This window comes from Parambassis ranga, chromosome 8, assembly GCF_900634625.1.
Source record: "Parambassis ranga chromosome 8, fParRan2.1, whole genome shotgun sequence".
In the NCBI taxonomy this organism is placed as follows: domain Eukaryota; kingdom Metazoa; phylum Chordata; class Actinopteri; family Ambassidae; genus Parambassis; species Parambassis ranga.
The window spans coordinates 15,653,758-15,886,507 of NC_041029.1; the positions used below are offsets into that span (position 1 = coordinate 15,653,758).

At 44.6% G+C, this 232,750-nt stretch overlaps 12 protein-coding genes, 2 long non-coding RNA genes and 1 other non-coding gene across 25 annotated transcripts; 8 read left to right on the forward strand and 7 right to left on the reverse strand.

Annotated features, from left to right (window-relative positions):
* Positions 1–12,324: 12,324 nt before the first annotated feature.
* Positions 12,325–14,919, forward strand: mgp (matrix Gla protein). 4 transcript variants are annotated; one of them, XM_028412998.1, is made up of 5 exons: positions 12,335–12,517; positions 13,723–13,802; positions 13,920–13,949; positions 14,126–14,228; positions 14,398–14,919. In XM_028412998.1, exons 2-5 carry the CDS (start codon positions 13,742–13,744, stop codon positions 14,552–14,554), a joined length of 351 nt encoding a protein of 116 aa, XP_028268799.1. In that variant the 5' UTR covers positions 12,335–12,517; positions 13,723–13,741; the 3' UTR covers positions 14,555–14,919. The 4 variants fall into 4 exon arrangements, with proteins under 4 accessions (XP_028268801.1, XP_028268800.1, XP_028268799.1 ...); XM_028412997.1 differs by having other exon boundaries at positions 12,349–12,517; positions 13,726–13,802; XM_028413000.1 differs by lacking the exon at positions 13,920–13,949 and having other exon boundaries at positions 12,325–12,517.
* Positions 14,920–17,190: 2,271 nt separating this feature from the next.
* Positions 17,191–17,949, forward strand: bglap (bone gamma-carboxyglutamate (gla) protein). Its single transcript, XM_028412551.1, has 4 exons — positions 17,191–17,305; positions 17,379–17,426; positions 17,628–17,712; positions 17,805–17,949. The coding sequence occupies exons 1-4, from the start codon at positions 17,248–17,250 to the stop codon at positions 17,905–17,907; spliced, it is 294 nt and encodes a 97-aa protein (XP_028268352.1). The 5' UTR covers positions 17,191–17,247; the 3' UTR covers positions 17,908–17,949.
* A 2,877-nt stretch (positions 17,950–20,826) lies between these two features.
* Positions 20,827–22,191, forward strand: LOC114439995 (pleckstrin homology domain-containing family F member 2-like). The gene is made up of 2 exons (XM_028412213.1): positions 20,827–21,070; positions 21,196–22,191. Exons 1-2 carry the CDS (start codon positions 20,827–20,829, stop codon positions 21,822–21,824), a joined length of 873 nt encoding a protein of 290 aa, XP_028268014.1. The 3' UTR covers positions 21,825–22,191.
* A 2,131-nt stretch (positions 22,192–24,322) lies between these two features.
* Positions 24,323–28,787, forward strand: wbp11 (WW domain binding protein 11). Its single transcript, XM_028412969.1, has 12 exons — positions 24,323–24,496; positions 24,951–25,037; positions 25,149–25,180; positions 25,262–25,355; positions 25,469–25,665; positions 25,773–25,906; positions 26,019–26,182; positions 26,319–26,543; positions 26,649–26,777; positions 26,856–27,137; positions 27,246–27,431; positions 27,650–28,787. Exons 2-12 carry the CDS (start codon positions 24,974–24,976, stop codon positions 28,327–28,329), a joined length of 2,187 nt encoding a protein of 728 aa, XP_028268770.1. The 5' UTR covers positions 24,323–24,496; positions 24,951–24,973; the 3' UTR covers positions 28,330–28,787.
* A 471-nt stretch (positions 28,788–29,258) lies between these two features.
* ddx47 (DEAD (Asp-Glu-Ala-Asp) box polypeptide 47) lies at positions 29,259–32,289 on the forward strand. Its single transcript, XM_028412570.1, has 12 exons — positions 29,259–29,408; positions 29,604–29,697; positions 29,946–30,134; positions 30,216–30,287; positions 30,365–30,483; positions 30,639–30,710; positions 30,784–30,900; positions 30,992–31,138; positions 31,250–31,387; positions 31,476–31,546; positions 31,615–31,744; positions 31,981–32,289. The coding sequence occupies exons 1-12, from the start codon at positions 29,280–29,282 to the stop codon at positions 32,176–32,178; spliced, it is 1,476 nt and encodes a 491-aa protein (XP_028268371.1). The 5' UTR covers positions 29,259–29,279; the 3' UTR covers positions 32,179–32,289.
* Positions 32,290–33,149: 860 nt separating this feature from the next.
* LOC114440236 (myosin-10) lies at positions 33,150–77,363 on the forward strand. 2 transcript variants are annotated; one of them, XM_028412568.1, is made up of 42 exons: positions 33,150–33,458; positions 35,049–35,426; positions 41,788–41,944; positions 55,934–55,961; positions 58,475–58,577; positions 59,933–59,962; positions 62,281–62,373; positions 64,278–64,341; positions 64,680–64,778; positions 65,092–65,235; positions 65,322–65,417; positions 65,636–65,754; positions 65,887–66,039; positions 66,188–66,361; positions 66,443–66,616; positions 67,956–68,070; positions 69,374–69,567; positions 69,641–69,762; positions 69,834–69,903; positions 69,981–70,141; positions 70,247–70,355; positions 70,534–70,665; positions 70,745–70,951; positions 71,031–71,168; positions 71,249–71,372; positions 71,451–71,622; positions 72,110–72,322; positions 72,400–72,544; positions 72,628–72,834; positions 72,909–73,013; positions 73,088–73,240; positions 73,318–73,566; positions 73,732–73,944; positions 74,026–74,238; positions 74,314–74,475; positions 74,558–74,686; positions 74,776–74,864; positions 75,015–75,138; positions 75,219–75,427; positions 75,564–75,672; positions 75,773–75,945; positions 76,417–77,363. In XM_028412568.1, exons 2-42 carry the CDS (start codon positions 35,082–35,084, stop codon positions 76,568–76,570), a joined length of 5,970 nt encoding a protein of 1,989 aa, XP_028268369.1. In that variant the 5' UTR covers positions 33,150–33,458; positions 35,049–35,081; the 3' UTR covers positions 76,571–77,363. The 2 variants fall into 2 exon arrangements, with proteins under 2 accessions (XP_028268369.1, XP_028268370.1); XM_028412569.1 differs by lacking the exon at positions 59,933–59,962 and having other exon boundaries at positions 76,417–76,570.
* LOC114440239 (uncharacterized) lies at positions 76,384–96,749 on the reverse strand. Its single transcript, XR_003671110.1, has 3 exons — positions 96,560–96,749; positions 92,057–92,091; positions 76,384–76,510 (listed from the first exon to the last, which is right to left on the reverse strand). It is a non-coding gene; the product is annotated as an uncharacterized LOC114440239 (long non-coding RNA).
* Positions 92,412–93,376, forward strand: LOC114440238 (serotonin N-acetyltransferase-like). Its single transcript, XM_028412572.1, has 3 exons — positions 92,412–92,568; positions 92,754–92,908; positions 93,008–93,376. Exons 1-3 carry the CDS (start codon positions 92,412–92,414, stop codon positions 93,374–93,376), a joined length of 681 nt encoding a protein of 226 aa, XP_028268373.1.
* A 15,151-nt stretch (positions 96,750–111,900) lies between the features above and the next one.
* Positions 111,901–120,572, reverse strand: LOC114440195 (uncharacterized). Its single transcript, XR_003671104.1, has 3 exons — positions 120,445–120,572; positions 113,119–113,245; positions 111,901–112,039 (listed from the first exon to the last, which is right to left on the reverse strand). It is a non-coding gene; the product is annotated as an uncharacterized LOC114440195 (long non-coding RNA).
* A 12,864-nt stretch (positions 120,573–133,436) lies between these two features.
* Positions 133,437–144,013, reverse strand: LOC114439600 (envoplakin-like). The gene is made up of 22 exons (XM_028411649.1): positions 143,884–144,013; positions 142,075–142,174; positions 141,828–141,982; positions 141,614–141,737; positions 141,404–141,535; positions 141,283–141,324; positions 141,042–141,203; positions 140,713–140,820; positions 140,547–140,642; positions 140,356–140,466; positions 139,956–140,102; positions 139,653–139,807; positions 139,481–139,578; positions 139,221–139,393; positions 138,965–139,143; positions 138,511–138,649; positions 138,213–138,406; positions 137,981–138,131; positions 137,806–137,889; positions 137,586–137,720; positions 137,230–137,322; positions 133,437–137,123 (listed from the first exon to the last, which is right to left on the reverse strand). The coding sequence occupies exons 1-22, from the start codon at positions 143,922–143,924 to the stop codon at positions 133,641–133,643; spliced, it is 6,102 nt and encodes a 2,033-aa protein (XP_028267450.1). The 5' UTR covers positions 143,925–144,013; the 3' UTR covers positions 133,437–133,640.
* Positions 144,014–147,159: 3,146 nt separating this feature from the next.
* Positions 147,160–152,413, reverse strand: ddx5 (DEAD (Asp-Glu-Ala-Asp) box helicase 5). Of its 2 annotated transcripts, none has more exons than XM_028411474.1 (13): positions 152,252–152,412; positions 151,407–151,587; positions 151,199–151,295; positions 150,897–151,030; positions 150,743–150,808; positions 150,518–150,659; positions 150,284–150,444; positions 150,033–150,205; positions 149,840–149,950; positions 149,681–149,742; positions 149,535–149,594; positions 148,033–148,254; positions 147,160–147,860 (listed from the first exon to the last, which is right to left on the reverse strand). In XM_028411474.1, exons 1-13 carry the CDS (start codon positions 152,308–152,310, stop codon positions 147,484–147,486), a joined length of 1,845 nt encoding a protein of 614 aa, XP_028267275.1. In that variant the 5' UTR covers positions 152,311–152,412; the 3' UTR covers positions 147,160–147,483. The 2 variants fall into 2 exon arrangements, with proteins under 2 accessions (XP_028267275.1, XP_028267276.1); XM_028411475.1 differs by having other exon boundaries at positions 147,689–147,860; positions 148,020–148,254; positions 152,252–152,413.
* A 4,440-nt stretch (positions 152,414–156,853) lies between these two features.
* Positions 156,854–198,041, reverse strand: smurf2 (SMAD specific E3 ubiquitin protein ligase 2). Its single transcript, XM_028412769.1, has 19 exons — positions 197,600–198,041; positions 177,288–177,326; positions 175,506–175,614; positions 171,143–171,276; positions 168,682–168,747; positions 168,232–168,316; positions 167,975–168,058; positions 167,445–167,659; positions 166,047–166,131; positions 164,611–164,769; positions 164,480–164,527; positions 160,541–160,742; positions 158,993–159,096; positions 158,753–158,867; positions 158,317–158,495; positions 157,864–158,122; positions 157,578–157,779; positions 157,096–157,171; positions 156,854–157,010 (listed from the first exon to the last, which is right to left on the reverse strand). The coding sequence occupies exons 1-19, from the start codon at positions 197,649–197,651 to the stop codon at positions 156,911–156,913; spliced, it is 2,313 nt and encodes a 770-aa protein (XP_028268570.1). The 5' UTR covers positions 197,652–198,041; the 3' UTR covers positions 156,854–156,910.
* Positions 198,042–200,667: 2,626 nt separating this feature from the next.
* On the reverse strand, positions 200,668–203,867 carry kpna2 (karyopherin alpha 2 (RAG cohort 1, importin alpha 1)). The gene is made up of 11 exons (XM_028412784.1): positions 203,753–203,867; positions 203,435–203,548; positions 203,211–203,351; positions 202,787–202,875; positions 202,427–202,695; positions 202,244–202,338; positions 201,888–202,151; positions 201,567–201,800; positions 201,249–201,431; positions 201,014–201,163; positions 200,668–200,922 (listed from the first exon to the last, which is right to left on the reverse strand). The coding sequence occupies exons 2-11, from the start codon at positions 203,489–203,491 to the stop codon at positions 200,833–200,835; spliced, it is 1,572 nt and encodes a 523-aa protein (XP_028268585.1). The 5' UTR covers positions 203,492–203,548; positions 203,753–203,867; the 3' UTR covers positions 200,668–200,832.
* A 540-nt stretch (positions 203,868–204,407) lies between these two features.
* Positions 204,408–228,697, reverse strand: bptf (bromodomain PHD finger transcription factor). 6 transcript variants are annotated; one of them, XM_028412752.1, is made up of 32 exons: positions 227,859–228,697; positions 225,989–226,811; positions 224,372–224,592; positions 221,300–221,485; positions 221,037–221,201; positions 219,708–219,917; positions 219,537–219,616; positions 218,513–218,865; positions 218,307–218,438; positions 218,101–218,230; positions 217,686–217,821; positions 217,298–217,591; positions 215,814–217,209; positions 215,537–215,661; positions 215,329–215,457; positions 215,100–215,250; positions 214,906–215,029; positions 214,584–214,830; positions 213,572–213,708; positions 213,379–213,484; positions 213,057–213,301; positions 211,709–212,963; positions 210,246–211,627; positions 209,819–209,901; positions 209,506–209,731; positions 208,898–209,415; positions 208,644–208,820; positions 208,338–208,530; positions 208,164–208,248; positions 207,871–208,057; positions 206,738–206,798; positions 204,408–205,144 (listed from the first exon to the last, which is right to left on the reverse strand). In XM_028412752.1, exons 1-31 carry the CDS (start codon positions 228,397–228,399, stop codon positions 206,783–206,785), a joined length of 10,053 nt encoding a protein of 3,350 aa, XP_028268553.1. In that variant the 5' UTR covers positions 228,400–228,697; the 3' UTR covers positions 204,408–205,144; positions 206,738–206,782. The 6 variants fall into 6 exon arrangements, with proteins under 6 accessions (XP_028268553.1, XP_028268551.1, XP_028268554.1 ...); XM_028412750.1 differs by lacking the exon at positions 206,738–206,798 and having other exon boundaries at positions 217,298–217,588; XM_028412753.1 differs by lacking the exon at positions 206,738–206,798 and having other exon boundaries at positions 214,960–215,029.
* Positions 228,698–229,014: 317 nt separating this feature from the next.
* On the forward strand, positions 229,015–229,096 carry trnas-aga (transfer RNA serine (anticodon AGA)). The gene has a single exon. It is a non-coding gene; the product is annotated as a tRNA-Ser (tRNA).
* Positions 229,097–232,750: the final 3,654 nt, after the last annotated feature.

Genomic DNA, 232,750 nt, shown 5'->3' on the forward strand with positions numbered 1-232,750 from the left:
TCTCAGAGAATAAACTCAAACTGACGCAGGAAGCATTCAAAAACTCTCCCTGGACGCCCACGTAGGGATACTGGTCGAGCCAAAGAGGGTGAGAGAGGTCAACAGGAACAGTGAAAGTTTGGTCCAGTAGCAGTGAGCTGTGAGGTGGGAGGAGCGAGTTGATTGGGTGAGGCTGAAAGAGGGAGCCGGGCTGTAATCTGGGCTTTAAGGCTTCCATTGGAATTAAGACAGGGCACTGATTAGATTGAAGCGCTTTCTCTGTAGAGGGAGGGACTAATTGGATATCAGCAAATCAGAGAGTGTGATGTTGTCAAGAAAGAGGACAGGAGAGTGGAGGCGGATTACACTCCTGGACCAGAAAGAACAAAGGAAACGGCGGTAATCACCAGAGAATGATGATGCACACGCAACCCACAAACTGAAACATAGGCTGGGACGCAAAGGAGCTCCGAGCTACTGCAAACAAAGATGGAGGACACTGATCTTCAGGTCCAGAGAGTTCTGGTCTCATTCGATCAGAGCCTGCCACAGTGCAGAAATCATTCAGTTCTACCTCCTGGATAAGGTCTGTGGAGACCAGGAGTGAGGATGTCATAAACAAAACACTGCAGGAGGTCTAAAAACAAACCTCGGCTCAACATCTCTCCCTTTAATCCTGTTTTCCAATTGTTGTTTGCCAAAAGCTTCAGCCGTCTACTAAGCTTAGAGTTCAGAGTCGACTTTGTCTTGGAAGTTCCTATGGTAACTTGAAGCCATCTTGTCTATTAAGCCTTCCAGGAGAGTCCTTATTAGACACCATAACCAGCTCAGTGCAAAGTTTCAGCAGCCCTGCTATAAGCTGCATTTGGATGACTGAGCTCTTCACTCCGTCTCCAAGGCTCAGTCCAAACACCCCATAGAGGATTCCGTGATTCAGTTCTTTCAGCGAGCACCCAAAGCTCATACATGGGGGGTGGATCGGTGGGTAAATCAAAAGCTTTTCCTTTTGGGGGCAGCGATATCATGACTCCATCAGTTTGGACACATGCATTACCCACTACCAACCCAGAGGGAGCAGTCAACAGTGGACATTGCAGCCTGATGAAAGTCTGAGGTTTACAGTCTGGACACCTTCCTCCTTGAGACCTTGACTCTTTGGGTCCAGACTAGCATTATCTGTGTACAGATACAGCCACTCACGTCTCACTTTGGCCCTAGAAAGACCAGGTGACTGTTATACCCCCGGACCCCCTTGGTAAGCCTAATCCAAGTCCACAGAAGACATCTAGTCCTCCCAATGATCACTTCTGGAACCGTGCAAGGGTACAGATGGCCTGCTTTTCACATTGCTCCTCATGAATCTGAGGTTCAGATGATCTTTGAATAAACTTCATCTGAGTGGCTGGTCCCTCTTTTGAACCAAGACCCTGATCTGTGTCTCAGTTCCCAACCTCCGTGTGTGAGACGTGTTCATGGATTGATGTGCATCTCTTTTGACTGCAGTCATATTCAAGCTTAACATCAACCTGCAAATGTATGCACCGTGCAACAAAAGTCAGGAGCAGAAGGGTAAAGCGAATAGAGAAGGGGAGTGTGTGTGTGTGTGTGTAAATGCAGTAAAATGTGATGCAACACAGATTAAAGAAAGAGTTGAATAGAGGAGAAGTGAGGAAGTAGAAAGGTTATTCAGTGCTTAGAAGCTTCACACACTTGCATGATAAAACAGTCCCACTGAGGGGGAGTTACTCCTTTGAGTGGATGTGATTTCACATTCTGAGACGTCACATGTGCTCGATTATCGCACACAAAGTGAAGAGCTTTCCCTCAGCCCATCTGCATCCCTTTGGTTTCACACATGTTTCCTGTGTTTCCTCTTCTTCCACTTCTCTCTGGGTTGGAATGAGCCGTTTCATGAACGTGCATGTATTCCTCTCTCCAGCTTTCCTGCACATGTTGCACCTGTTTTTGTCTTGTTACTTGATGGATCGTGTTAATGAACAGGATTTAAGGGAAATTTATATGTTTACATCTTCATTTCACATCCATCTGCTCACTTTCATTATTCAGTCCCATATGTGCACGAGGCCGGATTCGCCCTCGGCTGGGTAAGCATCCCATTTCCAGCCCACAGTGTAGTAATGTACTCATTAATACTTAACAGAGTCCATGAGCACTATGAGGCCACGATCGCTGCTTTTAGGCAGTGATTAAAACCCAGGAGGGCCGTGGAACACGCATTATAGATCCTATATGCTGTAAGTGTCTGGGAGATTATAAAACCAGCACCATGCTGAGCCTTTTAAAACCGAGCTGTGAGAAAACAAACCCTATGACCTTCGAAAGTGAGTTTAGAGTTCGCTCCCTGAAGGCTGACTCAACATGAGGCTCTAGAAACTGTTATATATCTTATTAGAATAGCAGTGTATTCCTTTGTAGCCCCGTTGAAAATAAACTCGGGCAAAGCTGTCGTAGTTCTACGTTTTTTTTGCACACGGCTTTTGTACCCGACCCGGACACTGTCCCCGTGAACCGGTAGTATCACGTCACTAGCCGGATTTGCATTTAGACCTGAGCCACATTTGAGCCACTCCTGCTAGATCCACCTCCTCGAGGTCGATCCGCATATATCCAGATACGGCCCGAATCCCGCTCTAGCCGGATTGATTTCCCCAGGGTGAACGGGGTCTTAGAGATCAGTTAACAGTAAGGGTGTGATGATAGCCTGATTCTGAAGGACCTATGTGAGTAAGTGTGTAAGTTGACGTCGTCTTAGTAGTGAACAAGGTGCTTTTTTACCAGAGCCAGAATCCCTACCCTCATCTATAGCTGTGACATTGGGAAATGACTGAAATGTTCTAGAAATTTGGAGCGTGAGAAAGATTGACTGCTGCTTGTGGCCCCTGTGCACCATTGACCAGGTGGCACCTATGGATCTCACAGAAGGAGCTGGAGAAGGTCTTAATGGAGTGTGTGTTTGATTGGCTGGAACAGCACCTTTAAAATGCAGCTACAAGATGCCAGAGTCCACTCCCCACAGATTCCTTTAGGCTTTTCTAAATCGAAAACTCTTGAAGTTTGGCCACACATCCTGTGCTGTTTCTTCATTTTAAATAAAACAGCTGCATAAATTCCACATCAGCGTGTCCAGAGGGATGTTCGTGTATCTGCTCCTCATACTAAAAAGGCTCAGGCACATCACATTTTGTAAATTTCGACAGCCTCCTCTGCACCCAACGATCCCAGCCGTGGGTATGTGTAAAGGTGGAAGTTTCACTTTACTCCCTCACCCACTCACACTGCAGCAGTACGCAAAATCAGTGAGATGTAGAGACAGGCGAGGGATGGAGCTAAACAACAAGAAAAAGAACAAAAGGAGTAGAAAAAGAGAAGCTCCCTGCAGGTGAATCGGTGTTCCAGGAGAAGAGAGAAAGAAGGAGACGAGATGAGGGAATAGGCTGCCGCTGTCAGAGCTAATACCTCATTACTAGTCTGGCAGCTCTCAGGCAGTCAGGGAGAGGTCAGGAAGGCTCCAGAGACACACTAACAGTGAAGCTCTCATTCGGCCTAATAGCATAAACGTCCAGAGACTCGGTAAAAAAAAATTCACGAAGAGAAGCCTTCAAATTATGGGAGCTGAAGTATTCAATATAGCCATTCATATGTGGGTTACATTTTCCAACATGGAGACTTCTTGTGGTCACATTAGAAATGTTAGGAGTGGAGAGGGAGGGGTGGGATACTGCAGCTCCGACAAGCCAAAAAAAAAAGTCTCTGAGCTCAGATGTTTGGATCTACACCATCCTGATCCCTGCTGCATTTATTTTATCTGTTGATGTACAAGGTGATGATAAACAGTGTTATTTCCACTGGTAGTTACTGTGTTACACCTGCAGGGGGCAGATGAGTTTCATTCAACTGAGCCCTTCAGTGCTGCAGGCAGGTGGGAAGCTCTCCTTCAGTCACAGCTGCACAAAAACAGGACACATTACTAAGGTTTCACACTGCTGTGTATCTGACCGCAGCTCAGCATTACACACACTTCATGCATACCAGAGTCAGCTATGAATAAAGTGAGTGGTTTTGTGGACAGTGTGGACTTGAAGTCCTCTGCACAAGAGTATTCAGGCACCACGTGCAGAGGACACGAGCAGAGGAGCCTCAGTGATATCAAACTGTGCTATAATTGATTTAAACTGCTGAGATTTATGCTTTGTGCTTCTCATATCCCAACTGAGTGACCACAAGGGGGCGGGCTTGGACATGTTCCTCTGAGATGCTCATGTCATGGATCTGGTTGGTGTTATCGAGTGGTTCTGGTGACTAGTTTTCCAGGACAAAGGGTCATCTTCCAGGCTCTCTCTGCCATGTTTGAGCTCAGCCACCTGTTTCTCCTCCCTTTCACTGTGTCCTTAAGATACACGAAAACCAGTGTGCATTGTCTCAGGCAGTGCTGGCATGTCTTCATAGTGTTGGGACGAGCTTGTATATTTTCCCCCATCGAGTTTATTCATCTAAAATAAGATGACAGTTGAGAGAATGTGAGCCTGAAGGAAGGTGAAAGGTTGTCGGGTGCAGCTTTGGGGCCCCTTGGGGCCTCGTGCCGCCGCTGCCTGCGTGTCACAAGTCGGATTCAGACGACGTGTTGGTTCACTGCTTGGCCTGTTGTCTTTGTGGCTGCATGCATGTGATTACATAGACCTCCTCTGACAACCACAGAGGGAGAGAAAAAAGATAGAAGGTTGGGGTGATGGATGGAAAAACTGCAGATATAGAGAGAGGGCAAAGAGTCAAAGAACCAGAACTTACTGCCAGAGAGGAGAACGGAGACGAGGTCATGTGGCATGGAGATAAAAAGCCATAAACACGCCAGACAAATACATTTGCACATAATTATGTACATCTGCATCTGTTTAGAGCTTGTATGTGCCAATGGCCTCGTTGGCTACAAACACCATGTTACAGTTCTGCCATGTTGCACATCTAGGTTCTGGCAACTCCAGCCCAGATGCAAATAGCACTGTTGCCATCCATGCTATATGCAATTAGTCACATTTGCTTTCCACCCTGGGTGAAAATAGCATTTTTGGTGACAGACATTTTAGACGTTGTCTGTGCAACGCTGTGAATAGTAATCCATTGGGTGCAAATAGCATCAGCTATGGGTACCTAGGTGTAAATGGCATTTTGTCCAAAAGACAATTGAGTTCTTATCTCTGCCATTCTGGATGTAAATAACCACATGGATTATTCCCTAAGGTGAAAATAGTACCTCCAAAGGTGGTGTTGTTGAGCCCTTTCCATACGTTTCCTTGTGGTTAACAGGTTTGTTTTACAGACCGTGTGTGTTTGTGAACAGCTTGCAGTTGTGCAGTAAAGGTTAAGTTCAGAATCCCAAAAATGTGTTGATGCAGAATCCAAAAACTTGGCTTTATATAACAAGCAGGAATGCATAGCCAGGAGGAATGGATGCAGAGTAAGAGACAGGACAGAATGGAGGGGTGATGATGGGACGGGGGTGAGTGAAAGAAGATCAGACAGATATGAAGTGGGATAATGGTAGGAAAAGGGAGACAAACAGATAACTGTGTCTCAGGTACAGAAGCGCAGATTGTCGCAGCTTGTGTGTGCCACCATGCATCACAATCATGGTGGGATCTTGGTTGAGGAAATTCCTCCGGAGCAGAGAGTGCACACGGTGGAGCTTTGTCCTCCTGTTCGTTCATTCCTCGTCCTCTTAAAAACACAGCATCTATATGTGTGTGTGTCGTCGTTGTTGCTGCTGTTGTCTGTCGGACTCACTTGTGTGCGAGTGTGAGCGAGATTCCTCACAGGTCAGGTGGGTGGCGGCCGCATGCCCCACAGGTCTGTTTGTTGGATTTGGCACCACAACAGAACATCAAGGGGACGAAAGCAAACAGCACATAAAGAAGAAGAGTTGGATGGTGCTGCTATGTGAAATAGTAGCAGATTATTCTGAGTTATGCAGCAACATGTACACACACCTACGCACTGACATACACACAGTCTCCTGATCTGACCCTGTTTAATAACAGGCAGTGTTTATGATTCCACTCATGGGTTACAGCCAAGCACATTCTTTGTAATGAAGTCCTGGATGTTTGAGAATCACAGTTCATCATCACCTCTATGTTTGGATATTTTAAATACACAGAATATACCATATTTATTTGTGAAACCTTCTTGTCGCTGGAGCTTAAACCTCAAATTACACAAGACTCAACCTGACACCTCGCTGATTGGGATTATATGTACTCATGTGATCACCCTGTAATAGCAGGTTAGCTCCAGAAGCGAGGTAGAGGGAAAGAGGTGTGATACCACAAGTCTCTCGTTCATCCCCGCCACCGCACAGTTTAAAAATCCATCAGTGTGACTACGAAGTGTTAAATAAACAGGAATTCTCTTGGAGTGAAAGTCAATCTGTGCGGTTTATTCTGGCTGATGAGAGCGCTGTGTGAGTCATCTGTGGTGCACGCTCTGAAGTCCATCACTGAACGTGGATTCTGCCGGAGGAAGCAGCTATCCAAACATGTTGGTGCTCTGTCACGAAACAGCTGGAATTAAATCAGTTAAACGATCCCCAAAGAAAAGGCTTTATCACGAGATACAAACTGAGTAATCACAGATCGATGGAGATGTTCCTACCAGAGGAGAGCTTTCATCCAGTCTGTAATATTGCTATTAGAGTCAGAGTCTTACCTTGTGCTGAACTAAATGTCACCACGACAATCCTCGTGGAGTAATACAGAATGTCTCCTGAATTTTTAGTCCATCCCTCCACAGGGGAGTCTTCTCGTATCCATGGAGATGGTGGCGACAGGAAGTCTCTTTGACCCCTGATGTCTGCCAATGTACAAGATTTTACAGATAACGAAAGTCACACTTAAACTGTTGGAGAAGGAGACTTTCAAAATATCTGAATGTCTAAAGTGACATCATTATACAGCCGGTCCTGCAGGTTAGGTCTGACAGGACCGACTAACACCGCTTTGTTGTGGCTGAAACCTTCAACATGATGAGATCTGAAGTGGTCTTCACCGCTGTTAAAAGGTTTTCTCTCTAATATTAGCATCCTACATGTAATCCAGGGTGCAACTCAAACTCACTCTTTTTGGAATTAAGATTCAATGAGTTCATGGGGAGGAGTGTTACTTAGCCCCTCTAGAGACGGCAGATTTCTCTCCATCGGAGTTGTTATCTGTGTTTAACTCGCTTCTTTGGCAAACACACCATCCAAGCTGCTCCCTTTGGGGACCGACCATAAAAGCTTTGCAGGATTAGAATGTGGCCCTTTTAAGACCTCTTGTCCCCATCTGCCATCGTGCTAAGCTAAGGGAATGTTATATAAAGGAAATGACCAATAAAAATAAAAAAGAAACAGTGACAGCCTGCCCTCACCAGGAACCATGTGACATGAGGTCGACATTTCAGTCCCTGAAAATGTGTGGTCTTGGGCTGCATCGCTATGTGTTCATGGCGACCGGGATTCCCCGCAGTGGACTGCACAACAGGAGCAGTTTAATTTGATGAATTCTTATGTTTTAAGATCTCTACCTCACTCTTTACCCTGTTTTTAAAGCACAGTCTTAGCCAGTAGTTTTTTTCACGCCAAATCCAACTGAGAGTAAAAACTAAACTTAACAATGGGTGAAAACAAAACAGCTCACAGGGTCTGGGGCTTCGAACCCCAGACTCCTTTTGTGACTGTGTCTGTCCCATGATCAGATGATGTCATATGTTCTGTTAGCATAAACGTGTCGTATCTGGTGGATGTATTGCCGACCAAATGTCGAAGCAATCAGGCACCATGATCCAGCGTTTGGCTCTTTGTAGAGTGCATGACAGCCTTATACATCCCGATATGAAGACCTCCATTCAGTCCTGTAACTTCTAAGAGGTCTGTTTGAGTTTTTTAGGAGTATTTCCTTATGCCCGGTTTACACTGTGCGATTTTGGGCTGTCCCAGACGAAAGACGAGCATCGTGTAGATATCTTTGGTCGTGGCTCTAAATCGGTGGTCTTACGTCGCACTGTGAGGCAGGTTCTACGACAGCGTCTTGCGATCAAAGACAAGCTGAGATAAAATTCTAGCGGTGTCAGAAATTTAGGATGACTGACTCACAGTGTGACAGCTGCTACGACCTGTCCCCACGTCCTTATCCTCGCATGTTGACGTACGTCGTAACCTGCGATCGACTGCGATTCAGTGAATGGTCATCGTACAATGTACACGCATCAAACTTGGCATCGTACCAACGTTTATTAGATTCACGTCGTGTAGTGTGTCATGCAATGGTCTTATAAGATCGCAAAAAATCGCACAGTGTAGAAAGGCCATAAGTATGGAGGCAAATGGAGGCAGATTTGTTGGTAGAGAGGTCCAGTGATCCTTGTTCACACTGTACTGTTAATGTGTGTTTTGGATTTTTCCCCAAAGAGAGGAAAAAAAGAAAAAGCCAGACATGATGTTATCACAAATACTCTGTACAGTTTTAATCCCAATCAGTAAAACAGACCCGAGCATCTGTGCACATTTCAGGATGTATTTATTGATGATGATATGCAACATCAATAAATCTACATTAGGTTTTTTTTTACATACATATGGCAGAATTCACAACCACAGCACAGCAGGGCCATCAGAGGTGCACCATCCTGAGTAATGTCTGCCCTTCATCCAGCCTGGCCGGACTCCATCCCACGGACCGGGCGGCCAGTTTACATCACATGATGTTTTCATCGGCTCTGTCTGAGTCACCCGCTCCTTAATGTGCCCACTGTTTTCAAACAGAATCTAACAAGTGAATCACAGCGACGACCATTAAGAAAATAAGGCTTAAAATAAAACAGAAGGCAACATATTCCTTATTTTTTTTTTTGGGCTGTTGTGGAGTTGGTGTTTGTCCGTCTGGCTGGCATACACCTGCTCAGCCACTGAGTGAAACGCGAGCCTGTCCAAACAACTCGCGATGTGTGTTTTTGCAGACATTATTTGGATAGTTTACACATTTGTGGCCTCATTATGAAGAGCACGGTCATTATGTTGACTCTGCTGAAGCCAGATTCTCATTCTTTCCTTCCAGTCCTCCTCCTCCTTCCACTCCCTTCCTGGACTTAATCCACAGACATGTCCCTTGCTATCACATGGTCGGATCTGATTCAGTCATTTCACCCCTTTCTCAGGTCATACACAGATCAGAAGTTGCTCTGACACTCCTGCATCTCCTTCCACATCTGCACAGCTGCTGCTTCTTTCTTTCAGCCTCTCTTTCATTGAACTCTCTGTGCAGGTCAGCCAAGAGTCTGGCAGGGTCTGGGATTTCTGCTGAACATCCTGTTGACGTGACTGCACGCCATCCGACTTACTATGAAAAGGTGACCGGGAGTGTATGCGTGAAAAGAATGAACAGGGGCAAAACTGTTTCATTAGACCATTGTTAGGTCAACAGGAGTGTTGTTGTCCATTTGTAGCACAACTAGACACAAGCTCAGCGTGTCACTGCCCCCAGAATGAGTCTGTAAAAGGTGTAGTGCTTCATTTAGCTGTCAACAAGTTACACTCCAAATCATAAACTGTATATAAAGATGGAGGACATGACAGTTTAACAGAGGTAAGGCCCAAACACCTGGTCTACAACCAGTCCAAGGCGTACCCTGTTTTTCACCCATTGACTGCTGAGATTCACTTCACCCTGTAGTACGGTACAAAGTGGATTAGGAAAATGAAATCAATGTTCATTTTTTTATAAGTCTGTCATAAATATGTTGGTGTTAGCGTAACATCGCAGTCTGGAGCTACAGCAAAGCTGCTAGCTCGTGCCCCAAGTAGTTGGGTGTGTGGGTGGAATTCACCCACCGACCTGTCTTGCGCAGACTCTGTTCTAGGATGACGTCTTTTTCTAAGTAAGTGAATATTTTAGTTTGTACAACGGGTGGAGGTGAAACCTCATCATCCATCAATAGGTACAGTCCATGCCTCACATATATTGCTCTTTTTTCTAATGTGTCAGACAAACTAATCATTTTCATGCCTGTCAGTGGGAAATGGACACTTTTATTAATGGAGTGTGGACAAATCCCTTATCTGTTCCATAAATATTTTCTTCCCTATTAAATATTTTGGCTCAAAAAGATGGAAACATTGGGCCCGGGCTTTATGAATACTTTAATTATCCATTGAAAATCACCAGCTGAAGCACAGATGTTACCGTCCAGGTGAGGTTTGTTAGCCGCCGTGACTCCCTTCCTGTTTTTCCACCGTTTTTCCGTTTTTTCCTTTATCATTGATCTGGATCTCTGGCGCTGTTCACTGCTTACAAAAACAGGACTCTGCAACAGGACGTGCATTAATGAGAATTTCCCACAGCCAGGTATTCTGTTGCCCTGGTGAACAGGGCGTTTGTGAGAAAAGGGACTTACAGAGGAGATGTGCAGCTTGAAAACATTCAGTGGAAAAAATTAACTTTTTTTTCTTTTTCCCGTGCAGCCACCCTCTCCATCTTCCCCTCCTCTCATCTCCTCTTCCCTGTCTCTAAGTTTAGGAACACATTCAGTAAGAATCCCCCAGACATCTGCAAACATCTATGAAAACAGTTCTTCTCATTCACTTTGGTTTCCTGTCTTTGTGTCGGTGTCTGTCTGTGGAAAGTTAACCCTTAATATCTACACGCTGTTCAGAGCTAACAGAAAATGACCACATCACTGAATCAAGTCTTCAGCCGCAGCGCCAGAACACATCCAACCACATCAACATGTGCTTTCACCCTCCGTTTCCCGCCCTCTCCTCCTGCCTGAATCCCCGCCGCTCTTATCTGCCAGCCGGGTTTATCTCCATCTTAATGTTTATCTGTCTGTCTGAGTGTCGCTGATTCCTGGCAGAGACTTGTCCTCCTATTCTGGTTTGTTTACCGTTGGCAGGAGTCTGCTCTCACACAGCTATTCACAGACGTTTTCTGGCTGAGTCAGATGCGATGTGCTGTTATGTAACTCTCAGATATACAACACAGAGACGCTGTTCTCTGCGGCTGCTGAGCCTACATTAGCTTTCAGGTGTGCTGAAATCTGGCAGCATGAAGTGCAGCTTGTACAGAAATTTGAGGTCGATGCGCTGTTCAAACTACCGTAGCTCTGGTTACGTTCACACTATTGAAAAAAAATCTCAATGGATCCTGAAAGCTGAGAAATGGCTCTTTCGACACATTGCATGTGTGCCAGGGGCGGGAGTTTTGTGGAGCATAGGAGAGTTGATGTAAAATAGTTTGAGTTATGTTTTGTCTTGTTGCTGCACATTTATAGTTGTTTATAAAGAGAAATTTGATGAAAATTCAAATCCGTTTTTTACTTTTCTTGTTATTACACACTGTTCTGAGCATTTATAACATAATAATAACAAATATGTGCCAGCTTTTGAAAGTTATATTTTATCTGTCAAGAAAAACAGGTAAAATAATTAATACAAAGAACATTTTCTGACAGAAAACTCTTATGATCATAGTTAAAACCAGACTCTAGCTAGTCGGACCTTTAAAAATTTTTGTGTTTCTGGTTAATTTGTCTTCGATACATTAACTATGGCTGTTCCCTCTGGTGGTAGAAAGTGGTTTTACATGATGGTAGACCAAAGTTAGCATGCTAACTGCTAACTTAGCAGAAATCTCTGCAACACAATAGCTGTTGTTTCTACATTATGTTTAATTCCATTTAATGTTTTCATTTCTTAAGCCAATAATGTTCAATTAGTCTCATTAACCGCCTCACCGCATTTACATCTATGCCAAAAACATTTAATGCACTTTAATGCACATTTGTTTTAGTAGAGAAACTGAGGAGGAACTCAAATAATAGGACGTGTTTTGTATGATCATGACTGTGTTTTACTATATTGTCACACAACTGTCTCCTGATTTATTTGAAGGAGCCCACAAGAGGCTGTTACTAAGTAAACTATCTATGAACAGTTTATTAACGCTTTGCCTAAAATATCAAACCACGTCCTGCAGCACATGCTTTTCCATGATTTCAGAGTTATTTCAGGCCAAAAAACAAGAAGCAGGGCCCACAGTCCACGCTGTGTGTGTTTTCCTTCATATCATGCTGCCATGCTGACAAACAGCAGTGAATATTATCATGTACCTGCTATGCAGCGGGCCAGGCGTCCCTGTGCCAGCCTGCCCGCCTCTCTGTTTGCTTGTTTTTGTTCCTTCCTTGTAGCCTTTCCTTCACCTACGGTATTTTTTTTTTTTCGGTGATTGCGTGGGAGTAAGGGGAGAGAGTGAGCTAATACCCTGGTCAGATTAAATGGTGGAAAAGAGGGGCTGATACGAGAAGGGAGGAGAGAGGGCGAGGGCTGAAGGGAGGTGGGGGGAAGGAGTCAGTGGGTAGAAAATGAAGAGGTTAGGAGGAGTGGGGGGAGACGGATGAGTATAAAAGCTTTGCTGGGAGGAATTAGGAAATATTCCTCGGGAGAAAATACTGAGAGATATTTACTAAACTTCTCACTCCATAAGTGTCTCTGACGGTGAGTACCTTATAGAAGCTAATCAAGGCAGGAGAAAGGTGTGAGTAGTTTTTAAAGGTGAACTTTTCATGTTTTTATTGCTCGATGTTTGCTGTGATTTGTTTGCATATTGCTTTAACATGCAGCCTTTATAATACAGTAGGCCTGTAGTCCTCGTGTTTTTATGTAAACAGCACTTTGAAGGTTCTGGTCCTGCGTGCGAATAGCATCATGCCATCGTTGGCTTTTTCCAATGAAGTGGGCACTTTTTGCCTGAAGGGGGAAAAAAACTGTGAACCCACCAGGACCCCCACTGAGACTCAGACGGGCATAAAACTCTGTAGACACTGTTGTCAGCACCTCTCTCTCTCACACACACACACACACACACACACACACTTGTCTACCTGTCCTTGCCAGGCTTTGAAAGTTGCTTTTTGATTTTTGAGCCTCAGGCTTGCTCTGTCTGGGTCTCTGGGTTTGAGTGAAGGCAGAATTATGCCCGAAGGGTGGATGTTATGTGTGTGTGTGTGTGTGTGTGAGAGAGAGAGAGAGAGAGAGAGAGAGAGCGCGTGTCAGTGTGTGTGTTTATGTATAATGAAAGCTGCTATTGATGGTGAGAAGGAGGGCTGCTAAAACAGAATCCAGTCCAAATCCCACAAACAGAGGATGGGCATGAAAGCTTTTCTGGAGTGCAGGCATGCGAACATAACATCTGTGTGTGTGTGTGTGTGTGTGTGTGTGGGGGGGGTTCAGACATCTGCCGCTGCTGTTTGCACAGGTGTTTCACACCTTACCGTAGGTCACTTAAGCATGCAGCTGCGTGTCCTGTAAGTGTGTAGCCATGAAGAAACACTGCAGCTCTGGGAAGGATGAGCGTGCTTGGATTGCTTAGAGGCAGTTAAGACAGTGACAGCTTTTCTCCACTGTTGCCTTTACAGCTCACTGAAAAGACCCTTCAGACTGTGCAGTGTGTGGATTTATCGTGGGGTTTGTGCAGACAGCCTGCTGCACTTTGCCAGCATGTATACAGGGCAGCATATACTGGTTGTTTATAGCCTCCATGCACTCAAACCACAGGCACAGATATAGAAGCGTTGCTGCTCTTAGATGTCTGAGGTTCTCTTCTGTTTACTCAGAGTCAGCTTCTCTTCCCTCTTTTCTCTGGATTTTTCTTACTTCAGCACCAACACGTCTGTCTGAAACACTCCTCTGCTCTGTCCCAGCAGATAAACCAGCCCCAGGATGAGGAGCCTCCTTCGGGTTCTGGCACTCTGTGCTGCAGTCTCTCTCTGTGTCTGCTATGGTATCAGTGCTCTCAGACGTCCCTTTGTTTTTTTGTTTTTTTTTTTTGTTTTGCTGTCATTATAACCTGAAATATATCACGATTTATGATTAACCTGGTTCCATGTTTTTCCCGTAGAGTCTAATGAAAGCAATGAATCCGTTGAAGGTGATTAAAAGTTCTCATTCCTGGAAAAACATGCATGCAGATTCTAACAGCAGCTATATCTGCTATATGTAGTGCATTTAATCCTCATTTACACTAACCTCACGACCCTCATCAGCTGCACAGCCGGCGTGATTTAAAACAAGGTTTGTTGTCTAGTAAAAGTTTTGTGGTTGCAGATGTGTTTGTGCCTTCAAACCAAGCCAACTCCTTCATCTCACGGCCGAGAGGCAACATACATAACCGGCCCCGGGGGGTCGGCCAGAGCCTCTTCAGCTTGAGGTAGAACCGCAGACGTGCACACAGAGCACATTACACAACCTTTACCTCACACATATGTGGAACCACAGACGAAGCCTAATTAGGCCGTTAAACTCCTACATGTGCTTGAAGCATCAGGAATGCCTGATTAAGACGTAAACTTTATTTCTCCCGTGCTCCTTCTTTTCAGGCCGACAAAGTCTCCAGCAGAAAGACGTGCGGAGACCTGCGAGGACTACTCTCCCTGCCGCTTCTACGCCTATCACCACGGCTACCAGCAGGCCTTCCAGAGATACTTTGGGGCCCGAAATCAGCCCACGAGACCAGCGGTGACTCGTCGATACTAATCACAACAACCCACACATTATAATCTGTTCTTTTACTCCACATATCATATTTTTTCTATAATTTATGTAGTTGGGTTTTTATTTTTTTGGTCTCTGGCTGTGAGATAACATCACATTCTGTGGAACCTGAAGCATCCAGCGTGGTGACCGATCATTATACGCGTGTAGATCATCTGTTGTGTAATCTCAGGATGGCTTTCCGACTATTATCACACCTTCCCCAGTATTTATGAGCTCTGTGGGATGTGCTTGAATGATGTGTTTTGCTCATCCGTTTCTTACATTATCCACACTCTACTCTACAAAGGTGAGCGCCGCTGTCTGTGATTATTTCCATTGCTTTAAAAATAAAACCTAAAATCCTCTGTTTGGAGTCTTTTGTCTTATTTTCATGCCGTGTCGTTGACACATGGTTTTGTAAGAACACATCTGGGATTCGGTGTTTAAAGCACGTGGCAGATGAAAAAATGCTGGACTGCTCCAGACGAAATGGACAGTTTTACAGATACGTGTGTTTTAAAGACAACAACTGTTACTTTCAGCAGATGAAGACGTTTGATCTTGATGCCAATAGCAGCAACTTTTACCTATAGATAGATAGAAAAGTTAATTTCCAAGAGTTTAAGTCGAGGCAACTGGACTCAAGGATTGTTTTTGAACACGTTTTGCCACTCCCCCAAGTGGCTTCTTCAGTTCTGCCACTTTGGAGTGGCGAAACGTGTTCAAAAACAATCCTTGAGTCCAGTTGCCTCGATTTAAACTCGATGCTTCGATGAACTCCTCCAGGGATGATACCCCTTGTGAAGAGATTCTGAGAGAAAGCCCATTTTGGCCGTTTGCATCTACAATCAAGAGCCTTTCTTCTTGGCTCAGGACTGGTGCGGAGCCAACATTGCTGCGGATGCTGCACCAATCCACCCCCCCCCCCACTCATGCACAAGACACTGTGATACTTGAACTCCTCCCTTTGAGGGATTTATCATCCCCAACTCTGTGCAGGATTAAACCCTTTCCCGGCTTAGGACCAAACCCTCTGATTTAGAGGTGGTGACTCTCATCCCTGATGCTTCACATAGGTCTCACTGGACCACAACCTGGGCCTGATTCTGTCCATAAAATGAGCAGCCCAAACTCTCCACCTCCACCAGAAACTAGTCTGACTAAGTGCTGGCAATGCGAACCAGGCTCCCGATCCACTTGTAGAGGGACTGAATTGCCGTTTGCACTGTTTTGATTCAGATTCATGGACCCACTTTTTCACCACGCTGTAAGAACACGCTCACTCTTGGTCGACGTGATGTTTCTCAGACAATTTTAAATTCCCCAAAACCAAAACACCACAAACGTTCTAGACCTCGAACCCTCTCCATAATCGCTCACAGATCAGGATCTGTGTCACATGCTCATCTTCTTCCCCCTCTGTCTCGCTGAGGGGTCAAACAAGGACACTTTTTTCTTTTTACCGCAACCACTATCTGGTTTCATGTAATCTCCAGAGGAATCTGTGAAATGCACCGCACGTTTGTGCATCAGTGTCCCGCTGCAGGCGAGTTCAGCACACACACACACCCACACAGAGTGGACGTCAGGCCACGGTGAAGCCTAAAAAGACTGTCGCACTGGATGTTTGTCTGTGTGCGCTGCCACATGGCCACAGAAGTGCACATTTAAAGTCGTCCTGAGGTTGAATCCTTGAAGTGCGTCCCTGAAATGAGCCGAAAGGCACCAGCAATGACCCAGACGGTGAAATTACACCCCGTCTCCTACTGTCCAGTCCAGAGTCCAGGAGCTAAAGGTCCAGAGGAAAGCAGGACAGCTTCATGTCGAAAGCTGTACTTACGCCTTAGTAGAAAAGATTTGACCATTTAAAGCAGGTTTTGCAAGTTTTGTTTCTATTAAAATTAAATGACACGCTTCGCTCTTTTTTCCACTCCATTTTAAACCACCCACTTGTTGTGGTAAAAATATCTCCTCCACACAAACTGGGCCTGTTTCTAAATGTTGCTTTTTTATGTAGGAAATCACTGCGGCTTGCAATAAAGGAGAAAGCCCTTGGATTCAAATCGTGTCTCATGATGTGAGACGGTGGTTACTTCGGTTCAGTCTTACATGGTTTTCTGTTTCTCCTGCACTTGGTGACCTGAGTGTAAAACGTTTGTGGGCGCGCAGTAAAACTCTGACCTCTACAGGCCGCCAGCTGTCACTGCAGCGTCTTCAGATTTCATCAAACACTCTGTTGCTACCACTAATAAATAAAACCATGAAGCCAAGATGACCACAACGAGGAGCCAGATATTTACTTCCACTGCCGGATATCTGCGGCTCTGAGGCGCCCACATGTATTTTCACCTAAATACGCACCTTATGGAAGCCTTTTCTGTCCATCTGCAAACACATATATGTATATATTCTTATTAAAAAATATCTCTTTTTGGGTAGGTGTGTATGTCTCCCTGAGGGAGTCACCACAGAGGGATCAATAAAGTTCAGTCTAAGTCTCTAAGGTTTGGTCTAAGTGTGCAGATGTGACACATGATGCCCTAACCAATCACGTCCACCATGTCGCAGCGAGGGCCGCATCTATAAACCCAGTGTGTATTTTTATGCGTATATGTGTTGGAGACAGAGGAGAAAGAGACAGAGCTGCTCAAGTTCACACTCGCTGCAGACCGTCAAGAAAGAAGGTGAAGAAGATGAAGACCCTGGTCCTCCTGGTCCTCTGCTCCCTGGCAGTCATCAGTGCTGCATCAGGTCAGATCTATGCAGCCGAATAAGCTTACATAAAGAATGAAATCATGAATAACAGATTCTTTTTTATTGACAGATGCTGACGCCGGCCCTCAGCCTGCCAATGATGACCCCGCTCAGGAAGGTATGAAAACAATTTAACCATATCATGTGTTTATTTGGCTCCAATTTATATAAAAATACTGACTTTAAGATCACACCTTCTAAAAGTAATTTGTTTATACCTCTTCTAGCTATTATTATCCACATTTTATTGCCGATATTTGACAGCCACCTCTGAGCTCTTGTGTGTTGTACTCTAAGTTTAAATGTGTGTGCCGTGCAGGGCTGTTTGTGGAGCGGGAGCAGGCCTCCACTGTGGTGAGACAGAAAAGAGCAGCTGGACAGCTGTCGCTGACACAGCTGGAGAGGTAGTCCTGTCATTTTTATCTGGATCCCTGAAGCTGAGGTAAACACACTCTGACTGACTGACTGACCGTCTGTCTTCCTCTGTCCTCCTCAGCCTGAGAGAAGTGTGCGAGGCCAACCTGGCCTGTGAGCACATGATGGACACCAGCGGCATCATCGCCGCCTACACCGCCTACTACGGACCAATCCCCTATTAGAAGCCACAACAACTCATCACAACGTCTTTTTTGAACATTTGCATAATCCCTCTTGAGCTTTTTTTCCCCTTATGCTGTCAAGCTAAATTTCTATATAGGTAAGAGTGGAATATGATGGATTACATCCGCATGTGAAGCTGTTTTTTTTTTTTGCTTCAATAATTCTGTCAGCCTGTAGATTAGTGTGATGAAATGAAATAAAATAAACCTCTGTAAACGTTGAGTGTGATTGTTTATTGCACTGGATAAGTGACCATAACATTTTTGAAGCTGCTGTAACAGTTTTGGGCCACCAGATGTCACTGTGGGTTATATAACAACTTTTACTTATAAAACTAATACATTAATTTAAAGTGTTAAATATGTACTTTACTGTTATTACTGTAATTACTGTATTGATTGACTTTTAATCTTTCAACCTGCACAGAGCAAATCCCACATAAGTTTTATTCTTAGCAGAATACAGAGTATGTTTGTATTTATATTATACATTTATAGTTATATTTATATATTATATAATTAAGAGCTGACAGTTATATAGAAGTGAATTATTCTCCTCATATTTTTCTTTTCTTTTTTTATGTAGTTTTTTATTATTCTTAGTCTGGTTGTGTCACTGTAGTGGAAAGTCTGGTCAGACGAGTCTTAATCAATCAAACACTTGTTTCAGTGGCTGCAGGTTTATTGTTTAGGGCAAATCTGTGAGGGTGATAACAGAGATACAGGTGCACAGAACAATCACAGGTTACAGTAGATCTAACAGCTGATTAGCTTAGCTTACAGTTAGCATCGCCATCTAATCAGCATGGTTTTGTCTCTTTAAGAGTCAATATGGTTTGTTATCTTTTAAGCTAATGTTTATGTTGAAAGGTGATGAACTCATGCTAGCAGCAGATTAGCCTAATTAATCTGGCCATGATGATTGTTTATATCTTCTGCACTTTCTCCACATCTTCAGACATCCTTCCTCCTCTGCACTTTCTGTAAAGTCCTGAACCCTCCTTCCTGATCCTTCTCGGAGTTCCCCTTGACTTTGCACCACAGAGTCTGTGACAGGTTGCTGGAAACATGCTGGGCTGTGGTTACTTCCTGCATTCAGAGCTGAAACAGAGATGCTTTTTTTATATAATATAATGAATCTGCTTCAGGATTCCTCAGATAAAGGTGTGCTGTGAGTGCCAGTAAACAAAGGGAAGTTGGCAGTGAAGCAGCGTTTGTTTTTACCTCGGGCTTTTGACTCAGACGGTCTCACGATAGACGTCTGATCTCTGCTCAGCTCAGCATTCTGCTTTTATTTTAGATTTATATTATATTTCTTTCTTCCTCTATTTTTACATACACATCCATTAGGCTTTACTAGTGTTGCCACAAATGTGCATTAAAATAGATGCATTATCAATATTCTTAGATAGAGTCTTAGCTTTGATATATATTAACATAAAATGAGGATGCAGCAACATTTACAGAGGCTTAAAAAGACGCTGTTTACTTCTCAGGCCTCCCTGGCTGTGGGAGTGGGAGTGGCCGTGCCCGTCAGTGACAGCATGAGTTTCTGTGAAACTATGCAGGGACTTACCATGGTGACCTCATTTACTGCAACCAGGATCTTTAATGGATAAACTATATATAGAACTGACATGCAGGCTGCTGAAACGTTTGGTGATCATTTATTCAACGTTTTACGTTTCAGTTAAAAACCTGATAAACTAACTGCATGTATGAGCTGCGAGATCTTTGCTAACACATGTTGAAGGTGTTCTAGCTGTGTGATATTTCTGCTTAAGCTCAGTACTAGCTGTGAGAGCCCACAATCAAACTTGGACATACTTATCAGTGTGATATTATAATAATAATAAGTGGGCGGGGCATGCATTATACAGGAAGTCGACCCTACAGCTCGTTACAGACATCACAGTTCTTTTACTAGAAGACTTGATCAGAGACTAAAAATGCATTAAAGAACCATCATGTGTGCTCTGCATGACTCTCTTTAGTATGTGTGGAGACCTGGTTAATCAACAAGCTGGATTCTTGCTGCCCCCCTTTTCCCCGTGCAGGTTTAGAGTCTCCAACTGTATTTGTTTCTGTAACACAGATGATGTTACCTGTGAATGTGAGGAACAAAGAAAAGTGTTTCATCATCATTCAAAGAGGCGTGCCGCGTGTGTGAGCTGGTTTTTTCCACTTATAACATGTTGGTAGTTGCACAGTTTAGTATTTTAAATCATTATTAAAATATTCTCATTATAATTTCCTTCATTACGATGTAAGATTGAACTCTCTGCTCCCACTCTCTCCCTTAATTTAACACATTCTTCTGCTAAAAACAGCAAAAATGATTGAAGTGCCGTTCTGATCATGAATAACTCCGGGCACATTAGACACTTAGAGCTTGATTAAATCTGGCTGAGGCCTGTCTGTGTGGAATTTGCATGTTCTCCTAGTCCATGAGTGGGTTTTCTCCCACATCCTGTCCTGGGTCGATTTGTGAGAAATGTGAAATGTGTCCCATTAACTTCCATTCCCCCTGCTGTATAATGGGGACACAGTCTAGTTGCTGAAGTACATGAATATTCCAGTTATGATCAATGTTAGGATGCAACCAAATGTTTCATAAAAGAGAACATGATCACTAATGGATTAGCATGAAAACATCATTGAAACACAGAAGAGCAGTGTTCAGGTTTAAGCTCACTGTGCAGCTGCTGCCATCTTATAACCTGTTATCAATGTGAGAAGCTGTCTGAGTGGAAAACACATAAATCAGAGCAGACGGACGGATCTGAGGCCGGCCTCTTTCTGTGTTCTTTTTTCTTGCCAGACAAGTTTATCAATCATTGATTGACAGAACAGAAGCCCCGCCTCTCCACAGCTCCTTTATATAGGGCAGCATCAGATGTCAGACTTTTGTTGGACAGGATGGACAAACTAACGTTTGAGAAGGAGAACCAGGCGCGGATCCAGAGGGTGAACAGTTCATTCGGCCCGACGGTGGGGTCGTTGAACAAGCCGGGTCGCATTCTGATGGGAGAGGGCCGTCTGTTGAAACAGGGTCGCAGGAAGCCGCAGCTGAAGGCCTTCTTCCTCTTCAATGACGTCCTGGTGTACGGCAGCATCCTTCTGAACGGCCGCTGGTTCAAAAACCAGAAGATCATCCCACTAGGTGAGACACAGGTCCTGAACCAGCACGGCTCTGACAGAATGGATGCTGTGCCGAGACAGATGGTCAAACACTTTGTATCTTTCCATCATGTTGTTCTTGTTATGACGTCCTTACTGTCTTTTCAGAGGACATTGAGCTGGAGGACATGGAGGACGGTGAGACCTTCCAGCACCAGTGGCTGCTCAGGACACGCTCCAAGTCCTTCTACGTGTCCGCCTCCTCATCCATGGAGAAGCGGGCCTGGATGGACCACATCAACGAGTGCCGGTCCAACCTGCTGCAGGGTGGCAGCTGCCAGGCCAGCAACACCTTCGCCGTCTCCTGGATCCCTGACCACTGCGCCTACAAATGCATGCGCTGCCTCAGGAAGTTCAGCACCATCATCCGTCGACACCACTGCAGGATGTGCGGCTTCCTGGTCTGCAACTCCTGCTCCAAGCATAGAGCGGTGATTCCTCACATTCACCCCACCGAGCGGCAGAGGATCTGCACTCTGTGCCACAAGATGAAGGAGGAGGACGAGATGTCCCGCCTGAGGGGGAACAGCGACGGGCAGAGCTCAGAGGAGGGGGAGTGCAGTACTGAAGAGAAGGAGGAGGAGGAGGAGGATGTGGAGGTGAAAGAGTGCAGCATTAAAGAGGAGGAGGAGGAGGAGGAGGAGGAGGAGGACTACACTCCCAGCAGCTGGCTGGACACCATGTCAGGCACCTGGGGAAAAATGGGCCCCCCCATCCAGTGCATCAGTCAGAAGTAACCGCATAAAGACTGCTGCAGGCTGCCAGACACAACATGTCTGCCACCATGAAGCAAGAATCGAGAGAGAGAATCCTCCAGAAACAGAAGGACGTTTTCCTTTTTGTGCAGTTTTTACTTTTATAGAAATGTTTGATGCGATCTCGCCACAAAGCACCTTCATCTTCTCACTGTGATTTTAAACAGACGTGACTGTTTCAGCTGCTGTTTACCTGTAAATAATGCATGTTTATGAACTTCATATCTGCTCCTTTGCTGCTATTAAATGATCTGTGAACAATAAAATGCAGTAACTGTGTCTGCTGTGTGCATTAAGTCAATACCTTCCCTTCCTTCGTTACACATTCAAAGATTCAAAGCGTCTATTGTCATATGCACGGTGTAGAAACCGGTTTCCCTGTACAATGAAATTCTTACTCTGCTGCTCACACTGAATGCCATAAAGGTTAAAAAAAAAGTCAACATAGAATCATTTGCAAAAGAGCAATTTGAAGATCAAAAAGATGCAAATAAGTACACAAAATATAAACTAGCTCTATACATAGAAATGTGCATAAATGTGCATGTGTGCTACATCAGCTGTTGTGCAAATTGAGCAGAGAATGAATCATGGTGCAATTATTGGATTGGATATTAAGGTGCATAAAGAAATAAATAGATAAACAATATTGCAGTTATTGTTACTGCATGTAAACAGTCAGTGTGTAAACATGTCAGTGTGTATGTGCGGGGTACAGTCCATTGTTACAGACTCCTGTCAGCTGTTGAGGAGATTTGAGGTAGTTTCTTTTTGTTTGGTGTTTGCAGATGTTACTTTGGAAAATAAAACATTAAAATAAGCAATTATTCTTTTGACTCTTTATAACAATAATTCTTCTTTTTATTTGTACATGAACATTTAATCAGTGAGCCGGCTGCAGATCAGCCTGTTAGCATAGTTAGCACAGAAGCTACAGATCCTTATACAAACCGGTGTAAAGGCCAGCCAATGCACATGCATCATATGCATATATTACTTTGATCCATTATACCGTCCCAAATGCCCGGGAAGCGTTGACACATTCAACTTTTAAGCATACAGAGATATAAGCTTGTTGCTTTGGTGCAGTGGTAAAGCTGAGAGGGTTAAAACTGCCTTTTCTTCCTGCCAGAGACAAAACAAACAGTTTGTTCCAACTTTATTTTAACCCTTAGGTGGGTCTTCGTCTCTTTTGTCAGATAAAAAGTGACCAAACTAAATATGATATATCTTTAAATATTGCTACTAATAAATTAAAACTTAATTAAAAGTAGTTCAGTTGAACATTTTTTGGTTGTAACAGCTATATTTGATTTTTAAACGTTGACAGTAGATGGTGTTTTCCTGTGACTTGTTGCAGTCACATCCAAAAACACTTTACTTAAAACATTTAGCATTGTTTTATGTTTGTTTTACAGCATGTGTTGTTATTATATTATATATTTAAGCACTTACACATAAACGTTTGTGTGAGACAGTGACAGTGGTGACGTTTGTATGACGTTTGTCAGTAATCTCTCAGAATATCAACACTTTGCTGACAGTGAGCCAGAGCTTTTCATGTCAAGCAGCAAAACACGTCCATAATGACGCATTAAACTTTGACTGATGCTTGTGTTTTTGGTTATTGCAGAGTTATCTAACCAGTGTTACTATTAATAAATGGTAACTGTAATGATATCCTGAAGAGCGGGGGAATCTTTCTTTGTGTGGTGTGTGTAACCTGTCTGTCTGCTCCACCTGGAACGAGGAAATGTTGTTGATGCAGGGAGGCTTGCACAAAGCATTGCTCAGAAATTAATCTTCCTCTCCTTGGTTGGTGGGTTGTTGTTTATTTAAATTATTGTTTAGTTTGTTTACGAAGTTCAGTTAACTTTTATTTAGGGTTACAAATGCCAATTCTGTATGTCTCCTGTTACTTTAAAACACAACGAAGGATCATAAAATTAAAAAAAACATAAGAATCAAGAAGTCAGATGTGTTTATCTTATTTGGATGGGTACATGTGGATAAACAGTAAAGCATACATGTATTCTGATGGAGTATGCACTGACAGCTGCTGGGATTCAGCTGAGAAAAAAAAACAAAACAAAAAAAAGCACATCTGACGTTAAAATGGCGCCATCTGTTGGTAAAGCATGAGTACTGCTCAGAGTGATACTCAGATGTCTCCCAGTAGAAGCAGGTCTGCAGATTCCTGCAGACTGTTTCTGAAAACACTGTCTGACGACATTATGGCAAAAAATAAATAAATAAACCGAAGTGCATCTCCACTTGCAGATTCAGACGTGTAAAAAAACTCTATCACTATATAATTACATATAATATGTTACAAATAAAACAATAAGATAATAGCAATGCTCATATACATGTATAAACAGTAAATAAATAAAGTAAAAACAGTTTTTTTTCATGTTTTTCGGGCGTCCTCACACACCACTGGCTCGCTTTGATGACGTCAAACTTGTCTTTCCGCTTTTGGCTCGCGGTTGAGTAAACATGGCGTCCGGCTAACGTAGCTGTTGTATACATTCAGTCTGGAGACCGTGGATTTTAGCTGTCGGAACTCGCAAACAATCAACTCTACGCTCCTCTGTGCACGCAGAGCTGTGTGTACGAGGCGCTGCGCTTTACGTGGATTTCTTGAATAAAAGGTAAAGTCAGTTTTGCCTTCAGCGCTGCTGTCGGTGCTAACGCGGGCCTAGCTACAAGTGCAAGCTAACGCTGACAGCTAACAGGCTACATGATTCAACTTTGCAGTGTGTCGTAGGGGATTTATTAGAGCTTCTGGTGACCACGTAAACATCCAAGAACATGAATTGTTAATTGGACTATTTTAGTAGAACTCGCTTGTGAACAGCGTTGCTACCTGTTAGCTAATGGCTAACTGTTACGCTCACTGTGGCATGCATTAGTGCAGCCTTATAGTTACTGATGAATACATTGATCGACATACTCGTTCAGCATTAGCATCGTGTTAACATCATGGAACCTGCTTAACTCCCAGTTTATCTGCTACTTTACATATTAATGAACTGTCTAAAGTCTTTATGCACTATATACATGGTAGATTTCATGTAAACAGTGGCTGTGATTTCTACTTTGCAGGTTGGAGGAGACACACCGCAACCATGGGGCGACGTTCAACCTCCTCCACCAAGAGTGGGAAGTTCATGAATCCCACAGATCAGGCCAGTAAGTACCAACAAGCAAAGCTGCATCCTGCTGCTGTCGATCACCTGAAGAATTACCAATACATGATGGTGGTATTTAAATACTGTAATCAGTGTGTGATTTGCTTTTTAGGAAAGGAGGCCAGGAAAAGGGAGCTGAAAAAGGTACTCGTGGTGTTTGAATCTACTGTTTAATAGCAAACACAACCATTTCTTTCTAACATTTTTCTTCATTTGTTTCACTAGAACAAGAAGCAGAGGATGATGGTGAGAGCGGCAGTACTGAAGATGAAAGATCCCAGACAGATCATCAGAGACATGGAGAAGCTGGATGAGATGGGTGAGGACAACAATTTACATATCTACAATAATTTCATTATATTTCCAGTACTTGTTTGTATTTAAGCCTCTTTTATTTTTTAAATAAAGTAATAATTTATGTTTTCTGAATAGAGTTTAACCCCGTCCAGCAGCCTTTGCTGAATGAGAAGGTGTTGAGAGATAAAAGGAAGAAGTTACGAGAGACATTTGAGCGCATCGTCCGGCTGTACGAGAGAGAAAACCCCGAGACCTACAAGGAGCTACGCAAGCTTGAATTGGACTACGAGACCAAACGAGGGCAGCTGGCTCTTTATTTCGACTCAGTGAAGGTGTGTGTTTTGGACTGAGGCAGCAACATGAATTTAAGTGTGTAGCATTCATATTTTAATCATGTTTCATGTTTTAACCCTGTCATGTCTGTCTGTTTACTCTCCAGAATGCAGAGTCAGTGGAGGTTGACAGCATCCCTCTACCAGACATGCCTCACGCCCCATCTAATATTCACATCCAGGACATCCCATTACCAGGGGCTCAGCCTCCTTCCATCCTAAAGAAGACCTCCACCTTTGGGTAGGTTAACTAACTTGTTGCATATTACAGGTCTCTGCAGTTAAACTGATGAATATTGCTGCAGTGTGTGACTGTGTCCCTTTAGTTGATTCTGTTTTTATGTGTCTCCCAGGAAAGGACCTCTCTCATCAACTGGGCCAGTGTTGGCAACAGTACCAGGTGTCCCACGATTACCTCCAGGAAAGAAGCCCCCTGGCCCCCCACCTGGGCCACCGCCGCCGCAGGTCCTGGCCCTGTATGGCATTCCCTCTCGACGAGCTTATGGCACAGACTTAGGTAACAGGCAGATTAGTTTACTATGTCCCTACAGAGAGGGCTGCATCCACACAAGCTTACTCTCTGAAGGCAGACTAGACTACTATTATCCCATCAGGTGGTGATGTCACATTTCTTCTTTTTTCCCTCGGTGCAGAGCCTTCCATTCCTGGTTTAGATAAGGATTTTGGGATGGACGCAGGGAGAGATCGAGACAGTGGTAGTGATAGTGACAGAGATCGGGATGACATGGACAATGACAGTGACTCCCGGGAGGACAGTGAAGAAGAGAGGGATGAAGGAGACGCTGACCAGAGAATGCACATGGACAGGCAGGATGATGAGCGGGATAGAGAGGATGACAGAAATGATAGACACGCTGGTGAGTGTTTCGGAGGAGCTTCGACATATTTTGGTACACACACTCACTTAATTTGTGCTCTTACATTTATATACTCATAAATGTGTTCACGATTGATTACTTTAGGTCGAAGTGTACGTTTTGCGGACATGCCTCCAGAAGCAGCCCTTGATGGGAAGAGGAAGAAGAAGAAGAGGTTGGTGAAGAAGACCAAGGCCATCACACCTCTGCAGGCCATGATGTTAAGGATGGCAGGTACTGTAGTGTCACAGCTACTCGTAAGACTGCTCGTAAAATGATGTTTGTCTTGATGGGTTATTTTGTTGTTTTTAGGTCAGTCAGTCCCTGAAGATGAGGAAGAAGAGGAGGTAGAAGAAGAATACACAGATGAATCAGACAACTCTGACATTGAGGACAGGGGACCACCTGGGGACAGCCAACCCCACCTCATGCCTAATCCGCGTCTGCCTCCTCCTGCTGGGCCTGTGGGACAGCAAGGGCCTCCACACTTACAAGGTCCACCGATGACAGGGCCTCCACCACTGGGTCCACCGCCAGCTCCTCCAATGAGACCTCCCGGTCCTCCCTCTGGTCCACCTCCTGGCCCCCCACCAGGTCAGCTACATATATTAATTTCAGCCATGTAGTGGTTACCAGAATAATCTGATGAATGTAAACATGGATATTATGGATTATTTAGAGGATTTATTCTGTTACCTTTAGGCGCTCCTCCATTCTTAAGACCCCCTGGTATGCCTGGAGGAATGAGGGGTCCAATGCCTCGTCTTCTGCCTCCTGGACCTCCACCTGGTCGACCTCCTGGTCCTCCACCAGGCCCCCCTCCTGGCCTCCCACCTGGCCCACCACCTCGTGGACCCCCTCCCAGACTACCACCCCCAGCACCACCAGGTAGGCATATGTGTTTACAAATGGTATGGTGGGCGTTCATGGATGTGAGTGCATGAACACATGCTGGCTGAAAAATGTTTATTTTAAATGTCATTGCCGCTCAGCAGCAGTAAAAGTAATTGTCTATACATCATTAAGTAAATGTAAGCAAACTTCATGTTTCATATAGTGGATTGGAATGTGCATACATGTCTCATTTCTCTTGTGACTCCTCACAGGTATGCCACCTCCTCCCCCAAGAGCAGGAGGCCCTCCACGTCCTCTTGCTCCACCGCTCGCCCTCTTTCCTCCACCTCTCAACTCCAACGTGCTCAGTGCTCCTCCTAACATCGTCCAACGGCAAAAAGGCCCCGGATCTGGCCCGGATGGCCCACAGAACGCAATGCCGCCCCCTGCCATGCCCATGCGTCCCGGTGTCATGCAGATGCCCCCTCCACCTGGGACAGCTGCTGCCGGCGGTAATCCTGGCAACCCTGCTGGCCATCACCACGCCACCATCGAAAAACGCGCCAACATCACCTCTGTGGCAGCTGCTGGAGGCAGCATGGCAGCAGGAGCCGGCTCCGGCGGGGCCACCATCTCTGCCAAACCTCAAATTATCAATCCCAAGGCGGAGGTCACACGCTTTGTGCCCACTGCGCTGAGGGTGCGTAGGGACAAGAGTGGGGCAATGCCGGGGGCAGCACCAGGACCCATGGAGAAAGCAGGAGGTGGTGTTGGAGGAAGAAGGGGGGATGATGGTTTGGGAGGAGGCCAGTGGCAGAAACAGCAGTCTGCAGCAGCCCAAGCAATGGGGCTGGCTAACCCAGGCCAGATCAGTGCTGTGCCTCAGCCCAGCATGAAGACTAAAGACCAGGTGTATGAAGCCTTTATGAGGGAGATGGAGGGACTCCTCTGAGACTGAAATGAACATGGAGTTTTATGTGTGTTTTCTGTGCGGAGTTATAGAGGTAGCCGTTTTTAGGTCTTACAAGCTCGATCCTTTTCGCTGCTACACTCTCAGCACCCACCTTCATCTGATCTGGGTCAGTATTTAACATAAAACTCTGACCATGTAAAATGGAAACCTTTAGTGCGGTTGTTACTTCACAGGGCAATACATAAACACTATGATCTGCACAGAAGAGATTTTGTCCTCCAGTGTTTTTTTTTTGTTTTTTACTCTATGCCCATGTTTTTCTTTCAGCCAGCTGTTTGTCATTTGACCATAAAAAGCATTTCGTTTTTAATTTTATGACTGTTTATTTTTATTGGTGATCCCTAAACATCAAAACAAAGGTGTCGAATGATTATCAACCAGTGACAGAATATTCGTGTGATTGTTTGATCTGCAGCTGAATAAATACGTCAAAACAATTTTATTCATTTGTTTTAGTGTGGTATCAGAGGATAAAGTGTAAAAGGCATGTTATTTTAATCTCAGCACTGGCCATATAGAAAAACAGTTGTGGCACTTTGGGGGACAGTGGGAAAAAATTACATTTTTTTTAAATTTTTTGAGCTGTAAAAGAAAATGTTTGAGATTACAAAGAACAAAATGTTCTTTTTGGATATAGATGAGGTAATTGTTTTTTAATGCTAATATTTTGATTATATTATATTTTTGAACATACATTTTTAATTGAGAAAAATCCCGGGGTTTTGGCAATATGATGCCACTTAAATTAGGTTCAATTAAAATACTAATACCTTTATGGTAAAATAAAAGACAACCCTGAGGCTGTAATTATTACTTTTAGCGGAATATCTGCAAGAACACCAATTCCCATCAGCCACTGCGGCCTAAAATCGGCACCTGTTTCCGCATCTGCGCAGTGTGTGGGTGACGACACGTTGGGGGCGAAAAGCATGGCGGACGAAGAAAACGTGAAGTCAAACACAGATGAAACACTCGCAAGTTCGAGTAGTGATGATGATGATATCAGTCACGTTAATGGCGACGAGAGCGAGGAAGGAGTGAAAACCTTCAAGGATCTGGTAAGTTTGTTTAGCAACGAGCGAATCAGAGCAGGGAGAACTAGCATAGCAGCTTCTGTTAGCTAACGAAAGCTAGTTTTTTACGTAAACACTACACATAAGTGTAAACATGTTTCGAATCTGCGTAGTGTAAATTGTCTGTACAGTGTTATGATGGTTTGTTAAAAGTTTCTACCTGCTGTCTGGTTCCAACAGGGTGTGACTGAAGTTCTGTGTGAGGCTTGTGATCAGCTGGGATGGAAGAGTCCCACAAAGATCCAGATAGAAGCCATACCAGTGGCTCTGCAGGGTGAGGGATTACATTCACCCTTTTTTGTTGTGTCCTAATATGCATACTTTGATGAAGCTAATTTGGTTTTACTACATTAGGTTTAATAGCAGTGTATAAGTGCGTAATTACACTGAAAACATAAAGTTTAAAATGTTTGTTTACGTGTTTACCTATTTTGTCCCATATAAAAATACAAAGATTTAGACTAAATGTTATGTATGTGTCCTGCTGCTTGCTGACATTTCTGTGTTGTGGTTCTTTTGCAGGGAGGGATGTTATCGGTCTGGCAGAAACTGGTTCAGGAAAGACCGGCGCCTTCGCTCTGCCTATCCTCCAGTCACTGCTGGCCTCACCTCAGAGGCTTCACACCCTCGTCCTCACCCCCACCAGGGAGTTAGCCTTTCAGATCGCTGAGCAGTTTGAGGCTCTGGGCTCCAGCATTGGTGTAAAGTGTGGTAAGTGTCTTCCACTGGTTTCCACTGGTTTCACTGGTTAATGTAGCTCTGTATCGATAAACTGTCTCACCTCTGCTGCAGCTGTAATAGTCGGTGGAATTGACATGATGTCCCAGTCCTTGGTGTTGGCTAAAAAACCTCATGTTGTTATTGGTAAGTTTAACTCCATCAGCTGTTATGTCAGCTTATTTTAGAATTGATGTAGTGACGTTAATGAAATGTCTTTGCAGCCACACCTGGTCGGTTGATTGATCACATGGAGAACACAAAGGGCTTCTCCCTGCGAGCCCTGAAGTTCCTGGTGATGGACGAGGCGGACCGGATCCTCAACATGGACTTTGAGACAGAGGTGGGCGGTTTGATGCCAGAAAATAATTGAATGAGTTTTGTAAGCATCAGGTTTTCTATGGCAGTGGCTGGTCTTCCTGTTGTTTTGTTCAGACACACAGCTCAGACACCACCTTGTATGTTTCCCTCTGAGAATGTTCGCTCTCTTTTGTGCAGGTGGATAAAATCTTGAAGGTGATTCCCAGAGAAAGACGCACCTTCTTGTTCTCAGCGACCATGACCAAAAAGGTAGATTGCAGGTTATTAGTTATAACAGTGAGACATTGCTGCGGAGCGTTGAGGTTCTTTTGTTTGTTTACAGGTCCAGAAGCTGCAGAGAGCTGCTCTGAAAGATCCTGTGAAGTGTGCAGTGTCTACTAAATACTCCACAGTAGACAAACTGCAACAGTACTACATCTTCATACCATCCAAGTACAAGGTAGAGGCTTCACATATGTCTGGTGTGTGTAATATATGTGATAACTGTGCGCTGCAGGCTGCTACAGGTCGGTGTGATTGTTTTGTGGCAGGACTGTTACCTGGTGTCCATCCTGAACGAGCTGGCTGGAAACTCCTTCATGATTTTCTGCAGCACCTGTAACAATGCCCAGCGGGTGGCGCTCATGTTAAGGAATCTGGGCATCACTGCTATTCCTCTTCATGGACAAATGAGTCAGGTAGAACTTCAGGCTTCTTCTCACATTAGGTCAGGTGTACACCTCATGGTGTCCTACCACACCTGCACGCGCTCTCTTTGACTGATCTCCCTCTCCCTCTGTGGGCCACAGAATAAACGTCTCGGAGCTCTGAATAAGTTCAAGTCCAAGTCTCGGTCGGTGCTTCTGGCCACCGATGTGGCCTCCAGAGGGCTGGACATTCCTCATGTTGACTGCGTCATCAACTACGACATCCCCACTCACTCCAAGGTGTGGCGAAGTGCACGTTCACTGTGTTTCAGGATTTTATGTTTTCCACTGATTTGAATGGATGACTGGACTTGTCTGCTTTTTATAGGACTACATCCACAGAGTCGGACGAACAGCCAGAGCAGGCCGGTCCGGGAAATCCATCACTTTTGTCACACAGTAAGGAAGCCCTGTTTATATTTAATATTTGACTGAACACATTTTTAATAGTCTGCTTGTTATCCAAGGTATGATGTGGAGCTTTTTCAACGGATCGAGACCCTGATCGGGAAGAAACTTCCTGCCTTTCCTACGCAGGAGGAGGAAGTGATGATGCTGGTAGAGAGAGTGAGCGAAGCTCAGAGATTCGCCAGGCTGGTAAGTCAGGTTTACTGTATGATAACTTGGTCAGATCATGGTTTGAAATCATGTTCATAAAATAAAAATTAATCTGATTTAGTGTTTGAGGCACTTGGTCACATGACGTATTGGGGGAAAAAAATAGATTTTTCCATTAAAATGAATACAAAATTGTAATAAATGTAATTGCTAAATGTATTAGAGAGAGAGAGATTTTGTTAAATTGAGCCTGAAAAGCATTACGTCTTTCTTAGGAAATGAAAGAACAAGGTGACAAAAGAAAAAGATCGAGAAGAGGTGATGGAGACGAGGATGACACAGAACAAGCGAGCGGAGTGAGGAAGAAGGTTAAAGGAGGTTCAGGAGCACCAGCAGGAGGAGGAGGAGGAGGACGAGGAGGAAGAGGAGGAGGAGGGAAGAGGGGTGGAGCAGCCTGGAGAGGAGGGCGCTGAACTTCTTAACATTATTAGACTGTACATAACAATAATATACAATCCCAGTTTAATGACAGAAACAGAACTCTGTGTGAGGTCTTTCCATTTGTAATAAAACATCAAAATATCTGTGAATTGTGAGGTGTGATTACTGCATTCAGACACTAGAGGGAGGTGTTTCAGTTTCGTTGGTTCACATGGAGCTTTGTGGCTTTGAATGGAGGGCACATACATTTTTAAGTGTCCACCTAGTGGCCGTGGGAATAACTACACAGATGCTGATGACGCCTGTCTGGCAACTAGATTTTCTAAATCTCTATCTTTGTTCTGAATTTAAAAAGAAATACTACAGAATATCTGATCCTTTGATAGGCACAAAGATATTTTAACTTTCTTGTTTTGCTTTTTTTGTTTAAATTAAAGGCACAGTGCAGAACGTTAGTGTCCACCTAGTGGCAGTGTGTGTAACTACAAAAACACTGAAGATACCAGTCTATTGGATCTGGTATTCTACCTCTATATTGTGTTCATTTCTTTATTATCTAGTTTCATTGCTTTTTTTTTTGTTCTAGACATAAGCTTGTGATTGATTAATTGATTGACAACTTTCTTTTCCCTGACAGAAATCGTATATTGGATATATGAAAAAAAGTTTGCTGAACTGCAGCTTTAAAGCTGTTTTTGGGGCTTTTTTTTTGTAATGCAGGGGAATGCAACAGTTACAACAGCCATTATATGTATTTTTTCATGCATGTCATTGGTTTGCAGCAAATTGGGGGGTTGGTTTGTTCCAGCCAATGATGTAGAAGGGGAGAGAAAGACCGCAAAGTGAGAGCCCAATTGTGTCCGGGCTGCGTGCGGTGGGTGTGCGCAGTGCCTAGATATTTGTGGGATAGAACCAAAGAGGCGTCCAGCCCTGCAGAATGACCCTGAACAGTGTTTGTCTCTGTCCGCAGTGACGACTCATAACCCCCCCCCACCACACCCCGACAGTCATCAGCGCTGATTGATCACTTTTGTCTCTGCAGGTGAAGCGTCCGGCAGAGCGTGACCGCGCGGTGTTATTGATCTGGATGATCGGTATCTACGTGCGCTCGGTCCATCGTAGGCGGGCGCAAGCGGCGGTCCAGCGCTGCTCGGGTTTAGGAGGGGCCCCTCCGTGTGTGTGGAGAGGCAGCGCTGAGCCTGCGGTGGCGCATACCGAAGCCCAAATACATGCCTGCATTTCAATTGTGTGTAGCAGCTAGTTGTGTTCAGGATTGAAGAGGATCGGACCGCTGCTTCTCTGACGACACCAGGTGAGTGTGTGTGTGTGTGTGTTGGACTCAGGGAGGATGAAGGATGAAGACTGTATGATCATCATCATCATCACTGTGGGTCTTTAGGTTCAGAGGATGGATGGAGGGAGGCGGAAACTTTCATTATTGAAGTTAAGAGCACGCCTTTCCATGTAATATAAGCTGCAGGTGACTCTTTAATTTGAGGCTAAACTCTTGGTGCTATCTGGCCGTGTTTAGCTAGCTTTACGAGCACAGCGTGAGGGTAAAAACCGAGCTAAAAATAATTTATCTCTAAAGATAATTGTTGTTGTGTATCCTAACGATCGTCCCCGTCACTATTACGGCACTTTCTTTTGCTTGGATCCCCTCTTTATTTACATATTCCTACTTCAGGTTAAGCTAGCTGTTGCGCAGGTTAATTAACGGGGCTATTAGCTTAATATCTGAAAGGAGGCAACTTTACCAGAGCAGCAGAAGTGTGTTAAAGTGTGTTAAAGTGTGTTAGAGTGTGTTATTGTGACTTTATACACACTATGTGCTCTGTCCCGTTAGGTGTGCTGTAGCCTACGCAGTATGCGCATTACTGTTCTAATGCAGAGCTGAATGTGGTCTAACTTTTTATTCCCCTGTCATGAGCTGAGCTGCCGAATTATTTTCATTCATTCTCTGAGTCACACAGAATGACTCAACTCTTCACTGTGTGATTGGCTGTTATCGAAATGACACAATATAGTGATGATTTTTGACTGATTAGCTGTGTGATATATTGATATTAACACTTATATCAAGCTAGAAATGATGACTCAGCTCCACCTATTGCGTGCTGTCATTGGCTGCCTCTGACTGATATATTGATCTGCTGAGATTATCAGCTGATATGAAATCATCATCAAATCAATATTTCCTATTGACCGATACTGGCTCCAATCCAACGCTGCTGTTTTCCCTCTCATAAAGTTGATATTAGATGCACTTCGCTTAACCTTTAAATTGTAAAATTTATACATATTATTATAACGGAAGAGATGCAAAGCCTATAGCGCCACCCACCGTTGACATGAAATGCAGTACAGCCTGCTCGTAGCATCTTGCTTTACAAGTTTACCTAAGCATGAATGTGTTAAGTTTTGGCTGATTTGTTGGATTGGATGCATCCTACTTCTGTTTTCTGATGTCCATTGCAGTCATTTGCCCATACTGGAATTGGCTCATTGCTATCAGTGAATATTCAGTGTCTATCAGTGGATATATAATATATATATTTTACCAAACATAAGGCAGAAAACGGTGCTGCAAGTATGTGTGATCACTTCTGAGCCTGCTCTCCATTGTTTACATACTGTCTTCCCTTTCTGCAACACATGTGGAAGTGAATGCATCACAGCTGTTCAATATATAGTATGATTAGTAGTATTGTGCAATGACGAAAATGCAGAGAAAATGATGCATTTGTGTCCAAATTAGTTTTTAGTTTTTTATTTTAGCCCTTTACAGCCAGTTTTGTGGAGTTGTAAATACTAACACTATCAATACTGATCATATTGGCTTCTTCTCATGTTTTTGACATGCATGTAATCTAATCCCAGGATTCGTGTGTGTGTGTTCCAGGTGGCCAAGTTGCTCTGGTAAATCCCAGGTAAGATGTCTCATCGGAGCGGGCAAGAGGACCCAGAGCGGTACCTGTTTGTGGACCGGGCTGTGGTTTACAACCCAGCCACACAGGCCGACTGGACAGCCAAGAAGCTGGTGTGGGTCCCCTCTGAGCGCCATGGCTTCGAGGCGGCCAGTATCAGGGAGGAGCGCCGTGAGGAGGTGACGGTGGAGCTGGCAGAGAATGGAAAGAAAGTGGTGATTAATAAGGATGACATCCAGAAGATGAACCCGCCCAAGTTCAGCAAGGTGGAGGACATGGCTGAGCTCACCTGTCTGAACGAGGCGTCTGTGCTGCACAACCTGAAGGACCGCTACTACTCTGGACTCATATACGTGAGTTATCTTCAATCTATACATTCAATTTCACAAATAGCAGTATTTATGTGAGCATACAAATATTTTATTTTAAGCCATGTTTCTTTCACACTCTTCTATGAAAGTGACATCTGGATTTTATCACCTTGTTTGGACAAAGAGGGCACTGAGGGCTTTGACCACACACACACACACACACACACACATATATTTGCACTCAGTATGACTGACAGATCTCTGTAGCCTTTTAACCATTACCAGGTCTCCCCTGGGTTACAGATTGTTACCTCCCCCTTGTGCTTCCCTCTCACCTCAGCTGAAGGCAGACCTCTTCCATAAACACTGCTGCTTGCAGCTTGTTTGTGTTGTTCCACTCTCCTGCTGGTGGCAGCTTGACTTCTGTCTGTCTCTTCTGTGCCTATAAAACTACAATAATTAGGCACAGATCGTATCATCATATATTGCACTAGAAGTGTATTTATCTGTGGAGACCCTGCTCTCTGTCAGTATTGCATTTCTTTTCTGGTTTTGCTGTGCATTCCTGCACTGCAGCCTTTGGACTGTGGTGCATAGCTCCCAGTAAATAACAGCATGCAGGGTGTAGGGGCATGACTCTATAGGAGGAGAAATGGCTAAATTTGTCTTTTTATGTTGCTCTGTATCACCCCTTTAGAGCAATATTAGATCAAATCATGTTGTAATGCTGCTTTGATTATGCTGGGTTGAATTTGTGGCTGAGATTTCAGCAACTGAGAAGCATGTCATGAGCAAAAATTAGCATCCACACTAGGGTTTCATGTTTCCATTACTGCCAATAAATATGTGTAAGTGCTGCAGATTTACGGTAACCCCAGCGATGGACGGTTTCCCACTGAATACTAGTGGGAGTGGGTGTTACTGGGTTTTTTTTCCTCCAGTGTGAAAGGGGCTTTTTCTGTGTCATATCCATGACACAGAAAGCTGCAGATCTGTATAGCTTTTTATCTGAGGACAGGGCTGAGCTGCAGGCAGAGCAGAGCAGCCACAGCTGGCAGAACGAAGTGTGTCCTTTGCCTGCACACAGAATCTGGCACCTTCCTGCAGGGGTGTGCAGTGGTTGGGACATGTTTTTTTTTCACTTTAGAATGTGAAGTGATCAGAAAGTTGTATTTCTATATATATATTTTAAGTTCTCAGTGTGTTATGTGGAGTCAGTGGAGGTGCCTGTTTTTTTTTGGATTTCTAAATGCCAAAGTTTACTGCGGTTTGCATCACTGCATTGCTTCTGTCCCAGTAATCTAATTTCACCACAGTTAGAGCTGCTCTGTGATGTTCTCCTTGTGATCTCGACCCATTTAGTGACACGTTTTCCAGGAATAGAATGTGGGTTACTTTTTACCTGAGAGACTCTGACTCGGGTGCTGCAGGGCCCCATTGTTGCATATATCACTACTGAAGACTTTCATGAGAATCCCCACGCTGCTCCACTATAGAGTCCACAATCAGTAACTAATGCAGCATAGTTTAAGTGTGTGATTATATAATGTCAATGCTAAAATGGAAGAGAACATTTCAGCAATTTCCCATATGGCTTGAATTTCCAGCGACTCCTCTCCTCTTCAGTTTGTCTCTAATACCATCGTGTCATGGTTTCGACTTTTTCTTGGTTCGGAATTGGCTTTGGGGCTTGTTAATTGTCCCCTTGCCTAAGAGAAATTGAAAACATGTGTCTGGCTGCGCTGGTTTTCTATCAGGAGGAGAATTTTCCCCATTCGGCTGCCTCTTAGAAGAAGAAACAACACCACCGTGTTCCAAAGTTTTCCAGTTTGTTTGACTTACCCCCCACCAGAGCTCTGCAGACATAATATAATGCCTCCCCCAGGCTGTGCTCTTAGTTGAAGGTACTGGGAAGAGTCCTATATGTGATTCATATTGTGATTATCATAGAAATGCAGGCATTCGCTTAAAGTTAGGGGCTTTTTATAGGTTTGGATTTAGTGGACATGCTCACTGCACCCACCTTCATAGTTTCATAGTTTCCTAAAAAGTTAGGGTGCAGTGCAAATTTAAAGTCTATAAAGGGTGTGCATGTGACGTCATGAGATATGGACGTCCCTGCTGCTAAACCTACTGACTGAGAGGCAAAAAGCTTGTTGAGTGGCAGCTCTGAGTTGTAATCTGTGGCCCACGAACAAATGAAAAACGCATCTAAACGACTGTTTTACAATTGTAAAGAGACTAAACAAGAACATACCTGATGCAACACGACATACCTGAAACTGCTGCAGGTGTGTTTTGCTTTGCTTGCCGGGAAATCACTGTGTGCTGATAACAAGCCGCATGGTCCCTCCATGAGTTCTAGATGGTACGTCAGGTTCTTTAACTTCATTTATAGACGCAGTGATGAACTGTGTTCACTAACGATGGTTTGGAGCCCATTCCACTTTAGAACTGGGTTTGTTTTTAAACACAGTGCTGTTGTAAATTATATCTGCAAATTATTTTTGAGTTTTATGCTGAGAAACCGAGAAAACGTTCTTAAATTGTTGAGTTGTTTTCCCTCTTTCCCTCGTAACGGTAAAAAAGGGAACTTGCCAAATTACATGAGTCACTGTATAAGATTCACTGTATTCTCTGGTCTCTGTGTGACTTCTGTCCTACTCTTCCTGCTCTTTGTGCGGCTCTCTGCCCATCTGATGGCTTCATCTGTGTGAAGTCAGTCAGCCTGTTGGTCCAACTCATTTAGTGTAGCAGCTTTCTATCTGTAAGGTGGTGAGTCAGAGGCTAGCCGCAGTGCTACACACTGGGCAGCGGGGCTACAAGCAGGCCTTTGTGTTGTTAGATAAGCCTCAGCTGTCAGAAAGCCTCAGCATTCTTCCATGGCAAAAAGACCGTCCGTCTGTCTGTCTCTTGCCGCCCACTTGCTCACTGTCTGTCCTCCTGTCTTCACCAACTCTCCCTTCCCTTTTTCCCACACTCCCCCTCTCCTCTGTCCTCACTCACTAGACCTGGAGAATAAAGAAGTAGACTTCTTTTTATGTAGTTCAAATCATTCTGTGGTACTGTAAATCACAACATCCTCACTCGCCTCTGAACACAGTGTGATGGATTTGAAATCAAGTGGCACCAAATTACCCGTCACACCGTGAAGACTGATGGGATATGAATTCATGGGGAAAAAGATGTGGTACAACAACTTACACTGTGCTGTAAGAAGAAGACAACACAGGCACAAGGGTAGCATGCTAGCTACTGCTTTCTATTTCTATTGGCTGTTTATGAAAGTACTGAAAGAATCACCTGACCTTTATCCATAAATATCAAACATTTTATCTGAATTGTAATGTCCATGAAGATACTGCGATCAATACGATGGTTTAAAATCGATTCATCATGCTGTATGATCATTTGGCAGACAATCTGGGGACTAAAGGAGTAAATGTCAAAATCATTCAGTACTATAATCTTCACTTAGTGTGGGGGGTCAGCTCAAAGAGGGCGTTTTCATGTCGTCACTTCTGTCTCTGAGAGATGAAGTCCTTGCAGTTCCTCATATGGCCATTTCAGGCTGGCTCCACAGTCCCCATAGGCCTCCATGTTAAAATGCCCACCAGAATTGTAGGATAGTTCCAAAACACTTTTGATCTCCATAGATATTGTTTATAGAACATCTCTGTTTAGATTAAATAACATTGTGAGAGTTTCACTCGTGCTCCATCTATTTGCCCACATGTGGAAGTTACCTGGACGCTGGCAATGAAATGATTGTGCTTCTTTGACATTCTGTTGGCTGAGTAGTCTATACTTAAAAACATGTAATGCTGCCGAATTATCCTGCATTGTTAAAGGACTGTTATATTAACCATTGTTAACCCTGCTTGTCCTGCTGCTGATGAAGTGATTGGATATCATCTCATTTCAGTACATTTATCACACATCAAAAGTATTGTTAGCTTTGTTATGAAACAAGTGGTTAGCGGTCAAAGTCTCCCACACAGATCGATGGCAGCCTCTGCACTCAGTGTGGGTGTCTCTCCAGCCTCTGGAGTGCAGAGCGGCGCATCAATGTCGGCACGCTGCCTGACTGATCAGAGGTGGCAGATGGGGTCGGCTGTTGTGTCTGCTGTTGCCCGTGTGTTGCTCAGCTGTTACTAGGCCACGCCATCCCCTCCCCTGGATCTGATTTCACAGTGGAAATATCACCTTCTCTTTTCCTGGGCTGGGCCGAAGCGAGGCGGTTTGGCAGGCAGCGGGGTAGCTGTGTGCTCTGCTAGCTGGCAAAAGTGGCAGTAAATGTTCTTTATTCTGATATAATTGCTGGTGAGAAACATAGAAGTTTTAGATCCAAGGATTATTAAAAGCCTTTTTCCCCAAATAAAACTCAGTCAGATGCAACCACTGTTTTCATTTTTAGGTTAGATTCAGAGGCAATAAAGTGAACTTAAACCTAAAACAGATGCACAGTTTTAGCTCTTCAGGAAGAGACTGACCTCTTAGTGCACTAGCCAACAAATAAAACATGCATATCCAGATATTGCAGCAAATTACACTTGAACCCTTTTGATGGCCATTCATGTTGAGCTTATTGTTGAGGTATTTCTCCACAGCTGCAGAACCGAACCAAGACAACAGACTCCCTATTTATAGCTCCCGCTCTTCAGCTACACGGGAATTAATTTTTCATTAGCCTGGAAAAGGAGAGTGGGGAGTTAGAGTTTCAGCTAGGCCCTCAGGTACAGAGCAGATCGCTGTGTTTGTTACTCCTCTTACTGCTCTATTGGATTGGACCTGTGGGAGCTTTGTCAGCTGGATCACTGCTCCACTCTTCATTTTCTGTCTCGCCACCTTCTTCTTTTTTTTGTTCTGTATCAGCAGTACAGCATCAGTTGCACAGCGCTGACTGAGGGCTATAACCGAGCTGTTACATAACGGCTACAGTATGCGTCTGCTCTCTGTGGGGCCCCGCTTGTGAACCTATGGCTGCTGCTGAGTCACTCCTGTGTCAGTGTCTCACTCAGGCCTTGAATGTAGTTTAATTATGGAGTAGATGTTTGATGCTTTGATATAAAAATATCACCGTGGAACGTCACATCTTTGCTTACAGTGTGCACTATATTATAGTATGATGCCATTTATTGGCAGCAGGAGCGACAGAGTAAATAGCTCTTTAAATAATTAAGAGCTCTTTAAAACACACTCAGTCATTTATTGCAGTTTGTAGAGAACATGTGTTTTCTTTTTGTTAGCTACTTCCTGTAAAGAATTTCTACTACATTAACTTTTTTTTCCCCCCCACATGACACGCTTCTGATTTTCTTTTTCTCGACCTTGTTGTCAGTGGGAAAGCTACTTGCCTCTGATCATCAAACATGTGTTTCCATGTCATACATGTCCTTTTATTGGTCTTTTTGTCTTTTCCATTAAGAGATAGAGTAACCCTGAAAATACCAGATTTCTGCTCAACTGTATCACCATAAAAATGGGTGTTTTTGACCTATATGTTGGAGGCATCTTAACACTATAGATCAACATCAACTCAACTGCAGACCGCTGGAAAAATATGGATGTTTAATGTTGGGGGGAAGCTGTCCCTTTAAAACTCTCTGAAGTGTTGTTATGACTCTCTACATTCTATAGGCATGTGCTGTATGTTCACCTCTGTGTGAGGTACACAGGTGGGCATTCCCTTTGCTTAGCAGAGTCCTAACATGCCAATGAGGAAGGTCATACTAATGGCGAGCAGCTCTTTCTCTGTATCATCTATAGGGGGGACTGCAAAGACCCTATAGAGTCTGCAGAATGAGAGAGAGCCACGGCTCCACCATGGCGTCTCGCTCATTCCTGACTGCTGTGCTGATGCCGGGTCGATACAGCCTACAGCATAGCTGAGAAGCCTTCATACCACACAGACTCTCTTGGGAGACATTGTTAGGGCTAATTACATAGCCAAATTCAACACCACTGCCAGTGCTATTTGCTGCAACATCACTCTGTATAATATTCATAAGCTTTTTATGTAGCTCTGTTTTACATTTAAAGGCCCTCTTTTGTAGTTTCACACAGACGAGAGTCTGTTTAGTGTTTTATTTAGTCGCCATTACCTCAAATCTGTCTGACACTCTTCACAGTCTGCTTTGTGTCTATCACTGTGTGTTGCATGCTTGCTATGCTGATGTAAGCTCCAAAAAAAGTGAGTAATGATAAGTTTTGCTGCACCGATATAATGCAGGCTAGATGATTTATAAAGCCTGAAATGTGCACAAACCTTTTAATCTAGCAGACGTGATGGTTTATATATCCTGTTTATATCCACGTGGTTCAACTGTGTAGCACAGGATTAAAAAAAATAGGCTTTACTAATATAAATTTCCTGTGTTTTTTTGTGTCTTTTTGATCACAGACATACTCTGGCCTCTTCTGTGTGGTCATCAACCCCTACAAGAACCTGCCCATCTACTCAGAGAACATCATTGAGATGTACAGAGGGAAGAAGAGGCATGAGATGCCTCCACACATTTATGCCATCTCTGAGACAGCATACCGCTGCATGCTTCAAGGTATGATCTTTAAGTAGCTTTTCTAAACTGCTTCACAATCATTCTTTGGTATCAATGACACATATGAGAGGTCATTAGTTAATCTGTGGCCTTTGGTGCCATTTTGGAAGGCTGATTGATTTCACCACCTCCAACCAGAGACCAAATAACAGTCCAAACAAAGCCTCTAAATCAGTGAAGTCTGCATCAAAGTGAGGATGAGCAACAGTGCTGATCTCTGAGACAGCTACAGGAGGAAATCTACAAGGAGAAGAGGAACACTGCAGACCACAAATTAACCATCAATACCTTTTTTAAAATTAGAAATAAATGTGCTGACTCCCTCCACGTTAGGCCACGGACTTATCAATCACTTCCCAGAAATGAAATGTTCATGTGTCATGATATTTAGATTATGTGTGAATTCCTGGCTTATGTAGGTCAAAGTGGATTCTGAGGCTGTGTTGGTATGTTTTGCATTTCGGTCTCTCCTGGCACTGAGTTTAACTCACTTGCAGACAATGTGGGGGTTTGGCTGCATTGCGTAGGGGATTAGAGTGATGTGTGCAAAAGTTCACAAGGTCACAGAGGAAGTGACATCACTGTCCGTGTCGGAGAATTCGGCGGTCATGTGGGAGGGGGTGGGGGGCAAAGTAGCAGATTAACTACCTGGCAGGAGTCATGTGGTTAATGGGTAATTGCACGACAACATGAGGAAGCTCAACACAATAATTTACACTATAAACACTGGACACAGGTTGTAGGATTGAAGTGTGAAGTTGCATTGTTCATACTAAGCTGGCTCTCAATATTATTGGCCTCTGCTGTGCTTATGTAACTGTTTTTGGCTCTGTGTGCTGTTATTTCTCTAAACCATGAAATTTTTTTTTTTAAACCATTGTGGCTGTTTTGTTTTTCCAAGAAATTAAGATCAGTTCAAATGAATGTCAACAGAGATTATTATTTAGCTTTATCACACTCAGATTTGGCTTTTACCGAGTCAAAAAAGCCAAAGTAAACGCCTCCCTTTGTGTTCCTTTTTTTGCTGTTTGGCTTTTGCAGTAAATCGGTGTATTGTTCCAGCAGAAGGGCGTCTTCAGCCTGCTCCTGCGATTCAGATAAGAGCAAAGTGCTGCAATTGGTAAGGGTGAGCTCTCTAAGCTCCTAATAGCGTGGGTGGTGAGAGGCTCACCTGCTCGAGCTGGTGGCCAGTGACAGAGGGATTTATGGAGAAAGAAAAACAACAAACAAGAGAGGGAGAACGGGGTTCAGGCGCCATCAGTCTTCAGGTTGTCATTCACTGGACCTGCTGCAGGGGTCTTGTAGATTTGTTTTCACCCTGCACATACATTGCATAGCTGGATCGTGCTTCAACCTACAGCTGTCACACACTCAAAGTTCTGGAGCCATTCAGAATTTATCCACTCTGCACCTTGCTGTGTGTGAATTCAACAGAAACACTCATAAGACACCACACTATGGCTCACTTTGGATACTGACTAATTGTTTTTGAATCTCTGATGTAGAAGAACCGCTGCGATAAGCAGAACCTTTATCAGTGTTTAGACAGCTTTAGAGCCTGTCTGCTGTGGGCCATCACTGTCACTGTGACAACAGCACTGGTTTCTCCCTTTTGTTTCAGAGAGATGTATTTAAATGGCATCTTTGTTTTATTTGTCACCGTATGATTCAGTCTTGATGTGATAATGACGCTGATCGTCTGGCAGATCGGGTTGTGTGTCTGACTGATGTGCTGAAAGCTCCCTATCATTACTTTCTCTCAGCAAACTGTAGCACCACCCAAAGTGGGAGCTGAAGGCTGAGAAGGGTCAGCAAACAGACGTTAGATTTAGCTTGCTTTAGAACATGTTAAGCTCTCATGAAGCCACTAGAGCTCAAAGTTCATAGGCACTGTATTTATGACGGCAGTCTAATGTTGCTCCTTCTGAAGTCTGGGATCCCCTTTAGGGATGGACTTCAATGTTGGTCAATTTCTGTGTGTTTCGTTCCATTTTTGTAAGGCTAATGTTTCACTTATGTATGCATGTAAAGGTAGTCAAATCCCCTATACGCTGTCAATCAAAATATTGTCAGCAACAACCTGTCACTCAAAGCAGACGATCTCCTAGTTAAACTTAACTTTAAGTCGGTGAGTTGGACATTTTCACAAGAAGGTCTATGGGGACTAAGTCACCTTAGGAGCCAGCTTTGCGAGACCATTTGCAGTTTTTGTCTTAATTCTTTTCTTTAAAGACTTCTTCTTAATTCTTTTGGACACCCAAGGTTCTTTATGTGCTCAAAAAGTACCTAACCTGAGGTGGTAGGAGCTTAAAACAACATCCCAGGAAGTCATTTGCTGTGGTTTCTTCTGTCCAAAACTGCCTTTTAATGCCAACACACACTCCCACCATCCTATTATCACTATGCATGATGCTTGTCTAGATATAGGACACCTCTTGTGCCGCCATTATTTCACCTGACCCCCTTTTCCTGGCTCATTCTTTCGGACAGCCGGTGGAATGAGGTCAGCTCTGGTCCAGCTCCCATGCCATGCCATACCATACCATGCTGTGCTAAATTCTACAAGCTGAGTCATAGTCAAGTTGTCACTATCGTCCGAGCTGCAGGGCTCCTATAAGACAGGATGTGTCACCATGGATACCTGTGCATGTATCTGTGTGCGCGACCAAAATAACCTTCCAATGGGATCTTGAATAGAGGTGTCACTTGGTGACAGCATTTTAGCTAGCTGCAGTGAGGAGCTATTGACTGAATCTCCTTGTGTCTGTTTAATATGGCTACTGTCTTATATGTGCGATCTTTAAGCCTTTGCAGCCTCTTCAGGATCTCCTACTGTTTTATAAATAGTCTCTTTTCTCCTCTCAGTGAGTAGAGCAGCTGGCCTCCTTCATTTCCACTTCTTTCTTTGCTTTACTTACTAGTTTGTTCAGTGCCTTTCTTTCTTTCTTTCTTTCTTTCTTTCTTTCTTTCTTTTTTTCTTTCAACCAGAATGTTCTGGCTTGGAAGACGCTGAAGAGGAAAATTCCCCACATCCTTGTAGGCATTTTAGTCGCCTTTTCACTTAACATGAAAAATACAAACCACCGCTCTGCTGGAAGCTTTGCAGCAGAATAGTTTGCATTGTTCGTTTCTTCAGTCTTTGATCAGGAAACACAGGAGGACAAATGTGTGGAATGGCCACCTTCTCATCTCTCCTCGGTGTCAGGATATAGCCTGGGTTGCCATGGTTAGGGCCTCTGTTTAACTGACAACACCGTGTCCCCATTTTCTCCTGTTTCACCTCTCAACAAGTCAGACTACAAGGCTCAGCTTGTGACAGACTCTTTCTGTCTTCTTATCATTAAGTTGCCTGTTTCAGACTAATGCTGCTGCAGGCAGGCAGACTAAGGTCCAGATGCACCAAACTGATGTTAAAGATGATGAAGCCCCCTCGAGTAGTTGCACTTTAACACATTGCAAAAAGTAGTTCTGCACCTGCATGACAGGAAATAACCCTCCATACCACCGGTTATCAGGAGTAGTGACTGTGATCAGTTCATTGGCAGAAAATGGAAACATTGCTAACCACTTTCAGTCTGGCTCAGCCTTGGATGGACTGCTTGTCATCAGCTTGTTCATTCCTTCCTCACTTGTTGTGTCATGTAAAAAAAATCTTTACAAATGTAAACGTTTATATGAGGAAAAACCTTTCTTTTTCTCTTCTTGCTCACTGATATTTTTTCTTATTTAATTAGTAATCTCTCTCACTGCTCTTCAACCAATTTAATGATCTGACTAGTGCTGGACACACTGCAAAAACTATGACCAGAAAGGTTCACCAAAGGTGGAACTTTGGCCGGTGGCGTACCTTTGGTTCGGTCTTGTAACTGCAGTTAAGTTGTGTTCATCTAAAAATATCAAACATTATGTACATTTACTTCTTCATCAGGCGATGCCGCTTTGTTTGCAGACTGAAGAGGAAAGATTAGATCATAAAGCACATTCTGTGAAGTTTCTTTAGATTCCTCTGATGTTGGATCTCCATCATATAGAGGAACGCAGATGGCACTGTTGGCACAACATGTTCAGAGATGACTGAATGGCTTTCTCCCACTGTTTCAGTTCATATAGTCATACTTGAGTTTTTCCACTTTTGCTGGACTCAATTATAGAAAAAAAGCCACTATTGCAGTGCTCAGAGCTATTCCGCTGAGTTCTGTACTATAAGACCTCTCAAATTTTTTCACTTCTTTTCACAAATGGACCCACAGCAAAAATCTAATGGTTGCTAATTGCCATTTTTTTTAAACGGATGCTGAAATAATACAAAAATTGCTGCATGTGAGAGAGTTACATTGTGTATTTATGCAGATACTGCTAGAGGTCTTTCCAGCAGAGCAAAGTAGTGGAAAATGCTTCGCCTGGAAGGAAGAAGGGAGAATGTAGGAGGATTTCATGTTTGAAGGGGGAAATCGGGAAAAGGTTGACCAAACATGAGAGCTGCAGATGTGACACCTCTACAGACACCATCTGTGGCAAAGACTGAAAAGACTGAATGAGGGAGTCATGCAAAAGCAAGAGGGGGCAGAAGGGACAGGGTTTATGGGGGGAAACAGTGTAGAGGGTGCAGGGGAAAGGCAGAGGGGGCGGCCAGCATTGTGCCTCACAATAGGGGCTTTGTGCAGTCTGAAGGGGGCTGGGACCAGGGAGCTGTGTGTGTGTGTGGATGCAGGCAGGGAGGGCCCGGAGCTGCAGAGTTCTTCCCTGGGAAATGAGGCCACTTGTTGGGGCAGTGAGGGCTGAAGAGGAGTGTTGGTGAAGGGCACACCCAGGGTTTGAGTGACAAGACAGGTGTGTGTATGTGTAAGTGTGTGTGTGTGTGTGTGTGTGTGTGTTCTAGTCTTCAAAAGGACTGTCTGTACTGTGCTCAACATATATCTTTTAGACAAATGGAGAAGCCTGGATGAATGAACACATTCTGCTTCACATACACGTAAATATACAAATGAGCTGATGCATCTTTAATAACAGGCAGCTGTGGGGTTCATGCAGGATAAAATCATATTTCAGTTCGTGGGTCATACATCTTTTATGATTTATGGTTACAGTGCTTCCCATGTGTGTACACTTAAGATTTTTTTCCCATCATCATGCACATGTATGTAACTATTGGAAAGAAATCTGAATCTTGGCCTTTACTATATTTATTATCCTACACATTTTTATTAAGGTAGATAGATTTCAGAGGTTTAGCTATTTTAATTAGATAAACACACAAGCCCAAATCTGTATGTATCTAGGTTAGCTAAACCTGATGCTACAGGGTACATCTGTTTACCTTTACCGTGCAGACAGTCTTAGTCGTCATAAACCCTGAGTCCTGACCCCTGTGTGACTAAAACAGTAAAACATCCTGCAGTCAGAGTCATGTATTGCCCTTGTTCTTGGATAGTGTTGTCATGAGAGACACATAGCATCGATGCCAGAAGCCTCAGCTCATCAGATAGGGTTACCTGACTGATGCAGTCGCTGACCTCGCACTGACACTCATAACCTGCAAACCCCCGGAACGTGAGGGAGGAAAGAAGCTTGATACACTCTGTGATGTTGATTTCTTCTGAATTTTTTTTATTCAATTATAAGCCGAAAACATCATTTTGTGAGCACTTTCTTCACATCATCTTGTTTCTGCTGCAAAAACCAGGATGCATTTTGCATAAACATACTCTTTAGTATCTTCAGATTCAGTCATGTAGGATCACAGATACAGTTTCCTCTCTTTGACTGAACCCCAGCTCCCCGTTGTGCATCTGGAATTCCTGTGGGGCTGCAGAGCTTAGCACTGTGATATTAGAGGTGCCAGGACACACACTCGCACAAACACACACACACACTAAAAACCGCCTTGTCCAGTTGGATTATGGCAGGCCTAACCATCACAAAGAACCACTGTGGACCAAACAAGCCACCCGACGGCTGCCATCTGCAATCGATTACATTGCCAAATACTTTCTGCCATATCTCCCACAACTGCTTTCTCTCCCCTTTCATTGGCGTGAAGGCAACACCCAACACAGCACAAGGCTAATTTTACACTCTCTGTAGGCACACTGTTATGCCCTCTGTTAGCACAAACAAAGCTGTGCATGTGTACAACACTGAGTTCAAACTGCAGCTCAAGACGTCCACTGTGTAGCAGGTATTTAGGGAATAACCCTGGGTCAGAGAGGTGTGTTAAATCTCTTAGGGACCTTTGAGCAGCAAGAGAGAATTATTGAACAGGTAATTCGTTTTGACATTGATAAGTAAGGAGAGTAGATATATCTCTCTCCTTTCTACCTCTGTATTTTAGGGCTTATATGTTGGCAAACTTCCAGAGATGCTGTGATACGAATCTGAACATTTTTAAAATGTCTATACCCTGTGTGATTTACTATGTGATGTTGACTTCTTCGTTAGGCTTTTTAGCTGTTAAAACTTTATCCCGGCTAATGAATGATGGTCTGAAAAGTGACCGAGCTAAAGAACAGACCCCACCCTCTGTATGTGCTCTGGGAACTGGGAACACGAGTGTGTGTTTCTGATGTTTTGACGGTGCCTGTACTTTGTCTGGCATGACCGCTGTGCTCAATGAACCAACAAAGTAGATTATGTGTCCATGTTGCCATCTCTCTCTCTCTCTCTCTCTCTCTCCCTGTCTCTCTTCTCCATGTCATACTACATATGTTTGTGTGTTTGGTATTTTTCTTCAGCCTACAACTTACCTGAGCTAAAGGTAGTGCAGTTATTTAGTCCACTTATTGCTAGCATTTAATCACCCCACTGCTAATGTTACCAGCTGTGTCACATTCAATATCACAATTGCACTACTACGTTGCAGAAGTTGTGCTTGTTTTTCATCTGCTTTGACCTCAAGGCATTAAGTGACCATTATCTCGCCCTCCTCTACCTATTAGTAGGTGTGTTGACGCCCAGGTTGTGCGATGGATGGAAAACAGAAAAACAGGTTTTTGCCAACAACACTAGCATTTATGACACTATCATGTCTCATTATGCTTATATGCAGTTAAATTGAGTTGCAAGATTAGGCAACAAACATATAAATATATGTGTGTGTATGTATATATATATATATATATATATATATATATATATATATATATATATATATATATATATGTACCAGATGCTAGTGGGTTTTTTGTCCTGTGTGAAAGGGGCTTTCCTAACTGTCTCTGCTATGCTGCCATATAGCTGGCACATGTCTATAGGGAAACAGCCGTGAAGCTCAGTTAATGCAGTGGAATGAACATATTAGATTTCAAAGAGTCTTCTAATTAGTCCAAGGATGTTTAGCACACCACTCCTGCACTTATGTACATGTGGAACTCTCTCACTCTCTCTCTCACACACTCTTTGTATCACCCTATCTGTCCCCGTACCCCCTCTTTTTTTTTCCCCTCCCAGACTTTTCTCATTTCACTCCTGCATCAGAACCATCTGAAAAATGTGCTTTGTGGGACTTGAAAAGGGAAAGACTCCAAAAGCCTGTTTAAGTGCTCTCTGTGGAGTACAGCAGTACAACACCAGAGTCAAACCAGCGCTCACAGGACATGCAGATTTGGAGATTACCCACACTTCACCCCATTTTTGTCTTTGGTTGTTTGGTCTCATTTTTAAAGAATCAAACACGTTGAGGAGATTCTCCCTTTTGTGTTCGGTGTTGATCAGAGGGATCAACAATTAGGTGAAGACAGGAAAGGTCAGAGCTTCCTCCTTTACGCCTCAAGGTGTAAATGATAATAAAAGCTTTTTCTCAGCCTTTGAGTGTGTGTGTGTGTGTGTGTGTGTCTCTCGCTACCCTCACACACTTTCCCAGGTGGTCCTACACACACTGCTGTCACCTCCTAAAGGGTGGGGACATTCCATAACTTATTATGACAGTCTATTTCTGTCTGTGATCTCAGCTGCCAACTGTCATCGCCATCCTGCAGCTGAATCAGAAGCACCGAAACCTCCTCAGGATTTCATCTGCAAGCATATTGATGTGTGTGACGGACCAATATTTATAGCTCTCATTTCTCTCTGCTATCTCTATTTTTCCTCTATTCATTCTGCTATCTGCTCCCTTCCCACCACACCCTCCACTCTCTCTTACTCCACTCTTGCCACTCTTGGGAAGTATTCACTTGTGCCAGATGCACATGGGAACATCCTGTGGGATTCCGTGTGGTCTCCACCCATTTGTTCATTTGTTGATGGTGTGAAAATGATACATCTCTCCAGCACTGTCGACATTCTGCTACTAAATGAAACAGAAAAGGGGAGGGGGGGTGTTATTAGTGGCTGATAAGGAAGCACATAACAACTATAAAAACAGCCATGACCCCCTCATTTCCTTTTATAATGTCTGCTGAAAACAACCCCCCTGTTCCACACCCAAAGAGGCCCCAGTGCTGCAAGCAAGGGAAACCAGGGGCATCCAAATTCCAGCACACACAGATTCATACATGCAAAGAGAGCCAGGCGGCTCTGTGGGGCTGTGTGCCCTCCTGCTCATAGGCTCATGAATGCCTCAATGGCAGCTGCTTCGACAGAATTACAGTGAGTAATGCGACTGTGAGATGTTTAGGCACAAAGCAGTTGCAAATGACTGTACGGTATGTAAAATACCCAAAGGTTCCTACTCATTGCACCATTATTGCTGATTGCTGAGACTTAAATTGTGCAGTTCTGTCTAAATAAAACCAGAATCCTGCATTTTTGGCAGCAGTAGGATTAATATTTGTGGAAAGTTTTCAATGTTTAAGGTATTTTAGAGGGGGTATATAGAAGATATGAACCCTGACATTAGGTTTATATCATACTATATCATCATATTTTTTGAGGAACTGCAGCACCAGAGGTACCCGCTCAGTTTCACCGTAACAAACAAACAAAAGAAAAAACACATATGCACTGATTTCAGAGCCATTGCTCTTACAAGAAAAAGCACAGGGGTGAGTTATGAGATCAGCCAGAGCTCTCTCACACACACAGTTGCTGTATGTGTTCCTACATAGATGATAGCAAACATCTGTCTATTTATAATACTGGCTGAAAGTTAGTGTTTCCTTAATCACTTAGGGGGGATTTATAGTGGCCGAGTTAATCTTATCAAACCTTCTGTTGGAGGACGTAGCATATTCCTCTTTGTTAGTCGCTTACTTAACTGTGTTTAATTTGCGTCTTATCATAATTGTCCTGGAGCCTCAATGTGACAGTTACACACTGCAGGTACCCAGAGACAGCGACACTTCCCAGATCACACAACTGTTTGCCACTGTCTGGGAATGTGAATGAGCTCTGTCCCTCTCTCTCTCACACACACATTTAAAGCATTGTTTTTTCCAGTTTTAAGTAGCTCTGGATTCTATCCTGCCTCTGCTCTCTAGGCTTTTATGAGTAATCAAGCCGCCATTTTTATTTTACCTTCACGCTGATACAATCATCATATTCTGCTCTGATGAGGGAGTTCTGTGTCTGTATGTGCACACGTGTGTGTGTGTGTGTGTGCATAAATGTGTGGTAGTCCTCAGCACATATAAGAGTTTATGAGAGAGCGAGCACGCTGGCTATTGCTCAGGATTTCTTATGTGTGTGAAGTGGTTGCCATGGCGCTGGCGTTTTCACTGTGTGCAGATGAGTTTTACGACTTCTTTTATGAAGCAAATTGTGAACGCTTCAGTGTGGAAAAATGTGTTACATCCAGTTGTGAGGGCCCAAAATGAAGTTTAAAACCCATCTTTCAATTTTTATTTATTTTTTTTATAATGTAGAGCTATATTGGTAATCAGGGAGTTTTGTTATACCCAAGTATAAACGTTCTGAACTGAGTTTTAGGTGCCTGGTTCACGTGCAGTGAGTTAAAACAGCAGTTTGCAACAATTAGGAGTACAATGTGTTGGGTTGGACTTTGGCTTGAACCGGAGCCATATTGCTAAGGACCATTGACAATAAATGGACGTAATTACGATCCCCGTGCTAAGAATGTTTTTGCACACTAAGGTCTGGTTTCAGCAGGGGATGTGGGGAATGTTTTTGGTGGCTGTGGCTGGGAATCCACAAACCTTTTCGAGCTTCAAGTTTAAACAAGTATTTTTGTTCCACTGTAAAGACCGGGGCTCGATGCTATTGTGAAGAAAAACGAACCCTCCAAGTTAGAAATGCAGAAATAAGCCGTTTACAGTTGATTAAACACATGAAAACTGAGAAAATCTGACAGTATCAGGAGAGAGGTGCTGTAAAAGGTTTAATAAGGTCGATAATAGGGAGTTATGGAAATGATTGGAGCTTTTGTGGAGACGTAGGGAGAGAGGTGGTGGGAATGCTCTGGAATGTGAAGAATGAGGGTTTGTTTAATCCTCATGGGGGGATAAATTATTAGCAGCAAAGGGAACCCTGCTGTGCAGGACAGGCCCATCTCCTACCACAGGAGCCTTAAAGAGATATATTGCTGTTACTGTTTGAAATATGCTCATGTTAAACCAAGCTTCCTGTCCACAGAGTGGACGTGGGAACAAATGTTTTGATATTGGTGTTACATTATTGAAGAAAATAGGGCTGTGATGTGCCCTGTTGCACCAAGCAACATGGCTATAGCCAAGATTTTAGAATTACTACCAGCATCGTAATGAGCTTGTTCAATATCAGAAAGCTTTTCCTTTAGGTAGGGTTGGTTATCAATATGTAATGCTATACCCGTGAGACAGTCTCAATCAAAGTGCAAAATAAATAGACTAGGAAAACAGGGGGGGGGGATTATTTACAGTGCTCAGATGCTTTTAGTACATTTTTAGCCATAACCTTTTGATTTTATTTGACATGTTGAAGTGATGTTTACAACTACCTCAGGAAATACGTGTCACTTTATATATATCACTTACATCAGTTAAAAATATTGACCTGTGCCTGATGTCTAGCTTGAAGTGGAGGCGTTTCACCACTCAGTAACCTGTGTTATGTCAGCCATGCTGATTAGTCTGAAAGCTGCTTTTTTTCCAGAGCTGCCATTCAGATTTGTATTTAATTTGTTTCCAAACAGATTCCAGCTAATTTCCATCTCACATTGCTCAGATTATTGGTTGTGAGTTGTTGTGAAGGAAATAACTAAAGCAGCTAAAAGCTATGATGACGAGGTGATCAGATTGAAACCATCTGTTGCTATAAAAAAATGGTTTTTGCCTCCACTTCGCTGGTGTGAGTAATCTGGCTTTGCACCGTTCACAGGGGGGAAAAGGGGGAAATGAGAACAACCGAAAAGGCGAAACACAAAGGGGGCTGAAGATTTACTGAGGCAGTAATGAGCTACTGGAAGGGAAGAGCATTTTCAGTTTGATTGGTCCACCCACGCCTGGCCAGCATGGCATCCTGGGTAAATATGACCCAGCAGTTAGTTGCCGTGGAAATGTAGGAAACGGCAGCAGCCAGGAGGCCTAAGGTGGCAGCACGGACCAGATGGATACCCACGCTTAAGCAGGGTCAACAGTTTTACATGGATTTTATACAAAAAGAGCATAAATTCAAATTTATTGCTATACAAAAGAATCAAAATGCTTTTCTGAAAGCGTAGAAGTACTGAAAATAGATACCCCCTCTGTTTACTTTTTAGATGCAAGAGGGGTTTTTTTTCTTAAAAAAGTCCTTTTCAGCTTTAGTAAATGGAGTCAGTGTCTGAGAGAAGACATTATGAAGGTGAGGTGGATTAAAGGAATGATTGTCTATCAAGGAAAAGGCTGAGGGGATATCCACAGAAGAACAAAAGGTCATATGAACAGTACAAAGATGATAGCAGAGGTGTGATGGGTGTCTGATGAGCAGAGATTGAAGGGACTGACTGTTTGTTGGCCATTTTTGTGAGACTTCTTTGCCATTGCTTTCCTTTTTAGCCAGCACCCTCCAAGCCAGTGCAGCAAAAACAGCCTGCTTTTGGTCTATATTTTGTATTATTTAATCCATCTGTTTCTTCATTTACCTTTCAAACAATGAGCAGATTAGATTCGTCTGCAGGCAGCGTGCTCATCTTTAGAAAAAGATCTTTTTTCTCTAAAGTATCTTTAGAAAAACATGAAAACCCTGCTGTCATCATCTTTGCAGATTGCTATCAGGTACTAATTTCAGAAGCATGAGGTCACACATGCAAACTCTGTCTGGTGAAAGCTGCTCTATATATAAAGGGCTGCACATCATTGTGTGTCTCCATGCACAGGGACAGAAGGACAGCATGCACGTGATAAGCATCAGGTCCATGTAGAACTGACTGTTAAACATGAACAGGAAGAGTAATCAAACTTTGACCCAGGGGAGCTGACAACAGTTCATTCATCACTTAAACACCAACACAACTGTTCATATTTTAGTTTTATTTCTGTTATTTTGTGATTTTCAGCAGCGTACAAACATCATGTTTTTTTTAAGCTGACTTTCTCTAGGATGAATACAAAGAGTCAGCAGATGTGTGCGCTCATTTCTCACAAGCTTTTGTCACCTTAAGGAAGTTTACGCTTTAGTGTCTGAACAAAAGGTCATTTCTGTGGTGAAAGGTAACACCTTAGAGACTGAAAGGACCGTGTGTGAAAACTGACCCACATCAACAAGGTGTGAGTAAATGTCTGTGACAAGCCCCTGAGTGCACAGCTATTATAGAGAGAGACCACTGCTATTATCCAGGCTAACCACCATCGTTATTCAGAAATAGAACAAGTAGTGAAATGTCTTTCTGGAAGCATGACTTCACCTGCGAGCAGGCTTCAAATGAGCTCCTGTTTCCTCTCACTTTTACTGAGGTGTTCCTAACTGCATGTTTTCAGGAAATTAACAAGTGTGCTCACTTTCTGCCACAAGAAAGTCCATGAAAACTACTGAAGGGTGCCATAAAAGGCACAAATGGCTAATTTTGAACTATAATTAAAGCTTTTGATGTGACATGATTCATTTTATTGCTGCTATGGTCTGTTTGAACTTACCTGTGAGTTATTCCTACTGTACATGCTGCAGCTGCTTCCTGGCTCACTCCACATGTGTTTGTCCTCTGGCCTTTGTTGTCGACATGCAGTGAGGTCATTTTTTCTGTGTCACGTCTCTGCTTAAGAACAGTCTGATGATGTCAGGCTTTGAAGATAGTTTAGCAATTTTAGGTTCCCGTCGAAGGAAAAACAGCCTCTGGAGGATGATTTTTTTTCCTTATTCTTTTCACATAAAAGTGATTTGAGGGAATGTGTTAAATGGGGGCCTCGGTCAGTTGAGAAGAGGAAATATTTTGTTAAAATTGAATGCCCATACTGTTAAAACTGTAGGCTAAAAAGTGTGTGCTAAGAGTGGCTGATCAACAATTGAAACATTTAGACTTTGCCTCTCCATCAAGAAGTAGAACATCGACCATTAGAGCTTGTTTTAGCTTTAGTTTGGTGTTTTGTTAAAGAAATCTTTGAGGAAAATCTGGACTTCTGAGTGGGCCGTCTGTGGAGCTGCTTCAAATTTTAACATTCCCTTGGATGGATGGTAACCGTCTCTGTGCCCCACTGGTTCTTGTCTTTGTAGTTGGCTGTAGTCTGCAGGAGGATGTTCAGAGTTGAGAGGTCACAGACTTCAGTGAGCATGGCTGATCCTGTCATCTGGCCTTCAGACTCTCTGTGATGAAAGGTGTAGGAGTCTGGGGTGTTTGGTTTATGGCCGTTGTGCACAGCATGGCTTCGCGGGAGAGTCTGGATGCTGCAGGCTGAGGAATGGCTGTAAAACATACTCACAGCACACACTTGTATGTGTAGCGTTTGTGTTCATGGAGCAATAATTTAAGCGTGTCAGGTCAACTGGAAAAAGAAAACCAGTTGTATTCATGCAGAAATAAATACTTGCAGTCTTACAGAAAGAGTCCAGCAGCTTGACCATTAAAGACCATGTTCATTATTGTAGCCACAGACCATATGACAAGAGACTAACTGTGTGTTTCTGTGTTTTTTTTCCCCTGAACAGATCGTGAGGACCAATCAATCCTTTGCACGTGAGTGTTCAAATTCTTCTCATCTATCGATTCATTTCTCTGAATAGATGTAAAGGCATTTTAACTGCAATATATAAATCCTCTGCCTATATGGAAGTAGCCTAATTATACCCAGAAGCAGAGACAACCTGCACATGACTTTTCAATTTTAAAGATATATAAGAAAAAAATGAAGCTTGCATTTTTGTTAAAATTAAGATTAGGATTAACTTTATTAATCCCCGTGGGGAAATTAAGTTGTAGCAGCAGCATATCAAAGAACAATAAATACAATAAACACACACATAAAGCAGATCAAAGAGAAGATAAAGTCACAGTTAATGTAACTGAGAAGTTTGAAGTGCCCCTGTGATGATGCTTTAGTCCAAGTGTGTGAGCACAGCTCTGACAGTCACAGAGGAGTTATACAGTCTGGTGGCGGACGGCAGGAATGACTTCCTGTACCGTTCCTTAGAGCAGCGGGGCAGCAGGAGTCTGTTGCTGAAGCTGCTTCTCAGTCTGTCCACGGTGTTGTGGAGAGGGTGGGAGGGACTGTCCATGATTGACAGCAGTTTAGCCAGCACTCTGTCCCTCGCCACCTCCTCCAGGTTGGCGAGCTTAAAGCCAACAACAGACCCCGCCTTTTTGAGGAGTTTGTCCAGTCTGGTGGCGTCCTTTGCTTTAATGCCTGATCCCCAGCACACCACAGCAAAGAAGTAGTGGTCGCCATGACAGACTGGTGGAACATGTGGAGCATCCTGCAGCAGACACTGAAGGACCTGAGTCTCCTCAGGAAGTACAGTCTGCTCATGCCCTTCTTGGTCACAGCCTCAGTGTTCATGGACCACTCCAGTTTATTGTCCAGTTGGACCACCAGGAACTTGTAAGATGAGAACTTGTAAACAATCTTAGCAAAAAAATTGAAACCCCACATGCTTCAGATATTAGATTCATGATCATCCATTATTATATTCAGATATTTCTACTCTTTCTGCACTTGCTTTTGGCAGATCTGCCAAACAAATTCTGAATTTTTGCCATGACTGTCAGTCCCAATGGAGACAATTACCGATTCCTACTTGCACGGACTGCTGCTTTTGGTGCTTCTGTTGCAGACAGCACAGACATTGCAGAAGCTTGCGTTATTATTAATTGTGCAAATTGTTTATTTGTGGCACTTTTAATTAAGACAAGCTTTTAAACCAGCTTTAAAAGCTTAGATTAATTTCTGTGTTATGATATTTTCTGGTGATAAAGCAGCTTGGAAAGAGAAAGTGTCTGAGTGTAGCTTCAGCAGGGATTCATCTCTTCTCATGTAAATGCTTAGAAATCGTTTACACTTCTGACTCTCCTGCTTTCTTTGTCTTCATAAACCAACCCTTCAAGTTTCTTTCATCCTGCACCACAGTCGTTATCCTGCTGTGTTTTATTTAAAGACTACTTTCTTTTTTTTGCGGATGCTGGGCTGTACACAGCTCTACCCAGTACTGAGGGAGTTATGAGTGTGGTTTAGTGGCCTGCCTTCATCTTCTTCTATGGCAGCGAGTAATTAAGTGGCACTGTCTCGGTTTGATGCTGCCAGTGCACAGGCAGGCGCAGTTACATAATCAGTTGTAAACTCTAAAAAAACTACGCCTCCTGTTGGTGACAGTGGGATTATGTTAGGAGTTTTTGAGCTAATTGGAGAAACTTGTAGTCTTGTAAACATAGATAAGAAAAAAATCCAGTTTATGACTGATCTGAATCAGAAAAATGAAAGGCTGCATGAACATTACTTCTAATCCATGTAAAGGCCAACAGGCTACAGCTTAAAACCAAGAATTCTGTTAGTATTTGTGGTCAACTCGTCCCAGAGACGGAGAGGACATGAGACAGACGTTCCCTTTAAATCACAGTGAGAGAATAAAATGTTTCGCATGAGATGAAGACATCAGGCCAACCAAAACACTGCACCTAATTTGACCTGTATTCATTCCTAAGCCCACATTCTGCAATCGAGGACTCGCCCATTGAATTCAGCAATAAATACACTTTACTATGCGCAGCAGAGCTAATAGCCAGCTAGACTAAAGCCACTGGTATGCGTCTCGATGTAGTGTCGCTGGCCTGGGTTTTGCTGTTGGCGCTGGTTGTCTGGGCTCTGGGACCTGACTGTGGGAGCTGTGGATGGCCCTGCCTGAGCACAGCTATCATTACAGACCGGCCTGGAAACTTTGGGGACTGGCTCACCAAACCGCAGCGTTCTCCAGTGAAACAGACTGACAAACAACACAACAACAGATAGCCTGGTGGTTATTCACTTTGCTTTCCTATTGTCTCCATTCATCATGTCCTTGGGGTTTCACCTCTAGAACAAATTCCAAAAACCATAATAAGTTTTGGTTTTTGACATGCTGTGCATGTATCTCACAGATTATTGTTGTGTAATGTGGTCACGCCTCACAACTAAAGGCTTGTAATTCAGGTCAGAAACGAAAACTTCGTATGTTTTCATTTTCTCAGTTGTCCCTTTTTCATGTGTGTTTCGTTTTTAGAGGTGAATCAGGCGCTGGCAAGACCGAGAACACGAAGAAGGTCATCCAGTACCTGGCCCACGTTGCCTCCTCACACAAAGGACGCAAAGACCACAACATTCCTGTGAGAGCCCCACTGCCTACTCTGTCCTCGTCCTCCATTTTTTTTCCTTGACTCTCCTCCTTTCTCCTTTAAAAAATCTCCTTATCTTTTCTATATCTTCTTACTTAATTAAAAATTGCCTCATCTTAATGTGTGATATAAATAAATGACACAGATTGAGGGAGAGATTGACACTGCAGCCATAGCTTAGCTATAAAAAAAAAACAGTCTGGAAACAGCTCGCCAGTCTCTCAGTTGTTGGGATGTAATTGAAGTGTTTATGTGCTGGACGTTTTCTTGGCTGGAAGCGGCATCTTCCTGGAACCTGTGTCGGTTGCCTGGCAAAGAAGTAGTCCAGCATATAATCCTCCACAAAAGGTGTCATTACACTATGATTTTCACACAGATTACACACGGATAAATTAGAGAGATTTAAAGATAGATTGTGTTATTTTTGGACAAAGACATGCTAGCTGTTTCCTTGTGATAGGCCATTGTGAGATGCTAAGCTAATGGCTGATGGCTGTGTATTCATGTTTAGCATAGAGATGCAGAGGCGTAGTGGTTTCCTTGTAAAGCCCCTTTCAGACATGAGATATTAATGTTGCTCATGGCTTCACTCAGACAAAAGCACAGCAGTGATGGAGAGTCATGTTGCTCTCTGATCTCTTTCTGTTTTTGTCTCTGTCCATGTCAGCCAAGAGCCTGCAACTTCTACAGACACGTACCCATTCATTCATAAAGATGACACGTCCAGATACCAACAGAGTCATGGAAGTGTCCAGACAATAATATGTCACTTAATTACAGCAACAATCCCTTTAATAGACAGAAGAGTTTCAGCTCACCTTATGTGATCAAACTGTGTGTGACATCTGGCAGGTCTGTCCATTTAGTGACAGTGTATAGAAAGCACTTGTGGGCACATTGTGAATAAATGGACAGACCTGCCAGATGTCATGGATATCAAGAAACAGTGTGCAGTAAAAAAAAAAAAAAGCACATCCCAGTTTCTTTATATTCATTTAAAGACAAAAACAGCCTGTTAGTGGATATGTGGACATGTGGACCTGTTGACCATTAGGTGTGAATAATGTATAATGGAAAGGAGTGCATGTCTGAAAGGGGAAACACACAGGTGCTCACATGTATTCATGCAGTCATGTTTCTGTGCTGTAGATAGATCCAAAGTGCCTAGCTTAGCTTAGCTTACATAAAAGTATGTTATATTAATTAACAGCTAACCTCATAGACGTTGCTGCTCATGCTTCAGGCCTTTTCTCTGACAGGGCGTGTGCTGGTGTTTCCTATAACTTGTGTCTGACATGAGCGCTTCAGGTTTTTAACACTTGCATTTGTTTATCCATAACAAACAGCCCGAATCTCCCAAAGCATTCAAGCTACAGGCAAGTGTTCCTCTCCCGCTTCGAGTGTGTGGTCCATTGTGATGCCTGGTGTGTGTGTGTGTGTGTGTGTGTGCGTGTGTTTGCATGCCTTTCTCTCTTAATCTCTTGCCGCTTCTGTAATGGTGTTGACAGACTAATATAATCTCCTTTCTTTATGAGATATTTGTTTGTGCTGGCTCAGCCTTTTTAAGTATGATTTAAAAACAATCTGATGAATCTGCAATTAAACCAGCAGGGCTGTGATAATATTAAAAACTTTGTTTTATCAGTTGTTTCAAGTTTATTGGAACAGTTGGAAGATGAAAACATTAAATACCTCCTCCTAAAACTCTTCATTAAGTGCCAGTGGAGCATTAACTGACTCCATGGAGCCTCAGCTTTAATATTTTAGTGAATGGTTTTATTACAGATGAAGAAATCTTACATATTTCTGCATGTTTTTTTTATTGTTGTGCATGTTTGTAGTTTGTTATTGAATGTTATGGATATGGTGAAATGTTTTGTCCCACCGTACACAACACAGACCATCCTCCACTCGTCTACAAAGACTTCATATTTTCTGGCTCCCCGCCTTTGTCTCTGCTTGATTTATCCGGTAGCTATTTTCCTTTCTCCCAAACCAATACCTGATGTTTCTCTGCCGTCTGTAAATCTAATAACTGCAGCGGCGCAGAGGGAGTCTTATAACTTGCAGCGTCGGAGTAAACGCCTGTTTAATGTACTGTGTTTCAGTAGCCGAGGGTTGAGCAGCTGTAACGCGGTGCCTCCACGCTCCCCCCCCTGCCAGAGTGCACCATCCACGCTGACCTCCTTAATGCTGCTTTTCCACTGCGTTGCATTACAGCTGCCTCTGAGCACAGGCCAGAGGAATGTAGAGCCAGGGACTGAGGGGGAGAGAGAAGATATTGGAAGGGGGTCAAGAAGGGGGGAATTAGAGGTAGTGGGGATAGAGGTAAAGCAGACGTTCATTGTTCTCCTCAGTGAGAGTGGGGAATTCCATAAATGCATGTATCCTGAGCGATAACGGCAGAATGATTACTCCCCGCTTGTCAGCGAGTCGGTCAGGAAACACAGGTTTTACTGGAACCTCTCTGTGTTCTGTTACCGACACGAACTGACTGAACTGACATCAGAATCAGAACCGTGTTTATTGCCATGTACGTGAAGAGGTTTGACTTTAAGTCAGAAAACTTTAGAAGATGGATTCATACGTTCAGATTGTTTAGCCAATCAGATGAAGTCTAGACTAGACATAATTTCCTAGAACAGTTAACGTGTATAGTTGGAAAGCTGAGTAAAAATAATCTTGGCATGTGATTGGATGAAGCCTCTCTTTCAATCAAAGTATAGGATTAACCAATCAGATTGCCTCTTGCAGTTCATCTAAAACGTGGCTGTGATGGCCCATAACAACGAGGATGGGTCAAAGCCTAGCAAGATGGATCACTGTGTGATGTTATGAAACCAGAGAGAACAAACTACTTCACGAAGCTGAAGGAAATGAGGGCATACTTAAGTATCTTAAATAATGAATAACATAGATTTTCCTCATGTCGTGGCAGAAAAACTGCAGTTCTGGCTTCAGTTTTTAGCTACAGACTGAATTTTTTAGCCTGCTGTGTAACAACCAGAAGGACTAAACGTTCAGGTGAACCTTACTCTGCTCATTCTGTGCAGTGTCAACACCAGAAACATTCTCAGCCAACTCAAGGCAGGGCCTGATTCGCAGTGTGGGCTATTTCTGTAGCACCAGTGCCCTGGATAGAGGAGATATAGTGGTGGGGATTCAAGGTTTCAGGGAGCCTACAGGGAAAAGTTACAGCCCAGGTTTGGAAATTTGGGAGGAAGCCATCATTACCATGGTGGTGTTTGGGCTTTTTTGGTTGTATGTCATCACGAGCAGAGGAATGTGAAGGCCGGAAGAAGCCTCTCACTCATCAGCTCAAACTAACCACTCACTGTAGGGCATGTGAGCGGAGTGCCTTTGTGGTTTTCACGAGTCCCGTCAAACTATTTGGTCGTCTTGGCCCTTAAACTTGTCGAGTTCCCCTGACAGAAATCGCATTGTGCTGCAGCTGACTCAAGTAAATCCAGCAGAGCCGTGATGAATCGCTGCCTCCCTGAAGGATTGGTTTAGCATACTTTCACTATCTGCACTGTCATGAAGAATTGACTGTGTCTTTCCAGCTTGTGTATGTTTTGGCAGACACAAAAAAACATGATAATCAGTGATTAAAACAGATCCAGTGATGTAGTTAGCAGGAGTTTGAAATGTTTGACAGCTGCTTGGCTTCTTACCTTTCTGTCTTTGTCCGCAGGGTGAGTTGGAACGGCAGCTCCTGCAAGCCAACCCCATCCTCGAATCTTTTGGCAACGCCAAGACGGTGAAAAATGACAACTCCTCTCGCTTTGTGAGTGCACGGTTCCTGTTTATCATTCTTTTCTACATATGTACAGATGATGTCCCGAAGGGAAACAGATTCAGTGCACCCTACAGATGTGTACAAAGAAATGTTGATTATATATACGAGGAAGTATCTGTGCTAATTCAGGGCTACACTGGCAAGTTAGCTAGCAATCTAATGTAATGCAAAATACTGTCTGGTTAACAGCATCTTATTGATCGATTGATTGAAGTTTGTCATTTTCAAATGACTTTTTTAGCTTAAGAAACCAGTACATAACTAACCTTAGCATTCCTGTTAGCACTAACAAAATGCTGTCTGAGTGGATGAGCTGGCCTAACTTGTGTATTATCTCAAATGATTCAGATTTCATAACAAAATTATAAATTATGTACACAGTAAATTTTTTAAAACCATTGATCATGGAGTGATGCAACGCAGGGTCTGTTAAACAGCTAGCATAGAATGATACCAGAAAGATACCCAACCTGACCACCCACGGAGTTCTGTCGGGTCCTGAGACATGAAAAGTTAGGCAATTACCAGGGCTATTTATGTGTGTTTTTAAGAGGACATAAAGAGAAATATTCTCTAATGAATATATAATTTATAAATATTTTTTGGCCTGTGTAAATCACTGCAGGATTGATTGATCTGTTCCCGAATATAAGAGTTGTATTTATGTGTGTGTTGTAATCATATCATTGATTATCGGCTGAAGAAAAGGCCTGATAAGATTTATAAGATCTACAGGCAAGATTAATAAGAGCTAGGGTATCATTATAAAATGTAAAACGATTAGATACGAAGAATTAGATACTGTATTAATTACACAGCGCTCCCTCTCCTGATCAGTGTAACACACAGTGAGCAGCTTGGACCACGGCTACTGTGTCCTTACTATCCTCCATGTCCACTCTGTCACTTTGCCTACAACAGCCTAGCGAGGTACCTTTATGCATGCCCACCCGCTCCCGCTCGAGGCAATGTTACTCCCGCCCGATCCCGTCAGATTTGTGTCGGGTCCCGCAAGACCCTTGGGAATTCCCGCCCGTTGCAGGTCTCTACCATAAAGCATAACTACATGCCGTTATTCTGATGTTGGTGCTTTTTGATGTTCAGTTTCAATGTTTTAACTTGATTCTCCCATTCAGACCAAATGTCGAGAGAAAAAAAAATCTGCCAAACAGAATATAAGTTCTATCTCACTTCCAAATCATGAGGTTACTGCTCCCTGCCAAGAAATAGTCTGGCACCAAACCCCTTTTAAAACCACTGCATGTCATTTATTATGTAGGTTTTTTAATATAACCTGTCAATTTGGGAGTTTCTGAGGGGGTGGTTGGTGGATTCTGTTACACTAGTTCCCCCTGTTCTTCATATTTATCCCACTGAGATGAATAGTACCTGTCTTCTCAGCTTGTTTCACGGAATATAGTGTGATTTCTCACAACATATTTTCCATTTACATGTGAAATTTAAGAGTATTTTGTCTGATCATGTTCTGATAAGTTACAGTAAATGGAGGAATTCTTGCTCCAAGCGTTTTTTTCAGAGCATGTGGCAGAGATTAAACACCACAGCGCTCGTGTCCACATGAATCACCGGCTGTCTCTGATGATGAGAAATGGCGAACACCAGCCGACAGATGGGCACACATATTCACACACACAGTCACTGTCAGGAAACCGCAGGCATGCCTGAGATTCCTTCTGACCTGTTAACCTGGCATCTCCTAATATGGACATTTTCTTCTTCTCTGTGTGTCTGTCATCGCCGTGCACAAGGTGATGTTTAAAACGCAGCTGTGCCCGCAGGGAGGCCAGAAAGATGGAGGACAGCTGCATCAGAGGCCTTTTAATTAACCTGTGCTGATGTCTAACATAAATATGTTTGTTGTTCTCCTGCAGGGGAAGTTCATCAGAGTCAACTTTGACGTCACAGGCTACATTGTCGGGGCCAATATTGAAACCTGTATCCTCATTTGTCAAAACCCATCCAACAAAACAGAGCTCAAGGACACCCTCAGTGTAGACGGAGCTACACGACTCACCGCAGCTTATGCTTAACCACAAATATGCATAAATTCCTGTTCTGCGTGTAACACAGACGAAGCCAGAGGGCCTGTTTTCATTGTGATTCCTTCATGTTTATTCAGGACCAGGTGAGGAAAACAATGAACAAGACAGATTTGTTTGTGCATTTTCAGAGAATGACGCTCTGCATGATGCAGCCCTAACACCAGGAAGTGTGTTTTATGTAGTTTATATGTCCTGTGGGTTTTCTAGTCCCTCCTTAACATTTGCTCTCAGATCTTCTGGAGAAGTCGAGGGCCATCAGACAGGCCAAGGATGAGAGGACCTTCCACATCTTTTACCGCCTGCTGGCAGGGGCTGGGGAGCATCTTCGAAGTGAGTGTCTGACCGCGGCTACAAGGAGCAGACAGGATCAATAAAAAAGTACAAAAGCAACGACAGCTTCAGGCAAAGAAGAGCTGGCTTCCTGTACCTTGTTAGCACATTGTTTCATGATGATGCTGAAGATATTTAGACATTTACAAGCATAGTGGGTACAAGAGACCTTTACACTGACTCAGTCGCTCCATCAGCTACGTAATGACTGTGCTAAAAAAAAAAAAGAGACGTGAACACAACAGCAAATCCTACCAACACTGACAAGTGAAACTAAATGTTTTATAAAAAGCTTCTCTGGTTCCTCCTTCAGCGGACCTGCTCCTCGAAGGCTTCAACAACTACCGCTTCCTGTCTAACGGTAACATTCCCATCCCAGGCCAGCAGGACAAAGACAATTTCCAGGAGACGATGGAGGCCATGCACATCATGAGCTTCACCCACGATGAGATTGTCTGTGAGTGACAGCCCTGTCTCTATTTTTACCATCACCTCCCCCTGGGGACCAATGACATTATTTTTTTACCTCTGTGTCCTCACCAGGTATGTTGAAGGTGGTGTCCGCAGTGCTGCAGTTTGGTAACATTGTCTTTAAAAAGGAGAGGAACACTGACCAAGCCTCCATGCCTGAGAACACAGGTAAAGTCTCTGAGGTGCTTGCAGTATCTGGTTGTTGGCACCACCTGATACTCGCATAGCTGGCATTATAAAAATAAAATGTATAATATAGCTGCAGTTATTAAATTAGTTATGTCAATAAAGTTTAATGCCTCTAAAGTGACCTCGTGTGTGTGTATGTTGCTGTCGAGTCCACATTAATATCACATTTCACGCTAATTGTTTCCTGCTTCTTTCAGCGGCACAGAAACTCTGTCACCTGCTCGGGATGAACGTCATGGAGTTTACCCGAGCAATCCTGACCCCGAGGATCAAAGTGGGGCGAGACTACGTGCAGAAGGCGCAGACCAAAGAGCAGGTGAGGCGGGGGTCTGATTCCCATCAGTGTATAATGGTAACAAGTACGAAGTGTGATGTACGTTTCTTGTCTGAGAAAATGGGACTTCGGCTTCCTTTGACTCACTTTAAAGGGCTTTTTGTTTTATCTCAGGCCGACTTTGCCATTGAGGCTCTGGCCAAGGCGACTTACGAGCGGCTGTTCCGCTGGCTCGTCCATCGCATCAACAAGGCGCTGGACAGGACCAAACGGCAGGGGGCGTCTTTCATCGGCATCCTGGACATCGCTGGCTTTGAGATCTTTGAGGTGCTGACCTACTTTGGAGTTTACAAACACTTCTCCACAAAATACAAATTACTTTTAGTAGCTGCAGTGTGTGAATTGTGTATTAGCACACAAAAAAGCCTGCTGTGAGGGGGACTTAAATTCACTCCTTCTTCTTCTTTCCTTTCAGCTGAACTCCTTCGAGCAGCTCTGCATCAACTACACTAACGAGAAGCTGCAGCAGCTCTTCAACCACACCATGTTCATCCTGGAGCAGGAGGAGTACCAGAGAGAGGGCATCGAGTGGAGCTTCATCGACTTCGGTCTGGACCTGCAGCCCTGCATCGACCTCATTGAGAGACCGGTTAGTGCGTTATGTGTCTGCATGTGTGGCTGTGCTTTATGAATACACAACAATGGATTTAACTAAAATTCGTCCTCCCAGACGAATCCCCCCGGCATCCTGGCTCTGCTGGACGAGGAGTGCTGGTTCCCCAAAGCCACTGACAAGACATTTGTGGACAAAGTGCTGCAGGAGCAGGGCACACACAGCAAGTTCCAGAAGCCACGTCAACTCAAGGACAAAGCTGACTTCTGCATCATCCACTACGCAGGAAGGGTACGTGTATCAGGACTCCATACATGTCTTCATGTGATTCCTCCATGTTGTCCTCAGAGGCACAGACTTGGCTCCTCTGCTGCTGGCGTAGTTAACCAGGTCATTGCGTAAAAACAAAGGCCCAGTTGTCGTACTGCTGCTGCTGCTGCAGCAGGAAACCCACATCTGGTTCACATTGGTGTGAGATTCAGTCTTTGATGCCTGGTGGTTGCATAACGGAGGTTTTCAACTTTCACCCTTGTGTGGTCAGTCTGCCATCTGTACAGAGAAAATGATACACAGCGACATTCCAGAGAAGGCGCACGTCAGTCACAGCAGGAAATCCGAGATCGCTACAGCAGCGATGGTTTAATTATGGTCTCTTATTTTCCTGTATCGGGCATGTGTTTACCTGAAGCAGAATTCAATACTAGATCCAAGATTACATGTGAGGTTCACATAAAATAAATCTAACAGGGCAGAATGATCTAGAAGAGGAAAATGAGCACAAACACTCCGAGTTTGCTTTTCCAACATTCTGATTGAATCCATATGCAGATCTCACATTCTTCATCTCAGGTTGCTGACCGTGTCGATTACTTATTACCTCCTGCTCTAATCCAATCCTCCTCACAGTGTGGCAGATGTTTGAAACACATTCAAGAGACAAACCCCCACCCAGTGTGCAAATATAAAACCTGAGGTTTAATGATGAAGGCATCGTCTTCATCATGTAACGAGACAAAGAGTGAGACAGAACATACTGCACAGCAACGGCGTAGATTTGCTTTTGACATTGGTGGGGACCTAAAACTGTCTTGCACTTGCACGTGTTTTGGAGCTGCCAACCAACGTAGCTACACACGTGACAGCAGAAAAAAGCACAGCCAATCACACGGCCATGTGTAGGACCAGAGCCCTTGATATAACCCAATCAGAGCCAGAATATCGAGGGCTTTAAGTAGGACCAACGATAGGAGGATATCTGTTGGTAGGATGCCAGAAAAGAGCAGAATTTAACCCTTCCCGCACCTAATGTATCTGTATTTTCATTGAGGGGATGGAATTATTGGTGGGGCCACGTCACCTCCGTCCATGCTAAAAGTACGCCCTTCCTGCACAGCATGTCTGGTGCTGCTTGTCCGTTAGCACCAGATTCAGCAGCGTGTTACAGACATGTGAAGCACCAGAGACCTCTGAGGGTGTTTCTCATCAATGCACCAGTGTCACAATAAGCTTTCACCAAAGAAATATCATTTGTTTTACTTTACACATTGTGGTAAAAAACAAAATGGTTTCCAAGGATGCATTATTTATTGTGGAGCTGCTAAAATAACACTGATGATTTTCTTTTTTTTAGGTGGACTATAAAGCTGATGAATGGCTGATGAAGAACATGGACCCTCTGAATGACAACGTAGCCACCCTGCTGCACCAGTCAACTGACAAGTTCGTGGCCGAGCTCTGGAAAGACGGTGAGTCACCAATGTTTCACGTGAAGGTTTTTAATAGATATTATTTTATCCGCTGTAAAATCATGCAGCATTTTATCCCCATCAGGTCAGATGTTATATGGTACATGTTCAGGAATGACAGATTTAATGATGGGAAATATACTTTTCCCGTCAGAGCCAGCCGTGTGTTTTATGGCCAGCGAAAACGTGACACGAGAGGCTGAATTTATTGCTAATAATTCACATCCTCCCCCAGTGAATACCCTTTAACATTTCAGTCAGATGGTGACTGTAGCTTGATTGATCATTATTTTAATGTGACAGGCTGTTATATAACACTCCCGGTTCTAATCTCTTCTCTGACTGATGAGCAGTTTTACCTGATAGCACAGCTTACACTTGTTTCAGTGCTGCAGTGGATGAACTGACTCTTTTAACAGTGATGTGTGTGTTTGCATGCGTTCTTCTTCTTCTTCTTCTCTCACTGTCTCTCTCCTGTCTTCTGTCTGTGTCTCTGTTGCTGTAGACATTCAGACGTTTCAGAGAGCCTCTTTCTATGACAATGTGTCTGGGCTCCATGAAGCTCCAGGTGAATCATACTAACACTTATAAGCTTTGGCTGCTCCTCATCCTCAGCACAACAGGGCTCACTGGTTCCCCCGGTCCTGTCCTGTCATGGCTGCACTCGCTGGCTTTGCATGGCTCCACTCTGATATAAAGCCTCTGATACTAAAAATGTTAAGCAATTAGTTTTATTATCATGTAAAAAACATGTTTTTCAGGTGAATATTTCTCAAACTGCTCAACCGTCTTTCTTTAGTTCCTCCTCAGGATCCTCAGGTGTAATCCCTCTAGTGCAAACCTGAGCAAATATGGCCTGACCTGGCCCTTTGTCCTTTCAATGTGGTCCAACTCACAAAGGGAATTAGAACAACTACCCAAAACTCAATGCTGCAGCACTATGTTCTGTTGAGCCCAGCACTGATGACACCCCTCCAACCCCTCCTGCCTCTCCCTTATGCTTTCTCTATGGAAGTCTATGCGGCCCTCTAGTGAGTCCTGGACTGGCCTGTCCCTTGTAATCAGGTGTCCAAACTACCTCAGCTGTATTTGCAGTGTTGTTTCAGCTATAAACTGTTCAAGTGAGCACAGTAGAGCCACCTGTGATGGCGCTTAAAGGACATTATCTTCAATCAAACTGATGAAAAGATAATAAGAAATCAGATTTTTAAGGAACACATCATATCTAAATACAGGATGATCAGTGGGTACTGAGTTGATTAAAGTTCCTCTTATTCATATTCATGGTACACTTTGTCTTCAGTGGACCGGATCGTGGGCCTGGACCAGGTCGCAGGCATGAACGAGACAGCGTTTGGAGCCGCGTATAAGACCAAGAAGGGCATGTTCCGCACCGTGGGCCAGCTGTACAAGGAGCAGCTGTCCAAGCTGATGGCCACTCTGAGGAATACCAACCCCAACTTTGTCCGCTGCATCATCCCCAACCACGAAAAGAGGGTGAGTGTCAAGATCCAATGTGACCAAATCCTACTGGAAGAGAGATGCTCATTCATTCTTATTCCATGCCCAGGCTGGTAAACTGGACCCCCACCTGGTTCTGGATCAGCTGAGGTGTAACGGTGTGCTGGAGGGGATCCGTATCTGCAGGCAGGGCTTCCCCAACCGTATTGTCTTCCAGGAGTTCAGACAGAGGTAATGTTGTAGCCAGTTTTTGGTTCTGTCCTTGTGACTTCTCTGTCCAAACAGCTGCGCTCTGTGTCCAGGTATGAGATCCTCACTCCTAACGCCATCCCCAAGGGCTTCATGGACGGCAAGCAGGCCTGTGAGAGAATGGTAAGACACACTTCAACTACACAAAGCCACCAAAATTGAGATGTGTGAGATGGCAATATCGTCCCTTTCTTTGGTAGATTAAATCCCTGGAGCTAGACTGCAACCTCTTCCGTATTGGCCAGAGTAAGATCTTCTTCAGGGCTGGAGTCTTGGCACACTTAGAGGAAGAGAGGGACCTGAAGATCACTGACATCATCATCTACTTCCAGGCAGTCTGTCGGGGATATCTGGCACGCAAGTAAGGGTTCACGTTTTCTATGTGACTAAATCATTGAATAAAATGTCGATTCTACTGTTGTCTGAGTCATTCTTCTCTTCTTCTCTGGTTGTTGTGATGATTCAGGGCCTTTGCTAAGAAGCAGCAGCAGCTCAGTGCACTAAAGGTTCTCCAGAGAAACTGCGCCGCCTACTTGAAGCTTCGTCACTGGCAGTGGTGGAGACTCTTTACTAAGGTGTGTATTTAAGTCTGAACTAAATGAGTCATACAGTTTTACCCCATGGGCTAAATGTGTAAATGTAGCAGGGGACGTGTTACATTTTCTGTCCTAAGGATTGTATGTCTCCTGCATCTCCTGCGTCTCCTGCTGATAGACATGGTAAGATATATCATCAGAGCGTGTTCATTTGCAGGTGAAGCCTCTGCTGCAGGTGACCCGACAGGAGGAGGAGATGCAGGCTAAAGATGAGGAGCTGGTCAAAGTAAAGGAGAAGCAGATGAAAGTGGAGGGAGAACTGGTAGAGATGGAGAGGAAACATCAGCAGGTTTGTCACTGCAGTATTGGAAAGTAATTCATTTTATTTCCAGATGCACGGTTTGGGTACTAAATTTATTCATGTGCAGTTAATGGAAGAGAAGAACATCCTAGCGGAGCAGCTGCAGGCGGAGACGGAGCTGTTTGCGGAGGCTGAGGAGATGAGAGCTCGCCTGGCCTCTAAGAAGCAGGAGCTGGAGGAGATCCTGCACGACCTGGAGTCCCGGCTGGAGGAGGAAGAGGAGAGAACCCAAGGAATGCAGAATGAGAAGAAAAAGATGCAGTCTCATATCCAGGTAAGTAAGTGCAGAGCTTTTAGTATTACAAAGCCAGAGATACAGTATTAAGTGTGTGTGTGTGTGTGTGTGTGCGTAGGATCTGGAAGAGCAGTTGGATGAGGAGGAGGCTGCCAGACAGAAGCTGCAGCTGGAGAAAGTGACCGCTGAGGCTAAAATGAAGAAGTATGAAGAGGACATTTTGCTGTTAGAGGACCAGAACTCCAAGTTCCACAAGGTGTGAGAGCGAGGCAACTGAGATCTTCACAGTCAGTTCCACATGAACAGACAAGTAAAATTCTCCGTCTCCATCTTTAGGAGAAGAAGCTGTTTGAGGACAGAATCAACGAGATGACTTCGTCGTTAGCAGAGGAGGAGGAGAAGGCCAAGAACCTGGGCAAAGTGAAGAACAAGCAGGAGATGATGATGGTCGACCTGGAAGGTAAACACACAAACATGTGTAAAGAGTGTAAACAGATGCATTTTGCTCTTTATTAATCTGGTGTCTTGGTGTTTTTAGAGAGGCTTAAGAAGGAGGAGAAGACCCGACAGGAGCTGGAGAAGGCCAAGAGGAAGCTGGATGGGGAGACTTCGGACTTCCAGGACCAGATCTCTGAGCTGCAGTCTCAGATAGAAGAGCTGAAAGGTCAGCTGGGCAAGAAGGAAGAGGAGCAGCAGACGATGCAGGCGAGGTAGGAGGAGAGTCACTTCAACAGTGTTAGATAACTGCTGTGGAGCCATTGTGTTTGATGATGTGAGTCAGCGCGAGATAAGTGGTGCATAGCGTCACACATTCACACACTTTTTTTTATATGGAACATTTTGTCGGACTGACAACATGCAGATGATCTTATTGTTGTGTGCTGCTTTTTGATCACTGGATTGGAATGTGTTTGCCCGCCTGGTTGGTGGGTTCATGCTGTTTGTGTGTGGTTACATGTTAGTGTGAGATCATCGCGCAGTGCTCAGCTCCTTTGAAAGGAAACTGTAAGACTTGTCAGCTTTAAGAAAACAAGTGTTTGGGCCTCTGCTGCCACCCAGTGGAGTCTTGATGTAATAACGGAGAACATTTTACAGCACTGACATGCCAGGAGAAACAATGTGCTTCTCTGATGTAAGTTGGAGAGCATTGTTTTAAGAGGAAATCTCTAACATTTTGTTCCATGTTGTCTTTAACAGGGGTGAGGAGGAGATCAGCCATAAGAACAATGCACTGAAACAGGTGAGGGAGCTGCAGGCTCAGCTGGCCGAGCTGCAGGAGGACATGGAGTCTGAGAAGCAGGCTCGTAACAAGGCCGAGAAGCTCAAAAGGGACCTGAGTGAAGAGCTGGAGGCCCTTAAGACTGAACTAGAGGACACCTTGGACACAACTGCAGCCCAGCAGGAGCTAAGGTACCGTTCTCTACATTTTAACCAGCCTTCTTATAGGAGGGGGAGCTTTTTCCAGACAGTGTCACTGTTCTCTGTAGGACCAAGCGTGAACAGGAGGTCGCAGAGCTGAAGAAAGCCATCGAGGAGGAGACAAAAAACCACGAGGCTCAGATCCAGGACATGCGACAGAGACACTCAACTGCATTGGAAGAGCTATCTGAACAGCTGGAACAGGCTAAGAGGGTAACACACCTGTCCACAGACGTCTGATACCACAACTTCATCAATCAGGTCATTTCACAAGACTTTTCTTTGTCATTGATTAGTTCAAGGCCAACCTGGAAAAGACCAAGCAAAGCCAGGAGAGTGCCAACAAGGAGCTGGCCAGCGAGGTGAAGAGCCTGCAGCAGGCCAAGACCGAGTCCGAGCACAAGAGGAAGAAGCTGGAGGCTCAGCTGCAGGAGTTCATGGCTAGAGTCACCGAGGGAGAGAGAACCAAAGGGGAGCTGTCTGATCGCACACACAAACTGCAGGTGAGGGGCGCACATGAAAACCTGCACGCTTCAATACAGAGGGAAAAAATAGTGACTCTAACCTCTCTGCACAGACTGAGCTGGATAATGTGTCGACGATGTTGGAAGACGCAGAGAGGAAGGGGATCAAGATGGCCAAGGATGTTACTGGATTAGAGAGCCAGCTGCAGGACACACAGGTGGAGCATCAATCTGCGTGCTAATCAACATGATTTTAATAAACCCTAAGCTAACGATACGTTTCTTCTTTTAGGAGCTGCTCCAGGAGGAGACCCGCCAGAAGCTAAACCTCAGCAGTCGCATTCGCCAGCTGGAGGAGGAGAAAAGCGCTCTGCAGGAGCAGCAGGAGGAGGACGAGGAGGCACGCAAGAATCTAGAGAAGCAGATGTTGACTCTGCAGGGTCAGGTAGGACACATGATCTCTGCTGAGGGACACAGTGTTCTTTGTCTTGGTCCTGATTTTTCCGTGTGTGTGTTTTTTAGCTGTCAGAGAGTAAGAAGAAGCTCGAAGATGATGTCGGGACCATCGAAGGCCTGGAGGAGACCAAGAAGAAGCTCCAGAAGGACCTGGAGCTGACCAGCCAGCGTCTGGAGGAGAAGACCATCGCCTTCGAGAAGATGGAGAAGACAAAGACTCGTCTGCAGCAGGAGCTGGATGACCTGACTGTGGACTTGGATCACCAGAGACAGATAGTCTCCAACCTGGAGAAGAAACAGAAGAAGTTTGACCAGGTGAGAACACGCATTATTGATTATCTGTATCTCCGGATTTCATGTTGATGAAGATTCTCAGTCATCCAGGTCATCATACATAGAAAAGATTGAAGCAAGGCGTCTGGACTTGTAGAGTCTGGATTTCCCTGTTCCAAAAATGCCAACCTCCATCTTCCTCCGTAGATGCTGGCTGAGGAGAAGAGCATCTCGGCTCGATACGCAGAAGAGCGTGACCGTGCAGAGGCTGAGGCCCGAGAGAAGGAGACCAAAGCTTTGTCCATGACCAGAGCTCTGGATGAGGCACTGGAGGCCAAAGAGGAGCTGGAGAGGATCAACAAGCAGCTCCGCGCTGAAATGGAAGATCTGATGAGCTCAAAGGACGACGTGGGCAAGAATGTGAGTGTCGCCATACTGTGAAACCGTCCCCATGTTTATCATATATATCTCCGTTCACCTTCATCTTCTAAACACCGTCAGGTCCACGAGCTGGAGAAGTCCAAGCGCACTCTGGAGCAGCAGCTGGAGGAGATGAAGACCCAGCTGGAAGAGCTGGAGGACGAGCTGCAGGCCACCGAGGACGCCAAGCTGCGCCTGGAGGTCAACATGCAGGCGATGAAGGCTCAGTACGAGAGAGACCTGCAGGGCCGGGACGACCAGAACGATGAGAAGAAGAGAGCGCTGGTCAAGCAGGTGTGAAATATACCTGCGGTCTGGTGCTATCCAGAGTTTCCAGTGTAGTGATGGGAATCATGTCCCTTTTTTCAGGTGAGAGAAATGGAGGCGGAGCTGGAGGATGAGAGGAAGCAGAGAGCTTTGGCTGTAGCTGCTAAGAAGAAGCTGGAGATGGACCTGAAGGACATCGAGGGTCACATAGAAGGAGCCAACAAAGCACGAGACGAAGCCATCAAGCAGCTGCGCAAGTTACAGGTATAGATCTGAATCATGTGTTTGTTATCAGGTGTACTTCACACATCAATCTTCATTTATACTAACACGTCGTCTCCTTCAGGCACAAATGAAAGACTATCAGAGAGAGCTGGAGGACGCTCGAGCTTCCAGAGATGATATTTTTGCCATATCGAAGGAAAACGAGAAGAAACTCAAGAGCCTGGAGGCCGAGATTGTTCAGTTACACGAGGTCAGGACATATTTCAGTTGATTTATGTAAAACCTGATAAAGCATTTAAAGCAGACTAGAGCTGATGGGGCTTTTTCTCTGCTCTGCAGGACCTGGCAGCGTCTGAGAGAGGTCGACGCCACGCAGAGCAGGAACGGGATGAGCTGCAAGATGAAATCTCCAACAGCACCTCTGGAAAGTAAGTTCACCAAAACCTACACAAACAGAACTCTCTCAGGCCCCTGAGAGGCGGTCTCTACGTAGTGCTATAGAATTCTTTAATCACTAATCAACATCATCAACAACATCAATAGGCGTTGATCTTATTGTATTCTTCTTTGTGTGTCAGGTCTGCTCTGATGGATGAGAAGAGGAGGCTGGAGGCTCGTATCGCCCAGCTGGAGGAGGAGCTGGAGGAGGAGCAGGGCAACATGGAGCTGCTCAATGACCGCTTCAGAAAGACGACCATGCAGGTACGACAAGAGTTCTGCTGTGAGTTTCACTGGACTAAAACTATGTGTAGTTCCTGTCATTCTGTCTGTGCCTTCTGTAGGTGGACACTCTGACCACAGAGCTGAGCGCCGAGCGCAGCGCAGCACAGAAGAGCGAGAACGCTCGCCAGCAGCTGGAGCGTCTCAACAAGGAGCTGCGGGCCAAACTGGGCGAGCTGGAGGGTTCAGTGAAGAGCAGGTTCAAGGCCTCCATCACCGCCCTGGAGGCTAAGATAGCTCAGCTGGAGGAGCAGCTGGAGCAGGAGGCAAAGTGAGAACTCATTTTTACAGCTCTCTCTTTCTGCCTGTCTCTCTCTCTCTCTCTCTCTCTCTCTCGTCTGTCGCTCCCTCTCTGCCTCTCTCTCACATGACGACTCTCTCCGACCTCCACTTATTCTCCTCTGCAGGGAGCGAGCAGCAGCCAACAAGATTGTGAGGAGGACCGAGAAGAAGCTAAAGGAAGTCTGCATGCAGGTGGAGGATGAGCGTCGCCATGCCGACCAGTTTAAAGAACAGGTACGTCTGTCGCCTCATACAGCTGTAAGAATAAGTCGTTTTTAAAAACATCCTCACAACAGCTGAGTTTTGTTTCTGTTTTGTTTTTTTTTTGATAAAGGTGGAGAAAGCGAACTCTCGCATGAAGCAGCTGAAGCGACAGCTAGAGGAGGCTGAAGAGGAGGCCACCAGGGCCAATGCCTCCCGCAGGAAACTGCAAAGAGAGCTGGACGATGCCACCGAGGCCAGCGAGGGTCTGAGCCGCGAGGTTCACACGCTCAAGAACCGCCTCAGGTAAACAACAAACACAACAACATCCATTTAATTTAGGGAAGCTTTGTGGAGAAAAGGGTGTAGTACCTTTATTTAGAGTGATGGGGGCGCTGTTGCCTCTGTTCAGATCCTGTCTGGTAGTTTTAGAAGTCTACAGGGCAAATTGTTAAGCAGCAACAGTTACATGCTAGGCTAAAAACAAATGCTAACCCTGCTCTCCAGTCGTTTACAGTGTCATCCATCAACTTGATTGATGAGAGGTTCCAATGATAGCTCACTGTGCTGAGCTACCTCTTGGCCTGCTACACTGACTCACTGCCCCATGTCAGTGTTTAGAAACAGGACTGTGACACATGGCTTTTGCCCTGTGAGAAGGAGCGAGTCGTTTTTTTTTTTATGCCCAGTCATTAAAAAACATTTTTTTTCTACCTTGAAGAAAGCCAAAAATCACAGACTTACCATGAGCTCTTCTGTGCCTTCTTCCCACTCCAGGCGTGGCGGCCCCATCAGCTTCTCCTCCAGCCGCTCAGGGAGACGTGCAATCCAGGTGGAGGGAACCTCTCTGGACCTCCTGTCAGACGACGAGCTGGAAAACAAGATCACCGACAACAACGCCAATGAGACACCAGCGCCGCAGCCGGAGTAGAAGAAGAGAAGACGCCTTAACGTTTGCTCTCCCCCTCCGCCTCTCACTCCCTCTTCTTCAGCACTTAATGTCTATATAGCAACTCCTGTTTGTTCTCAGCATGATCCGAGCGAGGATTTCCAACCCTGACAGACACCAGCAGTCAGACCCCACAGCTCCCCCTTATGGTTGTAAGAAGCACTACTCTGCCTTACCGTCTGCCTCGAGCTGCAGGGCTGTACAAAAGCACCATGCGTTTAAGTGTCACACATTAGAGGATAGGTTCTGCTGGATCAGCGTTTCAACATGAAAAGCAATATTTGGAATGAGTTTAGTTAAACTGTGACTGAGTAGCTGCAGTAGGATTGTCTGCTCGCATAATGAAGCCGCCTCAGTGTTGCTTCCTCAGATGTTTGACAGTAGGTCAGTGTTGACTTGTAATTATTTCTCTTGCTTTCTTCTTCTTCTGTGCCTTTTCTCTGCGAAGCCTCCATTTAAAGCCACATATACTGTTCATATATTGAACCATGCGTAATTTCATGAAGGTATTTTCATACGTAATGAAACATTAGTGGATTTCCTTTGACATGTATGTCTTCCTGCAGCTTCTACGTTGCCACGATGAGCGATACGTCAACCTGTGCGGGATTCTTTGTAGATGGGTGCTACGACTTTTCTTATCGATAACTTTTGTACTTTTTGAGTTATTAAGAATTAAAAAAAACAATAGACATCAACTGTATTTATATCTCTGCTATTGTATACAGACTCCACTCATATTTCAAAATGCTCAGTATTGCACATCTACTGTACGTATGCTCATTATCATGACATGTACAGTTCATGAGTCATTAGGAGTTGTATAATGCATTAAAGTCTATGGAGCTCACGTGGTTGGTATTTATTTCATTACTTTTTTCCTATTTATTTTTATTTTTATTTTTTAGTTTTCTACATATTTTATTATTTTTTTATTTATTTTGATCCTATTTTTAAATTAGATAGTTAGATTTTACTTTGTTTTAATTATTTATTTTATTTATATTTTGAAGGGGAAAAACGTAAAGGTTTGTAGTTCTAACAGAAGGATGGAGACTTCAGGTTTTATTTTCTATTTATTTTATTTAAAAAATATGATTTTCTCTGTATTTTATTTAATTGAAAAAATGAATCTAAATTTTTGAGAAATTTTGCGATTTTAAAAATTCATTATAAAGAATCCACAGAAGCTGCGGAAGGTCTCCTCTATCTCCACAGTGAGTTTTATGAAAAAGTACTGCAGAAGTATGGAGAAATGGAAGGTTGAATTGGCACTAAAATCCGAATTTTTGAGAAATTTTGCATTTTTTAAAAATTCACTATAAAAAATCCATAACTGCAGCAAGTATTACACTGGATTATTGTTAAAGGTTGAATTGGCACTAAAATCCAAATTTTTGAGAAATTTTGCATTTTTAAAAAATCACTATAAAAAATCCATAAAAGCTGCAGCAAGTATTACACTGGATTATTGTTAAAGAAGGTCTCCTCTATCTCCACATGGAGTTTTATGAAGAAATACTGCAGAATTATGGAGAAATGGAAGGTTGAATTGGCACTAAAATTCGAATTGTTGAAATATTTTGCATTTTTAAAAATTCACTATAAAAAATCCATAAAAGCTGCAGCAAGTATTACACTGGATTATTGTTAAAGAAGGTCTCCTCTATCTCCACATGGAGTTTTATGAAGAAATACTGCAGAATTATGGAGAAATGGAAGGTTGAATTGGCACTAAAATTCGAATTGTTGAAATATTTTGCATTTTTAAAAATTCACTATAAAAAATCCATAAAAGCTGCAGCAAGTATTACACTGGATTATTGTTAAAGAAGGTCTCCTCTATCTCCACAGTGAGTTTTATGAAGAAATACTGCAGAATTATGGAGAAATGGAAGGTTGAATTGGCACTAAAATCTGAATTTTTGAGAAATTTTGCATTTTTTAAAAATTCACTCTAAAATATCCATAAAAACTGCAGCAAGTATTACACTGGATTATTGTTAAAGAAGGTCTCCTCTATCTCTATAGTGAGTTTTATGAAGAAATACTGCAGAATTGTGGAGAAATGGAAGGTTGAATTGGCACTAAAATTCGAATTGTTGAGAAATTTTGCATTTTTAAAAATTCACTATAAAAACTCCATAAAAGCTGCAGCAAGTATTACACTGGATTATTGTTAAAGAAGGTCTCCTCTATCTCCACAGTGAGTATTATGAAGAAATACTGCAGAATTATGGAGAAATGGAAGGTTGAATTGGCACTAAAATCTGAATGTTTGAGAAATTTTGCATTTTTTAAAAATTCACTCTAAAATATCCATAAAAACTGCAGCAAGTATTACACTGGATTATTGTTAAAGAAGGTCTTCTCTATCTCTACAGTGAGTTTTATGAAGAAATACTGCAGAATTATGGAGAAATGGAAGGTTGAATTGGCACTAAAATCCAAATTTTTGAAATATTTTGCATTTTTAAAAATTCACTATAAAAAATCCATAAAAGCTGCAGCAAGTATTACACTGGATTATTGTTAAAGAAGGTCTCCTCTATCTCCACAGTGAGTTTTATGAAGAAATACTGCAGAATTATGGAGAAATGGAAGGTTGAATTGGCACTAAAATCCACATTTTTGAGAAATTTTGCATCTTTAAAAAATCACTATAAAAAAATCCATAAAAGCTGCAGCAAGTATTACACTGGATTATTGTTAAAGGTCTCCTCTATCTCCACATGGAGTTTTATGAAGAAATACTGCAGAATTATGGAGAAATGGAAGGTTGAATTGGCACTAAAATCCAAATTTTTGAGAAATTTTGCATTTTTAAAAAATTCACTCTAAAATATCCATAAAAACTGCAGCAAGTATTACACTGGATTATTGTTAAAGAAGGTCTCCTCTATCTCCACAGTGAGTTTTATGAAGAAATACTGCAGAATTATGGAGAAATGGAAGGTTGAATTGGCACTAAAATCTGAACTTTTGAGAAATTTTGCATTTTTAAAAATTCACTATAAGAAATCCATAAAAGCTGCAGCCAGTATTACACTGGATTATTGTTAAAGGTCTCCTCTATCTCCACAGTGAGTTTCATGAAAAAGTACTGCAGAATTATGGAGAAATGGAAGGTTGAATTGGCACTAAAATCCGAATTTGTGAGAAATTGTGCATTTCTTAGAAGTTCACTATAAAGAATCCATAATAACTGCAGCAAGTATTACACTGGATTATTGTTAAAGAAGGTCTCCTCTATCTCTACAGTGAGTTTTATGAAGAAATACTGCAGAATTATGGAGAAATGGAAGGTTGAATTGGCACTAAAATCCAAATATTTGAGAAATTTTGCATTTTGAAAACATCACTATAAAAAATCCATAAAAGCTGCAGCAAGTATTAGACTGGATTATTGTTAAAGAAGGTCTCCTCTATCTCCACAGTGAGTTTTATGAAGAAATACTGCAGAATTATCGAGAAATGGAAGGTTGAATTGGCACTAAAATTCAAATTGTTGAAATATTTTGCATTTTTAAAAATTCACTATAAAAGATCCATAAAAGCTGCAGCAAGTATTACACTGGATTATTGTTAAAGAAGGTCTCCTCTATCTCCACAGTGAGTTTTATGAAGAAATACTGCAGAATTATGGAGAAATGGAAGGTTGAATTGGCACTAAAATCCAAATTTTTGAGAAATTTTGCATTTTTAAAAATTCACTATAAGAAATCCATAAAAGCTGCAGCAAGTATTACACTGGATTATTGTTAAAGAAGGTCTCCTCTATCTCCACAGTGAGTTTTATGAAGAAATACTGCAGAATTATGGAGAAATGGAAGGTTGAATTGGCACTAAAATCTGAACTTTTGAGAAATTTTGCATTTTTAAAAATTCACTATAAGAAATCCATAAAAGCTGCAGCCAGTATTACACTGGATTATTGTTAAAGGTCTCCTCTATCTCCACAGTGAGTTTCATGAAAAAGTACTGCAGAATTATGGAGAAATGGAAGGTTGAATTGGCACTAAAATCCGAATTTGTGAGAAATTGTGCATTTCTTAGAAATTCACTATAAAGAATCCATAATAACTGCAGCAAGTATTACACTGGATTATTGTTAAAGAAGGTCTCCTCTATCTCTACAGTGAGTTTTATGAAGAAATACTGCAGAATTATGGAGAAATGGAAGGTTGAATTGGCACTAAAATCCAAATATTTGAGAAATTTTGCATTTTGAAAACATCACTATAAAAAATCCATAAAAGCTGCAGCAAGTATTAGACTGGATTATTGTTAAAGAAGGTCTCCTCTATCTCCACAGTGAGTTTTATGAAGAAATACTGCAGAATTATCGAGAAATGGAAGGTTGAATTGGCACTAAAATTCAAATTGTTGAAATATTTTGCATTTTTAAAAATTCACTATAAAAGATCCATAAAAGCTGCAGCAAGTATTACACTGGATTATTGTTAAAGAAGGTCTCCTCTATCTCCACAGTGAGTTTTATGAAGAAATACTGCAGAATTATGGAGAAATGGAAGGTTGAATTGGCACTAAAATCTGAATTTTTGAGAAATTTTGCATTTTTAAAAATTCACTATAAGAAATCCATAAAAGCTGCAGCCAGTATTACACTGGATTATTGTTAAAGGTCTCCTCTATCTCCACAGTGAGTTTCATGAAAAAGTACTGCAGAACTATGGAGAAATGGAAGGTTGAATTGGCACTAAAATCCGAATTTGTGAGAAATTTTGCATTTTTTAAAAATTCACTCTAAAATATCCATAAAAACTGCAGCCAGTATTACACTGGATTATTGTTAAAGAAGGTCTCCTCTATCTCCACAGTGAGTTTTATGAAGAAATACTGCAGAATTATGGAGAAATGGAAGGTTGAATTGGCACTAAAATCTGAATTTTTGAGAAATTTTGCATTTTTAAAAATTCACTATAAAAAATCAGCTGCAGCCAGTATTACACTGGATTATTGTTAAAGAAGGTCTCCTCTATCTCCACAGTGAGTTTCATGAAAAAGTACTGCAGAATTATGGAGAAATGGAAGGTTGAATTGGCACTAAAATCCGAATTTGTGAGAAATTTTGCATTTTTTAAAAATTCACTCTAAAATATCCATAAAAACTGCAGCAAGTATTACACTGGATTATTGTTAAAGACGGTCTCCTCTATCTCTACAGTGAGTTTTATGAAGAAATACTGCAGAATTATGGAGAAATGGAAGGTTGAATTGGCACTAAAATCCGAATTTGTGAGAAATTGTGCATTTCTTAGAAATTCACTATAAAGAATCCATAAGAACTGCAGCAAGTATTACACTGGATTATTGTTAAAGAAGGTCTCCTCTATCTCTACAGTGAGTTTTATGAAGAAATACTGCAGAATTATGGAGAAATGGAAGGTTGAATTGGCACTAAAATCTGAATTTTTGAGAAATTTTGCATTTTTAAAAATTCACTATAAGAAATCCATAAAAGCTGCAGCCAGTATTACACTGGATTATTGTTAAAGAAGGTCTCCTCTATCTCTACAGTGAGTTTTATGAAGAAATACTGCAGAATTATGGAGAAATGGAAGGTTGAATTGGCACTAAAATCCAAATATTTGAGAAATTTTGCATTTTGAAAACATCACTATAAAAAATCCATAAAAGCTGCAGCAAGTATTAGACTGGATTATTGTTAAAGAAGGTCTCCTCTATCTCCACAGTGAGTTTTATGAAGAAATACTGCAGAATTATCGAGAAATGGAAGGTTGAATTGGCACTAAAATTCAAATTGTTGAAATATTTTGCATTTTTAAAAATTCACTATAAAAGATCCATAAAAGCTGCAGCAAGTATTACACTGGATTATTGTTAAAGAAGGTCTCCTCTATCTCCACAGTGAGTTTTATGAAGAAATACTGCAGAATTATGGAGAAATGGAAGGTTGAATTGGCACTAAAATCTGAATTTTTGAGAAATTTTGCATTTTTAAAAATTCACTATAAAAAATCAGCTGCAGCCAGTATTACACTGGATTATTGTTAAAGAAGGTCTCCTCTATCTCCACAGTGAGTTTCATGAAGAAATACTGCAGAATTATGGAGAAATGGAAGGTTGAATTGGCACTAAAATCCGAATTTTTGAGAAATTTTGCATTTTTAAAAATTCACTATAAAAAATCAGCTGCAGCCAGTATTACACTGGATTATTGTTAAAGAAGGTCTCCTCTATCTCCACAGTGAGTTTCATGAAAAAGTACTGCAGAATTATGGAGAAATGGAAGGTTGAATTGGCACTAAAATCCGAATTTGTGAGAAATTTTGCATTTTTTAAAAATTCACTCTAAAATATCCATAAAAACTGCAGCAAGTATTACACTGGATTATTGTTAAAGACGGTCTCCTCTATCTCTACAGTGAGTTTTATGAAGAAATACTGCAGAATTATGGAGAAATGGAAGGTTGAATTGGCACTAAAATCCGAATTTGTGAGAAATTGTGCATTTCTTAGAAATTCACTATAAAGAATCCATAAGAACTGCAGCAAGTATTACACTGGATTATTGTTAAAGAACGTCTCCTCTATCTCTACAGTGAGTTTTATGAAGAAATACTGCAGAATTATGGAGAAATGGAAGGTTGAATTGGCACTAAAATCCAAATATTTGAGAAATTTTGCATTTTTAAAAATTCACTATAAGAAATCCATAAAAGCTGCAGCCAGTATTACACTGGATTATTGTTAAAGAAGGTCTCCTCTATCTCTACAGTGAGTTTTATGAAGAAATACTGCAGAATTATGGAGAAATGGAAGGTTGAATTGGCACTAAAATCCGAATTTTTGAGAAATTTTGCATTTTTAAAAATTCACTATAAAAAATCAGCTGCAGCCAGTATTACACTGGATTATTGTTAAAGAAGGTCTCCTCTATCTCCACAGTGAGTTTCATGAAAAAGTACTGCAGAATTATGGAGAAATGGAAGGTTGAATTGGCACTAAAATCCGAATTTGTGAGAAATTTTGCATTTTTTAAAAATTCACTCTAAAATATCCATAAAAACTGCAGCAAGTACACTCAACAAAAATATAAACGCAACACTTTTGTTTTTGCTCCCATGTTTCATGAGATGGACTTGAAGATCTAAACTTCATTCCAGATACACAATATTACCATTCCTCTCAAACATTGTTCACAAATCTGTCTAAATGTGTGATAGTGAGCACTTCTGCTTTGCTGAGATAATCCATCCCACCTCACAGGTGTGCCACATCAAGATGCTGATCTGACATCATGATTAGTGCACAGGTGTACCTTAAACTGCCCACAATAAAAGGCCACCCTGAAATGTGCATTTTGTTTCTGCTTTATTGGCGGTCTGGGGACTCAGAACCAGTCAGTATCTGGTGTGACCACCATTTGCCTCATGCAGTGCAACACATCTTCTTCGCATAGAGTTTATCAGATTGTCTATTGTGGCCTGTGGAATGTTGGTCCACTCCTCTTCAATGGCTGTGCGAAGTTGCTGGATATTAGTGGGAACTGGTGTACGCTGTCGTATACGCCGGTCAAGCACATCCCAAACATGTTCAATGGGTGACATGTCCGGTGAGTATGCTGGCCATGCAAGAACTGGGACATTTTCAGCTTCCGAGAATTGTGTACAGATCCTTGCAACATGGGGCCGTGCATTATCTTGCTGAAACATGAGGTGATGTTCATGGATGTATGGCACAACAATGGGCCTCAGGATCTCATCACGGTATCTCTGTGCATTCAAAATGCCATCAATAAAATGCACCTGTGTTCTTCGTCCATAACAGATGCCTGCCCATACCATGACCCCACCACTACCTTGGGCCACTCGATCCACAACATTGACATCAGCAAAGCGCTCACCCACACGACGCCACACACGCTGTCTGCCATCTGCCCTGAACAATGTAAACCGAGATTCATCCGTGAAGAGAAAACCTCTCCAACGTGCTAGACGCCATCGAATGTGAGCATTTGCCCACTCAAGTCTGTTACGGCGACGATCTGGAGTCAGGTTAAGACCCCGATGAGGACGACGAGCATGCAGTTGAGCTTCCCTGAGACGGTTTCTGACAGTTTGTGCAGAAATTGTTTGGTTATGCAAACCAATTGTTTCAGCAGCTGTCTGAGTGGCTGGTCTCAGACGATCTCGGAGGTGAACCTGCTGGATGTGGAGGTCCTGGGCTGGTGTGGTTACTCGTGGTCTGCGGTTGTGAGGCCGGTTGGATGTACTGCCATAGTCTCTGAAACGCCTTTGGAGACGGCTTATGGTGGAGAAATGAACATTCAATGCACGAGCAACAGATCTGGTTGACATTCCTGCTGTCAGCATGCCAATTGCACGCTCCCTCAATGCTTGTGGCATCTGTGGCATTTTGCTGTGAGACAAAACTGCACATTTCAGGGTGGCCTTTTATTGTGGGCAGTTTGAGGTACACCTGTGCACTAATCATGATGTCAGATCAGCATCTTGATGTGGCACACCTGTGAGGTGGGATGGATTATCTCAGCAAAGCAGAAGTGCTCACTATCACACATTTAGACAGATTTGTGAACAATGTTTGAGAGGAATGGTAATATTGTGTATCTGGAATGAAGTTTAGATCTTCAAGTCCATCTCATGAAACATGGGAGCAAAAACAAAAGTGTTGCGTTTATATTTTTGTTGAGTGTATTACACTGGATTATTGTTAAAGACGGTCTCCTCTATCTCTACAGTGAGTTTTATGAAGAAATACTGCAGAATTATGGAGAAATGGAAGGTTGAATTGGCACTAAAATCTGAATTTTTGAGAAATTTTGCATTTTTAAAAATTCACTATAAGAAATCCATAAAAGCTGCAGCCAGTATTACACTGGATTATTGTTAAAGGTCTCCTCTATCTCCACAGTGAGTTTCATGAAAAAGTACTGCAGAACTATGGAGAAATGGAAGGTTGAATTGGCACTAAAATCCGAATTTGTGAGAAATTTTGCATTTTTTAAAAATTCACTCTAAAATATCCATAAACACTGCAGCAAGTATTACACTAGATTATTGTTAAAGAAGGTCTCCTCTATCTCCACAGTGAGTTTTATGAAGAAATACTGCAGAATTATGGAGAAATTGAAGGTTGAATTGGCACTAAAATCTGAATTTTTGAGAAATTTTGCATTTTTAAAAATTCACTATAAAAAATCAGCTGCAGCCAGTATTACACTGGATTATTGTTAAAGAAGGTCTCCTCTATCTCCACAGTGAGTTTCATGAAAAAGTACTGCAGAATTATGGAGAAATGGAAGGTTGAATTGGCACTAAAATCCGAATTTGTGAGAAATTTTGCATTTTTTAAAAATTCACTCTAAAATATCCATAAAAACTGCAGCCAGTATTACACTGGATTATTGTTAAAGAAGGTCTCCTCTATCTCCACAGTGAGTTTTATGAAGAAATACTGCAGAATTATGGAGAAATGGAAGGTTGAATTGGCACTAAAATCTGAATTTTTGAGAAATTTTGCATTTTTAAAAATTCACTATAAAAAATCAGCTGCAGCCAGTATTACACTGGATTATTGTTAAAGAAGGTCTCCTCTATCTCCACAGTGAGTTTCATGAAAAAGTACTGCAGAATTATGGAGAAATGGAAGGTTGAATTGGCACTAAAATCCGAATTTGTGAGAAATTTTGCATTTTTTAAAAATTCACTCTAAAATATCCATAAAAACTGCAGCAAGTATTACACTGGATTATTGTTAAAGACGGTCTCCTCTATCTCTACAGTGAGTTTTATGAAGAAATACTGCAGAATTATGGAGAAATGGAAGGTTGAATTGGCACTAAAATCCGAATTTGTGAGAAATTGTGCATTTCTTAGAAATTCACTATAAAGAATCCATAAGAACTGCAGCAAGTATTACACTGGATTATTGTTAAAGAAGGTCTCCTCTATCTCTACAGTGAGTTTTATGAAGAAATACTGCAGAATTATGGAGAAATGGAAGGTTGAATTGGCACTAAAATCTGAATTTTTGAGAAATTTTGCATTTTTAAAAATTCACTATAAGAAATCCATAAAAGCTGCAGCCAGTATTACACTGGATTATTGTTAAAGAAGGTCTCCTCTATCTCTACAGTGAGTTTTATGAAGAAATACTGCAGAATTATGGAGAAATGGAAGGTTGAATTGGCACTAAAATCCAAATATTTGAGAAATTTTGCATTTTGAAAACATCACTATAAAAAATCCATAAAAGCTGCAGCAAGTATTAGACTGGATTATTGTTAAAGAAGGTCTCCTCTATCTCCACAGTGAGTTTTATGAAGAAATACTGCAGAATTATCGAGAAATGGAAGGTTGAATTGGCACTAAAATTCAAATTGTTGAAATATTTTGCATTTTTAAAAATTCACTATAAAAGATCCATAAAAGCTGCAGCAAGTATTACACTGGATTATTGTTAAAGAAGGTCTCCTCTATCTCCACAGTGAGTTTTATGAAGAAATACTGCAGAATTATGGAGAAATGGAAGGTTGAATTGGCACTAAAATCTGAATTTTTGAGAAATTTTGCATTTTTAAAAATTCACTATAAAAAATCAGCTGCAGCCAGTATTACACTGGATTATTGTTAAAGAAGGTCTCCTCTATCTCCACAGTGAGTTTCATGAAGAAATACTGCAGAATTATGGAGAAATGGAAGGTTGAATTGGCACTAAAATCCGAATTTTTGAGAAATTTTGCATTTTTAAAAATTCACTATAAAAAATCAGCTGCAGCCAGTATTACACTGGATTATTGTTAAAGAAGGTCTCCTCTATCTCCACAGTGAGTTTCATGAAAAAGTACTGCAGAATTATGGAGAAATGGAAGGTTGAATTGGCACTAAAATCCGAATTTGTGAGAAATTTTGCATTTTTTAAAAATTCACTCTAAAATATCCATAAAAACTGCAGCAAGTATTACACTGGATTATTGTTAAAGACGGTCTCCTCTATCTCTACAGTGAGTTTTATGAAGAAATACTGCAGAATTATGGAGAAATGGAAGGTTGAATTGGCACTAAAATCCGAATTTGTGAGAAATTGTGCATTTCTTAGAAATTCACTATAAAGAATCCATAAGAACTGCAGCAAGTATTACACTGGATTATTGTTAAAGAAGGTCTCCTCTATCTCTACAGTGAGTTTTATGAAGAAATACTGCAGAATTATGGAGAAATGGAAGGTTGAATTGGCACTAAAATCCAAATATTTGAGAAATTTTGCATTTTTAAAAATTCACTATAAGAAATCCATAAAAGCTGCAGCCAGTATTACACTGGATTATTGTTAAAGAAGGTCTCCTCTATCTCTACAGTGAGTTTTATGAAGAAATACTGCAGAATTATGGAGAAATGGAAGGTTGAATTGGCACTAAAATCCGAATTTTTGAGAAATTTTGCATTTTTAAAAATTCACTATAAAAAATCAGCTGCAGCCAGTATTACACTGGATTATTGTTAAAGAAGGTCTCCTCTATCTCCACAGTGAGTTTCATGAAAAAGTACTGCAGAATTATGGAGAAATGGAAGGTTGAATTGGCACTAAAATCCGAATTTGTGAGAAATTTTGCATTTTTTAAAAATTCACTCTAAAATATCCATAAAAACTGCAGCAAGTACACTCAACAAAAATATAAACGCAACACTTTTGTTTTTGCTCCCATGTTTCATGAGATGGACTTGAAGATCTAAACTTCATTCCAGATACACAATATTACCATTCCTCTCAAACATTGTTCACAAATCTGTCTAAATGTGTGATAGTGAGCACTTCTGCTTTGCTGAGATAATCCATCCCACCTCACAGGTGTGCCACATCAAGATGCTGATCTGACATCATGATTAGTGCACAGGTGTACCTTAAACTGCCCACAATAAAAGGCCACCCTGAAATGTGCATTTTGTTTCTGCTTTATTGGCGGTCTGGGGACTCAGAACCAGTCAGTATCTGGTGTGACCACCATTTGCCTCATGCAGTGCAACACATCTTCTTCGCATAGAGTTTATCAGATTGTCTATTGTGGCCTGTGGAATGTTGGTCCACTCCTCTTCAATGGCTGTGCGAAGTTGCTGGATATTAGTGGGAACTGGTGTACGCTGTCGTATACGCCGGTCAAGCACATCCCAAACATGTTCAATGGGTGACATGTCCGGTGAGTATGCTGGCCATGCAAGAACTGGGACATTTTCAGCTTCCGAGAATTGTGTACAGATCCTTGCAACATGGGGCCGTGCATTATCTTGCTGAAACATGAGGTGATGTTCATGGATGTATGGCACAACAATGGGCCTCAGGATCTCATCACGGTATCTCTGTGCATTCAAAATGCCATCAATAAAATGCACCTGTGTTCTTCGTCCATAACAGATGCCTGCCCATACCATGACCCCACCACTACCTTGGGCCACTCGATCCACAACATTGACATCAGCAAAGCGCTCACCCACACGACGCCACACACGCTGTCTGCCATCTGCCCTGAACAATGTAAACCGAGATTCATCCGTGAAGAGAAAACCTCTCCAACGTGCTAGACGCCATCGAATGTGAGCATTTGCCCACTCAAGTCTGTTACGGCGACGATCTGGAGTCAGGTTAAGACCCCGATGAGGACGACGAGCATGCAGTTGAGCTTCCCTGAGACGGTTTCTGACAGTTTGTGCAGAAATTGTTTGGTTATGCAAACCAATTGTTTCAGCAGCTGTCTGAGTGGCTGGTCTCAGACGATCTCGGAGGTGAACCTGCTGGATGTGGAGGTCCTGGGCTGGTGTGGTTACTCGTGGTCTGCGGTTGTGAGGCCGGTTGGATGTACTGCCATAGTCTCTGAAACGCCTTTGGAGACGGCTTATGGTGGAGAAATGAACATTCAATGCACGAGCAACAGATCTGGTTGACATTCCTGCTGTCAGCATGCCAATTGCACGCTCCCTCAATGCTTGTGGCATCTGTGGCATTTTGCTGTGAGACAAAACTGCACATTTCAGGGTGGCCTTTTATTGTGGGCAGTTTGAGGTACACCTGTGCACTAATCATGATGTCAGATCAGCATCTTGATGTGGCACACCTGTGAGGTGGGATGGATTATCTCAGCAAAGCAGAAGTGCTCACTATCACACATTTAGACAGATTTGTGAACAATGTTTGAGAGGAATGGTAATATTGTGTATCTGGAATGAAGTTTAGATCTTCAAGTCCATCTCATGAAACATGGGAGCAAAAACAAAAGTGTTGCGTTTATATTTTTGTTGAGTGTATTACACTGGATTATTGTTAAAGACGGTCTCCTCTATCTCTACAGTGAGTTTTATGAAGAAATACTGCAGAATTATGGAGAAATGGAAGGTTGAATTGGCACTAAAATCTGAATTTTTGAGAAATTTTGCATTTTTAAAAATTCACTATAAGAAATCCATAAAAGCTGCAGCCAGTATTACACTGGATTATTGTTAAAGGTCTCCTCTATCTCCACAGTGAGTTTCATGAAAAAGTACTGCAGAACTATGGAGAAATGGAAGGTTGAATTGGCACTAAAATCCGAATTTGTGAGAAATTTTGCATTTTTTAAAAATTCACTCTAAAATATCCATAAACACTGCAGCAAGTATTACACTAGATTATTGTTAAAGAAGGTCTCCTCTATCTCCACAGTGAGTTTTATGAAGAAATACTGCAGAATTATGGAGAAATTGAAGGTTGAATTGGCACTAAAATCTGAATTTTTGAGAAATTTTGCATTTTTAAAAATTCACTATAAAAAATCAGCTGCAGCCAGTATTACACTGGATTATTGTTAAAGAAGGTCTCCTCTATCTCCACAGTGAGTTTCATGAAAAAGTACTGCAGAATTATGGAGAAATGGAAGGTTGAATTGGCACTAAAATCCGAATTTGTGAGAAATTTTGCATTTTTTAAAAATTCACTCTAAAATATCCATAAAAACTGCAGCAAGTATTACACTGGATTATTGTTAAAGACGGTCTCCTCTATCTCTACAGTGAGTTTTATGAAGAAATACTGCAGAATTATGGAGAAATGGAAGGTTGAATTGGCACTAAAATCCGAATTTGTGAGAAATTGTGCATTTCTTAGAAATTCACTATAAAGAATCCATAAGAACTGCAGCAAGTATTACACTGGATTATTGTTAAAGAAGGTCTCCTCTATCTCTACAGTGAGTTTTATGAAGAAATACTGCAGAATTATGGAGAAATGGAAGGTTGAATTGGCACTAAAATCCAAATATTTGAGAAATTTTGCATTTTGAAAAAATCACTATAAAAAATCTATAAAAGCTGCAGCAAGTATTACACTGGATTATTGTTAAAGAAGGGCTCCTCTATCTCTACAGTGAGTTTTGTGAAGAAATACTGCAGAATTATGGAGAAATGGAAGGTTGAATTGGCACTAAAATCTGAATTTTTGAGAAATTTTGCATTTTTAAAAATTCACTATAAGAAATCCATAAAAGCTGCAGCAAGTATTACACTGGATTATTGTTAAAGAAGGTCTCCTCTATCTCCACAGTGAGTTTTATGAAGAAATACTGCAGAATTATGGAAAAAATACACTATAAAAAATCAAAATAAATTATAAAAATATTACTGCATAACCTCATTGACAAACTAAAAAACATAAATGTCCTCTCATATTCTATAGGTTTTGGGTGGATTGTTGTAATTATTGGAACAATATGTTGATTTGTACCAAATGTACAGTAGTGACAAAAACTACGACAAACAAATCAGAGCAGGTGGACACACACCCACACAGAGTCTTTTCACATTAGACACACAATCTAACAAACTGTGTTTTCTGCTTCAGATGTCCATTCAAAAATAAAAAAAGCCACAGAGGATCAGAACCTCATATTTACCCACTGCCCCTGTTTATATCAGAATTATGGAGAAATGGAAGGTTGAATTGGCAATTAAAGTCGAATTTTTGAGATATTTTGCATTTTTTCAAATTTACTATAAAAAATCACTTTATACCAGAAATGTTTTACTATATTTACCTTTAAAGATTCACTTTTTGCTTTAATGGAGTAGTTTCTACTTAGTGATACTGTTCTGGAGTATTAAACCAATTACAGCTGTCTCACACACACACACACACACACAGAGCAGTGAACGTGTTCCGTCAGGGGGGAGATAAAGTGTCTAATGCGCCGAGTTGTGGAAACAACTTCTGTAATCCTTCATCATGTGACTCATAGTAATAATCACTCCATGATGAAGAGCAGGCAGCTCTTTGTGGGGCAGAGAGACGCGGACAGTAGCGGAACCAGGCGGTCCAGAGACCTGCAGTGACCTCAGAGAACCTCCGGTAAGTGGTGCCGTTTAAATCTCGTGAAAGGCGCAGATAAATGCGCGTGTTGGTCCGTTATTACTCACAGAACAGCTGCTGATGTTTTTGTACCTGCAGGTGCGTCCTCTCTGGGTCCGCGTGCCTCCCTGTGAACACACAAAAACCTGCCTTAAATAGACTGAAGGGGTCTGAGTGAAAGTCATTAGCTTCATTATAACCTCTGTTAGCGTTTACAGACAAAAGGCAACAACTGGGCGAGTGTAATTACAGGGCTGACATCAAATATTCAAATGCAAATCATCAGCATGAATCAGAGGCGGCACGGCGCTCCTATAAAAACAGACACAAACCGCGCTCTTCTCCTCGCAGGGCCCCGACACACCGAGGCGATCCTGCTGAGCGGGACACAGGAGCGCACAGGCTCGAAGTTTTTCCTGCGTGGGGGAGAGAAGAGGCGGAACGCTGTATGATGTCCGTTGTGGGCGCGCAGCCTTTCATCAAACCAATGCAGCCCTCACCGTCAGTTTCACCTGGAATCCAGAGGAGACACACGCTCCCCGCGAGCGAGGTGCGGCCGCTCAACACGCAGGACGCGATAAGCGTGTTTGAAATCGAGCGAGAAGGTAAGTGGGGCACCCCACGCAGAGAGGTGCTTCTGTTCTTTGTACGTTTGCGTGTTTTAATTTCACCCTTTAGGTTATTCGGATGTTTATTGTGCGCCAAAGCGTGCGCGTAAAAGTAGTGCCAAACCAATTTTTACGCACGGACTCCTCTCTCTCTCTCTCCCGCTTCCTGCTTCTCGCCTCAGCGTTCATCTCGGTGTCGGGTGAGTGTCCCCTCCATCTGGATGAGGTGCGTCACTTCCTCACGTTGTGTCCCGAGCTGTCCATGGGCTGGTTTGAGGAGGGCCGGCTCGTGGCTTTCATCATCGGCTCTCTGTGGGACCAGGACAGGCTGACCACAGTAAGGCACCTTCATCTCCACGTGTCTACAAACACGTCCTTCACTTCAACAAACTGTAAAACAGATGAATTCTTATCCCTGCTTTTTTTCCCCTTCCAGGACGCTCTGACTCTCCACAAACCGTGCGGATCCACAGTCCACATCCACGTCCTGGCCGTGCACCGCACCTTCCGGCAGCAGGGGAAAGGCCCAATTCTCATGTGGCGCTACCTGCAGTACCTCCGCTGTCTGCCCAACGTGCGCCGTGCGGTGCTCATGTGCGAGGACTTCCTCATTCCCTTCTACCGCAAGTCTGGCTTCAAGGTGCTCGGCCGCTGCGCCATCACCGTGGCCAACCTCACCTTCACCGAGATGTGGTACCCCATCAGCGGCCACGCGTACATGCGCCGCAACAGCGAGGCGATCCGCTTCCCTCAGCATCCTCTGACTCTGCCTCTCACAAAGACTGACGAGCACGTCGATGTATGACGTCACCGAGATGTCACCTGAACATCTGTTATTTAATTCAGAAAAAAAATAATAATATCTGTTCTATGTAGGATATTTTTTTGTCAGTGCTGCTTTTTTGTGTACAAATTAAACAGGAATGTACTCCACTGTAAGGCCATGTGTGTGTCCGTGTGTGCGTCCGTGTGTGCGTGTGTGTGTTGGATTTGTGGCTGTGCTGTAAGCTGTCTCCTGCTTAGCACCTTTCTTGGGCTTCCCACAAGTGTGGACTGACGTCAGTGAGCGGGCTTTAGCTGCGGCAGCTCCTGCTGCTCTAATAGGGGGCTTTAGCTATCGTAAACATTGTTGTGAGGGAGGATTTAAAAGTGGATCCACTTCATCAGTTGATAGTCTACAGATCCAGTGTCTTTACTTTACGCAACATGTAACTGCTGCTGCTGTTGTGAAGCCAGAGATGTTTTTATTTTTAAAGTTTGTGTCCAATTCAATAAAGTTTTATACTGTTTTTTGTAACATTAAAACATGTTTTGAATTTAATTTGTTCCTTCAAAGACCAATGAGCACACACACACACACACACACAGAGTACAGAACTGTCCCTCAGTTGTGTCTCTGCAAGTGGACACACAGGCCAAAACCAGTGGAAGCCTCTTGAATGGAGCTCTAATCCATGACATAGTCACCGACTCAGGTCTAATCCATTAACGTGCCAGTGTGAGCAGCTCCTCTGAAGGACAACCATGGCACGCAGTGTCACCTCAGACATGACCTGCAACACCTGTGAGAAGTCAACACAGTCTCTGTAACATGTTCACCGTCTTCACCTGCCTCATTTTTGTACTATAACCAAACAATGTATCAGCTGTAACATGAATAAACACGTCAGTTCTCAGCCTCATACCCTGTCCTGTATGTCCTATGCTGCATGTTTGTACCTCTCTCTCTCTTGTTCGCTCGTGCTCTCTTTCACTCTCTCTGTCCTATCTATGTCTTCCATCCAGCAGGAGGGTCCCGCTTTATGAGCCGGGTCCTCTTCAAGGTTTCTTCTAGTCAAAGGGGAGTTTTTCCTGCCACTGTTTGTCTTCAAGTGCGTACTCAGGGGTCACAAATACATTTAGAAAAGAAAAAAAGGAGACACACTTTAGCAGATCACTTCTGTGTTTAAGTTTTTGGACCTCCACAAAGTCGTCCACTGCAGCAATGATGTCACCACTGAGCTCCTCCTCCTCCATCTTGGTGAAGAAGCATCAGTCTAAGGGTGTAGATCAGGTGTTAAACAATGGTGGACTTGTGGTCTGATGCTGGTTTCCTCCAGCAGCTGTAACAGTGTGACCCCTTTTCCAGGTCATCCATCAGCAGAACACAGCGACCATCACCTTGATGCAGGCCTCACCGAAGGTCTTTGAGCTGCATCTCTCATTCTATATTGGGCCACAAACTTATCAATCACTAATCCCTTCCTAGAGTCAGAGATCTGCCGTCGATGGCCTGCAGCTTTATTGGCTGATTCTGCCATCTGGCTCTCGGTGAGGTCTGAGTTTTTTGCCCTCTGGCAGAGAGTTTGGACCAATGAGGAGCGAGAAAAACAGAACGAGGAACTGTTTTTAGAGTGCGATGTTAAAAATACACTCCAGATACATGTCCTCCTATGTCTTTCTACAGTGATAATAATAATTATAATCACATTAACTGGCTGCAGAGTGACCACACAGGACTCGCTGAATGAGAGCTTTAAATACCGGGTGATGTGGCGTTAGCATGATTGCAGAGCAGCCGAACAGGAAGCGACATTCATGAATGGATTCAGACGGACAAACGGCCATTGTCATGGTTCAAACCATCACTGCTGCAGTCTAGTATTATGACAACAATAAGAGCCGAACAAAAAGAAGCTACCAATTATCACATGTGTACATCAGTGTGCCAGATGAAGCTGTAAAGGCAGCGATCACACTGCAGGGAGAAGGTTTCTGTCACACACACACACACAGACACACAATCATGATGGCTGAACACTTTAACTGAGATGACCCAGCTCTCTGGACACAGAGAGTGGGGCCACCTCAGCCTCCAGACAGGCTCATGTGCTGTAATCCCACAAAGTCCTTTTCAGTCATCGGGTAATCTGACACGCAGACATCCCAGCATAGTATTCCCACATCAACACCAGTTACTGTAACCTCCGCCGTGCGGGTCAGAAGGGGGCAAACTCAAACCAAAATCCCACATCCTGGTAGTAGTAGTGCTTACACAATAAAGTCTGTTATCACAAACACAAACATCGCTGCTGACCTTGTCAACACAAACATGAGTCATATTTAATCTGTATCCTTAATCCATCATTTCCAATAAGCGCATGACTCGCAGAGGTTAACATGCTTTGTTTGTCACATAGAGAAGTTTTAAAAAGGAGGGGGGATAAAACACAACCCTGTGGGGAACCTGCGTTTGTAACCGCAACATCTGACAAGACTCCATTTACCAAAACCTGCTGCCTTCTACCTGTTAAGAAGTTCAAAAGCAACAGTAAAAACGGACCAGGGAGGTTAAAATAAGAGGAAAGCTGCTGGATTAAAATATGCGGTTGCATCTTGTTAAAAACTGAAGAGAAATCAACAAATAAATAAGTCTCGCATGTGATTTCGGCTTCTCTAGATGCTTGTAGATTTTATCAAGAATAAAAATTTTAGCATCCTCCTGCCCTTTTCTAGCTTGGTATGCAAACTGTAAGGGGTAAGGAGACCAAAGAACTAATCTCTTCCTTAATGATTTTCTCAAAGGTTTTCATAATAAGTGATGTGAGAGCAACAGGCCTAAACTCAGTTAGTTGTCTGGCATTTTTCATTTTGGGGATTGCAATTATTGTTGATCTTTTCCATATTGAGGGAAGCTGACAGTGACTGACACACATCTGAAAGAGTGTGGAGAGTACCCCACAAACCGCATCAGGACCAGCAGCCTTCCTTGTGACCTCATCATCACATATCATAGATCATGTGACCATAACATAGATCAATCCTGGAGTTTCTTATCGTGGTGGCACAACACATATACTGTTCATAAGTTTTCAGTGTCTTGTTCAGATTGCAGCTGGGCTCATGAAGCAGACAGCACCTTCAACCTAAAACCTTCCTGTTTTACTAAACATACAGTGAGTGTGCTTGGGCCACCAGCTAGATGAGGCTGACGGTCTGGTCGACTGACCTCGTGCCGTGTCCTGGGACTCCTCCAGCAGCAGCCGGTCCTTCTCCGCCTCCAGCTCCTTGATGTGGCGTTCGTGCTGCCTCTGCAGCTCTTCCAGTGCCTGCCGATGAGCACGCTCCATGGCTACCAGGCTGCGGCTGCAGGGTGCCTCAGGGCCGCAGCCACCACGCACACCCCCGAGTCCCTCTTCCTCCTCCTCCTCCTCTTCCCCCCTGTTGTAGATTCTCCAGCTGCTGCCTCAGTGACGCCACCTGAGAGAAGACATGGATGAAAGTAAAGCGACAACGGCTGAACTCAAAGTCTAACATGATTCTATTGATTAACTGGAGCTCTGTAATGGGGACTGCAAACACAGTGTCACACCAGGAGGCATCACAACATGCAGACACAAAGTAAACAGGAGCTTCAACAGTATTTTCTGTGTTCCAATCTGAATGTAAATCACTGCTGAAGAGGAAATAAAGTCAGGAAGCAGGAAAGAGAATTAAAAGGTGGAAACACAGTTTTACTTCATCTGGCAGATGAAGGGTTAATTTGCATTTTCTTTCATTTGCAAATTGGAAAATCATCTCCATGCACTCCCATTGGCTGCTTGTGTTGTGCCTCTCCAACTCACACTGTAGAAAAAAATAATTTTGTTTATATATTTTTTTTATTTACATTGGGATACTGTAGATAATTTTGTATATCCATGTTCTTCATATTAAACCTTACATAAACTATTCTGAAGACTTTATTCTTATAATGTAACAAAGTAATTGTGCAACTGGTGTAATAAATATCAAAATACTTTAATTTATAAGCTTTGCTCTTTTTCTAGTGATAAACATTAATAAACTGGAAGGTTTATGCTTAAAAGAAATAACCACACACGCACTACATCGCATCACTTATAGGAACTCCCCCAAGGCTGCGTGCTCAGTCCACTGCTGTACACCCTCTTCACCTACGACTGCGTCCCCTCCCAGAGTAACACGTCCATCATCAACTTTGCTGATGACACAACCGTCATCGAGCTGATCACTGGAGGAGGCAGCCTACAGGCAGGAGGCGGCTCAGCTGGTGTCCTGGTGCCAGGAAAATAATAATCTCTCCTTAAACGCTGAGAAGACTAAGGAGATGATTATTGACCCAAGGAAGGGGAGAGACCAGCACGCCCCACTTTACATCAACGAGGCCCAGGTAGAGAGGGTGAAAACCTTCAAGCTCCTCGGTACCCACATCAGTGAGGATCTCACCTGGGCTCACAACACGCGGCAGATCATCAAGAAGGCTCAGCAGAGGCTCTTCTTTCTCAGGAAGCTGAGGACATTTGGATTATCCTTCAAACTCCTCAGCAACTTCTACAGATGCACAGTGGAGAGCGTCCTGACAAACTCCACCATGGGTATGGGAACTGCACCGTCCAGGACAGGAAGGCTCTCCAGGGTGTCATTAAAACGGCAAGATTCATCTGTGAAGCAGCCTTCCGACCTCTACAGGACATCTACAATGCCCGGGTCCCAAAGAGGGCCCACAACATCATCAAAGACCACACTCACCCACAGCACACACTGTTCACACTCCTGCCGTCTATTGTCTTTTATCTTAGTTGTGTACAAAGTCATGTGAAGGGAACTCGCAAAGTAAGAATTTCATTGCTCAGTGTAACCTCTGTTGTGCATTTGACAATAAACTTCTTGAATCTTGAATCACTTCAACTAGACATAATGCTCTAATTCCAAACGACCAGTAGGTGGCAGAAGAGACTAAGAAACAGATAGAATTCCAGTCATACACATCAAAATGTGGCGATCCACTCTCTCATTATGATTTACAAACATCAGCTTTGCGTGGATTAGACTAAAAACCATAAAGGAAAAAAAAGAAAAACATAACGCCCCCCCCCCTTACATCGTTTACATCTAAGCAGCCATGGTGCCCCAAAGCTACATGTTCAGCCTCACCTGAGTGGAATTAAAATGAGCTAGTAAGACATTTTTTCAGTGGACAACACCCTGATGCTTCAGAGCTTTACAGGTTTGTACTACTGGACCTTCACCCTCTTCCTTCATGTACCTCATCTCCAGTGAAGCCAGGGAAGTGCTCATCTCTCTCAGCACAGCCTGGATGTCTTCAGGATGTCTTTGGTCTTTGGTTGACTCAATTGTTCAGAAACTTCAGGGTCAGACTGGTTGAAGTCGGCCTGTAGAGAGAGAGAGAGAGAGAGAGAGCAGGTTAGCACCAACAATGACACATACTTCATTTTCATCTTCTTTATCAAAGACCATGTGGCTGCTTCTTGTGGTTTGTGTCCTGGCTATAATCGAGGAGTGTCAAATTAATCATTACGAAACTGTTTTGATATTTTCCAGAATCACCTGTTGTATGTCCTTATGAACCGAACGTTTGGTAAAATACAGTAAAATGATGTGTCAAAGTTTCACCAAGGCAGCACAGAAGGAAACATAATCCTCACAAACACCTTTTTTACAGCCTGTGTAACAGCTGTGGAGACATCAGAAAGAATCGAGACGCTTTATTGTCATAGAACAACGGGATTTGGCCCGAAAGCTCAGAAAAGGCAAAAGACATGAATACAAAAAACACAATAATACTCAAAACAGCTACTTTGCAGTAATGACATGGTCAAGTCCAGCACGATGTTATAAAGTGCAGCGTAGTGCATACAAGCATATAGACTTTAGCACAGGGTGTGAATGTGTGTCAATACAATTAGCCTTGGGATGCTGTGGACAGGTAACAAAACAGTATTATTATAGTTATTATTATTATAGTTTGCACACAAACGGCGCAACCATGTTGACAGTTAGCTAGCTAGCTAGCTAGCTAGTTGTTAAAATCACAAATCTGAATGCCGTGAATATACTGAAACGTCTCATGTGTACTAACCGGGTGAAGTTACCATGGAGACGGCGTACACCACAATGAAAACATACACTTATAAATATTCTCCTGTTCATTAAATATGTTGCTTTAATCACTTTGCCTCACGGTAACCCGTTATAAATCACGTTACTCCTTCACTTTGCTAGCCGAAGCTAAGAAGCTAACGCAAACGTCGGCTAATATAGCGGCTATGCTAGCTTACGTAATTAACGTGAAAGGCTCCAACAGATGCATATGGACGTGTTACAAGGGGGCGTGGCTAAATGATGACAATCATACGCTCATCATTGAATTTTAACTTTATGATGTCATAAAATAACTTTTACCATAGTGATGTGTAAACACACAGAGCGACACTCATTTGGAACACTCAGTGATTCAGGTATTCAGGATTATTACCATTGAGAGAGGACCATTTCTTCACCTACTGAAGAACACAGGAGCACAGTGTTTGCAGCATTCAGGATTATTACCATTCAAGAACATATCTTCACCTGAAGATATCTTCAGGAGCACAGTGTCTCCAGCGTCCACCATGGATCACAGCAACATTCCTTCACCTACTGCACTAATGGGGGAAGAAATGATGTTGAACAGTCCGCTAACTTGCAAGGTTCTGCAGAGCCTGAGGGCTGCTCTGCTACGCTCAGAGCAGGAAAACACTGAGCTGCGTGCCGACCTGGCTGCTCTGAAACAGCAGATGCAGCAGTCTCTGGAAGTCCAGCAGAAACAGACTGAAACATTGGCTCAACAGTTTCAGGCACAGCTGGACCAGGCCACCTCTGCAACCCTGACCGAAGACTTCAGAAAGGACCAATGCTTTTACAAATGTGCAGACCTGGCAAATGATGTTTGCACACTGCAAAGCCAACTGGACCAGGCCAACCAGACTGTCCTGGAAAGAGACAGTCTGATCCAAAAACTGGCAGAGGAGAGGTCTTTCTTAGTGGAGGAGCTAAACAGGTGGCCGCAGAAAGAAAAGACAGAACAGGAGGAGGCAGCTGATGCAGGCAAGAGAGAACTGGAGGAAAGGCAGAAACTTGAAAAGGACAGAGAAGACCTTCAGAACAAGCTGTCAGAGAAGGAGGCAGACATCATCTGTCTGCAGCAGTCTCTGGAAGTCCAGCAGAAACAGACTGAAACATTGGCTCAACAGTTTCAGGCACAGCTGGACCAGGCCAACCAGACTGTCCTGCATAGAGACGGTCTGATCCAAAAACTGGCAGAGGAGAGGTCTTTCTTAGTGGAGGAGCTAAACAGGTGGCTGCAGAAAGAATGGAGAGAACTGGAGGAAAGGCAGAAACTTGAAAAGGACAGAGAAGACCTTCAGAACAAGCTGTCAGAGAAGGAGGCAGACATCATCTGTCTGCAGCAGTCTCTGGAAGTCCAGCAGAAACAGACTGAAACATTGGCTCAACAGTTTCAGGCACAGCTGGACCAGGCCAACCAGACTGTCCTGCATAGAGACGGTCTGATCCAAAAACTGGCAGAGGAGAGGTCTTTCTTAGTGGAGGAGCTAAACAGGTGGCTGCAGAAAGAATGGAGAGAACTGGAGGAAAGACAGAAACTTGAAAAGGACAGAGAAGACCTTCAGAACAAGCTGTCAGAGAAGGAGGCAGACATCATCTGTCTGCAGCAGTCTCTGGACGTCCAGCAGAAACAGACTGAAACATTGACTCAACAGTTTCAGGCACAGTTGGACCAGGCCACCTCTGCAACCCTGACCGAAGACTTCAGAAAGGCTGTTTTGCACGAACTGGACCAATGCTTTAACAAATCTGCAGAGCTGGCAAATGATGTTTGCACACTGCAAAGCCAACTGGACCAGGCCAACCAGACTGTCCTGCATAGAGACGGTCTGATCCAAAAACTGGCAGAGGAGAAGTCTTCCTTAGAGGAGGAGCTGAACAAGACCATTGCTGAAGCTAAAGACACAGGCTCAGACAGACAGAGGTCCAAACAGAGGAGGAAGAAAAAACATCTGAACGCCTCACAAAGGAGGAGCTGAAAAAGGCTAAGAGGCTGCAGAGACAACAGAGAAGGTGGAGGAGGAGGCTGACAAGAAAGAAGAGGAAGAACTCCCCACGAAGCCCTTCAGGCACCCCCCCCCCTTTCTGAAAGTTGTGCAAAAATCTCAGATTTTTACCTGTTTTTTTTCCCAGAATTCGACAATCATTCGACATCATTGCCAGAATGCAAAAATTGCACATATTTGTTTTGCATGTACAATCTAAATGTCCAACCTCTGACAATAAAACATAAACAATGCACATCTGTTTCTCTGTGTTTGTGCCATTGGGCTGCACTGATATGGTCTTTACATGTGATAATGTATTGTTTTTGTTAAGGCATTTGATTTGAGATTTCTTAGACATCTTAATGAAAAGTGCAAAATTGTTCCACTTCACTTGAATTCACAGAAAACAGTCATGACACTGTTATAAACTGATTTGACCTTGTAATAACACTTAATGACATCTTAATGAAAAGGGCAAGATTCATGACACAATTATAATGGTGTCATGACAGCCAATATCAAAACCAACCATATATGATAGCTTAATGTCATGTTAAAGATATAAAACAATACTTTCTTACAGTTTTAAAATTAGGTCTGCTATGTCATATATATGACAGGTTATGTTGTCTTGGTTAATGTCAAGTTGTCATAACAAAGACATCTGAAACAATGTCAACTTTGCATCAAAAGTGACATAATTTACCGATTGACACCTTATGACAGCTGTCATAAGCATTCATTGATGTTCATGACAGGTGTCATGTCATGATTATGGCAGCGTCATGTCAGCCTTATGCACACCCATTCAAATAAAGTGTTAACATACAATAATACTCAAAACAGCTACTGTGCAGTAATGACATGGTCAAGTCCAGCAGGATGTTATAAAGTGCAGCGTAGTGCATACAAGCATATAGACTTTAGCACAGGGTGTGAATGTGTGTCAGTACAATTAGCCTTGGGATGCTGTGGACGTTTGCACACAAACGACACAACCATGTTGACAGTTAGCTAGCTAGCTAGATGTTAAAATCACAAGTCTGAATGCCGGGTGAAGTTACCATGGAGACGGCGTACACCACAAAACATACACTTATAAATATTCTCCTGTTCATTAAATATGTTGCGGTAATCAACGAACACCGGCTAATATGCTAAGCTATGCTAGCTTAAGTAAACAACATCAAAGGCTCTAACTGGTGGTATGGATGTGGTAATAGGGGGCGTGGCTAAGTGATGACATCATAAGCTCTAAATTGACTTATTATGAAAGGCTCTTTATGATGTCATAAAAGAAGTCTAGAAAATATATAGCTGCGAGCTTAGTTCAGCATTTTACCATAGTTCAAGTGTACACACACGAGAGCGACACTCATTTTGAACACTCAGTGATTCAAGCATTCAGGATTATTACCATTCAGGAACATTTCTTCATCTACTACACTAATGGGGGAACAAATGATGACGAACAATCAAACAACCTGTGATATTCTGCAGCTCCAGGGGGATGCTCTGCTATGGTCATTGCAGGACAACTGTAAGCTGCATGCTGACTTGGCTTCTCTGACACAGCAGATGGCCCAGGAGCAGCAGTCAGGAGCAGACAGGAACATTTCTACACCTGGTTGCAGGATTCTGCAGAGCCAGAGGACTGCTCTGCTAAGCGCACAGGACGAAATCTCTCAGCTGCGTGCTGACCTGGCTTCTCTGAACCAGGAGATGGCCCTCAAGGAGCAAAACTGGGAGGAGCAGTCAGAAGCATCAAAGGAGGATCTGGCCATTAAGCAGAAACAATGGGAGCGTGCATTGGCAGAGAAGGAAGAGGACATGATTTCCCTTCAACGGTCTCTGGATGTGCAGCTCAAAGAGGCCACCGATGGAAATCGGCACCTCAGAGACACTCTGGAAGAGCTGCAGACCTGCAAAGCTTCTTTGACCTGTGAACTTAGCATTCTGCAAGCCCACATAGAGGAGGAGAAGGACATCATCATCACTCTGACCAGTGAAAAAGAGGCTCTCAACTACCAACTGAAGGAGAGCACAGAGGTGATGAAAACCCAACTCCTGAACTTGGAAGAGGTGCTCGCAGTCAAAGACAAAAGCCTTGAGAGCATGCAGCAGCTCCTTAACGACGTTAGAGAGGAGAAGAGGCACCTGGAAGAAAAACTCAGCAAGCCTCAGATGTCCAAGAAGGAGCAAAAAAAGGCAGAAAAGAAGCTGCAGAAAGAACGTGAGGAGAGGGAGAAACGGGAGAAGAAGGATCACAAGGAGAGGGAGAAAATGAAAAAGAAACAACGTGAGGAGAAGGAGAAACAAGAGAAGAAGGATCGCAAGGAGAGGGAGAAAATGGAAAAGAAACAACGTGAGGAGAAGGAGAAACAAGAGAAGAAGGATCGCAAGGAGAGGGAGAAAATGGAAAAGAAACAACGTGAGGAGGCAGCAAAAAGTCCTTCCAGATATGAGGAGCTGGCCTCTGAACTTTGCTCCCTGCAAAGCCAGCTAGAAACTGTGAACCAGACTATCCAGGAAGCAAACAGCATGCTGACCAGTCTGGCACAGGAGAGGATCTCCATGGAAGACAGGCTGACACAAGAGAGGAAGGAAAAGGATGAGGGCCTGGGCCAATGCTTTGACAAATGTGCAGAGCTGGAAAATGAGGTTTGCACACTGCAAAGCCACCTGGACCAGGCCAACCAGACTGTCCTGGAAAGAGACAGTCTGATCCAAAAACTGAAGGAGGAGAAGTCTTCCTTAGAAGAGCAGCTGAAAAGGAGTCTGCAGAAAGAAAAGACAGCGGCAGCTGATGCAGGCAAGAGAGAACGGGAGGAAAGACAGAAACTTGAAAAGGACAGAGAAAACCTTCAGAACAAGCTGTCAGAGAGGGAAGCAGGCATCATCTGTCTGCGGCAGTCTCTGGAAGTCCAGCAGAAACAGACTGAAACATTGACTCAACAGTTTCAGGCACAGTTGGACCAGGCCAACCAGACTGTCCTGCAAAAAGATGGTCTGATCCAAAAACTGGAGAAGGAGAAGTCTTCCTTAGAAGAGCAGCTGAACAAGGCCAACACGGAAACTCAAGCCGTCGGCAAGAAGCTTGGGCACGAAATGACCCAACGAACTAAAGAATGTGTGGAGTTCTTAAATATGGTACGCACTCTGCAAGCTGTCCTGGACCAGGCCAACCAGACTTCCAGACAGAAGTCTTCCCTGGAAGAGGAGCTGAAACTTGAGCAGCAGGCTACAAAGGAAAGCCTACAGAAGGCTCAGCCTCTTCCTCATGAGCAAGAGGAACAGGTAAAACTGCTCAGGGACAGTAACGACGAGCCCTCTTCAAAGGTTTCTGAACAGCAGAACCCCATCAACTCCCTGACGGCTGAAAACAAAGCTCTCCATGTGAAGGAGAGCGAAGCCAGGCTCAGACAGATGGAGGTCCAAAAGGAGGAGGACGCAACATCTGAACTCCTCACAAAGGAGTCCTCTAGGAGCAAGGCTGCAGAGACAACAGATAAAGCAGGAGAAGGCCAACAAGAAAGAAGAGGAGGAACTCCTCACACTCCTGTTCTATAAAAAACAATCGAGGCTGCAGAGACAATAAGACACGCCCCGCAGTATTAAAAGAAGGTGGATAAGGGGCTGCAGAAACGTACAGCTTACAAGCTGTCAACAATAGCTGTCAACTAAAACACCATCTGACAGTTGTGCAAAAAAATCTCAGTTTTACCTTTTTTTTTCCAGAATTCAACAATTCTGAGGAAAAAAGTACAGTAAATTCTCAGATTTAAATCAACCTTAACAAGAAGCCCTTCACACACACACAAACCCCCCCCCCCCAACACACACACACACAACTGAAAAGGAGGCACCTAAACCTCTGAAAGTTGTGCAAAAAAATCTCAGATTTTTACCTGTTTTTTTTCCCAGAATTCGACAATTCTGAGGAAAAAAGTAAAGAAGTACAGTGGTGGAGGGGTTTGAGTGCCCAGGTGATCCCAGGAGCTATGTTGTCAGGGGCCCCTCAGCAGGGTCTCCCAAGGCAAACAGGTCCTGGGATCACCTGGGCACTCAAACCCCTCCACCACTGTGACATTTGGTGGCGTGTCCACCATGTTATGCTGAGCTGAGCTGAAAAAATAAAGTTGCTGCTTCAAAAGCTGATGCAGTGATTTTCCTAAGGGGTGCCCAAACTTTTGCAACTTTTTAAGACTGTATATATACTTACACACACACTCTGTTGTGCTACTTATATAATATTATAAATATACCTGTGTTAAGGTGTTTTTGTGGAATCGACCCACTTCTCCTGTTCACCAGAACGTGCAGACCCACAGAAGCAGAACCACAACCCCCGCAGTATAACAACAACTCAGTTAGTTCAGCTGTGAGGAAGACTGTTAAACACACGTCTCAGGTGGGACGCCTTCTTTCCCTCCTGTGTCACTGCAAACACAAATCTGCTCTCACCTTCTTGGGTTTGGGCAGGATGGCACCGGAGGACGTGGTCACCGCTGTCCGGCTCGGTGTCACCGTCTTCCTGCAAGGCGTCAGCGGCGAGCAGCGGGCCGACGCCATGTTCCCAGCGTTTGCAGCAGCAGACATGTGGAGAAGGAAACGTTTGTGAAGGGAAACAGCGCCACCTCGTGGTTTTGCTCAGACGCTGCATCCAGCTCACCCAACGCCGTCCACACGATAGATATAAATTAAACCAGCTAATAAATCTATTATAAAAACCTCTTTGTGATGACATTTATTGTGCCGTTTTAAATTTAAGTCTGACTGAAAATGGTGGAAGAATGTTATTTGCTCCATTAAAAAAAATGTTATTATTTTTAATTTACATTGGTATAGATATGCAATTTTCCCGTCTGCTAACGACTCTGCCTCTGTGTGGAAAGGACTGAGGCAGATCACCAACTACAAGCCCAAAGCCCCCCACTCAGCTGACGACCTGCAATTAGCCTACAGTCTGAACGAGTTCTACTGCCGCTTTGATGGACTATCAGCCAGCCCTGACACCTCTCCACACACCTCTCCACACCCCATCAACACGGACATCCACATCAAAGATACCCCATCAGAGTCCTCCTTGCCCCCCTCCTCCTCCCCCTCAGGCTGTTCAGGAGACTGAACCTGTTATGTGGAATAAAGGAAGGGATCCAAATGCAGATCTCGAGGTTAGAGTCTTTATTACAAAAGGTATAACAAAAAACTTCCACTGAGGAGGAAAAACGCTCGTAGGTGCAGGTGCACGGGGAGGAACGGGTTGCTGGGTCTCACCGGGCTGGCGGCCTCCTGAAGGGGAGAAAAACAGGCGCGTTAATTCTGTAAGACAGGTTCAAAAATATTTCTAGGAGCTCAATCAGCTTACGACGCAGGGCAACTGAAGAACTGGTGAAGGTGGTAGAGGAGTGAAGGGCTTAAGAGCTGTCCAAGGAAGGTGGGGTAATTGAAGACAGGTGAGGCAATCAGCCACGGCTCCACCCAGCAGCCCTGACAACCCCGTAGCACCTGAGGAGAGAAAGCAAAACAAAAGCAGCCAGATGGAAGAGTACCAAAAAGGGTCCCTAGAGGGAGATGATGTCTCACCACACCACAGTACCCCCCCCTCGACGGGCGCCTCCTGGCGGACCCCCAGGTCTGTCTGGGTGTAGGCGATGAAAGTCCTTCACCAGGGCTGGGTCGTAGATGGCCGAACGGGACACCCAGGTGCGTTCCTCCGGACCATAACAATCCCAGTCCACCAAGTACTGGATTCCCCTACCCCGACGTCGGGAGTCCAGGAGACGGCGGACGGTGAACGTGGGGACCCCGTCAATGATGCGAGGGGCGGGAGGCGGGGTGGAGGGAGGCTGGAGGGCGCTGTCGGAGGCCGGTTTGATGTTAGAGACGTGGAATACTGGGTGGATCCTCATGGAGGAAGGCAGGGACAGTTTCACCGTGACAGAGTTGATGATGCGCAGGATCTTGAAGGGCCCGATGAAGCGGGGGGAAAGTTTGCGGGACTCGGTCCTGAGGGGAACATTTCTGGTGGAGAGGAGAACTGGCTGGCCCACACGGTAGGCAGGGGCAGGAATCCGGTGCCGGTTAGCCAGGCGCTGGTTCCGAGCCGTCGAACGGAGAAGCGCCTCCCTCGTACGTCTCCAGATCCCGCGGCAGCGGCGGAGGTGATGCTGCACGGAGGGGACAGACAGCTCCGTCTCCTGGGAGGGGAAGAGGGGGGGGAGATAACCCAGAGAGGCCTCGAAAGGGGTGATGCCGGTCACTGCGCTGCGCTGGGAGTTATGGGCGTATTCAACCCAGGGGAGAAGGGCGCTCCAGGTGCGCTGGTTGCTGGCAGCCACGCACCGCAAGGCGGACTCGACGTGCTGGTTGGCCCGTTCCGTCTGCCCATTGGACTGTGGGTGGAACCCGGAGGAAAGGCTCACCGATGCTCCCAGTGCCTTACAGAAGCATTTCCACACCGCGGAAGAGAACTGAGGGCCCCGATCAGAGACGACGTCAGAGGGGAACCAGCAGATCGGCCGTCTCCGAGGCAGAGGGTAACTTGGGTAACGGGATGAGATGCACTGCTTTGGAAAAGCGGTCAATAATGGTGAGAATGATAGTGTTACCGTCAGAAGGAGGGAGGCCAGAGATGAAGTCCAGAGCGATGTGCGACCAGGGACGCCCAGGTACCGGGAGGGGGCGGAGCAGGCCGGAAAGAGGGCGGTGGGAGGCTTTACCGCGGGCGCAGGCAGGGCAGGCGGTGATAAACTCCCTGGTGTCAGCCTCCAGCGACGGCCACCAAAAGTGCCGCTGGAGTAGGTCCACCGTCCGCCTGACTCCGGGATGTGTGGAAATATATGGTCAAACCTGGTCAAAATATATGTTTGTTTGCACATATGGTAAAAGTGTATGGTTGCTCATAGATCGAGACCTCTGACTGAGGCCATAAAGCATTCTGATGTTTAATGGTTAGTCTAGAAATTCGAACTGCAAACCCCTTAGTTGACCCCAAAGATGAAAACACAAGCTTGCCAAAGAGACAAGATATACTCAAGGTCGTGTAGCAGGAGGACCTGTGAGAATACACACACACACTCACATCAAAGATGTGAGTGGGAGAACTTCAATGTCTTTTAAGTTTCGTATACGCCCTCCACCTTGTGATTATTGAATATGCATGTTTCACTGAAAAACATTACCTTTTATGCCTTTCTATGTAAATGTAACCACACCTTGTTGTAAGATTAATAAAACGAGCCTAATGCATGGGACGGACAGAATGCAAATGGTCAGCTGCTGGAGCAGATCGAGGGGTCTGTATTGAGCTGTGCATTCTCCCTTTATAAAGGCGAAACTGAAACTGATCAGTACTGGTTTTCATTCAATGTTCTGTGCATCGGGGACGGAGTCTGGGAATCCGGGGTGACCAGATCAGGTCACAACAGATGACAAGCCCACCGGGCAGTGTGGGTCCACTGCAACACCTGGGAGCGTACAGAGGAGGGCACAAACAGGCGGTCAGGAGGACCGTTACCTGGGTCCGGCTCCGACCGTTGGGCCTCCTTGACCCGGGACTCAATCTCCCAGGAGAGGGATCCGACGATGATGGCCGGGGGGATGATGGCCTCCGGTTCCGTGGGGACCTCCGAGTCGGGAAACAGTCGGGAGAGGGCGTCAGGTTTAGTGTTCTTGCTGCCAGGGCGATAAGTCAGGGTAAAATTAAATCGGGTGAAAAACAGTTGCCAGCGTGCCTGGCGAGAATTGAGTCTCTTAGCTGACTGGATGTAGGCAAGGTTCTTGTGGTCCGTCCAAACGACAAACGGCAGCTCCGACCCCTCGAGCCAGTGTCTCCACTCCTCGAGTGCCAGTTTCACAGCTAGCAGCTCCCTGTTGCCGACATCGTAATTTCTCTCAGCGGGGGACAGGCGTCGGGAGAAGAAGGCACAGGGATGGAGTTTACCATCCCTCTCCGCCCGCTGGGACAGAACCGCACCCACCCCGGAGTCAGAAGCGTCTACCTCCACTATAAACTGTCTGGTGGGGTCAGGTTGAACTAAAATAGGAGGTGAAGCGGGCTTTGAGAGAGGTGAATGTTTGCTCGGCTAGGGGTGACCAGAAAAAGGGGCGAGCAGGTGATGTAAGCTGAGTGAGGGGGGACACAATCTGGCTATAATTGCGGATGAACCGGCGGTAAAAGTTAGCAAACCCCAGAAAGCGTTGAAGCTCTCGCCTGGAGGTGGGTTGCGGCCACTCCACTACCGCTCTGACCTTAGCCGGATCAGCCCTGATCTGACCTGCCTCAGCAATAAACCCCAGAAAACTAACTGATGAGTGAAACTCGCATTTCTCTGCCTTCACGAACAGCCTGTTCTCGAGGAGGCGTTGGAGGACGGCTCGGACATGAGAGATGTGTTCCTGAGGGTTGGCGGAAAAGATGAGAATGTCATCTAAATAAACAAAGACAAAACGATAAAGAAAGTCTCGGAGGATGTCGTTAATGAGGGCCTGGAAAACGCCTTTTCTTTACTGAAAACCTCAGCGAGGTCATGATATTCGGGGGGAACGGAAGTAAGATTAGGCGATGGGATCGGTTTGCAGCCGGAACGGGAACTAGGCGGAACGGCCGAGCGGAGGCAGTTGGTGTGACACCGAGGACTCCAACTGAGAATGCGGTTATTATCCCAATCAATGTGCGGATTATGACTCGAAAGCCAGGGGTAGCCAAAAATGACGGGGGAGTGAGGAGAGCGGATAATGAAGAATTCAATCCGCTCGTGGTGGTTGCCCGAGGTAAAAACCATGACAGTGTGATTGACAGAATAAAGAGACAAATAAATAAACAGGTCTTACCACTGTGACAGGGTGCACTGATTAGCAAGTGTTTTGGCATCAGTCTGGTGGAGGTGGCAGAGCTGAAGGAGCCTTTGGAGAGGTGGCAGCTCCTGCCCCCTGGCCAAGGATAGTGCTGCACACAGGGTGGTATGACATAAACAATATGCACCATGCAGAAGTATTTGTTGAGTGGATTGAAGGGCTGAATGGTAAGTATGGGTTGTACATGGCCGGTATGTGATATGGCTTGTCGCAGTGGGAAAGCTTGTTCCACAGGCTGATGATCTCTGCAGCCTGCTGATGCGTGACAAACGCATGGTGACGCAGTTCCACCAGAGCCATGGCCAGATCGGCAACCTGACGGCAGCCACCGTGACCATCTGGCCCAACAAACACATGCAAAGCACAGACATGACTGACGAATCCTTACAGTGTGTTCACACACAGCTGACCCTCAGAGAGAATGAGGAAAACAGGCCTTTGTAGTGCTCACAGTCTTATCCTCCTCCTCAGCCTGCTCCACCTCCATCCCAGGGCTGTCATCTTGGGATGGAGGACTCAGGGAGCTCTGTGCCTTGAAGAAGCGCACTGTGATGAGACAGGCGTGAAATCTCATCTGGAACCAGATTCTCCTCATGCCCCTCTTCCTTCCTTCTGCCTCTCCCTCGGCCACTTTCACATACTGAGTACCAGGATCCCAGTCAAGCTCCTGCTCCAGCACATGATATTACCTTTGACAACATCTAAACAGATGAAAAAGCTGACATAACAACAATAAAGATCTCTACTTAGTCCTCAAGCATACCTCTTTACCAGCCTGCTGCTGGGCATCTGAATCTGGGTTTGTGGTTTCGTCTGAATCAGGCAGAGAAAGACTGGAAGCCGCCGGCGGGCCGTCTCTGACAACTGACGAAGTAGAAACTGAAGTTATTTAAGTGTAGTAAGAAACATTATTGTGATAAAGTCGGTCGGTAAAACCACCACAACAACAGCAACAACAAAATGAAGAATGAGTCTTTGTAATAGGCGTCATCAACATCATCTGCAGCGGTGCAGCAGAATCCATGAGCACAGAATTACAAATTAATTGATCTTCCTGCCAGACAAACCCAAATACACAGAAGGAAGAATTTGAGAAGAAGGAAGTAACTGCTCGAAAAGAATGTTTTAATAACAGTAAAAAGAAATGTGCAAACTAAGAAAGCAAGCTGAACGTACTGGAATGAGCAATATAATAAATAAAGAATACTACAAATAGTCCTACACAGTCTGTCAAACCGTAAAAATAAAAGTGTAAAATACGAAATCAAGCTGAAAGTACCGGCATGATCTAAATTATAAATAGTACCAAAATCTGTCAAACAGTAAAAAATCAAATTTGCAAAATCAGAAAAAGACGTGTGCATAACAGTTAAGAGCAGTTAAGTGTTAAAATCAAATTGCAGGACATTGCAAACTAAAAACTAAAAAGTGTAAACACAAAACAGCCTGCGTAATATTTGCACTTCCAAAAACAAGCGATATCAAACTATATACAGCATTTACAGTAGAAGATTGCACACTGAAAACAAAAGTGCAAACATCACACAAAAAAAAGAAAATCACACTACAGGAGGAGGAGGTGGAAGAGAGGCTGGAGAGGCAGCAGTGGCAGCGGAGGAGGCAGGGGGAGCCGTCACAGTGAACGGGGGAAAAGCTGTGGTGCACGAGCTGGAGCAGGAGCGCTTGGACCACTGGCAGCCATGAAAGACAAGCATCTGTAAGCAAAAAAAAAGCATTTTCTCCACCTGCTTTAACTTGTCTAGAATATGTGTACAAACATCCTGACACATATTTTTGTACAATGAACACAGATAACACAGTCTGTTATTCTGAGGAACAGAAACAATGTTGCCCTTTGTACTATGTTTGAACTGCATGTTTACACAAATCAAAATATGCTTTCAAAGAAATCGATCTGGCTTTATTTTATACTTATGAGCCTGTATTAAACTCTCTCCCTGCTGTGCCACACTTTCTCCCCCTTCCCCCCCCCCCAAGGAACTCTGTGCACCAGCCACTTTACCCCATGAACTCTCTTGCACCTTAGTCGGCTCATACCAGTCACATATAAGCTGCTAATAAGTCCTTAATTACACAATTCCCCTGCACTGTTTACATCTGTGTCTTGCACTATTAAGATTTTTGCACTCACACTGCATTGTGCCTTCATTTTTGTGCCTTGTATTTTTGTGTGTGCCTCATCGTAGGTACATTTTTTACACTTTACAGTTATATGTTTATTCTTAAGTTGTTATTTATATGTTATATGTTGTGGAGATGAGAGCTATGCCTAAAATACGTCTATTGTCTTTTATCTTAGTTGTGTACAAAGTCATGTGAAGGGAACTCGCAAAGTAAGAATTTCATTGCTCAGTGTAACCTCTGTTGTGCATTTGACAATAAACTTCTTGAATCTTGAATCACTTCAACTAGACATAATGCTCTAATTCCAAACGACCAGTAGGTGGCAGAAGAGACTAAGAAACAGATAGAATTCCAGTCATACACATCAAAATGTGGCGATCCACTCTCTCATTATGATTTACAAACATCAGCTTTGCGTGGATTAGACTAAAAACCATAAAGGAAAAAAAAGAAAAACATAACGCCCCCCCCCCCCCCCCCTTACATCGTTTACATCTAAGCAGCCATGGTGCCCCAAAGCTACATGTTCAGCCTCACCTGAGTGGAATTAAAATGAGCTAGTAAGACATTTTTTCAGTGGACAACACCCTGATGCTTCAGAGCTTTACAGGTTTGTACTACTGGACCTTCACCCTCTTCCTTCATGTACCTCATCTCCAGTGAAGCCAGGGAAGTGCTCATCTCTCTCAGCACAGCCTGGATGTCTTCAGGATGTCTTTGGTCTTTGGTTGACTCAAATGTTCAATAACTTCAGGGTCAGACTGGTTGAAGTCGGCCTGTAGAGAGAGAGAGAGAGAGAGAGAGAGAGCAGGTTAGCACCAACAATGACACATACTTCATTTTCATCTTCTTTATCAAAGACCATGTGGCTGCTTCTTGTGGTTTGTGTCCTGGCTATAATCGAGGAGTGTCAAATTAACCATTACGAAACTGTTTTGATATTTTCCAGAATCACCTGTTGTATGTCCTTATGAACCGAACGTTTGGTAAAATACAGTAAAATGATGTGTCAAAGTTTCACCAAGGCAGCACAGAAGGAAACATAATCCTCCAAACACCTTTTTTACAGCCTGTGTAACAGCTGTGGAGACATCAGAAAGAATCGAGACGCTTTATTGTCATAGAACAACGGGATTTGGTCCGAAAGCTCAGAAAAGGCAAAAGACATGAATACAAAAAACACAATAATACTCAAAACAGCTACTTTGCAGTAATGACATGGTCAAGTCCAGCACGATGTTATAAAGTGCAGCGTAGTGCATACAAGCATATAGACTTTAGCACAGGGTGTGAATGTGTGTCAATACAATTAGCCTTGGGATGCTGTGGACAGGTAACAAAACAGTATTATTATAGTTATTATTATTATAGTTTGCACACAAACGGCGCAACCATGTTGACAGTTAGCTAGCTAGCTAGCTAGTTGTTAAAATCACAAATCTGAATGCCGTGAATATACTGAAACGTCTCATGTGTACTAACCGGGTGAAGTTACCATGGAGACGGCGTACACCACAATGAAAACATACACTTATAAATATTCTCCTGTTCATTAAATATGTTGCTTTAATCACTTTGCCTCACGGTAACCCGTTATAAATCACGTTACTCCTTCACTTTGCTAGCCGAAGCTAAGAAGCTAACGCAAACGTCGGCTAATATAGCGGCTATGCTAGCTTACGTAATTAACGTGAAAGGCTCCAACAGATGCATATGGACGTGTTACAAGGGGGCGTGGCTAAATGATGACAATCATAGGCTCATCATTGAATTTTAACTTTATGATGTCATACAATAACTTTTACCATAGTGATGTGTAAACACACAGAGCGACACTCATTTGGAACACTCAGTGATTCAGGTATTCAGGATTATTACCATTGAGAGAGGACCATTTCTTCACCTACTGAAGAACACAGGAGCACAGTGTTTGCAGCATTCAGGATTATTACCATTCAAGAACATATCTTCACCTGAAGATATCTTCAGGAGCACAGTGTCTCCAGCGTCCACCATGGATCACAGCAACATTCCTTCACCTACTGCACTAATGGGGGAAGAAATGATGTTGAACAGTCCGCTAACTTGCAAGGTTCTGCAGAGCCTGAGGGCTGCTCTGCTACGCTCAGAGCAGGAAAACACTGAGCTGCGTGCCGACCTGGCTGCTCTGAAACAGCAGATGCAGCAGTCTCTGGAAGTCCAGCAGAAACAGACTGAAACATTGGCTCAACAGTTTCAGGCACAGCTGGACCAGGCCACCTCTGCAACCCTGACCGAAGACTTCAGAAAGGCTGTTTTGCACGAACTGGACCAATGCTTTAACAAATCTGCAGAGCTGGCAAATGATGTTTGCACACTGCAAAGCAACCTGGACCAGGCCAACCAGACTGTCCTGGAAAGAGACAGTCTGATCCAAAAACTGGCAGAGGAGAAGTCTTCCTTAGAGGAGGAGCTAAAAAGGTGGCCGCAGAAAGAAAAGACAGAACAGGAGGAGGCAGCTGATGCAGGCAAGAGAGAACTGGAGGAAAGACAGAAACTTGAAAAGGACAGAGAAGACCTTCAGAACAAGCTGTCAGAGAAGGAGGCAGACATCATCTGTCTGCAGCAGTCTCTGGAAGTCCAGCAGAAACAGACTGAAACATTGGCTCAACAGTTTCAGGCACAGCTGGACCAGGCCAACCAGACTGTCCTGCATAGAGACGGTCTGATCCAAAAACTGGCAGAGGAGAGGTCTTTCTTAGTGGAGGAGCTAAACAGGTGGCTGCAGAAAGAATGGAGAGAACTGGAGGAAAGACAGAAACTTGAAAAGGACAGAGAAGACCTTCAGAACAAGCTGTCAGAGAAGGAGGCAGACATCATCTGTCTGCAGCAGTCTCTGGAAGTCCAGCAGAAACAGACTGAAACATTGACTCAACAGTTTCAGGCACAGTTGGACCAGGCCACCTCTGCAACCCTGACCGAAGACTTCAGAAAGGCTGTTTTGCACGAACTGGACCAATGCTTTAACAAATCTGCAGAGCTGGCAAATGATGTTTGCACACTGCAAAGCCAACTGGACCAGGCCAACCAGACTGTCCTGCATAGAGACGGTCTGATCCAAAAACTGGCAGAGGAGAAGTCTTCCTTAGAGGAGGAGCTGAACAAGACCATTGCTGCAGCTAAAGACACAGGCTCAGACAGACAGAGGTCCAAACAGAGGAGGAAGAAAAAACATCTGAACGCCTCACAAAGGAGGAGCTGAAAAAGGCTAAGAGGCTGCAGAGACAACAGAGAAGGTGGAGGAGGAGGCTGACAAGAAAGAAGAGGAAGAACTCCCCACGAAGCCCTTCAGGCACCCCCCCCCCCCTTTCTGAAAGTTGTGCAAAAATCTCAGATTTTTACCTGTTTTTTTCCCAGAATTCGACAATCATTCGACATCATTGCCAGAATGCAAAAATTGCACATATTTGTTTTGCATGTACAATCTAAATGTCCAACCTCTGACAATAAAACATAAACAATGCACATCTGTTTCTCTGTGTTTGTGCCATTGGGCTGCACTGATATGGTCTTTACATGTGATAATGTATTGTTTTTGTTAAGGCATTTGATTTGAGATTTCTTAGACATCTTAATGAAAAGTGCAAAATTGTTCCACTTCACTTGAATTCACAGAAAACAGTCATGACACTGTTATAAACTGATTTGACCTTGTAATAACACTTAATGACATCTTAATGAAAAGGGCAAGATTCATGACACAATTATAATGGTGTCATGACAGCCAATATCAAAACCAACCATATATGATAGCTTAATGTCATGTTAAAGATATAAAACAATACTTACAGTTTTAAAATTAGGTCTGCTATGTCATATTTATGACAGGTTATGTTGTCTTGGTTAATGTCAAGTTGTCATAACAAAGACATCTGAAACAATGTCAACTTTGCATCAAAAGTGACATAATTTACCGATTGACACCTTATGACAGCTGTCATAAGCATTCATTGATGTTCATGACAGGTGTCATGTCATGATTATGGCAGCGTCATGTCAGCCTTATGCACACCCATTCAAATAAAGTGTTAACATACAATAATACTCAAAACAGCTACTGTGCAGTAATGACATGGTCAAGTCCAGCAGGATGTTATAAAGTGCAGCGTAGTGCATACAAGCATATAGACTTTAGCACAGGGTGTGAATGTGTGTCAGTACAATTAGCCTTGGGATGCTGTGGACGTTTGCACACAAATGACACAACCATGTTGACAGTTAGCTAGCTAGCTAGATGTTAAAATCACAAGTCTGAATGCCGTGAATATACTGAAACGTCTCACCGGGTGAAGTTACCATGGAGACGGCGTACACCACAAAACATACACTTATAAATATTCTCCTGTTCATTAAATATGTTGCGGTAATCAACGAACACCGGCTAATATGCTAAGCTATGCTAGCTTAAGTAAACAACATCAAAGGCTCTAACTGGTGGTATGGACGTGGTAATAGGGGGCGTGGCTAAGTGATGACATCATAAGCTCTAAATTGACTTATTATGAAAGGCTCTTTATGATGTCATAAAAGAAGTCTAGAAAATATATAGCTGCGAGCTTAGTTCAGCATTTTACCATAGTTCAAGTGTACACACACGAGAGCGACACTCATTTTGAACACTCAGTGATTCAAGCATTCAGGATTATTACCATTCAGGAATATTTCTTCATCTACTACACTAATGGGGGAACAAATGATGACGAACAATCAAACAACCTGTGATATTCTGCAGCTCCAGGGGGATGCTCTGCTATGGTCATTGCAGGACAACTGTAAGCTGCATGCTGACTTGGCTTCTCTGACACAGCAGATGGCCCAGGAGCAGCAGTCAGGAGCAGACAGGAACATTTCTACACCTGGTTGCAGGATTCTGCAGAGCCAGAGGACTGCTCTGCTAAGCGCACAGGACGAAATCTCTCAGCTGCGTGCTGACCTGGCTTCTCTGAACCAGGAGATGGCCCTCAAGGAGCAAAACTGGGAGGAGCAGTCAGAAGCATCAAAGGAGGATCTGGCCATTAAGCAGAAACAATGGGAGCGTGCATTGGCAGAGAAGGAAGAGGACATGATTTCCCTTCAACGGTCTCTGGATGTGCAGCTCAAAGAGGCCACCGATGGAAATCGGCACCTCAGAGACACTCTGGAAGAGCTGCAGACCTGCAAAGCTTCTTTGACCTGTGAACTTAGCATTCTGCAAGCCCACATAGAGGAGGAGAAGGACATCATCATCACTCTGACCAGTGAAAAAGAGGCTCTCAACTACCAACTGAAGGAGAGCACAGAGGTGATGAAAACCCAACTCCTGAACTTGGAAGAGGTGCTCGCAGTCAAAGACAAAAGCCTTGAGAGCATGCAGCAGCTCCTTAACGACGTTAGAGAGGAGAAGAGGCACCTGGAAGAAAAACTCAGCAAGCCTCAGATGTCCAAGAAGGAGCAAAAAAAGGCAGAAAAGAAGCTGCAGAAAGAACGTGAGGAGAGGGAGAAACGGGAGAAGAAGGATCACAAGGAGAGGGAGAAAATGGAAAAGAAACAACGTGAGGAGAAGGAGAAACAAGAGAAGAAGGATCGCAAGGAGAGGGAGAAAATGGAAAAGAAACAACGTGAGGAGAAGGAGAAACAAGAGAAGAAGGATCGCAAGGAGAGGGAGAAAATGGAAAAGAAACAACGTGAGGAGGCAGCAAAAAGTCCTTCCAGATATGAGGAGCTGGCCTCTGAACTTTGCTCCCTGCAAAGCCAGCTAGAAACTGTGAACCAGACTATCCAGGAAGCAAACAGCATGCTGACCAGTCTGGCACAGGAGAGGATCTCCATGGAAGACAGGCTGACACAAGAGAGGAAGGAAAAGGATGAGTGCCTGGGCCAATGCTTTGACAAATGTGCAGAGCTGGAAAATGAGGTTTGCACACTGCAAAGCCACCTGGACCAGGCCAACCAGACTGTCCTGGAAAGAGACAGTCTGATCCAAAAACTGAAGGAGGAGAAGTCTTCCTTAGAAGAGCAGCTGAAAAGGAGTCTGCAGAAAGAAAAGACAGCGGCAGCTGATGCAGGCAAGAGAGAACGGGAGGAAAGACAGAAACTTCAAAAGGACAGAGAAAACCTTCAGAACAAGCTGTCAGAGAGGGAAGCAGGCATCATCTGTCTGCGGCAGTCTCTGGAAGTCCAGCAGAAACAGACTGAAACATTGACTCAACAGTTTCATGCACAGTTGGACCAGGCCAACCAGACTGTCCTGCAAAAAGACGGTCTGATCCAAAAACTGGAGAAGGAGAAGTCTTCCTTAGAAGAGCAGCTGAACAAGGCCAACGCGGAAACTCAAGCCGTCGGCAAGGAGCTTGGGCACGAAATGACCCAACGAACTAAAGAATGTGTGGAGTTCTTAAATATGGTACGCACTCTGCAAGCTGTCCTGGACCAGGCCAACCAGACTTCCAGACAGAAGTCTTCCCTGGAAGAGGAGCTGAAACTTGAGCAGCATGCTACAAAGGAAAGCCTACAGAAGGCTCAGCCTCTTCCTCATGAGCAAGAGGAACAGGTAAAACTGCTCAGGGACAGTAACGACGAGCCCTCTTCAAAGGTTTCTGAACAGCAGAACCCCATCAACTCCCTGACGGCTGAAAACAAAGCTCTCCATGTGAAGGAGAGCGAAGCCAGGCTCAGACAGATGGAGGTCCAAAAGGAGGAGGACGCAACATCTGAACTCCTCACAAAGGAGTCCTCTAGGAGCAGCTGAAAAAGGCTAAGAGGCTGCAGAGACAACAGATAAAGCAGGAGAAGGCCAACAAGAAAGAAGAGGAGGAACTCCTCACACTCCTGTTCTATAAAAAACAATCGAGGCTGCAGAGACAATAAGACACGCCCCGCAGTATAAACAGAAGGTGGATAAGGGGCTGCAGAAACGTACAGTTTACAAGCTGTCAACAATAGCTGTCAACTAAAACACCATCTGACAGTTGTGCAAAAAAATCTCAGTTTTACCGTTTTTTTTCCAGAATTCAACAATTCTGAGGAAAAAAGTACAGTAAATTCTCAGATTTAAATCAACCTTAACAAGAAGCCCTTCACACACACACACAACCCCCCCCCCCCCAACACACACACACACAACTGAAAAGGAGGCACCTAAACCTCTGAAAGTTGTGCAAAAAAATCTCAGATTTTTACCTGTTTTTTTCCCAGAATTCGACAATTCTGAGGAAAAAGGTAAAGAAGTACAGTGGTGGAGGGGTTTGAGTGCCCAGGTGATCCCAGGAGCTATGTTGTCAGGGGCCCCTCAGCAGGGTCTCCCAAGGCAAACAGGTCCTGGGTGATGGGTCAGACTAAGAGCGGTCCAAAGAACTCCTTATAAAGAGAATGACACCAAGGAAACGTGGCTGTATGTCTGATTACTTTACTGTTATCTTCATCGAGGTATGTGAAAGCACATCTGGACAAGAAAGAAGCATTTTGGAAAGAAATACTGTGAGATGAGCCTGAGATAGAGTTCTTTGGTCACAACCAGAGGAGGTATACATGGTGGAAACCGCACACTGAACTCCATGAGAGGAATTTATGGCCTACTGTGACATTTGGTGGCGTGTCCACCATGTTATGCTGAGCTGAGCTGAAAAAATAAAGTTGCTGCTTCAAAAGCTGATGCAGTGATTTTCCTAAGGGGTGCCCAAACTTTTGCAACTTTTTAAGACTGTATATATACTTACACACACACTCTGTTGTGCTACTTATATAATATTATAAATATACCTGTGTTCAGGTGTTTTTGTGGAATCGACCCACTTCTCCTGTTCACCAGAACGTGCAGACCCACAGAAGCAGAACCACAACCCCCGCAGTATAACAACAACTCAGTTAGTTCAGCTGTGAGGAAGACTGTTAAACACACGTCTCAGGTGGGACGCCTTCTTTCCCTCCTGTGTCACTGCAAACACAAATCTGCTCTCACCTTCTTGGGTTTGGGCAGGATGGCACCGGAGGACGTGGTCACCGCTGTCCGGCTCGGTGTCACCGTCTTCCTGCAAGGCGTCAGCGGCGAGCAGCGGGCCGACGCCATGTTCCCAGCGTTTGCAGCAGCAGACATGTGGAGAAGGAAACGTTTGTGAAGGGAAACAGCGCCACCTCGTGGTTTTGCTCAGACGCTGCATCCAGCTCACCCACCGCCGTCCACACGATAGATATAAATTAAACCAGCTAATAAATCTATTATAAAAACCTCTTTGTGATGACATTTATTGTGCCGTTTTAAATTTAAGTCTGACTGAAAATGGTGGAAGAATGTTATTTGCTCCATTAAAAAAAAATGTTATTATTTTTAATTTACATTGGTATAGATATGCAATTTTCCCGTCTGCTAACGACTCTGCCTCTGTGTGGAAAGGACTGAGGCAGATCACCAACTACAAGCCCAAAGCCCCCCACTCAGCTGACGACCTGCAATTAGCCAACAGTCTGAACGAGTTCTACTGCCGCTTTGATGGACTATCAGCCAGCCCTGACACCTCTCCACACACCTCTCCACACCCCATCAACACGGACATCCACATCAAAGATACCCCATCAGAGTCCTCCTTGCCCCCCTCCTCCTCCCCTTCAGGCTGTTCAGGAGACTGAACCTGTTATGTGGAATAAAGGAAGGGATCCAAATGCAGATCTCGAGGTTAGAGTCTTTATTACAAAAGGTATAACAAAAAACTTCCACTGAGGAGGAAAAACGCTCGTAGGTGCAGGTGCACGGGGAGGAACGGGTTGCTGGGTCTCGCCGGGCTGGCGGCCTCCTGAAGGGGAGAAAAACAGGCGCGTTAATTCTGTAAGACAGGTTCAAAAATATTTCTAGGAGCTCAATCAGCTTACGACGCAGGGCAACTGAAGAACTGGTGAAGGTGGTAGAGGAGTGAAGGGCTTAAGAGCTGTCCAAGGAAGGTGGGGTAATTGAAGACAGGTGAGGCAATCAGCCACGGCTCCACCCAGCAGCCCTGACAACCCCGTAGCACCTGAGGAGAGAAAGCAAAACAAAAGCAGCCAGATGGAAGAGTACCAAAAAGGGTCCCTAGAGGGAGATGATGTCTCACCACACCACAGTACCCCCCCCCTCGACGGGCGCCTCCTGGCGGACCCCCAGGTCTGTCTGGGTGTAGGCGATGAAAGTCCTTCACCAGGGCTGGGTCGTAGATGGCCGAACGGGACACCCAGGTGCGTTCCTCCGGACCATAACCCTCCCAGTCCACCAAGTACTGGATTCCCCTACCCCGACGTCGGGAGTCCAGGAGACGGCGGACGGTGAACGTGGGGACCCCGTCAATGATGCGAGGGGCGGGAGGCGGGGTGGAGGGAGGCTGGAGGGCGCTGTCGGAGGCCGGTTTGATGTTAGAGACGTGGAATACTGGGTGGATCCTCATGGAGGAAGGCAGGGACAGTTTCACCGTGACAGAGTTGATGATGCGCAGGATCTTGAAGGGCCCGATGAAGCGGGGGGAAAGTTTGCGGGACTCGGTCCTGAGGGGAACATTTCTGGTGGAGAGGAGAACTGGCTGGCCCACACGGTAGGCAGGGGCAGGAATCCGGTGCCGGTTAGCCAGGCGCTGGTTCCGAGCCGTCGAACGGAGAAGCGCCTCCCTCGTACGTCTCCAGATCCCGCGGCAGCGGCGGAGGTGATGCTGCACGGAGGGGACAGACAGCTCCGTCTCCTGGGAGGGGAAGAGGGGGGGGAGATAACCCAGAGAGGCCTCGAAAGGGGTGATGCCGGTCGCTGCGCTGCGCTGGGAGTTATGGGCGTATTCAACCCAGGGGAGAAGGGCGCTCCAGGTGCGCTGGTTGCTGGCAGCCACGCACCGCAAGGCGGACTCGACGTGCTGGTTGGCCCGTTCCGTCTGCCCATTGGACTGCGGGTGGAACCCGGAGGAAAGGCTCACCGATGCTCCCAGTGCCTTACAGAAGCATTTCCACACCGCGGAAGAGAACTGAGGGCCCCGATCAGAGACGACGTCAGAGGGGAACCAGCAGATCGGCCGTCTCCGAGGCAGAGGGTAACTTGGGTAACGGGATGAGATGCACTACTTTGGAAAAGCGGTCAATAATGGTGAGAATGATAGTGTTACCGTCAGAAGGAGGGAGGCCAGAGATGAAGTCCAGAGCGATGTGCGACCAGGGACGCCCAGGTACCGGGAGGGGGCGGAGCAGGCCGGAAAGAGGGCGGTGGGAGGCTTTACCGCGGGCGCAGGCAGGGCAGGCGGTGATAAACTCCCTGGTGTCAGCCTCCAGCGACGGCCACCAAAAGTGCCGCTGGAGTAGGTCCACCGTCCGCCTGACTCCGGGATGTGTGGAAATATATGGTCAAACCTGGTCAAAATATATGTTTGTTTGCACATATGGTAAAAGTGTATGGTTGCTCATAGATCGAGACCTCTGACTGAGGCCATAAAGCATTCTGATGTTTAATGGTTAGTCTAGAAATTCGAACTGCAAACCCCTTAGTTGACCCCAAAGATGAAAACACAAGCTTGCCAAAGAGACAAGATATACTCAAGGTCGTGTAGCAGGAGGACCTGTGAGAATACACACACACACTCACATCAAAGATGTGAGTGGAGAACTTCAATGTCTTTTAGTTTCGTATACGCCCTCCACCTTGTGATTATTGAATATGCATGTTTCACTGAAAAACATTACCTTTTATGCCTTTCTATGTAAATGTAACCACACCTTGTTGTAAGATTAATAAAACGAGCCTAATGCATGGGACGGACAGAATGCAAATGGTCAGCTGCTGGAGCAGATCGAGGGGTCTGTATTGAGCTGTGCATTCTCCCTTTATAAAGGCGAAACTGAAACTGATCAGTACTGGTTTTCATTCAATGTTCTGTGCATCGGGGACGGAGTCTGGGAATCCGGGGTGACCAGATCAGGTCACAACAGATGACAAGCCCACCGGGCAGTGTGGGTCCACTGCAACACCTGGGAGCGTACAGAGGAGGGCACAAACAGGCGGTCAGGAGGACCGTTACCTGGGTCCGGCTCCGACCGTTGGGCCTCCTTGACCCGGGACTCAATCTCCCAGGAGAGGGATCCGACGATGATGGCCGGGGGGATGATGGCCTCCGGTTCCGTGGGGACCTCCGAGTCGGGAAACAGTCGGGAGAGGGCGTCAGGTTTAGTGTTCTTGCTGCCAGGGCGATAAGTCAGGGTAAAATTAAATCGGGTGAAAAACAGTTGCCAGCGTGCCTGGCGAGAATTGAGTCTCTTAGCTGACTGGATGTAGGCAAGGTTCTTGTGGTCCGTCCAAACGACAAACGGCAGCTCCGACCCCTCGAGCCAGTGTCTCCACTCCTCGAGTGCCAGTTTCACAGCTAGCAGCTCCCTGTTGCCGACATCGTAATTTCTCTCAGCGGGGGACAGGCGTCGGGAGAAGAAGGCACAGGGATGGAGTTTACCATCCCTCTCCGCCCGCTGGGACAGAACCGCACCCACCCCGGAGTCAGAAGCGTCTACCTCCACTATAAACTGTCTGGTGGGGTCAGGTTGAACTAAAACAGGAGGTGAAGCGGGCTTTGAGAGAGGTGAATGTTTGCTCGGCTAGGGGTGACCAGAAAAAGGGGCGAGCAGGTGATGTAAGCTGAGTGAGGGGGGACACAATCTGGCTATAATTGCGGATGAACCGGCGGTAAAAGTTAGCAAACCCCAGAAAGCGTTGAAGCTCTCGCCTGGAGGTGGGTTGCGGCCACTCCACTACCGCTCTGACCTTAGCCGGATCAGCCCTGATCTGACCTGCCTCAGCAATAAACCCCAGAAAACTAACTGATGAGTGAAACTCGCATTTCTCTGCCTTCACGAACAGCCTATTCTCGAGGAGGCGTTGGAGGACGGCTCGGACATGAGAGAAAAAGAATCCTGCTCCCAGGGGAGCGGAGGACGGTCGGATGATACCGGAGGAGAGAGATTCGCCGATATACTTCTCCATCGATCCCCTCTCCGTAGGCGAGAGATTGTAAAGTCGGCTCGAGGGTAACGGGGCGCCAGGGAGGAGATCGATGGAGCAGTCGTAAGGGCGATGAGGAGGGAGAGATAACGCCTTTTCTTTACTGAAAACCTCAGCGAGGTCATGATATTCGGGGGGAACGGAAGTAAGATTAGGCGATGGGATCGGTTTGCAGCCGGAACGGGAACTAGGCGGAACGGCCGAGCGGAGGCAGTTGGTGTGACACCGAGGACTCCAACTGAGAATGCGGTTATTATCCCAATCAATGTGAGGATTATGACTCGAAAGCCAGGGGTAGCCAAAAATGACGGGGGAGTGAGGAGAGCGGATAATGAAGAATTCAATCCGCTCGTGGTGGTTGCCCGAGGTAAAAACCATGACAGTGTGATTGACAGAATAAAGAGACAAATAAATAAACAGGTCTTACCACTGTGACAGGGTGCACTGATTAGCAAGTGTTTTGGCATCAGTCTGGTGGAAGTGGCAGAGCTGAAGGAGCCTTTGGAGAGGTGGCAGCTCCTGCCCCCTGGCCAAGGATAGTGCTGCACACAGGGTGGTATGACATAAACAATATGCACCATGCAGAAGTATTTGTTGAGTGGATTGAAGGGCTGAATGGTAAGTATGGGTTGTACATGGCCGGTATGTGATATGGCTTGTCGCAGTGGGAAAGCTTGTTCCACAGGCTGATGATCTCTGCAGCCTGCTGATGCGTGACAAACGCATGGTGACGCAGTTCCACCAGAGCCATGGCCAGATTGGCAACCTGACGGCAGCCACCGTGACCATCTGGCCCAACAAACACATGCAAAGCACAGACATGACTGACGAATCCTTACAGTGTGTTCACACACAGCTGACCCTCAGAGAGAATGAGGAAAACAGGCCTTTGTAGTGCTCACAGTCTTATCCTCCTCCTCAGCCTGCTCCACCTCCATCCCAGGGCTGTCATCTTGGGATGGAGGACTCAGGGAGCTCTGTGCCTTGAAGAAGCGCACTGTGATGAGACAGGCGTGAAATCTCATCTGGAACCAGATTCTCCTCATGCCCCTCTTCCTTCCTTCTGCCTCTCCCTCGGCCACTTTCACATCCTGAGTACCAGGATCCCAGTCAAGCTCCTGCTCCAGCACATGATATTACCTTTGACAACATCTAAACAGATGAAAAAGCTGACATAACAACAATAAAGATCTCTACTTAGTCCTCAAGCATACCTCTTTACCAGCCTGCTGCTGGGCATCTGAATCTGGATTTGTGGTTTCATCTGAATCAGGCAGAGAAAGACTGGAAGGCGCCGGCGGGCCGTCTCTGACAACTGACGAAGTAGAAACTGAAGTTATTTAAGTGTAGTAAGAAACATTATTGTGATAAAGTCGGTCGGTAAAACCACCACAACAACAGCAACAACAAAATGAAGAATGAGTCTTTGTAATAGGCGTCATCAACATCATCTGCAGCGGTGCAGCAGAATCCATGAGCACAGAATTACAAATTAATTGATCTTCCTGCCAGACAAACCCAAATACACAGAAGGAAGAATTTGAGAAGAAGGAAGTAACTGCTCGAAAAGAATGTTTTAATAACAGTAAAAAGAAATGTGCAAACTAAGAAAGCAAGCTGAACGTACTGGAATGAGCAATATAATAAATAAAGAATACTACAAATAGTCCTACACAGTCTGTCAAACCGTGAAAATAAAAGTGTAAAATACGAAATCAAGCTGAAAGTACCGGCATGATCTAAATTATAAATAGTACCAAAATCTGTCAAACAGTAAAAAATCAAATTTGCAAAATCAGAAAAAGACGTGTGCATAACAGTTAAGAGCAGTTAAGTGTTAAAATCAAATTGCAGGACATTGCAAACTAAAAACTAAAAAGTGCAAACACAAAACAGCCTGCGTAATATTTGCACTTCCAAAAATGACACAACAAGCGATATCAAACTATATACAGCATTTACAGTAGAAGATTGCACACTGAAAACATCCAGGAGGAGGAGGTGGATGTGAAGGTGGAAGAGAGGCTGGAGAGGCAGCAGTGGCAGCGGAGGAGGCAGGGGGAGCCGTCACAGTGAACGGGGGAAAAGCTGTGGTGCACGAGCTGGAGCAGGAGCGCTTGGACCACTGGCAGCCATGAAAGACAAGCATCTGTAGACACTCTCCCCGGCCTGCTGCCCAGCACTCGTCCCCTCCTCCTCTGCCCGCTACACGTCCAGGGAGGTGTCCTCTTCAGACGCAGCCGCACGGCCCTGCAGGAGCTCAATGTGGTGAGAGAGGGCCAACTCCTCTTTGGGCACCAGGTTCTCCTCATGCTCCACCTCCTCGAAGCACCTGGCGGCCTCTTCCTCAGCAGTCGCATTGGGCGCGTCAGGGTCCAGCTCCTGCTGCAGGACAGCCCTGGTCTGGGAGTACAGGTACTCCACACCTATTAGCTCCCCTGCACACGTTTGGAGACACACGTGATCTGACTGATGATACCGAACTCAGAGGCAAAGCACATCTCACAATCAGGGCTCAGATTACATACCTGTGTACGGTCTGAGCCGACTGTAAGCCATGACCGGCACCGTTCCCATGTACTTCTGGGCCAGCCGCTCAAAGCGCTGCAGCCTCTCTGCACTGTAGCAGCGCAGCGCCATCTCTCGTCCTCCTGCGGTGGCTGCCCTGGCGCGGTCTTCATTCCACCGCATCAGCCCCTCCAGCAGGTACACCTGGAAGTGTATATCACTCGCAGAGGTCCCTGGCAAACAGAGGAGAGAAACACTGTCAGTCAGAACGCTAGGTCACTAATGCCACTGATGGAGACTGGAAAGAGGCTTACCTGGAATGAAGCGGGCGAGGTGCAGGTGGAATGACTCCAGTGATGTAGAGCCCCTGCTGCACCGAAAGACAGGGAGACGCACGCCGCCTCTGGTGATCTCCCCCGTCTTGGTGTACAGCTGCACACCTGGCGGGTCCTGGATGCAGCTGATGTGGCGGCGCTGCGTGGTCCAGATGTCCTCCATCCACTCACGATCCAGCAGGGGGACGCCGAGCGAGTCCACAGCGTCCCAGAAGCTGTCCAGCAGCTCCTGGATCAGCCTCTCCACCTCAGCCGTACCCCTCGTCCGCCAGCAGCAGTGGCGGGCAAGCTCCTTGGCTGTGGGTTCGGCGCTGCCATACGTCCTCCCCGTCTCGGCCTGCTTAGCCCTGGTGAGGGCCGCCACGTCGCCTGCGTCCCACTCAAAGATGGCGAAGGACAGCCTGCCCATGAAGAGGCCGTATAGCAGGTGGCTCTCTTTGGTTACGCCCCTGGCGAGGCGCTGCATCAGGTGCCAGACGTCCAGGCGGATGACGAGGTCCCTCCACTCATGGAACATCTGCGCTGTCTTGCAGCTCCCCGCTGTGCTGCAGCAGTCATTGGCCACATAGAGCACCTTCGGGGGTTCCTCCTTGGCTTCGCGGTACCGCCGCATGAGCCCAGCTGCCATGTTGATGAGGCCGTCGCCCTCTATGCAAGTGAGCACGGACATGAGGACCTGCCCGTGCTCATTGCCCACATTCGTCACGCAGGCAGCTGTCCCAGCGGCACCACCAGCGAGCTTCTTGGTGAGCTGCGCGACACAGAAACGTGTCACGAGGTGTCCACACTACACTAATGATAACACTGACAGGAAAGTGACGACGCTGCTCACCTTTTTGGTAGAACTCATCTTTAGAATGGACCCAAAGACGGATGTGATCCTGGCCTTGCTCTCTGGCGCCCTCAGCAAGGCCTCCCTCACATACACTCCCAGCAGCCAGTAAATGCTGGGCACCGGGAACATCTCTGGGACCGAGACCTGCGGGTCCACCTGCAGCTTCTCCAGCACATACAAGTACAGGCTGGAGCGATCCATCCACCGCATGGTGTGCTGCTCCAGCAGGTAGGTGCGGAGCCGAGAGGGGCTGTTGCCGAGGCTGCGGTCCCTCAGCAGACCCAGCACCACCTTGTCACATGCCATCCTGGGGGAAAGAAGCACAACTCCCATGTCATCGGTCAGGCGAAAATGGACAAAATGCACTCTGAGTAAGTCAGCAAACACTTTAAAGCACCACCAACAGTTAATGCTGCACACACAAATATTCTGATTTTGAAATGTCATACTTGTAGGACAGCACAGCTGGAAACTCCTCCCGGTGAGCGACGTCCAGCTGATCCAGGACGGCCTGCGCCCAGCCCGGCACCTTCTTCTTGCAGACGCGGCACTCCAGGTACTCCGTCGCCATGAAGTACCACCCGTCCAACTGCAAGACCCTCCGGACGGTCTTGTACAGCCCGGCACCCGTCAGCCTCCCTTTGCAGTGTGAGTGCAACCACAGGAAGAACGGGCGCTGGAAGAACGGGTGGGCATTGGCAGGTGGCTCCGCATACAGCGGCCGGGGGCCAGGCGGGAACCACCACATCTTGCCGATTGTCCTCAGCTCGATCTTGCCCCTGGCCGTCCGGTGGAAAAGGGCCTGGCCGACCCAGTCCTGCTGCTCCTCGGGCAGCGTGGCCCTCCACCCACTAGGTAGAAGCTAAAACGATATCATTTAAGTAATAAAACATCCAAGCACAAGCTAAACACTGACACGACAACTATAAAAACTCACTGCAGTCACTAAGCATACCTCTCTGCCAGTCCACTGCTGCTGGGCAGCTGGATCCACAGCTGGGCCTGGAACAGGGCAGGGAGGCTGGCTGGAGGAAGCTGCTGGCTGGGCGTCTGAGGAAACATAAAGTATATATAGAAATGTCATTACTTTCTTCCTCAGTTCAGTCATGCTGCAACTCGTGAATAAACATCAGCTGAATAGCTTTCATAATTTTCATAACGTCTACTCACCGCTGGACTCCTCCTCCATAGCAGCAACAACCAGCTCATCATCAGAGAGGCCCGGCTCCGAAGACGCAGCACCTAGCATAGGTGGCGAGGCAGTCCTTGTGTTCCAGCAGATGCGAACGTAAGTTCGGGTCACTGTCCCTCTCATCCTGGCGCTGAGCCACAACGCTGGCTGCAAAGCCCACATCGTGGCTGAGCAGCCAGCGGAAGGTCTTCCCTCTGTACTGGCCAAACTGGAGCTCCGTTTCAGCCAGTACCTGCAGGTCAGAGCTTGGGTCGCCCCGCTTCCCAATCACCCTGCTGACCGCCTCTGCTCGAGCAGCAGCGGCCGGCTTCACGTTGGACACCGGTGGAGGCTGCTGCCTGTGGCGCTTCGCCACCTCTTGTGCTCCGGGTGAGGGCCTGAGGGTCAGCTGTCTGGACGAGGGCTCAAATCTAAAAACAGGGAAATGATCCTGAAAACGAAAAAATAATATATCGAATAGCTAGACTTTGACATAAATTAAAATCACACATAACACAAGCTGCGCATGCGTAATGTCTATAAATTGGTTATAAAAACACAGACCATTTAAATGAAATTATAAGGAACAGGATTCGACGACCATCGCACACTGTATAATAATAAAAAATAAGTACATTAGGCTAACTTTCGGAGAATAACTTACTACAACAATGTAATAACTCAGGAACATCCTCTCACCATTTCACCGAGCGCTCTCTCTCAAAATATCTGATGTACTGCGGTCAATCGCTCTCTGGGAGTTTCCAGTCGCTTTCTCGAAAATTAGCAAAAACTGCGGTTCGCATTTAAATGAACGCACTGCGTTTGCATACGACGTACAACGGACCAATCAGGCCTCTCCGCAAAGGTAGAACTGACCAACCAGCACCTTGGATGGCGGACCCCTCCCCGAAAATGTGGAAGATGCCGAGGAAGAAGCCGGAAAAAACCCAATCAGCAACCGGGGGCGGGGCTTAAGGAAGAACACGCCCCCTGCGACTCATCGCAACCCAGGCGGCCTGTTATCTGACATGTACTATAGCCAAAAAAAAAAAAGATTTGACCGAGCCATCTGGTTTGAAGCAGGTATACATTTTGGTATCATTATTATTAAAACGCCAAACAGCTTTTAAGTTAAACACACTAAAAAATCTCGTAGCACAGGATTGTTAAAGTGTCTTAGAATCAGAAGTGTGCTAATGGGGAGATGCAACGTGGATGTACTGGAGCCTGGAGGTCTCGGGCAGCCCATGGAAAGACTTTTGTGAGTTCTTTCAGACACCACAAGGACTTGTGCCATGGCATGAGGACACTATCCAGAGAGGGTGCCTACAATAAAATAACCAATGATGTGATGTAACAATGCCTCATTAAAACTTAAAATAACAAACATTTACTCACATTGGACTCTTTGATCTCGGCTGCATTCGCCTCTTCTTCTTCTGTTTTCCTGTGACTATGGTTCATTTAGAGCTTAGAAATAACAGCCCAGCTGATCCGCCATTTTTTTTGGACCGGCCCAGGGATCGAACCTACGACCTTGTGGTCTGCGGCCCGTTGTTGTGACTCAGGCACTTCGCACATGGCTAATTTACATAAACATGGAAGTCTCTCTTAAAGGTCCTGGACCTGGTCCTGCGACGTTTAATCAAGCAATGTTTATTTACAGAAAATGAACTTTACACACTGAAAACTGTGGTAATAAATAACAATAAGAACTATAAGAAATGCTGTACAATAAAACACACAAAATAAATGCTATAAAATGCTGTAAAACCACCAAAAACAAATGCCACCATCACAACCTCAAAAACAAGAGCACAATGAAGAGTGAGCCGTTCTCCTACATGTCCTGGTCCTGTTTTTCAGCCAGTTTGGTGTCGTCACCTTCTCTATCAACTGTGTTTTCTTGAGACAATGATGTGTTTAGGGTCCCTGTGGAGCTTTTAGTGTTTTTTGTTTTTTAGCTCTCCATCAGTTGTCTCTTCTTGCACTTGTCCATGGTTTTGATCTTACCGACAGACAAACCCAAATACACAGAAGGAAGACATGTAATTGCTCAGAATATTTTAAGAAAAATAAAGCAGAATATCAAAATGTGCAAAAAAAGTAAGATGAGAGTAACAGCAGTTTCTCTGCCCCTGTAAATGCTGCCATATCCAAGCTCTGATTTGTGTATTTGTTGAGTTTCTGCTTTTTTTTTAATCACTGTAATAAATGATTGTTTCCACAGGAAGAGAAATTAAAAACGAAACTAAAAATATCTATTTGTTTATTTCTAATTAACTTGAGAGACTTGAGAGGAAATGATTTGATTTCTGTTATTAGAAAAAAAAGGAAAACAACATTGGAATTTTAATTTGCAAATTAAAATTGGAGGAGAGGAGAAAAGATTTAAAATCAGAGATTTATTGACATATTTTTGTCTTTAACCTCCAATGTAGAGCTGTATGGATATAATTTAGGCTCCACCTTTTGTTGTTGTTTGTTTACCCCTACATGTTTTTAGGTCAGAGGTCAGAATGAGGGGATGAGTTTCAGGCTGCCTAAGTTCTTCTGAACCACAAAAAACTATCACATTTAAATCTATGATCGGGATCAATGACCTCTAATAAACCTGCTGTGAAATAATAAACCTGACTAAAACAGCGTCTTCAGGCTCCATAACACAGCGTTAGTGGAGCTCTACTGCCCCCTAGTGGTGACTTGGCTGCACAGAAACCAACAGTGTCCTGCAAAAACATGCAGAGATCTACAGCACCTCTAACAAAGTTTCTGATTTGTAGGCTGCACGTACTAAAGTCATAAATCCTCCTACGGCTCTAAAATTCTGTTATTGATTAGTCGGACTGGGGGATTTCTCACCTACATCTGTTTCTCTGTGTTTGTTTCAAACAAAAATAATAATTACAGCACATGATAAGCTCCCACTTCCTAAAACACTTTTTTTCCACAGAGTAAACATGACTGAACAGCTATACAACAGAAAACAGAGCAGGGCCGTGCAGAGACCTTTGGGCGGACAGGGGCTCAAAGTGAAAAAGGGGCACATGGAGCATGAATTTGAAGCATCATACAGAAACACGCCATAAAATATAACTGGTTGAATCGCAGCAAAGCCATATTCATAAAGGGGTTAAAGGAGGGGTGGAGATACAGCCCATATCCACTAAGACATAATTCAAGCTGTACACCTATTTACCTACAGAAGTAAAGGCTCAAAACTCAATAAATATATCAGAGATATTCAATAATAACTCCTTATTTATTTTAAGCAATGATGACACGGAAAACAGTTTGGTCAGCCTCATAGTGGTACTACACTAACACATTATTATAACAAAATAGGTTTACATCTGTCTACCTCTGTGCCACCATGATGTTACCCACAAAAACCACATTTCTGTTTCACTGTAAAATGAGACCATCAGCTGGACTGTCAGATTTTATAGAAAAGACTTCACAGAACAGATCAGACAGATTAGAAACAGAATACTCAAAGCCTCCAAAAAAGCTGCAAAAAAGCTGCACAACAGGTCATTTAGACCTGCAACCTGCACAAACATACCGACACTGCAGAACCTGCTCACCGGACCAGCAGTTTACCCCCTCGGTGTCGCCACCAGCAGTGGCTAAAATAAAAAAAAATCCCTTTGACAAAAGTGCACGTGCCTGCTGGAGGCGAGGGTAGATGAGCAGGTTGGTGCTATTTCCCCTTCAGTTTACAGAAGCTAACATGCTAACTGTTTTCAGGTGAGGGTCATGAGTAGCCAGAAGCTGTTAGCAGCTAACTCACTAGTTGTTGTGCTCTTCTTCAATTTTTTTTCTGTTTTGTGGTCAGTGTTAAAGTACATTACTGCCATCTAGTGTTACGAAGGAAGAACATCAGATCCTAACATGTCTGGTGTTAGCATGCCAAATGCAGTAAATTGACATCATGTCACAGCTTCCAAAGTTATGATAAGTTCTCGTTCAGACACACAACATGTCATAAATTTCCCCCTGGGATTAAAGGAGTATTTCTGATAAATGTAACCAACAGCCAGATCCACACTGTGTCTACATAAGTGTTTGATTTAGGATTCAATTTGGACATTTTAAATGACAATAGAGAAAATTAATTTGATGCTTGTAGAGTTTAATGAACATTTGTGAAGGATTTACAAACATTTTACCATACCATAAAACAAATTACCCTCATATTTTTTTTTACGGCAGACCAAAAATAGTGAAACAAGCACAATTCACCCATCTTTTTTCGCTCTGTGTTTTCCATAATTCTTCATTTTCCATTTATAGTAATAATAAACTCAAAATGTCCTTAAATTTTGTAAGAGTTGAAGCGATAGTTGGAGTATGACGGAGCGTTAGCAGCATCAGTAGAGGCCGCAGGAAGCAGCAGGAGCCCGGTGCTGGTGTCTTTCTTACACCGGCCCATCGCCTGTTTGTATGTCAGCTTCTCTTTAGTGATGGGGTCTACCAGCTCCTTTGTGTAGGAAGCTTCCTCTCGCAGCACCTTGGCTGTCGTGCTGTCAATCAACTTGGAGGCGAGAGCTTCTTCAATAGTGAGCCGGCCAGCTTTGGTAGGATCCACCAACCCGCCGGTCAGATACTGCACCTCCATGTATCTTCTGGCATTGTCTTGGGGAATGTAGCCTTTCTGTGCTGCGAGTCCCACTGCAAGACGCTCTTTGGTTACAGGATCCTCTACCCCAGTGAAGGCCTTCTGGGCATTCAGGAGTTTATACATGTGGCTGGTTTCAATGAGGCCGTGTTCGGCCGCTTTGTGGATGGACAGCTTGTCCTTTTTGGAGAGATCAACGATCCCACCGGAGGCTGCTTGTGCCTCCAGTAGCTTCAGAGCTGTGTCTGCGTCAATGAGTTTCCGGGTGAGGGCGCTTCGCACAGACATGCGGCTTTCAGTAGTGGTGTCATAAATCCCTGAGATTGGGAAGTACTCATCACCTGCTGAAGAAGCGAGATTGTTCAAACTGCCACTATGGAGATTGTTAAGGCTGGTGTAGGAGGACCTCATGGGTGTAGGCATGGAGTTCAAGGGGGAGGCTGAGGTGGACTTGGTAGGACTTTTTGGGGTTACTGGTGGAATGTAGGGCTTACTTACTTCACCTGCAACGAGGAGGGCAAACTCAGAAATGGGCATTTTTCCCTCCCTGTAGCGGGACAGGTCGTACTGAGTCAGGCGGCCGTTCTTCAGGGCATCTTTGACAGAGTACTGCTTTCCACTTTTACGGTCTTGCAGAATTGTTGTATCCCCATCTGGACCACTGGAGGTGATTTCCTCCCAGTCACACTCCAGTTCTGACAGGTGAATGTACTGGTTTCGATCTATAAGCCCTTGTAAGTAAGCATCATAGGGAGACAGGTCTTTACCGGTTTCTGGATCCAGGATGCTGATCTTTGTGGAAAGGTTTGTCTCTCTGGTATGGGTCTCAGAATGCTCCTCTTTCTTAATGGTGTTCAGCAGCTCAGTGATGAGTGTCTCCTTCTGGTGGATTTTGTCCTTCTCATCCAGGATGTCTTTCTCCAGCCTCTGAATCTCAGTGGATGTCTTAAGACTTCTCTTTCGTGCCATCTGGTTCCTCTCACTCATCAGCTTAGACTGTTGGTGGAAGGTCATGCTAATGCTCTGTCTGTCAGACTCCAGATTTCTGAGCTGTGTGAGAAGATCCTCCTTCTCCCTTTGCAGAGCCTCCCTGTTGGTGATAAGAGCTGTCTCCTCCAGAGAAGTGGCAGACCTGGATGTCTGCAGATGGTTGATTCTGATGCTGATGCTCTGAAGGCTGTCTTCCTGGTCTCGTCTGAGATTTCTCTCTTGTGTCACCAGCTCTCTAAGATGTTCCCTTTCAGCTTCAACAGCTGGGTCATTCTCTACACGCACCACCTCTCTGTAAACAACCTTCTCAATCGACTTCTCCTTTTGAAGAATTTCCAACTTGACCCTAAGGTTGCGGATTTCTCTCTCTAGACGAGAAATGTTGGCACCTTCAGTCTCCATGTCGGCACGTACACCCTCGGTAAGTCTTTCCAGCTTAGGATCCCTCTCCACTTTCAGGACCTCCTCAATGATGATTTTCTCCTCGATGGGTGGAGGAGCGTTCTCCAGCTCAAGAATACGAGCTTTGATCTGCCTGAGCTCTGACTCCACCAGGATCTTTTTCTGACGATCATCCATCTGAGCCAGGGTATGCTCTTTTTCTTGAATCAGGGCTCTGAGCTGTCTGACTTCTAACTCGAGCTTTCTACGGGCCTTCATTTCATCATCCAGGGACTTATTAAGCTTTTCATGATTCAGGATCTGCTTGGGATCCCTCTGAAGACGCACCACCTCCTGCATTACTATTTTCTCCTCTGGCTTCTGCCTTTCAAGGGTAATGTATTGGTTCTGCAGGTCAAAGAGACATTCCTCCAGGCCGCGGCGCTGTTGAGTCTCTTCTCTTACATTCTTTCGAAGTCTGTCAGCCTCTTTCTCCAGAAGAGGATCATTCTCGTATTTGATGACTTCTTTATTTATGAGCTTCGTCTCCACTTTGGACTTCTCAGCTTTCAGCTCATCTCTTTCTTTGCGTAGGCGAGTCAGCAGCTCCAGGGTGGTGTCATAGTTGACTTGCAGACGGGCGACTTGGTTGGTCAGTCTTTGTAATTCCCTGATTACCTCTGGGCTCTTCTCCTGTTTGATCACCTCTTGGGTCACTTCTTTGTACTCCACTTTAGGCTTCTGAGCACGCAGGGTCATCAGAGTCGTCATCACAGCGTCGATCTCTTTCTCCAGGTCTGAGCGTTTACGGCTTGTATCCTGCAGCTCTTTCCTCAGACGCACCAGTTCGATTTCTGTTTCAGGATCAACTCTATACAGCTCATTGATGATCTCCTTGACTTCCACCTTTGGCCTGAGCTTCTCAAGCTCACCGTACTGTAGCAGCAAGGTGGTCAGGTCCTTCATCAAGATAACATTCTCATCCTTTTCCTCTTCCAAGACCATTCTGAGCTTCTTTGACTCCTCCTGCAGTTCTGGATCTTGCTGTACTTGCTTCACCACCTTAGTGACGATCTTAGGTTGGATTGTGGGGATGACCCTATCAAGTGTGTTTATTTGGCTCCTTGTGCTGAAAATGGCATCATTGAGGCCCTTGCTTAGGGATTCCTCCCCTGCAATATCAGCCTGGAATGTGAGAACGGCTCTCAGCATCTCTGGATCTTTCTCAAGCCTCACCACTTCCTTTTTAACAATCTTCTCCCTGATTTTTGGTTTCTGCTGAGCCAGAACTGTGAGCTCAGTTTTCACCTGAACTGCCTCTGTATCTCTAGTTTTGAGCTCCAGCCGAATCCTCTCCATTTCATCTCTGATTCTAACTGCTTCTTTGTCAAGCTGGGGGTCTCTTTCATATTCAGTGACTACCCTGGTCACCAGTTTAGGTTCGACTTTGGTCAGCTGCAGTTCAACTTTGTTGATTGTCTCATTAGCAATTTCTATCTCTGTGTGGGTTTTGGACCTTTTCAGTGCTTCATCCTGGATCCGATTCTTCAGAGATTGCAGTTCTGCCTCCAGTTTGGGGTCCCGATAATACTGCACTACCTCCTTCTCCTCCAACCTCTCCACTCCTCTCCTGTTCTTCAGAGAGACAAACCTCTTACGGTATGTTTCCAGGTCTCGCTCAGCATGTAGGCGCCTTGCAATCTCTTCACTTAAACCGGTTTTCAGACCATCAGTTTCCTCCAGGTCCTTCCTCTGGGTCTGTAGTTGGAGCTGCTGACTGACAATAACCTGACTCACTTTCTCCTCATTCTGCAAACAAACACACAAGGAAAAGAAGTGTCAAAAACAGGGAGAGATTTCAGACAGCTAAACTAGAAAACCGAGTGTTGCTGAAGAGGTTTAAATGCCATCATACCATGGCCATAATGTTCTTTGCCGTCCCCAACTGGCTAAGTCTCTGGTTGTTCTTTGCAGACACCTCAGAGAAAAGGTTAAGTAGATCTTTCTCCTGCAGAAGAAGCAGACGCCAACACAAGTTCAGAAACACTTTCATCACATTAAGTTATATTTAGCAGGATGATTTTGTTAGGGGACCACTGCCTTAGGTGTCAAAAACTCCTGCAGCCTCTGCTCACACTCAACCTCTTTGCCTGTGTTTGGATTTAGTGGGAGTTTAGGTGAACTCAGACTCACAGAGACTCAAAGCAGTTCTTCAGAACCCATCTGCCCACACTTCAATATGTAAAAGTGGGAAATGATTTACAAGCGTACCGTTCTCTGTACACCCTGAGCCAGCGTGGAGGTTTGACGTTTCATTGGGACCAGTTCCTCATCATTACCTCCATCCTCCTGCACACCATCATCTTTCAGTGTGCCACGGTAGGTGTTTGACTTCAACTCATAATCCTAAAGGGAAATATGTCATTAAATACTTGGACAGGCTGTTTTTTTTTTTGTTACAAAAAAAACAATGATGATAGTCTGGACTCACATTTAAGGTGCTCTGCAGATCGTGGGAGAGAACCTTGACTCGCTCTAAGTCACCTGACTTCTTCTTGATGTCCTCCACCATTTTCTAAACAGGACAGAAACCACCAACAGATGTTAACGTGATGCCAAAATGGACGTGTGAGTTGGTTTGTTTCCAGACAAGAGGAGACCTTCACCTTCTGAGAATTCTCCTTGGCTGTTATCTGCGCCACATCATCAGTAGGTTTGATGGTATTATTGGGCAGATTGACCAGGAAAAAATCCAGCGACTGAACGGCATTCTGGAAATCTTGATTTCTGTTGTTTGCTTGTTTTAGGAGAGCGGCCCTAAAGCGAAATATACACGTTTATCATTAAGTTACAAAAGGACACATTGTTTACAATACTGTGAATCATTTTCTACCCCACCTCTCCTGGAGCTGATTGTTGAGATTGGTGTAACGGTTCTTCAGGTTTTTGACCTCGTTCTCCTGTCGGCGGATGTCGGGACAGAATTCACTGAACCTCTGCTGCAGGGAGCTGCACGCCTGCTCTGTCAGATCCAGTTCTCTGCCTAATTTATTCAGCTCCTCTCTCCTGGAGACAACGTCCTTCTGCAGTACCTGTTTGACAACATTAAAAGAAAATACTGAGGTGAATAAAAACAATTCCCTCAGGCATCCTCTCTGTTATACAATATGCATTTTTGTTTTTTAAAATACAATACCTGCAGCTGTTGGTTGCGGGTTTGGAGGGCGTTAGGCTTATCCAGAATGGCGCCATCTTTAGCGAGCTGCTCCTCAAAGCCAGAGATGATACCATCTACCTTCTGGATCTGCTTCCCAAGGAACATGGAGGCAGTGGCTCTAGTGAAAGGAGACAAAGGGAAGACTTAGAACCAAAAGAAGTGTCATAAACCAGTTTTACCACTAAGCAGGTGCACACTTCCTCCACCTGCTCATGTGAAATTCACTTGAGAAAACTGAAAAGTCACGTGGAGGGACATATACATATAGATAGTGTTTTCATGAATGTGCCCTCTAGTGGTCATGTGAAGAAATGCGTGCAAAATCTATTAGGCATCCTGACATTGTTCTGTTTGTGTCTGTCGACCATGAGAAGACATGTTGGACTTCTGTATCTAAAGAACAAAGTGCTGTATTCATATCTAATGCTCCTACTTTTTGTTGTAGAGCTGGATAAGAACGTTGATGTCATTGATCTTGTTACTGGCGTTGTTCAGTTTGAGCGGCAGCATAGAGGCGGTGGGTCCCAGCGGCTTCTTGGCCAGAATGGGGTCCATCTCTCTCTGGACAGCAGACTTCTCAGACTCCAGCTTGCTTACAGTCAGAGCAGATTTCTGGGAGGCACAGACAGAGTTATGAACATGAAGATAAAAGAAGTTAAACTGTGAGCTGATTTGCTGATTTTGCCGACCTCGTGCTCCTTCAGCCGGTTCTCCAGGTCTTGTGTTGGGTTGCGGTTGTCCAGCGGGGTCCTCAGTCTGCTCAGAATTTCATTCTCGCTCTTTTCCAGAGCTTTGTTGATCCTGTCTATTTCAGCGATGAGCTCTGCAGCTCTGGGATCCTCTGGAGCGCTTTGTACTGAAGCTGAGGACGAGGACGGATGACAGTTCTACAAAAGTCCCAGAACATGCTTCCTTTGTGGAAATAAGAAAAACATGTTTCTCTTCTCACCTGCTTTCTGAGGACGAACCACCTCCACTGTGGGACTCTTCAAGGAGGTGATCAGTGTGGATCTACGGCGCTTCAGGTCTGTCAGCTCTCTATCCAGGCTGAACACACACATACAGACAATGTTCAAAATCAGCTTATTAGCCTAAAGAGAGGAAGAGGTAGCGCAGCGTACCTCTTCACAGTCTGCAGGGCCTCAGGATCAGGCGGCGGGATCATGAAACATGCTCCAGGGAGGGTTTTGATCTTCCCACTGCTGTTCTGAAGCTCCCAGTTCCTGTTGTCGGTGTTGGACTTGAGGACTAATGTCTCACCGCGTGACACTGCATCCTGAAGCACACAGAAGACACAAACACTAGCTAGCTGGCTAATTGCACAGAGTGCACTGTGAAGCAACTTTAGAAGATGACAGCGAGCCAGGACCACCAGTGGTGGAGGCCTGGAAAGTTGACAATAAAAATACAATCACACATTTTACCTCCTCATCCACCCAGTCGCACAGGGACACCACAGTGGTGGGTTTGGTTGGCGGGAGTCTGCGTAACTTCAGAGGTACAACATTGGTGCTGAGCTCCCTGAGAGCCGCCAGCTTCTGCTCACTCCTCTTCACCGCTGGTTCGTCTCCCTGAGGGGGAAATTAGAGCCGACACCATTCAAATGCAAAGTACAACCTGGAAATCCCTCTAATCTCTCTGACTCTGTGAAAATATCCAGAACACTAAACAAACACTGTGAGTAAAGAGAGGAGCTTAGTAATGAGACTAAAACCTTCTGTTTCAGGTTGTTACCTGTCCACACAGAGCAACAAAGGATGATAATCGATAGACTATCGGAGTTTCAGCATTCTTATTTGAGAATCTTTTACACATGTGACGTACCTCCAGAGCCAGAAGAGTCTGCGGGTTGCTCCTGTTAGTGAGAGTCTTTGGATCCAGAGTCGAATTGAGTTTCTCCAGAGACTCTGATAACGTGTCTGCATCCAGCTGGAACTGCAGGGAACAAAAGGCTAATATTACCAGACCGGAAGCAGAAAGACACAGTCATCACAGTCACAGTGAGACAGCTCTACCTTCTTGTAGTCATCAATGTTGTCCAGGTGCACATCCTGAGCTAGACACAGGTTGAGGAAGGCCTGCCACTCAGCCTGAACTGTGTCTCTGTGAGCCTGATGGAAAAACAAGAGTTCAGTGAATTCTGTTAAAGTTTAATCGTGTCTTCTGGTTAAATCTGTTTACCTTTATGGTCACGCTGCCTGGGTGTTTGGACTCAATGAGGCTGTTTCCTTTCTCCTGCAGCTGGTTCACCTCCCGCTCATGTGCAAGCAGAGCACTAGTTTTGAATTTCTGGATGTAAAGACACACAAATCCATCGTCAATGATTACACTGGACTTATTTGGTAATGGAAAGAAAATGTTCCAGTGTTTCCCTCTAGCGGCCTCTTGAGGCTGGCTCCAAAAATCCCCACAGACCTCCATGTCTCCAGAGTCATGAACTTACTCCAACAAACCAAAGGTCCTTACTTGACGCCAACCACACAATACTCTGCACCTCTGTGCCTCCTCACCTCATACTCCATGCGGGCGCCTGGTGGGTCGACCATGCGGTCGCTCCAGTCCCTCTCGAGGAGTCGGTCCTGCTGGCCTGTGAGGTAGAGCAGCTCCTTACTGCAGCTATGCATGTACTCGTACAGAGAGGCCAGGTGGCTGCGCCTTCGCTGGGAGTTCTCCTGCAGAATAACACGCACACACACGTTACATGTAGAACACACAGAGAACACACATCCCTCTGAGCTTAAATACACTTACAAAAAGTTCGGCATATTTCCCTCTGAGGGCAGCGTACTGCTCCTGAAGACAGCAAAGAAATAGGTGAACAGCTGATCCTGTGTGTGTTCCCAGCGCTCGTGTTGGTCTGTGAGTGTGTTACCTTCGACGGGATGGTGCTGGGCTGCAGCTGGCTGCTGTAGGCCTCGATCTCCTGGTGCAGGATGTTATGAGCTGCGATCTGCTTCTCCACGTCGCTGAGGTTTGGACCGAGCGGCTCGGCCTTCAGCTGTTTCTGTTCAATACAACAAAAACAATGTGGATCAGAATGTGACGCTTCAGGCCACTCGCTGACATTTGTGCACCAGCCTACCAGCTTTTCATCCAGCAGAGGCCCCCAGTCGATCTTCTTTGTCAGGTCCACGTCCTGCACCTGGTCGTACAGCTCCCTGAAGGTGGCGCAGTCTTTGGCCCAGCGATCATGGAGGTTGCTTACGCTGAAATTACACAGAGGCATTTTGTGTTAAAGGTCTCTGGTCCATCATGTTTCAGGCGTGCCTGTAAAGTTCTGATTCAAACACACTCACTCTTTCTCTATCTCTTTAGCCTGCGGGTGCTGCAGCTTCTTGGCTTTGCCCACGTCCATGAAAAGGTCCTTCAGCAGCCCCTCGGCCTCTGCCAGGTTGTCTGCGCTGTCCTTCTGATGCACCATTGCCTGCCTGTTCCCATCCAGCTCTGCATCCTATAATAATTATCCATCACTTTTAATTTCCAGTCAGGCACCAGACCTTCATGTCGCTGCTCTCCAGCTCTGGTGCTTGTGAGCTCCTTTACCTTGGCCAGCAGCTGCTCCGCTCGCAGGATGTTCTTCTCCACCTGGTCTGCATTCTTTTGCATGCGAGCGATCAGCACAGCGAGCTCGCCGGCCTGACTCCTGCGAGGAAGAGGCGGTGGGATCAATAAAAAGTGAAAAATGAAGAGCCCTTCAAAGATGAAATGAAACACTGATGGATGGATGATCAGCAGTGACGGCTTTGACAATAACTACCAAGCTAAAAGCTAAACGATGAGGTCACTGTCACTGGATACTTCATTTACTCTGCTCCTCATTTCCTAATAATGGCTGCATTATCAACACAATGACAGCAGCAGCAATGATGTGTTACACTGATATCTATGGAATTTAGCATGCTAACCAGCTAGCGCTAGGCCATCCTACTGTTTCCTGTCTGATGCCGTGGACGTTAAAGAACCAAATCGACACAGAGTCTCTCTCTGTGCAGACACCTTTGTGTTTTGTTTTATGTTTGTTCTGCAGTTCCTCCCCCCTGGCTGTGAAATAAAAGCCAACTATGTATCCTGACACACCCGGATCAGCGCTCAAGAGGACTCAGATTGGCAGCGGGGAAGGGGAGTGTCGCCCTCAGCACTCAGGAATGTTGTGTATCTGTGTGATAGAGACATTCCTGCGGCCACCACAGTCACAGCGCTGTTATGACTTTATGATGGCGTGGGGCAGGCGTGCTCACGGAGGAGGGTCCGTTCAGTTCTGAGAACTCGATGCAACAGGAAGTTATGAACTGAGAAACTTTGACCTCTGATACAATCATTGGACAGCTTGTGTTACTTTCTGTACTGCACACATGCTGTAGCTACTGTCAAGGATATTAATGATTACAAAATCATTAAGCACATTAACTGATCAATAATTATATGATAGTGATAAAAAAAATTTCAATAGGTTTGCTGCAAAAATTCAAACTTTTCATGTTGTTTTCAGGAGAATCCTGCTTTTTATTTCTAATCAATGGGAGGGAAAATATAGAAATTTACATTTATACTGAAAAATTAAAATGAATTATGAGCAAATGAATGTTTTTCTTCTCTTCAACTCACAGATTCACCTGCTGTCCCTGTGTATAATGGACGCTGAGGCTTCCGAACTCTAACACCACAGTAGTACTACTCTACTTTAACTCAAGTATCCGAGTACTTCCTGCACTGCAGATTACTCTCACAGGCTCTTTTCCTGGCTGTAAAACTGCAACATGTGGGCGGTTTGATTCATTCACAGGTGAAACTGTCGTTTCCATTCAGGCCTGAGTGTCACAGTGAAGAACAGGATAAGCAGAAGTAGTTAGAAACCCTGCCCTGCCACTCCCTCACCCTGCCCTGCTGTCACTCACACACACACACACACACACACACACACTGCTGAACAGGGAGGATGAGTTTACAGGTGCAGGTTGCACAACTTCACTCATACATTTATGCCGAAAGCTTCATAGAAACGTCCTCTAATCCTCAAACAAGCACGAGTTTCACTGCTTAACAATGATAACAAAATACATCAGTGTGTCTGCAGGCATAAGGGTCACACCGCTTAATGAGCCTGAACACCACGCAGGGACTCAGTGCGGCTGAACTCAGGTAGAAGGAATAATGGAAGTGAGGTGAGCAGACAGTGAACGTGAAGTCATCAACATGCTGGTGTTTTCAGAGTAAACAGGCAGAGGGTGACACACTTCATTCATTTTCCAAAGCTGTGACTCTCACTGCACACATTCATGACACAAAAACAGCACAAACGACAACAGACGGTAACACAACACTGCCTCACACACACACACAGAGAGGACTCACTTGGTGAGCTTGACAGAGCTCGGTTCCTTCGTCTTTGACATCTTTTGGACAGCTTTCTGGACCTGCTGCTCTAACCCGAGTCCCACGTCTTCTTCTTCTTCCTCCTCTCACTCCCTTCTCGCCTCCCTCCTCTCTGTTAAGGAGCGTTCACCTGTCTCAGCTCCTCCCAGACTCAGCAGGTGTGTCGCTGGTAAAGGTGGAAGCAGACCGGGTGGACCTGTTCCACACTGATGAGGCTCCACTGTTCCTATAGATTTTTTTTTTTTAAAACAGGGATATTATTTCTCAGTATTCTGTTTTTAAATCACTGATCAGGAAACAAGTGATAAAATCAGCCAGCCTCCTTTAATGAAACACTTTAAATTCTTTCATGCTAATAATGGTCCTGACATTCACTCATCAGGTGACGTGTTATTCTGCATTCTTGGCTGATTATCTTTGTGGAGACACTGAGTGCTGTTATTAAGCTGATAACAGAGACGCAGCTTTTAAACTCAGCCTCTTCATAGTAAACTTAATAACAGTGAGCAGTGATGTCACTGGTTCTTGGGAGAACTATAAGTTATTTTATTGTTACTACTAAACCCAGATATAGCTATACCCTGTGTACTATGTCTAAGTCAGCACCTATATATACATGATACACTTGTACTGAAAACACCAGGCATCAGCAGAGGTTTCGGGTCTTTCGACCTCAGACCCCGTCATCCTGGTGACCTGACCGGTCCATTTCCCAGCCTGTGTCCAAGCAGCATTTGACCATGGCTTGTTCCGCCATCTTGAGACTTTTTTGGGGGGGTCTGAGGTGCCCAGGATGCTATAATGCCTTTCCTATAAAGCCTCTTGCCCCTTTACTTCAATGGCCAGACACAGGGCACACCTCCACCAGTCCAGTTAGCTGGCTTCCTCCATATGCTCCTCCCAGGACACCATCAGCTCCAGCACGACCACTGTGTGCAGCAAAGTGTAATCTCAGCACACTTTAACCTAAATGAAGAAATGTTTAGATTGTTTTACAACAGGAAAAATGGCGACCTGTCCAGGGTGTACCCCGCCTCTTGCATGTAGATAGCTGGGATAGGCTCCAGCCCACCACCTCAGCATCAGATGCTTGTTTGTATTAATCAATGTTATTTTTTAAAATATAAAATATATATTTTATCATGGACTTTTGGTGCTCTTGGGGGCCCTAAGTGACCACATATGTCGCATATGCCTTGGGCCGGCCCTGCTCCAGCCTCCCCCCCCCCCTCCCCAGGACCCTGTACAGGACAAGCAGACTCATAAAAATGGATGGATGTGGGCATAGACTCACAGACCAGAGGAATATTTGGCCTTCATCAACGTGTCTAATCCTAATTATTGTGATTGTTTTGAATGGTGCTGTTCAAATACACCTGCTGTACCCAGAGCAGTCATGCATATTTGAGTATCACTTGTTATCAGACACACCCATCGCAATTACCTAACAAGAGTCAAGGTCTAACATGAAGAATGCAAACTCCACCTGCTGCTGAAAGACATAAAAAAACTGATAACAACGACAGAACTGCAGTGCACGCATGCATACACAGGGAGTGTGTGTTTGTGTTAGGGCCGAACTCACAGGTATGCACCGCGCATAGGAAGGTAGGTGGTGGGACCTGGAAGCAGCTACACTGCTGCTGGCAGGGCAGAACAATGCTTGTGTGCCTCAGTGGGAGGTTTAACATGCTGCTCCGGCTCATGCTTGCTGTGGGTGTGTCTGCACTCACACCCAGAGCAGAGGCAGCACCCAAAACACCTGCAGGCAAAAGGGAGGGATTAAACAGAAACACCGAGAGGACGCAGTGGTGGAGCGGGGTCCTCACACGTAGCCTTTACCTTTGTCCTCCACATGTTTAAGTTGCACAATTATCACTATGACGGAGAATTAGTGGGACTCACAATCAATGGGTGGTAAACTTATCAATGTGTGTGTGTGTGTGGACAAAAATGATTAAGTGTTAAATCAATATAATCTGGTGCAAAGCTCACGTTAGAAAAGAACAAGAATCACATAAATACCAGGTACAATGGAGCATTCTTGTTAATTCATTCAACTATAAACCTTATTTAACATCACAAGTTTACAAAAGTGGTTTAAAATCACTGTTGTTAACATTTCTGTGGCCCCATCTGCCACATTATGCAAGATATGCTCAGTAATTAAAGGCATCTGTGGATTCTCAGCTTTACAAAGGCACAGAAATGTTTTTACAAACGTGTTTTCTCTAAAGCGTCTGTATCTGGCAGCAGCAGGGCGTGACCGTCACCTATCAGGATGAAGATGTAAAAAAAAAGCCAGTCTGACTCATTAAAGTATTTACTTAGTGTGCGTTCCTCGCATACTTCCAGGCCACTGCTGTATTTATGTAGAAGGCCATTTTAATCAGCCGCACCCACCTGTCAGAGGCAGCAGGGACTGTTCAGCTCTGAGCTGTAATCAGTATGTGACAACCTGTGACCCGGTTCCAACCTTTGATTGTAACGAGCAAGGTGGAGCAGCTGGTTTACTGAGACATGTGGGGCCGAGGTCCTCCACCTCTCACCTCAGTGACAAAATCAGATTAAATAAGAGCATCACTTCCAAACATCCTAACTTAAATGACTAGAATCACTTCTTCTGGAATCTGGATTTCTACACTGATGTTTATTGACTTCATCAAAGTCATGAGAGAACCCTGGAAGAGGCCTCAGGGTGGAGCTGCTGCTGCACCACACTGACTGGAGCAGCGGAGGTGAGATGAGGTTAAGGTGGTTTGGATAAGGATGACTCCTCCTCTCATTAAAGGTCTGAGACACAGCCGGTTAGGTGGATGTCTCAGCAGAGAAGTGTCTCACAGGACTGGTCCAAGCAGCACTGAACAAAGTCCGACACCAGTCCTGTTGGATGTCTGGACAAAGGAACAATGCTGGGACTAGCTCCAGTCCCCCATAGTAAGACTCCAAGATAAGAATTAGATTTTCACTAAGAACCAAAGTCCACCTATTAAAAAGTTTCCCACAACACAATCCTGAGGGCCGCAGCATGTGACGAGCATGAGACTAAGCATCCACCAGACGCCAATCCCATCACCACAGGATGGAGGAAGTGATACACATTTTCATTGTGCAACAAAATGTTGTGGCAACACCAAGAACACACTGCAACAGCTCCACTAAACCCGATTCTCAGATGACAGTCACTATATGTATGTGACTCCTGCCACCTGCTGGACAGTAGAGGTAGTACACAGCACACAGAGACGCCAAAAGTTTGGTAAGGGAGTTTATTTGAAAGATCATGCAGTGCACTTCCAATATAGGAGCTTTTAATGATACACATGAAAACCAATACATTTGTAATCACCTAGTACAAAATTTAACTAAAACATTACTGAAGGAATGTAACAAATTAAATAGTAATAGAAATACGAGGGTGCAACGTCACTATTGCAGCACTGCAGATCTCAAAAGGCTTGATGAAGGTTCAAGTTGTTGTAACCCTGTTGTGTAAATACAAAAAAATCTGGCTAATAAGAGAAACTTAAAGACAAAAAAAAGCAATAAATTACTTCTTTTCAAGTGTACAGTGGGTTTTTACTGAGAGAACTGTGGAGGCATGGGGTACGGCACCAGCGGCGGAGGATGCTGCTGGGGAGCCTGTGCCTGAGGGAACGGGTACGGAGGATGGCCGGCGCCGTTCTGCTGGGCCTGGAAGTTGTTCTGGGCACCAAATGGCCCAGTTTGGTTGTTGCCAAAGTTGGACTGTCCGTTACCGTTATAGCTTGCGCCACCGAAGCCGTTGGTGCTGCCGTTGTTTCCCCCATAGCCTCCATTTTGTGCGTTTGAGCCAAAGGTCTTACTTGGTCCATTATCATAGCCTCTACCACCATCCCTGTCCCTAAAACCGCCAAAGTCACGCCTATACCTATCCCGACGGTCAAAATCACCACCTCTGCCTCCCCTTGAACGACCTGAAAGATGGAGAAAAAAAAAGAGACTTTAGAAAAAATTGCAACACGTTTTTACTAAATATTTAAACTGGTTTCAGATACAAACCAGCTAATTTTAAGAAACCCATCCAATTCTCAAGAAAAGCAGCTGCAGTTCGCAGCACAGTTTCTGTATCTCACCAATTGGATTTACCTCCTCTGTCTTCTGCCATCTGGAGGAGCTTGGGATTGATGGCCTGGTTGGCCTCGCGGAGCACAGAGACGAGGTCGCCGGCCTGCCTCATGTTGTTCTGGGTGAAGAAGGTATAGGCTGTGCCTGTCTTTTGGCTACGAGCCGTTCGGCCAATGCGGTGGATATAGTCCTCAGAGTTGTTGGGGTAGTCAAAGTTGATGACAAATTTCACATCTTCAACATCTGTAAGATTACGTTGCAGTGTGGCAGAAAGGAGGAGAGGGCAGCACACGAGAGACGTGCACCAGGCCACCACAACAACCAGATCAAAAACAAAAGAGCAAGTTAGTACAGGTTATGAGGGTGGGGTGGCTAGTTAACCCACAAGGCTGCAAGAGACTGAAATTAGACAGAATATTTAATCCACGGGGAGACTACGGTGGGAAAAGAAAGGATGCAAACTCCATTATCTTCTAAAATAAAAACCCTCCCCTGTTGAGCCACTGCCAGATCACCTTGAGAAAGCATGGACCAGCAGCCTTACCATTTTCTGGAGTATGCATTCACTAGTCCATTTCCCATTGCAGCACACGCCCCACACACTGACCCACATGTTGTCTCTACACAGTATAGCAGCTGTGCACACTACTGCCTCCAAGTGTGCACGAGCTACCGCTTAACCAAAGTCCCCTTTGTCACACACTTGCTGGCTACAGAGCTCACGTGTGCAGCGTCTCTTGCCAAGAAAACTGTAGACCTGAACCCGTTTGCAGGATGTCTACAGTGCACCCCCTTCTCAGCATGGCAAGATTATTCCAGATTATTCCCGTGTTCATAATGTCTCTCGTTGGCAGGTCTCGACATGACTTTGAAACGCAGGCGAGGGAGGAGTGTGAGCTTGGATTTTGTCCGACTAGCATGTCCCACTGTCACCAAATGCGCCAGTAGCCATGTCTTTACAGAGGTGAAGGTATGATCGATCGGACAGACTGCTCTTCGGACAGGAGTTTAGGAAACTGCAACATTAACGCCACCCATGCTTTTACAAGTCTACACATCAAAAAGCCTCTTCTAAAAATGACTTGCAAAGCACTGCCCAAACATACATGCAAGACGATAGAAAAAAAACGTGTAGCTGGGCTTTGAGCTGGGACAGTTAGAGCCTGGGTGTGTGAAGCAGTCCAAACCATTGCCAGAGAACAGACGAGCGTATGGGGGAGGAACTGTGGCCAGCCCTCAACTCATCCCCCCTTTTTAGGCAGGCCAGCGCATTATGCTGCACTTGGGCCTGGTCACCTCTGTACATCTGCAACGACTGGGAGACCCGTGCCTCGCCAGTCAGGACACCTCCAAGAATCCTCCTTCCCCCTCTGGATACCTGGGCTTGTCATGCCAAGGCCCTGCCATACAGACTGCTCCTTCGGGTCAGGGAAGAAACTCAGAAAGAAGCAGAAGAGTTAAAGAAAGCAAAAACACTTTCTTTTAAACATGTAAGTATGAAACCGTTCAGGGAGGATACTGACCTAGACCTCTGGAGGCAACGTCTGTAGCAATGAGAATCGGAGCCTTCCCAAATTTGAACTCTGGAAATCATATGTGATAATTAGAAACGCAACCAGACACATGATGTAGGTTCTACTGGTCAGGTTAACTAGCAATGCAAGCTTACCATTGAGAACCCAGTCTCTTTCCTGCTGGCTTTTGTCTCCATGGATACCCATAGCCGGCCACCTGAGAGGAAAACATTCAAGAGTTCATTCAGATAAGCTGACCAACCTTGAGTAACAAGCTGAACGGTATTTGTATGCTCTTGTAATTTAACACTCACCCATCCCTTCTCATCCTCCTTGTGAGGTCGTCACACCGCCTCTTTGTCTCTACGAAGATGATCGTTTTGTTCTCCTTCTCGCTCATGATTTCCTCGAGCAGACGAATGAGCCTAAAATAAGACGACGATTAACCAACGGCTCAAACTTTGAAATCTTCATAAAACAATCATTTTCCCTGCACTAGTTACTCACTTGTTTTCCTTCTCTCCATCGCTGCAAACATCCACAATCTGCAGAATGTTGTGGTTGGCACTGAGCTGCAACGCCCCGATATTGATCTGCACGTACTCCTTCAAGAAGTCCTCTGCCAGCTGGCGAACCTCTTTGGGCCAAGTGGCACTCCACATCAGAGTCTGCCTGTCAGGCTGCAGAGACAGAGCAACCGTTAACTTATCCACCGAGAAAAACTACAGCCCTGCAGATGTGTGAGTAAAGACACATACCCGGATCTGGTCGACAATTTTCCTGATCTGTGGTTCGAAGCCCATGTCCAGCATTCTGTCGGCTTCATCCAGCACCAGGTAAGTACATCTGCGAAGGTTTGTCTTTCCTGCCTCGAGGAAGTCGATGAGCCTGCCAGGAGTAGCGATGCAGATCTCCACGCCTTTAAAAGAAGAAATCATGAGACCAAAACTCGTGTTTCTTCCAAAGGTCACAACAAATAAGGACTACTTTACCTCTTTCCAGATCACGGATCTGAGGTCCCTTGGGTGCTCCTCCATAGATGCAGGTGGACTTGAGGCGAGAAGCTCTGCCGTATTCTGCAGCCACCTGCTGCACCTGCTGCGCAAGCTCACGGGTCGGAGCAAGCACTAAACACTGAGGAGGAAAATGACAGCTCATTAGTGAAGGAACAGACAATCAAAGCCTCCTGGATAACAGTAAAGACCGTTACTACTTACAATTGGACCATCTCCACGTTCCAAGAAAGGCTGGTGGTTGATGTGCACGATTGCAGGCAGCAGATACTGAAGAGAAAACATTAACATTTTAATATATCAAAAATCATACCTTCTGTATGACATTGGATTTAAATGTTAAGCATGTGCAACTCACAGAAAGCGTTTTGCCAGAACCAGTCTGTGCAATGCCGACCATATCCTGGCCACTGAGAGCCAGGGGCCATCCCTGAGCCTGGATGGGCGTTGGGTCAGTCCAATTCTGTTTGTCGATTACTTCAATCACATAAGCTGGAGGAGAAAACGGCAACAATTAATTTAAATCGATCAAATCACTTGTTTATTATTATAACCTGTGGCTATATTTTGTATGGAAAGAAAAAAATTAATGTTTTGTGATTACATGTAGAAAAATGTTGAAATGTGTAGTGTCAAATTTCAATGGAACCATGAACTTACATGGGAAGCCTGCTTCGTTAAACTTCATGATGGGGTTGGGACAGCATCTCCCCTTCACTGTAATCGTCTTGGATCTTCTGTATTGTTCAACATCTTGCTGCAGGACAGTGAACGGAGAGAAATCAGTGGCTGCAACCAATTGCATAACAGTAACCACGTGTGGTACTGAGGACATATTCAGAGGTGTTGTATAACACTCGGTACGTACCGGAGACCGCCGAGCCACATCTGGATGCTGCTGGTAGAAATTCTTCTCAAACTTCGGGAGCTCGTCCAGATTCCAGTGTTTTTTCCGCAGCCGGTCACCGGGGTTTCCGAACTTTCCTCCTCCACCACCTCCACCACCACCTCCACGGTTTCCTCCGAACCGAGGGGGACCGCCGCCATAGCTGCAAACAATAAAGACGAGTCAGATCCCCACACAGTCAAAACACAGAAACGACTACAGACTAGAATCCGCTTCTAAAATACTTCCTTCTGTGAAATCGGATAGCTGCGCTATACTTTCCAGCCAGCAGAGGAACAATGGAAGAGCCGGCATTTTGTAAACGCATTCACGCTGCCACATGGCGAAACGCCGACTAGCTAGTTCTATTAGCACCATAACGTCACCACAAAGTAAATACGCAACGAAAACTCGCTTCTATTGTATGAAATGTGTGTGAAACGGCGCCGTCTGGCCGCACACACAGAGGTAATACTACGGGTAATGGCGGATGAGTGTGACATCAGTGTTGCTAATGTTACCATGAAGCTAACAGGAGGCCGTGCTGCCGGGGCACGAGGCCAGACAAGGCCTTGAGCCAAAGACAAGGGCTCCTTTCACCGGCCTCGGCCCTGGATGGATAAATAATCCCGGCTACCTGCTGCTAATCTACCCGGTAAACCTCCAATTACAACACAAACAAACAACAGCGTGTTTTTTTTTTTACAAAGTACACATAGAATGTGTAGTTATCCGGGTGAGTTTTTTTTTTTCAAAATCCCGTCGGCCATTTTTACGGTTGAGGCTACGGTTAAAAACGGCAAAATTAAAGGTAAAAAACGACTCACCCTCTGTCTCTATCTCTATCCCGATCTCTGCCGCGATCTCTGTCGGAATATCCAGGCATATTTTTAAACAAATAGTAAAAAAATGAAGAGATAAATAGAACTTGAGTTCACTGCCGACTTAAAAAAAATCCGCCCGGCAGAGCTGCTGAAATGCCGGTAAGGAAAAAAAATGAGGCCCGTTATATGGCAAAAGGAAGTGCCTCTTCCGATGTATTCATCCGCCGCACGGGTTTCGACTTCACCACACGGACTAGATAAAAACAACAAAACTGTAAATATCTTTACAGTTTTAACGAATATATTCTTCCACATAAATATTTTCTTGCACACTTTTAAACCAGAAACCACAAAAACATTGTCTTATGCCGGTTTACTTTATCAGTGCAACGAGTTTTGGCGGATGAATATTTACGAGACCGAAAACTGGTGATTTGGTCTTGACTGCGCTTCTACCGATGTGTTACGGAAAGTGACGTCATCAAGACCAACCCAAACTAAAAAAAAAATAAAAAAAAAAAAATAAAAAAATGTGTATTTAATATTTAACTTAACATTTGTTGGAAAGATTAAACAATTTATTTATAAATTTATAGAAATAAATAAAGGATCAAAAGTAAAATATGAAAGAAAAAAAATACACAGGTTTTTTTCTTACCTTAAAAAAATGACAATGACTAAAGTGGAGTTTATTCCCTGAATTAGAAAGATATATATAAAACATAATCTAATAAATATGACCATTATACTATAAAACAGTAGTAGAATGTGTGTTTTAAACATTCATGACGTGTTGTTTCTGATTTGTTTGGAAGAGTCAGTGTCTGATTGGCTCACCATCAGGAGTCACCTGGACATTATTTCAGCTCCAGGATCACATTGACTTAAACATAGTGAAGCAGTAAACACATTCACAATAAAATGTCTGCTGTGTGTCTGCCTCCCTGTGTGTGTGTGAGAGGACACTGACCCTTCAGATGCCTGTGAGACAACAAAACACTGTACGTGGGTTAAAAACTGTACTTGGCACCTTTTCAACCCAACAACTCTGGTTATTGTCATATTATGGTTATCCCCCGCCCCCCCCCCCCCTCGGAGCCATCTGCCAGACGTTTTAATCCAGAGTGGTATCAGTGAATAAACAGTGGGTGGTCAGGGATATGTGCCATTCACATGTAAAGCTTTTGAAGGGGGTTCTTACAAACCCCCCACTTGACATGTATTCTAAACCAGTGCAGCACTAATCTAACCCCAAAGCCAACGAAGCTGGATTACAGAAAAATGTGGTTTTTAACATCTGATGTTGTCTTTGTACTTTTTTTAAGTTAATCAATTATCATATATTGTCTTTAATAATAATTTGATAATCACTGTGCTCTGTGTTTAACTTTTTTGTATGCATCAAAGTATGAATTATGAAAAAATGGCAGAGGGTCGGCTGGATAGAGAGGTGGAGTCAGACCCCTAACACACTGATGAGGTCATCCCAGTCATTCGATCAGGTCAGAACTGATGAAGCAGCTTGGAGGAGCCCGAACAAAGAACCAACATGAGACTTTATTTCAGAACAGCACATACGGTGGTCAATAACTTAATTTTGGACCCTGTTTAAATTGAATGTAACATGTGATTGTGTATTTGTATGACACAGATTGGCGTTTTTTTTTGTCTAGTATTAACAATACGACGGACATGTTTATGATGAGAGTGGATGGTTTCCATGGTACTGTGTGTAACTGTGTTTCAACTTTAATCAATTTAAATTTTGAGGAATTTTTCATTATTATGAGAATTCCAATCCCAAAAAATGTGTGCAAAATATCAGAATTCAAGGAAAAACAGCTTGACTTTAACTCAGATGGGGGAAAAAAATGATAAAAACACACCTAATTCTGATTTAATCTGAGGCAGAAAAACAAAACAAAAGTCTAAATAGGTATGATTTTAAGAAAACGGCAGAATTGTTGAATAAAAAAAGAAAAGACGGACAGACGTTTGTACAAGGCCTTACATTGTTAGACAAAGGCAAGTTTAATTAGAACTAATTACACACAAAAATAAAATACTCTTACAAAATGATAGTGTTAACATACATCAAATTGCATCAGTCAGCTATGAGAGATATATTCCTGCTAGTGGATCATGCTATTTAAAAAAAAACAAAAAAACAAATAAAATAAAATAAAAAAAACGGCATCTCTCAACTTTTTTTTAAATCAAAAGTTTAGTTCAGTGAGAGGCAGCGACGGGCTGAGCGACGATGTAGTGTAGAAACAGACAGTAGGGTGATCAGCTTGTGCACTGGACTTAAAGGTGAACGGTACAGAAGAAGTCGTCTTTAAACAACCTCGCTCGGTTTGTGTGCAAGTTTCTTCTTTTCAAGAAAACCTTAATCTACTTAAGTTAAAGATAAATTACAGTTTGTTTGATCCACATATATGAACAATATCTTATTACTGTACAAAGCACCATCTGAGGACACTTTTCACTTTGCATACATGTGAAAGAAACTTTTTTTTTTTTTTTTCCTTTTTGTTTTTTAATGTATGCAAACGTTAACAACAGTCCACGGTCGTAGAGATTGCTAGACAGGCAGCATCTTTTAAAAACATTCAAGATTTTCATTTTTCAAAATCGTAGAAAACAACATCCACCCCCTCTTCCTCTGGATAAAAACATCACAAACAGGACTGTGTAGCAGGCTAAAAACACATTCAGATCACTCGCAACCAAAAAAGCACATATGGAGACATGCACAACAGTGTGTGTGTGTGTGTGTGTGTGTGTGTGTTAAAGGTCGGCTGTGGGCACGACATCCAGGTACGGTAAGTTCAAACCAGACTAACTCCTGAGAGTGTGGCTTCAGGAAACGTTTTGTGGCCACAGACAGGTGTGAGTGGTGAGTCGGTAAGCTAAGGTCGCCAATAGAAGACAGCACCACATGGCAAGAAGGTAGTAGAGGTTTTTCTTTTCATTAATGACACGGAAGCAGCACAAAGTGGCAGACTTTGGACTGACTGATGGTGTTAATAAAAGCCCAGCTACAAATATGTGTTAAAAAAGGTGGGGTAGCAAAAAGGGGTCAACGCACCACCGTATGTAGCTCCAGAGTGAAATCAGCAGAATTTAAAGGGTCGGCTGGATAGAGAGGTGAAGTCAGACCCCTAACACATTGATGAGGTCATTTTCATTCCATCAGGTCAGAACTGATGAAGCAGCTTGGAGGAGCAAACGTCTTTAAGAAAACTCTACCAGTCCAGCTGCTCCTATCTTCCACCATGAGACTTTATTTCAGAAAAACACATACGATGGTCAATAACTAAATTTTGGACCCTGTTTAAATTGAATGTAACATGTGATTGTGTATTTGTATGACACAGATTGGTGTTTTTTTGCCTAGTATTAACAAGATGACGGACATGTTTATGATGAAAGTGGATGTAATTCAAAGTGTACTTCCTTCTTTTTGTGGACCACCATCGTTCCTGAAACAGCGCCCCATGTGGTCGACAGGAAGAGGCGGGACTTCACCTCTCTATACGCAGATATTCATTCATTCAAAGACGATTATGGCACTCAGAGGACGTTATGTGTTACAGATTGTTACAGATTGTTTTTTTTTTTGCCCTTGTACAGTATGAGAGGTCAGAAATAAACCACAGCATTCTTTAGTGAGATTCAGTCAAGTTTTCACCGTCTTCTATAATTTAAACAGTTACACTCAACATTTAACAGGATTTTGGAAACAATGGAAAAAGGGCGTTCTGAAGTATAACAACAATAAATTATATATATTATATAGAATTTTATTGTTTCTTTCTCAATTTTCCCTGTTATATAAAAATAACACATTTCAAGCTCTTCATTCATTTACTCACTTTCAGACACAGCTAGTCGTGTGAAGCAGGTTTTCTTTTTTTTTTTTCCTTCTTCTTCTGGGAATGCAGCTCTGGATGTCGGAGCAGAGGTTCCTGCTGCCGTCTTTGGAGAAGGTTGTAAACAGTCAGTTGGATTTCAGTCCCTGGTCTTGCCTTCTCTTCCACACACACACACACACACACACACGTCGCAGCTTCACTGCGGCATCACCGATGGCCTCAGCGTGACACCAAACACAGCCCGAGTCGTACACACTCTGCATCCGAAATTAGTGTTTCCAAGTGGTTGTGGTGACCGATAATAATAATAATAACCCTGTACTCTCTGGCTATTGTTTCAGAGCGGACTGACCTTGTGTTCTGCTGGGTTAAGATGGAGATTTGCTACAACGAATATGGTCTGTTTTTTTGTTTTTGTTTTTTTTTTAATGCTAAAATGAACATAGAAAAAAGGGAAGAGCCAGCAAACTTTGCAGGTTCCACGAGTTAGTAAATAGTCTGAGTTATTAGCAGCTGAAGAGATCCTTTTCAACAATAAAAGAAGATATAAAGGAGGGCCACAGTCATGGTGACAGTTCCCCTCCCTTAGCTTGGCCTCAAGTCCCCCAGGATGTGTTAGCGTCCCCCCAGGTAAAGCAGCCTTCCATGACCCACCCCCTCCCTCCCTCCCTCCCTCCCTCCCTCCCTCCCTCCCCTCCACTCCCCCTCCGTTTGTGAGGACGGCGGCTCATCCTGGCCGGTGTCGCTTCTGGTCGTGGGTCGAGTCTTTGTCAGCATCTCCGACTCACTCGACGGCGAAGCCGCACGTCTCCTCGATGGCAGTGAGCAACTTGTCGTACAGTTTGTCATAGTGCTCGTAGGGAGGAATGTCAATCCGGTTGAAACTGGAAAAAACAAAGATTGTGGTTTAACAATGAAAACACAAATGTTTTAGAAAGGGCAACGTGACGTCATTGACAGTTTCCTCACCAGGTGTGGGCTTTGGGCAGGTTGTCGGTGTTGGCATCGATCTGATGAATGGTGAAGAGTCGTGGACCTGCAGCTCCTGCGTGAGAAACACTTAGGTTCAGTGGATCTTCAAACATTCATACAGCAGTATGAGGAATTGTCAAAGTAAACACAGTAAAAAAAAAAAGTTACAGGGATGAAGTCATTTGGCCTCTGTAGCCTCGTCTGAGATGTTTTGGGCTAATTTTAGCCTGAGGATGTTTGCCTGAGAAAGGATGGCCCTGTTATATAAGGTGTGTTTGGGGGGGGGGTGTTCTCCTGCTGCCTGGGTGCTTTGTCTCTGCCAGGATGGACCCACTGAACCACTGCACTGCACTCAGAGACACGTACACACACACACCTGAGCCCGTGAATGAACGGAACTGAAAAGGAGCTGCGCCCGACCTCATCTCTCTGCACCGCGTTACCGTTTTGTAACCTGCTAAGTGTTTACGTGTTGTTACCTTGGAGGGCCTTGAATCCTTGCAGGGGAACTCTGGAGGATCCGGTGACGAACTGCAGTAGCCGGGCTCTGCGCTCCTCGTCGAAGGTCTCCACCGCTTTCCAGAACCATTTGACGATGTTGCTGTCGGGGGTGCAGTGTTTGAGCCGCGTGTTGGACTTCCAGTCGTTGATGTCGATTTTGCCCAGTCCGCATACAATCAGCTGCAAGGTAGGAGAAAAATCATGTGAGCGTGTTGGACCTGCAAACGTGACACCTACATGTGAACAAGGATACGTTTAAAATACCTCAAGCTCCTTCTCATCAAATGCCTTCAGCAGGTGTTGGGGGATGACCTCATTGAAGCCCTTCTGCAGAGCCAAGAACTGAGCCTCTATACCTCGCAGGAAACGCCAGTTGACGTAGAGTCGGACGTACTCTTTCTTGGTGTCCTGGGTGACGGGGATGCTTTTGCCGTTGGGCTTGAGCTCATGCTGGATGATCTCTCCGTAAGCATTGTGTTCTACGCAAAAGGTGTGGTCCAGCACACCTGTGATGTCATTGTCCCTGGAGACAAAAACACAAAGTGAGGAAACATTTAGCCATTTTTAGTCTGTCAGAACACTGGTGTAAACGCTGGTTAGACCCCAGGGGGGCGCTGTCATCAAAGTAAGGAGAGAGGAACTAGTTCTCCATATTTAACAAGAATACAACGAATACACTATAGTTGTGATTACAATTACAATGCGTTGTGTACTCACAGGATCCAGACAAGGCTGTTGTGCAGGTCAGGGTCGACAGACTCCATGTCGTCCAGGGTGATGGGTTTACCCAGCAGCTGTTTGTAGAAGGGGAGAGTGAAGCCGCCGTCTATGTAGTGGCCATGGAACACTGCCATGCCCATGATACGACCCACAAAGTGAAAGTATGACAAGTGCTCCTGCAGGGAGACAAAACACGGCGGCATGAGTTACCAGCAGGATTGAGGATTTAAGATATGTCTGGGATTTTCCTGCAGGCGGAATTTAACGTCCACAATAGTCGGTGACAGGAGGAATCTACTCAGACACCACAATCTGAATCTCCTTGCAAATGATATAAGCACGGAGTAAACAAATAGTGCGGTCAGGCTGACTCGCCTTTGACGATGTCTGGACTGCGGCTTAAGCATGCTGGAGGGATTTCTGTGTGACTTACAGGGTTGACAGCAGAGTCAGGGTTAATCTGCAGCGTGTAGATGTCATCGCGGGAGTACTGGAACAGGCCATAATATGGGTTCAGCATCTCATGCGACAGCAGATACAGCCACTCCCTGCAAACAAGGACCGGACAGATGTGAGGAGTGATACGAGTTGTCATTATGAGCTCAGAACAAAAGTGAAAATCCGTGAAAGAGTCGAAACATCAGTGTATGTCTCAGGTGCTTGGGCTTCTTACCTGGCCACTCCTCCATAGTCCAGTCCCTCTTCACCTCTAAACTTCACCATTAGCCTTTTCCACAGGTCTTTCGGCCTCATCTTCATCACCTGTCGATATGATTCCTGCAACACAAATAAAAATAAGAAAGTCAGAAAAGATGTTTTTCTACTGCAGGAATTTATCAACTGTTTTAAGGTGGGGTTCAAAAAGGGATGATTAGAGTGCAGTTCCTCTGAAAGACTGTACCATCCCGTCCAGCTAGATACTGAGCAAATCTGCCTTAATTCAGAGAACAAACAGACCAGCGATACAGGAACTTTTCGAGCAGGAACCTGAACGTTTTAGGTAAAAGGGGCCTGCAAACCCCTGCAGTGAAAAAGGCCTGAATGGTAACCAGTGCTACCAATGCATCCTCCGTAATCTAAGCACCATGCTCAGAAGAAAATCAACTAAAGGTTATAGACCATCAACTCTTCCATAATTGGCCTTTTGCAAGATTTTCAACGTGTTGTGAGATTTCTGCACCTCAATCAGGGCTCAGCCCACATACACATGGCTCACAGCGTCAGGGGGAGGGTTCATTTAAAGTGGATTAGGGGCAGTTATAATAAACATAGTGGTAAGACTAAAATAACACAGCCAGGTTCCACCGTGCCCTCCAGATAAAGTAGACAACCACGAGGTGCTCTGGGAGAGAAGGGAATGTCTTATCTATGCTGAATAACACACACACACACAGACAGCTCTGACAGTCCAGCAGCGAACACTTGCCTATTCAGTCATAATTTAATGCTTCAGCTGGTCTGGAGAAGCTATGCAGTTATGTCTCGCTCAACCTCAAGACGTCCTCACCACCACCCCACCTCCTCCCCTCTCTCTCACGTTGAGATCAGCCAACAAAAATGTCTTCGTTCAGATTAACAGACGGGGCTGTTCCAGCACATTCCAGTGCATATTTTATGAGGGTCACGCAGTCTGTTGCAGGTGTTGTTGTTCTGATGAAGGGCCCGCACCTCTGAGATGCAGGGGAAAAAAAAAAAAGGACTCCCCCCACTGCGAAAATGTACTTGAGAAAATCCTCGTCTGAAACAAGAGGTCTGCTTTAGATTTCAAACAGACTACCTTCACACATCATAGATAACCGTGTGTGTGTGAGAGAACCTATTCAAACAGCCAAACTGCTACGGGCAATGACCTTTATGGGAGTACACAAGAGGAAAAATACCTGCAGAGAATGTTAAAAATACATTTAGTGAGTCTATAAATCAACAACAATAAGACGTTCTGCAGGTACAAGTAATTAAAGTTTGTGCTTCACTTACAAGGCATCAAATGTTCTGGTTTAATTTATAAGGCCAACACAGATTTTTTTGTTTAAGAGATTTGAGTTTTGGGGAGAAAAAAAACGACAGGTGGGTTCAATTGTTTTCATGTTTTCCTAACATCTTGTTTTGCATTTTAAACCGTCTGGCAGTGACAATGTTCCCCTCTGGTTTACATCTTTAATTATAGGCACCCCCTTGTGAGTTTTGGTTGATACAAGGACATGACTGAGCTTGTTCTCACCTCAAAGATCTCCTCCCGGGACACCTCGATGCGGCAGTGGCCAGCCTGAGGCTGCTGCTGGGACAGTTCCTGGCGAAGGATCTTGAGCTTCTGAACAAGGTCCCTCTTGTACTTGGGCACCGTGAGGCACTCTGCCTCCTCTGGGAGCTGACCAGGGGACACCAGAGCCTGCTGGACCTGATCCTTGGACTGGTTCTGACGACTGATGGACAGCAATGGCAGCAGCAAGCCAAGAGAAAGAGACACAGAGGGACAAGATGAAACACAAAATTGTCTTTGGTCTACCAAATAGGATCACATGTAAGGAGAAAGTAAGCAAAGAGCAGTGCAAAAACAACAAGAGGAAAGCCAAGAATTCAAAACACAACTCAGAGTCAGAGTCGGAGCTGTTTTTCTGTCCTTTGCTGACTGCAGAGAACGAGGCGTAAACACACTGAGGTCATCTGGGAAGCACATCAAATCAAACAGCCGCCTCGGACCCTCACAGACCGACGGACGGACAGAGAGGTGGAGGTGGGATTATTAGAGCAAAGACATCTCTCTCATAAACTCACTGCAACAGTCAGCAACACGCAGCGCACCGCCGCCTCTCCACCTGGCAGTGGTGGTCTCACAGCCGAACTACAACAAGCTTTTTATCGATGCTCTGTTGTTTTTGACTCATCGGGCACACTGGAGGTAATGTAGGATCATCAAGGACACCTCTCAGAGGCACAGAGAAAACACTGCACTAGACACAGTTTTACAGTGTACTAAAAAAAACTCTGCTAAATATACTGAAGGTTAACTCAATAAAAGCATCAGCTTGCTATTAGTTATAATATAACATAATAGCAGACGAAACTAATAAATATTTACAGCCCTGTGCACAATGAGACCTGTTTAGTGCAGATGTTGGCCAGAGGAGGGCCCCCTTTAGAGCCAGCAAGCTACGTGGAGGCACAGAGGCCGTCTCAGGAGGACCTGGAGGGATTGTATCCCCCAGCAGATGAGGATCCCCGAGGAGGAGCTGGAGAAGACTGTGGCCTGGGCTTCTCTGCTCCCTCTGTTGCATCGTGACAGGAAAAACATGGCTGCCATCTTGGGTTTTGAATGTAGTGGTCTGTGTACTTTCTTCAGGTCTTCTGTGGCATAGCTAGCCTGTCTGAGAATGCTAAGAGTAGCGAGGTTTATCCAGGCCACTGGGTAAAAACAGAACTTTTGATTTGGGTTTGGGAAGAAGGCCTCAGAAGGTGGTACAGTAGGGAAGGGGGCTCACAACACACAGACACACGTACAAAATCAAAAGAGCCTTTATAGGGCCGGCACTAAAGGATTATTTGCACAGTGGCCTTTTGCACTTCAGTGGGGGGCAGCAGGCATGCTCGCCCCTGAGCTGGATCATAAACACCAGACTCCAGAGCTGAGCACAGAGGGTGGTGGAAATGCACACACCGGTCTGTGTGCATGCAGTCAAGGTTAATCTAATCAGCTAATTACATCAAACATCTATCAGTCAGACCACATTTGAAAGGACTTGATGAAACTCCACCTAACAATTTGTATTGTCCTTCATTGCGATGACACCTCATCCTGAGTTTCTGGGGTCTGAATCCACCTTTCAATCACCTCATGCTGTCCCAGAAAGCTACAGGGCCCCATAGGATACACAAGACCTCCTCATGAATCCCTTTATTTCCTGCAGACTAGACTCGGAGGGAGAGGGGAGGCAGGAAGGGCACTCTCCTGACATCACCCAAACACTGCAGACAGCTCAGAGGCTGGAGGGGAAGTAGGGGCGAGGAGGCGCAGAGCATCTCTTCCTGCACCTTTACCCATAAATCAAACAGTCCTGCTCCACAGTCTCTCGCAGATCTCTGTTCTCTGTCCAGCAGCAAGACTAGTGCGTGTTACCTGAAGACGCTCGCTGCATAAGACAACACACTGCCCGTGCTACACAACAAATCACAAACGTCTGGGAGGCTACAGTTATTTCTCATACGACGGTACAGATGGGTGATTCTGCAGCCAGCCTCTTAAAAGCAGACATGGATTCAGTTACCTATTGGACAATGACCTTGACCAGTCAGGGGGCTGGGATTCAGCAGAAGATTGCAACATCACAGGGGGAATTTAACCAAAACCATGCTCTCAATGCTCAGGCAGTGTCCTTAACAAATAAAACAGGGCAATAAAGTAAAACTTTGACGGACACATATATATATATCAAACATTTTTGTGGGATGACGGCACATGAGGGGTGAACATTTCTTAAGTCCCTGACCTGATAAAAGGCAGATGTCTTGATGTAAATCCATGAAGATTGATAGCTTTTCCAGACTTTTTTTTTTTTTTTTTAAATACGCTAGAAAGTCGATCCAAACATTAGGAGAAGAACTAAACTAAAAAGGCAACTGATGTTTAAAATGAAACAAAGTTCACACAAGTTAAGTTTTAACCCTAAAATCCCACTAGTGCTTTTGAAATTCATGCTTCTTTCAAAACAAAATAAGACAAAACTGCAGGGCTTTCAACTCTCCAATGGTCCTTGAATGCACCATGTGTGATGTAGAACACTTAAAGCCTAAAAATGTCACATTTCAACAAAACACTTGTGAAATATAAACTGTTTACGCCAACAAGATTCTGTAAAAAACTACAAATGCTTCACTCCTCAGGTCAACATCAAAAAAAACATTTCCTGAAAATGCCAATAGTTTAATATGGATGTCCCATTTGTTTGACACTTGTGGGCACAGAGGAAAAAAAAGTATATGCTGAATCTAGGTTTGATTAATGTTTTATAAATTAATATAAGTTTATTTTTTATGATTTATGGCTTTATAACTCACAAGAGTTCCTTTTATGTGTAGCTATGATTTCGTCATTTCCATAGAGACGCAGGTCTTTATATTGCAGTGAAAAATGAAACCACAGTGACTAAAATGTTCAGAGCATAAATGTTTATGTGTCCTTGAGTGACCAAGATCTAACACTTGATGATGAAGCTGAGGGAAGATCTTTCCTTCACGATAAAAAAAAAACACAAATAATGGAGAAATGACTCCTCCGAAAAACGTACCCACTTCCTACCCCAATTATCCTCCTCTAATACATACACAACTATAACCCTACATATGGGATTTTCACACATCTGGGCATAATCACCCTCATGACAAAATTCCAACGTCAAAATCCAAAGTGGCGTGCCAAGATACAATTTTTATATGAGTGCCACAGAGGAAAAAAAAAAAAAAAAAAAAGGCGAAACGAATACAAAATCCCAAACATGTTCTTTGATCCATCAGAACAGGAAAAAAAAAAGAAACCTGATCTCTGCATCGACGCATTCCGTCTCCCTCTGCACGGAGGAGGAATGAGGTCAGGAGGAGGAGGCCCACCAAGGCACCCGTATGCTTACCCGCCACCTTTGTCGAGCAAAGTATTGTGGGTAATTTCTATGGCTATTGCTGCGCAGTATGTGTTTGAACAGCTGCGCGGGGGGAAGAAATTCTGAGCATGTGCAGCCACGCTCGCAGGCATGCACCGAACTGAGAGGCAACACACACAAAGTACAAAGATGGACACACACAGACGCACACAATTCATTCATTGACTTGGGCATAGAATTTATGCCTCGTTTCCTGGACGTTAAGACACTCCTCAGCCACAGACGCAGCAGCCTCGGTTTCCACTCTGCTGTCTGATGTCTGGCCAAAGGCAGCTTTGTGACGGATTGTGTGCTAAAACGCCTTTATGATCAAAACCTCGGAGGAATCTGAAGGTTTGTATGGAAAGGAAAAGAGTGCGCAGCGTGTGCAGACGTCTGCTCAGCATAAGGACTCCGCTGGGTGTTTAACCTACACAGGTGGTGAACACACCCTGGCACAGGACCCCAGTGTAAAACATTGACGGATGTATGTGTAAGCGAGTACTGCGGGCATGAAGCCCAAACCTTACCTGACATTCTGAGTTTCGATGCCTCCTCGGGAACCATTGGGGCTTGGACTACAAAAAGAAAAAATGAAGATAAAAATAAACCTTGGCTTTTTTAAATCGTATCCACACATCTTTGTTTTAAGGGTACTTACTTTAGGACTAGATGCAGGTTAGCGGAGAGGCGTGGGTCTGTGAACTGCGTGGTTCGGTTGTTGTGGTCGACAAAGTAAACCCTCCCTGTGGCAGTGTTCCGTATCTCCCATCCTGGTGGTAAAGGCCCCAGTTCCTCACAGTTCACATTACTCAGATCCCTGTGGTGCAACAGGTAAACAATAAAGTACAATAAGCATTTAAACCAGTTTGTAGCAGTACACTGTGTAAATGAGCGATGCCTTCGAGGCCCCCTGTTTATTTGCCCTCAAAAGCCCGCCTGATGGCACATTTAAGTCATGCTGCACACAATGTGTGCATTCAAAAGGCAACTTATATGAGCAGAGGCAGCAGATTTGGCCACAAGTGTGAGGAAGAGGCCAATAAAGCTGCAGCTAGTACCTGCCTGGGACAGCTGGCACAGTTGCTGTCTGCTTTGGCCTTTGGATGACAAACATTTGTAATGTCACAGGAAAGCTGTGGGGCAAACATGGACAGGGATACAACCTTCACAATCCCCAAAAGAAACAGGAAATAACCAAAGCCAGCAGTCTACAACATCAACAATTAGTTCTCACTTCTTAGCAGCAACAACCCCAGGTTTATTTTTTTTTATCTTTCCACCTCATTCACAGTCATCTTGTCTGCTCATCTTTTTAGTGGCAAAGGCAGTGTAGCGTTGGACGGGGGGAGAAAAATGTGCTGAGGGAATGACTAACTGGACTCAAGTGGACAGCAGGATTCCGAGAAATCACTTTTTATTCTCGTTTTCCTTTTCTTCCTCCCATCTCGGTTATTTACTGCTGCCCTACACCCTTTCAGCTCCATCCATAGAGGCCGAGAAGGCTCAGAAACTACAGCAGGCTTGCAGGGCTGGCGCTAACTTCACCATTTTTAGGGGGTTTAAGCCAAAAGGGACTGGAGCCTCGCACGTGGTGCGAGCTTGGCAGCAAAGCAATCTGCTAATGTTAGAGCTGTAAGATAAGGCGTGGCGTGACCAAGGGCTCCTACCTACAGCCATAAAAATGTCATCTCTCAGTTATACACCGACGCAAAAGAGAAGTGATCAGTCATGTTTTATTGAGGCAGTGCACCGAGGTCTGTGTGTGCACATGCAGATATTGTGCATCTACATTCTTTTGCAATATGGTAATGAATACAACATGCATGCCTCTGTGATCATTGCCCAACAGCCGCTGGTAGGGCTCATTGAAGCCCGTGTGCTGTGGGCCATGTGTCCCAGGAGTGAGGGCTTTTCAGTGCCTGTGCCAGAGGACCGAATTGCTCTCAGAGCACCGTGACATGGGTCTTCTCACAGCATGTCAGGCTCATAATCGGCTACAGGTTTGCAGCAAAACTACAAGGGAAGCCGGAATGTGACTGCCAAGATGCAAAATATGGGTACTGTCAGCTGAGTCTGAGTCTGTGGAGAATATACCTGGGTACCCTGGGGTCGTGCCATGTGCTGACACCAGTCTGAGTGTGGAGGAAGTAAACTTGGCCTTGCTGCGTCGTCCTTTGCTCTGTAAGACAAAACAAAAACATGGTTAATTGAAGTTCAAGCAAATTACACATCAAATGATCAAAATTGAGTTTGCATGCCACATGATGGCACGTCATGAGCATGATCTGTCTGCGTAAGAAAACATTCAGACAGATGGAGACAAAAAAAAAAAAATGGAACCGCCTGAGTCAGTGGAGATCCCAGAACGCAGCCAGGAAGAGGCAGAAAAATGGGAAGAGGAGGAGGAGGAGGTGTGAGACAGGGTGAAGAACATTGGAAAGGAAAAGAGAGGAGATGAGAGATGGGCGACGGTGGGGGGTGGATGTCTGACTTTTCAGTTGGTGAGCTCATTCATCACAGCCTGACAGAGATGTTTCCATGGAGCTGCCTGCCAGGGAGGGCCTCGCCGTCTGGCATCACTTTGGATCTAACACCCAGCTGATGCTATACATTTAACACAGACGGTGACTTCTTACTGAATTTTCTCAAGTTGACTAAAAGCCGGGCGTTCGACACAAACAAATCCAGGCTGCACAACAACAAATAAACATGACTCTGAACTGATAAAATGATGTAGTATTGTTTGGTTTTCAGAGAATATTTGCAATTTCTACCTTTACAGTTCAGTTCTTTGCACTGGCTGGATGTTCCTCACACTTGTCAGCATTCAAAGAGATGCATCAGTGTTAAGAGGCCTGACCTAGTAAGATTGCTGTTGCAACTTTTATAGTAAAGTCGCTGTGGAGCTCACTCCGACAGCACACACTGAATCACTGTCAGAGAACAGGGTGGATTGATGAAAGGGGACACAGAGATAGAGATGAGAGGACTGAAGGCAAAGCTGTGATACGCCTCTACGTCTCTGGGCCCTAAAGTCTTTACTGTGATGATAAACAAAACTCCCTCAGGCTGTGTGGAGGGATCACAGCTTGTGTGTGTGTGTGTGTGTGTTTGCTTTTACATGAATGCATCTGATTGTTTGACTGTGTGTAGAGAGAGAACAGAGGAGGAGGGGGGGAGCAAGCGGCTGCCGCCAGCTTTTAACAGCTAGGTCAATTCAATTAGATTGTATAAAATGGAGCCAGTATTTCAGGCTCCTTGTGTGGAGCTGCACCATCATCAGAGCGACGCAGGCCTGAATGAGGACACAGATTAGCTGGGTTACTGAGCCCAGTGTTGAGGCAGGCAGGAGGCAAAGCAATTACTGCAACTGCATTACACTGATGACACAAAGTCATTGTGGACGCAGAGGCAGCTTTCACAGGACGATTTTTTTTTTTTACTTAATCATTCATCTGCATAGAGACTGCAGAGCCTGTTTCTCCCGCTCACCATATCCCTCGGGAAGGTCCGGCGGCGTGTGCAGGTGGGTTCTGCTCATGTAGTTGCGATGCCTCTGTGAGCGGACCCGCCTCTCCTGAGCTCGCTGGTCGTCGTTGCTGGGCGGTAACGCTGTGGTGGGCGTGGCGCCGTTTGTGCTGATGGGCGTGTTCTCATCCACAATGCAGCTGAGCGGCCGACCGGGGCTGGAGTACTCCGACGCAGGCCTGAGAGGGGAGAGATGGGTCTGCACTTAATCCTCTAGAAATCTGCACAATCATGGCTAATTGTAGCAACAACTCAAATACGTCTTTTGTGTTGTATAACCAGTTAAAAAGAACCATATCATAAGACCTCAGTTTCTACTCTTGCCAGCTCTGTGACGTCCACATCGTTGTCGCTGTCTTCTTTTTATTGAGGAGCGCCTACACCTTTCCTCCAGTGCTCCCTTGGTTTGTGAACACCGAGGTCAGAGACGGGGTCGCCCGTCTGCACGCTGTGGCTGTTTAAATGAGGCGTGGGTTTGTGCAGAGTGTACTCACCTGGTAGGCCTCTCCCACTGTGTGGTGCGTGTGATGTGGTTCAAGTACTGGATTCGTCCAGACGCAGTCCTCCTCTCCTCCCAGCTGGCAGCAAGAACAGACACAGCAGTGAGCTGACACGGTGAAGCAGCTGTTTCAGCCCCACATGCAAATGTCATATTAATATATCTAACTCTGTAGTTGTATAGTGAGCATCTAGGAAGGGAAAAAATAAACCTCCTCTTGGGATGTCAGGAGATTTCCCCAGACTCACTCACCCATCTGGAAGATCATTGTCAAACAGCCGACTGCAGTCCACCACAGGACCTCCTGTGCCTATCCGGTCCCTCGACTGCAGGCTCACTGCAGCAACACATGGCAGACAGATGCACAGACACTGTGAGTATTACTCGACAGCAGATCAGAGATATTTTATCGAAGCACAAAACTGAGCTGTACGTCTTTATGAGCAGCAGGAAAAGGGTCATCAGACATATTCTGAAGGGTCTGGTTAAGTGCAACTACATTTTGTTCTTTTTTTTTTTTTTAACCTCTGCAGGGAGGATCTGGTATTACGAAATCTAATCTGGTACTTTAAGCAAAGCAACAATAATGAGCAACATTTGGCAGACTACATTATTATGTTTCAGCGTGGAGGGCTTTTACTGCAAGAATGAGTTAGTTAGTAAATTTGTTTTTACATGGTTAACATCATTTAACATACTCACCCACTATCTGTCCTCTGACTGTGTCGCTGTCATTAGGACTGAGCTTGTTCAAGTCTAGTCTCTGGTCTGTGGAGAGGATGCCGAAGCAAAGGATGATGAGAGAGAAAGAGAACAGACAGACAGGAAATGAGAAAGGAGATGAAAGAAAGGGTAAAAAATAGAGCAGTGGAGACAGAGAAAGGATTCATCAATCTGAGAAACAAACACGTAAACCAGCATGTGCTTGGATGCGCCCCCCCTCAGACGAGTCCCCTCCATTGCTATGTATCATTTACATCACTCAAGAGTCCTCTCTCCCTCATTATCCGTCTCTCATTCTAGTGTCTGCAGACCGCAGTTTGGCTGTGCCCAGGAACAGATGGTCTGGTCTGTGGAACAGCCACGGGCTGTAAAAAATCTCACTGAGCATCGGTACAGAGCAGGCTTCAGTTCAAATGCAGGGGTCAAACATTTGACAAATTTCAGTACAAAGCCAGCACTATTCCACTCAGCCTTAGCATGGACATGAACTTCTGCCAAAGTCTGGAAACTCTTTGTCTGAACTTCTTAAAGTCTGCGGAATTTGCGAGTGAGGGAGAAGGACTGAGAGAGAGGAAAAAAAAAAAAAAAAACAGACCAAAAAATGTCCAAGTTGCCTGCAGACATGAGAAATGCCACTATCTGCTCTCTGTTGTCTGGGTGTCATGCAGATCAGCTCAGGATGTCTGTCTAGACTAAACAAGGACCAAAACAGGCAATGGTCAAAGCGTTACAAGGCTGGCCGGAGGTCAGCAGCCACAACGCACACACACACAGACACACACAGATGTATAAAAGCATATACACTTAAATACTATCATAGTGTCATGGACATAAAGACACATAAACACTCGCAATTATACATAAATGTTACAGTCAAGACACACAATTATACACAAATGTCCTCCTCTAAGGCTTGTGGAGGGGACAGAATGGCAACTGCTGGTAACTACACACAAAAACAAAGGAATGACAAATACACACAAGGGGAGCGAGACCACAACAAAGAGAGCGCAACAAATCTGCGCTTACACTTAAATAGCTGTACAATTATGCATGTCTGCGTGAAATGACCGGTTGTCTAGATCGGCAGACGGAGATAGAGGGAAGTTAGTCACAATGGCATTTTTTTGGGAGTGTGTGTGTTTGTGTGTGTATTTTGCACACATGCTGCCAGTCTATGTATGGAGGAGGCTGAACGGGAAAGTGAGGGGTGAGGAGAAGGCCAGGAGAGAGAGAGAGAGAGAGAGAGAGGAAATGCAGAGGCAAACCACTCACAGCTGTGGCACAAGGTTCAGGTTTCCTGTGTCGCTAAAGGAAAACAACAGTGTCAGGGGCTTCTAGGAAAAGTGGTGGGATCCTTTCCCGTTTTTTGCCTACAAGACCACTGAGCATGTCGCAGGAAAAATCACTCCAGACCGCTTGGTTGAAGCTACAACTGTCTAGCACTGCTTTTACTCTGAACCACTTACTAAAGCCTCCGTCTCATTTATCCAGTTAGCTCCTGACAGGGGACGTTTTTACTGTAATTACAGGGTCATGTTGATTGGCTCTTCCTGTTCTGGGGCAGGGGCAGAGTGTGCTGACCCCTCTCACACCCTGGTCTGGCCTCTGTCAGGCTTAGTGAGTGAGGCGGGACACTATGGAGCTACTCCGTGTTGTAGGCAGCAGCACTGAGGAATTAACTGCTTCTCCTTAATTGCACTGCGGGTAACAGACCAGCTTGATGGATGCGGCTTCATTAGGGCTGTGGATTTCTGATCATACTAATAAATAATTTAACAGTTATTCCCCTCTCCTGTAGAGAGTAATGATATGAGCAATCAGAACCAGGGGGAAATTACAAATAAAGTAGCACAGAAATATTGGACACAGACGATCGATTTCACTAATCCCACCTTCTGCTTCCATAGCAACTAAATTCCCTTTCGTGAAGTTGCGTCTTTGAAGTGTAGCATGGCCAGTTGTAGCATTGCATCAGTCTGTACAGCTGTGCTCTATAGACTCTCATGCAAACATTCTAGAGTGTGCTCAAGGTCGAACGCCTTCAATTAGAAAAGGGACAGCATTATGTCTCCATGCTCAGACAACTCAAACCTTCCCTCACCCAACTGTATAAATCGACATAAATCTTCTTGTTTCTCACCCGCAGCACCTGCAGTATTAACTGTTATCCACTGGTCGGACTGATTAACTAACCTCTGCTGCAGCGAGTTAGGATCACAACATGGAAACTCTTTATTGGTAAATTCACAAGCACACAGACGTATGGAGATGAGACACATTGATGTTGTGGTGTAGAGCGCCATGTTGTGCAACATTCTCAACCACCACCACTTCAATTCAAACCAATTCCCACTAAGTGTCCCTGATAGGTTGGCCTGCAGCCTTTTCTTCTACCCCTTTGCTCCTCAGACTACACAGCGAGAGTATGGACACTTACAGCCTGTGTCTTTAAGGCGGTTGATGGCGTTTGACAGAAGGCGGACACAGCCCAGGAACCCAGCCCCTTGCTTCTTATGAATCTTCTTGTGATTCCACACGCTGATAGTGATGGAATCCGATTTTCCGATGTATCTGAAGAGAAAGAGAGAAGAGGCCATGATTAATATTCACCGCGAAATACGATGCTAGCAGCTCATGTGCTGACACGAGGTGCTTGGGATCTCACTCAAGATGTCCCAGTGTCTCAACTGGAGACACGCACCCACCCACCCAGTGCAAAGGCTACTGCCAAGTCATCAGTGGGGGACATGGAGGCAGAAGAGGTGGAAGGTAGTGGAGAGACTTTTTTTTTTTTTTTTTATAAATGTAACCTGGAGCATCTGTCACAGTCTGAGAGCAATCCTTTAAATCATTTATCGAACTCACAGCAGCCCTACTCGAAGAAAAATGGGATGAAGGGCACTGCAGAGAGACAACATAACATGTAGTGGCATAATCTAAAAACTGAAACATCGAATCTGTCAGGCCTGTTTTCCTATAAAATTACAACACATTTTTAGGTCTTCAAGCCCATTTTTCTTTCTCTAAAATTCCCCACACGTCATATTAATAACGGCCCCTTTACTGCAATATATGAAAAGTAAAGTAATTAAAAAAGTGATTAGCTACAAACAGTCATCAATCATGCCGTCACAAGCAGGGAGTTGTGATATTAGTCATGTAGTTTGCCACAAAGTAAACTATTCTGAAGTTATGATCAAGTAAATAGGTTCAGAAACTATAAACCTGCGACAGCCTGAAGAATCCTGAACTAATACATTAGATAACGATTGTACTAATTTGGGGAAAATCAAAAGAAAAAGTCTACAACAGAATAACATCGACACAAATGAAACAAAACGTACAATTGTCTGTAATAATTCTTTCTAATTGCAGCTTAAACTGTGAATGGGAGCGGATAACATGGTGGAACAACACTGCATCCAATTACTGCTGCTGCTGCTTTTGTATGAATTTCTATGATCATGAATCTGATAGTTGAAACGAGATCATGACCTTGTTATTAATTACAAGCTCTGGATCTTAATGTGAAATCTTATTTCGCAATTGTGAAAGCTTTTCTTATAATTATAAGATCTGGATATCACGGTAATTATGAGAAAATGGACGTCAGAATTATGAGATCAGTGTGTATGAATGTAACTTGCTTTCATGGTCCAGCCATGATTTCTAGGGACAAAAACAATGGATCAACTGATCAACATGATCAATTACAAACAGACAAACAGTCTGTCTCGTCTCCTTGTGGGGGTCAGGTCAGCATGTGAACCTGTTGCGGCACATCTGCTCGGGTGGGCTCCCTCCTTCTAAGTCTAAAACTAATCATCTGTACGGTTCGCAGAACTGCATCCCACTGTAATTATCATGCTGCTTTCCAAAAGGGATATGAAACAATGGGGCTGTGAGTAAGACGTCTGGACATTTTGACTCCACGCCAAATGCCTGTCTGGGGTGAGATGTGAGAGCCGCTATGTCGGACAGACGTGACGGGAGGGAAGTATTATAACCAAACCCCAGTCATCTGGATCACCCTCCATGTAATAAAATTCATTAGTCTGGCAAAGATTTTTTAATACAGTCACTGGCAATGACGCAGAGGGAAGAAAAGACAACAGGAAAATTACAATAAAAAAATGAAGCAGCGGTTTAAGGAGTCACGTGTACTTTTTGTTTTAAAGAAATACATCTTTTCATTTAAGAGGCTGAATTCTTCCAAAGAGGCATCTCTGGTATGTTTTTGTTGTTCCTATTTTTTTTGCAGATTTACTGTCAAAAACACATGGCCTGAATAAAAGCCAAGCCTAACAGCAATGCAACATAATGTCCACAAATGAGATTCATTATTTCAGTAAAACCTGGCATCACTCCCAAACTTAGACCTTCTATTTGTAAGATTTGAGGTTTGAGTAGTGACACTTTGAAGCAGAAATCTTTAGCCACAGACACTCGTGTCTAAAACAAATGGCTAGAGCATCAGAACAAGGAACAGATACGTCAATAAAATAGCTTTATGCCCGGTTTACAATGTGCAATTTTGGGTTGTCGCAGACGAAAGACGACCATCGTAGGTGAATCGTGGAGATATCTTTGGTCATGGCTCTTACGTCGCGCGGTGAGGCAGGTTCCACGACGGCCGTTGTCGGCGTCTTGCGACCAAAGACAAGCTGAGATAAAATTCTAGTGGTGTCAGAAATTTAGCATGACTGTCTCACCAGGTGACAGCTGCTACGACCCGTCACTCCGCGTCCACATCCTCCTCCTCCTCCTCCTCCCATGTTGATGTACGTCGTCACCTGTGATCGCCTGCGATTCAGTGAATGGTCATCGTACAATCTGCACGCATCCAACCTGACGTCGTACCAAAGTTTATTAGATCCACGTCGCACGACGTGTGTCATGCAATGGTCTTATAAGATTGATAAAAATCACACAGTGTAGAAAGGCCATTAAGCAACGGATATACCTAGACTACTGCAAAAATCTTACAATGAATAATCCCTACAAACAAGGGGCAGGTTTGGTTCCAGGCCTCCAAAAAAAAGAAGAAGAAAAGGAACAAAAAAGGTGTTGGCTTCATAACCTGTTGATCAGCGAGCTCCATAAGCTGAGCCAGTTTGCTAAAACTAACAAAGAACCGCTATAGAACCATCACCCATCTTAAACCATCTCAAACTTAATTTTCTTCCTAACTACAAGACTAAAATATCTTTAAGGTCTTCCATCATTGTGCTGCTAAATGTGAAGAACATCCATTGTCCATGTAATCAGCTACTAAATATATATATAGCTCTGCTCTGGTAGGTAAACAGCTTAAAATAGAAGCTTGCTGGACAGAGAAAGAAAAAAAAAAGGCTTCGGAACAACAGATGGTTCGTCAGATAGCTGTTATTTTTCTGCACCATAATTGTACTACATGCTAAGGTTAATGGTGGGATAAAGCCAGAGTGTAGTTGTGTTTATCTGGGTGCTTCCACAGAAACACAGCTCCGATAGTGACGGGAAAAATAAACGGACGGGTGAGTGGGCGTGCATAATTTGAGTCTAGACTGGGCACTTAACCCAGCAGATGTACTACTTATTAATGCTGTATGTGAAGGACTATTAATTAACCAAATGCGATCAAGTGCACATGAAACTTACTATAAAGATAAAGGTTCTTATCATCTCATTGCTCATAAGTGCTGTGTCGTTGTGTTTTTTATGTGAGCATTATCTTTATTTCAATAACATCCTGTTAACAGTCTGCTTTAAAGACTCGGTGCAGGCAGACCACCAGACAGACAGACCACTATCTTAGGCATGCTGGCTACATCCTGGGGTCACAGTCCATGAACCAGTTTGCTCACTGTAGTGCACCAATGAAACCACGGGCCTGCACACACACAGAATTTCTGCACTCTCTCGTACAACAAACGGAAAAAAAGAGTCACTGCCAACAGCTTTAAAGCGCTCGGCTGTGTTTCGGAACACCAGGTGTTGCAGGCCCTATTTTAATAAGTGTGAGCCAGCCAAGGCTGCTAGCTTGGCTGTTCTCAGTCAATTAAAAGCTCTGACACGCCACCTGAAAGGCCGTGAGAATAAACACCGACAGACAGCGATGGTAAACTTATCACTGGCGCAGAGAAGCACGACTCATTTTCACATAAATTCCAGTCGACTGTATCTGCAGCCTCTCGGGACACATTAGAGCAAAGAAGTTCCACTGTGTTCTCCTCTCCGCCGATTCATCTCAAAGGTGTGCATACGTGCGCACCCCCTCTTGTCAAATGTGACACAAGCAGCTAATTTAATGGCCGTGTAGAGAGAGAGAGAGAGAGAGAGGGTCCTGTATCCGTAGCAACCAAACAAACGGAGACACGTGCTTCCTCTCGCTGTTGGCTACACATGATGGTTTGGATAAACACCGGGCGAATACTGGAAACTTTCACTCTCACATTTTCACTCACACGCTCTGTCTGTCTCTCTCTTTTTTTTTTTTTCCCCCCCAGGTTCACAGGACGCTCCATCTTTGGGGAAAAAAAAAAGCAACCGGGGTACAACAAGACATGCACGTGTTTCAGCCAATGGAAGAAAATACTACTGGTGCAACATCAGCTGCTGTTCCAAAGGACCGAACGGTTATGTCATCACAGAGTTTGCCGATAAGTCAGAGGGCAGACGCAGGAGCTGTTCTCATCTGTTACTGTTTAGATCCAAAAGCCTGAAACTTCTCAGGGTTAAATAAAGAGAGACACTCAACAGACAGGCAGGTGGGAGGTTTTCACATAAACCAGGAGTGTGAGAGGTGCTTTGGGACTCACAGGTCATAGTGTTGGTTCCACTTGGGGTCGAGTGTATTCCTCACAGTGTCTGTTGAGTGGCATTGTCCTGAACCGTCAACCACCACCTTGGCGAAGGGATCAGGGAGGCCTGTAGGGAGAGAAGAGAGCGTCATCACATTTACAGCGAGAACAGACAGTCTAACAAGACAAAAAACACACACACACGGACACACACGGACACACACGCTGTGGTGTCTACAACAGTTTGCTTTGTGCTTTGGTGATAAAAATATAGCCATAAATGACTAAAGCATCAATTTGTGATGCTCAGTATGAGAAGCTGGTGTGATGTGACCAAAAGTAAATGGACACTACCTGTAACTTTAACATCCCGCTAGTTGTGAAGTTGCAAATCTTAATCCTGCAGTTAACTTAATCTGCAGCAGATGAGTGTTCGCATTATGGATCATGATTTATCGATCAATATATTCTGACATTTAATGGCCAAACCAGTGTAGAAATGTCTTAAAAATGTTCCTGTTTCCAGACTGAGAGTTCCAAACTTCGATTAACTAAATAACTGCTGCAGTTTTAGAGCATATAATTAGGAATTAGACGATAACTTTCTGTGTTTGTTGGCTCTTAATGTGACATAAAAAAACTTCCTAGCGTACTGTATAAGAACTCGCCTCGCCTTGTCCATCACTCTTCATCAGACTTTACCTTTAACCTTCACAAGTCTGGGCCTATTCTGGCCGTTTATGAATGCTTTTGGTTTGGTCTTAATATCCCACATTGAAAATATTACCATACCCATGTTTGGTATCCTTTTTTTCAGCACAACCTCACCTATAAGATCTGATCATTATTTTTAGGTTTAACCTACTCTATTAACATATTGGGACCCAAAACAAACAAAAATCACTAAATCCGAATGGAAAAAAATACTATTTATTACTATTTATATCTGACCGACTTGTAAAAAGACCAAAATTGACGAGTACGGCGAGAGAAATCCAACGCCTGCCGAGCGCTCTGATCGCTCTTTTATGCTCTGACAAATACTCGAACTAAAACGTATCGTATCTCTGGTTTTACTGGGTGTATCAACATAAAATAAAAACTGGGTGAACGTTCAAAATCTGCACTTTCCAGAGATGGAAGAGTTTTTCTGTTAAGACGTGTTGAAAATGTCACGTGATACAATCACGCCGGCGTGATCTGGGACTATTGAGAGCTACAAGGGCTGGACAAGGATCCAGAAAAGGCAATAAATACAGCAGCTGGCTGTCCACATATTTTACTGCATGTAGTGCAAATCTATTACCAAGTTTTTTGGTTTGTAAGAATGAACGTAGGCTTTTTGTCCAGACATAGCAACCATAATCAATAGATTTAGTTCACATATGAGGACACACACACACACAGATATCCATCTATATCCTCAGTGCTGCTCCCTAACCGAATGTTTGCTCAGCTCCTCAACATTGGAATGGCAGGAATGGGCACCACAAAAACCACCTGAGTGAGTAGAAGACCTTTACATGCTCGTTCACCATGACAGCGTGACCCAAACACACCCAAACACTCCCAACACCTACACACAACGTATTAAAAAAAAGAGGGTGCTGCAGGAAAGCTGTGATGATAATGCACAATTTTAGTCTGTGTGGTTGTGTTGTAACTTGATATTGCACTGAAATAAATGGCTATGTGGGTAAATGAGGAGTGTTTTGGTGGCTAACAGAGGGATGCATAAATCCAAACACCTAATAAACAAAGCAGGTTTATCATTAAGAGCTCAGAATGGTAGACACTTACGGAAAAAGTCCTTCTTCGCCAGGTTTTTGGCACAGAGGACTGAAAAAGAGAAGACGAGAAAACAAGGATTAGATTAAAATACACATTAAGAAAGCTAGGCTAAATGTGAATTCATGCTAACAAGCACGAGACGGATGTGTCAAGACACCTTGCCTTGACGCTTTTGCACATTTTTGTTTGATTAAAATAAAAGAACTTCAATATAAAACCACTGTCTTCATCAGAACAGTGACTTTAAGCTGGAGGATGTTTAGTCTCTCTCTGCGTGCAGCAGCAGACGGCTTGATCCTGCCGATTGTAATCCTATGGAGGCGGTTGCTGAGGTGACGAGGCAGAGCTACTTACAGCCTCCTGTGCAAGTGTGGATGGATGAGGCAGCTCAGAAACCACCTGGGTGTCTGGAGTTGAGAGCTGCAGCCAGTGAGTCAGGCATATGGAAACAGTTTAGGAGTTTTTCTGTTGAGAAACAGCCACTAACTGATATAGATATCGATGTGGCTGAATCACTAGTTTGATGAGGGATGATACATTATTACAAAAGTGAAGCTGAAGAGTGAGTGTCTTCATGTTTCCTTCCAGTCATTATTAGCAGCGAGAGCCGGATAGCTGCTTCAAAGCATGTGATAGAGTTAGAACATCTGTTCACAACTGTCGAGACCTCAGCAAGATACAATGTCAATGATCTCATCGTAGCCAATTCATTATTTTGTTCAGTGAAGTGTGCAGATGTTACTGCTCTGTTGTCTGTCTTATTAGCTAAAAAAAAAACAATTCAAACAGCACTACTGTAGCTGGCAAAGTGCAGGTGTCGCTTTGGTAAACAGTGATGATTTCACACACTTGGATTAAATACATTTTACTGCACTTACCACTAAACTTGGTTGTTTAACCTTCACCAACCAACATCATGTACATGCAGAGTTTTAAATGTTTTTACTTTTTTATAGCTGAAGATGTGCAGTAACGTATGGAGGACCCAAATATTTTAGGGATGCAGATTTTTGCAGATTATCCATATAACTGGCCAACATAGGGACACTCATTTTTAGTGGATGCACATTTTGTTTTTGCTGACAACATCAACACGCTCATATAGTGGAATTAAATGCAATAAATACAGATAGAAGTGGTGATATCAGGGCCAACATCCTTCACTCTCACAACAGAGCGGTGAATGTCACAGGACAAAGAGCATCTTAAAATCACCTAAATTTTTTATATTTAAATGTAGGGTTGGAGATTTTGAAAACTCAGTGAGAGTCAGCCAGATTTCCAAAGTAAACACACGCCCCTTTCTCTCGGAGCTCCCCCCGAAGCCACGCCTCCAACCACATGGACGCACATCACCTGAAGACGAGCTGCGGTCTGTGACGTCGGCCATCATGCACGTACCTCTCTGGTGCACAGAGCAGGAAGAGAGTGACAACCAGCCAATACTCCTACAGGGTCCACCCGGAGGATTGGCTGATGTTTTTAGAGTTTTATAGCTTCCACAGATGATTCATATTCTTCGTTTTAATGAGAAACTGCCGAACTAATTGGTTGCTATCGGATTGTAAAGAGAAGTTACACTAATTTAACAAAAAGTGCATCAGAATGAAATCTCCTACCCGACCTTTAATGTTATACAGAAAAAAGGAAAGTTTTCAGGGCCTACTCCCACATATTCCTTGATTTTGAACTCCCTCAAAGCATTCCTTATAATTGGTTCCCAGAAAATGATATGTATCAAGAATAACTGTAGGCTGTTAGTAGGTGCCATTTTTTTTGGTCTGGCTCTCATGTTTAGGTGAGATTGTTCAGACTGAGCTGACACAAATAGACAACAGGCACACCCATGGTACCAGACTACAGCTTAAGTTATTCAATCTGTAGCCACTGACTTTTCCTCAACCTCTCCATTCCATGCCACACATACCCAGACACACACACACACCAGGTCAAATACCACTGTGAATCACTTTGGGTTTGAGCTGAAACAACTTTGCCCACCAGGAATCAGAGGGGGGAGGACATGCCTCCTGAATGCTGCGTCGACAAAATTAAATAAGCAAAGAAAAAAAAAAAAATCACTTCACCGGCTTCACAGACAGCTACATATGCATTCTTTTTATAGGCGCGTAGATTGAAAGGATGGAGGAGCGGAGCAGTCGACTAACACTGGATGCATACCCTTGTAGGGGTGAGGCAGCGTGGGGGTGGGGTGCTGAACATGCTCGACAGATGAGGAAGAATTTCTTTCCGCAAACATCCCTGGGAATGTGTTACGTTCCAGTGAAACCCACCTCATTTCAAAAACATCTGGTATGCATCACTTTCAGTTGCATTCTTCCTCAACATTGAGGCGAGCATGTGCATGTGCGCAAACACACACAGACACACACAGACACACACAGGTCCCCTGAGACATTTCATTCTCCACTCCAACACAGTCATCTAATGAATTATTAACAATCATGAGGGAATGGTGTGTGTGTTTGTTCGTTGTTAAGGGAGAAGAAGGTAGACTGAGGTAACAGGTGACAGTTTTTTTCCACAATGCTTCTGCACACATGCAACAGACGGTGTACACACACACTTCAGTACAAGGATTTTAGGCACATTAGATTATCCATTACTGATTATGTCCCATGTCTGTTCTGCAGAGGAACCCTGACATGCAGTCGGCATAGACGATCTTCATAAGTGAGAGGAAAAGGGAGTCTTGCAACTGATGTTACAGTCCCCACAGAGCTCTGACATCAACAACATCATAAAGCTGTGTGTTGAATCTATGCAGGGAATACAACACTGTGATCCTGCGTACTTCTGCGCTTGTAGGATCATGTTGACATATACCAGATCCTGTATACTTCAGAGGGTTGAAGCTTAGAAAAAGTTGGAGAAAGTCATTCCAGCTAGAGTAGGATTGAGCCCAGACAGCCTTTAAGCTGGATGCGTTCAGACCTATTTTCAAATCTGGCTAGCACACACTTGTGTCCGCACTCAATCCGGCTTCATCCAGCATGTTTGCTGTCCTCCAAACCACTAGGTGGCGCCTCGTAATATACAGAGTCCGTTCACGCCGCGGCAGGACCGCGTGTGCGCATGCATTTTTTTGTCCCGTGTCGCGCCCCGTGAACCAGAAGTAGCACATCGCTAACTGGAAGTAGCGTGTTGCTAGCCGGATTCGCTCGCCACATTTGCGTTCACACCTGAGCCACATTTGAGCCAATCTGGCTAGATCCACCTCTCGTGGGTGGATCTAGCCGGATTGAAATCAAACTGGATACAGCCGGATTCGAAAAAACACATCTGGATTGATCAGGATGCGGCCGAATCCTGCTTAAGCACATTTTCCCCCCAGTGTGAACGGGGTATTAGAGTTGGAGCAAATAAATGTTGAAATGTTACTGAAATTAGCGCATAAATAGGAAAGGAGATGGTGTGTACGACCACCGAGGAGGTACACGACATCAGCATGCATTTGTCACAGATCTGACACACATTTAAGCTTTAAGCACTTTCAAACAGCAGGAACCATAGTTCATAGTTCCTAGAATTGCTGGAGGAAGTGTCCCTTTTTATTGCACCTGCACCGCAGGAAGTGAGAATGACTGGTCACAAAATTCTACACTTATGAAGTGTTTTTCAGCTTTCAGCCCACAAGATGAATCTTGCATAACATGAACATTGTTTGGTTGAACTACTTAATTAATGTGGCCCCAGCAAGCACTATTTTAAAGAGAAGACACAGACGGAATCCAAAGTTTACTTTACACAAGCTATACATTGCATGGAAAGCATGACCACATCAAGTGTCTAAAGCCTTTGCCGGTAGTGAATATACTGTGAATAATAGATTCATTTTATGGCAATTCCAGAGGGGAAAACCTTCAAAAGTCTAGAAGTCACTAAGCAATAAATCCACAAGGTTAGGAGAAAGAACAGTGAACGACTGGGAAATGTGACGCTAAAGGAAAGTAAGGCTCTATTCAATGTCCAGGACCCAAAAAAAAATGACAAAATGACACCAACTGCCAAAAAGGCAAGGACCCACACAACAGCCTGCTACAGACCCTCCTGCGAGTACATGAACAGTCCTCCGCTAACCACACAGCAGGAAGGCAATGCTACAATTATACCTATATAGGCTCTTTATGAAAACATACAAGGGGCCAAATTACAGCTGAAAACAGAAAGCAGACCAAAAGCCGCTGGAATGGTAGACACACAGAGACAATAGTGGTGCGGAAGCCAATTAGCAGAGTGAGGCTGCAGAGGAGCGAGGAGGAGAGCGCAGGGACGTCGAACTGGACGGAAGTTTAGTTAAATCAGCAGTGAGGAGACCAGAAATGCATGGGATCATATACACTTTAATATAGTTTTGCACTGATATGAACAGATTACCAGGAAACATCCATATGCACACACCTTATAGTCTGACATGCTTTTATGAGCAAGCAGACTACACTACACTTCCTTTAGTTAACTTAAGGGCTTCACTGAGAGTATCAGTGAAGTCTCTGTCTTCCTAAGGGCTGAAGACTCAAAGTGTTCCGACATTAAGCACGATCTGGGTTTTTGGGACCCTCTGTTTGAGCTGTCTGCCAGCCTTTATGGCGGTATTGGCTTCTTTGATGTCTGATGAAGTGTCTCTAAACTTTTTAAACCCAGAATTCTTACATTTCCTTCCTTTACTTTACCCCTTACAAATTCAGAATCACACCTTTTTTCAGTCTTATGTCTGGATCTGGATGGTCTAAAGATGTGGGCAGAGCACCTTGGTAATGCTGAACTTGCAGAGGTATATCATCAGTAGCAGTAAATGACCCCAACATGGACAAAAGGCCATTAAATTGTCTGTCTGGTGCCGTATATAGTGATTTTAAATGAGATGGCAGTGCGTCTTTAACTGCATAAGCACCCAAAAATCCCCCCAAACGTATGTTGTTTTTTGGAAATGGGGTGCTGATGACAGAAGCCTTTCTTTTAAGCAAAGGAAGTAGGCGAGCTTACAACTAAGGGCAGTATCATAAATCCGTTGTTTTATTGGACGCCCTCTCTTATAATCACTCACTGGCAAATGTCATCATCTCGCCTCTCACTAGATGGAAAAGAGGCAGGCAGACTCAATCCAGAAATTTGATGGACAGACGCACACGCGCGCACACAGCTGTACGACATTAATAAATGAAGGAAAAAAGAGTTGTTTCCCCTCATGTCAGATGCCAGTGTGACTCACATCACTGAGTGAGGAGGTGGACATAGGACAAATTTAGACACAGCAGTCAATTTTGTGTCAGAAGGTGTGGTGGTCAGGGAGGTATTAACCTGTCCCAAAATAAAACTCGGGCCTGTAAATATTTATGGTACCCCCTTTACTTCCAAGAACAATGTCAGAGGGGTGCAACATATAATATGGCACAGTATTTCACAAAGTCCAAAATGTCACAATATGCACTAAAGATCTTGACAGTTATGTTCTTGCCCTTGGTGTGAAATATAAAACCAATTTCCCTGAACATGTTTCTTTGGAAAATAATTCTCAACAGGACTGTTCTTTTCCCATAACCAATAATCTTCCAAATATTTGTAATTAACCATAACGACTGTATGGATGCAGCCCACAGCGGCCTCTAACTTCTGCCTCTTGTGTCATAAAACACTGAGACGCTCGCTCCGGAAAAAAGCATCGCATAACCCCTGCGTATCTCAGCCCATCTAAAAATCCTCTGTCGTCATAGCGACAGCAAGTGTCGAGGCAAAGCTGAGAGAAGGGTTTCTCTGTGCTGCCTGTGTTTCTCATTCCGGTCGCAGAGCCTCACACCAGCCAGGGACCTGCAGCGCTGACTGACAGGGGGGCTGAGGGAGGAGACGGCAAAGTAGAGACACTGCACATAGACGGACAGGATGAGCATCACGGAGACATTTAAAACCATACAGGGACTTTTCTACTCAAAGCCGACAAGACTCTAGAGTGGACTCGGCCTTCCTGTCTGTCTCATGACACTTGAAGTCCACCTTGAAACCAATTATTCCAACACGAAGTACAAAAGGTTACATGCAACTTCCTCAACTAGACAATTGATCAAACACCTTTAAGGATTTCAGGATAAGGTTTAAACAGACCACAGAAGACTGGAAAGAAACTCAAAATCTTTATATCCTGCACTATGACGTGGGCAAAAATAAGTATATTTCCACACAGTAATGGACAAATTTGTAACTTGGTGGCTCACATACAGAGTGCTGTGCGTATCCTCTTGATAGCTACTCGGCTGACTGCAACTTATTAGTCACATAATGGCTTTTCACATTACTGGCTGCCTCCCTGAGGACAGCTGGGAAAGCTAAACAAACACCACATACAAACTGATTATCAGCTTGCATTCACTTAACTCCTTCCTTGTCTATTAGGGGAAAATCAATTTCTCCGTGTGGCAACAGCAGCTCCATGTAGGCAGAAATGCAGACCTTGGAGGGCAAAGTTAGAGTCCCACCTGTGGGGAGAGGATGGACAGAGTTTCTCACAGGCTGGCACACAAAGAGCCTCACTGTGCAGGCGAATCAATGAAGGCCACCAGACGCAAGCCAAACACCTGGGGAGGGAGGGGGTCACGTGACATCTAGAGGAGGGAGGGTAGGGGGCGTTGTCATGGTAGCCATCGCTAATCGGGACAGCTAGGAATCTACTTTCATCTGTTGTGAAGGAAACATATGCAGCCAGGCTTATTCACACTGACCAACACAACGAAACATGGGAACAGAACACGCCACTGTGGGGGAACAGGGGGTTCACGCTGCCTTTAGTCTCTTTCTCTGTGGTTAACCACCCTACTGGAGCCTATGAGGGAACGTGTGGGGGTGTGGGAACAGAGACAGCCACCTGGTAATATTCCACTGTTCCCATCCTGGTCCCCAAAGCAACACTGTCTGGAAAACGCAGCCTAACAAGAGGAAGATAGAACAGAGGAAGCATTTCAGAATATCAGCCGATCGTCTGGCCACATGAAATCCTAAACAAGCGTACACGCTCAGGTTGACCGCATTCTGAACCTCCCTTCCTGTCCACCTGGTTCCTGCAGCCCAGTGCACTGACCCAGCCCTGCCAGACAGTCTGACACATCTTCAGGGAACAGTACTCCCCCCCACAACCTTTCCTCAGACAGTCTGCCTGTTTGTCTGTCTGCCCTGTTTTGACTCCTGACCCAGGCCTGTGCACTGTCATGTACAGCATTGTTCTTCTATAAACAAAGGGCTTCCCTTTCCCCCTCTAAACACCTCCCTGACTTTGTAAAACGTAAAACCTAAAAGAGAAAATGAGGATTTCTGAGCCATCACTGACAAGTGCTGATATTCGTCCAAGTAAACTAGCCTCTTGCTAATCTGTCTCTATGACAGCATGATGCGTAATACTCTCATTGTGCTTTTAACAGTCTTTATTAGCATGTTTTTCCCTGCAGCTGTTATTAGCAGGCTGCTGGAGCTTCCATGCATGGCAAACTCACAGACAAAAAAACCCTGATTATCAAAATTTAATCCAGTTGGTGCAATAACATTTGGAAAGTCCAGACATGCCATATGATTCTTGTTTGGGGAGACAACAGGAAGACGACTGGTTCAGTCTGTGAATGTCTGTCTCACATGCTCTCTGGGGCTTGATTTAGGCTGAGAACACGAGCACATGGGTCTATGTTTTCCTCCTACATTCTCACAAATAAAACACAAGAAAACATCCCTGTGTAACACCACTGTATTATCACTACGTGTTTTCTCAAAAGACTCCTTGAAACACTCTCGGAGCTTTGAGAAAATAAACGTTTAAAGCAGCCGATTACCATCACGAGAATGCAACATCATCACAGGGATAAAAATGACAACAAACTTATTTCATATCTTCTTAAGATAAATGTGTTTCCGTGCAGAAAAACCCTTAATTATCTCAGAAATGCTTATACAAGATAATTAAGCCCCAAAAAAACAGACCCTGCTTTACAGTGCAGTCCAGCACGTTTGCCAGAGAGGTCACCACACGACACCATTGACCCGAGTGCATTCAGCATTTCCCTGTTCATGACAAAAGTGGGTTACTTTTTTAAGACCTGCCTACACCACTTAACTTTAGCTCTTAAACTGCAGTCAGGCAGAATGGGAGAGGAAGCGGGATAGGATTTCAGGAACCCACTCCAGCTCCTCATGGGGTGCAGGCTAACTGTGGAAATGTGGTTAAAGCAAATTGACTTGTAGGCACTGGGAAATATCTCAGCTTTGGCAGAGTTTTTATATCTGAGCAAATCCACTTATGTAATATGCAAATCTGATAAGACTTCTTTACTTGTCACATAATACAGATATTAAGAGTTGCTGGTAGCTGATCATGGAACCTTTAACTGCCAGGAAAATCGTCTTAATACCTCTAAACAGACCTGTTATTTCCAAGATTTAGAAAATTAGAAACGGAAAAAGTCTCCCCATGCACCATTTTATACTGAGAGGAAAACAGAAAGGAACATCTTATTTCAACTTTCATAAATTACACAGGCCTTTAAAGACATGCTCCTTCTCACATGTGCCATAAGTGAGGAGGGCAAGGAGTAGAGCAGCTGTAGAAACTCGTAATCCCTGTGACGTTCATTAAAAACTGCAAAGCAAAACTTAAGATTTCTTGGATTCCTTGTGCAGAAGGAAGAAGAAAACAAGAGGACACGATATATCCCCCTTAGCGTCTTCTCATAAAAAGACTAAAAGGCCATGACCATGAGAAGCTGTATATCACTGTACGTCACACTCAGCACCTGCTGCAGGGGCGATGAGGGATCTCATAGAACAGATTGAGACACTCAAGAGGGAGCAGAGACCTGTTCTGCCAGGTGGTGTTAAAATATAGATGACACGCTGCAGTTACAAAAGGACGGTGTTAAAAAATTATACATTGCTAATGTTTGGGCAGGCAGCCAAGATAAATATCTAGGCAGGAATTTAAGCTTTGTTATGGATTTATTTTAGGGAGCTATAATGCGTGACGTCGGCAGCTGTAACATTATATATTGAGATTTAACACTTGAACGTGAAAGAGAGCTGTATCTGCCCAACACAAACACTGAAGGGACAGGCAGCCATTTTTGGTTTACCTTCTCAATTGTGAATATCTTTTCTTATTTCCATACGATCCTTTCACACTGGACATTAACCCACAAAGACTCACAAACATCTGGATTTTATCTGCAGTGAACGGGTACAACTGGAGCTCAAAGCCCAATTTTTAATCTTGTACTGAAAATGCCAACATGTCAATGTTTTCATGGCTACATGGCCGTCGACAATGAAGAAAATGAATCCGTCTCTGGTGGTAAAATGGTAAAGTAGTTTGCATGTTAGCAGTCGTAGCTTTGCATTTTTAATACCCATAAAAAAGGGACCTCCTGGTCCTGAGAATGCACAAATTAAATGAATGAATGAAAATGTTCACAGCAGTGAATGTGACTCTTACCAACTGAAACCTGTGGGAAACCCTGATGTTTACCAAAGATTTCTTTCTAACCAAACCGGTCTACAAACAAAGAGAAGTTGCAGACAACAAAGATGCACGAGTGCAAAAAAATCCACTAATTGAGACGAGCCGAGAGAAGAACCTTATCTGCTTTTGCAAAAACCTGTTCAGCAAGATGGAGGGAAACTCACCACACACATCCACATGTGAGAGGAAAGAGGCTGGCAACATTCTTAGTGTGAGAACATTTCATCCATCTCACGTCACCTTTTCCCTCCGTGATACAGTCCACTGTAATTGCATAATAGAAGAGTCCACCCCTCCCTATTTTCAGCTTCAAATAGTGGGAAACCATGCCACAATGGCAATTTTTAGTGGCATTCCTGCTACCCCTGCATAGTACATCACTCTCACTCTCTCTCTCTTTCCACTCTGTGACACAACGGGCCTAGCAGAGAGTCATCCAGGCGAGTAAAGTCTTCCACAGTACCATCACTGCAAAGTGAGAAGTCAAAACAGTGAGCAGAGCACAGGCAACACCAACAGCTTCTGCAAGCTTGCACCACTGCTGGCTGGGACCCGAGCCGTTTCTAAGTGGCTGCGTGGCTCTCTGAGCTTCTTGGCTCTTCTGCTCGCTCTGATGTAATGGAGGAGAAGGAGGCCTGGATTGAGCTGCAGTGGAGGGCGGAGGATCATACCAACCTGTTTAACAGAAGCGAAGGACCACCACACTTCTGTGTTAATTGCCAGAAATATTGCTACTTTGCCTTCCCCGTGCTCCCTCCAAATTTCCTGGGGAGATTTAGTTTCTAAGAATGATTTCACAACTTCAGCGCGGAGCAGCGTTACATCACATTACCACCCAGCCATATTTTCCCCATATTTTGTACCGTCTCAACTGCCAGTGAATGTGTTGGACAGAGAGGACCCTTAGCTGGTTTTTTTTAGAACCATGCCGTAATCACAGATGAAAGGGCTGCACGGCAATCCGCTAACGTCCTTCATCCTCCTCCTCCTCCAGCTTTGTGACGTGATGCATTCATTAATAGTAATTGTCAACATTAGCTAGTCCTGATGAGTCACTGAATAGCAATGGTGGTCTCTTGGATCAAAAGCCATGACCGAATGCCGCCTTGTGCAGGTGCATGCCATAAACAGCTTTTACAACGTGCTGCAAGTCATGTTTAAAGTGGCTGACGTGTCTACAGGACATGTGTCATCACGTCTGACCCAAATTTAGAAGAGCTCAGATGAAATCATTTATACGTGCAACGGGCTGTAGAATAAAGCCAGAGCAGCGTTCTGACTTACAGTTAAGACAGGTGCTGTCAAAAACCCATTTCACACTGGATTAAAAAACCCACGAACATCTGGCCTTTTGCATGCAGTGGGAAAGGGTAGGACATTCATATTCAGTTAAATGACTGTGGAGTTTGCAGGTTTTTAAAATCAGCAGCGATGTAAAAATGACACCTCAACATGTATTCAGCCTGTCGTTAATAGAAAGACAGGAAACAATTACAAAAAAAAAGGTCTGCAGCAAAGATGCACCACGAGTTATATCCGACCCAGGCCACTTTCATATGTGGTCCTATGTATCCGATTTTTGGCAATGCGACCTCAGTCTGAACGGCTATGCGGCATATATCCGACTTTTGTGACAGACGTCACAATTTTGCGACACAGGAGACAAGCGGTGTTGAGCCCGACTCCAACGCGCTCGCTCACAGATGAGGGAGATGTCGACTGTCTTGCCGTGAAAGTGACGCAGAAAGGCGCTCGCAGGCGTATTCAAAGGTTCTCGTCATTCTGAAATTATGAATGAAGTCAGTGTCGATAAAAGCAGTCACGTCACTGTCCCACCACCCTGCACCCACACACATCTCTGTACAGACGCTGCAGCTGCTGCTCTCTTCCTTCTCAGCGTTCTTCTTAATATTATTTGGTTGTAATTATGTTGGCTACGATCGGACGTTAACATAAACAAAGCCACACAAGCACACATTGTGTGACGTCATGTCTTCTGCGCATGCGGGTCACTTCAGGGCTGCATTTCACCGAAAACAAATCGAGCATTAAGACCTGCAGTCTGAACGTAGCCTTAGTTTCCTAGGTGTAAGTGACATCATCTTTCAAATAGTCCTTTAATCTTAGGCTCTGGAGCGTACATTTGTACATCCAGTGCAGGTTTTGCAAGAGTAAATATTAGCCTACAACTCTGCATGACTGGCGACAGCTTCTGTAGCATTTGCTCGAGAGCTGAATCATCGGCACTCCCAGTTTTGGTTGAATGTGTAGGTTTGTTAGACTTCCTGCCAAGCAAACCACAATTCTTATGAATCAGATGTATCACCAAGAGTCACTGGGAGTAGGTAACTGCAAGCCTCTGTGCATATTTTGAATTTTTCTACATCTAAAGCAAGAGTGTGAGGGAGGAAAAAGATCATGTTCGCCTCTTTGTGCATATGCAGTTGGATTTTTTCGACTACACAGGAATCCAGTGGTGTATTTGTTCAACTTCAGCAGAGATGCCATTTGAAATGTGATCTGGTGTGAATATAAACATCTCTCTTCTGATCCTGTCTCCTCAGAGGACTGAAGGGGGCTCAAACGTCAGGCAGAGGCATGGACAGACGTCTCCAGTCAGCTGTTGGCATCTTGCGGCTTTTGAACCAACAACCGCCCCCCCCATTCACCCTTCAGCCAGTTAACAGTGGAGAATTGAGAGACCCCCCCCCATCTGCTTGAGGTTAGTCAGAGCTAATCGTATCAACCCGTGTCCATCCAGGTTTAAAGCAGAGCTGGCATGGTGAAGAATTAATCTCAGGTTAACCCTCCTCCATCAGACAGCTGGGCAGACAGGAGTGCTGCGGCCACCCTGCCGTTCACCTCTGTTTCTAGGCAAAGTGAAATGACCCTTGCATGTGTGGATGTTTTTTAGAACTAATGAGACTTTGTGCAAACTTGCTGAGTGATCTCACCTGGGCGCACTGCTGAGAAATGATAATAATCACAGACATCCCTACAAACAAAGGATGAGGAGGGAAACAAGCTTAAAGCCACAGCTTCAATCAGGGATCAAAAAAGGAATGTGACAGCAGAGGCCTTTCCAAGCAGACTGCTGCACAACCTGCAGGCTTTATGTGCACATTGTTCACTTTGAAAAGAAAAGAATTTGCATCCAGACAAGTGTTTCACCACCACTTCAGAAATAACCCTAAAGGCTGTTCCATACTCCGTGAGACAAAGAGCGGAGAACGCGCTCCACGGGTGGTAAGACATAAAAAAAAAAGGTATTTTCCGCACTGAGGTACCATACTCCGCGAGACGTGTGTGCGCAGAACTCCTCATACGGCCCGCCCACTGCAGCGCACGCCGTGTATACTACAGGGAATTTCTTGCCACCGGGATCACCACTTTTACTATTCTGCACACGGCGTTTTGCCTTTGCAAATCTGTCGCGCAGGTAGCGCCACTTTTTGCGACACACACTCTCTTCTGTGCAAAGTATCGTTGCTATCTGCTTCCAGGAGTTGTTGGCCATCAGCGTGTCTTTGTAGGTCCTCAGCGATGTATTGTAGAGATGCTCGTATATCCTCACTGCCTCAGCAAGCTGCTCCTCAAAAATATCCATTGTTGAATTAATTAAATCTGTTGAATCAGTGCTGTTTACACACCTACCTATATACCTGGAGAGGCTCTTGCGCTTCTCCACTTTCATCACGCCCACAATAAATTCCGACCAATCACAGCGTGGTTGCCGCACAGCCTTGAAAGACAAAGTTCGGCCCGGACCCTGTGCACAAGAGTGCGGAACAGCGGGCGGTCAGAGACAAAAAATGACGTCATTTTGTGGGCGTAACGTCTGCACAGGGGAAAAAGTTCTTTGTCTCGCGGAGTATGGATCCAGCTTAAGAATGCATATTACACCATGAAGGACCAACTTCACCCACAAATAAAAGCTTTCCTCGTTCATATGTCAACAGTAGTTGTGTGATGGAATGAGGCTATAAGTTCAGCAAAACCAGAGTTGTTGTGTATCTTCAATTTTTTCCTCACAGTAGCAGTGACAGACAATGTCATAAGTCAATAAGTCAACAATAAGTTAAGACATATTCTCACTGTCTGATGCCACATATATCCTTCATTAGTATATATCATCAGCAGAAAACAAGTCAACCAAGGTTCAAGAGTGACACTGGATATGCACGCAACCATTTCTGATAGAAAAAAACACCCTCAAGTCAAGTTTCTGACATCAAAGGCTACACCAGTTTGGGAAATAAGCGAGAAATAAGGAGGAGGGCAGTGTGGCGGGTGGGACAGTATGTCAAACAGCCGGGCAGGAGTGATAGAGGAAAAAAGCCTGCGGACAAGTATCAGTTTAGTTCTCGCTGCAGCTTCCCTCCCTCGCTCTCACCACTAATCCAATTCTGACCCATTAACCACCACAGCCAGGTTAACAGAGCCGGCCCTTTGAAGAGGGCCTTTCCCCCAAACCACCCAGGAGGATTAGGATCTCTCCAAAGAGATGGGTCTAGGTCTAACTCTGTGAGCCCTCTCTCCTCTTTCTGCACATCAACCAGTGCAAGCTTGGAGAATATTTCAGCATATAGATCCTGATCTGACTCATCATGGACCCTGAGCACGCCACACTAACTTAAATTCTTTCTGAGCTGTAATTAACTGTGGCTTTTAGCACACTGGCTACATAAAATAACTGCTCTGGCTTTCAGGTGTGAGAGCAGGGACGATCATCCTTCTCTACCCTGAGGGTGGAGGGGCGCAGATTGATATGACTGTAAGTCATCTGCATGAGTGTTAAATAGGTCACAGCTGGAATGTCAAAGAATAAGGATACCCCAATTAAAGACAGCAGACGCACAGCTTGTGTGCATTACAGCATATGTTAACTGCACAGCCAAGCGTAGCATCCGGATATAGTCTACAACGTGGTGCTGCTCAAGCCAATAATTCATTGCAATTTAGCAAGCGAACACTTAATGAACCAATAACTGGAACAGGAAAAGGTGTGGCACTTCAAGTGCACAACTTTACAAATCCAATTTCTAACTTGCTGCATTCAACCAATAACCCCCAGTATCAGTTACATGCTTGAATTAAAGCTACGCTCGTTCCAATACCTGGTATCTGGTCAGCACAATGAACATACGTTCCATCCATGCTACAATCCTGAGACTTAATTAGCCACTGGCAGTGTTAATTTTGGCAGCAATTTCTGATTTAGTTTTTATTTTTTATTTTAGTCTTGTGACTAAAATGTCATTTGATTTTAGTCACGTTTTAGTCATCAACATTTTTGAACATTTTTGACTCTAGTTTTAGTCGACTAAATCTGCCGTGGATTTAGTCGACTAAAATTCTATGATATATATTTTTTTATGAAATAATTAAGGTTTGAAGTGCAATAAAAACAGGCACAGCTTTAACTTGTGTTATTTGAAACAAACACCTCTTTATTTAATTGCTATGACCTGCTATTCACAAAAGAACCAGTGAACAGTGAGCTGCTCTCCCTGAATACACTGTTCAGTCATGACCTTCTTCATGAATCCTCCATAACTACAGCAAAACACTTTTGTGACAACTCAGAAACAGGTCGCATGCTGTAAAACCATCAGCAGCGGTGTCTTCATTTATAGATTTTGTCACGTGTATCTTTGAACGGAAGTTAAGACGACTCGTCAGAGAGATCACTTCTGATTGGCTCCTGATTCGTCCCTCCCTTCCACAAACAAAATTTGCTGATTGGATCTCATCTCCATCAATAATTTCGTCTCGTTTTTATTCATTGACGAAAGTGTCGATACATTTCGTCTTCGTTTTTGGCACCGTGTGTTAGTTTTTATTTAGTTATCGTCTCATTTTTATCAGCAAAAAAAGGTCGTTAACGAAAACTATGACGAAAATGATTCGTCAACAAAATAAACACTGGCCACTGGCCATCAGAGCTACAGCAAATTATGATAGAAACGACATGATTAAACAATCAATACACTTGCTTTTATCTTCAAACTAAAGCACACCCAGATGACAAACTACAAGTGAGCGACCTGACAAATTTTGCAATAACCCAGCTGCTTTGGAAGATGAAACATGCACTAAAATATTTAAAATCCTTCAAATGCACAGCCTCGGTTACAAGTTGAGAAAATGTGAGTATGAACCAATAACCTGTGTGATTTTCTCAGGGTGTGTGGATACAGGAAAACACCATTTGTTGATATTGTAATGTTACAAAGCAGCCATTATGAACTGTTGATGCACTGCTCAGCAGAAAGAGCCAGTCTGCCCTCAAACCACATATGCCGCCCACTAATCAAACCCATGGCACACTGTTATAATACAGTGACAGGATAGAGCTGTAAGCCACCCAGCTATACAAGCAACACACACACACACATCCTGCTGAGTAATATGACTGCAAGTCTTCACTTTATTATCATAAGGGAACCTCAAAAGGGGGATTCTGGGCTGTTCTGCTGCCCACCTGTCAGGGGTGACGTTTGGACAAGTGTTCGGGTCTGGGGGGGCACTTCCTTTCCACAAAAGCTGCCCCGCTCCCTCTCTCTCTCTCTCTCTCCCCCTGCTACATCTGGTCTCCTCCAGGCCGTTGCTGGCGGCGGTTGAGGGTAGAGCAACCGCAGAAGGCTTTGTCCTTGTTGAAGAGCAGCTGAACCAACAGGAAAGCCAGCTACAGCCAGTCAATTAATTGATGGAACAATTTGAAATTATGGGAGGCTCTCAGCGGGGTAGAAGGAAAATGTTTACAAATGATGTGCCATAATTGCTTGTTACATTCCCTCCTTTTTTTTTTTTGATTCCCACCTCTTTTGCAGCTATTACTTTGTTTTCTTTCACAACTTGTCAAAGCAAAATGTGGAAATGTTTGCTCAGAATGCAGGCCTGCGATGAGCCAGCAGAGTCCACCACATGCAGCTAATCACTGTGTATTTACAATGTATCCTGTCTGAACACCCAAATCACTTCCATACAGCCACTCTGTAAAAAATGAGACCACATGAATGCACCCAGCTCCATCTCAGACCACATTAAAAACTGTCTTCATCTTCGAAGTCCTTAACCAGCTCCCCAACCATCTGTGCCCAGTTGTGTGAAGACCTCCATGTGTAGACTACAGTTGGACCGAGCTGCACTCAAAAGCAGAGACCTACGCCTTTCACTCAAAGCCGCACAGTGAGGCAGTGTGAAGCCCCCTTTGTTGCATCTTCAGAATAACAGAATCTGTGTCCATTCAACTGCCAGTCATCTTTTACAAGTGGGGGGAAAAAAAAACCAAGAAAGACACCAAACTACAAACGAAGTGCATCACACAGAAAGAGAACCAGAGAATGCGGAGGAAGCTTGGTGGGAGTGAAATATGCTTCGGACTCGCGAGTCTGAGAGTAAAGGAGCAGTACAGTCGGAAAGAACAGGAGTGACTCAGAGAGGAAGAGGTGGGAATGCGAATGGAGAATTCTAGGGAATCCCACTGAGATAGCTCTCTTCACTCATCTGCACTGTGCCAAAGAATTCAGACGAGCAAACCATATGTTTAACAAGTCACATGTAAAGACCCAAATGGCAGTTTGTTTGTCATTCTGGCTCCTGCAGACGTGTTCTCTTCATCCTATTAGAAATGCTCCTTCTGTCATCATCACGTTTACAATCGCACAGGCAGCGATCCAGGTTATACCAAGATCGTAGAATGATCATCAATCAGCTGATATCGTTCATGACTCGGCAGATCCAGCTCATTATGCTGTGTGAAATCATTTAGCAGTGATCAGCTGTAGCTGTTTAATGGAAACCTGTCCCTGTGTTGTTGAAGGGCAATTCTCACCCCTTCTCCACTAAGTGTTGGTTTTAGCAACCCCCAGTTTAATAGCTGGCAAACATCTGCCACATCTGGTTCAAATGGACGAGGACAGACATCTACAACACAAACAAGCCTCCGTGTTTCAGTGTCATCGCTCACAACCTGCCCAGGATGAAAATTAAAATCAGGAGCCGTGTGTCAAAAATCGACTCGACTAGAGATGACAACACGCAACCATGATGACGCAACGACCCATTACTCCCTGTGCTGCGATCCAATCAGTGCAGTGTACACAGCTGTGCAGGGCTAAACAAGGAAACACATAATGACAGCGTGTAGAGAAGCTTCTCATCTGAATGTGAGGCTGCTAAAGCTGCAGAAATGAGCTGAGCAAAGCGTTACATAATTATGAAATAAAACTTTCCGAAAGAAGAGATCGCAGGTGGCACTGCAAAAGGCAAACAACTGCTGGGTTTCTATTGTCCTATAAGCGGGATAACACCGAGTCTATCGGAGTGGTGTCCATCTCAAACTAATTCACAACCCGTCAAGAGTCCTCCAAGGTGTCAGCATGAAACCTGTACGTCTCCAGGACTCTGAGGCGTGCAGGTCGGATCACAGCCGACCCTTCTCACCCTGGACACAGACTCTTTGAACCACTCCCCTCAGACAAGAAGGGTACGGTCCATTCGGACCAGAACCTCACGCCACAAGAACAGATTCCTCCCCTCTGCTGTTGGACTGTTGAACTGTAATTAATGCACTGCTCTGCACTGTCACTTCACAAGGACACTTTAGTATAGTCACTGCACAATGACGACTATTTGCACTGTTTACACCATCTTGCACTACTTGCACACTAGTACCACCTCACCGACCCATGTGGTACCTGTTACATTACTACATCATTACACTGTGAGTCTATGTTTACATTTATACATTTATTTTACAATTATTATTATTATATGTTCTTTGTATGCACCAATCACTAAGGCAAATTCCTAGTAATGTGAATCCCCTTCACTTACATGGCAATAAACACGATTCTGATTCTGAAAGCTGCACACAAAATCATGCCATTACAGAAAAGACAATGAACAAATTAAGGTCGACATAAAATCAAAATGGCGCTCAGGTTTTGTCATATTATACAGATGTCAAGCTCTATGTGGTCACCCAAAACATGACATGACGACATTTTGAATAAAGTATGTATGGTGGTAATTTTTTTGATTACTTACATTATATTATAGTCAACGACAATTTAAGGATTTATATGTCTGCTTTATCCTGTAATTACAGCACCAAAACACTAGAGTTTCTACGAGGTTTATTAGTTCACTTCCAACAATGGCGACAGACACTAGATGGATCCTACTGGAGCTCATAAATTAATCATCAAAACTTGCGCAAGCAGGCCAGAGCAATTTGATCATTTAGTTTGACATCTGTTACGAGCTCTTAAAAGTTCAATATGATCTAATAAGGTGAAAAACTCAAGAGGACAAAACACCAAGCGGACCGATAACAAGCCCCTTTCACACAGAGACGGTGCTACAATGCTGCTATGAAGACGTTCCTTTGCATGTTCACACAGCAACGGCAGCCAGCGTGATGACGCCCCGGTGTGCACTTTCAGTAGGCATTGTCAACTTGTCTCGCACATGTGATTTGACGCCACGACTACACCCACAACCCCTGCCACATGGAGACATAAAACGCATGTCAGACCTGGAAATAGAAATTAAGCTCTAGACATGATGATTGTTGATGTATTTTTTTATTATTTTAAGTTATAAAACTGCTGAAATATGACTGTGAACTGATGCAGGTGAGAGATGTAGTTCACACAAAGGGAAAATACTTTGCGACAAATGCGTTTTTGTGCGTCTTTCCTGCAGATCCCTGGAAGGAGAGTGAGCTCAAAGTGTTTAATTTTGTTGTTGAATTAAAGCCTTCTGCAAACACTGAACTGCTCTGCATGTTGTCACCGCTTATTCCCATCAGAACCGGCACCAGCTTAAATATTTAATTTGGCCCTTTTTCTCCCCCTCCGGGATTCAGGTCACGTCCTGGCCGTACATCAGAAAGGGGGGCAGCTGTCTGACCTCTCTCCCAGTCAAAACACTGACTGCTCTCATGTAAACATTTTAGCTGTTTGTGTTGAAAAGACAAACCAAACAGCTGAAGGAGGAAAAAAGAGACAGAGAGACAGAGAGATGTCCAAACAGACCTGCATGTCACCTCACAACAAACTGTCTCAGAGAGTTAATCAGAGGCGGGACTGCTGCAGGAATTTAATGTGACCTGCTTCACAACAACAAACAAAGAGGCAGCTGTCTGTCAGGAGACAGTTACGGGACACGGCTCACTGTTCGGCTGCAGATTCGGTGACCTCTGGAGCAGCCTGTCATCCTGTCATCTCCTCCTGCCATAAAGGCTCGATTAGGGGCTAGCTGGCAGGCGGTTTGGCTAGGCTAACACCTAGCTAGCCAACTTTGAGTGAACCGAAACAGTGCCATATAGTTAGGTTGCATCATTCTGCTGCAAATATGCATATTTATAGTTGAATTTAAATCTTATCTGTTGTTGTAGTTTCATTTTTTAAAAGTGCAATAATAGGGTATTGAGAACTATTGCTGCTCCGGGACCCGTGTTATGTCTGGTGGTGGTGATGGTGGTGGTGGTGGTTACTGGCGACAAGCACAGGGATGCGACTAATTCCAAGAACAATAATACACAAATTCAGCGTCATCTACATATGAACAAAGTCGTTATTTTATTATATGCAACATTATGAAATCAACTAATATAAAAAACACTGTAGCTTTGTTTAAAAAAAAAAGTGGAAATGACAAGTGAAAGAGCCGGCGGCTAGCCAACTCCATGGCCCATGGGAACTGTTCCCCATCCAGCAAATACACGGAGCCCTCCTTAGCTAGTAGTAGTAGTAGTGTGTGGGAATATTGGGGATTTAAAAAAAAAAGCAGTGCTAGCTACCTGTTAATCGCAGCTTCACGGGGCCATTCCGCCGGACTCCTTGGTTAGACATCTCCTCCGGATCCCAGCCTTTACTGCTTGTAATCAAAAATGTGTCGCTAAGTGTAGAAAATAAGAAGGTTTATCAACCTCTCCGCCAGTTTTAGACAATAATGGAGTCAAAGCATTGTGGCCCGGATGTGGACTGGACTGCCATCGCGATCGCTCACAAATTAAAAAAAAAAAAAAACAAAAAAAACAAACTGGTAACTGAAGCGCTGCTGCAAATTGCATTTACTATGAAAGGCCTTTTTTTTTTTTTGGCCTCCGACTCCCTTGTTGTAAAAAGGAGCTGCGGTGTTAGACGCGGTGTTTGGCTTCACATCTTCTTCGGAGAGAGCCGCCTCTGTCTGGGACCGAGTCCTCCTCTCTGCTCGTCGAGAGTTGAACTGCGGAGCCTGCCGGGGAAGATCCCACTCCAGGAGGCTGCTGCTGCTGCGAGCTGACCGGTGACGACAGCACCACGGTGGGGTGGGTGGGGTAAGGGGTGGTGGTGGGTGGGGTGAAACATTTCTCCAACATGTGGCACGTTACATGCACAGGTCTCCTTGGTGATGATGAAGAGCATCAGTTTTTACTTTAATGGTCGACTTTTAACAGGGGCGCAGCTACAGTCTACACAGGTCTGGGCCCCCATGTGGTCTACCACCACATGGCTTTTGTTTATTTTGATTTTTCCATTTATAAACAATGTATATGTATATATATATATATATATATATATATATATATATATATGACATGTGTGTTTCCCTTATGATTTCCGAAAAGCTGTTGTGAGTCTGTGTGGGGAGCTCCTTTACAGTGGTGGAATGTAACTAAGAATTTGTACTTCGTTACTGTACTTAAGTAATTTTATTATGTATTTATACTTAAGTAAAAATAATAGTGCATACTTTATACTTTGACTCCATTCCATGTTGCAGCTGTTACCTGTACTTTCTACTCCACTACATTTCTACAGTGTCTGTAGTTACTTGTTCCATGTGATTTTATCTTAATTTTATCTTAGTAATTAGTAATTATTATATGCTCTATGTATGCACCAATCACTAAGGCAAATTCCTAGTAATGTGAATCCCCTTCACTTACATGGCAATAAACACGATTCTGATTCTGATTCTGATGAACACAGTGCTGGACTGATGTGAGGTCAGACTCTGCATGGAGGTGGTGTCACGCTGCCAGCTGTGTTTCTATAATGAGCCTCAGTCATGATGCCGGTGCTCTGGCTCAGTGAGCTAACTAGTTAGCTGCTGTGTGCTAACACAGGTCCATCCATTAATGTCTGATGAACATGAATCATAACATGAATCTACAGCAGGAACACTGACACAGTAAACATGCTGAATGCCTGTTTGTTATCAGCAGCCTCTCTGTTCACTTGATGCCCACAGCCTGCCTCATGACACACAGACCTGTCCACAGCTGCTTCTGGACTGAACATGGACATTAACTACACATGCTCCATTTTCATTTGATTATTTTAACCTGTTCAGATCCTTTGCAATGGAAATCAATCATATATATTCAGTGTGTGAGTACTTTTACTTTCAATACTTTAAGTACACTTAAAAGTACTTAAGACTTTTACTTAAGTAGGATTGTTCATGTAGCACTTCTACTATTAGGTGAGTATATATTTTGCTGGTTATTAAGCTTCAGTACTTCCTCTACCTCTGCTCCTTCAGCCTATAGATCTACAGCCAGTGATTGTTTGCAATATTAAATCTATGATCAATCAATCTGTTATAGACCAACCAGTGGAAAATCTCTTAAAAATATTCCTGCTTCCAGAATACCAGCTCCATTCATTGACTAGTTGTTGCAACTTCAAAACATATAATGAATATTTAAAGAGATATTGTGTGTTTGATCTAAAAGAAATGGGTCAGTGGTGGAAGAATGTGTCTCATCCTCATCACCCCCTTATCAGACTTAACAAATGCTTAAAGAGCTGGAACCAGCCAAAAGCAGGAAAGCAAAAATAGATGGTGGCTGGATGTCCACATAATTATACGTGATGGTGATGTGCCTTTCAAAAAAAAATACACAGTTTTTAAAAGTAGTGTACAAATCACATTCATACAACATCCACCTAGAGAAAAGACACCATCAGCTGGATATCTCAAGGTCTTTTTCAACATACAAGAAGGGACAGAGTCGCCTGTATCTCCTAAGGAGACTCAGGTCCTTCAACGTCTGCCAGACCATGCTGCAGATGTTTCACCACTCGGTGGTCTCCAGCCTCATCTTCTACGCTGTAGTGTGCTGGGTCAGCAGGATGAAGACGGCCGACACCAACAGACTCAACAAGCTCAATTGGAAGGCTGGCTCGGTGCTGGGAGTGGAGCTGGAGTCTGTGGTGGAGGTGACGGAGAGGAGGACACTGAGGAAACTCCTCAGTATTCGTAACAACACGTCTCACCCCCTGCACGACACACTGCTGTCCTACAGGAGCACATTCAGCCGTGGACTGAGACTACCGAGGAGCAGCACAGAACGCCACAGGAGGTCCTTCCTGCCAGTGGCCATCAGACTGTATAACTCCTCCCCTTTCTGTAGGGAGAGGAGCTAATGATCATGTCATGCATCACGGTCATTCCATTCACTGGTCTATATTTGTATCCATGCATCATAAATTGTGCTCATACTGTGTACTGTACTCTGATTGGATTTTAGTGACACTTATACTCTTATACTCTGTACTTAACTGCATTTAATGTAACTTTATACCTCTGGCACAAGAATTTCCTTCGGGATTAATAAAGTTTTATCTTATCTTAATATACTATGTAAATATTTTATGTCAGTAACAACTCTTTGCCGGACCGTATGTTCATGACACCTTATCTGGAAATTCAGTCAATTGATCATTACCGCCACCTACTGGATAATAACAAACTGTGTGTAAAAATATCACCAGGATAAATTATGTTACCCTTTAATACTTTAACGTAAAAACTTTTTGCAATTACTATAATAGCATATAAACAATAGCCCGACAGGTTATGAACCGAAACTCCAGATATGATCTGATAATTTTATTTACAAACGTGTTTTAGATCAGTCATGTTAAAACAGTATGTACAACACATACAAAAACAGCAGAACTCCACAATTACATGAACAGAATGACAAACAGTAGCGGTGAGAGTACAGTATAGTTCAGAGAGCAGGATTCAGGAAGGCGTTTAGAAGCTGAAACTGTTCTGTTCTTCACTGATCTGGAATGTGTAACCGTCATTGGTTGCCTCCGGGGCGACATTCTGCACCTCTTCATCCTTTAAAAAAACAAAAAAAGTAAATTAACAAAGTAAGAACAGCAAAATTCACAAAAAAAGGAAAAATCAGTTGAAGAGTTTCCAGTCTTACCTCCTCAGAGAAGTACTTCTCAATCAGGTTGAGGGCAGCTTTGTAGACCATCTCATTCTCATGAGACTGCAGCGCCTCGATCCTGTCCAGTCCACCACATTCTTCAATCATCAAGCTCAGTTTGTCCGACTCGCCAATTTTATCACCAGCCTGAGATAAAAATAAAAAAAATCATCATTCGTTTCACAGATCACCATCGGACCTGACCACACACGTTTCTGGTCAAGACACTTACCATGAAGATGTTAGTAACTGCATCCAGGATGACGAGGACGGTCTTGCTGTCTTTGGAAGAGAGCAGATTCAGGAGCGGCTCCAGCACATTGGCCTGCACCATGTAGACCACCTGCTGAACAGTGCCCCCGCTGGTGAAGTTGGTAACTGCCCAAACAGCCTCCTTCTGGGTTTTGTAGTCACCCTGCAAAGAAAATTGATCAAAAGTTAAGTAAGATTTGTGTAAATGTTTTCTCCGGAGTTCTCATGCTGTTGAAATCACTATGTGCAGCTCAAGAGAAAGTGATTGTTTAGTTACAATCATAATTATTCTACTTACCCGTACAAGCAAGTCAACCATGTAATGCACAAGGCCAGCGTTGATGACCTCCTGGATCTGGGTGTCCTTCCCTGCAGTGATGTTGGACAGAGTCCAGGCCGCCTCCTTCTGAATGTTAGGCTTTTTGTGGCGCAGCAGCTGGGGGAACATGGTCAGAGCCCCAGCATCCAGCACCGCCTGAGTTTGCTCATCTGTGCCCGTCACAATGTTGCCGATGGACCGCAGTGCAGGAGTCTGACAGGATGAGGGGAAGAGAGTCATTTAGGACACATCTAGAGGCGGTAACGCTGACGCACACAGAAAAGGGCCCTTTATACATACCACTACAGCCAGTTCCTCAAAACCGAGCAGCTTCACCAGGCGAGAGATTATACCCGTCTGGACCACCACCTCGATGCGGTCATTGGCGCCATCTGTCAGGTATGAAATGGCCCAACATGCATCTGCCAGCACCTCTGGGTCATGATGGTGCAGCAGGCGGATGAGAGCGGGTAAGATCTGCTGGATGGCGGTCATGGGAGGGGAGGGGTTCTTGTTGCGGCAGAGGTTCGAGAGCGTCCATGTCAGGTTTCTGAGGTAGCCGGCCTGAAGAGAAATCAGATGTGAGAGAAGAGTCAGTACCAGAACCTTTAATAGAATAAGGGCACCACCTGCTGGAGATTAAATCTTCTACTTACAGTAAACATAGTCAGGTCAGGGACACTCAGCAGGCTGAGCAGGGGGGCCACCGCTCCATGCTTGATTACTCTGTCTCTCAGAGCAGATCCATCACCTGCACAGAAAATAAACCAATCATAAACCAAACGTGTCCTTTTATACACTCACGCCTACAATATAAAAAGAGTAATTCTGATCATTACCGGCAATGTTTCCGAGGGCCCACACAGCCTGCTCACTGATGTGTTGGTGTGGCGAAGTGACCAGGTTAACAAATGCAGGGATGGCCCCGCCCTCCACAACAGCAGCTGTCTGATTGGTCGTCCCAGAGGCGATATTGGTCAAAGCCCAGGAAGCCTCGAACTGGATGGGAGGACAGTCGGACAGCCCCAGGAAGGAGACAAACTTGGGGATCAGACCAGCGTTGATCATCTGGTCAATGGGAGGATGTTTTTCACGAGACAGCAGCTTCCTGCAGTCAAGACAGAACAATGAACAATTAATTTAAGCAGTTTTTTTTTTATGGTTTACATCAAGCTCAACGTCGTTTAATGAATTATTACCGTGCAGCCTGTGTTGCCTGGAGCTGGGTCTCAGAGTTACCGCTGTTCACACCTGCGACGATCTCTTCAACTGACCACTGCTTGGCAGACTGAAAAGTAGAATAAGAAATACATTTAAAAAGTTGACAGTGACAGGCAGCTTGTAGCTTGTACATTTAAACATTGGTCATTAAAAGTCAGACACTGATATGCAATGTATTTTTGGATAACCTGCATCACACCAAGGGAACCTTTATAAATAATTTAGGATCAAGAAAATGAAGTCTAAGAAGTATTGTGACACAAAGCAACAACAGATTTAAGGTTTTAATAAACTTCCATTGAGATTAGCTGTATGTGACTAACAATAAAATCCTGCAAACACCCATTTTAAACAACATAATGTCCATTACACAAACTTTTAACAGTGCGTTTCAAAGTGTACCTGACAGTTCTGGGTCCTCTCCTGAAGAGGAGACGTCGCCTCGTCGGGCAGGGCAGACACATTTCTCCTCTTGAATATCTGGTCATCTTTTTTGGCCTTCCGAAGCTCCACGTTCACCTCCACCCTCCTGCGTCGAAGCTCCTGTATTCAATCCAAACGTAAACACGTTCATAACTTTTAAAAACTACAACAAGTTAGTTGCAGCGTTGCTAATTTATACTCACGGTAGCATCTTTGCCTTTGTTCTTAAACTTGTTCAGACGTGCCACGTTCTCAGACATGTTCACTTTCAGGTAAGTTTTGCAGCAGAGGAAAAAAAAAGTGTTGTGGTTTTAACCCTGCAACAACAAAAAAAAAGTTAGATGTTAAAGGTTAGCTTAATCGCTGCCTCGTGATTCTGGAGGAAGATGTCAAACTGAGCAGACTTCCTACTTCACTGAACAGGAAATACAACAATGGCCGCGGAGAAAAAACAATCCAAAATGTATAAATATTCACGAAATTACATAAAATTTCTTATAAGCAAGATGACATGAGCTTACCTTCTCAATTCTGAGAGGTTATGATAATGCAAAGTGCCGCACAGACCTTTAAATTCCTGAAACAAAGTCCTCTGATTGGACAATTCGAGCGAGAGCATCCGGTCGCCCGCGCTCATTGGCTGGTTTAAAAAAAAATCACGCAGCGCGCAGGAAGTGGCGTCATGACGCAACAACAAAGCATCGCGAGATTTCGACAGGGTGAACAACGGGATGAAAATCTGATCCCGGAACTGTTTAGGGCGGTTTTTCATCGTAGCTATAAAAGGACGTCAGCAGAGAAAAACTGTTCCCAGATCAGCGGAACTTCGGCGTGCTCCCACATCTGAGTTTATAAACTTTTTATATTCACGTTCATGAAAGAAATGTCTATTTTTTTCTATTTTTTACAGCATAAAACATAAATCTGAAGCTTTTGCCTTAATGTCAATTAGTCAAGGAACAAAGCTAAAAGCTACAAATAAGCTAGTTTCATGCTTTTGTGTGTCAACTATTGTCAATAATCATATAACATAGACATATGCCCATAAACGTTCAGTTTTAGATTGTTTTTTCTTATTATTTTCATACTATACAACATATAATGTCAATATATAACATTATATTTAACAAAAACATGATGTTTTGTCAGAAGTCAGACACGCATTAGAGAAAGAAATCATTCTTTTCAATTTTATTAAGTTCCATATACATCAATATTTCTTCAGCTGTAATACAAAAAAAGAAAAAGAAAATCATGTCAAAATCTTGTGAATTTTTTTTTTTACAAACTGGGCCAGAAACCTCCAAACGCATCGTCCCATCGTTTAGCTTATTACTTTCAGTAGAAGTTTATCTTGTAACGTCCAGATATTTAAACTTCGTCTTTTAGACCAAACAATGAGTGGAAATGGAAGGAAACACGCTGTCCCACACAAAACTCTTGACACATGATGATTCAGCTGCTGTACGTCAGTTTCCTATATTCACTGGACGAGGGATGATGACCACAAGGATGGTCTGAGGGGGTTTATTAGACCGTGTAAGAAAAACAATAAAAAGGCTGAGATCAAAAAAAATAAAAAAAATTAATGGAAATATGAGAGCTCCATAAGAGCCTTTTCTCGAGGTAAACTTTCTTCTGAAATGCCTCAGTTGATTTCGCTCCTCTGTACAGTCCCACTGATGAAGACCGGTCTCAAAAAGGTCCCTTTACAGCTGAAACAGGCAGAGGGCGGCTCTGCCTGAACGGCCCTGTAAAAGCAGCTGGTCCCCCAAACACACAGGGGCTCGGCAGAGAGTCCGTCACAGAGTTACAGTTCAGAAAAGCCATATTCGTGGCAAGTGCATTCAGTTTGCGCAATGTGCGATGCCTTCTAAGAGGCTGAAGAAGACTGAAGCTTGTTGTTATGAGACCTGCAGAATGCAGAGAGAGAGAGAGAGAGAGAGAGGGGAGAAGTGGAGAAGCCATTTTGTTTATTTCTGAATAACTCAACAAACAGACACAAAAGGGATGTCAAGGGGAAAGATGCATGGGACCCTGCAGCCATGTTGGTGTAATTTACTGAGGGTGCCTTCTTCATAGAGAGGTGAAGCCCCGCCCCCCCATCCAGTGGACCATATAGTCCCATGAGTCTTGCCCCTTTCTGGTTGGACCCCATAAGACGTCTAAGAGGCAGACATTGTGTGAGTATTCCATGGAAAAAAAAAGAATTCCTCTCTCTCCATTTACCTCAGGTCATAGTTTTTTGGAATTTAGGTTGCATCCACCAGAAGGGGCCTGACTTAGGCACTGTATAAAAATATGTACAGTATGAATTACATGTGTCTGTCCATTTAAATTATAATTTTGCAAGTCAAGAAAGTTTGTCATAAAGATAAGCAGCATTTAGTTTTTAGGCTATTTTATGGTCTCGTTAGTATCCAGTTGCGCAGCTCTGTGCGTTGTACACGCAGAGTGAAATGTTTATGGGAACTCAGCCAGAGCAGAAGCGACAGAGAACAGTGCTGCAGAGTTTAATACTTAATAATAATACTTTATTCCCTATATAAACGTCTCATTTCAAAGGTTTGACACCAAACTATCAAAGTTTCTTCTTATTTACACATTACTTTCTAAACATTAAGTATATTCTGTAAAAATAATAACGCAATTACAGTCAACAGAACCCATAACATCATCCATGGCGGCTGCGCCCGCTTTAAAGTCGTGGCCTCTGCAGGCTGCATGCACTTTATGCTATAATTACGTATTCTTGACTTACACAAACTTGACTACTACTCAGCACTTGTTCCTACCTCTTCACTATCTTTGCGATAAATTCTTGCGATAAATGTTGGCTTCTTTTAAATGGACAAAGATACATGTAATTCACAGCCGTCGCTCGCCTTTGACCACCATACATGATTTTCACTAGAAGAGGTGGGACCTCGCCTCTATTAGAGAAACAAAATCTTCCACAAACACAAATGGAATCTGTGGAGAAAGGATTCCTTTGCTCCTTGTGGTACATTTTAGTCTCATAAAATAATTCTCTACAATTTTTTAGTTAATTAAAACAGTCAAATTAGTCAAGACATATCTTACATCCACTGTACATGATAAAAATGTATGTACATTCAAAGACTTGTTTCAAACTCAAAGGGGGAAGTAACATACAAAACCTCTCATAAATATCTCTCTTTAATAAAATATGTAGCTTCGTATATTTCATCCTCAGCATGTCCAGTCCCTCTCAGCTGTATAACAGAAATAAATACAAACTAAAATGCATTTAAAATTCTACTGAACCTCGCTACCATGATTGTTCATAAAGGCCGGTGTCCCGATTGAAAAGAAAGCACGTCCCTCAATTACATTATTAACACATGTCAACATGGCTGCGATTCTCTTACGAGAACTGCTGGCGTTGACATGGAAGCACGTTCGGTGTTTGGTGTGTGTGTGCGCCATTTTTTTCTGTTTTTGTTTTTTGTTTGATTTGGAAACACAAATATGAATATTATTACTAGAGAAACCAGCTCCCAGTCCAGACTCCAGCTAGACTGGCCCACTTAAGAATCTGACAATCTGTAAGAAAGAAGAGAATGGGATGGCATAAATCAAAAAGACATGCAGCAAAGGTGAACACACACAAATGCAAGATGGCATACAATACGCATTTAACGTGAGACTGAGGACTGTTAAGGCACTGGACATGATGACGTAGAGGTTCCATATGTAAGAAATTGAAGTTTATGCATATATTGACTTTGACTGCCAGGATTTAAGCATTAAACATAAGCATGAGACCACCTTAAACATTTTTAACATTAACGCTAACATTAGCTTTCCTGCTAGCAAACAAACTGCCAGTTAAAGGTCGGGTAGGAGATTTCATTCTGATGCACGTTTTGTTCAATTAGTGTAACTTCTCTTTACAATCCGATAGCAACCGATTAGTTCGGCAGTTTCGCATTAAAACGAAGAATATGAATCATCTGAAGCTATAAAACACTAAAAACATCAGCCAATCCTCCGGGTGGACCCTGTAGGAGTATTGGCTGGTTGTCACTCTCTTCCTGCTCTGTGCACCAGAGAGGTACGTGCATGATGGCCGAAGTCACAGACCGCAGCTCGTCTTCAGGTGATGTGCGTCCATGTGATTGGGAGGCGTGGCTTCGGGGTGAGCTCCGAGAGAAAGGGGCGTGTGTTTACTTTCCAAATCTGGCTGACTCTCACTGAGTTTTCAAAATCTCCTACCCTACCTTTAAGAGCAACACATAAATCCTCCAAACTCTTTGGGCTAATTTGGCAACTAAATTAGCATGTCTGCTAATTACAAATAGTTTTATTAGCTTTCATTCCTTAATTCTTACATTTAGAACCTTTAATGTCCACAAGCTTTGCTGGTGTTAGTACCACCAAGCAACATAAACACTAACTCTGGTCTACAAGTTAATCACACTCTACTGCAGAGTACCATCACTACACACATGCTACTGCAACAAATAAAATTAAAAAAAAATGAAGGGCAGCCATAAATGCATAAATTAAGAAAAGCAAACCGATGTGACAGGATGTCTGGAGTCAGAGCTTTAACAGAAAGCTTAGAGAGGAACTGGGAGACCTCGAGTGTGAGGCAGTAGAAAGGCAAACTTACCTGCTCGCTTTGAAGCCTTTAAGTTTCTGTACAAAGAAGGCTTCAAGCACCTCTGCGCACTGAAAGAAGGGCGTGTCGTTGGGGTTGTAATAGCGGCAGTTGTCAAAGATTTTGGTCACATCTGCCACGAACTCTGTGAGCTTGTGGTAATGTCGCTTTTGCAAACGGGCTTCCATTGTGGAAAAGTCTACAAAAGGAAAAGAGAATAAAAATAACATTTAAAGTGTAATTTAAACCAGGTGTGAATAAATAACTTAACAGCAGAGCCGCCCGGTTGAACAAGATCGTCTTACCCATTGGCTCCTTGATCACACGATAATAATCAGGGGCGTCATGGGGATCTACTGGTTCAAGGAACGGCCAGGCCATTTTGTGAGACTGAAAAAAAACATTGATTGATATTATTTTGCTTCTTAATGTTGCGATCAAGCAGTTAACGTTGCCTTTTATTATACAGACTGTCGTACCTGTAACGAGCGCAATATTCTCTTCAGCCCCTCGTAGTCTTTGTCAGTGAGCGGCGAGAGAACCGTCATGGCGTCTTCTGTGGACTGACACTGTGGACACACGTACACGTCGATGTGATTGGCTTCGCTCTGCAGGATGCCCACGCAGCGGCCGTGGTACCAGTTCTGGCAGCGATCACAGCCGATGTAAAACCTGGAGGAGAAAGTCCAAAGTCAAACAATTTGACCAGTTTTTACCAGTCTTTGTGGCCATGATGCGATTGATGGTGTAAAATAAGCAGAAATGTGACATATTGGGAGCCTTACTGTGATTCGTCATATGGCGTCCGACAGATGCAGTAGAGCTCCTCATTGCTTCCTCCTTCCTGACCACGTTTACAGTCATTACACACGAAGTCCTCCAACTTCTTGGCCTCCTTCTCTGTGATGCCAACACAGGCTCCATGGAACCAGTTGGAGCACAGGTCACACCCTATGTAAAACCTGAGAGAAACAGCACAAGCCACATATTAAATATATTGACACTAAAAAAACACAGTGGATTTGTTTTCTGAGCTTACTTCGACTCGTCATAGGGTGTTTTGCAGATACAGTACAGTTTGTTGTCCTTCTTGTGATCCTTTGAGGTAGAAGAGAGCTTCTTCTTCTTCTTCTTGTGTTTCAATAAGCTGGAATCTTCATCCTTGTCCTTGTCCCTGTCCCTGTCTCTGTCCTTGTCTCGGTCCCGGCCTCTGTGTCTATCCCGCTCTCTGTCCCTCTCCCTCTCTCGATCCCGGTCTCGGTCTTTATCCCTGTCTCTGTGTCGCTCTCTGTCTTTGTCCCGGTCCCGTTTCTTGTCCTTTTCGTGATGCCTATCCCGGTCTCGGTTTCTGTCCTCTTCCCTCTTGCGTTTGTGGGACGAGGAAGGTGAGGTCACTGTGTGAGAGCTGTGAGAGGAATGTGTGGAGTGGGAAAGATGGGAAGAGTGGGAAGAATGGGAAGAGGCTGCCTTGACTGTGGCTGCAGCGGCTTGCGTGATAGCCGCCCTGGCTTTCTCCTTTTCCCTCTGTAGCCTGGCAATATCCCGCCTCAGCTCCTCCTGAGGGAAACAAGACAAGACAACTTGTATCACTGTGATTCTGTATATTCTTGTAAACTTGAAGCCCACACATAACCGTGTCCTGCTAACCTGTACTTGCAGCTGCAGGTCCTTGTCCAGCAGTGCCCTCTTCTTTAGTATTTCGGCCTTCAGCTGCTCTTTGTGCTTGTACAGCAGCGCCGTTAGCTTAGTGGCGTTCTGTTTGGAGCGTTTCTGCTCCACCACCTCTTCTTTCTTTCGTTTTTTAGCTGCCTGCTTCTCATCCTTCTCAATCTTATCAAGGATGAACTTCATCACCTGGTTGCACACAATCATTCTGGGAAAAAAAGAGAGCTTTAGACTAATGGTGCATTCATGGTGTAGCTCCTTCGTATATTTCTTATCATTAGGATGGTTCACAAACCTCTGATTCTCCTCTCGTTCGGCTGCAGCCAGGGATTTCCTCTGTTTCAGCTGTTCTGCTGTCGCATTCTGCTTCACTGCCACCTGACATTCAGAAAACATTCAAGATCAGTACTACCCACTGCAAAGATGACTGCCGTGGTCAGTAGACAATTTTGGCTGCGTATATCAGGAACATGTGCATTGAAGGCATTGTTACAGATTGACCTGATAGCACTTTCAAAATCATAGAAGCATGACAATAAACAATACAGTGGGGGAAAAGGACAGAGAATGGACAGAGACAATAATTGTCTTATTGCACTACAGACCAAACCATAAGGTATGCTGTAATCCCCATGGATTCTACACTACAATAGGAATAGAAATAGAAACTCTGATCGGGGAGTTCCTGTGGTCATAAAACACTGATCATGTTTGAATTTTACCTGCTTTTGGATGCTGTCCCCCGGGCTGACCACCTGCTGATTCTGCTCCTTGTGTTCCCTCTTTGCCTCGTGGTATTTTTTCTTCTTTGGTGGTTGTTGTTGTTGTAGCTGCTGCTGCTGCTGCTGTTGTTGTTGTTGTTGTTGTTGTTGTTGCTGCTGCATCCTCTGAAGCTGCTCCTGGACACTCGCTGGAGCCTGTATGGTCACCATATTCTGTATCTGGTGGGCCTGAATTTGCCCCCCAGCTTGCTGGATCTGGATGGGCAGCTGCAGTTTGATCTGCTGGGGGACTGCGCCACCCTGCTGCTGCTGTGCCTGGATTTGGGCTTGGATCTGAGCGGCAACATGTGCAGGCAGAGCTGAGAGCAGCTGGACCGGCTGTTGGAGGCCCGGAACAGTGATAAGTTGGTGCCGAATGGGAGACTGGACCTGAAGCTGGGGCTGTGTTTGAACTTGAGTTTGGTTTTGAGGTTGGAACTGAACTTGGAGCTTGGTCTGGACTTGAGGTTGGGCTTGGACCTGAAGCTGTTGAGGGACTTGAGTCTGCTGCGGGGACTGGACTTGAAACTGGGGTTGGGTTTGGACTTGAGCTTGAACCTGTGGTTGAATGTGGACCTGGGGTTGCTGTGAGGCCTGAGCTGGAATCTGGCTTTGTTGCTGGAACTGGACCTGAACCTGGGGATGGAGTTGTGTTTGGATCTGGGGTTGAGTTTGGGCCTGAGATTGAACCTGAGGCGGTGACTGAACCTGGGGCTGTTGCTGAGCCTGAGGCTGGGTTTGAAATGAGGCTTGTACCTGGTGGTGGTACTGAGGTTGGACCCTTGGTTGGAGCTGGGCCTGGTTTGGGGCTTGGACCTGGGGCAAGGTTTTGGTTGGAGACTGAAACACCTGAGGTTGAATCTGTTGCGGTGACTGAGTTTGTGGCTGAATTTGTGCCCGTGGCTGAAACTGAACTCGGACCTGGGGGTGGATTTGTGCTTGAGCCTGAATGTGTGGCATTTGTTGGATCTGGCCACAGGGCTGGACCTGAACCTGTGCACGGATTTGGGTCGGAGCTTGGAGTTGGAGCTGGGTATTGGTTTGAGGCTGCAGCTGTGTAGTCACAACAGAAGAAACTGGGAGCCCCTTCATATGAACCTGCACTGCTGAGACAGGAATTTGAGACACCTGTTGCATGGTTACAACAGCAGGGTGCTGGGCTTGGGCAGGAGGGGTCAGAGGTGCCTGAGGCAGAGACGTAATGGGGGAGTGTGAGGAGACTGATGCCAGAGAAGGTTGCTGAACTGGGGCTGCAGTCTGCTGAACTGCTGGAACTGCAGAATGAGCTTGGGATGAGACTGGACTCCATCCTTGAGGTTGAGGCGCCTTCTGCTCCATCAGAGCTACAACAGAACACAGAGAGAAATATTAACTTTCAAAAGTCAACATATACAAATGTAAACCACTTCCTCTGAGTTCCTTACCTGGCACTGACGGTGTCGTCGAAGTGGCTGTGACTGGAGTGACAACAGCATTCGCCAAAGCAATGTGAGGAGGAAAAGATGTTGCGGCTTGGTTTTGGGTGAGAGCCTTGCCTGGAGACGGGACAGCAACTGGGGTGGAAACGGCGGCTATGACAGGAGCAGAGACAGGAGCAAGAGCAGGGGTTGGAACTTGGACAGGAGAGGGAAGAGAGGCGGAAACCGGAATCTGGGCCGAGTTAGTAGTCACTGCTGTGGCAGTAACATGGGCGGCGGTTGTGGCTGACACAGGGGATAAAGCAGGGGCAGGGGCTGAGGAGCTGAAAGCATGTGCCTGGACAGGTACCGAGCTTGCCGTCTGTGCCATGGCCTGAACCTCAGCTTGGTTGTGTGCAGCAGCTGATGTGAAGACTCGTTTCTGGCTGGTGTTTGGAGCCAGGGCAGGCAAAGATCTTGCTACTGTGTTTGCAAATGAGGCTGGTGGGGAGGAGAACACCTGTGTCGAGACCTGTGAGGCAACTTGCGGCCAAGCTGGGCTCGATGCAGATATTTGCGGGATGGATGCCGGTGTGGGGGATGAAATTTGTGTTTGCAGTGGGGCCTGGGCTACAGCTTGCAGAGGAGTAGGCACAGGTACAGAGACTTGGGTTTGTCCAGGAACTGACACTGGGGTGGGGGCTAAACCTGGCTGTGGGGCAACAGAGACAGGTGGGGAGGATAAAATCTGTGTGGGAGCCTGGGATGCAACTTGTGGCCAAGCAGACCCAGGGGCGGATATTTGCGGAACGGCTGAAGGAGTAGGGACTGAAAGTGCCGCCTGGGCGACAGCTTGTGGTGGAGCAGGCATGGGGGCTGCAACTTGAGTTTGTGGAGGCATTGAAGCTGGGGTGGGGGCTAAGCTTGGCATCTGTGAGGGGGCAGGCAGAGGGGCCACCATTTGTGTTTGAGCTAAGGCTGAGGGAGTCGTCTGGACTTGGGCCGGGGCTCTGGCTTGAGTTGGCGTTGAGATCTGCGTTTGAGGGGTGGCAGGCATGGCGGGTTTTGAAGGGGTAGCAGCAGAGGGAGCTGAAGTTGAAGCTGGCGAAGATGGGGCCATAGGAGTGAAGAGGAAGCGCTGGACCTGGCCATTGGGCATGGCTGCCTGCATTAGCTGCTGACCAGGGCCAGGAATGACTGTCACACCCTGGGGGATGATTTGCAACTGCCCTTGTGTCTGCCCTTGACCCTGGATCACCACCGTCAGACCCGGGTTTCCTCCCTGCAGAGTCGCAGACAAAGGAAATCTTAACCTCAAAAGTATAAATAAAAACAGTTTTGTGAGTTAGAATGAATAAAAGGAGGAGACCCTTACCTGTGCACCCTGTGTCAGCTGTGTGAGCTGTGCCATGGTGAGCTTGACTTGACCCTGCTGTGGCCTTGGGGTCTGAGGGGAAGCTACAGGGGGCTGTCCAGGAGCTGTGGTGACTGCACAAGGTGATGGTGCTGGGCCTGCAGCTCTTTGAGCAGAAGCTGCCTGCACGGGGGTAGAACCCGGCACAGCGGTGGCAGCAGGCAGGCCTTGGGCCACTTGGGTCTGCTGCTGCTGCTGTACCTGACCTGTGAAGCAATGGAGATTATTTATAAATTCTTGCAAAGCATTGAGCACTAAAGATGAAGACATGTTTTTGACTCACCCTGCTGAGCCAGCGCTGGACTTCTGACCGCTCCAAGAGAGGTAGATGGGTTGAGTGACTGGTTCATTGTTGAGCCAGGCTGTATTTGGCCTCCTGCTGTGGCGGCCTGAGGAACAACACCAAAGGTTATTTTATCAGCAATCATGTTTCCAGGATCTTCAATTGAAAACTAAAAATGCATAGGATGAAAGACCTGTTGCTGGGTCACTGAGGCAGAGGTTGTGGCTCTGAGGTTGATGTTGCCAGTTGTAGGATGTAGTGTGCTGTAGGTCCTAAGGTTTGCAGGAGGCCCAGAGGGGAAAATGCCCAGGACTTTTTGCTGAACCACACCTGAAAAATAATATAAGAAGTGAAGCATATATGCATTGTGAAGGATGTACAGGAATAGCAAGGCATGCCCTCTGTAGCATGCTGTATTTTTTCAACCTATTTCATGGGATTACAGAAGTTTGGAAAACCGGAAAAAAAAAAAAAAAAAAAAAAAAAAAAAAAACGGTGACATCCTTTCACATGGCACTCCATTTCAGACCAAGTGAAGTGTAAAGCCAAAAAAACACTGGAAATGGATGGCACTCATGCTCCCTACCTCCTTGAGTAGTGGGCATGTTGAGTGTGACAATCTTGCTGTTAGCGGGAAGTGGCAGTTTGGTGGCGAGGACCTGGCCCGCCACGGTCACTGGGCTGCCAGCGATCTGGAAGGTTTGCTCTGAGGTGGTGATGCTGCCAGCCACAGTGGCCACCGAGCCAGTGGAGGCTGCAAGACACACCATGCTACCTGCGGTCACGCGTACCCACAAGGGCCACCACAACAGCCAGTCTATTGCTGCGGTGTCCACTGTGAGATTACAGCCCACGAAGGAGCTGATTAATGACATTTTGGTATTAAATCGTTTTAAATTCTAACATATTTTTTTGTATCCAACAAGGATATATTGGATAAAGAATTTTCAGACGACTAATAGTGGACACCACAAGCCACAAGTTTACGTCGGCAAGCCATTGATATTTACCAATTTAAAAAAAAAATGACTCAAAAAAGGAAAAATGCAGATGGTAAACGACTGTATGGGTGTCAAACACTAAAAAAAAAGAAAGAAAAGGCCACAAATAAAAATGAAAAACCAAAAAAAAAACGGTCTCTCCTCCCTTAGATAATGATGGATGAAGCTTCAATCTACACCATTTCTTGTCTTCCAGCTGCTCACCTGGACTGTTGTTGTTCTGACCCTGCTTGACCCACGTAGCAAAAGACTGATGGAAGTTCTTGTCTTGCTGGAAGGGAACAGAAGAGCCAATTTTGGAGGCCAGAACCATTTTTGTTCCAGGCATTACTTGACCCATCCTCTGGCCTGTGGACACTGGGGTATTGGGAGTGCTGGCTGAAGTGATGGCGGTGGTCGTTGTTATGGAGGTGGTGGAAGGTGTACCGGGTCTCTGCTGTTCCAGACGTTTCTGAAAACAATTTTGAAGATTTTTAGATAGAACTGAGACAAACGCCTGTGTGGGCGCAGCATGCTGTGTTCCCACCTGTTGGGCAGCCAGTCTGGCCTGCTTTAGCTGATTCTCCAAATGGGCTTTTACCTCCTCTGCTGTCTTCAGAGTACTGCCGGTCTTAGAGGGATCAACACCCTGAGACTTCTCCCTCTCCAATCTAAGAACAAAAGTGGTAATGCAGTGAATCTGAAGACTTAAACGTTCCCTAAGATAACAGCGGTTCTCACCTCTCTGCAAAGGCTCTGATCTGCCACAGCTCCAGCTCCTCCTCGGGCACCCATGTCTCCACAGCGATGGGCCCAGTCAGCTTGGCTGGTTCCTGCTTTTTAGGCCTCAAAGCGCTGGAACGAAGCCCCTTTCTTTGTGGAGTAGGGGTTTCTGTGGAACAACATACTAAGAGGCTGTTCTTTCTTTTCATAAAATGTTAAAAATCACTAGTTCATAGGAATCGCTTACCTTTGGGGGTGTCCCTGTTTCCAAGGGGACAGATGATCTTCCTGATGCAGTACTCGGAACGGATGCCGTAAGGCCCAACATCTCTTCGCCTTATAATCTCCGTTGTGGTGATGTCTGTCTCCGTGGTTTCTTTAGTGAAAGTCAAAAATATTACCACAGCTGGTAATTTAAAGTTAAGTGTCAATAGGGGTGTGAAAGACTTTCTTACCTTTCCGTGTGGTCCCTACAGCAGCAGAGGGTTTGATGGCCATGTCATCCCACCTCAGGCAGGCCCAAAGCAGCCTCAGCATCAAACTGACTCCCGCCAGAGATCTCACAGTTTGGAGACGGTACCTTAATGTCAAGAATAGCAACCTTAATTTTACTATGCACGAATACAAAGAAACATCCACATATTGCAATGTTCGTTAGCTTCACTTCACCAAGTAGAGTCCAGCAGTACACAGCTAATGTGAATTCTGATAGATAAAAAGGTCTAAACAAACCTCCATGTGATCGCAAAGGTGGGCCGAGGAGATGGGTACGGCCATATATCCAGGGCAGGCTTGGCATTGTAGTTGAAAATAGGCACCTCTCTGATGCCTGCCTTCCTCGCCATCCTCTTCAGGTCATCGTTTGGCAGGACAAAGATGCTCTTCTTGCTGCTCTTGGTAACAAACTTGCGGAAGGATGGTAGGGCTGTGCCTGAACGTGCCTTCTTGGACTTGGAGAACTTTAGGAGGCTGACTCTGTCTCTGGTGGAGTACTCTTTACTGATGGTCATGCAACCAGAAGAGTTGGTTTTGGTTTCATTAACTGGAGGTTTTGTCTTCTGAGACAAAAGAGCTGGAGCGCTGGAACTGAGCTGGGCAGCAACAGGGGCTGTACTACTTGCTGCTTGAGAGGTCACATCAGGTTTACCAACGCTGCTGGATGTGTTGGGTGTCAGAGCGTTCTGGGACTCTGTCGTGGAAGTATCAGTGGAAGCTTTCAACCCTTCACTACTAGTACAATTATCTGTACTGTTGCTATTCTGGAGAGAGGGGCTTGTGGATTGAGGCTTAGCAGTGATTGCCCTCTCACTATCAACGTCAGACTCGACCTTCTCTCCTATGTGGTTCTCTAATTTTGGGACTTTCAGGGGAGGTGGGTGACTGATGTCATTTTGTGAGAGGTTTCCATTCATCAGAGACCTGACAGCCTCTTTTGGAGGGTCTGCAGTGAGCGGAGTTCTTCCATTCACTTGGACTGGGCTGGTCTTGCTTTGGTCTATGCTTCCAGACTCGTTCTGTCCGCTGCCTGGCTCCATTTCATCATAGGCCCGCTTCTTAGGATTCTCCCCCACTCGAGCCACCTCTGGCTTCTCTGTGTTTTCCTCACTTTCTATTGTGTCTGAAATGCTGTTTTTACTATTGAGTCCAGTGCTTTCTAAAGTCCCCCCATTCACCTCTTTATGGGTGTTAACCTCTGGCACTGTGGTGTCCGGTTTAACATCCAAGTTGTCCATCTTTGAATCCTCCTCCTCCTTAAAGTCAAGCTTTTTGACTACAGTGTCTGCTGCCTTCTCTTCTGCTTTCACACACGGTGGCTGCTGTTTGCTTGATACAGATCCTTCAGCCTTCACCCCAGCACCAGGCTTTGCAGCACCCACTTTGGTCAACAGGGCTGCCTGTCTCATCCGCTCCAGTCTCTGCTTTTCCTCCAAGGTGAACTGCTTCACCCGGCGCTCCAGAAGTCCGTCTAATTTGGACGGCTTTACCTTCTTCTTATACACCGTGCGCAGTTGGAAGCCCTCGCTGACATTCACGACATCAGAGAAGAGTTTGGATGTTGCCGTCTCCTTCTCTGCTTCCACCACAGGAGGCACAGGAGGCGAGGAGGGACATATATTTTCAACTGTATCTATGACAAAGATTTACAGAGATGAGTGGATGGTGGAAATTCACAAAATAGCATCAAAGATAAAGGTGAAAATGAATGCAATCAATACCTTTATTGCCTAATGAAGCTGCAGTTTCAGAGCAGGATTCGACCTCCGTTTTTTCATCTTCTGTCTTTACTTCGACATTTTTCTCCTGCTCCTCTTCCTCTGCAGGTTTTTCTTCCTCTTTGGAGGTTAGAGGTTTGTGGTCTTCCTCTGTGGAAGCGCTCTGAGGCGGCGCAGTAATGGATGCGTCTTCCTTCTCTTTGTCCGATGTGTTTTGAATCACGCGCTTCTCGGCTTCAGTCAACTTTTTCTGCTTATTTGTGTAAACTGCTCTATTTTCCTTGTTCATTTTAGCTGCTAGTAAAGACAGCAGAAAATAATATATGAACCTTGAGTGGTGGCAGCAGCAGGAGGAGGAGATATGAATGATAATGACATTGAGAGCTCTTACCCTCCAGTTCTTTGCGGTAGTTTACGTTTGTGTTTCCTGGTAACTTGGGAACAAAACGTGGCACGCGGGTTTTGCTGACCCAGCTCCACCCGCCGTACCCCGTCACTCTGTACTCCTCGCCCTTCTGTTTCCACACCTGAATGGAGAAACACATTTGTGAGAATAAGCTTTTACTGAGCACCTACTTTTATTATGCATTTAGTAAGTATTGTATATTTATAAATAATGTATTATGACCATGCACACCATAGTGCTAAGGCTGAAGGAGCAAGAACAGTAGTTTATTTAGACATTAGAATTCCCTCACATGCAGGGTGTGCAGGTCTGCAGTGCAGTGCGTGACAAATCTGTATGTATGGCATTAAAACTCCCCTATAGCAACACACAGAGCTGAATAACAGATCAAACACCTTACCTGGTGTTTGATGGGGATGGTGTATTTCACCCAGGTAGCCTGCTGCAGTGTCTCCTCATCCTCCAGCTTCTTCTCGCGCTTCTTTACCTTCTCTTTCTCTTCCCTCTCCATGGAGGTCATGCGATGGAGCCTGAGGAAAAACACACGTGAATAAAGATGTAAATAAAGTCGCACAGTTCCTACCAATATTTTTTTTTTTTCTTTACCTCGTGTGTCCGAGAGAATCTTTCCACACAGGCAGCATGACCACTGGCTTGATGGCACATTCCAGTATTGCCAAGGCCAAAGCAAACTCCCGGGTCTTACTGCACATCTGAACCGCTTTGTTCCAGTTGGTCCTACAAAATCAGAGAGAGACTCGTCAGGCTTAAGAACCAAAGTGACCTACATGTTTATTTAAGATGAGGTGTACCTGTGTGATGCCCAGTTAGGATGCATAAAAGGCCCAGGGATGTTTGTCTCCAGCTGGACAATGGTGAGACGCAGCGTGGAGACGGTGAGGCTGCGCGAGCCGTAGATGGAGCCGTTCCACTTGAACTCGGACGCGGTGGTCAGGCTGAACTTGTGGGAGAGGTGGCGCCTCTTGTCATGGTCCTCGCGGTGCTGATGTTTGTTAAGTGCCAGGACGTTGGTGCTGTACTGGTTGTGGTAGACCCTGTATTTACCCTCCTGACCCAGTTTAAACAAGTTGTTCAGATTCACCGCCAGATCCCTTTTGAAGAAGCTGAGGCGGGAAGAGTCGCAGTCGGACCATGAGGGAGACGACTGCAACATCAAACACAGAGCAAGTCTCACTAGGTCGGTCAAAGTAACTTTTATGCAACACTTTCAATACAGAACATACACACAAAGACATCCAGAAGTTCCCAGACTTGCAAGCAAGAATAGGACATGAAACACGAGAGGAGCATTTTGGTGTTTTACCACCACAGGAACTCTGGTACCATTCACTGGAACTGCTCCCCATTCAGGCCGCTGAGGGTTTAGATTTCCATTGTGGCGTAATATCTACTGAGCTTCCTTAAACTCAATCTGTGGCTAACCCTTTGGGTGCCATCTATTCTTACATTTTTGTAAAAATTAGTTACTGAGCCCACAGTATCAGAACCAGTTAGAAGATCTACCATGTAGATGTACCAGGGTGTTTTTTGTTCCTACAGAGGAAGCTCCTAAAAGTGGTACCTGCAGGGTTCATAGTGGAGCAGGAGCGGCCATAAAATTAAAATGATCAAATGAGGTGTTGGAGGATCTCACATGTCTGTCACTATTGTGTCTGAGAAATCTTAAACTCTGTCTGTTTCTGGCTCTATGATGCAATAAAAACACAACAATATCTGCCATGAACACAATGTAATCATTACTGGAGAGACATAAAGGATCAATGTTTAAAGAAAGAAAATAAAGTAGAGCAATATGTTTAGATGGAAGTTTCTCACCTCTTTGCTGCCTCTGGGTGTTTGGTTATTCACTTCCCGTGCTGCTGATCTGTCACTCTTCACCCGTTCATTATACTCATCTGTCATTCGGAGAGCAAAGGCACCATCAGCAGAACAAAAAAAAAAAACAAATCCCAACATTTACCTCCTTTAAGATCCAGTAATGATTACCTGTCCCATCCTGACTGGTAAAAGAGGACTGAGAGGAACGGTCAGCCAGGTCAGGCGGCTCGGGCTTTTTGAGGCTCCCAGATCCAGAAACATGGCTGCCGCCGCTGCTGCTGCTCGACTGCTGCTGCTGCTGCTGCTGCGGCTGATCTTGAGTTGGCGGCTGTGAGCCTTCTGGGTGTTGACTGGAAGAGTCCGCTTTGCTGTCTTCGTCTAGAAAATGCAGACAAAAAGACTTGAGTTCTGCACTGTTGCAAACGAAAACACAGGCAACAAGCAAAAGTAGCACCTGTGTAAACAAACACACCCATCTTTGACAGATGGACACACACACAAGCCATCAACCCACTGCAAATAAAGACACCGCTCTGTCGTTTCAGAGCTGTGATGGTGAGAAAGCCATGCGTGTGTATATATGCAGATCTCTGTTAAAGAGGTGGAAATTTGAATAAAATGAAGTGACAGATGTGGCCACTGCTGCCAGGGACGCCGTCTAACTGTGCCAAAAAATGTGCTGTTCAAAGACCACAACAACATAAAGCAACAAGAACACCAGATTCCACCAGCAACGCTAACTGTAACAGCTTTAGTTTGTTCCAAAGGGAAGGAGCAGAAACCAGCTGGGGTCACCTTAAGGTTGCTGTACTTCAATTAAAAGAAAAGAGAAAATATCTTCTCTATAAGAACATGCCAATTACAGTGCTTAAATGTTTGAGCTACACAAAGAAAGGATGGATGTTACATTATTTTGCAGCCAGCAAATACCATAAATATACTTTGTTATTGGTCAAAAGGTCCTTGAATGCATCTTATACATGGTTCAGTTCCATCAAACCAACCAAATCTAAGCTTAATTCACCACAAATAAAATGTTTCCGCTAATGAGAGTCTGTAAAAAAGCAAATAAATTCTGCACTCATCACAGCTAGTGAGCCACCAGTCACCTAAAACTGCAGCTTCTTGGATGATCCTCAGGCTCAGCAGTGTTAAAATTGTGTCCATTCTTTCTATTAGTAACACTGCTGGAAACATGATGCATATGATATTTATGGTATAATCAGAGAAATCTGTGTTGCACTAGATGTTTGAGTTTCTCTGAAATCCTATGGATATGAACATGCATTGGAATACCTGCTCCAAAAACAATAACAAATCTGTTAAAAAGTGCCCCTTAACAACAGATTGACATGGAGCTAATGACACGGCATGCTTAGCAGCGAGCAGCAGAGACAAGCAGACAGATGAAGATGGATGCACAGCCCAGCAGCAGCAGCAGGATGTGAGGTGGAGGCTGACAGCCGGACCACAGGGTCAGTCTCTGACTCAGAGTACCTGTCCTGTCCTGTTTTGCCACTGGAGGGGGCTCTCCGCTCTCACGGCTTTCAGAATCGGCAGGTTGCTTTTCCTTGTTCGATTCAAAGGGTTCTGTTTTAGGCACGGCTGCATCCTGGTTTATATCTGACGCCCGGCTCTCCTCTGCAGCAGGGGGAGCGGCGGCTGATACACCAGCAGAGTCACAAGAGGTGACATCACCAAACAATGTAAGAAGTTCAACTGCGCCTCACTTTACAAGTCCTCTACATTATCGTTCTTACCGTGTGAACCAGCCGTGTCCATCGGCTCGCCGTCTCCGCGCTCTCCATTGTCCAGCGGCGACGTGACCTCAGCAGCACCCTCGGCTGTATTCACAGAGCCACATTCTGCTTCCTGCTTCACGTCCTCCACCTGCATCTTGGACTCCTGCGCCGCCCGCCTGACCTTCAGACGCTCCGTGACCACGTCTACAAAATAAAGGAGAGGCATGAGGCGCGATTATTATCAAAATAAATTAGACATATTGTAAAGTTGACTGATTGTTTACGGCCTATTTAGAGAAAATGAGAACAGGGGCACAAAGGTTAGAAATGAATGAACATGATCATTATTCATATAAGAGGTCTGAATTAGGGCTGCAACGATTACTCGAGTAATATTCAACAACTAATTTAGTACTCGATGACTCGTTAGTGACGTCATCGGGGATGATATTCTCGTGGCGTAGCGGGATGATCAGCGATTTGGGCGCACGAGGCCCCGGGTTCGAAACGCGGGTGAGCCGTTTACACACAGACACAAATGTTTTTTTTTGGCGCCGGGCATGGAGGCGGTAGCGGGCTGAAGCAATGACACTGCAGCGGTCCAAAGCGGGTATCCACCTGCTGCCAGATGCAGCCGTATCTATGGAAAAACTATGACATTTACGCGTGATCCGAGTACTCGAGTAATCGCAAAAACAATCAGCGAGTGTCTGAGTATCAAAACACTCGTTTGTTGCAGCCCTAGTCTGAATTGTCCAGAGCATTGTGCTCAAAAAATACAGTTTTCACTGGGACACTAGCATCTGTGTCCCCACCAGCAAACCGGCCGCAATTATGTGCAGACAAAGAAACCAAAGAAAAAAAAATACCAGCATTACTCATAAATCATTTTTTCACTGCAACACTATTTCAGGCTACAGAACACATATTTAAACCCTCCAGCTTCTGACACAGAGAGCCACAGACACATCCCTAATAAAACACCGCTGTCTCTCTGAGCAGTGGACGCAGGCACACACAGGAAAGCTGTGTTATAAAAAACAGGCCGACGTGTCAAACAGAACCGGAAACTGCTGGCTAAGTAATCAAAAGGCTTCTAACCACGCTGACTCCTTGCAGGAAGGCAGAAGGGGGGGAAACAGTCGCCTGTTGTCTGAGAGAACACGAGGCAGGAAGAGAGCTAACTGTCATCACTGCTGCAAGAGAGGAAGGACCCAGTTATCTCAGACTGATAAGATGCTTTCACACCTCTAGCTGTATGCGTCCCAACCAGTCAGACTGGACATTAAGCAGGCTCAGCTCCCACCATTATAAAGCCTGTGCTATGTTTGACTGAAGCAGGTGATTGTGTGAATCCACAGGTGGCGCTTTTCACCCTCAGGACAAGAAGTTTCACACATGGATGTCTCTGAGGAAAAAAAAATCTACCGGCTGTGTTAGTACTTTCCCCTCTGCTCTTCTCCCTGTACACCAACTGCTGCACCTCCAGCCACCAGTCTGTCAAGCTGATTAAGTTTGCTGACGACACCACCCTCATTGGACTCATCTCAGACGGGGATGAGTCTGCCTACAGGATGGAGGTGGACCGTCTGGTGTCCTGGTGTGCTGACAACAACCTGGAGCTGAATGCCCAGAAGACAGTGGAGATGACAGTAGACTTTCGGAAAGTGCCAGCTCCATCACCCCCCCTCACCCTGACAGACACCCCCATCTCCACAGTGGACTCTTTCCGCTTCCTGGGTACCACCATCACCCAGGACCTCAAGTGGGAGCTCACCATCAGCTCCCTCATCAAAAAGGCCCAGCAGAGGATGTACTTCCTGCGGCAGCTGAGGAAACTCAAGGTGCCAGCCAGGATGATGGTTCAGTTCTACACGGCCATCATTGAGTCCATCCTCACCTCCTCCATCACAGTGTGGTACGCTGGGGCCACTGCCAGGGACAGGCACAGACTGCAGCGTGTTGTGCGCTCTGCTGAGAAGGTGATCGGCTGCAGCCTGCCATCTATCGAGGACCTGTACGTCTCCAGGACTCTGAGGCGTGCAGGTCGGATCACAGCTGACCCTTCTCACCCTGGACACGGACTCTTTGAGCCACTCCCCTCAGGCAGGAGGTTACGGTCCATTCGGACCAGAACCTCACGCCACAAGAACAGCTTCTTCCCCACTGCTGTTGGACTGTTAAACTGTAACTAATGCACTGCTCTGCACTGTCTTCAGAAGGTCACTTTAGTATAGTCACTGCACAATGACGACTATTTGCACTGTTTACTCCATCTTGCACTACTTGCACACGAGTACCACCTCACCGATCCATGTGGTACCTGTTACATTATTACACTGTTCCATTTGATCATATAAGGGTCTATGTTTACCATTTCATCTGCACAGTATTTTATTTTATGTTCTGTTCATTGTATGTCTGTTATGTCATGTAAATTTAGCCTTACTTTAGTTTATTTACTTAATTTTATCTTAGTTTTTATCTTATTGCATGTTAATTATTATATGTTCTTTGTATGCACCAATCACTAAGGCAAATTCCTAGTAATGTGAACCCCCTTCACTTACATGGCAATAAACATGATTCTGATTCTGATTCTGAGAAATAAGAGAATGCTCCTCCACGCTGCAGCTCCTTTTCAGGTCAGGGTGAGTAAACAAGGACAAAACGCAGCATTTTAAAAAAAAAAACAGCAACCTACTAGAGGCATAACAAGGATCAGCAGAACACAAGGACATAGATGCAAAGGACAACTTAAAAACAACCCAACAATGAGGTGGGTTCTGTCCCCACAAATCCAGAGATGTTGCTAAAATTCACCTCTTAGAGACACGAGCGGCCGAGTTCCTCCTCCTCGTATGTCCTGCCTGCATACTTTATCACCCCTTGAAGTTACAGCAGCTACAATGAGTCAATCCCTTGCTGTTGACTATTTCTATTTTGAACTTAAATTAGCAAGTGTATTTAAGTTACTTTAAACAAAGGTAAACACGACAAAACATGCCTAACTGAGCACAAACATCCTATTTCTAGTCCACAGTTTTGATAATTGTTTCCATTTTGTAGAATAAACGTGAGGTTTCTAACCGTTGGCAGCAGTGAGGTAGGCTTTATTGTTCCCCCGGGCTTTGTTGGTGAGGTCCTCTGTGATGTCCATGTGGGCCTGCACTTCCTCCTTCATCTCCTCCAGCGTGGCGTGGAGGTCCGTCTCCCAGTACTCCTTATCCAGGCACTCGGTAAGCTCCTCCAGCTGCGCCTTGGTGGTGTAGTACCAGATCTTCTTCTTCTCGTGCTCCCCGTCCTCCTCACTGAGGGAGAAGAGCAGGACAAGGGTTACATGACATAAAAATGTATACTAAAAGACACCTGCCATTCGGACATATGATCAGATTGGAGGTGAAAGAGTCGAGGACAGGCAGGTTAATCTGTGATCCTTGCAGGCTGCACATGACTGTTTTCATTGTGCACAAAAGCTCCGCTGAAATATTGTGTTCCTTTTACACAGATTGTCAGTTGGATGAATTTCACTTCTGTGCTCAAACGACATAATTTGAGCGTGGCGTCACATTCAGAAGAAAACTGCCAATAAAGATAACGCGCCTGGACAGCAGGCCGCTTCTACAATCTCTACACAAACAAATGACCAGCTTCATGGACGCTTGTTGCATTCGGCGTGCCAAATGATTTCCATTTGCTCTCCAGCTGTTTCATATTTCAATCTAGAACAGCACACGCAGAGGTGGGTGATGGGAAAAAGCCCGAAGTCCGGTCTGTTTTCAGGGTAAAATGCACTCGGATGCCTTCACAGCAACAAACAAATCTACCCGATCAGGGCTCAGTGTATCGTGACACAGGTCATGGGGAACTTCACAGCTGCTACCTTGTCACTTGTACCCATGAAGCTCAGCGGCCTCAGGCAGGACGCAGCTTCTGGCTGTGCATTAAGGTGTAACATGAACTAGAAGATTCATGTTTCCATGGAAACTGTGTGTATGCTCTAACAAACCTCCTCACATGTGTAAAGCAAACATGCTAACGCTGTATGTTTTTCATAACATGACCAAGTCAAAAAATTTAAAGCTACAGTGCAGACTGTCTGTCTCCCCCTTCTGGCTGTGAAAGTTATTACATAAACACTGCTGACATGTGGTTGTCAGGTGAATAAGAGGGACTAAAAAAATGGTGTCACACCAAGACCTTCCTATGGTTTAGCTGCAATCTAGCTTAAAATAAAATAATCTAGGTTAAACTTTCAAGAGCGACAGAGCGTCCACATCTCAGGGTTGGTGTTTGAGTGTTTTTGAAAGACACGTCAGTGAGCTATTTGATCAAAATGATGCTAGGTAGCTTACTGAAATGATTAGCACTGCAGGCTACATAGCTATTACATTTAATGGAGACTTTTCAGAGCGAGATGAGTCGTGTAGCATGTGTCCTAGCTGTCAATCAGTTTCTTGTTTGGACAGTAATCCTACAGGAACACGCTTCTTAATTGTGTTTTCACTGCTCCCCTTGATGCTGTAGCCTTTGTCGCTAATGTTGCTAGCTTCCTGAACCTTTCCTGCCAGCTTGCAAGTGTGAAAATGTCAGTACAGGCACTAGAATTAAAACTAATAAACTGCCAGACACAGAGAAAGCGACCTGCCACTGATAAGCTTGATTTATGTGGGACTTTCTTCTTGTTTTGCCAGTGAGGGAACTTACACAATAATCCTCCTGTTGAGGAACCAGTATTTCCTCTGGTGTCGGTCATATCCGATGGGCTCCTGGCGGATGTAAGGCCTGTTTTTCTGTGCCTCTGTCACGCAGTCTGTGACACCGGGCACCTTGTGCGCCACGCAAATCTCACACTGCCACTCATCCTCTGGAACTTCCTCCAGTGGTGGCTTCACACACTCCAGGTGGTAGACTGCCGAGCACGTCTCACAGCACAGCAGGTCACCCAGGCGGTGACACACGCGGCAGTGGTCGTCGTACTGCATACTGCCGTCGGACATGAGCTCCTCGCGGGCAATGTTAGTGGTGAGGAACTGGTCCACCAAGAACTGTAGCACCTTAATCTTACTCTCAAGTGGGCTGTAGGGATATTCATCCATCTCCAGGTAGGGCAAAACACGATGGTACTCCCGGTCGCTCTCGCAGTACGAACGCAAGACCTCAGGCCACGTCATGCCATCGATAAAGTACAGGGTGGAGTTGACGCTGTCCTTGAGGTCAGCGGGGCCAAAGGTAGTGTTGGAGGAGTCCTCCTCGCGTAGGATGGCCTTCAACAGCGAAATATGTGTCTCTGCTATTAAAGTGCACTGCTCCTGGCCAACCAACGCTGCACAGAAGTCCTCAAAGCGGAAGTAGGAGAGACGCAGCACCGTGCTGAAGTTCCGCAGAACCTCATAGACGGAGGTGGCGTTGAGCAGCTCCTCAGTGGGCACCAGGAGATCCTCAGAGGTGTCAGGAAGCTCAAGAGGAGGGATCTCCTTGTTCTCGAGGATGGGAGTGCGAGGTCGGGGAGCCCGGAGTTTCTTCTTCCCTGTGGGGTGCAAAATAATATTATAATATTAAAATTACAGCATCAGCAGGCAAAATATATCCCTAATATTTATTTTTTAAGTTTTAAGAATCAATACAGACTGTGAGCTAAACCATAACAGCAATCCTAGCAGGTGGAGCAGTGAGTTTAATGTCTAATAAACTGACTAAAAGTTATTAATTATCATCACATGTAAAACATTCATGTGCATTCATTAAATTAAAAAGTACTAAAAGAGGAAAAACGCAACACATTTCACACTAAATGCAAAAAATACCAACTTGTTAAGTCTTAAGAAGTTTCGAGCTGAGCTGAGCAGACATTGCTAATGTCATTATTAGCTAAATGAGGCTGTTTTATCCTCCAACATCCACTAAAACATTAACATTAAAACAGCTGGCTGTTAATGTTAGTTATTAAAATGTCACATAACCACCACCCTGCAACACAAAGCCATTCGCTGCTATTGTTATATTTAAAAGTTTGGACTTTTGGACACTCTGGAGTGCTAAAAGTAAAGCTTAGAAATGACAGCTAGCCAGCTAGCTAGCCTAGCTAGCTTAGCTAGGTGCCTCAAGTCTCTTTGCTCTTAACCATTAGCTTAAACTAAACACCTATGTATGGTTCCGATATGAAGACATGGCGGTATTGATTATAGTTATACGTTGAAAATATTAAAGTTGTTTAAGTTTCATTTTAACACGGTATGCAGCATGGAGCTAAATGTTACATGCTAACGTTAGCACGCTAGCAGCTACGCTGTGGATTTACATGATAATTAGGAGCCACGGGCCTTCACCGATGTGGTTAAAATGTGAATTAAGTGATGACAGACTGTGTGATAGTAACCAGGTAAGCTGGCCAGGCAGTCGCCGACTCATTCCACCTGCAGCAGCGTGAATGAGCGGACTGCGGCCTGTGTTACATGCATTCTCCATTTTGAACAATAACCATTCTGCTTCCTGCTCTGATCTGCAGCGGTCTGTGGATGCATGGCTGCAGCGTGAGTGTGTAAGACTCCATAACATGATGATGGTGTTTATTTACCAGGAGTGCTGGCGTGTGTGCTCTGACTCCGAAAGCTACTCTCTGTACAGTAGCTGGCACCATCCTCCTCCTCCTCCTCCTCCTCCTCCGCCGCCACCACCACCTCCTCCTCCTCCTCCAGCACATCATCTTCAAGGCAGTCAGAGTCCTCTTTGAGGGCCTCATCTTCCTCAGACTGAGGTTCTTCCTCAATAAACTCGTCCTCCTCCGACCTCAGGCTGACAGCATCGTCATCCTCGTCGCTCTCATGGTCGTCGTAGACCACTGTTTTGGGAGCCGCAGTCCTCTTTCCTCCACGGCCACCTCTGCCTCCTCTGCCACCGCCACCTCTGCCTCGTCCCCTACCCCGTGTTGACGCTCCCCCTTTCCTCTTTCTGGGCGTTTTGATGGTCTCCCTCGTGGGGCTATCGCCGTCCTCATCCTCCCCGCTGTCCCTCAACCGGGGCTTCAGGTTCCTCCTGGGTCGTAACCCCCGGGCCGTGGCTGGAGATGGCTCCTCAGTTTGTAGCGGTTTGGGCGGCCTGCCCCTTTTTCCTCTCATGATAGGCGAAACCTATTATTTTACGATCCCAATGTTTGCGTTTGTTTAACGTGCACGGACGCGGGCGAAAGCGGTACCAGCACAACGCCGAACCGGTGAGGATCCAGCCGCTGCAGTAATCCCCGTGAAGCCCCTGTGTGCTTTCGGCTGGGAAAGCTCAAAATGTTAGCCCGGCGTCCCGTTCAGGTTCGCCTAGAGCCGCCATTTTTCTTCTTCTCTGCCTCTCTGGCTGAACAAACAGCAGGCCCTCCTCACTGGAGGAGTCACGTGGTGACACGGCAACAATGACCGAAATGACAATTATTTAAAATTTCGTCTTTTAAGTTACGACTCACTGAACGCTTGACGGCGTCCCTGGTATCGTTACCAGGGTAAATGTAAACCATACGAAATCCTTTGATTACGTCATAATTATTAAGTGTATATCTTGACGGGTGTTTATGAATACGTGGTATCGAAATCATTTGGCAGTTTTTTATTTAATATAATAAAAACGCCCGTGTTTACACAAATTTAAATATAAAAAAATACATAAATAAAGAATATAAATAAAAAGTCGTCGTTATCTTTTTGATCTTTGTATAAATTAGTACATTATGAAAAGTCTGGCCGAGCGTTGTCGTGGCCGAGTGGTTAAGGCGATGGACTAGAAATCCATTGGGGTCTCCCCGCGCAGGTTCGAATCCTGCCGACAACGACATTAATTTTATTTGGACTGTTTATTTTTTTCATGTGTATTCTTTGATCTATAGAATTTTACCAAGTGTCACAAAACGTTTAACATCCTCACAAAAACTGTATTGGTAGGAGAAATATCATTTTTTTTTCATATTAACAAAGAAGTCATTTTATTATACTGGTTAAGAGCACAGCAACAGGTAAACTGCGCCCCCTACTGATGCAGCTAAAAACTAACACATTTGATTTAGAGTGAAGTTTAGAAGGAAAAAATAAATCAAAAAACAAATGGTGAAAATACATAAATAAATGATCAAAACAAATATATTTATATGTTATATTTCAGATACGACAAGATAAAGTAAAATAATTAAGATTATTTTTTTTACTAGTAGAACAACTTGCAAAGATCAGCCAGTAGGTGGCAGTAACCTACTATATATATATATATTGAACACGTTGAACAGAGGAAGGCTACACCAGGTTCTATGTACTGCATGTAGACAGAGAGGCTGTCACATATTTTAAATATTTCTATCTGGAGATTATAAATCTATCTATATTTTAAAGTTTGAGCGTGACATGAACAGGATCAGCCCTCCTGCTTGTGTAAAGTTTTGCCATGTTTGTGTGAGACAACCGCCAGCAGCAGCAGCAGCAGCACCAAGAGGCTGGAAGGTGTACACAAAACACATGTCAGACATGTCAGAAACAGGCAAATTAGAGGAAGAGCTGCTAAATAAACTAAACTAAACATGACATAATTCTGTGGAACGCCACCTGATGTGACCTGAACGCAGCCATAAAAATGTCCTCACATGGCAGGAGCGTGTCATCCACCTGTGCTGTCAGTGGGGGGGGTGGAAAGTGTCAACCTTTGCATGCCAGATAAATGCACGCACTCAGCTGAAGTAAAGGATCTGATAACGTTTATCACGAATCACACACACCTACACACACACACAGACACTGATTGTTTCCATGGGTTCATAATTCAGCCTTGTCTGTCTGGCGGACAGCTGTCAGCTCAGTGGCTGATCTGACAGCTGTAAACAGTAAACATGGACACAGACAGACTCACTGTAGAGCTCTGGCTCTTCATATCAGTTCATCCACTGGAAGCATCAGCACCACATCCTTCAGACCACATCCAGACATGTGCCCGGTTTTCACACTGCGGCTCATACGGATCCTGCTGATGGATGAAAACACACATTCAGATGTAGAGAGAGTGTAGAGACACTTTGACTTAGACGTCCATAAAACAAATACAAACTATTTGACCGGGATTTAACAAGACACAAATAAACAATATATTTGTTTTGATGAAAATGTGAATTGGAGCTGAATAGCTGCAGCAGCAGGATCCGTACGAGCGTCTCTCTGGACACATGTAAATCTGCGGCACAGCACAGAATCATACATTATTGTGACAGGACAACAGCTGTTTATGAAGCTCCTCTCTGAGTTTTAGCAACATCCATATAACTTCTCTCTAAAAGCAGAGAGTCAGGCCACATGTGGTGGCATCTTTAATAACATTTATTAAAAAGATTCAAATATTACAGACTAAATTGTCCATAATAAGACAAAAAGTCACAGAATTGATGATAAAATGTTGAGTGGAGCAGCAGCAGCTGGACACATGTGCAGCAGCATCCATCTGAAGAGGAAGAGTCAGAGCTGCGTTTTAAAGCCAGGTGTGAACTGACATGCTCACAGCTGTCCCGTCACATTAACAAACACGTGTTAACAGCAGGTCTGACCAGGGCGTCACAACCCTTTTACCTTCATGACTCTGGTCATGTAGGCACTATGGTGGCAAATCAGGTCCCAAGGGATGGGATACAACCGTAGCTACTGCCCTGGAGGCGGTGACACTTCACTGCATCCCCCCTGTAAGATGATGCTGAGGGGCGGGGCCACAAACAGGTCAGTGCTTCACATGCTGATAATAATCTCAACTCTCAATGTGCCCCCTTTACTTAAATCCTCAAATCATCTTAAATGTCCCCACAGAGCTCAGAGCTGATGCGTCTGCTTCCACAGGAGCACCGCCACACGGCAAACAGCCGAGTCCAGCTCCACAGGCGGGACCCCCGCAGGCAGTAAGGCCTTAAAAATGACCAGTGGCCTATTACTGAATATCGAGTTCAATATAAATGTGTCTTTTTTTAACCTGCCTCTCTGCCACAGAGGCCTCTCTGCAGCCTTCTGAATAGCTTCACATTACCAGTAAATAGGTGCAGTGGGGTGGGATGATGATATCTTTCAGACACCAGAATACATCCCAGATGAGAGTGCCAGAAAGAGGACAGCAGCGCTGATGTAACAGCGACAAAAATGAAGCCGGAGAGGAGCCAGATGGAGGAGCAGAGCTTAAGTGGTGCTCTGGAGTGCTGAAAGTCCGAATGTGGAGCAGACAGTGCGGCAGACCGTGCATAATGTGCAGGGCTGCATGTGCAGAGGGCCCGGGGCTCCTCGGCTTCCTCTTCACCGACTCCTCCACATCAAACTTGACACATGCACATCATCTGCACCCTGAGAGGGTTTCATCTTGAAATGTGGCCTGACGTGTTGAGCTACAGTACAACCGCAGACTGACTCGGTGCACAGCGCTGGTGTCACTCAGAGGGCGATGAGGTGGAGATACTGAGTCCTGAACTCTGCAGGTTTAGAAAACACACACAGGGGGGGGGGGGGGGGGGGGGGGGTCTGTTTGTATGAAGACATCAATGAGGATATCAGAACTGATTTATGCTTGTTTTTATGTTTTTTATTAGGTGGTTCCCTGGTTTTTATATTTAAACTGGTAAAACTCTCAAAGACACCTTAATTCTGCTGAAGGTGGCAGACGGGCTGATGGACGACTCATCACAGGAAGGTTTCAGGTGTGCAGACTCATTATCATACTGCACAGACCGATGTACAGAAACCACCGGCTGAGGACTGAGGAAGGAAGAAACAACTGTGTGCTGCAAGAAGAGGCTTCCACAACAAAGCGCTGCACTCGGTCTGTTCGAACACGGATATATTCAGATTTCTGTGGCAGCTAATGTAAACAAACCAGATCACACACACACACATTTTACTGTGTGACAGACAAAGCTCGGTCTGTTTGTTGACTGTGTGTGACACACTTCTTTTACTTTGCATATTTTAAACCAAATCCAGAAATGACTAAGAGCATGTATGTGGGTGAAGGTTCTGTCATCCAAAAGTCACTTTTATCCAAGAGTTTAAGGTTAAGCAGCTGGACTAGTTCAGGTTTTTTTGCTGCCCCTCCAAGTAAAAAGTCTTTAAAACTCCCATTTCTTTGCATCAAACTACTGGACATAACCATGTAGTTACACCCGGTGGCCACAGAGGGCGTTGTTTAGCAAAGGTTAGGACTGGGGGTTAGCTTGGTTTTAAAGATTTAATAAAACCGAAGAGCCAGGTGAGGCTACTCTGCTCCGATTGGTCAGTTTCTGGGCTCGTGTGTGGACCCGCCCACAATTCCAACAACACGCACATGTGCAGGATGAGTCATGAATATATATATAGATATAACTATTTAGCATGCTAGCTGCTACGTTAGCCATTTGGCTAAATTAGTAGCTCCTTGGTAGCATTTTGTCCTAAGTACTGAATTTAAAAATTAAAAGTTAACGTAAAAGGAAAACCAACATGC

Coding starts and splice junctions, on each gene's coding strand:
- bptf (XM_028412749.1), bottom strand. CDS start 228,399: ATGAGAGGAAAAAGGGGCAGGCCGCCCAAACCGCTACAAACTGAGGAG. Junction 221,202..221,299: donor GGACACGGCTGGTTCACACG/GTAAGAACGATA, acceptor CTGGTGTATCAG/CCGCCGCTCCCCCTGCTGCA. Junction 209,902..210,245: donor GGGACAGCATCCAAAAGCAG/GTAAAATTCAAA, acceptor TCTGAATGTCAG/GTGGCAGTGAAGCAGAATGC.
- kpna2 (XM_028412784.1), bottom strand. CDS start 203,491: ATGTCTGAGAACGTGGCACGTCTGAACAAGTTTAAGAACAAAGGCAAA. Junction 202,152..202,243: donor CTGACCTGACTATGTTTACT/GTAAGTAGAAGA, acceptor ATTTCTCTTCAG/GCCGGCTACCTCAGAAACCT. Junction 201,164..201,248: donor CAGTTACTAACATCTTCATG/GTAAGTGTCTTG, acceptor TTTTTATCTCAG/GCTGGTGATAAAATTGGCGA.
- mgp (XM_028412998.1), top strand. CDS start 13,742: ATGAGGAGCCTCCTTCGGGTTCTGGCACTCTGTGCTGCAGTCTCTCTC. Junction 13,950..14,125: donor AAGCAATGAATCCGTTGAAG/GTGATTAAAAGT, acceptor TTGTGGTTGCAG/ATGTGTTTGTGCCTTCAAAC. Junction 14,229..14,397: donor CAGAGCCTCTTCAGCTTGAG/GTAGAACCGCAG, acceptor CCTTCTTTTCAG/GCCGACAAAGTCTCCAGCAG.
- LOC114440238 (XM_028412572.1), top strand. CDS start 92,412: ATGATGTCCGTTGTGGGCGCGCAGCCTTTCATCAAACCAATGCAGCCC. Junction 92,569..92,753: donor GTTTGAAATCGAGCGAGAAG/GTAAGTGGGGCA, acceptor TTCTCGCCTCAG/CGTTCATCTCGGTGTCGGGT. Junction 92,909..93,007: donor ACCAGGACAGGCTGACCACA/GTAAGGCACCTT, acceptor TTCCCCTTCCAG/GACGCTCTGACTCTCCACAA.
- ddx47 (XM_028412570.1), top strand. CDS start 29,280: ATGGCGGACGAAGAAAACGTGAAGTCAAACACAGATGAAACACTCGCA. Junction 29,409..29,603: donor TGAAAACCTTCAAGGATCTG/GTAAGTTTGTTT, acceptor TGGTTCCAACAG/GGTGTGACTGAAGTTCTGTG. Junction 31,745..31,980: donor CTCAGAGATTCGCCAGGCTG/GTAAGTCAGGTT, acceptor CGTCTTTCTTAG/GAAATGAAAGAACAAGGTGA.
- wbp11 (XM_028412969.1), top strand. CDS start 24,974: ATGGGGCGACGTTCAACCTCCTCCACCAAGAGTGGGAAGTTCATGAAT. Junction 26,544..26,648: donor CAGAAATGATAGACACGCTG/GTGAGTGTTTCG, acceptor TGATTACTTTAG/GTCGAAGTGTACGTTTTGCG. Junction 26,778..26,855: donor CATGATGTTAAGGATGGCAG/GTACTGTAGTGT, acceptor TGTTGTTTTTAG/GTCAGTCAGTCCCTGAAGAT.
- ddx5 (XM_028411474.1), bottom strand. CDS start 152,310: ATGCCTGGATATTCCGACAGAGATCGCGGCAGAGATCGGGATAGAGAT. Junction 151,031..151,198: donor TAACGAAGCAGGCTTCCCAT/GTAAGTTCATGG, acceptor TTTCTCCTCCAG/CTTATGTGATTGAAGTAATC. Junction 150,206..150,283: donor AAATTGTCGACCAGATCCGG/GTATGTGTCTTT, acceptor CTGTCTCTGCAG/CCTGACAGGCAGACTCTGAT.
- bglap (XM_028412551.1), top strand. CDS start 17,248: ATGAAGACCCTGGTCCTCCTGGTCCTCTGCTCCCTGGCAGTCATCAGT. Junction 17,427..17,627: donor TGATGACCCCGCTCAGGAAG/GTATGAAAACAA, acceptor TGTGCCGTGCAG/GGCTGTTTGTGGAGCGGGAG. Junction 17,713..17,804: donor TCGCTGACACAGCTGGAGAG/GTAGTCCTGTCA, acceptor TGTCCTCCTCAG/CCTGAGAGAAGTGTGCGAGG.
- LOC114439995 (XM_028412213.1), top strand. CDS start 20,827: ATGGACAAACTAACGTTTGAGAAGGAGAACCAGGCGCGGATCCAGAGG. Junction 21,071..21,195: donor CCAGAAGATCATCCCACTAG/GTGAGACACAGG, acceptor CTGTCTTTTCAG/AGGACATTGAGCTGGAGGAC.
- LOC114439600 (XM_028411649.1), bottom strand. CDS start 143,924: ATGTCAAAGACGAAGGAACCGAGCTCTGTCAAGCTCACCAA. Junction 142,175..143,883: donor AGCTCTGTCAAGCTCACCAA/GTGAGTCCTCTC, acceptor TCTTCCTCGCAG/GAGTCAGGCCGGCGAGCTCG. Junction 141,738..141,827: donor GCTAAAGAGATAGAGAAAGA/GTGAGTGTGTTT, acceptor GTGTAATTTCAG/CGTAAGCAACCTCCATGATC.
- smurf2 (XM_028412769.1), bottom strand. CDS start 197,651: ATGTCTAACCAAGGAGTCCGGCGGAATGGCCCCGTGAAGCTGCGATTA. Junction 164,770..166,046: donor CACGACCCCAGGGTACCCAG/GTATATTCTCCA, acceptor GTTGCACCACAG/GGATCTGAGTAATGTGAACT. Junction 158,123..158,316: donor AACAGCCTTGTCTGGATCCT/GTGAGTACACAA, acceptor TTTTGTCTCCAG/GGACAATGACATCACAGGTG.
- LOC114440236 (XM_028412568.1), top strand. CDS start 35,082: ATGTCTCATCGGAGCGGGCAAGAGGACCCAGAGCGGTACCTGTTTGTG. Junction 70,952..71,030: donor AGATGCAGTCTCATATCCAG/GTAAGTAAGTGC, acceptor GTGTGTGCGTAG/GATCTGGAAGAGCAGTTGGA. Junction 75,673..75,772: donor CCGACCAGTTTAAAGAACAG/GTACGTCTGTCG, acceptor TTTTTGATAAAG/GTGGAGAAAGCGAACTCTCG.